Source organism: Theropithecus gelada, chromosome 5, assembly GCF_003255815.1.
Source record: "Theropithecus gelada isolate Dixy chromosome 5, Tgel_1.0, whole genome shotgun sequence".
Taxonomy (NCBI): Eukaryota; Metazoa; Chordata; class Mammalia; order Primates; family Cercopithecidae; genus Theropithecus; species Theropithecus gelada.
This window is the reverse complement of record NC_037672.1, coordinates 63,063,136-63,326,964: the sequence shown is the minus strand read 5'-3', so window position 1 is coordinate 63,326,964 and position 263,829 is coordinate 63,063,136. Positions and strand designations below refer to the sequence as shown.

Below are 263,829 nucleotides of genomic sequence, written 5' to 3'. Positions count from 1 at the left end.
ATCAAATGTACCTCCCTTTCCTGATCATCAGTTATATATTCAGGAACATATTCTTCATTTATATAAGTAGACATTATTACCTAGCTTCCTGAGGCAGAAGATTCTATTAGGAATTGTAGTGAAACATTATATTTGGGGATCGCTAGAAAAGCACTGCCTAAAATCAATGTAATGCAAGCTACTTGTGTAATTTAAAATTTACTAGTGCTATCAATAAAAAGGAAAATAAATAAGAGAAATTAAATTCTATAATATATATTATTTTACCCAACATATCCAAAATATTATTATTTCAACATATAATCAATCAATGTTTTAAAATGTAAAATTTTTTTATACAATGTATTTTTGTGTCCTTTACACTTGTAGCATGTCTCAATTTGGTTGTGAAATATTTATCAAAAATATTGCCAGGTGTGGTGGCTCACAGCTGTAATCCCAGCACTTTGGGAGGTAGGCAGATTACTTGAGATCAGGAGATGGAGAACAGCCTGGCCAACATAAAACCTCATCTGTATTAAAAATACAAAAATTAGCCAAGCATGGGGGCACATTCCTTTAATTCCAGCTACTTGGGAGGCTGAGGCAGGAGAATTACTTGCACCATGGAGGCAGTGGTAGCAGCGAGCAGAGATCATACCACTGCACTCCAGCCTGGGCAACCGAGCGAGAGTCCATCTCAAAAAAAAAACTTGATGTGAATTTAGATTTCATACGATTTACAGCTGAAAAAGTAGATTCACACAGCCAAGTTAGTCCAAGCACACTTAAAACTTTCTATAACTGCGTCAAGTATCATTTTTAAAATTTAAAAATATTAAAAGTAAATATTAAAAAATTAGTGCCTCAGTCGCACTAGTCATATTTCAAATGCTCGATAGTTTTACAAGGCCGGTGGCTACCACATTGAAGAGTACAGAAAATTTTTCCTATGAAAAGCTGCGAGGATGTGATTCAGTATACCATCAAGAATCAAAGCAGTCAACCAATAGGTAAATATTGAATGTCTCTCACCTGTTGCATGTAGTAGATATAGTGGCAGCTAAAACACCCTTGGCCAGGACCAGTTAGCTATAAGGACTTTGCAATTGGAGTTACATGGAAAGAATTGGCCATGCTCCAGGTGCAGTGGCTCACGCCTGTAATCTCAGCACTTTGGGAGGCCGAGGCGGGTGGATCAGCTGAGGTCAGGAGTTCGAGACTGGCCTGACCAACATGGTGAAAACCCGTCTGTACTTAAAAAAATACAGAAATTAGCCAGGCATGGTGGTGGGCACATGTAGTTCCAGCTACTCTGGAGGCTGAGGCAGGAAAATCGCTTGAAGCAGGGAGGTGAAGGCTGCAGTGAGCCGAGATCATGCTATTGCACCCCAGCCTGGGGGACAAGAGTGAGATTCCATCTCAAAAAAATAAAAATAAAAAATAAAAAATTGGCCATGTTCATAGCTTTGGATCAGAGCTACTCAGGAAGAAGGTAAAATTGGCTTTTATTTGATCTTTGGTAAACAGCCAATTTGCAATACTTGATTTTCATCTCAGTAATACATCCTGGAGGCCTAGTTACCTGGTGCATTTTGTAATCTGGTAAGAAGTAAGAAGCTCTGCAGCAAACCCAAGAGCACTGATAAGTGGCCACTTTAACCCCACAACCTTTCCTGTACACGATGGATAGTACTGGAAGCCCAGCAAGGTGCTAGAATATGAAAGCACTAGAAAAAATCTGTCATCTCTCTAAACGTACATGTAGGTTTATGCTCAAAAGAAATGAGTACATTTCCAAAAGGCAAGTTCAGAATGTTCGTGATAGAACTATTGTTAGCCAAAAACTAGACATTATTCCAACACAAATCGAGAGTAGAATTCTTTAATAAACAGTGGGATTTTCTGGACTATTCATGCTGTGAAATACCATTCAGTGGTGAGAATGAAATACCTACTGCTATATCCAGTAATATGGATGAATCTCACAAACATTATAATGAGTAAAAAAAGTCAAATACAAAAAACAACAAAATGTAGAATTCTATTTGTACACAGTTTAAAAACAGGGAAAGTGAATGTTTTATTTTAGGAGTCAGGAGAGTCATTATCCCTGGCAGAGAATGGGGGGTAATGATTAGAAAGCGGCATAGCAAGGGCTCCCAAGGTATTGGTAATGCTCTGTTTTGTAATCTGAATGCCAGTTATACAGATGTTCACTTAATGAAAATACTTACTGTCCACATACTTTTCTGTATGTGTCATACTTTTAAAAAATATATTTAAGCACTGAATTCATTCATCCATTCATTCACTCATGTATTAATTCTCCTGAAGACAAACAGAGTTCTCTATTCTAGAACTCTAAAGGTAAGGTAGGCATGTAAGAAAGTCAAAGTCATCATTCTATGCTGTGATTCCACCTTCTGAAAATTCAAACTTCCTTCTTGGAGGCAGAGGAAGGAAACCCAAGCAGATCACAGAGCTGGAGACTGCATGAGAATAGGAGGTGGTAAAAAAAGAACTTTTGTGCTTATTGAGGTTCCTTTGCCTGGCCTGTCCTCCCCTCACCTCTGCCTAATGAAATACTAACCTCCTTCAAGTTCCATTCGTGACAACTTCTTCTCAAACAAAAATTACCTTGCCTTCTTCTAAATTTTGAGGACATTTGTCTGTGCTACTCATAGTTTATTTCCATGCATTATAATAATTTCTAGAAAGCAGTGCAATGTTGTGTTCAAAAGCTTGGGCTGCAGAGTTCAAGCAGGGTTCAAGACCTTCTTCCATCACTTGCTGTGTGACCTGGAGCAAATAGCTTAATCACTATGCATTTGTTTCCTCACTTGTAAAATGAAGGTGATAATAGCTGGACCTATCTAATAAGCTGTTATGGAGATGAAAAGAGATAATGGATGTACAGCTGCTGGAAATCAGTAAAATCTCGGAAATGTTTCCTATTATTATTGAGTACTATCTACTCTAGCGTATAATAGCTTCCTGAAGAATATGGAACATGACTCAGAGAATTTACAGTGAACAAACTCATTACAGACATCTCACGCTGGCTTGCCTTACATGTAGTCATGTTCTTTTTTTCTCATCCACTAGCTTAAACTCCTCCAGAACAGGAGCTACAACTTATTCATTGTAATATTCCTCACACAGCATAACACTGGGTTTTAGGCTACATAGATGGATTATAATCTCATTTTATTAATGAGTTGAATCCACTGAGGAAGGCTTGCCCTTTCTCGTTTGGCATTGCTCAAAGCAAACCAAAGATAACTTCTATAAACTCCACCTGTGAATTCTCTTACCTCTAGGGTGACCAACCATTCTAGTTCATGAAGGGTTGTCCTAGTTTTGGCACTGAAAGTCCCATGATTCTGGAAACCTCTCAGTCCTAGACAAACCAGACCTATTGATCTCCCTACCTGCCTCTGTGTCCATATGCTCAGGCTAGCTTGTTTGTTTGTTTGTTCATTTGTTTGTTTGTTTGTTTGAGATGGAGTTTTGCTCTTGTTGCCCAGGCTGCAGTGCAATGGCGCAATCTCGGCTCACTGCAACCTCCACCTCCCAGGTTCAAGTGATTCTCCTGCCTCAGCCTCCTGAGTAGCTGGGATTACAGGCACCTGCCAACACGCCTAGCTAATTTTTGTATTTTTAGTAGAGACAGGGTTTCACCATGTTGACCAGACTGGTCTTGAACTCCTGACCTCAGGCGATCCACACACCTCTGCCTCCCAAAGTGTTTGGATTCCAGGCGTGAGCCACCGCACCCGGCCGCTTGTTGTTTTTATTGATGAATCATCCTTGCTCCTATCTAAAGCCAAGTCTCCATTCTGGTTGGCATTTTCTCTACTTACCCAAGTACCAGGCTCTTGAAATTCTCCTCCCCCTTTCCTGCACATCAATATTTTTCCTTCTACTGAACCACTTCCATTAGCATACAAACACGCTACAATTTTTCCTACTAAAAAATGCTTTAAGAGGCCTGGTATGTTGGCTCACACCTGTAATCCCAGCACTTTGGGAGACTGAGGTGGGCAGATCTCTTGAGCTCACGAGTTTGAGACCAGCCTAGGCAATAAAGTGAGACCCTGTCTCAACAACAACAACAAAAATAGCCAGGCATGGTGGCTCATGCCTGTAGTCCCAGCTACTCAGAAGGCTGAGGTGGGAGGATGGCTTCAGCCTGGGAGGCAGGACTTGCAGTGAGCTGAGATCACGCCACTGTACTCTAGACTGAGCTATAGAGCCTCACCAAAAAATAAATAAACAAATAAAAAATAAAAAGCCTTAAAAATTAAAAACATCTGACTTTGTTTCCTGAGAAACCTGACAAAAACAAGAAATGGGGAAAGGATTCCCTATTTAATAAATGGTGCTGGGAAAATTGACTAGCCGTAAGTAGAAAGCTGAAACTGGATCCTTTCCTTACTCCTTATACGAAAATTAATTCAAGATGGAATAGAGACTTAAATGTTAGACCTAAAACCATAAAAACTCTAGAAGAAAACCTAGGTAATACCATTCAGGACATAGGCATGGGCAAGGACTTCATGTCTAAAACACCAAAAGCAACGGCAACAAAAGCCAAAATTGACAAATGGGATCTAATTCAGCTAAAGAGCTTCCGCACAGCAAAAGAAACTACCATCAGAGTCAACAGGCAACCTACAGAATGGGAGAAAATTTTTGCAATCTACTCATCAGACAAAGGGCTAATATCCAGAACCTACAAAGAACTCAAACAAATTTGCAAGAAAAAAACAAATAACCCCATCAAAAAGTGGGCAAAGGATATGAACAGATACTTCTCAAAAGAAGATATTTATACAGCCAACAGACGCATGAAAAAATGCTCATCATCACTGGCCATCAGAGAAATGCAAATCAAAACCACAATGAGATACCATCTCACACATGTTAGAATGGCGATCATTAAAAAATCAGGAAACAACAGGTGCCGGGGAGGATGTGGAGAAATAGGAACACTTTTACACTGTTGGTGAGACTGTAAAGTAGTTCAATCATTGTGGAAAACAGTGTGGCAATTCCTCAAGGATCTAGAACTAGAAATACCAATTGACCCAACCATCCCATTACTGGATATTTACCCAAAAGATTATAAGTCTTACTACTATAAAGACACATGCACATGTATGTATATTGCAGCACTATCCACAATAGTAAGGACTTGGAATCCACCCAAATGCCCATCAGTGACAGACTGGATTAAGAAAATGTGGCACATATACACCATGGAATACTATGCAGCCATAAAAAAGGATGAGTTCGTGTCCTTTGTAGGGACATGGATGCAGCTGGAAACCATCATTTTCAGCAAACTATCGCAAGAACAGAAAACCAAACACCGCATGTTCTCACTCATAGGTGGGAACTGAACAATGAGATCACTTGGACACAGGAAGTGGAACATCACACATCAGGGCCTACTGTGGGGAGCGGGGAGGAGGCAGAGATAGCATTAGGAGATATACCTAATGTAAATGACGAGTTAATGGGTGCAGCACACCAACATGGCACAAGTATACATATGTAACAAACCTGCACGTTATGCACATGTACCCTAGAACTTAAAGTATAATTTAAAAAAAATTAAAAACATCTGAACTTGTTTCCAGACACAGGTAAAAAAAAATAATAATAATAAATTAAAAACAACAACAAAATGTCCCAAGCCTACATCTCCTTCAAGCTACCACCCCAATTCTTGGCTCCCCTTTATAACAAAACTCCTTAAATGAATTGTCTATACACGGTCTCCACTTCCAATTCCCCTTTTCTCATTATTTGTTGAACTACTTCAGTCAGGTTTTTATTCTCAACTCCCCACAGAAATAGGTCTTGTCACAATTTGCCAATGATCTGGAATTTTCCTAGACTATGGAATTACGAGAAATAAACTTCTATTGTAATAAACCATTGTATTTTGTTGTTATTGTTTGAATCACAGAAGTCAATCTTAGCTTAAGTAGTAGAACTAAGAACAACCATATTTATGTATCTTTAATGTATATGCCTCCCTCCACTTCACACTTGTATTGCCAACTGTCTACTGCGCAACCAATGGAATGTGCAGTACGTATCTCACACTTAACATGTAAATACTAAACTTGTCATTTCCTCCCCTGAGTAGCCTTCTCTATCAGAAAACATTTCACGCTTCTTCCTGCTCGGAGCTGAAGCCATGGGGTCATCCCTGATACCTCTCTTGTTCCCATATGCCACAGCCAATCCACCAGGAAAGGCAATTATCATCTCTCACCAGATTACTGCTATAGCTTTCTGACTGGTCTTGCTGCTTCCTCCCTAGCCCTGCCATATCCTATTCCCAACACAGAAACCACAACAATCCTCTACGAATACAGGTCAGAGTAAGTCACTGTTCTGCACAAAACTTCCACCAGGCTTCTCATCTCATTCAGAGTCAAATCCAGAGCCCTTACCTTGACCTACACAGCCAGATGCTTTGTTCTGTTACCTGTCTGATCCCATCTCTGGCTTCCTCCCTCCTCCTTCACTCCCCCAGACAAGCTGGTCCCCTTGGTCTTCCTTAAACATCACAGCCACTCCCCACTCAGCGAACTCCACACTCAGGACCAAGCACCAGCTGTTCCTCCTGCCCAGAAGCTTCTCCCCCAGAGAGCGATATGACTCACTTCTACACATTCTCAGGCTCTCCTCAAATTTTAAACTTTTTGTTTTTCATTTTAAATCATTCTTGTGTTGATCTAAGAAATACCTTCCATGCAATAGATACTATATTGGAAACTTCAAGATAAACATGAAATGGCCTCTGCCCTCAATAAACTGCTAAATTGGACTAGAGAACTGGCTTTCCAGGAAGGTTTCCTAGAAGAAGCAAGCCTGGAACTGAAGCTTGAAGGAAAAAAAAGAGTTAACTGGGAGTGGGAAGGGAGGGGTGGCAAGGCAAGTACCTCTTAGGGAGAGAGCAATTGAGTATATGTGTGGATATGACAGAGTATGACATTAGGAGGCTGCAAGATTAGCCTTATCTGTCCCCAGAACTTGGTCATGTGCTATGACATGAGCACCAGAGATAACTCACTGAACCACAGGGGATGGGAGGGAGAGGAAAGAATCACCCTAGAGGCAAGTCTGATGTCAGACTACCTCTAGAGTGGTGCAAGAGAGGAAGCCAACAGCAGCACACAGATATGGAAACTGCTGGAAACTGCAGAGCACTGCTAGTGACAAGCAGGGATGCTCAGATAAACAATTAGGATGAGAAGCCCGTTAGGAAGAAGGAAAGACGGCTCCACATATGAGCAGAATTCAAGAACATGAATTCCTTGGAGATGCAAGGTTCAGAGACAATAATATTCTGTTACACTGACAGCCCTCGATGAACGATTTTTTCTGGTATTCATGCCCTTGCCAAGCCTCTCCCTGGAATCTGATCTGAACCTGTGACTTACGCGATGGTTCTCAACCAGGGGAGATTTTGTTCTCCAGGGGACATTTGGCAATGTTTAGAAACACTTTTATTTGCCCCAAATGGAGAATGTGGAGAAAGGATGCTACTAGCATTCCTGCTCTACTAGTGGGTAGCAGCCAGGGATGCTACTAAACATTCTACAATGCACAGGACAATCCCCCATAACAACAACAAAATTATCTTGACAAAAATGTCAATAGTGTCAAAGTTGAAAAGTCAAAAGAATGCAGCCTAAGCTTTAAGACCTTATGCCCTTAAAAGGACTAAGCTTTAAAAAGCCTAGAAGCTTCCACTTTTGCACTTCTGAAAGGAGGATAGCCAGACCTTTTACATGGCAGCTCAGGGTTGCATGGAGACACCACATGAGAGGCCACGTGGAAAGGGAGCAGTCTGAAAGCTGGGTACATGCAGGAGTGCTGAGAACACAGCCAACGGAAAGAACCACTGTGCCAGATGTACCATTCCAGGCAAGCTCTTCCAGCCTGTCTCAAACCATTTGAGCCATCTTTGCTGAGGTGACAGACGTGAGCCAAGAAGCTATCATGGATGTTTCAGCATGCACAGTCATCACAGAGAGCAGGGACAAGTTGTCCCTGCTGAGCCCTGCCCAAATGGAGGAATCATGAGCAATTAAATAAGATATTGATTGAAGTCAAGATGTTTTGGAATAGTTGGTTACACAGCAATAGATAAATGAAACAATAGTCAACATAATAGGCATGTTTCTAAGCACATTCTAACGACATCCTTATGAAATAAGATCTGTTATTACCAATGCCACTTTAACTATGAGAAAGCTAGTACATGAGTACAGAGAAGTTAAGTACCCACACGGGCCAGCACTACTAGGAACAGAGTTTGGCTTTGATCCCAGACAGCGTGACACCAGAGACTGTATCTTAACCATCGTGCCACAGATCCTGTCTAGTCATTCATTCATTCAAAAGTATATATGGAGAGCCTACCATGTGCCAGACACTATTCCATGCATATGGGATAGAGCAGGGACCAAAACAGACAAAAATTCCTGGACTCACAAAATTTGAGTTCTAGTGAATGTAACCACCCCAGGGGTTTATTTTGCCTGCTGCTCAGATAGAGCTGATTTATCACGACAGGGAGATTGCAATAGAGAAAGAGATTAATATATGCAGAGCTGGCTAAATAGTAGTTCTATTATTACTCGAATCAGCCTCCCTGAAAATTCAGAGGCTAGGGTTTTCTAATGATAGGTTAGCAGGCAGAGGGTTAAGCAATGGATGCTGCCGAGTTGTTGAGTGTGCAATCAGGGGAGTGGAAAACAGCCCTTTTGTGCTGAGTCCTCTTCTATGTGGGGGTCACAAGGCCAGGTGAGTCAAGATCCCAGGTCAAGGCAGAGTTGTTCAGGCCATAGCAATATAGCAATGTAAAAGTCTGAAAAGACACTTTAAAAGACTTTTTTTTTTTTTCTCTTGAGACAGAGTCTCACACTGTTGCTCATGCTGGAGTGCAATGGTGCAATCTTGGCTCACTGCAGCCTTGACCTTCTGGGCTCAAGCAATAAAAAGGCCAATCTTAGGTTTTATAATAGTGATGTTATTTACAGGAGTAATTGGGGAAGTTATAAATCTTGTGATTCCAGAACAATGAATGGTTGTTGTTTAACTATGTTTACATCTTAGCAGAATTCAGGTTCTTTTCATGATCCTAAACTTGCAAACTTTTATTAGTTTTCTAAAGGTGGTTTAGTTTTGGGAAGGGCTATTATCATCCTTGATTTAAGGTTAAATTATAATCTAAATTTCTCACAAAGTTAGCTTGGCCCATGCCCAGGAATGACCAAGGGTCAGTTTGGAGGTTAAAGGTAAGATGGAGTTGGTTAGGTCAAATCTCTTTCACTGTCATAATTTGCTTACTGTTACAATTTTTACAAAGACAGTTTCAATCCTCCCTTTGGGTTTTACCATGCCTTATTTTTAAGGTGTGATCTTTGAAGATGGAAAAAGTCTGATGATCGCTCTACCTTTTTTATGCTGACAGAGGGCAAAGTTGGAATGGGGCTTGGCCCCAAGGTAGGAGGAATGAAGCCACTTTACAGCTGTCTATATGTATTCATGGGGCCCTTATTGGGATTTTAAGGCTTGTATGACAAAGAGGTTAGTATTCTCATCCATAGTTTTAGCACAGCATTTAAGTGAACAGTAGACTGTAAGATAATCAGTCCTAATATATGGAGTGAAAGTCCTAGCTTTAGACATTCTCGTACAATTGATCTGAAGCCCTGAGCGACCCAAGTGAATAGCCCTGAGAACCAATTATATATGGGGTTGTTAGAAAGATGAACTGGGATAAACAGAAAAGAGCAAATTTAATTATTCCGGTCCATATATTTTGTAGTCATTGTTTGGCCTGAGAATAGATCAGTTTAGTTAAACAGCTATGTTCCATTCCAGGAGGTGGCCTTGTAGATGGGGTAGGGCCTCTATATGTGATGAAGGCAAACACACGTTTATATATTTTTTGAGACAGAGCCTTACCCTGTCACCCATACTGGAGTGCAGTGGCATGATCATGGCTCACTGCAGCCTTGACCTGCTGGACTCAAGTGATCTTCCAATCTCAGCCTCCTGAGTAGCTGGGACTACAGGAACATGTCACCGCACTCAGCTATTTATTACTATTTTTTAAATTTTGTAGACACAGAGTCTTGCTATGCTTCCCAGGATGGTTTTGAACTCCTGGTCTCAGGAGTTCCTCCCACCTCGGCCTCCCAAAGTGCTGGGATAACAGGCATGAGTCAGTATGCCGAGCCCAAATTTTAAATGAGATATTTTTATGGCAACAGAAAGAAACCAAAAGTTAATGTTGGACACAATCTATTCAGATGTTAGACTCAAAGCATCTCTAGTTAGAGAGAAGGAAGGACGTGGCATTGCAGGCTTTTCTTGCCTATATTACAAGGAATGAGCTTTAGCTTATAGGGCTTCAGGAAAAAGGTAGTAGCAATTTTATTGGGTCTATGTCTGAAAAATGGAAGACACAGAAGGAGTAAGACTGAAAAAGAAAACAAATTTTAAAGGAATTTTAAAAAAGAAAAAAATGGAAGATAAAAAAATTTTAAAGCACTAATTTGGGAACTTGTAGCTTGGAAAGAATTCAGGATTTTTTTTTTTTCTTTTTTTTTTTTTTTTTTTTTTTTGAGACAGAGTTTCACGCTTGTTGCCCAGGCTGGAGTGCAATGGCACGATCTCGGCTCACCGCAATCTCCGCCTCCCAGGTTCAAGAGATTTTCCTGCCTCAGCCTCCCGAGTAGCTGGGATTATAGGGATGTGCCACCACGCCCGGCTAATGTTTGTTGTATTTTAATAGAGACAGGGTTTCTCCATGTTGGTCAGGCTGGTCTCAAACTTCTGACCTCAGGTGATCCGCCCACCTCGGCCTCCCGAAGTGTTAGGATTACAGGTGTGAGCCACTGCACCCAGCCGAATTCAGGATATTTTAAATTGCAGAAAATAATAAAAACCTCAAAAACAATGGAAAGGACTAGAATCTAACAACAGGTGTATTATGAGTTTTTTTCTGATGCATATTTTTTTTCTGGTCATCATTTTTATTAAAAACGAATCATAGTAGGACAAATTTATTGGCAAAGTAGGTTTTAGTCTGATTATATTTGGTCTAATTATTTGCATAAAGTGTACCAAGAATAATTATTTGCCATATAAGCTTTTTTTTTCTTTAATTGGCTTTAACTTTTTTTAAATAAAGAATCTCAGATTAGACTTCTTAAAGCCGTGAGCTCAACCATGGATTTATCTGTGCCTGCCAATGTCTGTATTAATTGAAATTTCTTTCCCCTTGAGGTTCCAAGATAATGTGGGCTTCCTGGGCCTGTCCGAAAGTGACTCTTTTTATTTATCACAGGTCAGGAACCCTATAAAGGGACTGCATAGACAAAGTATGAGGCCGGTTTACTCAAGGGGCTTTTATTCCCTCTATAAGTCAACTTTGATTCCTTAAAGCAGTTCTTTTATATGTGAAATTATGCTATTTCAGTCAAAACTTTGATAAAATAACCAATGTCTCTAATGGTGTCCTGGTATCAAAGAAAACAGATGTTTATTAAATTTATGTGAACAATTGTATTGCCATAAATTAAATATACTTACAAATAGTTTTTAAATCCTGAAGAAATCACATAAAGAGAAAGAAATAAGCTTTAAATTTTGTTCACAAGGATATATTCTGTAAATAGCTCAATAAAGGGGTTTTGGGGGGCTCTGAAAAACAAAAAACTTAGCAATGTTTTAAACAAAAAAAGTCATAAAAAGATTATTTTAATTTTTTTTAGTTCAGTCCATGTAATTAGTTCCTGTTCTGCCTGATATAGGAACAGCAGTCCTCATGAACACATCAGCTCTCTACAAAAGTCCTGGAAGTTTTCACTTTTGTTTTTTTTTAATTGTAATGGCTCAATTCCTAACATTATCAGAAATCTGCATTCAAGAGCACCCTTCAGAGTCTTAAAACTGATTATTGACTGCCATTCAAAAGCATCAAAACAAGACAACAATTGTATTAGAACAGCCACAGTTAAAAATATAATCCACGGGCCGGGCACAGTGGTTCATGCCTCTATTCCCAGCACTTTTGGAGGCTGAGGCGGGCAGATCACCTGAAGTCAGGAGTTCATGACCAGCCTGACCAACATGGAGAAACCCTGTCTCTACTAAAAATAAAAAAAATTAGCTGGGCGTGGTGGTGCATGCCTGTAATCCCAGCTACTTGGGAGGCTGAGGCAGGAGAATCACTTGAACCTGGGAGGCGGAGGTTTCAGTGAGCCGAGATCGTGTCATTGCACTCCAGCCTGGGCAACTAGAGCAAAACTCTGTCTCAAAAAAAAAAAAAAAAAAAAGAAAAAGAAAAAGAAAGGAAAAGAAAAGATGTAATCCCCAAAAATATCTGGCTATCTCTGTGACGCATAACAGTTTAGTATAACAATCATAATTATTACTGATAACATATACTGAGACATATCAGAATTACAGGAATTATACAAATTTGGAATAATACATTTATATCAACATAATTTAAAGAAAGTTAAACACTATTTTGTATGTGGCAATGCTTTCTATATGATTTTAATATACAATAAGCCAAATGTCTCTTTTGGACTTGAGGGGACCTAATATTTAAAAGGTTAATGAGGTTAAAAAAAAAAAAAAAAAAGCCTTAATTTGTTATTTGATTTTGGAAAAGTCATCAAATACTAAATGTTTAAAACACTATATATCACAAAATAAGATCATAGGTCATTTATTTAGTCAAAGTGGTAACTGAAAAACACTTTATTTATTTATTTATTTTTGGAAGCAGAGTATTGCTCTGTCACCCAGGCTGGAGGGGAATGGCACAATCTCAGCTCACTGCAACCTCCACCATGCCTCCGCCTCCCAAGTAGCTGGGATTACAGGTGTAGGCCACCACACCCAGCTAATTTGTGTGTGTATATGTGTGTGTGTGTGTGTGTGTGTGTGTGTGTGTTTTAGTAAAGACAGGATTTTACTATATTGGCCAGACTGGTCTCAAACTCCTGAGCTCAGGCAATCTGCCTACCCTAGCCTCCCAAAATGCAAGGATTAAAGGCATGAGGCACCACACCTGGCTCAAAAAACTTTTAAAGGCAAGAATCTTTAATAGGAAGCTCAGGTTTCCAAACAAGACCCAATGAAGACAGTATGAAGCCAAGTGAATCTCTGTCTATTTTCTTCTCTCCCTTTTTTCCTGCAGTTTATCTACAAGGCAAATAAAAATTTTCACTGTTGTTCAATATTACACAAAAAAATGTTTTAAAAAGAGTAAACCAAATTCCATTTTTGGATTTATGTATCATTAACATTAAAGCTATTTTTTAATAAAATCATATAAACAAATCTAAATTTAATTAGTTTGACCATAAGGTAAGGTATCTATAAATCCTTTTAATCATTTATAATTATTTTATTAAGGAGGAGATTAACGCTTAATGAAAACCCTGATATTTAGACACAGGAGTGCAGATTCTGGCCCCACATCTGTGTGTTTTTTATATTAATGTTTAATTTATAGAAAAATTAAATAAGCCCCTTTAAATTTTTGCCACTTTGCTCACACTGGCAGAATATTTTTATGCGATCAATTGTTATAAGCCTTTTATAATATGTTTAAAAAATTTAGTTTTATATTTTTAAAACTTAATCCTTAAACCCTTTAAACTAGTCAAAATCATTTTTGTTAAAAAAAAATCACATTTTGGCCAGGCGCAGTGTCTCAAGCCTGTAATCCCAGTACTTTTGAAGGCTAAGGTGAGTAGATAACCTGACGTCAGGAGTTTGAGACCAGCCTGGGCAATATGGTGAAACCCTGCCTCTACTAAAAATACAAAAATTAGCTGAGCATGGTGGCATGTGCCTGTAATTCCAGCTACTCAGGAGACTGAGGCACAAGAATCACTTGAACTTGGGAGGTGGAGGTTGCAGTGAACCAAGACAGTGCCACTGCACTCCAGCCTAGCTGATGAAGTGAGACGCTGTCTCAAAAATTAAAAAACAAATAATCACATTTCCATGTCTTTTTATTTTTGTTTTGTTGTGATTGTTGTTGTTGGTGGTGGTGGTGTGTGTGTGTGTGTGTGTGTGTGTGTGTGTGTGTGTGTGACGGGTCTCATGCTGTTGCTCAGGCTGCAGTACAGTGACCTGATCATAGTTCACTGCAGCCTTGACCAACCTGGCTCAAGCGATCCTCCTGCCTCAGCCTCCTGAGTAGCTGGGGCTATAGGCCTGAGCCACCAGGCCTGGCTAATTTTGTATTATTTTGTAGAAACAGGGTCTCACTGTGTTACTCAGGCTGGTCTTAAACTCCTGGGTTCAAGTGATTCTCCTGCCTTTGCCTCCCAAAGTGTCAGGATTACAGGCATGAGCCACCATGCCCAGTTTCCACACCTCTTTATTAAGAACACATGACTTTTGTTTTTAGCGAAAGCAATTTTAATTATGTACCAGGTGTAGAGACTAGGACACAGGACAGAACTAATGAACAAATGTCTAAATTTTGAAGACTTTTTGAAAACTGTATTTTTAAAGAATTATTAGAGTCACAAGAACAAAAACATATTAAAGATTTTTTTTGACAAAACATCTGATTTAAGTGCTTTTTATTTTATTTTTTATTTTTATTTATTTATTTATTTATTTTTGAGAAGCGTCTCACTCTCTCGCCCAGGCTGGAGCATAGTAGCACCGTCTTGGCTCACTGCAACCTCCACCTCCTGGATTCAAGCGATTCTCCTGCCTCAGCCTCCCAAGTAGCTGGGATTACAGGCACGCACCACCATGCCTGGCTAATTTTTGTATTTTTAGTAGAGATGGGGTTTGACCATGTTGGCCAGGCTGGTCTTGAACTCCTGACCTCATGATCTGCCAACTTCCGCCTCCCAAAGTGCTGGGATTACAGGCATGAGCCACCATGCCCGGCCCTAAGTGTTTATTTTTTAAAGCTAATTACTTAGAGTTCTTTTATGTTTTTGCAGTGAAACATCACTCACATAACACATATAGATACACAGACAGAAGCGCATGTGTCCATACTGCCTATAAGTTATGAGATTTCCGTTTACCAATTTTAAAGTTTCTATTTCTTTTTGTTTTAATTTTAAACCATCAGTCTCTTGATTACCTGTTCGCTGCCCTAATCATTGTCAGCCAAGCAGTTCTAAATTTATATTTTTAAAGGGATAATTCTTATGTGAAACAAAATAGTGAATTAATATTTTATTTAAACCAAGGGAAAATTGTGTGGGTAAAGTTTACTCAAGATATCCAGGAAAAGTAGACATCTAACATATGGAGATTTCCTTAAAGACATAAATTTCTTCATTGTATGGCTTTAGGGTGGAGACTCTTAAGGAACAGGGATAGGAAAGCATGCAGTTCCTAGGGCCTAATAAGCAGGCATAGCTGGAAGGCAAAATAGATCCCCAAATTCAAGGATCTCATTTTTACACCGAATCCTGGGTCCCTAAAAGAGGGAAACACTATAGGATGAGACTGCAATACTTCCATAGTGAATTTTATGGTAAGGACATTTTCCCAAGGCTGCTGGACAATCCAGTACCAATTAACCCACTCTGTAATCAGCCCATTTTCTATTCTGTACCTTTTTGCTGTGTAACAGAATACTTTTCTTATTTAAATATGCAAAGAAAGGAGTATCGCCCTATAGTAATAATTATTCATTGTAAACAATTACCATCAGCCATTTTAAAAAGTATGACTCTTATCTAGCTATTACATATCTAGGTTAAAATTTTTTTATAATTCAAAGTAATTTCTAGTTCCCCCCAAAATTCAAAAAGATGGCTGGGCATGGTGGCTCACACCTGTAATCCCAGTACTTTGGGAGGCTGAAGCAGGTGGATCACAAGATCAGGAGATCAAGGCCATCCTGGCTAACACGGTGAAACCCTGTCTCTACTAAAAATACAAAAAATTAGCTGGGTGTGGTGGCACGCACCTGTAGTCTCAGCTACTCCGGAGGCTAAGGCAAGAGAATTGCTTGAACCTGGGAGGCGGAGGTTGCAGTGAGCTGAGATTGCGCCACTGCACTCCAACCTTGGTGACAGAGTGACACTCCACCTCAAAAAAAAAAAAAAAATATATATATATATATATGTATTCAAAAAGATTAGATATAAGAGGAAGGGGGTGCAGACAGGAGTAAACGACGAACAATCAGAATTCTGTTGACTGAGAAGTTTTTATAGAGGGACAGCAGGTGCTTTCAAACAATATCTAGACACATGTAGCCCAAATATTAGCCTTTATTAAGCCAATTTCCAACTATAGGACTCTCAATAGAAAACACTTTTAAATCTCTCATCATTAGATTTTAGCCAGGACAAACAGCCAATACTTCTATTTTTTACCAAAAGTAACCTCCCATGTGAAACTGATAAGCCTTAACTAAGGTTATGACTTCACCATGGGTGTCGGAAGGTATTCTTAAAGAGGTGGTAAGCAGTTTGCACAAGAATTAGAATCCCTCCGAAGGTGATTCTGAGAAAAGAAAATTCAAGACAGGAAGTTAGAAGTTGTTCATGGAAGGGAAAAGAATCAACACATGGCAAAAGTCACACAAATATCAAACCAGAAAGGGCTTATTTCCGGAACTGAGAATTGAACCCAGGCTGCTGTAGTAAAAGGGCAAAACCTTAGTTACTGAGCTACAGCCATGAGGCAGTTGCTATTATTTTTCCCAGAAGCAATCTAGAGCAGGTACTTCTGAGTTTGCAAAAGATTTTAACTGTTCAAGGGTATTCTTAAGGCTAGCCATGACATTATCATGTGTCCTTTTAGATTGCTGCATGTTACAAAACCAAAAATTCCCACCCTCTGGATGGCAGAGACCAAGAGAGGGTACCCCCACATGGTCACAAAGTCAGGTTCTCAAGGACGTAAAACAAGATGAAAGGAAAACCTCATCTGTTTTTGTTTTGTTTTGTTTTGGAGATCCACAGCAAAGTTTGTAACTGACCAGTCTACAGGGCTGGCTCCAACAGCAGGCTTATAGGGGGTCTAAGCCCACATTCTACACTACGGTACCCCTCTCCATGACAGAATAACACAGAAAAAATGAAATGACTAGTCACACAAATCCTTTTTCCTATCAATCATAACTTTGCAGAGGAGAAAAACAGTAACTTTCACCATTCACTCAACCAGTTTACACAAACGGAGAGACCGGAAGCCTGGCTGATAAGAAACTCTTACCCTTTGGCCAGCTTGTCGGGTTTCTGGGTTTTCTCTCCCTGTAACTTCCAGAGGAGTGAAGTGGCTTTTGATGATCCTGCTTACTGCATCATAACTATGGGAGCCACATTACGAAAGAAAATCATCCAGGCCAGGCATGGTAGCTCATGTCTGTAATCCCAGCACTTTGGGAGACCAAGACAAGTGGATCACTGAAGGTTGGGAGTTTGAGACCAGCCTGGCCAACATGTAGAAACCCCGTCTCTACTAAAAATTCAAAAATTAGCTAAACGTGATGGCAGGTGCCTGTAATCTCAGCTACTCAGGAGGCTGAGGCAGGAGAATCACTTGAACCTGAAAGGCAGATGTTGCAGTGAGCTGAGATTGTACCACTGCACTCCAGCCTGTGTGACAGAGTGAGACTCTGTCTCAAAAAAAAAAACAAAAACAATTGTCCTTTTTCATTTCATGGAACCACAGGCAAAGGCTTCTCAGTTTTGCAAGTTGCCACCCAACAGGCTACGTGGGGGAACAAAATTAACATTTCCCATTCTGGCCAGAGTGAAATACATGTGATAGAACACAGCACGGACACTAGATATCCCACTCAGCACCCAAGTATGGACCTGGCAAGGCTCAAATTTGTGCCCTTTGATCCACTCAAGATGGGGAGGGATCACCTCTGGCTGGGAATTTTAACAGGTGGTCTCAGGGCAGGATGGAAGGGCAGATGGTCACCCTAAATTAGACCTGCTGAGCTCCCACTAACACTTCCTTCAGGGCTTACTGAATGTGACTGGTCAGACAAAATAGGCGAGTTGGCTGGACTTCCATCAGCCATTCCTATAGAGATTTTCTGCATATACATATAAACACACACAGTGAAGTAAAGACAAACAGAAGAATTTTCAAACCAAGATTCCAGACCAGATCCATTCCTCAAACGAGAAGAGCATTCCTCCAAACAGGTCTCCTATTCTCCATCCAACAGGGGAGAGATCCAACAGAGGAGAAACCGAGACTATTCCGACAATCTAGGGAGAGCTGGATAGTCCCCATGATGGGGCAAGAGTGTCTCTAGCGAGGTCAACAGATCAGGAGAAGGAAGGGGATGTTGGCAGCACCTGAAATACTGGATGTCTTTCAAGAACTAGTTCTCCATTGCAATTAGATCCATGCATTATGGGTAAACAGCACCCTACTAGAAGAGATGGTGCCAGGGGTAGTCCTTAGTCCAAGAAAACTAAGTGGCTATTTGGGCTGGCCTCTGAATCCATTGCCAGTGAGGGGCTGCTGTACCACAGGCAAGTACCTACAAAGGCTATCATGGACAAGCCCCCAAATTTATAGCTGCCCAATGGGTTTATTTTGTCTGCTACTCTGATAGAGCCAATTTATCAAGACAGGTGAATTGCAATAGAGAAAGAGTTTAATACACATAGTGCCAGCTAAATGGGAGAGTTGAGTTTCATTATTACTCAAATCAGCCTTCCCCCAAATTTGGGGTTTTTAAGGATATTTGGCAGGCAAGTGGCTAGGGAATCGGTGCTGCTGATTGGTTGTGGATGCAACCATAAGGGTGTGGAAAACAGTACTTGTGTGCTGAGTCTTCTTCCAGATGGGGGCCATGTGACCAGTTAAGAGTTGCAGGTTCAGGTGGAATCATCCGGTCCTCAGAAATGCAAAAGTCTGAAAAGACGTCTCAAAGGCCATCTTAGGTTCTATAAGAGTGATGCTATTTATAGGAGTAATTGAGGAAGTTATAAATCTTGTGACCTCCGGAACAATGGCTGATTCTCATTTAACTATGCCTATATCTTAGCAGAAATCAGATCCCTCTCATAATCCTAATATTGTGGCCTTCCATTACTTTTACAAAGGCAGTTTTGTCCCCAAATAAGGAGGGGGTAGTTTGAGGAAGGGCTATTATCATCCTTGCTTTAAGGTTAAACAGTAAAGTATATTTCTCCCACAGTTAGCCTGGCCCATGCCCAGGAATGACCAAGAGAAGTTTGAAGGCTAAAGGCAAGATAAAGTTAGTTAGGTCAGATTTCTCTCACTGTCATAATTTTCTCACTGTTATAATTTTTGCAAAGGCATTTCCATAAAATCTGAAAGCAAGATAAGTGCACCATTGGGTAGCAAGACTTTACCCACTTAACTAGTGTGGCAGACATTAATTGCTTTTTGACTTCCAGGCATCTATTCTAGCGCCCCCAGTTCCACTGGGAAATTACTCTCCCTAATGGATACATTCCATTAAGACTTTTACTCAAGGCCGGGTGCAGTGGTCCACAAACTCAGTACTTTGGGAGGCTGAGGCTAGAGGATTGCTTGAGTCCTGGACTGTGAGACCAGCCTGGGCAACATGGTGAAACCCTGTCTCTATAAAAAAAAAAAAAAAAAATACAAAATTAGACTGGTGTGGTGGTATGCACCTGCAGTTCTAAGTACTTGGGAGGCCGAGGTGGGAAGATTCCTTGAACCTAGGAGGTGGAGGTTACAGTGAGCCAAGATTATCCCACTGCACTTCAGCCTGGGTGACAGTGAGACCTGGGTGACAGAGTGAAATGAATGAATGAATAAATAAATAAATAAATAAATAAATAAATAGTGAGACCTAGGTGACAGCCTGGGTGACAGAGTGAGACCTAGGTGATAGAGTGAAGTAAATAAATAAATAAGCATTAGACAAAAACAGCTTCAAGCTTCCTTTACCAAACTAGATTACTGTACTAAGATCTTTATGCATGGAAATTCTGAAACCAACACTGGAAACAGTTTTTTAAGCAGAGAACAAGACACAATGGTGCCAATTAATAGAACTGGGATAAAGACACAAAAGCATGCAGAAACCCGACTGTTGGAACTAGACCAGCAGCATATACCCAAGAAAGGGCAGATTCCGAGGCCCTATCTTAGACTCTCTGGATCAAAATCCCTGGAGTAGGAGACCAGGTCTTCTAATTTTGTTATATTGTCAATGATTTTGAAGCTCACTAAAGTTTGATAACCATGCTGTTTTGTGCTGGGCTAGAGCCCCATGGAATCATGCTCGTCAAAGCTTAATATGCAGACATGTGATCTTGCTAAAATGTAGATTCTGACTCAGAAAGTTTGGGTGGGGCTTGAGATTCTGCATTTCTAACAAGTTCTCAAACGATGAGGCTAGATGCGCCATAGAGTCTGGGTGAGGCTAAGCCTGAAGCTAGAATCAGGAGGCACAGACCCAAGGGAGAAGCTGTGAAGTAGACAGAGCCTGACAGCTCATTTCGTGGCAAACTGACAGAATGAAACCTCACAGCCTGCAAAACTGGCACCTACCTTCTCAACCTCCTCAATGATACTATCCTTCTGTTTAACCTGAGCAGCCCCTAAAGCAGACATGAGACGCAATCCTTTAATTAAATCCTCAAATAGCTCCTTTGCCTGACCCACTCCCTCTGATTCCTTGTTCAGCATTACAAGATGAAACAAAAACAAAGAGGTGATTCTGAAGTTCAATCTGATGTAATTGGGTGCTTTGTTCTTAATTAGAGTGCAAAGTCCTCTTTTTGTAGGCTACTGAGTCTGTGTAGATAATATAGTTTCCTGTTTACTGTTCTAATAAAAACTACTTTGCATTATTAAAATAAAAACGCCTTAAAAGCTGACATAGACAGTTTCCAGATGATATATGTAACAGAATCAAATTGTTTTGAAGAGCTTGTGAATATTTGATTATCAGATATTGCCCTTCCCTTTTTATCTACTGATACATTCACTCACAATTATAGTCCAGGTATTGTGCTAAGCCTGGTCACACACTACAGATAGTGTACAGTCCCAAAGGCCTGGCCAAGAAATGCAGAAATTCAGCCTTTGCATGTAGTTTAATGAAACTCCCAGGACCCACTCCACTATTGGATTTATTTATTTAATGGAAGACTATGTGCAAATCTCTGTTCCATGTCCTCTGGAAGAAACCCAGAAATGAAGGTAGAGTTCCAAATGGTAGAGAATAAACAACAGGTGGTCTGGGTTTCATTCAAAATGTGAGTCACACTAAAAATAGATGGGATTTTTTTAAGGGTCATTTCCACTCCAGATTTCAATATATGTTACTCAGAATAAAGTGGGTATTTCATAGCCACAACAATGGCTGTGTATTAAGGCAAAGCTCTATTGCACTGAATTTTTTATAAGTGTAAGCTGCACTTTCATGGCTGAGTTAAAGGAGCTGGGAGAGGGACTGGTCTCAAAGCCTTTAAAAGACCCTTAAAAGCCTTACAGCCTTTTAATATACTCTTATAGGGTATGTTATCCCCTAAATACCAGAAGTCTGAAAACCTCTGGGTTATAGTAGAATTATTTCTAAAATAGCAATTTCCAAGGAAGATGAATAATATTAAAAATCACTGAAAAGGATGTGTTAAGCACCCACATGCAAATTTTTCTGTGGCCAGGCTAAGTTGTTTAAAGAAACTTTGGAAGTGATTTGGGAGAGAATATGGGATCATCAGGAAGACGTCTGGAGTGTGGGCAAGCATAAGAAAGTAGGATAGGCACGCAAAAGGAGGCAGTGCGGGATGTGTTGACATAAGGTATAGGTAAGAAGGGTAGTATAAGATGACAGGCTCAGAAACTAGTCACCAACACCTTGAAAGACTTGAGAAGAAAGTAAAGGTGTTAAAAGGAATGTCACCCCGCAGGAAAAGCCTTACCGCACCAATGTACTTAAAATAACTCCCCTAACCCTAGCATAGCATTCTTCATCCATTTGCACTACTGTCATTTTCTTCATGATGCTTTTTACTCCATGACATGATTTTTCTGTCATGAATATGCTTGTTTATCTTCTGTTTTCAATTAGAATATAAGACCCATGATGCCAGGAACCTGTTCTTGTTCACTGCTTATCCCCAAACCTAGAGCAGTACCTGGCAATAGCAAGTATTTGACAACGTATTTGTTGAATAAATGAATGAAACCAATGAAGGGATTTGAGAAAGGGATAAGATAGAATGCTAGTACAAGGGTCTGGAAAAGAGGTATGATGAATAAAGATGGGGAAGAAGACATCAAAATAAAGTAAAAGTAAAAAAATTAAATACAAGTAAAAACTTTGATCATGCATCTCAAAATTTAAGAAGATATATGAGACCGTAAGCACACCCAAAATCCAATCTAAATAGCCTAGAAACATTATTTATAAGCATTAGATGAAAGAATCAAATAATTCTCAAAGAGAGAAACTGGGACCCTTGATAGGCCCGCAGACTCCAGAAACCCTCTAACTCTTCCCACCCCCAGCTGCAGAAAGAGGCCTTGGGCAAGTTTCCTTGCTTTGGGGCTCACTGGATCCTCAATGTAAAGTCACACTAGAAGGAGGAGCCTCAAGTGTTACTTAGAAGCTGTTCAAGAAAAGAAAGAAAAAACAGTAAAAGGGGGAGCTTTATAAATCTAGCAACTACATAGTCCAAAAGGAGAATTTGACTAACCCCTCCTCCTCCTCCTCCTCCTCCTCCTGTTCTTCCTCCCACCCCCTTGACCCTCAGACAGTGTCTCATTGTTTAGATTATGTTTATTTGAGAAAAGACAAAGCCCCAGCTGTGAGTCTGTGGTTGTGCACCCCCTAGTACTTATTTTTACCAAATATCTTGGTGCCAGCAGCAGTGATGCTAAAGGTGTTGGTTTAGGCAAAGGATAAAGGAGCACTTGTGACTCCATCAAGAAGAGAATACATCACAAAGAGTCTTCTCCATCAGAGACCTATATTTAATTTGTCCTTAGCTTGTGTGTACTGATTGCCTGCTATTTATCATCTTCAGATCAACAGTATGTACACAGAGCAGAATGTTTCTTTTCTGAAAACTAAATTCAAACACAGATTTATCTGGTAAGAGTAGTTACTTCTGAAGAGTAAAGGGGAAAGTGAGGGACATTTACTTATTAATTTATTATTTTAGTTTTAGTTTTAGTTTTATGAGACAGGGTCTCACTCTGTTGCCCAGGCTGGAGTGCAGTGGTATGATCATGGCTCACTGCAACCTCAATCTCCCAGGCTTAAGCAATCCTTCTGCCTCAGCCTCCCGAGTAGTTGAGACTACAGGCACGTACCACCACAGCTGCCTAATTTATTTACATTTTTTGTAGAGACAAGTTCTCACCATGTTGCCCAGGCTGGTCTCAGACTACTGAGCTCAAACAATTCCAACAATGTCTCAAACACTGCCTCGCCCTCCCAAAATGCTGGGATTTCAGGCACTAGCCACTGCACCCAACAACCCATTTACTTATTATTTTACACTTGATCTTAGCCAAAAGGCTGAGAAGTGATACTTATTATATAAAGTCTAAAAAAAGGTGAAATTTGTTTAGTTGGCTTGCTTTTTTGGTTCCATTTGATAGTTTTGTAGGTGCTATTTTGTTAAAATTTAAAAGTAGTAGATTATGAGTAATGCTTTTTTAACTTTTTTTCATTTGCTATTTTATATATATATGAAAGCATATATATATACTTTTTTAAAAAAGAAAATCACTGGGCACTGTGGCTCATGCCTATAATTTCAGCACTTTGGGAGACCGAGGCAGAAGGATAACTTGAGGCCAGGAGTTTGAGACTAGCCTGGGCAACATAGCAAGGCTCTATCTCTACAAAAAAATTTAAAAAGTAGTCAGGCAGGGTGGTGGCCCACACCTGTAGTTCTCGCTACTCCAGAGGCTGAGGCAGGAGGATTGCTTGAGCCCAGGAGTGCAAGCCTGCAATGAGCTATGATTGTGCCACTGCACACACCAGCCTGGGCAACAGAGCGAGACCCTGTCTCTAAAAAAAACAAACAAATAAAAAAGAAGAAGAAGGAAAGAAAAGAAAATCATGTTGCAGGGGTAAACCATACCATGTTAAAAAAAAAATGTTGGTTGGCCATTAGGTTAAAAATTGTTTAAAAATATAACTACCAGCCAGCTATATTTTATGGTACTGTATAAATTTTAGCATGGGCAAGTCATAACAATAACTAATACTTACATATCACTAACTATGTCCAAAGCACTGTTCTGAGTTTGTTGTTCTGTGTTTATTTATTTATCTTTACAACAACCAGATGAAGAAAGTGCTATTATAATCCTTATTTACAGATAAACCGACACTGACTGGGGAGAAGTTGATTTCAGTGATTAGCAAGTCCTAGGGTTATGCCATCCAGAGCCCTTCAGTTGGTAACATAGAGATGTGATGTGAGAGGTCCCAGATTCTTTTTAACTTTCTTTTAATATATGTATTTTTTTTATTTTAGAGATGGGGTCTTGCTATGTTGCTCAAGCTAATCTCAAACTCCTGGGCTCAAGTGATCCTCCCACTTCAGCCTCCCAAAGTCCTGGGATTATAGGTGTGAACCACTACACCTGGCCCATTTTTCTTAACTTTCTTCATTGACATTTAACATATGTATAATAAAGTGCACCGATCTTAAGTATATGACTTGATAAATTTTTATGTGTGTATCCACTGGGAAATCACCCAAATCAAAATATAAAATATTTCCAGCATCCTCAAAGGTTCCTTTCAGTCCCTTCCTAGTCAATACCTCCCCAAAAGTAATAATTATTCTGACATTTGTCATCCTAAAATGCAATCACACAGTATGTACTCATTTCTGGCTTCTTTTTTTTTGTTGCTGTTGGATTGGGTTTTGTTTGCTTGTTAGTTTGTTTTGTTTTTTTGTTGTTGTAATAGTTGTTTTTTGAGACAGAGTTTCACTCTGTCACCTAGGCTGGAGTGCAGTGGCATCATCTTGGCTCACAGCAACCTCCACCTCCTGGGTTCAAGCGATTCTCCTGCCTCAGCCTCCAAAGTAGCTGGGATTACAGTCGTGCACCACCACACACAGCTAATTTTTAAAATATTTTTAGTAGAGAAGGGGTTTCACCATGATGGGCAGAATGGTCTTGAATTCCTGACCTCAAGTGATCCACCTACTTCAGCCTCACAAAGTGCTGGAATTGCAGGTGTGAGCCACCGTGCCTCGCTATTTCTGGCTTCTTTTACTCAACATTATACTCGTGAGATTCATTCCTGTTGTTGTATATTTTCAAAATTTATTCTTTTCATTGCTGTGTAGTATTCCATTCGTATGAATATTCCAAATTTATTTATCCATTCTCCTGTTGATGGACTTTTGGGTTGTTTCCATTTTGGGGTTATTATGAAGCTGTTATGCATATTATTTTACATGTATCTTAAAGAACAAATGTTTTCATTGCTCTTTGGTGTATACCTAGAAATGGAATTACTGGATTATACAGTAGATGTGTGTTAGAATTCATAGATATTGCCAAACAGTTTTCTAAAAGAGTTATGCCCATTTATACTCCCACTAGCAATGCATGAGAGTTCCAGTTGCTCCACATTCCTGCCAACTCTGTCATTCTAGTGGGTTTGTAGTGATATCTTATCATGGGTTTATTTTGCATTTCCCTAATGACTGAGGATGTCAAGTGCCTTTTAATATTTTTGTGGGCCATATGGATGTCCTCTTTTGTGAAGTGCCTGTTTAAATCTGCTTATTATGTTGATTAGGTGGTTTGTCTTTTTCTTATTGAATTGTAGGAACTCTTAATACATCCTTATTATGAATCCTTTGTCAGATACATGTAATCAGGGATAGATTTTCGCAGTCTGTGATTTCTCTTTTCACTATTTTAATGGTGTCTTTTGACACTAGATCTTTTTTAGGACTAAATATATTTTGTATAACAAATGTAAAAGAGCTTATCTAGTTCAGTTAGCAACATGTACAATGTAATAAAATGTATGTGAATAGTTTCACATAAAATCTATTTCAAACAAAACCTATTTCAAATAATTCTTTTATTCATTCACGCATATAATTCAATATTCATTTCAAATTAATCATGTGCAAGGTACTGTGCCTTGCATGCAAAGATGGCTGAGACTTTTCTTGCCCTCAAGGAATTCACTGGACTCCATGAAGTTGGCAGGCAATAAGTTACAATAATGTACAGAGATAAATGATAATAAATATGTACACATTTCCATGAGGTCAGGCTCGAGGAAAGGTATTATGAGAGTGAGGCAGGAGTCTCAGGAGTAGGATTTGATAATCTGCATTTCAAACATGCTCCATAAGTGGTTCGTTGTTTTGTGTTGTTGTTGTGGCTGTTGTTTTGTTTTAGTTACAGGTTTACATGTGACAACCACTGAACTAGAATGTAGGAGAACCAACGTGACACAGAAAATGGTGCCTAGGGTCAGGTTATGAAGATTATTTCCTTGAATTTCATGCTGAAGAGTTTGGATTAAATCCAAGGAGGCAATATAAGACCATTAGAGGAGTTTTTGAAGGGAAGAAATTTTAAAACTCAAGATCAATGATCTTGATAAATGCAGTTCTTCCTACTTCTCAGCTGTTATAACCATCGAGGGTATCTATGTGATTTATCTGATGGTATTTGAATGATGCTTTGACTAAATGTCAAAGGAGAAAGTAATATTTGTATTTATTGTTCTAGATCAGAAATCAGCAAACATATTCTATTAAAGGCCTGTTAAATACAATTTATAGAAGGCCATTGGTTTGGACTGAGCTTTTGCACTAGGCCCAACAGACCAAACCAAAATGCAGTCACTCATGCTGAAGTTCCAAGCCACCGAGCTGAAACCAACATGTTTACCCGAGAAATCAGGAAAGAGAAAGAGATAATAGCCAATTTTCCAAATAGGTCAGTTTTAGCTGCATGATAAAGAAGTCCCCTCAACTTCAACCTTTACAAGGAAAGTAACGTTGAAATGACCATTCCACCTTTTGCTCTGTTTCTGCTTTCTTCAGCCCTTTTCTGTCCATAAAGCCAAGCTCCTCTGCTTAGCTCATTGGAGCACTTATTCTATTTTACAGAATGAGGTTTTACGTAATTCTAGAATCACAAATAAAACAAATTAGATCTTTAAACTGAATTTGTTGTAATTTTGTTTTTTGGCAGGCCATATAGTAAACAATTTAGACTTTACAGGCCACATAGTCTCTGTTATACCTATTCAAATCTGCCTTCGTAGCAGGAAAGTAGAAAGCAGCTGTATCTTTTACATACTTTACATAGAAATGGTGTAGCTGAGATCCAACAGAACGTTATTCACAAGATTTGTTGGGTCAGATTTGGCCCATGGGAAGCAGCAGTTTGCCCACCTTGGTTCTAGATAATTTCATTTGGTCTAATTGAAAGTTTATAATGGTCCGGGCACGGTGGCTCACGCCTATAATCCCAGCACTTTAGGAGGCCGAGGTGGGTGGATCACGAGGTCAGGAGTTCAAGACCAGCCTGGCCAACATGGTGAAACCACATCTCTACTAAAAATGCAAAAATTAGCTGGGCATGGTGGTGCATACCTATAATCCCAGCTACTTGGGAGGCTGAGGCAGGAGAATCGCTTGAACCCAGGAGGCGGAGGTTGCAGTGAGCCAAGACGGCGCCACTGCACGCCAGCCTGGCGACAGAGCAAGACTCCATCTCAAAAAAAAAAAAAAAGGAAAGAAAGAAAGAAAGAAAGTTTATAATGCAGTTTAGCTCCAAGATTTTTGGCTCACAGTAGCAACTCCCTAAAATCACATTTAATAGCTTCAGGTTTAAATAAACATACATCTGGAATGAACTATGATTTTAAAAAATTAGTAAAATCTACATTGTGGTATATTCTACAAGATAACTGCCGTAGATGTTTTTTGGGAATTTTGGTTGTTTGTTTTTGAGTCAAGGTCTCACTCTCTCATCCAGGCTGGAGTGCAGTGGCATGATCACAGCTCACTGCAGCTTTGACCTCCCAGACTCAAATAATCCCCCCACCTCAGCCTCCCAAGTAGCTGGTACTACGGGCACACGCCACCATACATGGCTAATTTTTGTATTTTTCATGGAGATGGAGTTTTGACACGTTGTCCAGGCTGGTCTTGAACTCCTGAGCTCAAGCAATTCACCCATCTCAGCCTCCCAAAATACTGGGATTACAGGTGTGAGCCACCACACCCAGCCTGCCCCTAGATGTTTAAAAGAAAATGTGATGAGGAATGAGGTGGAAAAGCAGGGGGAATGTTCTAATCTAAATGAAAAGGAATTTAAGAGACTGTACAAGCAAATATAATGCGTGAAGCTGTTTGGATCTTGGATCAAAAAAGAAAATAAAACGTTGAAAAAAAATCTGTGGGACAATTGAGGTGTTTGAATATGATCTATTTGAATATAATATTGTTGGGATTAGAAAATAATACCCCCAAATGAAGACCTCAGAAGCAGCCTCAGAAGGAAAAGTATTTATCTGACCTTTTCCTGCTCTCCTGTCCTCAGTCCATTCTTCCTTGAGGCTAGTTACAGAAATGAGAATCCCTGTTCCCCAAAGAAGGTCATAGAAACCAGAACCCCTTTTCTCCAAAGCCAGTCATAAAACCTAAAATGTTACTTAACGCTCCCCCCAATTTTCTTTGTAAAAACTGTTCATTAAGAAACTATGTGACCAATTTTGTTTGACTGTAGGTCAAAAGACCTCTATTCCAGAGGGGGTCTGGCCCCATACTCAGAAGGAAGGAATGTGTTCTCAGAGAGGTCAAGAATATGAACAGACAGGCCTTGCTGGGTTTTCCCACTCAGTCTATTAGCATTGGATTTTCCCTTTTTGTCCAACCGTGTTTCTACACAGCATTCCATACTTTGTCGAATGTAAGCATTAAAATGGACAATTTCCCCTATATCTTTGGGTCTTCATTCTGAAGGCTCCTGTGTCACATAAAACTATGATCAAATAAATGTGTATGCCCTTTCTTTTATTAATCTATCTCTGGTCAGTGATTTTCAGTGAAACTTCAGAAAGCAAGGGGGAAGTTTTCCCTTGGCCCTTGACAATATATTATGTGATATTAAATCAATGTTATTTTACTAGATGTGATGATGATATTGTAGTTATGCAGACAATGACTTTGTTCTTACATGCTTGTATTTAGGGATGAAATGTGAAAATTGTTTAATTAAAAACAACACATGATAAATTATCCATGAAAAAAAAAAAAAACAGATACAGTCCAATTGAAATAGAGGGAAAAAGCCACAGAATGAAAGAGAGAAAAAGGCAAAATCTTAACAACGGTTAAATCTGGATGATGGGTATACAGGTTTTCATTGTACTATTGTAACCAGCCAGTGGGCTCATGTTGCCCACTGCCCAGATACAGCCGATTTATGAAGACAGGGAAATTGCAATAGAGAACGAGTTTAATTCATGCAGAGCCTGCCTAACAGGAGACTGGAGTTTTATTACTCAAAGCGGGTTTCCCTGAAAATTTGGAGGTTAGGGATTTTCAAGGACAGTGTGCGGGGCCAGGAAATGGGTGCCGCTGATTGGTTGGGGATGCAGTCCTAGGAGTGTGGAAAGTGTCCTTGAACCTGCTGAGTCCGCTTCCGGGTGTGGCCACAGAACCAGTTGGCAGGAGCAGTGGAGCCATCAGCCTTCAGAGATGCAAAAACCTGAAAAGACATCTCAAAAGGCGAATCTCAGGTTCTCCAAGAGTGATGTGATCTGCAGGAGTAATTAGGGAAGTCACAAATCTTGTGACCTCTGGAATAATGGCTGGTAGTCCTTTCCACTACAGCAGAATTCAGGCTCCTCTCGTCCTAATCTAGTGGTCATTCATTAGCTTTACAAAGGCAGTTTATTTTTGGAAAGGGCTATTATCATTTAAACTATAAACTAAATGTACTCCAAAGTTAGCTTGGCCCAAGCCCAGGAATCCTTATGGGCAGTTTGAAGATTAAGGGCAAGATGGGGATTGGTTAGATCAGATCTCTTTCACTGTCATAATTTTCTTACTGTTATAATTTTTGCAAAGGCGATTTCACTATTATTTCAATTTTTCTGTGGCTTTAACTTTTTAAAAAAGTAAAACTGAGGGGGAAATATTGTAGAGTTCAATGTACAGTACTTTTTTTTTTCCCTTTTAAAATGCAGAAGAGGGCTGGTCTACTTCAAGAAGTTCGTTAGTATTAGAATTATATTCTAAAATAATGGAAGGCCTTATAGAAATCTTCGACTCAGGTTTGGGGTTGCCATCTATAACTTTTAGCTCCTGCTTTCCCCATGCTTACAACCCCCTTTCTTTTTTCTTTTTTTTCCCCACAAGTTGCTGGACGGTGTCATAAGATTGCAGCACGTAGCCATGTTCATAGCACCACGCCACATCCTTTCTGATGAGGGTATCCCATATTGTGTCATTGACATTGTCGCTGCTGACATTTTGAGTCTGCCCCGTCTGTGTCGGTGCGGAGTTGATCGTGATGAGGTGACAGAGGCAGAACTGCCAAAGGTGACAGAATCATCTGTGTACACAGTTCTCTTCTGCCTCCGGTTTTGAGTCCTGGGCTCTTTTATCTCGCTCCTCTTTCTGGCACAGCCCAGACTCCCTTCAGGGTCATTTCCGAAGTGGAACCCGTGCTCGGTCACTCCGCCTTTCTGTTTCCTTCCCCTCACCAGTGAAAGAACCTTGCATTGAAAATGGTTCAAAGGGGGATGGGGCGGTTGGCAGTTGTAAGTAACTAAATTCAAACCTTATGAAAGAGCATGAATTTAGGCTCTTGTATAAATATATCCTGAGAAAAAAGATATGTATTCTGAAGGGAGAGACCAGTAAAGTGTTGTTTTAAAAGAATATGGCTAACAATAGTGACCATAAACGCATCATGCATATGAAAAAGCATGATCTTTGGGGTTAGGTAGACCTGGGCTTGACTCTCAACTGTGCCACTTGCTGACAGGGTGATCTTGGATAAATTACTTAACTTCTCTGAACCTCAATTTCCTTATCTGTAAAATGGAACAAACGATACCTGAGTCTTGCTAGGGTGAAAAGTAAAAATATAATTTTTCCTTCCTGGCTGAGAGGCTTCCAGACATCTGAACATGAATCTGGTGTAACTGCTGGGCTCAGCCCAAAGTGGTAGCTTCTGTTCCGCAGGAATGATCGAGTACACAGCCAAAATGAGAGACAGGGGCAGTTGAATAGGTGCCCTGAGGGTGAAACGCAAAGCCCTTGTTTGAAGTCTTTTATAATTCAAATCTATCGAGATAGTATCAGCACTTCTCAAACTTTAATGTGAAGAAGAATCACCTGGAGCTCTCGTTAAAATGCAGATTTTGATTCTTTAGGTCTGCAGTGGACTTCTAACTGTAGACGTCCTGAACTTCTATCTGGAACTTCTATCTAGCTTCCGGGGGACGCAGATGCTCCTCTTTCACGAACCATACTTTGAATAGCAAGGCCCCAGGGCATGCATTTAAAAACCTGAGATTTCTCCAGATTGAGAACTCTAGAATTTCCAGACTCTACTTTTTCTTCATTCTCACTCCCCTTCTGGAGCAGCAGCTCACTTAACATGCCCATTTTTAGTTATTATTCTATTAATTGCGATGCTCCTTTCACCGTGTTTTAATGAAGTAAAGCTCCTTTCAAAATAAACTAACAGCAGTTGTTTGCTGCCAGCGGAAACCTCACTGAAGAATTAAATAAAACTATGAGCTTCTCTGCAAACAGGAAGGAAGGAGTGAATGGGAATGAGAGAGGAAGCTTGGCAAAAAAAAAAATATCCCTGGGAACTGCATTTATCCCCTGCCCCAAAGGGTGGACATGACTACAGTCCCTTGTAATTGTGAAAGTGAAAAGGGGGAAAGCAAAAATGTAGAGACCTGAACCTCCGAGCATGTGCATTTTTAGTAAGTCCTGAGGCTTCTTCCCTTCCCTGTCCAGGCCTCTCTCAGAGGGCAAATGCTGGTCCTTCTGGAGTGACTGGAGGCCCAGGACCTCCCCAGCAGGTTCTATCCTATTTAAGGCCTCGCTTAGTGAGTCCCAGTAGCCCAGACATTTTGAGCTGCTTGATTTAGCATGTTTACAGTCAGCAAGGTGTTAACGTGAAATAATTGGTTAAATTTCTCACCCGCAAAAAAATCAAACAAAGCCGCAAACACTTTTTGAGAGTCCATTAAAACCCAAGAATTAGGTTAGGGACTGTGAAAAATCATACTTAATGGCGAACTCCACTGCCTTTAAGTTTTAATGTTATGAAAAGGAAATAGACACATTATAAAAGTCAATGCTTTAACAGTGAGACAAGAGAGAAGGTGCAAGTAACCAGAGACGGGAATGATGCAGCCCATTAAACGACAGTCTGTCTGTGCCCAGTGAGTACCGTGGGACCTGTTATGTAAATGCATAAATATTGCTGAATAAATAAACCAGTTAGTGAGAATGAGTAAGTGAATGCAGAACAAGACCTTAATGTCTCAAAGAAAGCCAAGCCCATTTTTCCCCCTTAACTGATTATCCAGTGCTAGGATTTCACAGGCCTCGCATCCAGCTCACTACTTTGCATCCCCTTGACTGACAGCAGTGAGGCCCTTGGAACGTAAACCACCCCTCACTGTGCCCTTATTAGACATTTTTTGGGGAGCTTATTTGTATATCAATATCTATATCCGCCAGGAATTTCCGTCTACTCTCAGCAGTTATCTTGATAGTGTTTGGGTGAGGGAAAAAGGACAAGATGGAGGAAGGTGTACAAGATGGAGCAGTCCCTATTGTTTCCGGGTTCTTCATCACAGATTTTCCCGCGCTCGGGAAAAGAACCAAATCAACTGAGCATGCGCAGAATGACGTCAAGCCGGGGGACACTGAAATTCAAGAAGCCACTCCTACACACACGCCCCAAACTCCTCCCCTTCCAGCTCCCAGGCATAAAAGTCCACCGCCGGCAGGAGCCGTCCTGACTTCTTCGGCCCCCCATATTCGTGGACGGGAGAACATCACCCAGAGCGCCAGCGCGACTTCCCTGGCCCCCCACACCTGAGGACCAGAGAACCTCGTCTGAGAGTGTATGCATATTTGCAATAAAAGACTGCCACTTTCTTATGTACTTTGGCCTCATGTTTAATTACTTAGCTCTCCTAAATTAAGTTACATTAAATTAAATCAAAACAGATAGGAGTCATATAAGTTTAGAAACAACTGTTGCCAATTTTCTAATCAAAGAAAAAAGAAAGCATCATGGACTGAATGTTTGTGTCTCCCCCAAATTCATAATATGTTGAAATCTAATCCACCAATATAATGGTATTTGGAAGCAGGTCTTTTGGAAGGCAATTAGGTCATGAGACTGGAGCTTTCATGAATAAGAAGAGACCCCAGGGAGATCTCTTGCTGCTGCTGCTGCTGCTTCTTTATTTTTTTTTTGTTTTATTTTTTTGAGACATTGTCTCACACTGACACCCAGGCTGGAGTGCAATGGCGTGATCTCGGCTCACTGCAACCGCTGCCTCCTGGGTTCAAGTGATTCTTGATTCTCCCGGGTCAGTCTCACAAGTAGCTGGGATTTCAGGCACCCACCATCATGCCCAGCTAATTTTTGTATATTTTGTAGAGATGGGGGTTTCACCATGTTGACCTGGCTGGTCTTGAACTCCTGACCTCAGGTGATCCTCCTGCCTTGGCCTCCCAAATTGCTGGTATTACAGGCGTGAGCCACCGTGCCCAGCCTTGAGTCTTTCTATCATGTGAGGATACAATGAGAAGTCTGCCATCTGCAGTTTGGAAGAGGGCCCTCACTTAATCCTGACCATGCTGGCACCCTGATCTCAGACTTTCAGCCTCCAGACTGTGAGAAATAAATTTCTGTTGTTTATAAGCCATCTAGTTTATGGTATTTGTTATGGCAGCCCAAACTGATTAAGACAAGGGGGAAGAAGAAAGAATTACAAATGAGCTAGCCTGGGGAAATGTACAATGGCAGCAAACTGACCCTTTCTGGAACCACACCTGCAGTAGGTCAATCATGCCCCAGAGCAATGTGGGACAAAGGAGAACAAGGGAGTATGCCCATTTCAATGGTAAGGATGTTGGACTGCAGGTTGTTCCTTACTTCAATAATACATCCAACTGAAAGAATAATATTCTAGGTACTAAAAATGAAAAAATGTGTTGTTTAAGTTTATATAATTCTATTTCAGAGCTAAAACATTGCTCTCTTTAATTACCATTTATAGAGTACTAGGTAAGTACTCCGTAAGTGTCCCACTTGGAATAAGTACCTATTGATGGCTGGGTGTCGTGGCTCACTCCTGTAATTCCAGCACTTTGGAAGTCTGAGGTTGGTGGATCATGAGGTCAGAAGATTGAGACCATGCTGGCTAAACAGGGTGAAACCCTGTCTCTACTAAAAATACAAAAAATTAGCCGAGTGTGGTGTCACGTGCCTGTAATCCCAGCTACTCGGAAGGCTGAGGCAGGAGAATTGCTTGAACCTGGGAGACAGAGGTTGTGGTGAGCCAAGATCGTGCCATTGCACTCCAGCCTGAGCAACAAGAGTGAAACTCCATCTAAAAAAAATAAATAAATAAAAAATCAATATAGTTAATACTTTTGCTATACCTATGTAAATAATCAAGCCAAATCATGTGTGTGTGCATTTGTGTGTGTGTGTGTGTGTGTGTTTATGATCATATAACAACCTTTAAGGAAAATTTGTGAAACTTTGAAATGTGAAAATTTAAAAAAAATTTTTTATTTCCAGGTGTGTTTTTAATGGAATATGAAGTGTTATCTAGTATACCTTGCAGGGTTTATCTCGTCCTATGGGGTCTGTGCCTTTCCCTGTCTTTGAATGAGCTGTCTTATAACTCTGTAAATTGTAGAAAATTGATGATGATGCCAACAATTTCTGTTCACAGAACTGCAAACACATTTTGTCAAAGTGAATATGCAATGGTTCCATATATAGAAGAGACTAGTTTGCCTCTATTAGCAAATTCATTTCAGCATTCCTGACTAGCAGTAGATGTGTCTGTTCTTTGAAGTCTCCTTGAACTGTTTTTCACATCTTACAGTTGCCTTATAAATAAAATATTTCATGTGTTCATTTTGTGTTTGTATAAAATCCATGAATTCTTCTTTCTTTCTTTCTTTCTTTCTTTCTTTCTTTCTTTCTTTCTTTCTTTCTTTCTTTCTTTCTTTCTTTCTTTTCCTTCCTTCCTTCCTTCCTTCCTTCCTTCCTTCCTTCCTTCCTTCCTTCCTTCCTTCCTTCCTTCCTTCCTTTCTCCCTCCTCCTCCTCCTCCTTCCTTCCTTCCTTCCTTTCTTCTTCTTCTTCTTTTTTTTTTTTTTGGCAGAGTCTCGCTCCGTTGCCCAGGCTGGAATGCAGTGGCAAGATGTGCAACCTCCACCTCCCAGGTTCAAGTGCTTCTCATGCCTCAGCCACTCAGCCACTCAAGTAGCTGAGATCACAGGTGTGTGCCACAATGCCCGGCTACTTTTTGTATTTTTAGTAGAGATGGGGTTTCACCATGTTGGCCAGGCTGGTCTTGAACTCCTGACCTCAAGTGATTTGCCTGTCTAGGCCACCCAAAGTACTGGAATTACAGATGTGAGGTGCCACGCTTAGGCCATTCCTTTTTAAAAATTATCCTTTAATATAGGAATAATAAGCTAACCAAGGGTATCAGATATTCATGACATATTGGCAATGGAGAAAATAGATTAAATAAAAATTTATAATCACAAAAGAAGATGTTTTGTGCACAAAGTAAACATTAAAACCTTATCCATTAGAGCTGACAACTTTATTTTATTTCATTAATAGTATAGAGACAGAGTCTTGCTACATTGTCCAGGATGGTCTTCAACTCCAGGCCTCAAGAGATTCTCCTGCCTCAGCCTTCCAAAGTGCTGGGATTACAGGTGTGAGGAAGTGTGTAACTTTAAATATGCCATATCACTATCAGTTTTCCTCAAAGCACAATAGTTGTACCTCAGAGAACAATTTGACATTTTTCCATTTTTTTCTCTAAAGTTATTAATCGAAACTTTTTGTGATATTATTGGTGCAGAGAAAGGGAAAACTTATCTGTTCCAATCTGTGACAAAAGAGAGAATAATATAACTTTGTTGCAGGCCAGGTGTGGCAGCATGTGCCTGTAGTTCCAGTGCTTCGGGAGGCTGAGACATGAGGATCTCTTGGGCAGGAGTTCAAGACTAGTTTAGGTAAAATAGCAAGACCCCGCCTCCACAAAAAATTACCCAGGTGTGGTGGCACATACTTGTAGTCCCAGCTACTCAGGAGGCTGAGGTGGGAGGCTCGCTTAGGTTACAGTGAGCTATGATTATACCTCTGCACTCTAGCCCGAGTGACAGAGCAAGACCCTGTCTCTAAAAAGTAAAATAAAATAAAACAATAGGACTTTAAAAAAAATTACTGATTTTGCAGGCACATAGGGGCTTCATGGAAAAGAATTTGAAACCCATAGAAGCAATAATGCCTGGGAACTTATATATCATTTTAACAAAGGGTGATAAATTGTGAAGTGACCAGATGAAAAAAAAAAAAAGAGGTTTGATGCTTGGACTTTTAGGAGTGGTAAAATTGAGAGAAGATAAATATATGGGGGAAACTAATAGAACATAAGAGTTATTTTAGAAAGCTTTATTTGCTACCCATCTCAGTGCTGATTTTTCATTTCGTGTGCTAAAAGTCATCTTGTCCTCTTGGTATGGAAGAGTGATCAAGGGACATCTTTACAAATAAAACTTCATGACCTGCTGTTACACAGAAAGGGCGGGCAGAGAATGCCTCCTACATCTGCTGTTTCTCAATTGCCTCCAGCTCAAAATAATCCATATGTTAAAGTGTCATATTTTGGGATGGCATATTTTGATCCCCTTCATTGACATTCACTTAGACTGCTTTATTTATGACTGCTCTCTGATATCAATATGATATTTAAATTATTTCTCCAAGGATAATCACTGAAGATCCTCCTTATAGCTGTGAGAGCCAGGCCTGGATTTCTGTATGGCTGACTTGCCTCCCTTTACTTCCTTTTTTTTTTTCCTTCCTTCCTTCTTTCTTTCCTTCCTTCCTTTTCTTTCTTTCATTCATTTTTTTTTTTTTTTGAGTCGGGGTTTCTTCTGTCACCCAGGCTGGAGTGCAGTAATGTGATCACGGCTCACTGTAGCCTTGACCTCCTAGAGTCAAGTGATCCTCCCGCTTCAGCCTTCTGAGTAGGTGGGATTACAGGTGCATGCCATCATGCCTGGCTAACTTTTAAAAAAGTTTTTGTAGAGGTGGGGATCTCACTATGTTGCCCAAGTTTGTCTTGAACTCCTAGACTCAAGCAATCTTCCCACCTCAGGCTTTCAAAATGCAGGCATAAGCCATTGCACTTGCCTGCCTCCATTTATTTTCTTATCACATCTAGTTCTCAAGATTTCATGCCATTAGAGAGTCATAAAGAGAATGTAGATTGGATCAGAACTATTGCTTTAGCCGAAGTAATAAGTTATCATTGATTCAATCTTCAGAGGAATTGGAGAATGACATAAGAACTAACCCTGTTTTATTTTTGACATGTATATAATGGTTCTAAGAAAAATGTTTTGTGGGGTGGGGGGGCTGTTTTTGTTTGTTTGTTTGTTTATTTTTGAAATAGATTCTTGCTCTGCCACCCAGACTGGAGGTACAGTGATGTGACCTTGGCTCACTCCAGCCCTGACCTCCCAGGCTCAATCAATCCTCCCGTTTTAGCCTCTCAAGTAGCTGGGACTACAGACCCATGCCACCATGCTCAGCTAATTGTTTGAATTTTTTGTAGAGACAGGGTCTCACTATATTGCCCAAGATGGTCTTGAACTCCTGGTCTCAAGCAATTTTTCCACCTTGGCCTCCCAAAGTGCTGAGATTACAGATGTGAGACACCACACCAGGCCCAGAAGTTCACCACTGTTTTCTTCTAATATTTGTATAGTTTCATTTTTTTACATTTGATCTTTGATTCATTTGGAGTTTATTCTTATGTATGCTGTGAGGAATGAATCTAATTTCATATTTTTCAAAATGACCATTCAGTTCTCCCAACACCATTTATTAAAATGTTCATCTTTCTCTCAGGGATTTGGAATCCCATCATTACCATATATGAAATTTCCATATGTAGTTGACTCTATTGCTGGACTTTTAATTCTATTTCATTGGTTTGTTTGAGTACTTGTGTACCAGTATCATCTGGTTTTAATTATAGAGGCCTTACATTTTATTTTAAAAGCTGGTGTGACTTGGCCTTCCTTATAGCTCTTGCTTTGCTATGTTTTCCTGGATATTCTAGGATGTTTGTTTTTTCATATGAACTACACTTCTGAAACTTGTCTAGTTTCAAAAATAATGTTTGTGTTTTTATTGGGATCACATGAAAATTTTGAATTATGTAGGGAACTGATATCTTGATGATTTTAAGACAAGAACAAGGGACATATGTTCATTTGTTTTAGTCTTTGTTTGTGTCTTTTAGGAATGCTGTATAGGTTTGTTTGTTTTTTTTTTTCATGGATATTAAATATTTTCTGTAGGCCAGGCGCAGTGGCTGACAGCTGTAATCCCAGCACTTTGGGAGGCTGAGGTGAGCAGATCACTTGAGGTCAGGAGTTTGAGATCAGCCTGACCAACATGGTGAAACCCTGTCTCTACTAAAAATACAAAAATTATCTGGGCGTGGTGATGGGCAGCTGTAATTCCTGTTACTTGGGAGGCTAAGGCAGGAGGTTTGCTCGAACCCAGGAGGCAGAGGTTGCAGTGAGCCAAGATCATGCCACTGCACTCCAGCCTGGGAGACAGAGCAAGACCCTGCCTATAAAGAAATAAATAAACAAATAAATAAATAAATATTTTTTGTAAAAGTTATTCCTAGATATTTTATCTTCTTTTGATACCTCAGTAAACGGGTATTTAAATAATTGGGTTTTATTTGTATATGCAAAAAGTGCTAATTTTTACATGTTTCCTGTTAATTTTATACCCTGCTAACTTACTCAATGATTTTAGTGTTGTATAAGTTTATATTTAATTATTCATATTAGCAATGTCCAATAAAAATATAATGTAGTCGGCCTAGTGTGATGGCTTCTGCCTGTAATCCCAGCACTTTGGGAGGCTGAGGTGGGCGGATCACCTGAGGTCAGGAGTTTGAGACCAGTCTAGCCAACATGGTGAAACCCCACCTCTACTAAAAATAAAAATAAAAAAAAATAGCCGGACGTGGAGGCTTGTGCCCGTAATCCCAGCTACTCAGGAGGCTGACGCAGGAGAATTGTTTGAACCTGGGAGGCGGAGGTTATGGTGAGCCAAGATCACGCCACGGCACTCTAGCCTGGGCGACAGAGCGAGACTCGGTCTGAAAACAATAAAAATAAAAATAAAACTTTCTAGCAGCGAAATTTAAAATAGTTAAAAGCAATAGGTGAAACAAGTATTAATGATACGTTATATATTTAACTCAATGTACCAAAAGTATTATTTCAGCCTAGAAACAATATAAAAATTATTAATAAGACATTTTACATTCTTTCTTCATACAAAGTCTTTGAAATCCAATATGTGTATTTCACATTTACAGCACATTCCCACTTGGATCTTAAATTTTTTATCAGAAATATCTTATGTGACTTTGGATTTCATAAAATTTACATTGAAAATATATATTCATGTATCCAAGTTGCTCCAAACACATTTGTTTTCTTATCACTCTAGCATGTACATATATATATATATAAAATCTTCCTTTAATATTCACATCCACATTAACAAAACTAGTTCTTCGTTTTTAGAAGAATAGATTTGACTGTGTTGTAAAAGCCTACATCTGTCCAAGTAAATTCACTAATTCTTGCATCAACATCAAATTCAACAGGAATTTTATTAACTGAAAAGTAGTCTAAAAGTGAAGAATAAAAGCCTGCCAGTGGCATTCCTCAACCAATGGGGATAAAAACCTCTTATATCCCATTATTCAGGTGAGCAATTCTGAGAGTGACTCCACATGCTCCTCAGGAGGTCACGTACAAACTGTCTTCATCAGTTACCTTGATAATGTGCCCTATGTCAACTTTTCCTCCTTCCCTGTCTAATTCCCTCACTCTAGCTCCCTGAGGTCACCTGGCCCCAAAACTACCTGGACCCAAGTCCTTATCGGAAATTCAAGCAAAGACAGAGATCTACCAAGTTTAAGGGATGAGGCATGTGTAAAAGTTGGAGCCCTTATAGAAGAATACTAGACATATTTCATAGGCTCTTAAAATATTGTTGAAGAACCAAACATTAAAACTTTAAGGTGAGAACCAGAAATATGCATTTAAATGTATTCCTTATTAAATTAAGTAGAGAGGAAAGCAATGTCTGAAGCTGTAGTCTGCACTGTGGTTATATAAGAGAATATTATCCTTAGGCATATGCAACTTACTCTTAAAAGTTCAGGAAAAATATGCATCTATATGTATGTATGTATAAGTGTGTATATGTAAAAAGAGAGAGAGAGAATGGGAGAAACAGATAAAGCAAATGGGGCAGAATGTTTCCAGTAGGTAAATCTGGGTAAAGTGTATTCTCTTAGCTGGGCATGGTGGCTTATGCTTATAATCCCAGCATTTGGAAGGCTAAGGTGGGAAGATTGCTTGAACCCAGGAGTTAGGGATCAGCCTGAGTCACAGAGCAAGACCCTGTCTCAAAACATTTTTTTTTTTTTTTTTTGAGATGGAGTCTCGCTCTGTTGCCAGGCTGAAGTGCACTGGCACGATCTCAGCTCACTGCAACCTCCGCCTCCCAGGTTCAAGTGATTCCCCTGCCTCAGCCTCCCAAGTAGCTAAGACTACAGGCACATGCCACCACATCTGGCTAAGCTTTTTTTTTTTTTTTTTTTTTTTTTTTTTGTATTTTAGTAGAGATGAGAGTTTTACCATGTTAGCCAGGATGGTCTCGATCTCCTGACCTAGTGATCCGCCCGTCTCGGCCTCCCAAAGTGCTGGGATTACAGGTGTGAGCCACTGCGTCTGGCCATAAAAATTTTTTCAAAGCATACAGTCATCTGTTGGTATTTATGGGGGATTGGTTCCAGTACCTCCAGCACATAACAAAATCCACATTTTCTAGCCCCTGATTAATATAAAATGACACAGTATTTGCATATAACCTATGCACATTCTTCCATATACCTTAAATCATCTCTAGATTACTTTTATAATACCTAATACAACATAAATAATATGTAAATAGTTGTCACACTCTATTGTTTAGGGAATAATGACAAGAAACAAAAGTCTGTCTACATTCAGTACGGACATAATTTTTTTTCCAAACATTTTCAATCTGAGGCTGATTGAATTCATGGATGTGGAACCCATGGAGATGAAGGGCCAATTATATGTGGTTGTTCTTTAGACTATTCATGCAACTTTTCTGTAAGTGTGAATTTCCAAATTAAAAGTTAAAAAAGCTATTATAGACCTTTCAAGATAGCAAACTTAAGTCATAAGGCTTCAGGGTCAGCAGCCCTTTCTTTTTACCACCTGTCTTTTAAAATGTCCTAAAATGAGCCGGGCACAGTGGTTCATGCCTATAATCCTAGCACTTCGGGAGGCCAAGGTGGATGGATCACCTGGGGTCAGGGGTTCGAGATCAGCCTGGCCAACATGGTGAAACCCTGTCTCTACTAAAAATACAAAAATTAGTTGTGTGTGGTGGTGGGCTCCTATAATCCTAGCTACTTGGGAGGCTGAAGCAAGAGAATTGCCTGGACTCGGAGGACAGATGTTGTAGTGAGCCGAGATTGCACCACTTCACTCCAGCCTAGGCGAAAGAGAGAAACTCCATCTCAAGAAAAAAAAAAAAGTCCTGAATGCTGACAAGTTGATATTAATAATAAAGGCTCCTATTTGGGCCCACTAAGAATAAGAGGAAACCTTTACTCAGACATGATTATAAGCAGTCACACTTTGTTCCACTTAAAAAAAAAAAAAAGTAATGTTGGCTACCACCTCTAAAAAGTTGGCTGGCCCTTTTCTTATCTTAGTGGACCGGCAGGCAATAGTACTGTGAACATTCATTAGAAAATGGTAAAACTTTTGAGATCTTGGGTTCAAAGGTCATGCACTGACGTTAATTTTTTCCCAGGGTTTCTTAGAAGTGTTGGCCAGGAAAAGCTCTTGCTGAGTTAGTAAAAACAACACAGATATGATGGGGGAAATTTCTGTTAATTAGCTAAAAGTACACTTGCTAGCCACTTGAGCAAATGAGTGTGAGGCAGCTCTACCTTGTCAAGGCTGGAAGGAATTTTACAACTGATAGTATACAATTCCTTCACTTGTCAGAGTTCTATTGGTGCAGGTCCCAACTGTCATGTGGTTTAAGTGCTCATCTGCAGTTTCCATTATCTCCGATGACACCTGCCATGTTGCTTAAATATGTTCAGAAACAAGCAGGTCACTATGCCTACAACAGCACTAATAATCTACTTCCTTGTATAAGCAATGGTATTAACTGCATTATTATTTTTAACAGTAAAAAAAAATTAGCAAGAACTTAAATGTCAATCAATAAGGAAACTTAATTTATTAAAATTCTAAATATCATTAAAAAGAATAAGTTGAATCTACATATACCTATTTGAAACAAACAAAAAAAAATTTAAAGGGACGGGGTCTCACTATGTTGGCCAGGCTGATCTCGAACTCCTAGGCTCAAGTAATTCTCCGGCCTCTACCTCCCAAAGTGCTGGGCTTACAGCATGAACCACCATGCCCAGTCGTAATACCTGGTTTTTTTGTTTTTTAAGTCTGCAATACATTAAGTTTAAAAAATTGAGGCCGGGCGTGGTGGCTCACGCCTGTAATCCCAGCACTTTGGGAGGCCGAGGTGGGCAGATCACGAGGTCAGGAGATCGGGACCATCCTGGCTAACACGGGGAAACCCCGTTTCTACTGAAAATACAAAAAATTAGCCGGGCGAGGCGGCGGGCGCCTGTAGTCCCAGCTACTTGGGAGGCTGAGGCAGGAGAATGGAGTGAACCCGGGAGGTGGAGCTTGCAGTGAGCTGAGATTGTACCACAGAACTCCAGACTGGGTGACAGAGTGAGACTCTGTCTCAAAAATAAATAAATAAATGAATAAAAATGAAAAATAAAAATAAAGTAAAAAATTGTAAAATAGTTTCATATTATTCTGATTTTTGTATGAAAGATGTAAAAGTTTATATCCATGTGCAATTTTTTAAAAGTCTAGGATAAATTCTAAACAATTCCAAACTGTTAACAGTGTTTTTTTCATGGGGAGGATGATGAAGACAATTACTCCCACTCGTTTTGTTTGCACTGGAGGAGAGTTTCCCTTATACTTCTGACTTCTTTTTTTTTTTTTTTTTGAGACAGAGTCTCTCTGTCGCCCAGGCTGGAGTGCAGTGGCCGGATCTCAGCTCACTACAAGCTCCACCTCCCGGGTTTACGCCATTCTCCTGCCTCAGCCTCCCGAGTAGCTGGGACTACAGGCGCCCGCCACCTCGCCCGGCTAGTTTTTTGTATTTTTTAGTAGAGACGGGGTTTCACCGTGTTAGCCAGGATGGTCTCGATCTCCTGACCTCGTGATCCGCCCGTCTCGGTCTCCCAAAGTGCTGGGATTACAGGCTTGAGCCACCGCGCCCGGCCTACTTCTGACTTCTTTACTCTTACTCCTCATTCCAGTCTCTAGAGGTTGCCTGGGCAATACAATGGGAAATGCATGTTGTCTCCAACTCTTACTGAGTCAAGCAGCAGGCATTGGAGAACCACCACTCCTGGGTGAAGGAGTGGCTTCTCATAGTGACAAGTTTGTACAAGTGAACAGGTGTGTAACTCAATCACATTTTTTTCCCTCTGGTTTGAATCAGACTCTAGCAGAAACCATCCTTCTATTCCTTCACTTCATCTGTAAGTTTATGGGGACAGGCTCACTTAGGAGGGGAGGCTATGCTTGTACAGTGTTCCTAGAGACTAGGGCAGGTAAGTGCTAACCTGGCCCGCCAGTGCCTCACTCCTAGGCCACATTCTACAGTAGTTCGGGCAGTAACAAAACTGATGTTTTGCTCTCTATCCACCTCACTCTGTATTTCTCTGATTGGTTTTTGAGCTTGGGTGAGTAACAGGGAGTATCATTCATTAGAAGCCCTCAAGTGTGAATAAAAACAATATTTTCTTTTAATTTTTTATGCTTCTGCATTGTTTAAATGTTTTATTAAAATGAGTATATATTACATAGAATAGTATAGATATCTCTAAATATAGAGATATGAAGACATAAAATCTGTATCCTTAAAATTTCCACCTAATCTTAGAATTCCTGTGTCCTTCTTGATTTGTATTGTCCTTTATACTTCAGTTGCTTGAAGTAACTGCATCATCTTCTAAGGTTAGAAGAGGTAATTTGCCTTCATCTACTCTCTACTCCTTTGGTCACTGGACACTAGTTTTCTTGTTCCATACATTCTTTTCCCTTTCTGATTAAACCATCTAATTTGGCTTCCTTGAAAGAGGCTGTTGCCTCTCTATTCCAGTAAGTCATTCCTATTTTGACTTGGGAAAAAGCTTTTCCTATTTTTCTAGGCCCCCAGGATACTTTTGCTGTGGTGACAGCCTAAGAATGGTCTTCCAGGTATTTATAGAATGTTCCCTTCATTTTCCACATCATAGCCTGCAAATTTATAAAGAAAGTATTATGTCCTCTCAAATCTTTTTTTCTCCAGGCAAAATATTCTCATTTTTTTCAACTGTGCATCACACAGCATGGTTTCGATTCCCTATTTTGGCCACTCCCCTCAGAGTGGATGCCAGTTTGTCTATAAATCTCCTAAAGATTGACACCAAAAGGGGAATGCAGTTCTCTGGGTGATCTGATTAGTGTGGAATAGAAAAGGGTAGTACCCTACTTGTTATAACAATGGCATACTCTTACCACAGTGGTAAGAGTGGTCAGTATGCTCTCACCAGATACGTACACTGGGGATTATCTTGGTCTGTTAGGGCTGCTATAGCAAAATACCATAAGTTGGGTGCCTTATGCACAAAAGAAATTTATTTCTTACAGTTCTGGAGGCTGGGAAGTCCAAGATCAAGGCATAATTTGGTGTCTGGTTAGGGTCCACTTTGTTACAGATGGCACCTTCTTGTGTTCCTACCTAGTGGAGGGAGTTAAGAAGCTCCCAAAGGCCTCTTTCATAAGGGCACTAATCTCATTCTTGAGGGCTCCACCCTCATAACCTAATCACTTCCCAAATGCCTTAACTCTTAATACCATCACTTTGGGAATTAAGATTTCAACATACAAATTTTGGAGGGAGTGGACACAAATATAGCAGTGAGCATATCATGGGGTATACTCCTATTGGGCTTACTGTGATTTAAAACATGCAGATCACTTTCATCTATGCTATTAGTAAAACAAACTAATTTATTTCAACATATAAACATCTCAAATCACTTGCACACAATTATATTGAAATTATAATGATAATGATCAATTATATAATTATCATTAATTATTCCAATTAATTAGAATTATATTTCTACTTATTATAATTATATTAATATTTATGTATTAATATTTATAATTATTATTATAGTTCCAATTTTAAAAGTCTCCATGTTTCCTACAGTGATCACCCCTTCACAAGCAAATACCCTCCCTTCTTTACCCTCTATTCACTCCTCAAGCCAGGTGACACGAGCCTTCTGATCTGAGTAGTTTGAAGTTACTCTTGCAAATAATGTAATAAGAAAAATGCAAAGGTCTCTTTTCAGGCTGAGTCTTGACCTTTATAACGAATTTGACATTGATAGCTATTTCCTCTTCTAGGGTTTCAGACACTATTGGTTCCAAACTCATATCACTTCTCCAAAGCTTCCCTTCTCATTCTAAGCAGTTTCACTTTGAGCTCTCTCACTTAAATCTGCCTCCATCATTACCCTGCTTGAAATGCTTCAGTGTCTCTTGAGATCTGTGGTTCTCAACCCAGTTGCATATTGGAATCATCTGGGGAGCTTTTAAAAAATATCTAAGCCCGGACCCCATCCCAGACTAATTGAATCAGAAGTAATAGGGATTGACCTGAATCTTTAGAACACCAGAGGTAGCCCTTATGTTTTTGTCCAGTCTTTTCTCTCATCCTTTACCTACTGATGTAGCTATATTAAATGGAGGCCTTCAATGCTCACTGTTTTATCTAGATTATATACTGTTGGTTAAAGTGTCATATCTTCTGTGAAGCCCTAGATTTACGTCTCCAACCTCATTTTATTTAAAATTTTTTTTTTTAGACACAGGGTCTTACTATGTTGCCCAAGTTGGTCTGAAACTCCTGGGTGATTCTCTGCCTTGCCCTCCCAAAGTGCTAGAATTACAGGTGGGAGCTACTGTACCCAGCCACTCACTCTATTTTCATCTTTTTTTTCTGAAATGTGTAGTTCCTTCGACTTGATAGGGAGATGGGGTTTAGGTTAATTCAAGCTGGTAGGGCTGCAGGTACACCCAAATCAAGGGCCAAGCTGAGTAGGGTGAGTGGTGTGTAGGGTTTGTGGAGGGGGGTGAGCGCTTTCAAACCTTTCAAAATCTTCATATCCATGCACACACACGCATATTAATACACATACATAGCCTGTGAACAAAGGCTGGCTCCTCTTTAAAGACTTCAAATTGCGAAAAAGGGGAAAAGCATATTAGGGAAAGAGATAAAGGCCGTATCTAGATTGCTTTGTAATTAAAGAATCAAGAGAAAGAAGAATGGAGTAAGCTGGGCATGGGGTGGCTGATGTCTGTAGTCTCACCTACTTTGGAGGCTTAGGCAGGAGGATCATTTGAACCCATGAGTTTGAGGCTATAGTGCACTAGGATGGAGCCTGCAAATAGCTACTGCATTCCAGCCAGTGCAACATGGTGAGACTCCTTATCCAAAAAAAAAAAAAAAAGAAAAAAAAGAATGGAGTAGATGGGGGCTAACATAATAATGAGAGAAAAGAGTTTGCTTTTTAGGAAGGGGCCTAGGGTGACTGGGATGAGAGAGTTGGGGCAAACATGGGGGAGAACTCATGGACTTTACATATCTGGTGGGCTGAGAGGCCTGTGGTCTGATCAGCTGTCTGCAGCTTCTCATAACCAGTTTGATTCTGAACTAGAATATTAAAGTCATTGGTCTGTTATTTGTGGTCAACTTCTTTGCAGTTTTGAATATTTCTTGCTTTTCTGATTGTTTCAAAGGTTGCTATCTTGTGATTTCATTTGCAAATTGTCTTAGTATCTGGAAATAGAGCATAATATTGGTTGCCTACCCAACACCCATTTCCTCTTTACCCCACAAATAACTCTTCGCCCACACAGCATGTGCTTTAAAAAAACCTGATTCCACTGCATCTCCTGATCATGATGAATCTTAAGTTGAGAGCAATCTGTGCATTACAACTGTTACAGGTTTGAGATATGCACATAACCCAAGCAAGCCAAATCAGACTGGTTAGGGACTAGGTTTCTCTTCTTTGTTTCTGTTTGTTTGTTTGTTTTTGTTTTTGTTTTTTAACTGTTCCTGAAGCATTTATTTTATTTTATTGAGACAAGGTCTCACTCTGTCACCTAGGCTGGAGAGCAGTGACGTCATCATAGCTCACTGCAGCCTTGAATTCCTGGGATCAAGTGATCATCCCACCTTAGTAGTGATCCTTCTACCTTCGTTTTTTGAGTAGATGGGACTACATGCACACACCACCACACTTGGCTAATTTTTTTTTCTTTTTTAGTAGAGACAAGGTGTCACTATGTTGTCTTAACATTGTCTAGGCTGGTCTTGAACTCCCAAGCTCAAGCGATTATTTCGCCCCAGCCTCCCAAAGTGCTGGATTGCAGCTGTGAGCCACTGTACCCTGCCTCTCTTCTTCTGGACATAAAAATGAATACATGAAGCTGGATGCAGTAGTATGTACTTGTGATCTCAGCTATTTGGGAGGCTGATGTGGGAGGACTGCTTGAGCTCAGTAGTTTGAGAGCAACCTGGGTAACATGGCAGGTAGAGAGAAAGGAAAAAAAGAGGGGAGGGGAGGGAAGGGAAGGGAAGGGAAGGGAAGGGAAGGGAGAGGAAGGGAGAGGAAGGGAAGGGAAATTTGTAGTGGGAAGGCAAGGGAAGGCAAATCTGTAGTGGGAAGGGAAGAGAAGGGAAGGGAAGGGAAGGGAAATTTGTAGTGGGAAGGCAAGGGAAGGTAAATTTGTAGTGGGAAGGGAAGAGAAGGGAAGGGAAGGGAAGGGAAATTTGTAGTGGGAAGGGAAGGGAAGGGAAAGGAAGGGAAGGGGAGGGGAGGGGAAGAGAGGGGAGGGGAGGGGAAGGGAGGGGAAGAGAGGGAGGGGAGGGGAGGAAAATGACTGCTGGCAGCCAAGAGAAAAACAACATGATAAAGCCACTCCTGAGGACAGCAAAGCAGAGTATTTGAGTCACTGAATCAGCCAACCTTGGATCCAACCCTACCTCTGGACTTCTTGTTACCTGAGATAATAGATGTTACTGTTCAAGCCACTTCAAGTGAAGATTTCTGTTACCACAGCCAAAAGCATCTTAACATTCATCTAGATGTAACTGAAAAGATTAAGTGCTGTGTACTCACTTAAATTAGATGATTATCACCTCATAATTTCTTTAACCTTCTTGAATCTTGGCCTCAGTTACCTCTGTCCAATATTTATTCTAGGACTTTACATTCAAATACCACTGAATTGTATAAGTTGGTGCTACCATTTAACTCATAGATGCTCTGGGAAAGTGAGGGAGAACTAATATAAGAATGTTTTCCTATTCCTAAGGCTTGGAACGGTCAAAATCGATTTTTAACTTACCAATATAGCAAGCAAGTGAGTTATTAGGTTTATTTTATGATTGTGATTATTAAAATAAGATATATCTGGGATACCTCCAGAATAGAATCCCTAAATGGTAGGACTGTACAATTTAGAGAGAGGAAAAACTTGTGAGCCAGTGTGTGACTATTTTGCTGTTACTGAAAATATAAAAAGTCCTATTTCCATTCATCCATCATCCAAGGATCCATCAACCTTGATTTGTAACTGTAAAATCTTTCATTGTTCTTCGGAGGAAAACAGAATACTTTTTGTAGCTGCGACTGCTATGTTTACCGGTCCCTGAAAGTTTGATAGAGCAGCAGGAGGAAACTGTCATTTCCCAATGACCTCCCGATTGAGAGAAAATGGTAATTTTTTCATCAAGGAAACGGTTTTTCAGATAGAGAAGTTAGAGGGTAGGTTTTGTTTGTTTGTTCTTTATTTTTTTTTTTTGAAAACAAATTCTTACTCTGTCACCCACGCTGGAGTGCAGCTGCGAGATATCGGTTCACTGCAGTCTTTACATCCCGGGCTCAAGTGATCCTCCCACCTCCAGCTTCCGAGTAGCAGGGACTACTGGCCTGCACCACCGTGCCTGGCTAATTTTGTATTTTTTGTAGAGATGGGGTTTCACCATGTTGCCTGGATTGGTCTCAAATTTCTGTGCTCAAGCAATTCACCTGCCTCCGCCTCCCAAAGTGCTGGGATTATAGGCATGAACCACCACACCTGGTCACTTTTTTTATTTTTTAAATGATGATACAGAAGAGACTAACAATTTGCTTTGTGATTTATTGTCCTTGTTGTATTCTTGGCAACAGAAGTCACTGTTAAGGTAGTTTTTAAAACGATCCAAGAGCCTAAAGCACAACTGTAAAAACTACAAACTGGCTGGTGGCAATGGTTCATGCCTCTAATCCCAGTGCTTTGGGAGTCTGAGGCAGGAACACTGCCTGAGTCCAGGAATTCGAAGCTGCAGTGAACTATCCTTATGCCACTGCACTGCACAACTACAAATTGATCAAATGAATTAACACTTAGGAAAGAGGAAGTTTAAGTGATTCTTTCAATTAAGAAATAATATACTAATATAGAGTAGTTCACATACTCAGGCTTAGTAGATAAACAATGAACATATACTTTGAATTTTATTTACACATCTGATTTAAAAGATTAAATTATTTTAAGCCTTTAAATTGAAATGAAAGAAGTAAACTCAGAAACTATGACTTGTGAAATCACTATTTCCCTTCCTTTACAGCAAGAGATTTTTGCAATAAGACTAGGCTGTCCCCAACCTCCTTGCTGTTGGAGAAACTAGTGGATGACTTATCGAGCATTATACTAAGGAATTAGTCCAAGGATTTGAAGTGTAATTAAACTTCCCCTAGTCACTCTTTATCCAGTTAACGTTTTCATTTCTTTAAAGCACGCACCGCTCTCTGAAATGTTTTTGTCTGTTTGTTGTCTAATTCCATTAGAATGGAAGCTCCACGAGAGCTACAGCCTCATCTGGCTTATTTGCTTCTATAGAACACCTGATGCCTTTTAGGGGCTCAGTAAATATGTGTTGCATACCTAAATGGATGAACATATAAATTTTAGTTCAACTATATTATACTTTACAGAGAAAAAGAATAGACTGGCTACAGTACATCTGAACTAATTCAATTAACTAGGAAAATTTTCACTGAGAAATATTGATGATGTGACATTGTCAACAGATAGACATGTGTATTTAGGAGCTGGCTATAAAAAGGGATGCCAAATATGTATAGATTCCTTCCTTTTTCTTTTTTCTTTGAGACAGAGTCTCACTCTGACACCCAGGCTGGCATGTAGTAGCTGCTGGTTCAAGCAATTCTCATGCCTCAGTCTCCCAAGGAGCTGAGATTACAGGTGCATGCCACCACACCTGGCTAATTTTTGTAATTTTAGTAGAGATAGGGTTTCACCATGTTGGCCAGGCTGGTCTCAAACTCCTGACCTCAAGTGATCCACCCACCTCAGCCTCCCAAAGTGCTAGGATTACAGGCGTGAGCCACTGCAGCCGGCCAGATTCCTTCTTAATAATATAAAAATATGGTTTGGATTACTCTAAACCTTTCTAAACTTAAATTTAAATGTGCCCAAGGTAGAAAAATATTTACTCATTAAGAAGGACAAATGATATATCTAGAATACCTAGAATCAGAGATGTTTGACCCAGCCTGAGACCTGCGGCAACAATCACCAAAAGCGATTCTTTTCACTGCCCTAAGTACCTAACTACCCTTTCACATGAGGCCACTCAAAATCTCTCAAGACTGTGAAAGCTTTCCAAAGTCAGACAGACAAAATGTGGTAGAAGAAATAATTGAAACTTCAGGTATCTAACTTCAAAGCGTGTTTGTGTGTGTGTGTGTGTGTGCGCGCACGTGCGTGTGTGTGTGTTTCTAAGGTAAGATGCTTTCCGGTAGATCGGAGTTTGGTAACCTGTCAGACATAAGAAGTGAGAGACAAAGGCAGAAGTTTAGATGCCTTTGTAAGGAAGAAATGCTTGGCATTTATGAAATCCCCTGCTTTTAGTGGTTGTCTTACAATTTTTTTGGTTGATAAAAAAGTGCAGATCACATTAATAAGGGGCCAGATGCTCTCAGCATCAGATAATGCGTATGGATACCATGCATGACATGATCATCGCCATCATGATCACCGTCAAGCTTCCTATTGGAGAAACTGGTGGATGACATATCAAGTGTTATACGAAGGAATTAATGCAAGGATTTGAAGTGATAAATTTGACGTTCAAGAGATCTCATCTTTTAACTGAGAAACTCAGTATTGACAGCATATTAGCATGAAACAATCAAGGTATGGATCTTTGTCAAGGAAATTTCTTTATTCATGTTTCCATGCATGGGAAAACTAATGCATGATTAGTAAGGTTTTACAAGGTAAGACGTAAAAATACTGAACTGGTAACTGTATATATTTAATTTAATATTTAATATTAATATTTAATATTAATATTTAATGTAATACCAAAGTCTTTCTCACCTTAAACAGTTACAGTAATAATTTCTTTCTAAAGAATCTCCTCTGTGAGATTCTTACTGCAAAATAATGTGAATGAAAATAAAAATATCTTGAAATCTAGCAAGGTTTCAATTAACATTTGAGAAAAGCTTTGAAATGTGATGTTTAAAAAACATGCAAGGTTTTTTTTTTAGAAATTCAGCCCATTGACATTCATGTCAAACCTTTTCCAGCACAGACAACATCTGTTACAGCTACTGCTTTATTTTCCTCAATGCAAATGAACAAAGGGATTCAGTAAAAGCCAGCGAGCCCCAATTTTGAGATTCTCATAATTTTTGGCAAATTGTACTACTATAAAGCCTAAAAGTTTTGTTTGGATTCCTAGCCGGACTGGGAGGATAGACAACTTTGCATATATATATAATGCTCCTGGTTACCTTTCTGGCCAAAGCTAAGATTATTCCTTTCCGATAAATAGAAGTTGACCCTCACTGCCACTCAGATTATTCCTTTCCGATAAATATTAATACTTCCTGCAATACAATCTGCTTTTCCACCTGTTGTTGAAAATATTCTGTTTTCTCTCACAGTTGCTAGATTACTATTTACACTTTGATTTCACACAGCTTCTGTGAGTCTTTTGTTAGAAGGAAATCAATTCTGTAGCTGGATTATAGAAAATATTTGCTTGAATTCTAAACAATCTGATCAGTGGGAATTAAAGAGAGACCTAAGTGACTCAAAAGAAGGAAATGGAAGATTAAGCATCTGAGCTATTGCTGGTCAAAAGTCATATTTCTCCCTGGGCTGCTCAGCGGCCTGCAAAACAAATTGATCTTGGTTCTAGTCATGGAGGGTAAACAGGTGTTTTTGGTACCAAATGGTGTCATTTCTCTTTTGTTGTGGCAATTTTAGCAATAAGGCCAAGAAGCAATGGAGCCTATAGGACTAAACTCTTCACTGAAATGACTCAACTCTTCTGGAGAGGGAAACTGGTCCCATCCTGGATTTAAGCATGAAATTGCTGTGGCATCATCTCTTACAATCATAACACTCAAAAGAAATACATATTAACCTTTAAAAAACCGTTCTTGGGTCTTTGATCTTCACACTTTTCTTTGAACATCATGTTTTCCATAAATATAATCGAGCATGGTAAGAAGCTAAGTAATGTAAATACTAAGTTATAAATTCTTATTGGGAAATAAAATGACATGGCTAATTTTTTTAGTTCTGAAAAAAATACATATATATATATATATACACACACACACACACATATATATATATATGTTTTTTTTTTTTTTTTTTTTTTTTGAGATGAAGTCTCACCTTGTCACCCAGGCTGGAGTACAGTGGCGCGATCACTGCAACTTCTGCCTCCCAGGTTCCAATGATTCTCCTGCCCCAGCCTCTGAGTACCTGGGACTACAGAAATGCGCCACCACGCCTGGCTAATTTTTGTATTTTTAGTAGAGACGGGGTTTCACCATGGCATGAGCCACCACGCCTGGCCGGAAAAAATTATTTTCTATTTTAGCTAAATACAAAAGTGTACATTTAGGAAAGAGATGGAATAGACCCCATCTCAGAATTCATATCAATTCTTAGAATAAACAGAGAGGCAAATCCATGACTGTGTCTACACAATTACAAAGATTCATTTAAACATTTAATTACATGAATTCAACTAACAAAGTAAATTGTGCTAAAATAAATAAAAGGCCTTTATTTTTCTTTTCAGTCATATAAGTGATATAAACAGTTGATTAGTTGAGGATATTAAAAAATACTTAATATCACATTTTGAATTAATAGTATTTGTTATTCTAATCACAAAAGTAACACATGCTTGTTATGGAAAATTTGGAAAATATGACAAAATCTCAACAAAATTATCCATAAGTCCACCTTTCAGGTGTAATTGTTGCTTTTTTAGTGTATGTCTTTGGACTTTTCTATACATAAATTATATGTTTAAACAAAATTGGACTAAAATTGTATATATTGCTTGCAATTTGTTTTTTCCCCCTCAGGATTATGCATGATCAGTTTTCCTTTATTCTACTGCATCTGATCTCTTATGACTGATATGAACATTGGTGCCAATGTTTTGTTATTATAAATAAAGCTGAAATAAATGTCTTTGTAAATAAATTTGTGTATCCACTTTAGATTATTTCATTAGGAAAATATTTGTATTTGAATTTCAAGATAATTATTAAGGCTTTTAAACATTTAACCTTTTAGAAACTTTGAAATAAATTATATTCTCACAAATAGTGATAAGAAAGCTAGTTTGCCCATGCCCTAACTAACACTGGGAATTATCAACTACCTGTTTTCATACATAGACACAACAAAATCTAACAAATGCAGAACATAGATAAGTACATGCATTTCCTTCTAAATTGGTCCAGAGATTGCACAAGGCTTCCTTTATGCTCCCATATCATTTGAATCAAAACTGAGTCTTTGAAAGCAAGGACAAAGGGAGTACGCTGACATCATAATTTTTGTCACCATGGTTCATAACTTCCTTTGTCAAACTCATTTGTTCCTTTTACAGATGGTGCCCAATTTATGATGGTTCAGTTTAACTTTTCAACGTTATTATGGTGTGAAAGCAATTGGCATTCAGTGGAAACCATACTTTGAGTATCAATATAACCATTCTACTTTTCACTTTCAGTATAGTATGAAATACATTCATGAGATATTTAACATTTTTTATTACAAAATTGGCTTTGCGTTAGATGATTTTTGCCCAGCTGTAGACTAATGTAAGTGTTCTGAGCATGTTTAAGGTAGGCTAGGTTAACCTGCAATGTTTGGTACACTAGGTATAATAAATGTACTTTCAACTTATGACATTTTTAACTTAGGATAAGGTTATAGGGACATAACCCCTTCATAAACCAAGAAGCATCTATACTCTCATGTGTCAGCTCAAAGGCTGCTTTTGTTTCAAGTTACTCGATAATTTACAGAAGTCAGGTCAGCAGCAAAAGAAGTGAGCTGGAACATAGTATATGGGATGGCCCCTTTATTCCTACATAGTCTATGCATTGTTACAGTATATTTGTTCATTTATCCATGAGACTGAAAAGCTGCGATTTGTTCAGTTTTTTTATTACAGCAAGATAAGTTTATTTAAAATGAACAAAAACTTACCCTATTTCCCTGCATTGTAAAAAAATTAAAAAATAAGAAAATAAAATGAACAAAAACAAATTAGCTTCCTTAGAAAATTTCAAAGGAATTATAATCTATCAGAGGCATCAACAAATGTTTTCTGTAAAGGGCCAGATAATACATATTTCAGGCCTTGCAGGCCATATGATCTTTGGCAGGATTATTCAGCTCTGCCCTTATAGTGCAAAAAAAAAAAAAAAAAGCAATAAATAATATGTAGGCAAATAAGCGTGACGATATTTCAATAAAACTTTATTTATTAAAACAGGTGCTGGACTGGGTTTGACCTGCATGCTATAGTTTGCCAACTCCTGTTCAATCATACAATTTGATTACAAAGAAAAAATAGGCCAGGCACAGTGGCTCACACCTGTAACCCGAGCACTTTGGGAGGCCAGTGTGGGAAGATCCCTTGAAACGAGGTGTTCAAGACCAGCCTGGGCAACAAGCCAGATTCACTCTCTGCAAAAAAATTTTTAAAATTAGCCAGGTATGCTGTGTGCACCTGTAGTCCTAGTTACTCAGGAGGCTGAGGTAGGAGCATTGCTTGAGCCCAGGAATTTGAGGCTGCAGTGAGCTATGATGGCACTACTGCACTCTAGCCTGGGTGGCAGAGTGAGACCCTGTCTCTTAAAAAAGTAAAAAGAAAGAAAAAATGCACCGAGAAATTTTGTATAATTATTCCCCTAAAATGAAATCATTGTTTAAATGAAATGCAATCATTTTTATATTAAGACATGATTTATATTAAATATCTGATAATTGAGGGGGATCATATGTGCAGACACTAATATTCCAAGAAAGGATGATTACTCTTGCAGGAGGGGCATAGGAGGGAAATGTCTATGAGTTCTAAGACTAGAGGGAAACAGTTTAGAAGTTGAGGTGCAGAATTTGGAGAAAAGGGAATTAATTAAAGAGGCACCAGGGGCTAAATACTTTGGGGCTAGTCTGGGACAAGAAAAAAAAATTGAAATTTAAAAAGCTCATGACAGTAACTATAGCTCTTTGGGAGACTGAGGTAGGAGGATTGCTTGAGCCCAGGAATTCAAGACCAGCCTGGGCAACAAGGCAAGACCTTATCTCTACAAAATACAAAATATAAAAAATTAGTTGGGTGTAGCGGTACGCACCTGGAGTCCCAGTTCAGCTACCTGGGTGGCTGAGGTGAGAGGATTGCTTGAGCCTGGGACATTGAGGCTACAGTGAGCTGTGATTGCACCCCTACACTCCAGTCTGGGTGATAAGAGTGAGACCTGGTCTAAAAAAAAAAAAGAAAAAAAAGGAAAAGAAAAAGCTCCTTTTGCTTCACCCAAGTAAAAATACCAAAACTCTGCTATAGTTCTTTAAAACTTACAAATCTTAGAATAAAGATTACGTGCAGTGGAAAAACAAAGCTCAACTTGACCTCAGTGCAAAGGCACAACTCTGCTAACTAGCAACAGACAGTGAATAGCGGCCATTTTCATCTCCATCACTGTGTTATTAGTTTTGGCAGATTCGTTGTACCTTATTGGAGATTTAGGAGATTTTTAAAAAAACATTAGCTATCATGGCTAGTATGTACAAAATAGCAAAGATGTAAGTGCTAGAAACTACTTGCAAGAGGCATACGGTGATGAGAGAAATGTTCAAATGGAAAGTCAGCACCAGCATAGATATGGATATGGATATGGAGCAATTTCATATAGATATATCATATTATGTATTGTATACATTTCTGTAGTATCACTTTGGTTTTATGAATAAAACAATGTATGTTATCAAAAGGCAAACCTGTTTAAGAGTTCAGAATAGCTTTTGTATTCTTTTCGTGCATTACACAAACCTTTCTGCCAAAGAGTTTTGGCCTATATGGCAGATTAATGATGGCCACAGATTCTTTGACACTGCCATGAGAGTTGGGCTGTTCCCGCTCAAATTCTCTGATTTATAGAATACACTGGAAGCAACGCTGTGCTAGTTTCTAGGCCCAGGCCTTAAGAGCCCAACTATTTTTATTTCCTGTGTCTTGTAACACTTGCTCTTGGAACCTTGAGCTACCCAGCAAGAAGTCCAACTATCTTGCTAGAGAGAACTACATGGAGTAGGAGACGGTCTCCACTGAGCCCAGCCTTCCAGTCATCCTATCAAAGCACAAGCATGTAGGTGAAACTGTCTTGAACCATCTAGACCAGCTCAGTTATCAATATGTTGAGAGAAGAATCATCAAGCTAAACCCTGCCTAAATTCCTGACTTACAAAACTGTGCGATACAGTAAAAGGGTTTTTTTAGTCCACTACATTTTGGCATAATTTGTAACATAGATATAGGTAACTTGAACAGCATACCTGAATGATGAACAACAGGAGGCATTTACATGCATTTTACAGCAAATAGTTACTTCGTGTTTCTCTCTTTTGTTTTTTGTTTACTTTCAATAAAATATAAATCCCCAGCTTTTGCCACTCTATGTGTAGTCATCTGAAAGTTATGATATTTCACTTTTTAAACTTCATCAAGACATTTCAAAGATTCTTGTTAACTCATAATTGCCAATTAAAAAGTTACTTTAAAAAAAAAGGTAAATCCTGCGACAGAACCAGGGTGAACAGGCAGGCAGATCTTTAAAGTAAGCAATGAACTAGACAACTGAATTAAGTAATTAATTTTCATAACCAAACCCAACTTAATTTGCCTTGTTCAATAATTTCCAACCTTAGTTTTAAAGCATACCAGGCATTGCTAATAGCTTCAAGCAATCACAGAATTATCCATAATATTGCAAAAGACCTTTTCTTGAAATCATTCACATTAGAATAAAAATGTAAGGCATGTCAAATAGCAAGAATTCGGGGGGAGGATAAATTGTAACTTCCATGCATATACAAACTTATTTAGAATGTAGGCTGCGTATCGTGAGAATGGGTAATACTTGTTTATGTACTTTCTTGGTATTCCCATCTGGTATTCTCATGTATGTAATTCTATGGCAACATTTTATTCTCTCAGGTCAGAGCCAGGAAGTCTGTTGAATTCTATGAACATCTGGCTCATGATCTCATGAGATATACTAGTTAACTCATGGGAAAATTACTTTTTTAACATGAAGGAAAATAACAGTTTATGGTGACAATCCTTTCTTATAAAAATTACTCTTTAACATAGCCTGGCACGATGAAGTATTTCTCAAAGAGTTCTGCAGGATTCAATTCCTCAGAATATTAAATATGTGTTAATTGGATTAAAAGATGCCTTTGCAAATAAGTTCAGGAAAATTTAGAAAGAAAAATGTTAAATATGTTTCCTTTCTGAAATTTTCTGGGAATCTTGAATGTGCTAAACTCTATGAATCTCTAAGGGACCCCACAATGTGCTGAATCAAACATTGTTGACTGTGGCATCATTTTGGAAAGGCATTTTGTGGGATGAGTGTAGACTAAAACACACTTTGGGAAATACTGGCAGAATAGAAAGAGTCTGGAACTTGGAGCCCAAAGGCCTTGATTATAATCCTGATCTGCCACTTACTGCCTGGTTAAGTTATTCTATTAATCTCAAGATCATCTTACATAAAATGAGGACAATACATGCATTAACTATTACCCCACAGAGTTTTTATGAGAAATGAATAAGAAATCATAAGTAAAAGTGATTAATCAATGCCTAGCATTCAGCAGGCCCTAGTGACTGAATGCTAGAGGAATGATTATCTTTGTACAACAACATCTTTAGTTTATTCAAGGTCCTGGTGAGAGGCTCACATGCTTATGAATCAGGTACCAATTTCTGATAAACTTTGAAACCTTTGTATTGGTTGGATGAGTCTAGGCCTGATTCTCCCTGCGGCCTCTCATCATCTTATAGCAATGACCACCAAGTGTGCTGTATTGCCTGCTAAAGTGAAGATCAACTTGGTTTTGTTTTTAAACCCATCTTGCAGTTGGGCAACCAATTCCAGGGATTTTAAAAACAGTTTCTCAAGAAAATATTAGATGGAGGTAGAACCTATCTTGGAGCAGAGGGCTAGAATCAGAAACTCAGGACAGGGTTTACTTAATCTCTTTGACTTTTTGTTTCCTCACTCATAATTGAAAATAATAATTTCCCCATAGTAATATTATGAGCATTGAATCTGATATTGTGTATTGGAAGTACATTGTATTGTGTATTGTTAATAAACCATTTTCATGACTATCATCAAAACAGATCTTTCATAGAATTATATAATATGTGTTAAAATTAAGAATCTATTATAGATCACCTAGTCAAATGTCCTCCTTTTCTAAAATTAAAAAAAGAAAATCAGAAAGATGAAGGAATTTAGCCAAAGTCATATAGTTCTCAGTGGCAAGTCCAGATAGAATATAATAGCTTTTTCCAAATATTCAAAGAAGAAAACACTTGTGCTATATGACCCCAAGAGATCAAATCAGTAGTGAAAGCTAGAAGAAACTATATGAAAATACACATCTAACAATCTCAGTCTTAGTACTCTACTGTTGAAATAGGTTGCCTCAGGGTTGCCATTCCCTACCCTTCCAACCACACCCCCGCCCCCCTCCACCACCTATTTAGGTATTAAAGCTGGCTTTAGGGAGATGAAGTAAGCCATATGTACAGGTATCAGTCTCTGGGTTTGTGAATTGGAAATTAATCATATGCATCATGGTTTGGCCTTGTGGTTGACACATTGCCTGAGACAGTCCCAGACCTATGACAGAGCCAGCTCTGGAACTGTATTTTATAGAAATGCAGGAGCCACAATCTCACTGGAAGAAAGGACTTAAAGCTATAATTTCTTAGCACTTTATGTAAGATTGAGAAAATGTCAAGTATCCATATCAAAGAATAGAGTTTGAAGGAGATTACAGAGGGGCTAAATTCCTTTAACCCACTTGGCACTGCCGTTGCTTATATATAGAAGCTGGGCTCAACTCTGCTGGATGGCTAACCACAATTTCAGAGCCTGTAATTTTCTGTTATCTGTACTGACACCCTTTTTATTTATGTGGATAATTGAAAATCGACTATAATTATAAAATCTGACAACCTCAAGATAAACTCATTGAGCATCTTTCTTTTAGAAACAATGTGAATTGAGATGTTTTATTCCCTAGACAACCCAAGGAATGTTTGCACATGGGTAAGAATGTACTATCAATCACAATATCCCAAACAAAAAACACAACAGAACAACCCTACAACAACAAAGTTTTCTCTTAGAGACAATTGTAATGAGACAGGACAGGCATCACCCCAAAAGAGAAGTGAGAGATAATTTGAGGAAGTAAAATACAGTTTAATAAAGGCTGGGATATTTCCGTGGAAACTACTAAAAGGGGAACTCCAAAATATGCCTCACATTTGCCCAGATCTAGATCTGAGTTTGCATATTTTGTGATTTCAGAGTATGTTCTGACTAAAACAGCAAACACACTTAGTGTAAGTGGTTATCGAAGCTACCAGCAAAGTGGGCACATCCTGTCACAGTGCACATAATAATAACAAAGCTAATATTAACTGAGTGCTTACCATGAGCAGGCACTGTGCTAAAACATTTCACATGAGTTAACTTGTTTAATCCTCATACTAATTATGATGTTTGTACTCTTCTTAACGCCATTTTCAGGAAACTGAAGTTTAGAGACTACTTTTCACAGCTGATAACTGTTTAACTTCAGATCTGAATCAAGGTCTTCTGACCACAGACCTCTATCTTCCTTATATCTTGTCCACCTACCCTTGGTAGACGTGAAATGGAGTCCAGTCTTGTTGTGTCAGTACTGCCGTCATTGTCCCCAGAGCAGCCCATTGTTTACTATGCAGGGTGACCAGCAATCTGTAGGCCAGCCTTTGGGGTGTAATGTGCCTCTTTTGTGTTAATCCTTAGAAAAAACCTACTTCAAAATATGTTCTTTTTCCATTAGAGTCATGACAGGTCAAAAATCTACTGAGGAGGAGATGTGTCTTTACTTGATACCACAGGCTTTAATCAGGAGAAGTGGCATAAACTTAAGGAAGAAAACCTTTGTGGTCAGGTGCGGTGGCTCATGCCTGTATTCCCAGCACTTTGGGAGGCCAAGGTGGGCGGATCACGAGGTCCAGGGATGTAGACCATGCTGGCCAACATGGTGAAATCCTGTCTCTACTAAAAATACAAAAATTAGCTGGGTCTGGAGGCACGTGACTGAAGTCCCAGCTACTGGGGAGGCTGAGGCAGGAGAATCTCTTGAACACGGGAGGCAGAGGTTTCAGTGAGCTGAGATTGGGCCACTTGGGCCACTGCACTCCAGCCTGGCGACAGAGCGAGCTCCGTCTCAAAAAACAAAACAAAACAAAACAAAAAAACCTTTGAACCCTGATTTCACTTAATGTTACCTAACATTAAGTGTATTTCACAGGTGCTGCTGAGGAAACCATTCAAAGTCCTAGCCTATCTGTGACAGGCCTTAATATCCTAAAGCTAAGAAAGGTAGGGTACAGGGTCAGCCATATACACGCATAAAGCAGGTAGACATTCAGGATGCTGAAAAGGGTACCTGCACCAAATTTGTTTTCCCCTAGACTTACCAACTGGTCTGAAATTTTCACCACTACTATCACTTATTTGGATAAAGTCCCCTATCTTAGAATATAAACATGTTCTTGAAAAGATAAATACATTAAGCCATTAATATTCACTACAGACAGTGATGGTTAATACTATAGCTGTAATGTTAGAAAAGAACAGAGCTTTGAGGGAATGAGGCCTCATTCCCTCAAAACTTCTAAATTTTGAAGAAAAAAAGAAAATTGGAAAGGTCACAACAGTGGTTTTCAAATACAGGTTTGCAGATTAGACAAAGGTACTCATTAATTTTTGGTGAAATATGAGCAACAGGGACAATGTAGTAAAATTTCTAATTAAAACTATACATTTAAAATTGTAAAATTATAAATTCTGAGATAATGTCCCTCTTTTTGGATGGTATCATGTCATTTCTGTTATGGGATGATTATGATAGTAGATGAAGGCTGAATTTTTTTAAATGTCTGTATTTGACCAAATAAAAAGCTAGCAATTTTTTGTTAATCTTTAATGGATATACACGCATTCAATATTCTATTACACCTTCACAGTAACTATGAGGAATTTTTTGTGATCATGCCTATTTTATAGATGAGGAATCTCAGGCCTAGAGAATAAAGGCCTTATTCAAGTTGATATAGCTATTAAGTGGCAAAACTGTGAGTTGTCCTCCTTACTCACTCCTTCCATTTGGGACAAGGATATTGGGGCCTTTGAGGAAAAGATTGGTACTAAAAACAGAAAGAGAAATGTTAGAAAAGATAAATTTCACCTACTTAATTTTAACAAAGACTTTCTAGAACTTTGCTGGCAAAAATGTTTTCCCTTATACTTGGCCTTTAAAAACTAACATCATAAAATCCCGAAAGTCTAAGAGCAAAAAAAGTTTTCAAGTTCATTCTCCTTCTTTTCAATAAATGAGGAAACTTAGAGGTAGCTTCTGACTTAAAATTCTACATTGTTGCATATCACAAGCACTCAGAAATGTTTACGTAAAGCAAAAGGCATAATAGGGCCATTATTGGTAATGTAGAGAAGAAAATAGCAAAGGAAAATGTAGCCTGATCAGACCAGCTAAGTAACTGCATGTGACAGACTTCAGCCACTTCAGTCATCCATGACAAATGAAGAACAGTAAATAGGAAAAACGCTTAAAATAGAATTAATTTCAACTCAGTGATTTGCACATAGGAAGCATTCAACAAATAGTCAATTACTGAAATAATAAATGAATGCCTAATTTTATATTGCTCATCATAACATGGACAACATACCTTATTTCTTGTTCTAGAAATAAACATTTGAAGACCTGGGAAAATGTTTAACCAAGAAAAATCTATTACAAGGCTACACATTGATTGACTACAGGTATTTGTCATTAAATATGGGTATAAAATGAAAATGTCCAAATATGTTAATTTACTCATAATGCATATAATGATTAAGATTTAAGAACTAGTATCATTTATTTGGCAGTTTTCCAAACTCTCAACATTTGGAAACATTTTCCATGACTGAGTCTCTCTGCCACCAGGAAGCCCAACTGAGTCCAGAATTATGCTTTCTTCAGGGAGACAGGGGAAGTTCTCATCAGCCACAGCAACCTTGGCAGGTAGCTTCTCTTGTGCTTACTCTGGAACACATATTTGAGAATTAGAATAAAGACTAAAGGATATGCTCAGCATTTCCAAGTCCTTATGTACCCTGAATTGGCATCTACTATTGACTAGGAGGACAATGGGTGAACAGTCAAATTACTTTTGGGGGATTGAGAGGAGACAGAGACAGAATGGTATTCTGTGGCCTCAGGCATAAGCTTCAGGAAATCCATGGTAACTCTCATATATCTAAAGCAAAGAGCTAAGGAAGTCCATCTTCTTCCAAGCTTCTGACAGGCAAGTAAGTATTGAGGTGGCTGTGGGAACCTCTGAGAGCCCCTCATCTACCCTGTAGACCAAGAAACCACTTATCACAGTGGAAGCTCAGGTGCCCCCATTGAGAAGTTTCCCACCATGGCTTGAATTTGCATGAGAAACATCATCAGACTGACTCTGATTCTTAAAAATGGATGAAGGGACAGATAGGTAACTTTCAACATGCTTCCTCATTAGTTAGGACTCCAAGGTCATCGGATCCCCTCACCCCAGAGGGAAATTAAAGTTCAGAGGACAATGCCTGAGCCTACTGCTGGCTTACAGAATCCATCTCACTCATAAATTTGAGCCCCCAAGGCCTAACGGAGATAAGCGTGGTTCAAGCTTTCCCTTCATTTTCTTTCTATACAGACCTGGCCATTTAACAGCTGTTGGATCTCACCAAGCAGCTGCCTTATTTGGAGAAGTTCTAGCATTTCTCAACCTCTAATTTCTGCTTCAGGCCTTACATTCTGGAAGGTGTGAGATGCCACTAAAATGGAGGATTCCTGAAGCTCTATACAGAAGTGGTGCACCACAGAGGGCCACAAACCTGAACACAGAACTCCCATTGCAATGTGATACGGGCGGGGGATTTACAGCCATTTCAGGAGACCCTAAAATGGATCAGGCAGATTTTGATTTGGGTTACAGGATTATCCTGTAGCCAGGAAGCTAGACTCATTTTTTCATTTGTCCAGCAATAATGTATTAAGCTAAGCACCTATTTTTGTGAAACTAGAAAGGGTAGAAGCCCATAGTTTGAGGACCACTTCACAGAGGAATTAGGATTGCTGGAGATGACCAGCACTAAGTATGGGGCCAAGGGACTCTTCACTTAACCCCTGTCCCATACTTCACTCATGCTCTCAGATGGAAATGACCTATTTGACATTATCATTCATCAAATGTTTTTTAGATCTACTGTATAGAAGACATCAAGGCCAAAACTGTTGGACTGTTTATTAATCAATAAAAATGAGATCTATTTTAAATCAACAAACAAAGATCTTAATTTTCCTTTGGCCTCAAGTACATAACACAGTGCCTAGCCCATAGTGGACATTTTAGAGATGTTCATTACATTGAAAAGAAAATAATTCCTATGATGAGAAGTATGTTACCTTGGGCTTTGTTTGGTTGGATGCAATTCATGGCTTGATATTTTCTCATCTACAATGTTTTTGAACCAGTGAATAGTAACACTAAATAGTAATATAATAACAATTGATTTATTGTATTTTTAAGCCAGGAAAATTTGCCCACTCGGGTAGCGAAATTCAGTCATCCAGTCCACTGAGTATTCACTTACTTGAATGCCAAAATTTCAGCCCCGTTGAAGTATTCATCAAAAGTGCTGATTTGAAGCTTTTCTAAAATTGACTCTTACAGTTTTTGCCTTGCATCTCATCTTTCCCTGCTTGTAAGATCCATGTTATAATTGCATATTCCCTAGGAATATCTGTGAAAGGGATATTACTATACACGTACAATTACTATTACTCTCATTGTCAATGATTCAATATGCAGATGTGTTAAAATCAGTTGTTTACTGCAAGCAATAAAGTATATTTTTTGTTTTTTTGAGATGTAGTCTCGCTCTGTTGCCCAGGCTGGAGTACAGTGGTACAAGCTCAGCTCACTGCAACCTCTGCCTTCTGGATTCAATTGATTTTCCTGCCTCAGCCTCCCTGGTAGCTGGGATTACAGGCGTGCACCACCACTCCTGGCTAATTTTTTGTATTTTTAGTAGAGATTGTGTTTCACCATGTTGGCCAGGCTGGTCTCGAACTCCTGACCTCAGGTGATCCATCTGTCTCGGCCTCCCAAAGTGCTGGGATTACAAGCGTGAGCCACTGTGCCCAGCCGATAAACTACATTTTTTAAACATGTGATTTAAACATTCAAATTTAAGACTACTGTAATAACATACATTCTCACTCATTGACTTTTTTGAGCTGATCTGAGAGAAAATAAGGAAGATTACAGCCAGGTACCAGCAATTACACATAGCACACAAGAAGTCTCATTGGTTTACCTATGGAAGTGTGTGACACATATGAATGTCATCAGTCACATGCATCACAGTGAAGGAGAAGCTTGAAAATTCCTGTTCTATAGTTACTCTCTTTTCTTGTGAATTGTAATCTTCTTTGGAAAACTTATATTTAGTTCTGCTACAGTATGATTGCTCATCGTTAGAAGTAAGGCAATCATCTTCTTGATCACACTAATAATGCACCCAACCGCCTTTATTCCACAGTCCCTTTTTCTGCAGTTTTTTTTCCTATAGCACTTATCTCTATCTGACATTCTACGTATTTTAATTATCAGTATATATCTTCCTTCTAGAATGTATACACTCTATGAAGATAGGAAGATTTGTCTTGTTTTCTGCTGTTTCCCCAATAGTGCGTGGCACATAATTGGGCACTCAATAAATCTTCGTTGAATAAAGGAATAAGTAGTACGACAAGATTTGTTCTACTGAGTAACTCTTATGAAGAAACTAGTGATTTTTTCTATTTAGACTGTCAATTGTTCATTAAAACAATATTTGAATGATGAATGAAGTAGAAACCTCTAGCAATTGAAAACACAAGTAAATCCAAAAGTAAAAATGGGTACCAGTGGGAGAGAAACAATCTAATATGGTTCTGTGCTCTGCTTGATAAATTAGAGATAAATACAGCTAAGTTGAATCTGTTTTTAATTGGCAGCTAGAAGTGAAAAGATTATAAAAAGTCCTACTTCATTACGTTAAAAAATAATCCAAAATCCTAAACTCGAGTAATTCTAATGCTTAATGTGGACTTAATCATGAGACATATTTGTTTATTTACTTTTAATTAAACTTTTAATTTTGAGACGATTCCGATTCACATGCAGTTGTAAGAAATAATACAGAGGCTGTGTGCAGTGGCTCACACCTGTAATTCCCCTACTTTGGGAGGCTGAGGTAGGAGGATAGCTTTAGCTCAGGAGTTTGAAACAAGCCTGGGCAACATAGAGAGATCCTGTCCCTGCAAAAAATTAAAAGATTAGCTGGGCATGGATCACCTGGGTCCTGGAGTTCAAGGCTGCAGTAAGCCATGATCACACCACTGCACTCTAGCCTGGGTAAAAGAGGGAGACCCTGTCTCAACAAAAAAAAAAAAAAAAAGAAAGAAAGAAAGAAAGAAAAAAAGAAATAATACAGAGGGAACCCCTCCAGTGACAAGATCTTGCAAAATTACAGTACAGTATTACAGCCAGGGAATCCACACTGATATAAGTGAACATATAGCATATTTCTGAAACCACAAGGATCTTTCATGTTGCCCTTTTGCAGCCACACCTATTTCCCTCTGTCCCCCAATACCTCCTTAATTCCTGGGAACCACTAATATGTTCTCCATTTCTATAGTGTTGTCATCGCAAAGAACGTTATATAAATGAAATCATACAGCATGTAACCTTTCGGGATTAGCTTTTTCACTCAGAATAATTCTCTGGAGATTCATATAAATTGTGGCATATATCAATACTTTCTTCCTTTTTTTTTAAATAGTGTCCCATAGTATGGATCTACTGTAATTTGTTTAACCTTCACCTGTTAAAGGACATCTGGTTGTTTTTAGTTTTTGGCTATTATGAATAAAGCTACTATAAATAAATATTCATGTACAGTTTTTTTGTGTGAACTTAGACTTCCTTTCTTCGGGATGAGTGCTCAGGGTTACAACTGCTGGGTTGTATGGTAATTGCACATTTAGTTTCTAAAGACACTGCCAAACTGTTTTGCAGAGTGGCTGTACACTCCCACCAGGAATGTATGAGTAATTCACTTTCTACATTCTTGCCAGCTTTTGGTGTTGTCACTTTTTTTTTTTTTCTGATAGGTGTGTATTACTATTGCACTGTGGTTTAAATGTGTCTTTTTGTGATGGCTAATGATGTTGAACATCGTTTCATTTGCATTCTTACTCCCTTCTGGTGAAATGGTTGTTCATATATTTCGGCCATTTTCCAATTGGACTGTCAGTTTTTTTACTATTGAATTTTGTAAGTTCTTTATATATTCCAGATGCTAGTTTCTTGTTGCATATGTGGTTTGCAAATATTTTCTTTCAGTTCACTGATTATTTCCTCTGTCCTCTACATTCTACTGTTGAGCCCATCTACTGAGTTTTTTATTTTGGTTATTGTATTTCCTCCACAATTTTCTAAATTAACCAATTGGTTCTTCTTGGTATCTTCTATTTAATTTCTGAGGTTTCCTATTTTTACATTTGTTTCAAGTGTGTTATAATTGCTCATTGAAGCTTTTATTTTAAAAAATTCGTGGCTACTTTGAAATCTCTGTTAGGTTATTCCAACATCTCTGTTATCTCAGCATTGACATCTACTGATTGCCTTTTTTTCATTTGAGTTTGAGATTCATTTATTCAATCGAGGCTCACTTATTATTGAATATCTGAAATAATATCAGTTTGAAATATTCCTCCTTTATATGACTAGGGATTTTTGAATAAAACCTGAATATTTTTGCATTACGAGATTCTGGATCTTATTTAAATTTTATCTTCTAACTGGCTTTATCTGAAATCACCCTGGCAGGAGAAGTGTGGGCACCACCTCCTTACAGCCAGGTAGGGGTAGAAGTCAACATTTCCTACTTCGCTTCCATTGTCCTCTGCTGGGGGCAGGCTCCTCATGAATGCTGGTGGAGTGGAAGTCCCATCTCCCCAAATGGTCTCCACTGGCATCACAGGTGGGTGGCCTCATGACTGCTGAGTGGTCATAAAAGGCCTGACTTTCCACTAGACTTTCTCTGATATGACCTCAGTGGGAATGGGAAGGGATGTCTTGTTACCGCAAGGAAAGGATGGAAATCCAGGCCCCCCATGTGGTCCCCATTGATAGTAAAGGGGGATGGAGCACTCCTAACAGGCAAGTGGGGATGAAAGACCTGGTTTCTATTGGAACTTCTATCAGTCCTTGGAAAATCTGGCTGTATCCTTATAACCTTACAAAAATGGAAGTCCAGGATCCCCACTCAGCTTTTACTGATATGGGTGGGGTTGGGGGGTGGGTCACAGTTTGACTGAAGTACAGCAATCAATGTCAAAAATTTCTGCCTTGCTAGGGACCTATTTCCTGGTCCTTTGGCTAGAGAAAGTAAGCTTTTGCTGGGATTTTTTTTGGTCTTCGCCATTGTCATCCTAGGTTGCTTGCTTCTTCAGTTTTAAGTCTAGAACATATAACGAGAGAAAAAAAAAAAAAACCCAGTAAACTCAATGCTACGTTGTTCCATGGGTCCAAAGGTCCCCAGCTGGTCTGCCCTCTCTTCACCTTTCGGAGTCTTCTTATGTTTGTTTTATATATAATGTTCAGGGGAAAATAAAGAAATAGCAATAGAGAAAAGCACCTCTGCTTTGTCTTCCTAGACATAGAAGCTTCTGTAATATATTTTATTCCTTAAAAATGTTAAATAACTAGATAGTCATTACTGAACCTTCTGAAAGAACAATATCTAGATCTGTGTTGTCCAATTGATAGAACTGGTAACTATATGGGAGTATTTACATTTAAATTTATTAAAATTGAACAAAAGAAAAAATCCAGTTCTTCAGTTATACTAGCAATATTTTGAGCGCTCAATGGAATGGTAGTCTAGTGGCTACCATATTGGACTGTGCAGACACAGAACATTTTGAGCATATGTGAAGGTCTTTTGGACAAAGTTGACTTAGTATGAACAAAAGTAGTTCATGATACCACTAAATATTGATCTGCCACAAAAAAATATGGGAAGAACTCAAGCATGGTGCTGTGCATCTCTAGTTCTAGCTACTTGGGATGCTGATGTGGGAGGATCACTTGAGTCCAGGAGTTTGAGGTTGCAGTGAGCTTTGATCAATCAAGTCACGGCACGCCAGCCTGGGTGACAGAGCCAGACCTTGTCTCTAAAAAAACAAAACAAACAAAACAAAACAAAACAAAATGGTTAAATAATACTATAAGACAGATGAGTGAATAAATGACACGGTGAAGGACAGAAAGAGGAGGGATATGAATTTATTCACAATGCAAATTTCCAAAATGAACACCAAACCCACTATCATACCACAAATTATATTTTTAGTGATTATAGTCTGCTTAGGTCTGTCTCTAAGACCATCCCTTTTCCCATAGGTTGGTGCAATTTGGAACAGTAAAAACTGATGTAGCAGCTGAGAGTAGTGTGTATTTACTCTGACATTGCATGTCATCTTCTGGTGTCATCTGACTTCAGCAAATGTTGGACATATTCAGTCAACATCATTTTATTTGATAGAGGGGATTCACATACTTTATAGACTTCAGTATTTTTAAAAAATAAACTGAAGCGATAGAGAGGCAACTTTAGCAAGAGAGTACAATTTCAGAGCAGCAAAACCAATATACAAAGAAAATAGATGCAAATAAAATGGGAGATGGTAACAATATCATAAAGATGTCAGAACTGGAGTTTCTTATCATTTAACTTATTCAATAACTATTTATAAAATGCATAGTGTTATAGTTGAATTGTCAATTGCACAAATGAGAAATTGAGCTACAGAGAAATTGGCTTGGTTGTGGGGAAAAGGAAGGAAAAGCATTTAGGCCACTTCCCTCTACATCAAGCACTCTTCCCGCTTGTACTATATGGCCATCAAAAGGTCTTTCCTAGCCTTAACAGCCACACTGGATCTTTTATTATTTGAAAAAAAAATCTGCATTTTCTACCTCAGTGGTTTACTTATGTTTTCCTCTCATTAACTCATTCCACATATATTTGTCAAGCATCCACAATGAGCAGGAACTAGTAGGCACCAATGTACATCAGTGAACAAAATGAAAGTGTCTGTCAGAACATTCTAGTGGGGGTAGGCAGAAAATAAATTCAATACATTGTAAAATATGTTAGAAGATGAATACTATGTAAAATATGAAGAAGATGAAGCAGAACAGGTGATATGGGGATCAGATGTGAGGTATGGGCCAGATGGAGTCACTCATATAAAATTGACCCATCATCACCATTTGTTGATGTCTTAGCTCTTCTTCAATCTTCATCTCAAATGCCACCTCCCCCATACAATCCTGCTCAATACCTTATTACGATTAATCCTTCCCTCTATGGTCCTATCACACTTCCCAGCTCTACTGCAACACTCAGCACCTGCTTTGTATTAGATGTGAATGCATCTAACTCTTCATCAGAGTATAATTCCTTAATAAAGAGGATGTGCCTTATTAATCATTTAATCAATGTGCAGAGTCACATATAGGGGCTAGGTTAATAAGTGTGTGCTGAATAATGAATCCTAAATTAAACGTGAATTGACAGAGTGCTCGATTGTTTATAAAAGACAATCTTGATATTAGGATTCAAAAATATAAAGTCAGTATGTAGATACTGAACGCCTATCTTCCACTCACACTTACATTGGTCCCTTCTGCTAACATTTATAGGGCTAGAGGGATAATAAATGCTTGTTGGAGAAAGTTTTTATTTTCTGCTCTTCCTGGATTTCTAATAACAAATACCAGATATGAACATGCCAAACAGATCAAGCAAAATAATGGCATCATCGAGAACTTAAATTTGTCTTCAGAGGTAAAACGCATTATTCATACAGTCTACTAAATCAACCATTATACATTAGAATTTAGGCACCCTAACTAACACCATTGCCTTTTTATAGTATCACGCTTTTATTTAAGAAAATATGATTTATGTGAAGTTGTCAACCTTTATTTTTCTCTTTGTCAATGAATAAAAACCACAGAAATAATCAAGTTATATTCTTCTCTGTTTCTTTCACAAAATATATTGCTTTACATGCACTACAACCAGTAAAACTCGTTGGCTAAGAAATTGTATTTTTTACAAGATGATAACCTGCTATCTTGAAAGCGCTGTCACAAACAATATCCATATACTCATACTACCAGATAAAGCATAGCTATAAAACTGAGTTTGATTACACACTCTGTAGGTATGCTGAAGGATAGGTATGAACAAAAGCCTTTCCTTAAACAATCATATAACTAAAAGTACAATGTAGCTTTTGCATTTTACTTCTTTTAAAAAAATCAGTTTTAGAATTTAAAGATTTAATTAGTACCTAATTAGAATGTGCTTATAAATTCTTGGCAATTCAGTAGATTGAACTGGTTGAATTAGTGATTAATGTTGCTTTTTTGAAAAGAGATGTGACAACATGAAATATTAATGAATGTTCTACTAGAATTGCTAATGATGGATTCTTCTGATGCAGAAGAATTTAAAGCAAACCTCTTTTAAATAAGGAAAGGTGTTTGCATTCTTAATATATTTTATTAAACTGAAACATTGATGTTTCTCTTAAAGGTACTTATTTTTATCCAAAATGTACATACAGTATACATTTTAATTAAATTTTATTCCCGATATGCAGGGCATTACTATAGAATATAATCAGTTAGGAGGAGTTTAATTGCTAAGGTTAGCATTCTCATTATTAGACAAACATTATTATAATTATAGGGAAGTAAAGTAGTTAAGTCATAAGTGAGAAACGTAACAATGGTGAATGAAAGAATGAATGTATGGTCAGAGGCAGAACAAATGCAAAAAAAGTACAGGATGACAACTTACACAACAGATCATGCCTGTACCCACTAGATTCAATGTTTGGCAAAGAATATGGCTATGGCTTATTTCTATTTTCCTACTGTGACTAGTACAATGCTCTGTGTGTGTGTGTGTGTGTGTGTGTGTGTGTGTGTGTGTAGGCCTGCAGTAAGTATGTATTTGACTAATTTAATTATGTACATAGGGCAAGCCAAGCAGCTGGCTCTAGTTACTCTACGTCTTTGAGGCTGTAGGTCAATGTTATCAAAACAAGTGATAAATTCAACAAAAATTAAAATTGTTATGTAAAATTATTTGAAACAATTTTAGTTGTTTGACTTAATTTTTAAATGTTTTGATCACCTGTTTGTTGTCATATTATTATGAGAAAGTTCAAAGTTTAAGTGTGCCAAATCTATGATTAATCCTCTTTGGTGCAAAATATTGACATTAATTTTTCTCATAATAATTATTTTGATTTAAATGTACTGTTAGGCACATTTTCAATGAGGAAGTGTGTTCACATATGTACGTAAAATTTGAATTTGGCATCTGTGAATACAGAATGGACATTTTAATGCACTGCTGCCTAAATATACTCATATACACAGACATACATATATCTATATTGAGTTTATAAGTTTAGTTAGGCACAGAGGCTCATGCTTGTAATTCCAGCACTTTGCAAGGCTGAGGCATTAAGATTGTTTGAGGACAGGAGTTTGAGAACAGCCTGGACAACATAGCAAGACCTTCATCTCTACAAAAAAATTTAAAAATTAGCTGGGCATGGTGGCACACACCTGTAATCTCAGCTACTCAGGAGGCTGAGGAAGGAGGATTGCTTGATGCCACGAGTTCAAGGCTGCAGTGAGCTACGATTGCACCACTGCACTTCTGCCTGGGTGACACAGTGAGACCTTGTCTCTAAAAAAGAAAAAAAAGTTTATAAGTTTAGAAATTACAAACGTGCTTGTCTATAATATAGATATGGTATGGGGACTCAACAGAGAATATTTTATTTGTGTAAAAGTGACAAGCATTTTTGTAAAATATTTACATTATATGAGTTTATTTTAGCTACACAATTTCACATTTGAATTAAAGTTAACTCAGGAGTGCAAATTCCTCTTGCATTTTGTAGATGCTCTGACTTGCTGCTGCTAGTTTATCAGTAAACATTAGTTGGGTGTTGCCACAGTAAATGGAGAAAATGTTATCTGTCAGTATAAGTAGGCCCACTCGTGTCAGCAGATAACAGAGAGAAGAGAAATAAGGTGTCATGTTGAAGTATGAAAAACTAAAAGACTTTTAAAAAGTATATAATAGTCCCATCCTTATCCTCAGGGGCTAGGGTCCAAGACTCCCAGAGGATACCTGAAACCAAGGATAGTACCAAATCCTATTATATATTATGTTTTTTCAATCTGATAACCAAAAAGCCTGCTAAGTGACTAATAGGTGGGTAGCATATAGATCATGGATATGTTGGACAAAGGGATGATTCACAGTGGTGTGGGATCACGTGAGATTTCATCAGGCTACTCAGAATTGTGTGCAACTTAAAACATATGAATTGTTTATGAAATTTTCCATTTAATATTTTTGGCCTGAGATTGACCACGGGTAAATTAAACCTCAGAAAGTAAGACCACCTATAAGGGGGAACTATTGTACTTATCCTTTTAAGAGTGACTCCTGGCCAGGCACGGTGGCTTACGCATGTAATCCCAGCACTTTGGGAGACCGAGGTGGGCAGATTACGAGGTCAGGAGATGGAGACCATCCTGGCTAACACAGTGAAACCCCATCTCCACTAAAAATACAAAAAATTAGCCGGGCCTAGTGGTGGCCACCTGTAGTTCCAGCTACTCGGGAGGCTGAGGCAGGAGAATGGTGTGAACCCGGGAGGCGGAGCTTGCAGTAAGCCAAGATCACGCCACTGTTCTCCAGTCTGGGCAACAGAGCGAGACTCAGTCTCAAAAGAAAAAAAAAAAAAAAAGAATGACTCCTTTAAATATTATTTTCAGGGCAATACACAAATAGCATAATTGAAAAACATTCAATAAAAAGCAATTTGCAAATAATATGATTTAAGAAGTGGGTACATATAGTTTCCATTGTAACTTGTAATATACACTAAGGTGGTATATGATCTTCAACAAGATGAAAACAAATAATAAAAATTGTTTTTAGGTAATATCTGCTCATACTTCATGGAGATTTTTTTCAAGAAAAGATCTACAATAGGAACTTCTTTTTTACTTTAAAACACCAGTGCAGTGAAACTTATCTCTGCTTATCTAGACTCTGTTCAGTTGTAACTCCCCCTTCAAAGTATTTGTCTTTAATTCATTTTATTCCTGCTAATCCAAAATGCAATTTAAAAACCCCACACATCTCAAAATGTCAATTCAAAGTGGCATTTACTATCCAGGCACTAAAGTATTCAGCACCTGTAATATGCCTAGTATTGGGCTACATATGCAATGAGATTACCTAAAAATAAAAACCATGCATTTTGTTTCGTAAACAAAAAGCATGCATTTTGTTTCATAGTTAAGACTTATGCATAGTGACCAATTAAAGAACACAGTATGCCAGGCTTTGTATGCAGACAAAAGTGCTATGGTAATTCTGAGAACTGTTGTATTATGATGAAGTGAGAAGTTGGGAAAAAACATGGAGAAGGTAAAGCAAATTAGGAATGCTGTAAATGCCTAAAGTGGATGGTGAGGAGGAAAAGACAGTGTTCAAGGTTAGGGAAACAGCAAGAACAAAAAGAGTGAAAAAGGTGAGATATTTTAGGCAGGGGAAAATTAATCATCATCCTAAAGCAGATTTGTGTGTTTGGAGTGGTGAGGACGAGTCTTTTTTATATCCCCAAGCTTTGCTTTCAAATTTACAACTGTCAAGTTTCAGAGTTTCTCACCTATCTTTATCTTGTTGATGATTTTACTTATAGCATTCTCTTGGTCATGCTGTCCTGATTTTACCTTATTGCATAAGCTTTTCACTCTAGAATCAGAATATCCTTTCTTATATAGTTCTATACACTGAACAGTTGCCCATTTCCTGTTTTTTTTTTTCTTTTCTTTTCTTTTTTCTTTTTATCTAGCTGCCAGCATTTTTTTCTCTTAAGACTAGCATTGAAGATCCGGGACATGATCCAGGCTTAAGTTGGCCAATGCACTTCAGTCCGCAAATGTTTATTAAGCCCTTACTGGGAACAGGCATATATACAGATGGAAAAGCCATGGTTCTTGCCCTTTGGAAGCTTTTAGCCAGGGTTAAAGCCTCTTTCCTGCCTCAAGTCTGCCTACAATTGCAATTTTAAGTTTGCCAAAATAGGAAAAAATAAAATGAAATGATAAATGCTAAGAAGGCTAAAAACTCACCAAAAATAAGAATGAATAGCTTATACCTGTGAGGCATCTGTGACGAAAGGGTAGCATGGTAGAGTCGTTTGGGTCTTTACTCTGTCACTTCAAGTATAACTTTGAACAAGATGATACAGGGAAAGAAGAGGGGACTGGCATTTCTTGATTATCTATGATGTGTCCAGAACTATGACTGGTATTAATTATGTATTATTATTTAATATTCACAGATCACACTACCTCCAAACCCCCTTAGAAAACCATACCACCACCACAAAAAACAACAACCAGATTCTTCCTCTTTTAAAGATGACCAAAACTTAGGTGCAGCTAGGCTAACCTTGGAGTTTCAGACAGACCTAAGATTTCACCCTGGTCTCAACCCCTTAACTCTACCACTTATTAGATTTTTGGCTAAGTCATTCATTCATTTATTCAACACCTAGTATATGTCAAGCATGCTGCTTGACACTGGGTTTGTTGTTGTTGTTGTTGTTTGTTTTTTGGAGACAGAGTCTTGCTGTTTTGCCCAGGCTGGAGTGCAGTGGCATGAACTCTGCTCACTGCAACCTCCGCCTCCCAGGTTCAAGCAACATTCCTGCCTCAGCCTCCTGAGTAGCTGGGATTACAGGTGCACGCCACCATGTCCAGCTAATTTTTGTATTTTAGTAGAGACAGGGTTTCACCGTGTTGGCCAGGCTGATCTCGAACTCCTGACCTCAGGTCATCTACCCACCTCGGCCTCCCAAAGGGCTGGGATTACAGGCACGAGCCACTGTGCCCAACCGACACTGGGTTTTAAGGCAACATTGTGGCATGCTCCCTTTCCTCAAAGCTCTTACAGTTCAGTAGAGGCAGACAGCTATGTAAGGAAGCCCCTGTAGTTAAGTGATAGCTGTAGTTCTGAGGGTCTGTAAACTGTAGCATGGGGTACAAACTAGAACCTAGTCCATTCTAACCCTGGATTGGTAGGTGGCAGAGCTCAGGAAAGCTCTCAGAGGAGAGGTTACCCTGGGATCCACATAGTCACCCATTGAATCAGGTGATCATGAGAAAGAACAAGATATTCTAACCTAAGTGAGCATTAGGGCCTGAAACAGCTTGGTAAGAAATGAAAGTGTTTCAGGTCTGGCTGGAGTAGAGAGCTGCAAGGTAGTGGTAATAAAATCTACTTCACTTGTTAGACGATTAAAGAGGTAACATATGGAGAGTGCTAACCATAATGTCTGAGACATATTAGGTGCTCAAAAAAAATGTTTCTTTTCTGCTTCCTTTCAGTTTCTCCAATTGATTATATCACTTTCCACCTCTGAAATTCCATAATTTTTATCACACTGTATGGGTTCTGATTGTGAACTGGTTCACACACTACTCGGCACACTGTTCATGTTCAGTTAACAGTCTCTACCACATTTAATAGAAGGCTGGTAAAACAAGATGTAAATTTTAATAAATGATTGAAGCAAAAGCTGAATTGAACTTCAATACTTTCTTCTCTGTCCCTCTACGGTAACTACAGTAACTTGAATTGATTCTTTTGCATATATGTGTCATGAATATATAGAGCTTCAGTATCAGTTCCACACACTGAGGCAGAATTTAATATGTTTCCAGGGGAATTGTCCATTTGCTTCCAAACCGACAAGAGCTGCTTTTCTGTCTCCAGAAGTTTGTAAGATCACAACATCCACCATACTGCCAGGAGGAGACTTGAAGGCAACGTACCATAATAATATGACCTTAGAACCCATCATTTGTACAGAACTTAGAGTCAGCCTTATCTCCACCCCTAATTTGTCTCCGTCTCTATTATATGGTCCTGTACATACTTTATCCCCTCCAAAAGTGTGTAAACTCTGAAGCCATGACTTGTTTTATTCAACTTGTTCAGCTGCTGCTAGCTGCCCCAATCTACAGTGCTTTACCCTTTTCAGATAATTAGCAAATATTTGTTGAATTTTACAGACACCAAGTTGTTTTCTTTTCTCTACTCGCGTGCAGTGTGGTGGCAGCAGGCATGGTTTTGAGATGCAGAATTACAGCGGCGAGCTTGCGGACCTGTACATGCAGCAGAAAGGCTCTGCTAGTAATCGCAGCATTGGCGTCAAGAACCATGCATCCATCCAGATGAATGTGGTGGAGGCTGACAAGGTCACAGGCAGGTTTAACGGCCAGTTTAAAACCTGTGCTATCTGCGAGGTCATTCGCAGGGTGGGTAAATCAGATGACTACATTCTGTGATTGGCCAAGGCCAGTGGCATCATCTGAAAAAATTTTTGACTGGAGAGAATCATGGATATGGAAAGTTTGTCATAAATAAATAGTGAAAACCTAAAAAAAGGAAAAAAAAAGAAATTAAAAAACATTTAAAAAATACCCAGTTAATCAGAAATTAAACATAATCCCACTTATTATAGTAGGGTTCCCTGAGCTGTGGTGGCATACTTATCTAAGATTAGTAGATGGAGGGTACAGCAGGAGGTACCTTATCATTTCAGACTGTAGCTGTCATGTCATTTATCATGTATTTTCAAAGAATCTGTATGGCGTGGTTAAAAGCATGAGCCATAAAGTCATAATAGCTGTTTTTGAACCTATTTAAAGTCATAAGACCTTGCGCTTGTGCCTAATCTTTTCATGCATCAGTATTCTGTTCTGTAAAGTAAGAGTAATCATAGACGCTATCATATAGTGTTGTCAGAAAGATTTACTGAGTTAATACATCTAAAGCATTTTAGGATAGCATGGGTACATTGCAAGTGCCCAATAAGAGTTAGTTCTTACTTTGTACTCTGCGAAAGTTTTATATAAATGTTAACAGGAGCAAGGTAGTAGCTTGTCTACAGGAAGGAAATGCAGGGCTATAAAGAAGAGGGAGGGCTGGGCGTGGTGGCTCACGCCTATAATCCCAGCACTTTGGGAGGCTGAGGCGGGTGGATCACGAGGTCAGGAGATCAAGACCATCCTGGCCAACATGGTGAAAACCTGTCTCTACTAAAAATACAAAAATTAGCTGGTGTGGTGGCACACACCTGTAATCCCAGCTACTTGGGAGGCTGGGGCAGGGGAATTGCTGGAACCCAGGGCATAGAGGTTGCAGTGAGCTGAGATCGCACCACTGTACTCCAGCCTGGCGACAGAGTAATACTCTGTCTCAAAAAAAAAAAAGGGGGGGGGGGTGGGAACATATCCAGAAATATGTTTGTAACCCTACTCTAGGACAGATACTTCTCTAGGGAGAAAGCTATCCCTGTCATGAGGCGTGAGGACAAGGTACAGAACTCCTCTTATCCCCCACCCCATTTGCTGGGTAAGGACGAAAGTGCCTCTCTTGGTGGTGAAGATGCCTATATCTTGCAGTCTTTTTTAAAAGCATGGTCAAACTTTTTTAAAAGCATGGTCAAAACTCTATCACAGAATTGTATTTCATATCAAATGAGTCATATTTCCTGTTAAGAATATTTGCGAGTATCTTGCTATTTTGCACTATACAATCAGATTTTTTTTTAGGCATATATGAAATTTTATAAGGTATAGTGATGATATAGAGTAGTTTTAACAGAGGATTTAAATATTACTGATATCTTAAAAACATTTGTTTTAATAATGGAGGCATATATATTCTTTTAATAGACCTTATAACTTTTACTTTTTGGAAAGCAAAGACATGAACATTTAACTTGGTATAATATAATAATATTAGGCAGGAAAAATATTCTTTTAAAAAAGTTAAAAGAAATGTTTTGTAGAGACAGAGGCTCACTGCGTTGCCCAGGTTTGTCTCAAATTCCTGGCTATGAATGATCCTCCTGCCTCTGCCTCCCTAAGTGCTGGGATTATAGGTGTGAACCATCATGCCTGGCCAAGGAAAAATAATTATTCTTAACAGTAAAACACAGTGAGGCTAATGATGATAGAAGACATGTTATCAACGGAAAACACTGACTTATGAGGAAAAATGATTAATCAGGTATTGGGAGAGATGACTTATGAAGGTCACTGTGGCAGTGGAATAAGCCTTTCGGGATAAGGACATTTATTTAATCTGTGTCAGTCTTTCTCACTTCTCATAGGTCTTTGAGAGCCACCTTAATGCAAAATACATGGGAGTTAGGTTATATTTTTCCAGTAGAAGACAAAATGTAGCAATCACTCTTTCTTCCCTCATTGTCAAAATTCTTCCCGTTTAAGGATCTCAGAATCCTGCAGTTAGCTACGATCATATATTGACTTTATCAGAAATGTGTAACATGAAATGTGTAAAGGGAAGCAATCTATTTTTTTAAAAAAGAATCTTCATTATATGGCAACTTTCCATCTATTTTTATAGTCATACAGTTATAAATATATAAGATTGATATATCTAAAACAAATTGAAATAAAATTATAATTATTTTACTTTTCTCAAACTATTCTGTATCTGTGTTTTGACTGTAAGTCACCTCAATGCCATTGTTTAAGATGGCCAGAATTTACATATCTACTTTTTTTTTTTTTTTGGTAGAAATTTCATTTTCCAACAGAAAGCCACATCGGATGTTCTTCCATGGTCTAATAATGAGTGTAAAACTAGAAGATGGTGCTTTTGTGTTGATAAACACATCAAGGTGGTGGGAAGGTGGTGTACCTGGAGAAGTATGGATGCTTTGTGCACTACCACTTCCTGTACCTTGCCCTATGCATCTCATCTACGCAGCTGTTCCTGAGCTGTATATCTTTAATAATAAACCAGAAAACTGGATATGACATGAGATGGTGACACAGTAATAATCTCATCATTTCTGATGATCTGAAGAATGCCCAAAAAGTGCACCGAAAGATTAGTTTGTGCACTGGGCTCATCTTGATTCACCTGGTCACTACTACTGGGAGGTGGTCGGGAACATGCAAAGAATGGCATCTGGACATTTGCAAAAAAAAAAAAAAAAAAAAGCAAAAAACTCTCTTTGCCAACAAGAAACGTTACAACTGTTTATAGAACTTGGAACTTCGACTGTAACTAAGAGAAACAGAGGCTACGTCTCCAACAACACAATGCCTGAGACTGCCTTCTGCATGGAACTCCAAATACACAAGAGAGTTTTCCTGGATATAGACATTGGAAACATTTCATTTTTCAACATTAGCAATGGTGCAGTGGTGTGATCTCGACTCCCTGCAACCTCCACCTTCTGGGCTTAAGCGATCCACCTCAGCCTCCCAAGTAGCTGGGACTGCAGGCATGCGCCACCGCGCTCAGTTAATTTTTAAATTTTTTTTTTTTTTTTGTCGAGATGGGTTTCATTATATTGCCCAGGCTGGTCTTGAACTCCTGGGCTCAAGCAATCCTCCTGCCTTGGCCTCCCAAAGTGCTGGGATTACAGGCGTAAGCTACCAGGCCTGGCCTTCTGACATCTTTGTATTCACTAAAATTTCTCCCTCTGAACCACTGAGCCCATTCTTTTCGCCTTCAAATCCAAATAATGATGATTAGGGCACTCTGAGTATATATACTGTGATGCAACTAGGTTCAGTAATCCTTGCAGTATATGCTGGGGAAGATCATCAGACTGCAACCACACACACACACGCACGCACACAAACGAATATTTGGAAAAGATCTATTTACTTAAAGAAATATTGTATTATGTTGCTCATTAAAATGTTAAAGGTCAAAATGTATGAAACCTCTTAAAATCATAAGCACAGATTTTAATAGTCTAATATTAATTAGAAAAGACACTACATTTTCTTTGTATGTTGATAAAAAAGTTTGCTTTGGGGTCTGGGATTTGACTTCTGTATTTGTACCTCTTGAACTTTCAGATCACGTCATAGCATTTTAGTTTGTTCTAAACACTAGCCAGTGTATTACGAAGGTTTTTAACTCATGAAAAGTATTTTATTATGTCCAAGAATTGCATGATTCATTAAAATGAAAGTCTTTACAATGCTTAATCTACTATAAGCCAGTAAATAAATTTAAGGAGTAAGAAAGTAACATATGGCTATAAAATTTTGTGAAAAAAATCTGAAAGACAAGAAATTTCAATATAGTTTTTCTGCTGGTTACAGCCTGCCCTTAATATCTCAATTTCTGCCTAAAAATTGATTTCAGGTTACACATTTTTATTTCACAAATTTGCTAGAAGAATATGATTTAACAATAGATGTTAACATCTTTTGGTAGTAAAAGTGTTTGTAAATGTTTGGCCTTCTTGTTATTAGTAACATAGTAATCCCCCATCCCCACGGTTTCACTTTCCTCAGTGTCAGTTATCTGTGGTCAACAATGGTCTGAAAATATTACATAGAAAATTCCAGAAAAATGAATTGGTAAATTTTAAATTGCATGCTGTTCTGAGTAGCCCAACTGGTAGATGAATCATCCCTTTGCCCAGTATATCTGTCTACACTCTCTGCCTGTTAGTCACTTAGTAGCCTTCCTAGTTTTCAGATCCATTGTCACAGTGCTTGTATCCAAGGAACCCTTATTTTACTTACTAATGGCTCCAAGTGCAAGCATAATGATGCTGGCAATTCGAATATGCCAAAGAGAAGCCATAAAGTGCTTTCCTTAAATGAAAAGGTGAAGTTCTCAACTTAATTAAAAAAAAAATCATATGCTGAGGTTGCTAAGATCTACAGTAAAAATGAATCTTCCATGAAATTGTTATATTGTTCTAATTGTTCTAATTTATTATTGTTAACCTCTTACTGTACCTAATTTAAACCCTGAACCTTATCAAAGGTATGTATATACAGGAAAAAACATTATACATACATGGTTTGGTTACTATCCTCACTTTCAGGCATCTACTGGGAGTCTTGGAATGTATCCTTCCTGGATAAGGGGGGGAAATACTCTACAATATTTTTGCTTGTTTTTTTTGAGACAGGGTCTTGCTCTGTCACCCAGGCTGGAGTGCAGTGGTGTGATCACAGCTCACTGCAATTTCAACCTCCTGGGCTCAAACGATCCTCCTGCCTAAGCCTCCTGAGTAGCTGGGACCATAGGTCTGCACTACCACATCTTGCTAATGTTTTCGATTATTAGTAGTCTTCGCATTTTTAAGTTATATGTTTGTTATGGGGTGTTACAGAATATTGTGACATTAGTCATTAGTGTACTATAAAGATGGGAGGATATCCAAATTTTGTCACATGCTTGGTGAAAAAATCAAAGAACATATTGCTTGGTGTTACCCTCATCTTTCAGAGGGGGTCTATACATTATTATACATTTAATTATACATTTAGTATAATTAAACATTTTAATATCAAAAGTCAAGTTACATTGGTACATACAAGTAATCTTTACCACATTAATTGTATATTGACTTATTTATTTACTTACAGACAGGGTCTTTCTCTGTCATCTAGGTTGGAGTGCAGTTGGTGCTATCACAGCTCACTGCAGCCTCAACTGCCTTGGTTCCAGTGATCCTCCCACCTCAGCCTCCCAAGTAGCAGGGACCACAGGCCTGCACCACCCCTCCATGTCCAGCTAATTTTTGTGTTTTTGGTAGATATGGGAAGTCTCACCATGTTGCCCAGGTTGGTCTTGAACTCCTGAGTTCAAGCAATTCACCCACTTCGGCTTCCCAAAGTGCTGGGATTATAGGCATAAGCCACTTCGACTGGTCAAACTTCTTGTTTTTAAGAGACACCCAGCCTGGAGTGCAGTATGAAAAGTATTTTATTATGTCCAAGAATTGCATGATTCATTAAAATGAAAGTCTTTACAATGTGTGCCATCATAGCACACTGCAGCCTTGAATCCCTTGGTTCAAGCCATCCTCTTGCCTCTGTCTCCTGAGTAGCTGGGTTTACAGGTGCACCACCACCACACCTGGCTAATTTACAATTTTTTTTTTTTTAAAGAGATGAGGTCTTGTTACGTTGACCATGCTGATTTTGAACTCCTGGCCTCAAGTGATCCTCGTAAAGTGAGTTTGAAACTTATTATAGCAGGCTGCTTGTGATCAGGTGAAGTTATATCAGGCCCAAACTTTGTATGTTTGTCTGACTCCAGTTTTGAATCGCATGAAATGACTTAATCTCTCCATTATTCTGCTTAAAAAACAATTCAAAACAATTCAAATGGAGGAATGATACTCCACGATGAAGCCCACAGCAACGAAAGTGGTCAGCTTGTTTCTAAATGGAAATCCCCAACTGCCACACCACATCAATCATCTGACATATAATCTCACTTCTATTGAGCTGGAATCTACTTTAAAGGTCAGGTCTCTGGATGAAGAATTTTAGTTTAGTGGGTTATGTAGCAGAAATGCCTAAATCCAGAGCACTGTTTTAGTGTTGGCAGAAATAGCTTCTCTTCAAATAGCAGAGAAGAACGAACAAGGATTTTAAGTTCAAAGTTTTTGTCTAAGCACATTTTCTAATGTTTCTACCCGTTATCTCATTAAAAATAAAGAAATAGGGGTGGGGATAGAACCACATTCACCTACTTTCATAGAAGGTGCATACTGGAGTCCTGCAGATACAATTTATTTGGTCTATATTTTAAAAATTAGGAAAATGCCACATTAGAAAAAAGTTCCAGGTTTTTGGTTCTCTTAAGAAACTGTAACTTCTGAGCACAGTGTGTGTGCCTATCTTCTTCTGTGGAAAAGTAGGCTGGAGCTCAGAATTGGCTGCTCTCTTTACAGAGGCTCTACAGTTTTCCATTCCCTACCACTCCTGAACGTTTACTCCCGTATTTATTTTGCTGCTTCACCCTGCAGTCAGGAGACTCCTGAAGTTTATAAAATTGATGCAACGGGGCTTGCTTTTTTTTGGCAGGGGGTGCAAATCTCTTTAAGAGGGGGACGCAGTGGTCGCTTTTCCTTTCAAACAGCCCTAGATTTGCCCGTTTGTCAACGATCTGACCCTAACCTACTTCTTCAGGGTGGCCAAAAGCAAAAAATTATGAATCAAAGAATGGTCCCCAGTTACCGCGAGCCAGCTGTGTGACCTTGGGCGACTCCGTTAAGTTTTAGCGAAGGGTGATAAATGGTCTGTAAAACGGCCTTAATACCTGCTCTGAATACCCCCATATGGCTGTCGTACACCAGGATTGAGATGTTTAAAGTACTCCTAAGTAATTTATAAACTGCAAAACGCTTCCCAGCACAAGCGTCCGCTACACAGTGCGACGACACCGAGTCGGCTTTAGAAGTCCAGTTACTGGAAACCACTCCAGTTCCGTCCTGCTCCCACGTCCCACGCTCAGGGTGGGCGAGCGGAAGGAGATTCTCAAGGGAGAAGGCCTGGAAAACTGGCTAAGAAACGAAGCGAGAAGTTCCTTAGCATGGGTAAAGTTGTTGGCGGCATTTTTAAGCCCCTAGAGTGACATAGCGACTCCTAGCCGACATGACGGACCCGGGTGCGTGACTAGCGCGGGAGCCAGTCCCAGGGCCACCTCCCTGCTCGAAGTCGGGCCTGGTCAGTACCCTCCCAGCGCAACCCCGGACCAGGGACCCCCGACTTTGCCCGAGTCCCCAACCCCCACGATCACCTCCCTTGGTCCCCCTCCACGTGACAAGAGCCGGAACCGTCACTTCCGGCGGCGCGGGCAGCGCGCCTGCGCGAGGCGCCCGGCCTCAGTGAGCGGTAGGCAGCAGCGCCCCCCACCCCCGCCAACGGCCACGAGTGGCGGGCGGCTCGGGTCCGGCTGGGGCGGCGGCAGCGCGACGGGCTGCGGTACTGCGGGTTTGCGGCCAGAGACGTCCAGTCCACTCCCTGGAGGGGCCGGCCGCCCCGCCTCCTTCGCTCTCTCCCTCTACCCCGGCTTGCGCTCCAGGCGCTTAGTGAGGCGGCGGGGCGCTTGGGGCACTTGCGGAGGCGGCGGCGTCGCCCCTGCAATCAGACCCGCCCCCTCGCGCCCCGCCCCGTCCCCGCCCTCCCCAACGCTCTCTGCGGGAGCTGGGCAGCTGCAGCGGAGCCGCGGAGCGGGCGGCGGGGCCCGGGCTGTGCGCTTGGGGAGCGCAGAATGTGAGGTTTGGCGGGCCGCAGCGCGCACGGACGCTCGGACCGGCCAGGGGCGGCGACCCCTTGCGGACGCCCGGCTGCGCGCCGGGCCAGGAACTTGCCCTCTCCCTCGCCCTTGCGCGCTCCCTGCGCCCTCCAGCACGCCGGCGGGACCATGAAGAAGTTCTCTCGGATGCCCAAGTCGGAGGGCGGCAGCGGCGGCGGAGCGGCGGGTGGCGGGGCTGGCGGGGCCGGGGCCGGGGCCGGCTGCGGCTCCGGCGGCTCGTCCGTAGGGGTCCGGGTGTTCGCGGTCGGCCGCCACCAGGTCACCCTGGAAGAGTCGCTGGCCGAAGGTACGGGCGTCCGGGGAGGCTCGGACAGGCAGGTGAGGGAGGGTTGGGGCGTGGCGGCGGCTTCTCCAGGTCATTGCCCTCCGAACTGACTTTTATACCCCGTTGTTCCTCCGCTGCCGGGCCAGCGGGGACTCTTAAAAGAGTGACTCGGGCTTTCTCTCTTAAGCTGGCTTTTCTTGCCGCTGGCTGATCTGGCCGGTGCACAGTTCTCTCATACCTAGTTTAGATCATTTTCTGTGCTTTTTGACGCGAGAAAATAGATAGAAGACGTGCTAGGAAGTGGGTTGGTGTTGTGATTGGGCCAGTGACTCATTAGAGGGTCAGATCGAGCAGGATTGAAGCTCTGTTCTGCCAGCTGTGGCTCAGACGAGTGTCATGCGTTGGCCTCTTCATCTGAGCCTCCACCCGCGCTGCGGGGCATAGGACCCTGGAGCCCCTGGTGTCAAGCTTGGGTTTGCTGCAGCTCAGTCATATGTTGAAAAACAATGTATTTGTGTGCATGTGTGCGTGTTGGAGGTGATCCTTTGCTCTAAATTCAGTTAGTAGGTTGCACTGAGAAGCAGGTAAACTTGAAGCCCATTTGTGTTTGTTATTTAGAATCTTCTCTGTTGGACAAGGTGCTATTCATGCCCTCCCAGTATGTCTCTCTGATAGTAGTTTAAAAGGTGATATGCAAGCAGGTTAATTTTCGTTTGCGAAGTTTTGTGGTCGGTCCTTCATGACCTGGAACAGGTTATGACGGCAGGTAGAAGTCTACTTACAAAAAAAGTTTACTCCATTTTAAAAGAAAAACTTGGAATTTAGTTTTGTATTTCTGGCATAATTGCCTTGTAGAAAATACTTGCCCTGTGTGCTTCATGCTTCAATGGCCTTTGAGTTTTTAATTGCAAAATGACATTACAAAATAAACTCTTTAAAAGAAATACTTTTTGTTGATAAATGGCCCTTTTGAGTTCTATGGTTAAGATAAAAGAAATCGAAGAGTGGATTAAGTTCTCTGAGAGTTAGACGCTGATGTGGTTTGAAAACAGTAGACTGAGATTTTGCTTGTATTTTTGAAATGCTATAAACAACAGTAAATTAGCACAAGGGAAAAAACCTGAATATTTTTGTATAAAATATTTGAAAGAGAAAGAAATCGTGAATTATTGAGTTGTACACATTGTGTCGTGAACCATTGCTCAGAATAATGATCTTAGCCGAAACTTGGAGAGGTGGGAGAAGGAGGATCCTTAGTTTTTCAGAAGAATGAATATGTGCTGAGTGGTACTTATTAAAGATTTACTATACTATGAAGTTTTCTAGCTCTTTATTACACATGAATTTCAATTGTTAGTTTAGATTGTGTTGTAGGTATTAAAAACACATGGCTATTAACTCAAATGCCATATTCTGTCTTTGAATAGTTTTAATAACTAATTGAAGTGTAGCTTGAGTAGTGTTACACTCACTTCATTCCACCGGATCCCAAAAGGGTGTTTTATTTAATAGAAAAAAAAATGTTGACATTTCACAAAGTAGGTTTTGAATTTGTAACTGGTATCACTCACTACCCTAAGCATATCTTATCACTACCCTAAGCAAGCCATTTTCAATAAAAAATAATTTTGGAAAATAAAAAATAAAGATGAATTTCAAAAGGAGAGTTCGTTCAACCACAGCGAAGAATAAAAATTTATTTCAAGCGCTAATGTCACTGTTAGAGTGTTCCACTGACTTTTGCCATAAATGTATCATTTCTTTTGAAAAATCAACAATCAAATGCTAGGAGGAAGCAAGGGTTGAAGAAATCCTTTTGGAAGATGAAACTTCTCCATGCTACACCCCAGCTTTAATTTCCTGGAAGGGAGGCCAAGGCCTAGCTTTTCTTTCCTTGTATGTTTTTTCTGTCTCCATCACCCACACAACTGGAATTGTCTATGTATAATCAGTTTACTTTTTGATCTTGGCCGGTCTGTTCTTATTTCAGATGCTTAATATCCCCTCTCCCTTCCAAATAGTGCCACAATTTAGACAAGATGTTTAAGCACAAGTGTAGTTCGCATTTAAGTTTGATTAATCAATAATTGATAGATCTGCCTGATCGTTAGATTGGGCCATGTGCTTGTGAAAATGCATTGAAATTTAAGAGTACTTGATTTGGGGAGAGGCATACCACTGAGTAGGAAAAGGGGTGGAAGCTAAGACAGACCAAAGCACAAACTTGGTAGGTTTTGCATTTTTTGCTTTGGCCCAAAGTTTTTTAAACAGAGTTAGGAAGACCCGGTAGATGCTGTGCCCTGAAGTGTTTTTGCCATGCTCCTGCAAACACTGGTAGCTTACTTATAATGACCTCTGCAGTGTCTTTTCAATAAATCAGTCCATCTCTCTTGTTATTTGTATATAATTAGTTACGTTCCAAAAGGTCACCGTGAAAACTGGATTAGCAAATACTGAAGCACTGCTCCTACTACAGTATTAGATTCCTGAAAACCTCTGGTCACAACATTTTTGTCAACTGATTAAGATACAACCTTGTTTTATGTGTGTTGCAGCCTAAAACGCACCTTATTTAATATATTTGGTTGATTTATTAACATTGAAATCATGGCCAACAGCTCTGTAACTCATGTCTCAATGAAGATTATCTAACATTTGTGTTTTCTCTGTAGTCTTTGCTCCTTGAACACTAGACAGCACTTTAGCACTATGTTTGGGGACTGTTTTCAACAGTGAAATCACCAATAGCAAGCACAAAAATGAGAAAAACATGGCACTAAATAGACCATGAAAAGGACAGTTGTTTAGAGTATGTAAGCTGAAGCAAGAATGTGCACGTCAGTAGACTGACATTTTTCACAATTGTGCACATGTCTGCAGATGACAGTGGAAGTGCTATGAGTAATGATTTTGGGGGTACAAATGTTAGTGAGTAGATGAATTTGCAAATATGGTATCCCCAACTAATGAGGAGCAACCATTGTTATAGGTAGATATGTATATACACATTTTATGTCTATAATTTAAAAAGCATATTCTCAGGGGTAGGTTGTATGTTATAACTAAACTGTTAAAAAGTTTTCTCTCTGAAACATTATATATACTTTGCATCATAATATCTTTGTAGTCAAGCACATAAATGTCTGAAAATAGAACTTGCACCTTTTAGTTCCTCCTCAAGGTTTAAAGGACTGATAGCATAGTGAGGCAGTTCATGTTTTTTTCTCAAAAACTGTTTAGTTTAGGAGTCTTTGCTAAGCAGATCCCAACTTTGGTCTGTAGAAATGAGGGAGAGCCATATGTTGGTTTTAGCTTCAAACAGTGACAAATTGTCAGGCTCATATAATTAATTCAATGTAACCTTCCAGGTTTTTACTAAAACCTAGTATTGGCTTGTTGACCACAGGCATCACCTTTGCATAACAAGCCTTTGGTGCTAGTCTGAGGAATTTAGTACTGATTGATAATAAGTTGGTTTTTGAGTAGGGGACACTGTTTTCTCTAAATGTCCTTGGTACAAAGTGGGCCTAAAATGGGGTGTTGAGACTGGGAGAGCAGAGATAACTTGTTGAGATAATGTAATCACGAGGTTATGGGGGCTGGATAGGAATGATAGTGTGAATATGGTGATGTGGGTAAGATTTACTGAGATGGGTGTTGGGGGTTATTGGCTTGGTAGTAATTGGAGGCCAGCAATTTACTACAGGGTTCTTTAAAAATAGCTCGGTATTTCTCTTAGAGTTAAATGCTTAGATAAGCGAAGTATTAGCCAGTTCTCATTGTTAATTTTTCAGGAAGGTTGTACTATACATCTGATTTTGCACTGTAAATTAGTAGGGAAATGATGGATTTAAGCGTTATATCTCATTTGCAGAAACAATCTGTGGCTGCCCAGTAACTTCTAAGTTAACATTCCCAAGAGAAGACAGAGAGGATAGAAAGAAGGGGAGGATCAAATAAAAATATCAACAACTATTAACTACTACACAACTTCGTTAAATGCCTTTTGTGTGCTAAGCACTGCTAAGTGCTACTTAACATAGTAGAGGACAATAGTGGAGGTATTCTTCTGGCCTATGAAACTTACAGATTAGTGTGGAAGATAAATGCTAAACAAGCAAACCAAAATCACCAAGTTACTATAGTTAAAATTTTTGATATGTGTTGTGAAGACAATGTGCAGGGTTTTATGAGACAATTCAGTTTGGGGGGTCAAGGGAGGCCTTTTTGATCTTTCAGCAGAAACCTGAAGGATGAAAAAAGTTAGGTAAAAACAGAGGTGTGAGGTCGGGGTGACTTGAAGTATGTCATGAAGACTGAAGTCTCTATGCGAGGGAAGGAAGTTTCAGAAACTGAAATATGCTCAGAGCTGTGGACTACAGTGAATAAATCACATGTAAGAGAGATCCAAGATGATGTTGGCAAGGTAACCAGGGTCCAGGGCTTAGTATACCATGCTGAGGAGTTTAGGTTTTATCTGAAATGCAACGGGAAGCTATTGAAGGATTTGAATTGGGGCAGTGACATGCTCTGATTTGTATTTTTACAAGATCATGCTGATTGCTGTGTAGAGAGGTGTACAAATTATAAGGTTAGAATGGTGACAGTGGAGATGAAGATGATAATGCTTAAATGGGAAGACCTTGTGGTGGTCATAGGAAGTGTTAGGAATGACTTGCTTATGTATCTCTCAGGTGAAAGTACCATTTGTAAACATAAGGAAGGAACAGATTTTTTATTTTATTTTTTTGAGGTGTTTGGAGGACAGCCTGTAGTTCCAGACATGTTTAGAGACGTGTTTGGATGAGATATCTGAGAGGAAATATCAAATGGGAAGTTGGGTATGTGGTCTGGAACTCACCAAAAGTGTTTGGGCTTAGAGATGGTACTTCTGATTGATTAGTGAGCCCCTGGCTGTTATTTAAAGCCCTGGGAGAGGATGATGTAGGGAGAGTGTAGGAATGAGAAGGTGCTCATTGAAGGACTCCTCTAGTGTATCCGTCTCAGACATTAGTGTTCCTTGTAAACATTCAGAGGATTTGGTAAAACACAAAGTGCTGAGGCCGGTCTCCAACTTTTGATTATGTCTGAGTGAGGCCCACTCTTTCAGTGATACAGAAAGAGTTCTGTATGGTTGCTGCTGGTTCAGGAACCATTTGTTGAGTACCACTGATTTAGAGCGGGTGAAGAAGACTAAGAAGAAGGTGCTAGAGAGGTATGAGGAATACCAGGACACTCTGGTACCTGGAAACTTGAGAGTATTTCAAGAAGGGGAGGGAGTGAACAGTTGTGTTGCTGCAAAGTCATCTTGATCACATTTTTTGACCTGGCATTCACAGTTATTCATGCTCACTTCTTATCTTTAAAAGCTTACCTGTAATTATTTGCTGGGTGAATAGTCTTTGCGCCTGGCGCAGTGTGCTCCACAATCTTGTACTTGCCAGCACTCTGCCTTCGCCTTTGTAATCCCTGTTTCCTAAGTACTGGTTATGATCACTTCCTCCTTTCTGTAGACGCATGTAACTATTTGCTTTTTCCCCTCTTGTCACATTTAACCTGTCTTGAGATGGAATTATGTCAGCACCCAGAAACACTAAGGTTGTTAACTACTGTTCCTCTGTCACCTCCACTACCAGATAGTAAAATTCTTAAGGCTAGACAGACTCTGTTTTAATTGATATTGTATCACACAAGTTGGCCATACTGTAAACATTCAGCTACTTCTCAAAGGAAATGATGTTTGACTTTTCTTTTTCTTTTTTCTGTTTAATCGGATGATGATCTTCAGTAGAATTTAAGGCCTAATTTGCAAATTGAAGAGCACCCATGGAGGGCTCTTTACTGAACCATCAGAGGTTTTGTACTTAGGCCAGAGGGCTCTGAACTTTCTAGTTTGGTGAAGACAAACAGCAGTTAAGGCAGTGTAGTTTCACTTAGCAACTTGAAACGGGAAAGGAAAAAAAAATAACCCAGATGCCCCCTTGTAGTTATCTTGCTTTATTGATGTTATATTTTTATTTATCCTACAAAGGTGACTGCGTTTTTAAAAAAGTATGTTACATGCAGTTGTGAAATTGTTTTACATTTTGTGGTTGATTTTGGCAGCTTTTTTTGGGTGCTGAGCTTTTTGAGTGTAGAAACAAGGTCTGTTCGCCTGTGCCTTCAGTTGTCCAGTAGTACTTACTCAGCACCTTTTTTTGTTGTTGTTTAATTAAGCTCTTAGAAAACATTGTTTCCTCTTCTGAAACAAGGGGTTAATATCTATTATGAAGATTAGAGAAGATAATGTGTGACAGTACCTAACAGTGCATTGACAAATCTTCTCATAAATATGAGTGAACTTTTAAGTTCAGATTTAGTTACAAGCTTTCAGTGAAATCTGATTTGGAAATTGTAGTGACTTGATTATATATTTGGTGTCACATTTATCCTGAATAAGTATCACATTTATGTTTGCAAAATATCTGAATAGTTTGTTAGATAATTATGTGTACCTCAGCCATATTGAATTTTCAAGTTTCAGTCAGCTGTATAAAATTTTGACTTATATAGTAGCATATCATTTTACAATAAAATGGAAATTATTTGCAACAAAGGACACTATATACAATATTATTAACAAATGGTTCTCTTTTGGGTTATGTTATTATTGTAGTGATAGCTCCTAGGATGTAATTTTGATTGTCCATTGATGTATTTCCTCTAGAGGTAGCAGTTTTATTCAATGACAAGCTACTGACACTAAAACAATTCTAAATTTTCAGTGTTCCAAAAAAAATAGTGGAAATTTATAGTGCATTTATCTCCAGTAAAGGAGCTAAATTGTACAGAATGGGAATGATGGCTCACGCATGTAATCCCAGCACTTTGGGAGGCCGAGACAGGTAGATCACTTGAGGCCAGGAGTTCAAGACCAGCCTGGCCGACAGGGTGAAACCCTGTCTCTACTAAAAGTACAAATGTTAGGCATAGTGGCATGTGCCTGTAATAACAGCTACTCAGGAGGCTGAGGCAGGAGAATCCCTTGAGCCTGGGTGGCAGAGGTTGCAGTGTGGTGAGATAGAGCCATTGTACTCCAGCCTGGGTGACAGAGCAAGACGCTGTCTCAAAAAAAAAAAAAAAAAATATATATATATATATATATACACACACACACACATATATATATATATATAAAATAAAAGTGCTAAATTGTACAAACATGCTGAATATCTTTGCTTTTAGGCTGTAGTCAACTATTGTGGTTAATACTGACATTCTCATGCTGGGCAGATTGAAAAGGCTCTGTCTTTGATATTTTAAAAATAATGAAAATGAATTAATATTTGTTAGTATGTTTGATCATGGGGTGCACAGGAGGGAAACTTGGAAAGGTCCTTGATGATGTTAATGTTAGAGAACATACTAGAAAGTGAGATGGATGTCCTTATGTTGATCCTGAGTTTTCTATAGTGTTCTTTCTGATCTTGTATATTATCTTGGTTTTCTTTCACCATTTCCCTCCTTTTTTTTTGTCAAAACTTGAAATAGTTTCATATACATCTATTAGAGCTCATTTGGTAGCTATCAAAATGATTAAAGCCTTGACTTGGGGTTCCAAAATTAAGAGTCCTGAACTACCATTTCAAAGCTGCCACACTTTTCTAGTGGTGGGGTATAATATTTCATCTCCAAGGGATTGGGACGGTTTATTCCTTAGTTTTATCTTGCATGCATCTGGTGAACCATTCATCTACCCACAGCTTGCTATTTTTAGGAGACTAAGTTGGGAAGTTGAGTAGTTAATGACTGAGCTGTTTTAAATAGTTAGGCACTTAGTTAATTTGGAGATTCTTTGTCTATGTGTATCAGCTTTACAAATGAGGTCAGTCAGCACATGTCTGCTAACTGTTTCAAAAGTCTCTCTCTGCAGGAAAGTGGTTGTAAGGCCTTTTCTACAGAGAGACTTTGTTTTTGGTTTATCCTAGTCTTGTAGAATTGCAGTAACATTAGAGGCGTTTTGCAGTCAGTATTATTTAAAAATATAGAATGATTGTTGCTACTAGTTTGCCCATTTTAACATTTTTAATTATCTTTGAAATAGTGCCTTCTTGGACGCATCTGTCAGGGGGAAAAATACCAGCTGGTAATCCCTGTTCTGCCTCTAACTTGCATTGTGACGTTTTGACTTCAGTTTCCTCAAGAAAAAAATGAAGTGGATAAAATGAGTTTGTAACATCCTTTTCCATTTTAGTGTTCTTGGATTCTGCCTATATAACTGATTTTTACTGCTGTTTTCGATAAGTGAGGAGCACGGGATAGGGAGGAATAGCAATGAACAATTTCAGGATTGAGACCGTAATGAAAGGATTGTGTTCGGTCGTTATACAATTTGAGTTCTTTGACAGACTTTACAATGGAATGGCAATTTATTTTTTAATCCTAAAGTATAAAATTATTTTTATTTTATTATTTTCAAGATGGAGTCTTGCTCTGTTGCCCAGGCTGGAGTGCAGTGGTTCAATCTTGGTTCACTGCAACCTCTGCCTCCTGGGTTCAAGCGATTCTCCTGCCTCAGCCTCCCAAGTAGCTGGGATTACAGGTTCTTGCCACCACACTTGGCTAATTTTTGTATTTTTAGTAGAGATGGGGTTTCACCATGTTGGCCAGGCTGGTCTCTAACTTCTGACCTCAGGTGATCTGCCTACCTTGGCTTCCCAAAGTGCTGGGATTACAGGTATGAGTCACTGTGCCCGGCCTAAAATTATTTTTTAATCATTGGAAAAAGGTCTTTTCAAAGAAGTTGCCTTATATGCTACTCCTTGAGATCTGGGTAGAAACTCAAATTAAATTGTGTGACATTTCAGAATACTATTTAGTTTCAGTGGGCATGCCACCTTAATTGATTATTTTACTATCTTGATTGTGTTTTCTAAGAGACTCATGCACAATATATGTATTTTAGAGAGTATTAGAAAGTAACAAAACCTTTTTATTCAAAAAGAATATATGAGGAGGAGGTGTGACAGTACTTTCTCCGATTAAGTTTACAGATAGAAAGTTTACCCATGGTATGTGTGGGAAATTGGGTACTTTTTGTTTCCAATGCTGTCAGCCCTAATTTGGGTCCTTAATACATCTCATTTAGAGAATTATATTAGCATTTGGACTGTTCTTTCAGACTCTTTCCTTGCCAAACCAGTTCTTGTATTCCTTCCAGCTTATTCTTCCTAAAATGGACTTATGCTCATGTCACTCTCTTATTTGCCTAACCAGGTAAAGTACAAACTGATTACTCTAGGATTCAGGACCCTCTGCAGTGTGACCTCCAACCCACCTCTCTAGCCTTAATCTCTCTTACTCCCTATGTATATTACACTCTTATGCTTGATATTTTCTGCACTTCTCTCCAGCTTTCTGCTATCGTCTGAATGTTTGTGACTCCTCCCCCAATTCATATGTTGAAATCCCAACCCCCCAGGTAATGATATTTAGTGATGGGGCCCTTGGGAATTGATTAGGTCATGAGAGCCCTCATGAATGGAATTAATGCCCTTATAAAAGAGGTCCCAGAGAGATCCCTTATCCCTTCCACTATATGAGGGTAGAGTTAGAAGATGGCCATCTATGAGGAAACAAGCCCTTACCAGACACTGAATTTGCCAGCACCTTGGTCTTGGATTTCTAGTCTCCATAACAGTAAGACATTCTATTGCTTATAAGCCACCCAGTTTGTGCCTGTGTGTGTGTGTGTGTGTGTGTGTGTGTGTATATGTGTGTGTTTTGAGACAAGGTTGTGTTGGCTAGGCTGGAGTGCAGTGGTGTGATCATAGCTCACTGCAGCCTTGAGCTACTGGCCTCAAGCAGTCCTCTTGCCTCAGCCTCCCAGATAGTTGGGACAATAGGCATGCCACACCTTGCCACACTTTCCCATTTCTGTTTTTTAGCTTATGTTGTTATGTTTGCCCAGAATGCAAATACTGGCCTCCACCATTCTGTTAAAAATTGGGTCTTGTAGGATATATTTAAAATAGTTACTTTTTTGCAATCTTTATTTTTTCCTGAAACCCTATCTACAACAAAATAAGTGTAATTATGCCTTCCCTTGCTCTGCTTAGCAACTGTTACTCGTATAGCACTTATCTTAAATAGCTTTGTTCAATGCTAATAGAATGTGTGGTTTTCTCTATTTTGAAATTTAATTCTTTTAAAGCTTATCTTGTATTCATTCTTTTTTCCCCCTCATTATTTTTAAAATATTTGGTAGAGATGGGATCTTGTTTTGTTATCCAGGCTGGGTTTGAACTCCTGGCCTAAAATGGTCCTCTTGGTTTGGCCTCCCAAAGTGCTGGGATTACAGGTATGAGGCACCATGCTTGGCCTTGTATTCATCTTTTATCTCTTGCAGTGCTGTATTCGTGATAGTATTCAGTACCTCTGTAAGAGGTTGAGTTTCGGTTTTGAAAAGTAATCAGAGAGCTTGCTGCAAATTACTATGAAACAATTGGATAGCAGCCATACTTGACATGTCAAACTGTTCAGTTGATGTTTAGGAGAAGGCTGACCCTGTTTTTGAAGTTCTGTCCATTTTAAAGTAAGGAGATAGAGATATTTGGTAATAATGTAGTTCTAACCTTAAATAGATGGATGAAAAAATACTACCAGATTTATTTTTGGACTCCTAGCCTGTTTTATTTCTGTTATGGTGACATGTATAGTACATCTTTGTTTTGTGGGTACTGCATTGCTTGTATTAGATGTGACTCAAAATGTTCTAGCCTGAGTTCCCTTGAGCCACTACCGTTAGACAGAATGGGAGCTGGGTAGGTCTAAAGTATGTGCTTTGGATAACTAATCTTAAGAAGAAACAGTTTTGGGGATGGTCAGCTGTGTATGGCTTTATCTTGAGTGGCGGGTAGTACCAAGGCTTAATGGGATGAATGGTGTCTAAGAGGATGAGGGGATTAGGAAAAAGAAGGGGATCTCATCTCCTTAAGGCTCCTGGGGAGGGAAACAAGTGAGCATTAACTTTGGGGATTCCTCTAACAGGACTGTATGATATTAAAGGTACTTATTTTCTAGGTAGAAAGACATTGAGTTTGCTTTTAGATTAGGAAATTTGTAAGCCTGGCCTAAAGGTCAGAAGGTAGCAAACCATCCTTGACTATTCTTTCATTTTCTGGAAGAGAGGGTTCCAGTACACTACTTCCCGTTGCCTAAATGTTATATTTACTTATTTTGCTTTGTGCTAGTTGGACCATTGTTAGTACTGCCTGGAACTTTTTACATAAGTATTCTCTTGTGAATGAGATTGTCAGTGGTGTGGTTAGGTTTTACTCTTCTTTCTGAATCATAAAGATACTACTAATAAGTAAATTTTTTTTTTTTCCTGAATCTTGTCAGGACTATTTTTCTAGGGAGTGGAATTATGCATCACTGGCAATTACCCACTTTTTCATTCTCTTGCCTGCATCACAGACTCTCTTCCTTTGAATGTTAATGGCCTATGTTTTTACACAGATACAGGAAAAAAAGTTGCTACCGACTCATGATCAGTAGGACATGTATTCTGAATTATTTCTTCAGAGGTTGGGTGTATATATGCTCAGCTGTGCATAGGCTTTTTATGGTGTCTTCTATGATCACTAACAGGAGTATGTAAGATAGTTAACTGTTACGTGCAGTAATGTGGATCTAAGGATTTTTTTTTTTTTTTTGTCTACCTAATAGGCCTAAATTGAAATTGGAATAGATCCTTAGTTTCATTAGCACGTATTATAGTTAACTCATCTAGACAGCTCAGTTTAAATCCTAGTGAATAGTTAACTGGATTGCTAAATCTTTGGTAAATTTTCATCTTTTAGCAAAATGTTGTTTGTACAACCCAAAGGAGAAATTCTAAGGATGTCAACCCAAATTGGTACTTGTTTTTATTTTTAAACAAGTGAAGGTAGCTGTTAAGGATTTTATAGTTTTTCACCTCAGTGCAGTGGGAACTTCAGAAATATTGCAAACTCATGAGTTTTATTTTTTAAAATATGTGTTTGTGTATGGTATTTTTTGCTTATCCATAGGAAATGTTGGAAGTGCATTTGTAAGGGCTGTATGAATCCATAGTGTTCAAGGTTGGATGTAACTAATGCCCATAAATTTCTAACTTGAGAAACCCTTATATACAGATTCAAAGTTCAGATTTGTTATCATCTTAGAATAGTGGCTGTTTATTTTTATTTTTATTTTTTAAAAAATACACTAAAGGTATTTCAAAAAGTTGTGGTGGGCCATTATGGATAGTATAAGGTCAATTCCACGATTTTTGTTTTCTTTTTTTCTTTTGCTTTGGAAGACGAAATAATAGGGAACGATGTGTAAGAACCTGAATTAAAAATAGGACGTTCTCGGAGCCTCTTTCGGAAAATATCCTAAGTATTATATTAACCGCAATTGGTATTGTTGGACTCATAGTCTTTCTTTGAAAATACTAGTGCTTCATTAAATTTCCCATAATTGTAGTGATTGTCCAAATTTAGTTCCCTCATTTAACAATGAGAAAAGGGAATAATGAATGAACCCAAAGTCACATTATTAGTGTTGATTGTGGAGAGTAGAACTTAGTTCTTGTGACCAGCACTCTTTCTAGTAGTTATGGCCTCTTTCTTTTTTTCTTTTTTTCATTTTTTTCCTTATGCCTAAGTACTTTTACTTATGGCCTCTTTAATTAGCTCCTATGCTGTATAGGCATTGGCCTGTAGCTATAGGTATAGTTCCTGTATTTATGGGCATTGTCTTTTGATTGGGGTGGGTACTTGGAACTGGCTTAAGGGACCTGGGGACTTTTAATAGTCTGAAGGCAGCTGCAGTATTCCTGGGTGCATGAGGAGTATGAGGTGGAAGAAGTATTCTCAAACATTTTTGCTTGAGTTTCTAAGTTAAAACTTTTCTGCTTTGTATTTTCCTAAGGCAATCAAACCATGTGCTGCAGTTATTTGAGCTAAGATGTCACGATTAATTTTAAATGTTTAAATTCCAACTTCTCCCAGGGTAGTCTGTTCTCTCAGTCTAGAGAGGACAAGTCATAAATGAAATAATATATTTGTGAACTGTAAAGTATGTAGCTTAAAGGTGCAATACTTTAGCTTCTTCAGTTGAATTTAGCATAGCAACATGGAGGACCTCCGGTAAGGAGGAGGGTAAAAGAGGAAGAGATATAGCTAAGTTCTTATCCTCCACTTTTCTTCTGTTCCTAGTTCAATGTTATCACGCGTGGAATCTGAAGTGCTGTAATATCAGATCCCTATTTGCATTTTACCTAGTAAATTTGTGTAGTGTTCGAAGTAAAAAGAAAACAAGGTTCTTTTAAGTTTTTGTTTATTAGATGACAGCAAAAATGCTTTAGACTTAAACTTGGAATACAAAACATCTGAATCTTTACAGTGATATAAATTCCTATGATATTATAAAATAGTTTCCTTAAAAATGACACGGCATTACTTTTATGATACATTTGGCATGTTTTTATACATAGGCAAGTAAAAAGTTAAAATAGAATGGTGCTTGATTTATGATTTTAAAACATTAAAGGATAACCTTTCTAAACTAATCTTATTTGGAAATGGCATTATTGTTTAGGTATAAAACTCAAAAGAATATTGAAAAGCATCTAGGATGTATAAGAAATATTTGTAGAGCAGTAATTACAAAATAAATAAAGCTTAATAGTTTCTTACATCTCAGTAATAATGAATTAGAAAATAAATTACATTTGTAATAGCAAAAGTATATATATCATCTAAGAGCTAAACTCATGAGAAATGTGCAGAACCTCTGTGAAAAAAATTATAATATTGTTTAGAAGAACATAAAATAAAACTTGTCTAAATGAAGAGCTATTTCATGTTACCAGCTAAGAAGACTCAATATTGTCAATATGTTATATCTTCCTAAATAAACTCAGCACAAAAAATAAAAAAAGATAATATTTCTAATATATTTCAAACTATGGAAGTATCACCATCATTATCAAGCAGCATTCATCTAGTGTCTATATGTTTTTCTGAGTAAAATGAGCTTTTTCGTAAGTCAAAATGTAGAGCCTGGCGTGGTGGCCTACACCTCAGGAGGCCGAGGTGGAGTTCGAGACCGCAGTGAGCTGTGATTGTGCCACTGCACTCCGTCTTGGGTGACAGAGTGAGACCTTGTGTCTAAATAATAATAATAATAATAATAAATTTTTAAAAATGTAACCCATTCCCCCCTCCCATCTGGCTCTAATATTTGTCTCTCCTTCCCACTTTAGCTAGAGGCTGAGCCCCTGGTCATCTTTTCTCCCCCATTTTTTTCCATCAGTTATCTGATTTTTCTCTTACTGTTACTTGTTCCTTAATATTTTTTATACCTGTTAAGGTATACCAGTTTATACCCTGAACAGTTTATATCCTGTTCAGCTTGTAAGCCTGTTTAATTTCAAAAGATAAAACAAACAAAAATAAAACTTTTGTGGTCTTTCCTACTCTTTCCTTCCTTCATTAATTGACCTTTCTGAAAAAATAGATTTTGGTAATGGTTCTCAAAGTGCAGTGTGTGGACCTCAAGGGAAAGGATCCTCGAGACCCTTTGATAGAGGGTCTATCAGGTAAAAAATATTTTCATAATAATGCTAAGACATAATTACCGTTTACACTGTATTGGCATTCACACTGCAAGCACCTTAACACTAGTCAAGGGTAGTGAAAAGCATTTTATTACTCTTGGCCCTTGAGTACCTTTTCTTTTTTTTCAAAATATACATAAGATTCACCGTAATAACCATTTTTAAGTGTACAGTTCAGTGGCATTAAGTACATTCAAATTGTTGTGCATTCATCATCACTATTTCCAGAAAATTTTCATTTTAAACAAACTTCACACCCATCAAACACCAACTTTCCACTTCCCCTCTTCCTTTAGACCCTGATAACCATGATTTACTTTCCATTTCTATGAATTTGACTATTCTAGGTATCTTATAGAAGTGGAATCATAACATTATTTAGCATTTTGTGTCTGGCTTATGTTACTTAAAAATGTCCTTAAGGTATCATCTGTGTTGTAGCTACATCAGAATTTCATTCCTTTTTGAGACTGAATAATATTCAGTTGTACATACATAACACATTTTGTCTGTCTGTGGGCATTTGGGTTGTTTCTACCTTTTGGTTGTTGTGAATAATGCTGCTGTAGATATGGGTGTACAAATATGTATACGTTTGAGTTCTTGCTTTCATTTCTTTTTGGTGTATATCCAGAACTGGAATTATTGGATCACATGGTAATTTTATGTTTAATGTTTTTGAGGAACTGCCCTACTGTTGTTCACAGTTCCTGTACCATTTTACATTCCCAACAGTGTTGCACATGGGCTCCAATTTCTCTACATCCTTGCCTCACCAACGCTTGCAATTTTTTTTTTAATAATAGCCATCCTAATGAAGTGTTATCTATCTCATGAGAAATGTGCGAACCTCTGTGAAGAAAATCACAATATTGTTATAGAAGAACATAAAAGATGGACACTTTCTTAATGATTAGTGATTTTGAGCATCTTTTCATGTGCTTACTGGCCATTTTTAAGTATATGCCTTTTTAATATCTTATGTGAAAAAATGGGAAATACACACAAAGCACTTTTGCTGCATAAGGAAGCAGTATGGTGTAATTGAGGAAGAGCACTTGGGTGATGGAGTTGTGTGCTGAAGTAGCTGCCTTTTTCATAGAGTATCATCTTTACTGGAAACAGTGACAAACTATGATTATTCATTTAGACTTAGATATTTGGCACACATTTTCTCAAAAGATGAAATGAGCCTGTCACTTCAAGGAAAACAAATTACATGTCTTATTAATGTAGGAATTTGAACTTTCAAAGAAAATCAGAATTTTAGAAAACTTGTGTCAGCCATTGTGAGCTTGACAGTTCCCTATTACTTTAATAGCCTTTCTGAGGAGATAGGTGATAAATATTAACAAATGTGATTTTTAAAACAATTCTGTAATGGAATATCTGTATAACTTATATTTTCCAAATGCATGATGTTACAAATACACAGTACAAGATTGACCACTGGATTTTAATTGTAATTGCCAAAAATTCAGTGATGTGGTTTTAGATTCCATATTACAACGAACCTTTGAGAAGTACTAATTATAATGTTTTGCTACAATAGCAAAGAAGAATAGACTATTCATAGTTATCTGAAAAGACTATAAAATAGTGTTCACCTTTTCCTCTACTTACCTGTGTGAGACTGAATTATCTTTATGTACTTCACTCAGCCAAAACAACATATCATAGATTTGCTGTCAAAGTAGGTGTGAGAATCTAACAGTCTTTTATTAAGCCAAATGTTAGTTTTGCAAGCATGTTAAACAGTGCCACTGTAGTCTCTCTTTTGAAAAGATAGCTATTTTTTGTTAAAATGTTATGCTCTGAGTTTATTAATTTAAATGAATTAATAAAGGTTTAAAAATTTTCAGATTTAATTTCTAATGTAATATGGATTTATATAACCCATGTAAGCAGAAGCACTCTGGTTTTTGATAATTTTTAGGAATGTGAAGGGATCCTGAGGCCAAAAGACTTTGAGAGTCTCTGGGTCTACAATGTATAGTGTAATAAAACTGTCTGATATAGTAGCTAGTAGCCGCATGTGGCTATAGAGTACTTAAAATTTGTGTTGCTACACTGATTTGAGATATGCAGTACATATAAAATGCACTTGGATATAAAAGCCTTGATATGAGAAAAGAATATAGAAGACCTTATTAATATTTTTATACTATGGATTACATGTTGAAATGATAATATTTTGGGTATATTGGGTCAAAAATGTATTATTAAAATTAATTTTACAGTTTTTTTTTTACCTTGTTAATGTAGCTACTACAATGTTTAAAATTTTGTATGTGGCTCATATTATATTGGACATATTAGACAGTGCTGATCTATAGTGTACAGTTTACAGTGTATAGTGTGCACTTTGCAGTTGGGGTTATATAAGCCTGGGGTTCATAGACATCCATGTGCAGTTTTCTTGGGAGAGGGCTTATGGTTTTCATCATATTCCCAAAAGGCCAGGTGACCAAAGAAAAGCGAGAAACTGCTGTAAAATTCGTAGACTCATCCTCTGACCTCTGCTTGTAGTTACTTTTGGGTACTGGTTTTATCTTGGATCTGGGGGGAATCCCTTTCTGAGTTTGGTAGGCTGAGTGAAATCTGTGTTGCTGGGGTGCAATGAGATGCATTCTTGGCCTCTCAAGTTGGAACCTTGAATGAATGTTTCCATAGAAAAGTTTCAATAGACCGTCATTAGGTATTACAGTACTGTTAGTATTAAACCGTAAACAGACCTGAGAACCTAAGAATCACATACAAGACTGTTTCTGTGGGAAAATACTCTGAATACCGAAAGTAGACTTAGAAACTGTCAGAACACAATCTACTAGTAAATTGGAGATTCATTCACTTCATGCTGGGAACCTGATTGAATGAGATATGTTTTTAAACTTGAGCATTAATAGTGTTTGAAAAGATTAAGCATGTGTTAAAGTAGTAATTATATATTTTTTTCCTTTACTTTTGAGATGTCCTTGCTCTGTCATGGCAGTAGTATGATCTTGGCTCACTGCAGCTTTGACCTCCCGGGCTCAAGCGATCCTCCCACCTCCACTTCCTGAGTGGCTGGGGCTACAGATGCGTGCCACTGCGCCTGGCTAATTTTTAAAATTTTTATAGAGACGAGGTCTCACTATGTTTTCCAGGCTGGTCTTGAACCACTGGACTCAGCTGATTCTCCCACCTTGGCCTCCCAAAGTGCTGGGATTATAGGTGTGAGCCATCATGCCAGCTGCCATAAAGTTATGGGATGTTTGTTTACTATTTATCTTTAATCATAAGAGGGATTATATAAATAAGCCACTGAATTGGAGGGTATGTGAATTAAGTGTTTGCCTGTTTAGTTAAATAGGTTGGTGATGCTGTGTATGCAATAGATTCTTGGCTTATGTAATCAGTTCTCATCAAAAAAGACTTCGTAAAACAATGAAATTTCAGGGCTTGTTGAAGTGAAGCGAGAATGCTGAATTATGTATCTCCAAGCATCATTATTTCATTATAACCGTTTGTCCTTCAGTTACATTTGCTCACATTTATCGCAGTGTGCCATAATAACTTTTTTGTCTTTCTCTCTCAATAGACTACAGCCTCACACATACGGTATCCTATTTAAAACGTGTTCCAGAGACTTTCACAGACACTTAATAAAATTTGTTGACAAAATGAACGTGGGAAGAGCTCTCTAATTATCTAACTGTTGTGAGATAATTGCAGTTAAGGTGAGGTGACTGAGTATGGTTACTGGGTGAAGGGAACATTGAAGGCGATCTGAGAAAACAGATGATGGGTTAAAGAGTTGCAGATGCTGTTTAGGAAATCTGGTGGAAGAGGTGAGGTATTTTTGTACTTAACAGTTATAAGGCCACTTAAAGGAGTCCCAAGGAGAGGTTGGCATAATGCTGAATTTGGACAGCAATATATAAGAGTTCACTAAAATTTAATGCTTTTGGGGGTCCTGATATTCTGGTGAGAAGGAAGTTGTGAAACGGATGATTGTGATCTATATCCAGGCTTTGTATTTATGAATGGAGGAATTTTGATATATAAAAAGGGAGAAAGAGTAATATTAGTAGAGAACTAACTGTGTAATCTTTTTCAGTTCTGCTAAAAAAAAAAGGTATTACTTCTAAAATGTGACTGTTCTACTGTGGGAAATAAAGTGGATATAAAGTAGGGGAAAGGATGTTGTGACTGGCAATAAAGGAAAGTCAAAAGATAGTGGCTTCATTTTAGCCTTCATTTCAGCTTTATGCATGAGAGTTGTGATGAGGGGCCCTAAAGACTAGTGATATAGCAGGGAAATTCAAGAGTGCTATGAATGCCTCTGGCCTGTTTTAAATATATTAATTTTTTAAAACATTGTATTTTTTGGGGAGTCTTAGTCCTTAACACAGTGCTTCTTAAACTCTAATAAGTATATGAATCACCTGGGATTTATTAACCTGCTTACATTTAGTACATCTGGGTAGGGCCGGAGTTTCTGCATTATCAGCAAGCTCTCAGGTGATGCCAGTTCTGTTGTTTCCACAGGTTGCATTCTTCCTTAGCCAGTCTCCTAAAAGGAAGGAAAAAACTTAACCCCCAAAAGTGATCAAATGAGTCCATTATGAATATCTGCTTTGTTAATGGCCTTCAGATGGATTATTAGTAGCTAACAGGCGTAATGCAGAGATTCTTAAATTTCATCTAGGGTGCTTTATTGAACAGATTCTGTGACTTGAATCTCAGAGATTCAATTCCAGGTTTAGGGAAAGGTCCAGAAAACTTCAGGTTTAATAAATACCCTAGGTAATTTGGTAGTATTGGGATTTTGGTTGGCATTATATGAAAACTCCATATTAATTTGGAGGGATTGGCATATTTAAAGTATTAAGTAGTGCTTTCCAGAAATATAGTGTGTCTTATCATTTTTATTAAGTTTTAAAAGTTTCTCTCAGTAAAGTTATTCTTCATTTAGGTCTTGCAGCTTTATAAACTTGTCTCATATGTTTTATATTTTTTTGTAAATGGGTTGACCTTTCAGCAATGTGAGAAAGTTTTATGTTGATTATCTTGAAGATAATTTGTCTTTGATTAGGAATGTATTCTTTTTTATTTTAGAGATAGCGTCTCACTGTGTTGCCTAGACTGGAGTGCATTGGCATGCTCATAGCTCACCGCAGCCTCAAACTCCTGGGCTCAATTGAGGAATACTTCCTCCTCATTTGGAACCACAGGTGTGGGCCACCACACCTGGCTAATTTTAAAATTTTTTGTAGAGATGGGGGCGTCTCACGTCGTTGGCCAGACAGGCCTCAAACTCCTGGCTTCAAGCAGTCCTCTCTTGGCCTCCCAAACTGTTGGTATTACAGGCATGAGCCACTGCATTTGGCGGGAATGTGTTATAATAAGCTTATCACTTAGGCCTAAGAATCAAAAAGACAGCTACTGCCTAGGAAGGTCTTGGAGTTTGGTATGTTTTTAATGAACTAGTTTCCTCAAGTGCCAGTAAGCCAGGTCCATAGAGAAAGCCATATTCAAGTCATAAAGGTGAGAGTTGCAAGAAATTGTAGAAGATTTTGGTTGAAAGAAACAGGAGATGGAGATAGCTGCTGGATGCCTGTGAGGAACCTGACCTAAGGGTTTCAAAGGTGGGTCGAAGGGGACATCCTGATTAGGAATAGTTTTAGAAATACATGTGTAGAGTCTCATCCAGGGAAAACATAACCAGTTTTCTTTTCTTAGCTTCCTTTCTGTAGCATAAAAACAAATTATTTTACTCTGAAAACAAGTTGTTCTTAGAAAAACTATGATCATGTGTTCTCAAAGGAATGACTGTTATAGTAGTCTTCCAGCATGTCACTTTAGGATGGGCAATATTCTGTAGGGAAACTCCAATGGATACTTGGAATTCTGACTTGAGAATTTCGCTGTAATCATCATTAACCCAAAAGTACACATAACTACTGTTCTTTTAGTTGAAATATATTTTAATATAAACCTAAATGTTAAAGATTTACAAGATCACTGCCTTCTTCCTTTTGCTGTTGAGAAGTTGATAGTTACTCCATTTGCTTTTGTGGGCAATTTCACATTGAGGCTAAGTGCTGAATGAGAGAATACAAGCTGAGAGAATTAAAATCTGGGTATCAGTGTTTTTAAGACAAACCTTGTTCTTTTTATGGCACTTACTTTGTCTGAAATTTTAAATGTCTTTCTAGACCATGCTGACACACATGGGAATATCCATAACAACATTATCAAATTATTTTATATTGACATTTTATTAGAAACTTCTAATTGTCTGGGGAACTTTCTACTCCAGACAAATTAATATGCCCAACATTTCTGAAAAAGACAGGGCAACAGTGCTGTTCTCGTTTTTACAAGAAGGAATCTGAGGCCAACATAGGTCAGGTACCCTTAGAAGCCAATTTACATCAACAGTTTAAAGAAGTAGATATATAAACATATGTAGGACCAGAATTACGAAAAAGTTCTGTTTTCTACATATTTCAGTAAAGATACTAAAAAATAACTTGATTTGTGTTTTTGAGAATATCATGAAAGTTCTGTAGATCCTTTCCCCAGAAAAATTTGCATATAAAACCTACATATGATTTCAGATGGTGCATAGACTACATAAATATCCTTGCATTATATTCTTTGATTTCTTATAATATTTACAATTTAAAATTGGCATGCAGGTTTTGCATTTTAGTTACTTAGATGTTTTTCATAGTGGTTATACGTATTTATAATCAGCATGAAAATATTGGAAAGTGAAAGTGTATAAGAATTTGTGTTTCTAGCTTACATACAAATGGAGTTCCTGGTGCTGATTCAAATGTGTGTATTTGTTTACGTAGAGTTTTACATCCAAGTTTTATCTTAGTGTGATTTGGCTTTTCTATCAAAAGTACATAAGATGTTTGTAAGGCTATGTCTAGACTTATGTCCGAGTATCAGAATAATTTGACTACATCTTGCCTACTCATTTGCTATGGTTACAGTGATATGCCATAAATGGGTTATAGGTGTGCCAAGATGATGATTCTCCTTCCAACCCTCAAAGTAGCCTGAAGGTCCCTGCCTGTCAACTCAGGTTGAAAGTAGACTTCATTTACCCAGTGGGCTGGCCAAGTTGTTAGAAAACAACAATAATAACTAGGTGGTTTTTCATTAGTAGGATAAATACAGATTTAATCGATGGAATATTCAGTGCAGGGAATAGTGGAAGTTGGTGAGAAGGATATGCTGTACTCTGACAAGCTTGAGCTCTCTTTGCAAAGGAGAAATTATGCAAACTTTTACTATTTCAGTTTGAAAGTCTTGTTTGTCTTTAGTAACATCAAGATAAACCTATTTGAATAATTGTAGAGTGTGCTTTTCTTTGGGCTCAGGCAGAATGTATAAATATGTATCTGTTTTCTGGGCCATGGTTTGGGTATCAGGTCTTGAAGTAACAGATAGTGGCTCTGTGCTGAGACTTTCTCAGTAGTCCTCTCCTCCCCCTTCTGAAGTAATTACAGAAGACTGTGTTTACTTGGCACTTGAGGTAGTTACACAAAGTGCATGCAGAAGCATCAACATGTTAGGGCTAGTATAGTGATACAGGGTAGTGTCAGGAGGAGTTAACAAAGCCCATATAGCACACTCTGTATCTTCAATGACTTAATTATCATGTTTCCTAACCTACCCACGCACATTCAGTAACACAAATTTTGGTGGTCTTTGTTTGCTAATGTTAAACTGTCCTATATAGTTTTAATTCTACTTTAATGAGTTGTATACTAGAATGTAGTTATGTCTGTAAATTGTTTAGTGTCAGGTTAATTTCTAGATGTTCCAAAAATGAATTTTTAATTTTATATTCTATAATAATTTCATGTTAATACTTTAAATTGGAATAGTTTAAACTATAGCTGTCTTTAAAGCTTGGAAATAGAGCTCTTTTTTATAAAATTAGAATGTGTGTTATAAACATCTAAAAAATGGCAAACTCAACTCATGTTAATGGTTTTAGATTGAATTGTTTTGTTTGTATACAAGTGTCTAAATACAATAAATGTAATATTACATTTATTAAGTATCAAATATAAATGCTGAAATTGTATTTCATGTAGAGAAGTTTTTAGAGGATGAATACATTTAAACGTTTAATAGATCTTTCCTTTCAGTGTATTTCAAAAGTTTTTTTTTTTTAACAAAGATTTTCTGTTCACCCTATTAGCAGTTGTCTAAAATATTTTAAGATGGAGGTAGCTTATTCCATAATGCTCAATGAACTTGTCTTCCTTTACCTGGTGTTGGTGTTTTACCTGTTAGTTATTCCCCTGCAGTCTCTCTGTGTAATAGATCTATGCACAAATTACCCATATCTCTATTTCTATAAACCAGGCTTCCTTGCTTCTATTGTAGACATGCTATCTAACTATTAAAATGTATTTTTAGATTTTCATACCTGAATTTCTCACCAAGTCAACTTCTCTTGTTTGAATAGGTGGCCCAATCCTAGACACTCAAGTGAGAAACGAATTCACGTGCTGTGTCTTTTCTGTGAATTATCTTTATTGCCTGGATGGTTGAAGTAGCTGTGTGTGTGTGTGTGTGTGGTGTGTGTGTGTGTGTGTGTGTGTGTGTGTGTGTGTTTATGTGAGTGTCATAAGTAATAGAGAAATAACTTTTCCTTGTAAGATAAATAGTGTGAGGCAAAAGTTCTTCACCCTTCCCTGCCCGTACTCCCCTCTTAAGTCATTTGTATTGTTTTGAGACCCTTTTTCTTCAGGCTGAAATAGCTTTCTAATTTGTCTCCCAATTCTGATCTTGACTCCTTGTCAATCTCTTCAAACAGTGCTTTCTCATTATCTTTTTAATTCTTTTTCTTGCTTTGTTTTGGAATACTTAAGGTTCTCTTTTTTCCATTTTATTTCCTGCCCTCCGTTAACTGGAAGACATGTATACTTTTTCTGTTGTTTTAGTGTTGGTTTATCCCAAAAAAAGGTAAAACTGTGTGCCTCACCTGTGTAAGAACCTTAGAATGCTCTAACTCCTATCGCTGTCATTCTCTCCTCCTGAGAGGATGTACTGTTGTTCTTATGATATGACATTGTTTGTGATTTTACATCTATCGTCACTTTTTAAAAAATCTACAGATTAGAAATTATACTTATTTTACAAGTCAGTGTTTAACAGCTGTGATCTTTGTGACTCTTTCTTGTATGTTGAGAAAGAGGGTCTTGTATGATCTTCCATCTAGGCTCAATTACTTTCAGTCTGACACTTTCTCCTTTAGTGAAGGTCATTTTTTGTTAGCTTGAGAAGTCTTTATTTTAACTTCATTTTAGAAGGAGTTTTGCTGGATATAGACTTCTCTGCAGATAGTTATTTTCTTTTAGCATTTGAAGATGTCATTTCACTGCCTTCTTCGTTTTGCTATTGAGAAGTTGGTAGTTACTCCAATTGCTTTTGTGGGCGATTTCACATTGAGGCGAAAGTGCGTTGTGGGTCTAGACTTTATGTGGTGATCCCAGTGTGACCTTCTTACTCTTCCTTATGTTGGCTTTTGGCTGTCATCCAGTTTATGGATTGATACTTTCTTCTTGTTTTTGTCTCCAAAGAATTCTCTTAGTCTGCTTCCATGATTATTTTATCCAGAATTTTAAAAACTGCTTTTCCAGGAAAGCTTTTTCTGAACCTATAGTCTGCCATGTTTCTAGGAGCAGAAATTGCAATTTAAATTTTAACATGGTCTAACATAGAAGTTTTCATCTTTTTGAGATTTTTATATCTAAATAAGAAATTATTTTCTACTTTGAAGTTATATACAGTCTCCTATATATGTATTAAGACCTGAAATGTTTATCTTTTAATAGTTATATCTTTAAGTCATCTGAAATTTGTATTTGATGTGTTATGAGATAAAGATCAAATCCCTCTGTCTACCCCAGTTGTTCTAGCAAAATGTTTACTGGTTCCTTCCTCAATGATCTCTGATGTCATTTATCAACTTTTTATAGTTTTTATGTATACACAACTCTGTTTCTGAGCTTGCTCTATTCTGTAGCCCTTTGTTTATCTCTGCACCATTATTATATAATCTTATCAGCGTTTATATTTTTTTGTTCTGATTTTTGTTTTTTTGAGACAGAGTCTTGCTTTGTTGCCCAGGCTGAAGTGCAGTGGCACATTCCTGGCTCACTGCAACCTCTGCCTCCCAGGTTCATGCGATTCTCCTGCCTCAGAGCTAATTTTTGTATTGTTAGTAGAGATGGAGTTTCACCATGTTGGCCAGCCTGGTCTCTAACTCCTGACCTCAAGTGATCCATCCTCCTCGGCCTCTCAAAGTGCTGGGATTGCAGGCGTGAGCCACTACACTGGACCAGAGTTTATAATCTTGATTAATTGGTAAAGTGACTTACCCCACTTCATCTTATTCCTTTAACATTCCTTTACATTTTATGTAAAAATACATATACCCCCTCCTTTTTTGGTAACTTTTCTTTAATGTCTTTTATTAAAGTTTTATAATTCCCTCATAAAGCTCTCATGTGTCTTCTATTTGATTTAATCCTTGATTTTTAAAAATTGCTATTAAAATAGTATCTTTATTTTTGTTTCAGTGTCTCTTGGTTACTTTTTTTTGCAGGGGAGGACAGAATCTTGCTCTGTCACCCAGGATGTAGTGCAGTGGTGCAACCTCAGCTCACTGCAACCTCCGATTCCCATGCCTCAGCCACCTGAGTAGCTGGGATTACAGAAGTGTATCACCACCCCTGCACATTTTTGTATTTTTAGTAGAGATGGAGTTTCGCCATGTTGTCCAGGCTGGTCTTGAACTCCTGGCTTCCAGTGATCCACCCACCTCAGCCTCCCAAATTGCTGGGATTACAGGCGTGAGCCACCGTGCCTGACCGTTTACTTTTTAATAGGAATGCCATTGCTAGAGAATTACTTTCCTGAACAAATCAGATGAATATAAACCTTTGATTAACATTTTTCTGTTGTTTTCTAATCTCCTGCAGGGTGAAGTATGAACCTAAAAGCATAATATATGATGATCCTTCATGATTAGAATCATGTGTACCTCTTTATCATGCCTCATCTCCCATAACCTCATATTCTGAGATCTGTGCTTCAGCTGTATGGAACTAGATTCAGTCTGGAACTGAATCTCTTACACTCTGATTTTTTAAATTATTGAGATGTAATTTACATATCATAAACTTTACCCCTTTAAAGTAAAAAACGTAGTGATTTTTAGTGTATTTGCTTTGTTGTGAAACACCACCACTAATTCTAGAACATTTTCATCAACCCCCAAAGAAACCCAGTATTCATTAGAAATTACTTTCCATTCCTCCCTCCCCACCCCAAACTCTTGTAATCTCTAGTCTGTTTTCTGTCTCTATGGAATTGTCTATTCTGGGCATTGCATGTAAATGAAATCATATGATAATATGGCCTTCTGTGCCTGGCTTCTTTCATTTAGCATGTTTTAAGTTTCATTCATGTTTTGACATGCATTGGTACTTCATTCTTTTTTATGGCTGAATATTCCTTTATATGAATGATACACTTTGGTTATTCATCAGTTAGTGGACATTTAGCTTGTTTTTGCTTTTTGGCTATTATGAACATTTATATACAAGTTTTTGAGTGGATATATATTTTAGATTGTTCTACACTTGATACCTAGGAGTAGATTTTCTGAGTCATATGGTAGCTCTATGTTTAACTTTTTTGAGGACCTACCATACTTTTCCATAATGGTTGAACAATTTTAATTTCCCACCAGCAATTTATGAGGTTTTCCAATTTCTTCATATCCTTGCCAGCACGTCATCTGTCATTTTGATCATAGCCATCTTAGTGAGTATGAGTGGTATCTCTTTATGGTTTTGATTCATCAGTCATGTTCCTAATGACTGATGATGATGAGCATCTTTTCATGTGCTTATTGGCCATGTGTGTATGTGTTTTTTTGGACCAATTTCTATTCTGCTTTTTGTAAAATTGGGTTAATCGTCTCTTTATTGTAAAGGGATAAGCGTTCTTCGTAGATTCTCGATACTAGATTTTTATTAGATATAGAATTTGTAAATATCTTCTACCATTCTTTGGATTATCTTTTTGCTTTCTTGATAGTGTCCTAAAACATTTTTAATTTTGATGAATTTTAATTTATTATTTTTTGGTTGCATATGCTTTTGATATGTCAGTGTCAAAAAATCTTTGCCTAATCCAAGGTTTGAAGATTTATACCTATGTTTTCCTCCAAGAGTTTTATAAGTTTAGCTCTTATTTAGGTCTTTGTTCCATCTTGAGTGGATTTTTGTATATGATGTTATTTATAGGTCAAACTTCATTCATTTGCATGCTAATAGCCAGTTGTTCCAGCACCATTTATTGAAAAGGTTAGTCTTTCCTGATTGAATTCTGTTGGCACCCTTGTTGAAAATCAACTGATCATAAATGTATCGGCGAATTTCTAGGGTCTGAGTTCTTTTCCCTGATCTACGTAAGTATTACCTTCTACCAGTACCACACTGTCTTGATTGCTGTAGCTTTGCAGTACATTTTGAAATTGGAAAATGTGAGTCCTCCAACTTTGGTTTTTTCCAGATTGTTTTGGCTGTTTTGAGTCCTTTGAATTTTCATATATATTTTTGGATCAGTTTGTCCAGTTCTGCAAAGAGAGATTTGATAAAAGAATTTTCAAAGTATTTCAATCCAGTCTTTCAGTCTATGAGTGATGAATGTCTGTTTATTTAGGTCCTTAATTTCTTTCAGTGATGTTTTATAAGTTTTCAGTATACAAGTCTTATTAATTTTATTACTAAATATTTTATTTTTTCTGATGCTTTTGTCGGTAGAAGTGTTTTCTTAATTTATTTCAGATTCTTCATTGCTAGTGCATAGAAATACAATTGCTTTAGGCTGGGTGCGGTGGCTCATGCCTGTAACCCCAGCACTTTGGGAGGCTGAGGCAGGTGGATCACGAGGTCAGGAGTTCAAGACCAGCCTAGCCAAAATAGTGAAACCTTGTCTCTACTAAAACTACAAAAAATTAGCCAGGCTTGGTGGTGGGCGTTTGTAGGCCCAGCTACTTGGGAGGCTGAGGCAGGAGAATCACTTGAACCCGGGAGGTGGAGGTTGCAGTGAGCTGAGATTGCGCCACTGCACTCCAGCCTGAGCAACAGAGTGAGTCTCCATCTCAAAAAAAAAAAAAAAAAAAAAAAAGGTAAAGAAATACAATTGCTTTTAATTTTTTTTTTTCCATTTTTTGTGGCCTGTGAGACATCCCCTGGAGATCCTGAGAACATGTGCTCCTACAATTGCTTTTTACCTAATTATCTTATATCCTGCAACCTGCTGAACTTGTTTATTAGCTCTGACAGGGTGTGTGTGTGTGTGTGTGTGTGTGTGTGTGTATTCTTTAGGTTTTCCTATGTATATATTTAAATTTTTAGGATAATTTTTTTTTTTTTTTTTTTTTTTGAGGCAGGATCTTACTCTGTTGCCCGGGCTAAAGTACAGTAGCACAACCTAGAATTCCTGGACTCATGCATTCCTGCAGCCTCAGCCTTCTAAATAGCTGGGTCTACAGGCACACGCTACTATGCCCAGTGAATTTTTAATTTTTTTTTGTAGAGGTAGAGTCTTGCTGTGTTATGCAGGCTGGTCTTGAACTCCTGGCTTCAAGCAGTCCTCCTGCCTTGGCCTATCAAAGCACTGGGATTACAGGTATGAGGTATCATGCCCGGTCTGTATGTATAAGATGACATCTACAAATAGAGACAGATTTACTTCTTCTCAATCTGGTTGATCTTTTAAAGTTTTTCCACCTAAATTGCCTGGGCTAGAAACTTCTCCACAATATTGAATAGAAGTGGTGAGACGTAACTATATATACTTGCTGTGTATCAACCAAAATTAAAAGAAAAAAGTGGTGAGAAAAGACATCCTTGTCTTGTTCCTGATCACAGGGAGAAAGCTTTCAGTCTTTCACCATTAAGTATAATGTTAGCTGTGGGATTTTTGTAGATTTCCTTTATCATATTGAGAAGGTTGCCTTCTATTCCTAGTTTGTTGACTGTTGTTATCATGAGCGGTGGTGGATCTTTTCTTTTTTTAAAAAATATTTTTGAAATGGCATCTCACTCTATCACTCAGGCTGGAGTGCAGTGGCACGTCCTCAGCTCACTGGAACCTCCATCTCCCGGGTTCAAGCAATTCTTCCTGCCTCAGCCTCCCGAGTAGCTGGGATTACAGATGCCTGCTACCACGCCCAGCTTTCATATTTTTTTAGTAGAGACGGGGTTCAGCTGTGTTGGCCAGGCTGGTCTTGAATTCCTGACCTCAGGTGATCCTCCTGCCTTGACCTCCCAATGTGCTGGGATTATCGGCATGAGCCACTGCACCTGGCTGGGTGGTGGATTTTTTTCAAATTTTTTTACCTGCATTTATTGAGATGATCATGTGATTTTTTTTTCCCTTTCTTCTGTTAATGTTTTATTACATTGGTTGATTTTTGGATGCTGAACCAACCTTGCATTCCTGGGGTAAATCTAACTTGGTCATGGAATGTAATCTTTTTTTAATGTATACTGGATTTGGTTTGTTAGTATTTTGTTGAATTTTAACATCTATACTCAAGGGATATGGGTCTGTATTTTTTTTTCTTGTGATGTATTTTTCTGGCTTTCATAGAATAAGTGACAAAACGTTCCCTTCTCTTCTATTTTTTTGGAGAATTTTTTGAGGATTGGTGTGAATTCATCTTTAAACATTTGAGATAATTTATTAGTAAAGCCATCTAATCTTGGGCTTTCCTTTCTTTTTTTCTTTTATTACTAACTCAATCTCTACTTGTTATAGGTCTGTTTAAATGTTCTATTTCTTGTATCAAATTGATAATTTGTGTCTTTCTAGGAATTTATCAGTTTCATCCAAGTTATCTGATTTTTTGGCATAAAATTATTTACCCTGTAATTGCCTTATAATCCTTTTGATTTCTTTAATGTCAATAGTAATATCCCCTTTTATTCCGGATTATATTAATTTGTTTTTCTAGTTTTTTCTTGGCCAGTTTAACTAATGGTTTCCCAGTTTCAGTTTTGTTGATTTCTCTATAATTTTTTTTAAAACTTCTGTTTCACTTATTTCCACCCTAATTTGTGTTATTTCCTTTCTTCTACTTTGGGAATAGTATGTCTTGCTTTTTCTAGTGTTTTTTTTTTTTTTTTTTTTGAGATGGAGTCTTACTCTGTTGCCCAGGCTGGAGTGCAGTGGTGTGGTCTTGGCTCATTGCAACCTCTGCCTCCTGGGTTCAAGCAATTCTCTTGTCTCAGCCTCCCGAGTAGCTGGGATTACAGGCGTCTGCCACCGCTTTTTCTAGTTTTTAACATCAGAAGTTACATTATTAATTTGAGATCTTTCTTCCTTTTTTAATACATGTGTTTTATAGCTGTAAATTTCCCTCTGGGAACTACTTTAACTGCATTTCGTTAAGTTTTGGTATGCTGTTTTTTAAATTTTGATTCAGCTGAAAGTATTTTCTCATTTCCCTTGTGATTACTTCTTTGATGCATTGGTTATTTGAGTGTTTTCTTTAATATCCATGGGTTCATGAATTTCTCAAATTCCTTTTTGTTATTGATTTCTAATTTAATTTTATTGTAGTTGGAACATATTGTATATGATTTCAGTCTTTTTAAATTTATGGAGGCCAGTTTTATGTTCTAACATATGCTCTATCCTGGAGAATGTTCTGTGTGGACTTGATAAATGTGCATTTTGCTGTTGTTGAGGGGAATGTTTTATAAATGTCTGTTAGGTCTAGTTGGTTTATAGTGTTTTTCAAGTCTTATTTTCTTGTTCATCTTCTGTCTCCTTGTTCCATTCATTATTGAAAGTGGAGTATTCTCCAACTACTATTGTGTGATTATCTGTTTCTCTCTTCAATTCTGTCAGTTTTTGCCTCATGCATTTGGGGCTTTGTTGTTAGTGTATGTATGTTTGTAATTATTACATCTTTCTGATGGATTGGCTCTATTGTCATTTCTTTTATTTCTAATGCCTTTCCTTGTCTTTAGTCACAATTTTTGTCTGAAAGTCTAATTTGTCTGATATTAGTATAGCTACTCTAGCCCTTCCTTTGGTTATTATATGCATGGTACCATCCTTTTAGTTCTAATCTACTTGTGCCTTTTAATCTAAAGTGTTTTTGTTGTTGTTGTTGGTAGGATCTTGATTCTCTGCAGCCTTGACCTCCTGAGCTTAAACAATCCTCCCAACCTCTGCCTCCTGAGTAGCTGGGACCACAGACATGCACCACCACACCTGGCTAATTATTTTTGTTGTTTTGTAGAGACGAGGTTTCACCATGTTGCCCAGTCTGGACTTGAACTCCTGAGCTCACGTGACCTTTCTGCCTTGGTCTCCCAGGGTGTTGGGATTATAAATGTGAGCCACTGTGCCTGGCTTAAAGTGTTTTTTTTTTCTTTTAAATAATTTCTGTCTCTTTATTAATATTCTTGGTGAACCATCATTTTCATACTTTAGTTCTTTAGACATGGTTTTTATCAGTTCTTTGAGCATATTTGTTGTAGCTGATTTCAAGTCTTTGTCTAATAAGTCTAACGGGTTTTCTCAGAGACAGTTTCTGTCAACTTGCTTTCTCTCTGTATGCACTATACTTTTCTGTTTCTTTGCATGTCTTGTAAATTTTTGTTGAAAATTGTACATTTGAAATAATTGTAATGTGGCAACTCTGGAAACTGGATTCTCTACTGCCAGGATTTTTTTGTTGGTGTTGCTCTTTGTTTACTGACTTTCCTGTACTAATTCTGTGAAGTCTGATCCCCTACCCTGTGGGTTGCCACTGAAGTCTGCTCAGATTAGCAGTCAACTAATGATTGGACAGAGGTTTCCTTAAACACCTGGGACCAATAAGTCTTCTAGCTTTTGCTGAGGATGTGTGTTGGGGCATGACTTCAATGCTCCAGTGCAGTTTATAGCTCCTTATAGCTCCTTTCTTTTGCAGAGCCTTAAAGATGTACAGAGGTAAGAGGCTAGGTCCTTCTCAGTTCTTTCCTGGGCATGCACACTCTGCTATACATGTGTGTGGCCTCTACATTACTAGGAGCTAGAGCTTTTCAAAGAGCTTTTTGAAGCCCCTGTAGGTATCTCATTTCTACTTCGATTTAAGTTTTTTGGTCAACCTGTTTTTATCTGTGGCTATTATCACTGCCTATGACAGCTGCAATATTATACAATTGCTGCTGATTGTTTTAAACAGATGCCCTAGTGATAGGGCTTTTTGCACAGAGTGTCGAGTCAGGTCACATAAAGACAAACCTGGAGAATGGAGCTTTTCTAGGTAGCTGCCTGACAGGTCTAACAGTGACAAGTCTTGGGCTTTTTGGTGAGCTCTAAACCTGTTTTGTTTCCTCCAGTGGATGCTAAGTTGGTAGTTTTCACAGCTACTGCAGTTGTGAGCTGTATGACTTGAAGGCTGTCATGGAGCTGGAGAGAGAAGGATGGGAATAAAACAAGTTAAAATGCTGCAAAGCTTGCTGTTTTTACTGAGATTCATCCAATATTCTTGAGTAAAAATGTATTGTTACAAGGCTTTAGCTAATTTCTAGTGTTGTGAAAAAGTTGATTTTGACAATTTTTGCCAGTATCCTTACTGCTTTTTTTAATAAAGGACCAAATTTTTGGAGGTCCTTGCTTCTCCATTGTGTAAGTGCTTCACTTCTGATATTTTTATACTTATTTTTTCTTTCAAGCGTTACTTTGCCTACCTCTTTGTAAAGTACTATGTACTCTTCTGAGATTCAGTTCACGTATTAGTATTACTTTTTCAGTGATACCTTTTCTAATTTCCCTGCATATACCTCACTTTTTGTTTTTGTGTGCCTTAAACATAACTCTTTTACTGCACTTGTTGTGGTATTTCATTTGTTTATACTTATTGCCTGTTAGATTGTGGGATACTTTAGAATACTTTCTGTCTCTCATTCCTAAAAGCTGAAGAATCCTTGGAGTTTATCTGAGTTGTTAACATGAATTACAAATGAGGAGTATGAAGCCTAGAGAGAGGGTGAGACAAGTAAACCCTTGACTGAGTATTTTGTGGCAGGTGTGTCTCTAAAATATGCTTTCTACTAATTGTGTAGTACCTAATAATTTTATATTTATTAATGCTATTTATATTAAAGTTATGGTTATATGTACTGCTAGATATTTATAAATGAAAACAAGGCTGTCTTATTAGAATTTGACATACATACATATGCAGGTGAGACCACTTGATTATAGATGCAAGGCTAGTTAATTTTAAACATAATGGGATATTCTCCCTTTTCTTCTTTCTGAATTTTATGAAAGTAACAACAAAATTGATGTATATGTGTGTATAAGGTAATAAGCTTAATCTTTTAGCTAAATATACAAACAAATGAGTGATGTTTTACCAAGTAATTGTTAGCAAGCAGGTCTATTTTTATCCATTTATAAAGATATTTCTTACAAAACATTTTGGAAATCATTTAAGACATTTCTCTCGGCCAGTTTATAAAATACACAGCTTAATTTGTTGACCTGTCATGTATTGTCTTACAAAAACCCTTATTTTCCCTCCTCCATCAAAAACTCTCTCCTCATTTAACTGACTCAGTTAGGGATTACTTATAACTGTTATTGAAATTCTATCTAGTCTCAGGAAGTGAGAAATTTCCCGCACTGAAGTTATTTTTTAGAAAGTTTTTTTTTTAAAGACAGAGTCTCACTCTGTCACCTAGGCTAGAGTGGAGTAGTAGCATGGTCTCGGCTCACTGCAGCCTCCATCTCCCAGGTTCAAGTGATTCTCCAGTCTCAGTCTCCTGAGTAGCTGGGATTACAGGTGTGCACCACTGCGCCTGGCTAATTTTTGTATTTTTAGTAGAGACAGGGTTTCGCCATGTTGGCTAGGCTGGTCTCAAACTCCTGACCTCACGTGATCCACCTACCTCAGCCTCCCAAAGTGTTAGGATTACAGGTGTGAAACACCACGCCTGGCCTTTAATGGGAATTTTTTTTTTCTTTAAGATGCAGGAATATAATAATTCCCCTCCTCTCAGCTATAAATGATGATAGATCTTAAAAACTAAGCTACAAATAGGGGTAATGCCCAAATATATATATCTTGTTTTTATCTCTTCTGTGAACTTTACTCTTGGAATTCTAATCACCAATTTCACATCTCCCATTGGATGTCCAGTAGGCATCTCTAACATGGTATGTCCAAAACTGTGCTATTGATATTCTGCCCACACCTTCTCTGTTGTCTGTCAAGACCTGTTAAAAGTCTGAGATTTTACCATACTAAGTCTCCTGCCCCAGGGGAAGACTTACTACCCATTAAAGATTCTGATTCTCTAAACTCAGGGTTGTTTTCATGTAGTGCAACCCACTGCATATGAAGGTATCACCTGCCCTTTCCCATAACCCTGTGGGAATTAAGGCTCAGAGAAATGAAGCAAAGTGCTGTTAATCTGGCTAAAACTATTATGGCTGTGGTGGCTCATGCCTGTAATCACGGCACTTTGGAAGGCCAAGGCAGGAGGATCGCTTGAGCCTAGGAGTTGGAGACCAGCCTGGGCAACACAGTGAGACCCCCCACACCCCCATCTCTACCAAAAAGTTAAAAATTTTACTTACCCGGGCATGGTGGTGTGTGCCTGTAGTTCCAGCTATTTGGGAGGTTGAGGTTGGGGGATCGCTTGAGCCTGGAGGATCAAGGCTGCAGTTTGCTGTGACCATGCCACTGCACTCCTGCCTGGGCAACAGTGAGACCTTTTCTCAAAAGGAAAAAAATACATATATGCAGAAATGCATGAGACCCATGTTAAATAAATCAACAGTCTTCTCCATCTCATTTAATGACTTTGTTCTTCTGTTTCCTCAGTCCAAAAGCCCCAATACCTTGCAGTCGTTTTAAACTGTTTTTCTCTCATATCCAATCGTTCAGGAAATCCTATCAGGTCTACCTTCAAAATATATCTAGAATTCTTTTATTTCTCACTAATTCCCACTGCCCTGGTCAAAACCACTATTACCTTGCAACAAAATTATTTCAGATTTACTGATTTCCCTGCTTCTGATCTTGTCTATCTTCACTGTGTTCTTCACACAGCGGTCATATTAAAATTCGAGTCCAGTCATGTCACTCCTTTGCTGAGAACCCTCTAGTAGTTTTCCATTTCTCTTGGAGCAAAAGCCAGTGACATTACCCTCATCCATAGTAAGACCTTGCATGATCTGGCTCTCTATTTACTCTGACCTCTCTTATTTTCCTCCCCCTTGTTTATTCTGCTCTAGGCTTTCTGATCCTTTTGCTGTTCCTCAAACTTATCAACCATGCCTCCTGCCTTAGGGCCTTTGCACTTCCTGTTCTCTTTATCTGGAATGTACTTGCCTTGATGTCTGCATGGCCCATTCCCTCATTTTCTTCCTATCGTTACTCACAGTCACCTCAGGCCTTCCCCATGTACCTTGATTAAAGATTTCAGCCTCCTCCATCCTTCTCCCAACACAGTTTTCCAAGGGACCATCTATTCTTGCTTTAACTTTTTTCTTCTCAGGACTTATCGTTGTCTTCTATGTACTATATATTTTACTTGTTTATTTTGCTTCAGTCATTCTAGAATGTAAGCTCACAAGGTCAGTTCTCTGATTTGTTTGTAGTTAGTTTTGTTCATAGCATGTAGATCAGTATTTGGCACATTTTGAGCATTTAATATATATTGTTGATTGAATAAATGAATGACTAAATGGTGTAGTTTCTTTGACTTGAAGCAGATGCTCCAGCAATGTAAGAATGAGTGTAGGGGAGTGTGAAAAAGCAAAATGGGGACTTGGAATGAAATGAAAAGTAGAGTTTGGTAGTGAGTGAAGGTAGGGAAATGTTCTTTGGCAGTGGTGACATGGTATAGACATCTGTTTCCCTCTGTCCTCAAGAATTACTCCTTTTTGAGTTAAAAAAGGTATTTTCTTTTTTTTTAAATTTATTATACTTTAAGTTCTAGGGTACATATGCACAACATGCAGGTTTGTTACATATGTATACATGTGCCATGTTAGTGTGCTGCACCCATTAACTCATCATTTACATTAGGTATATCTCCTAATGCTATCCCCCCTCCCCCTTCCCCATGACAGACCGTGGTGTGTGATGTTCCCCTTCCTGTGTTCTAGTGTTCTCATTGTTCAATTCCCACCTATGAGTGAGAACATTCGGTGTTTGATTTTCTGTCCTTGTGATATTTGCTGAGAGTGATGGTTTCCAGCTTCATCCATGTCCCTATGAAGGACACGAACTCATCCTTTTTTATGGCTGCATAGTATTCCATGGTATATATGTGCCACATTTTCTTAATCCAGTCTATCATTGATGGGCATTCGGGTTGATTCCAAGTCTTTGCTGTTGTGAATAGTGCCACAATAAACATTCATGTGCGTGTGTCTTTATAGCAGCATGATTTATAATCCTTTGGGTATATACCCAGTAATGGGATGGCTGGGTCAAATGATATTTCTGGTTCTAGATCCTTGAGGAATTGCCACAGTGTCTTCCATGATGGTTGAACTAGTTTACAGTCCCACCAACTGTATAAAAGTGTTTCTATTTCTCCACATCCTCTTCAGCACCTGTTGTTTCCTGACTTTTTAATGATGGCCATTCTAGCTGGTGTGAGATGGTATCTCATTGTGGTTTTAATTTGCATTTCTTTGATGGCCAGTGATGATGAGCATTTTTTCATGTGCAACGCCATCCCCATCAAGTTACCAATGACTTTCTTCATAGAATTGGAAAAAACTACTTTAAAGTTAATATGGAACCAAAAAAGAGCCCACATTGCCAAGACAATCCTCAACAAAAAGAACAAAGCTGGAGGCATTACGCTACCTGACTTCAAACTATACTACAAGGCTATAGTAACCAAAACAGCATGGTACTGGTACCAAAACAGAGATATAGACCAATGGAACAAAACAGAGACCTCAGAAATAATACCAGACATCTACAACTATCTGATCTTTGACAAACCTGGCAAAAACAAGAAATGGGGAAAGGATTCCCTGTTTAATAAATGGTACTGGGAAAACTGGCTAGCCATATGTAGAAAGCTGAAACTGGATCACTTCCTTACACTTTATTCAAAAATTAATTCAAGATGGATTAAAGACTTAAATGTTAGACCTAAAACCATAAAAACCCTAGAAGAAAACCTAGGCAATACCATTCAGGACATAGGCATGGGCAAGGTCTTCATGTCTAAAAAATAGCAATGGCAACAAAAACCAAAATTGACAAATGGGATCTAATTAAACTAAAGAGCTTCTGCACAGCAAAAGAAACTACCATCAGAGTGAACAGGCAACCTACAGAATGGGAGAAAATTTTTGCAATCTACTCATCTGACAAAGGGCTAATATCCAGAATCTACAAAGAACTCAAATTTACAAGAAAAAAACAAACAACCCCATCAAAAAATGGGCAAAGGATATGAAAAGACACTTCTCAAATATGGTATTTTCTTTTTCTCATGCTCATGCCGTTGCAAATGCTATTCTCTGCCCTGTGCTTGAGCTCTTCCTCCCTTACTGTCCTATTATTATCCATCTTTCAGGTTCTATCTTCTGTAGTGGATTCTTTAATCATTTCATATATTTGTGTTTTTTTAAAACATTAGCCTGTTGATGTGGTTTGACTGTGTCCACACCAAATCCCATCTTGAATTGTAGTCCCTATAATCTCCAGATGTCATGGGAGGGACCCGTTGGGAAGTAATTTATTCATGGGGGGCAGGTTCCTCCATGCTGTTCTCATGATAGTGAGTGAGTTCTCACAAGATCTGATGGTTTTATAAGGGGCTTTTCCCGCTTTTGCTTAGCACTTCTTGCTGTTACCATGTGAAGAAGGACGGGCTTGCTTCCCCTTCTGCCATGATTGTAAGTTTCCTGAGGCCTCTCCAGCCATGATGAACTGTGAGTCAATTAAACCTTTCCTTTATCAATTACCCAGCCTTGGGTATGTCTTTATTAGCAGTGTGAGAACAGACTAATACACTTGTCAAGGGCAAAAAAATGATATATTATGGATGTTTTCCCTTTTATAACTTTTTAAAAAATATATAGTTTGCTGCTCTTGATGCCTTTACTACATTTAATATTATTATATTCACATCTAGAGACTGGCATTTTAATTTCATAGTGGCTTAATTCTAAGATTCTTTCATTTGGCTGATTGATAAAGGAGCTTACCTAATTTTTCAATGTTCTTTTCCCCAATTTGGGAAATAAGATGAACACTCCAACTTTAAGAGCAATAAATGAAATTAAATGAAGACTCCAATTTTCAGGGTAATGATAAGAAAGAGTGCATTTCCTGAAGATAAAGGTCATTCCTTTTCTCCTGTTGCTACTTTATCTTTAGGCCTCATATTGTTTCATTTTTAGACCACTATGGTTTGTCGAAACTATACACTTTGGTGTGAAATTGGTAGTTTAATTCTGGCTCTGCTATTGATAGTCATGATCTTGAAGAACTTGCTAAAATCCTCAGAGCTTATTATCATTTCTGTTTTTAAAAAGTAGAGGAATAAAGTTAATACCAAAAATATGTGTTAAGAATTAAATGAGGTAATTATGTGAAGGTATAGCATGAAACCTGGTACATGAAAGCCCATAAAATATTTTGATTTACATCTTTTTAAGTATAAAGAGGTAATTTCTTTTCAGGAGGATAAGAGATAATAGCCTAATGTGAAGTAATATTAAGAATTAATTGTCAAATTTGAAGTACTTTTTAAAGGATGAACTCAAAAGGATTTTGATATTATAGTTTGTCATGTAATAATTAGACTAAACATGATTTATGTGGTAAAGAAATTAAATTCTGTTTTCAGAATTTGAATAGTATATTAGAAATGTAGTAAATGTCAAGGGAAAATAATGAATCAGAGATTAATTGCTTTTTTTCCATAAATGATCAATGTAGCAATTATAGCTTGTCAATTAGAACAACTTCCCACGAGAAGTAGTTCATTGATTTTAAGTTATTCACTCAACAGATATTTCAGTGTCTGACAAAGTGGTAAGCATCGATGATACTGTGATAAATAAGGTGTACGCAGTCTCTCCCCTTACAGAATTTACGTCCTAGTGGACAAGAGAGGCATTGAATAAGTATTTTAAGCCTAAATACTGTTGTGTGTAAATTATTAGAAGTTCTTGTTGTAGGGCCTGTAAACTCAGATGCCTGTAAAGGCCAGGCGTGTAATGTAAACGAGTAAACTGGGACAGTGCCCTGAGACAATGGAGGGTAGAGGGGGCTGTGATGAACTGCATTAGCACATGCCCTGTGTAAAGGCTACAGCAACTAATGCCATTTGGTTGATGTCATGTAAGAATGAGGGCCTACTGTTTCTCTATTTCTAAGTTTTTCAAGAAAAGCTGAAAAATCTAGATTGTCATCTGATATAGTACAGTCTTTTTTAAGGCACTGAGTAGTTCAAAGCAAACATGGTTTTTGGCCTGCAGGCCTTTTTTATATAGGGAGTGCTGCCTGTTAAGTAAGGTTCTATTTAGAATAAAATTTTAGAGACTCTATTGCTCTCTCTTGATTACTTCATTTTCTTTTTGTTCCTCCTAAATTCTGTTATTCCCACGTCTTCCCATTTGTAATTATGTATCTAGATTTTCTTCTGGCCTAACTCTAACAAGGGTAGTTGTAGACTGTAAAAATCATTAAACTGTGAGATTTGTATGGGAAAAGACCAGAAGTTCTTCTGTCTCCATCATATCTGGTTTATGTTGGCTGGCTCTTTTCCTTCATTTTCACTGTTTGGTTTATTCTTCATCTGTAAAATGGGGATAACAAGATAAGTGCCTCACATGTGTTGAGAATAAAATAAGACAGTATATTTTTTGTTTCTTCTTCCTGTTCTTGGCCCAGTCAGATGTACCAACTCATTCCTTCATTGCCTTGTGAGAGATAGCACTTACATATGTACTAAGTTTGGTGAGAATTTAAGTTACTAATTACTCTTTAGGAGTATTTGCACTTTTTAAAGAAACTCCTGGAGTCCTTGCCTTAGTCTAAAGTAACGATGCTCTGATGTATCACAGGCTACTGGTCACTGGGTAGGAGGAACTTTCCTTTGGCTCAGACCCCACAGGCAAATAAGTGCTTGTTCCACTTATCTTGAAGATTGTTTTCAAATGACATTGTTTTCTTTGGCAATGGTTGAAACCAGAAGTTGTGGGACAGTTTGGTATTTCCTCTGTTTTACTGATTTGCATGATGTTTGATGATTAATACAGCACAGAAAGACCATGTGTAATTTTATCCCTTCATCTATCTCTCTTCTTCAAGTCCCTAGGAAAACAAACTTGATAGGAGTAAATATCACTAACAGCCCAATCTTTAATAAACAAACAGTGCCTGCCTGTGTTGGGATGTTGGACCTAAGATATAGGAACTATATCTAGGGATGTAGGTCCCTAGGATACCATAAACATTTTCTGTGGCAAGAGACTTCTGGTGCCTTTGGGGATGTTTCAAGTCTGAATAATCAGCAGATAATTCTCAGTGGTGATGGTGAAGTTGTTGCATGGCAAGAGAGAAATCGCCTGGGGAAAAACATACTCTTGTTCTTATTCTTCCAACTTTATTGTGAAAAAAAATTAAAATATACAGAAGTTGAAAGAGTGATACAGTGAATAATATGCCCATCATCTACATTCAATTACTAATAACATTTTACTACATTTCCTTTATACATTTTTACAACATGTGGGTAATTTTGAATAGGGACTGTACAAGATAATAATTATTTTCTTAGGTAGGACAGAGAGTACTATAGTTATATAGAATAATATATGGACTTTTAGGATGTGTATGTGTTTAAGTATTCATTAAGTATTAATGAGTAAATTACAAGAAGTTCATGAAGGATGGAAACTTTTAAAAAAACAGTAACGAGTAAAGTGACATGATGTGTACAGATTGCTTTCAGGTAGTTGAGCACCAACAACAAACATGTTTTACAGTTGATTCTTTGAAACTGGAATTCAGTCAAGGATTACGTATTGCATAGAATAACCCTCACTCACTCTAAAAAATGGGTCACATTGACTCTTTATCTAGTTATCTTGTATAGTGTTCCACGTCTAGCTTTGTCTGATTTCTTCTTTCTATAATCATTTTCCTCATTCTGGCTCCTGTATGTTTTTGGTAATGTGAAGGTAAACCTCAAGGTTTTTTCAGGCTAAAGGTTGTTTGGCAAGGGTACTTCATAGGTGATGCTGTTTACTTTATACTGCATCACATGTTAAGAAACATAATGTCAGTTTGTCCCAGTGTTAGTGACTACCAGATCTCTCCCTTGGAAAGTGATGTTTTTCTTTTCATACTTGGGTACTGTATGAATATCCTGTTTATTAACCTTTCATCTATGATTTTAGCATACATTGATGATCCTTGGGGAATCAATTTTTAAATATTTTACTCATTTTTTTCTATGCACTTTGATACTTTTTCTCCCAATTTCACTAACAGTGTCTTGTCATTTTTGGGAATGAGTAATTGGGCAAGAAAATGCATGGAAAACTACAGTTACAGAAAACATTTAATGGTATCTACTTTTATTTGACTTCTTCCAAGGTCGATTTTCAGTTCTTTGCAAATAAAGTACTGGTTAAGACCTGAGAGATGTTCACTAAGTGCAAATTATACTGGACTAAATTAATTTCTTGTAGTGAATCGATCACTTTTACTTGTCATGTCAAAGAAATTAGTGTATGTTAGTTAAAATAAAGCATTTAAAAAACTCTTTTCTTATGGGAAATCAGAGGAGCTTGGTTAATTCATAGGTGACTGGACACGTTGATTATTCATCGTGTATTTACTATTGTATGAAGCCTTTCTCAAGTTGCTTAACGCATAGCAGAAGAGACATATTGATAGTCAGCTATATGGTCTGGACAGAAATTTGTGTTTTCAAGAAATGCGGTACAACCTGAAAGGAAGTCTAATTGTATGGACACACAAATATTTAAAAATTTATCAAGTACTCATTAATTCAGTATTACATGTCTCTGAAATATTTGGTACTGATTTTGAGGACTGTTTGGCTTCTTGACAATCAGTTTTGAATAATGGATAGATTTAAAGCTTCTTAATTGGTAGTTGAATGCATACTTCTCATCCTCCTAAGCAGAAGATATAATACACCCATAACTTATTCCTGAGTAGATAGCTGTGTTCCAAAAACAATTCTCTGACACCAACTGGGTATACGGCAATTCCATTCAATTCTGACACTTAACTGTTCAGAGTTAGCACAGACTCCACAGGTTAAGGGACATAGTCCAACAAGACTACCCCCCCTTCAAACACCAGCTCTAAGTCTTGGGGGTCATCTGTACTTCTGATAAACTTGACTACAAATTTGGGGGTTCCCTTTGGGTTTGATAATTTGCTACAGTGACTCACAGAACTCAGGAAGGTGCTATGCTTACAATTACTCTTCTATTAGAAGGGACACGAATGAACGAGAACAGGTACGTAGCATAAGGTCTGGAAGGGTGCTGAGTGCAGAAGTTTTTATCCTCATGCCAGGTACACCACTCTGCCAGTACAGCAGTATGTTCACCAACCAGGAAACTCTGAACCTCATATTCAGAGTTTTTATTGAGGTCTCACAAAATAAGCACGATTGATTAAATCATTGGCCATATGATTGAACTCAATCTCTAGTCTCTCTCCTATCCGGAGAGGTAGGGGGCAGGGGGAAAGGGAAGGGAGAGGCTGAAAGTTTCAACCCTCTAATCTAATCTTTCTAACCTCTAGTTGGTTTTCTGATGATCGGCCCCATTCTGAAGCTATGTAGGGCCCCATGATGACTTAACCTCTTAGCATAACAAAGAAATGTCTACTAGGGAATTCTAAGTGGTTCTGAAGTTCTGTACCAGAAACTAGGAATAAAGAACAGACATATATTTTTTCTCATATTATGGTAATAGAGTCAGAGTGATGCTTTTAATAAACATAATACAATTTTAGGGCTTTTCCTCCCTAAAATGGATGGGGGAGGCATTCCTTTAGATCTTATTTTGAGTGGCTATATTGAATTGCTATTCCATTAGACAAACAAAGCCAAAACATAGAGGTGAATTATGGTGTTTAAAAAAAGAGATTTTTTTTTTTTTTTTTTTTTAAATTTCAGCTCTGGGGTACATGTGCATAATGTGCAGATTTGTTAACATATTTATACACATGCCATGGTGGTTTGCTGAGGGTATATACCTATTATAATACCTATAATCCTTCAGGTATATACCCAGTCATGGGATTGCTGGGTCAAATGGTATTTCTAGTTCTAGATCCTAGAGGAATCGCCACACTGTCTTCCACAACGGTTGAACTAATTTACACTCCCACCAACAGTGTAAAAGCGTTCCTATTTCTCTACATCCTCTCCAGCATCTGTTGTTTCCTGACTTTCTAACTGGCATGAGATGGTATCTCATTGTGGTTTTGATTTGCATTTCTCAAATGGTGTTGGAAAAAAGAGATGATCTTAGCCTTCATTTAACACCTCACATTTCCAGTTCTTTAAAAAAGTATTTTATAAGCTGATTTTAGGTTTGAATAACTTATTTTGTACTTCTATTTATACTTTTATGCATGTATGACTTGGGCATGGTGAAGCAGGTAAGTATAGTCTCCTTGAATTTTACTGTCTTTATATTAGCTTGTCAAGCAATGTATTAGTTTCCAGTCTTCTTTTTTAGAATGTGTAGTTTAACTCTAACCTTCATAATATGAAGCAATGTTTCTTTTTCTTTCTTTCTTTCTTTCTGAGACAGAGTCTTGCTCTGTTGCACAGGCTGGAGTGCAGTGGTGTGATGTCAGCTCACGGCAACCTCTGTCTCCTAGGATCAAGCGATTCTTGTGCCTCAGCCTCCCGAGTTGCTGGTATTACAAGTGCATGCCACCATGCCTGACTCATTTTTTTGTAGTTTTAGTAGAGACAAGGTTTTACCATGTTGCCCAGGCTGGTCTGGAACTCTTGAGCTCAGGCGATCCACCCTCCTTGGCCTCCCAAAATGCTGGGATTACAGGTGTGAGCCACCATGCCTGGCCAAGTAGTTATAGCAGCAGCCTAATACTACTGATCGTATTAGTAGTAGTTACAAAAGCTGCCATTTATGAAATGAACTGTACTAGTGCTTTGCATACAGAATCTCATTTATTCTTTAGAATAGTCCTGTGAGGAGACCTTATTATCTCTGCTGAATGTATAAGGAAACTGGGGCTCAGAAATTAATTTGCTTATGGTCACACAATTAGTAATGGTGGAGTTAGTATTTACTTTTATGTCTGACTCCAAAAGCCTTGCTTCCCTCTTCCCCTTGATATGCTGGATTCCAAGAAGAAATTTAGCGGAACATTTTTTTCCATCTTTCATTAATTTGTTCATTCAATAAATAATATTGTGTGCCTACTCACTTACCAGGCATTATACATAGAAGTGCTTATTGCTTCAAAACCTCCAACCCCCATAATATTCACTGTTAATGTAAAGGACAGAATCCTTTCATTTCTTGTTGGTCACTTCTTTGAAATGATTTTATAATACTCAGTCTTGCCCAGTATATAATATCTGGGTCTTTTTTTGTCATCTAATAGTAGGGTGTGGATTCCAGTGTATTTTCTGGATATTCTTACTATGACTTACTGGCATTATTAATATTATTGTACAATTATCTTATGTTGGTTATCTTACTATAATGACTGTGAAAATGGAGAAATCTTGAAGCAACTTTAAAAGTTTTTAGGCTAATTTTAGTCTAACTGAAATTTAGAAATTTAGCAGGAAGTATTTGGTAAAATGCCATCAGTATATGATACGCCTACTTAATAGTAGTATTAGCTTACTTGTGCTTACACATTCATCCATTGCTTTGTGAGATGACTGGGTATGGATATAGGGCTGAAGCCATTCTAGGGGAAATATGCAATCTTTTTCTTCTTCTGGTAACTTTTAGGATTTTGTTTTTATCTTGAGCCTTCCGAAATTTCATGACGATGAGCCTTGATGTGGATCTTTTTGTTCTATGTGCTGGGTATTTGCTTGGTGAGCCCTTTTCATATGGAAACTGATGTACTTCAAGTTTGATGTGTGTGTGAGAGTGTGTGTTATATCTTTGATACATTTTCCCCCCTCAATTTTCTCTTTTCTTTTTCTGAAGCGTCTGTTGTTTAGATACTAGATCTACTAGACTTTTTTTTTCTGAGATGGAGTTTCGCTCTTGTTGCCCAGGCTGGAGTGCAGTGGCGCGATCATGGCTCACTGCAACCTCCGCCTCCCGAGTTCAAGCAGTTCTTCTGCCTCAGCTTCCCAAGTAGTGGGTTTACAGACATGTGCCACCACACCCAGTTAATTTTTGTATTTTTAGTAGAGATGGGGTTTCACCGTGTTGGTGAGGCTGGTCTCGAACTCCTGACCTCAGGTGATCCTTCCACCTCGGCCTCCCAAAGTGCTGGGATTACAGGCGTGAGCCACTATGCTCGGCCTGAACTGGTTTTTTAATATTCCAGTCTTTTATCCTTTGAAAAAATTGTGGAATATTTCCTTAATTTTATCTTCTAGCTCCTCTGTGGAAGCTTTAACTTTTGATTTCTTTATTCTATTTTGTAAAAGTAATTTCTCATTCTCCAAATATCCCTTTTATAGAACTCTGCTCTTATTTCATGACTGCAATGTCTGTCTTCTACTCTTAAGAATATTTATAGGTTCTTTGGATGATTTCTTTAGCTCCCAGCACCTCTTCAAAGTTCTTTTTTTCTGTTTGCTTTTTTTAATCTCTTGTCATGTTAAAGGGTTTCTTTGTACGTCTGATCATCTTTTTGTGTCTGTTCTTTTTATAGAATGAAGTTCTAAAGTGATGATGATGGAAGCGATTTGTGTAAATGGGACAAGTTTCTTGACTTGGGGCTTCACTTTAATGTGACGATGCGGAAAGCCACTTTTAAATTCTATGACTCCGACATTTCATTATCTGTATGTTTTTTCCTGTTTCCCAGAAAAAATTTTTTTTCTCCAATTTCTGTTTGTATGTCTCGCTGCCAGTGTTCTTGTAGCTGGGAACAGTGGTCTTGAGTTCAGGTGGGGGGTTCTTTTTTCAGTAGGCATTTACTTAATTCTTTGTTTTTTTTTTTTTTAATTCAGGACTACACTCATCTTTCTTCTATTCCCATGCCCCAAAATGTTTCCTGATGTCTCGTATATACTGCTAGTTTAATTAATACTGCGTAGGGGCGAGTGTTGGCCTGGCTTTGGGGAATGGGGTAGTGAATCAAGAGGTCTGACTGACCTTAAGTCAGTTTTCCTATTTGCCGGTGAACTACTTAGCCGCGTTTTAAGGATTATTTTGTTATTGATCAATTTCTACTCCTTTGGGTACCTCTGGTTGATCAATTAATAACTATGCCAGAGGAACTGTGGGAAAGATACGAAGGATAGTTACGTTAGCTTTATCACTTTTCATTCTTTTGTGTTATCTTTTTAAGTGAATTTGTGGAGAGTTCAAATATGTAAGCATCAGTAAATTAAAATGATTTAATTAACGCATGGAAATGACAAATTAAAGCAAGGAGAAATAATTGCTTAATAGAGGGAATAAATAATGGCTTACCAGAAGAAGTTAGTCTGTAGCAGTATATGCCATGTGTTCATATATAGTTACTACAGAGACCTGGCATCTCTAGAGCAGTGCTTTCCAAGTGAGTGTAAACTGTGTTGTCCTTATTTTATTATTACCATACTACAGTGTATAAAAATTGAGAGATATCCTGGGTGGCTGGCACTTGAGATTAGATGGAGAATTGTCCGTTATGATTCTTCTTAGTTGAAACAAATTTAGATTGGCTTAACAAAGCTACTCTTTCATTTTAATCTGGTTACCTTTTTTTGTGTGTGTGTGGAGACCAGAGGTAAGATTTCAATTAGGTGTCCTATGAAATTATTTCATGTGTAAATCTTATATCCTACCCTTGAAAAAAGCTGGAGGAGGCTGAGAATTACTGCTCTTTAAAGAATACGCCTATGAATGAAACTTCTATATTTAGTTATACAATTTATATAGTTTATAGAGTGCAAAAGATACCAATCATTTTTCTTACTTTCATGAGTACACATTTATTTCCCATTTTATTTCATCAGATCAATATCTGTCATAATTTTGCTTTTATGGTCTTTTGAGAACATTTAGAATGCTTTATAATACTCTCATAATTTCATGTTTGGAATTATACAATTTAGCATTAATATAACAACTGTGCTTTACAGTATTAATTGTACATATATATGTAGAGTCTGTGGTTACTGCCAATAATCTTATGATTTATGTACAGAAATTTGTGGAAAACTGAAGTACATGATAATATAGTCAAATTCTAGATAGAAGTACCTGAGTGAGTGATGAACGTGAAAGAGTTCTGTGAGGAAAAAGAAATACTTAAGAATTTGATAAGCTATAGATTGGTGGCAAGTATTACACTCCTCTCTTGGACTACTATAGTGTTATAACTGGTTACCTCTCCGTAAGTGCATTCTTCAAACAGAAATAATACTAGCTTATCGGAAAATTCTTGAAAAGATAGTACTGGGGAAAGCATAAATATTTATTACATTTTATTCTCAAAGTAGATACAATTAACGATCACTGTTTACCATGTTTAGGTAGAAATCCTTTCTTGAAGTTGAACGTGTTTTCTGTATTCAGAAAACTTAACATTTGATAAGATCTGTCTAAATTAGGGTTAGTAGAATTGGAAAACTTTCATTTTGGGAATGGTTTTTGTGAAGAAAACCTACTTGATACTTTTTTTTCTCATTTCTCTGATTCACAGGGATAAAATCACGTTGTTCTGTGGGTGGGTAAGAATAGGTATATAGGATCCATGGTTCCTCTGGGAACTTGGTTCAGTGACTACATAACTTGGTTGTGCATCAGAACCATTTAGGGGAACTCTTTTCCCCTTTCCATCTAATAAACAATTTAAAACATATACAAAAGTATAATAGTATAACAAGTAGGGAGATTTTTAGTGCTCTTTCTCTCTCTCTATATATAGTTATATCTGTATATCTATATAAATATATAAATGGGGTCCCCATTTAGACCTACTGATTCAGACTTGGGGCCGGAATTTGGAAACTGTTCAAGATAAATTCATACACAGACCACCTCAGGCAATTCTGATGCAAAGCTGTGTTTGGGAAAGCATTGTTTTAGGGGAATAATCTAGACCTAGATAGATAAATGTCTCAAAACAAATGCTATTTAAATGATTTCTCTCAGCTGTACTTGTACCACCTCCTTATCTAGATAAATTCTTTCTTTCCACGTTTTCCTTAGTTTTTGTAACCAAATAAAATTATGGTAGTTTAAGTGGCCCTTTCTATTAGGTCTTTTACTTTCTGGCTTGTTAATGTTTACATATGAAATTAGTGCTAAGTGAGTTTCTTTTAAAGTAATGCCCTGCATTGTTAGAGATTTTACATAAAGTACCTTTCCCAGACATCGTCATCATCTGATTTATTCCTAGAACTGCCTTGTGGGGTGGTTGATTTGATTTCCCTAACACTATATATGTGGAAATCCAGATCTACAAAATGGAAAGTTGTACAGTTTCTTATAACTGGACATGGAAGATGTAGAGAATCTGGAAAGAGTATGTACTGATTCTGGAGTTTCCTAGGAGCTTGTATTAGTCTGTTCTCATGCTGGTAATAAAGACATACCCAAGACTGGCTAATTTATAAAGGAAAGAGATTTAATAAACTCACAGTTCTATGTGGCTGGGGAGGCCTCACAATCATGGCAGAAGGTGAATGAGGAGCAAAGTTACATCTTACATGGTGGCAGGCAAGAGAGCTTATGCAGGGGAACTCCCATTTATAAAACCATTAGATCTTGTAAGAGTTATTCACGACCACAAGAACAGTCTGAGGGAATCTGCCCCCTTATTTTAATTATCTCCAGCAGGCTCTGCCCTTGACACGTGGGGATTATTACAGTTCAAAGTGAGATTTGGGTGGGGACACAGCCAATCATATCAGAGCTCTTTCCCCCTATTATGTATTTCTAATAGTTTTTTTTTCCTTTTACAACTTGTATTGACCTGAGTGCAGGTGACTTATTATTGCTCAGGATGCTACTTTTTAAAGGCTATCAAATTAATGCAAGTGATACACCATTTTTTAAAAAAGTAATTAAGCTATAGCATATTCTGTGTCAAGATAAATTTAAAAAACTTCATGTGGAAATCTTTGTTTAGATATGACAGAATTGTTCTTTAGAATATCTACCTAGTGCTTCAGATAAGATGCTTTCTCAGCTGCAGTTAACAGAATTTCTGGCCAGGTGCTGTGGCTCACACCTGTAATTCCAGCACTTTGGGAGGCCAAGGCGGGCGGATCATGAGATCAGGAGTTCGAGACCAGCAGCCTGGCCAACATAGCAAAGCCTTGTCTCTACAGAAATACAAAAAATTAGCCAGGTGTGGTGGCAGGCACCTGTAATCCCAGCTACTTGGGAGGCTGAGGCAGAAGAGTCACTTGAACCTGGGAGGCGGAGGTTGTGGTGAGCCGAGATTGTGCCACTGCACTCCAGCTTGGGCAACAAGAGTGAAACTCCCTCTCACAAACAAAAACCCAAAAAACCTAAAAAACAGAATTTCCGTGTAAACCATGGCTTAAATAATGAAGACATTTACTATGTGAGTTCTAGAGGGAGGTGGTTCCAGAGTTGGCTGATTCAGTAAGCCAAATGTCTGTGTTTTGGATCATTTTCTTTCTGATTCTTTCTTCCATTATGGCCATAGATGACTTCTTTAGGTCTAAACATCATAGGCAACAAAATTAAAAAGCAAAAGAGCAGGGCCTTCTCTACCAGTCTCTTTTATCTGTGGAAAATCATTCCCTGCAACTCGGGCTGACTTTACATGTTCAATTAGCGAGAACTAGTTACATACCCAATCCTAAATCAGTTACTGATAAGGGGAAATGAGATTCCTGTGATGGGCTTAGAACAGTATTGGTTCATCTTCTGGAACTGGAGGAGGGAAGCACCTATCTGATCCCATTGATGTCTCATATTAAATAACATCAGTGTTTTGTTATCCAAGAGGGACATTCTAATACGTAGGCAATCACTTGTATATACCAAACTTTAGTAACATAATTGTGACATTTTTCATTATACTACATAAGAGGTAGTCTAGTGCAAAAGGTGAAATTTTAGCCTTTAAGAGGAAGCATTTTTATTCGAGAAGCATGTTTTCCTCTAAGTACTACTTCATGATTGACTTAGGAAGCCAGTGTTTTGGCATTTAATCTACTAGTGACTTATTGCACTTATTTTTGTCTTGGGTACAGTCATTATTTATTTTCGCCCAATATTAAGCTCTACAATTATATTACATGATTTTGGCATTTGTTTCTGTTTCTTTTAAATTAATTGGTGCTTTGTTTTTCTAGGTGGATTCTCCACAGTTTTCCTTGTGCGTACTCACGGTGGAATCCGATGTGCATTGAAACGAATGTATGTCAATAACGTGCCAGACCTCAATGTTTGTAAAAGGGAAATTACAATTATGGTAAGTGAAAGAGTAATTCTCTTTCAGAAATTTGGCAATTTTTTTTTTTTTTTCTTGAGATTGAGTCTTGCTCTGTCGCCCAGGCTGGAGTGTAGTGGCATGATCTCAGCTTGCTGCAACCTCTGCTTCCCAGGTTCAAGCAATTCTCATGCCTCAGACTCCCAAGTAGCCAGGATTACAGGTGCCCATCACCATACCTGGCTAATTTTTGTACTTTTAGTAGAGACAGTGTTTCGTCATGTTGGGCAGGCTGGGCTTGAACTCCTGACCTCAAGTGATCTGCTTGCCTTGGTTTCCCAAACTGTTGGGATTACAGGTGTGAGCCACCGTACCTGGCCTGTTTTGTTTTCTATAACATTAACCAGCTATTAGGCAAGCTGCTTATTTATAATAATATTTAAAGATCATTAAATTAAAAGATAATCTGGTGATTTGTAGTATAGTCGTCCCTTGGTCTTCTATGGGGATTTGGTGCCAGGACCCACTACAGATACCAAACTCTGCAGATGCTCAAATCTGAGAATGCTCAAGGCCCTTATGTAAAATGTAGTATTTGCATGTAACTTACACACATCATCTTGTATACTTTAAAGCTACTCTGCTTTCTTTCTTTTTTGTTCTTAAATACATTTTAATTGTAGAGTATTTTCAGGATAGAAATATTTACAGAGTTATATAGTAAACACCAAGCTTGTTCACCATCCAGCTTAAGAAATTAAACTCTGCAAATACTATTGGAGCCTTCTGTGTGTTCCTCCTCAACTGTATCTCTGTATAGGCATACCTTGGAGATACGAGTTTGGTCCCAGACCACTGCAATAAAGTGAATGTTGCAAGAAAGCAAGTCACACAATTTTTTTGGCTTCTCAGTGCATACAACAGTTACGGTTACAGTTTTTATCTCCCCATTTTAGACCAATGTTTCAGTTCCCTATTCTTCTATATCAAACTATTACTCTGTGGAGGACCTTTCTCTGCCCCATTGTTGCACATTATGGACTGTACATTGTGTTCCTTGGTCTGAAGAAATGATAGTTGGCCCTCTAACTCTATACACTCTCTTTTGTTTTGGTTTTTGTTTGTTTGTTTGTTTTTGTTTTTTTTAAATGGCATTCTCGGCATTTTTATCTTCCATTGCATAAGCAAAGCCCAGTCCAGAGTCAATGTCTGTTCCTGTCAAGACCTATTCATAGCCCCCCGAGGGCTACCAGCATCAGTCTCACTTGCCAGCTATGTTGAGGGCCTTCCTATCAGGGAATCTCATCCATAGCCATCGGTAGTCTCTGTCTGTCTTGCTGACACTTAGAACAGTTCTTACTGGCATTATGTGCCTGTGAGGGTGCGAAAAGAACACGTCTTTATTCATCCTATGTCTGCACTGCTGCAGTACCCCTATGTGCGCTCATTTCATGGACCCAGGTGGCCACCTCCAGGGAGCACACGGACAGACTTGCTTGCTGATTCCAGTCACTTTCCCGATCTGGAAGGGAGTTCTTCTGATGGGCACTGATGTGTTCTACTTTAATGCACCCCTCAAATTTCCATAGGTTGTGTGGCCAGGCCACTGATCACTGCCTGTGAGTCAGTAAAAAAACTCAAACACAGGGGCTTCCACCACTGTTCAGTTCTGCCATTACTGTTAAAAAAATAAAAAGTAAAAAAAAAAAAACTGCATGCAATTCAGCCCACCTTACTGATACGTTTTTACCTTCTTTGATCAAAGTAGCAGCCATCCAAACGAATGTTGTCCATTCACTTTGGAACTGCTGTCTGTAAACCAAGTAACTCCTTGTTGGTCAATTAAGAGCTGTTCATAGTGCACTGTCCAAGTGTCCAGTAGAATCCAGCAGCACCTCACACAGTTCCAGAGTCAGCCCTAGGGGTAAAGAGGCTCCCTGCTTAAGAGTATCTCCTTATTGCATTCTCCAGGTAGCACAAGAGCAGACCCATCCTCAGTCTGGGTGGGCACCATCTAATCAGCTGCCAGCATGGCTAGAATAAAGCAGGAAGGAGAAGATGGAAGAGCAGACTTGCTGAGTCTTCCAGCCTTCACCTTCTAACTTAAAGTTGCGGTTCCTACTACCTGCTCTTTAGGTTCTGTTAATTGGCTGAAGTGGCTGAAGTGGCTCACAGTACTCAGGGAAACACTTATGATTAGTGGTGTATTTTAAAGGATATTGCAAAGGGTACAAATGAAGTGATGCATAGAGTATGAGGTATGGAGGAAGGGGTACAGAGCTTCTTTGCCTCCCTGGGGACATCTCCCTCCAGGAACCCTCAAATATTCAGCTATCTGGAAGTTCCCTGAACCCAGTCCTCTTGAGTTTTTATGGAAGCTTCATGATGTCAGCACTCCTTCCCCTAGGGTATAGTGCAGGACTCTCTCTGGGGAGGGTTTTAAGACCCACAATCAGAAAGGTGGGGAATGATTAGAGTCCTGCTTTGGGGCAGGTGAAAGGAGGGCAGGGGAAAGTTTCTACTTCCTGGGGCCTAAGACACCCAACATTATGACAAAAGACTGTGACTCGGGCTTTGGGAGTTATGAACCAGGAACTGTGGACAAAAACCAATATAGTATCATAACACCACAACACTACACTGTAGTCTATAAAATGTACAATAGCATTATGCCTTAAAAAATGGTATATGCCTTAATTTAAAAATGTTGTTAAAAAACAACTGATGATCACTGGAGCCTTCAGCAAAGTGCATTCTTTTTGCTGGTAGAGGGTCTTGCTTTGATGTTGAAGGCTGCTGACTGATCAGGGTAGTGGTTGCTGAAGGAAGGGGCGGGGTAGCTGTGGAAATTTCTTAACCCATTTATGCTGGAGGTTGCAATTTTTTGAATTTTTGCATGAGTGAAAAATCAGACCTTGGCGATGACCTTGAGCAGTAGGATATAAATAACTCCCACATGCTCAGCGTTCCAATAATGGAACACTGGTTGTAAGTGGATTTTAAACAGCAGTGAAGTTTGCCACATCAGTTGACTTTTCCTTTCATGAAAGCTTTTTCTGTAGCATGCAATACTGGTTGATAGCAGTTTATTTACAGTAGGACTTCTTTCAGAATTGGAGGCAATCCTGTCAAATCTTGCCACTACTTTGTCAACCATGTTTGTGTAATATTCTTAAATCCTTTGTTGTTATTTCAGCAGTGTTCTTAGTATCTTCACCAGGAAGTAGATTCCATCTCAAGAGACCACTGTCTTTGCTCATTCATAAGAAGCAGCTCCTCGTTTCACAGCAATTCAGTCAGATCTTTCAGGCTCCACTTAATTCTAGTTTTTTTTTTTTTTTTTTTTTTTTTTTTTCTACCATGTCTGCAGTTACTTGCTTCACTGAAGTCATGAGTTACTCAGCATCATCCGTGAGGATTGGAATCAGCCTCTTCCAAACTCTTGTTTTTTTTTTTTTTTTGAGACAGAGTCTCGCGCTGTGTCACCCAGGCTGGAGTGCAGTGGCGCGATCTCGGCTCACTGCAAGCTCCGCCTCTCAGGTTCACGCCATTCTCCTGCCTCAGCCTCCGAGTAGCTGGGACTACAGGCGCCCGCCACCACGCCCGGCTAGTTTTTTGTATTTTTAGTAGAGACGGGGTTTCACCATGTTAGCCAGGATGGTCTCGATCTCCTGACCTCGTGATCCACCCGCCTCGGCCTCCCAAAGTGCTGGGATTACAGGCTTGAGCCACCGCGCCCGGCCCCAAACTCTTGTTAATGTTGATATTTTGACTTCCTCCTATGAATCACGAATGTTTGTAATGGCATCTAGAATGGTGAATCCTTTCCAGAAGGTTTTTAATATACTTTGCCCAGATCCATCAGATAAGTCATTATTTATGGTAGCTATAGTCTTAAGAAACATATTTTTTAATAATAAGACTTGAAAGTTAAAATTACTCCTTAACTCATGGCTGCAGAATGGATGTTGTGTTAGCAGGCATGAAAACAATATTTCTTTCTTTCTTTTTTTTTTTTTTTTGAGATGAAGTCTTGCTCTGTTGTCCAGGGTTGGAATGTGGTTGTGTGATCTTGGCTCACTGCAACCTTAGCTTCCTGGGTTCAAGTGATTCTAATGCCCCAGCCTCCTGAGGAGCTGGGGCCATAGGCAGGTGCCACTACACCTGGCTAATTTTTTTGTATTTTTAGTAGAGATGGGGTTTCACCATGTTGCTCAGGCTGGTCGTGAACTCCTGAGCTTAAGTTATCTGTCCCACTTGGACTCCCAGAGTGCTAGGATTATAGGCAAGAGCCACCGCGCCCAGCCATCAGTATTAATTTTTTTGTACATTTCCGTCAGAGCTCATGGGTGACTAGGTACATTGTCAGTGAGCAGTAATATTTTGAAAGGAATCTTTTTTTCTGAGCAGTAGATTTCAACAGTGGGCTTAAAATATTCAGTAAACCATGCTGGAGACAGACGTGATGTCATTCAGGCTTTGTTGTTTTATTTATAGAGAACAGAGTAGGTTTACCATAGTTCTTTAGGGCCTAGCAGTTTTGGAATGGCAAGTAAGCATTGGTTTCAACTTAAAGTCACCAGTCGTATTTGCCCTTAACAAGAGAGTTAGCCTGTCCTTTGAAACTTTCAAGCCAGGCATTGATTTCTTCTCTTTAGCTCTAAAAATCCTAGATGGCATCTTCTTCCAATAGAAGGCTGTTTTGTCTACATTGAAAATCTATTGTTTAGTGTAGCCTCCTTCGTCAATTATCTTAGGTAAATCTTCTGAATAACTTGTTGCATTTCCTGCTTTACTTTGTACTTAATGTGTGCTGGAAATGGCTTCTTTCCTTAAACCTCATGAACGAACCTCTGCTAGCTTCAAACTGTTCTTCTGCAGCTTTCCTTACTTCTTCAGCCTTGATAGAGTTGAAGGCAGTTGGGGCATTGCTCTAGGTTAAAGCTTTGGCTTTAGGGAATGTAGCGGTTGGCTTGATCTTCTGTCTAGACCATTGAAACTTTCTTCATGTCAGCAATAAGGCTGTTTTGCTTTTTTACCATTTGTATGTCCATGGGAGTAGCACTTTTAACTTCCTTCAAGAATTTTTCCTTTGCATTCAAAATTTGGCTGACTGGTGTAATAAAAGGCTTAGATGTTGCCCTTCTTTGGCTTTCCATGTGCCTTTCTCACTAAGCTTAACTATTTCTAGCTTTTGATTAAAACAAGAGTTGTGGGACTCTTCAGTATTGTTGTATTTTATGACGTAGGAAACCTCTTGGAGAGGGAGCCTGAGGAATGGCTAGCTGGTGAAACAGTTAGAACACATATAACATTTATTGATTAAGTTCACTGTGTTATATGGACACAGTTTGTGTTGCCATGAAACAATTAGAATAATAATATCAACCATCACTGATCACAGATTATCATAACTGTTGTTATAATAATGGCAAAGTTTGAAATAGTGTAAGGATTACCAAAATATGACAGACACAAACTGAGCACATGCTATTGGGAAAATGGTGCCTATAAACTTGCTCTGTGCAGGATTGCCACAAACCTTTAATTTGTATAAAATGCAGTATCTGCAGAGCATAATAAAGCAAAGTACCACTTTAAAAAATGTAGCACAATAGAATGAGGTACACCTTTGCTATTCTCCTTATCCAAAAAAATCCTACTGTCTGAATTATGTGTTTACTGTTCCTGTGCATTCACTGTATGTGTTTTCATTCACAAACAGCAATTAGTTTTCTTTTTCACTTTTAATATCATGCTCTAACGTTGATTGTTTTTCTGTGAACTCTAATAGCAAGACATCTTTCAACAAGGGAAAACTTCTTTTTAAATATTAGGAAAAGTGAAAAATATTTTAATAGGCCATTAAAAACTTCAGTGACTCTAACTTAACTAGCCTAAGTAGTAAAAAAAAAAAAAAAAAAACAAGTAGAATAAAAATTTCCTTCTTTTCTAGGATTGCATATGCTCAGTGCTCTGGATGGTTTCTTGTTCTTGTTCTTATTCCTTGTTCTCTCATTTCTCCACTGCTCTTCATCTTCTTTTTCTTCATGGTTTTTTGAGTGCTTACACACAAACACACACACAGGTGCATATGTATATTTGAAGATTGTTGAAGTGAAATTCACATAATTATAGTATTTTTATTTTTTATGGCTGAATAATATCCCGTTATATGTCTGTAACACAATTTATCATTCATCTGTTGATGCAGTTTAAAAAAATTATTTGATGAGCATTTGGGCTGTTTCTGTCTTTTGGGTATTATAATTAATACTGCCATGAATATATGCATACATCTATTTGCTTGAGTGCCTGGTTTCAGTTGTTTTGGGTATATACCTACGAGTGGAATTGCTGGGTCATATGTAGTTTATGTTGACTATTTTCCATGGCAGCTGAACCATTTTATGTTCTAAGGAAAGTCTTTTTCCATGTTATTGCCAACACTTGTTATTAATGTCAGTCCTATTTATCCACCTGCTAAGAGGGGGATTTCTTATTTTGTATCAATGTCTTTACTAACACATATTACAATCCCTTTTGTTAGCAAATAAGTGCATTTGCACAATCTGACCTTTTTGAATTCTGCTTTTATTTTCTGTATTCCTTAGCTAGATTAGAGATGACTAGGCTTTGGCATTTACTTTTTTAAAAGTAAGGCTATTAGCTAGAAGGGTAAAAAGATTTACCTCAAGATAATGGAGAAGCTTAGACTAAGTTCTCTAACTTGAGTAGAGATATTATAGTCTTGTACTATTGTACAAGACTTCTCTCTTCCTTTCGATAGAATTTGTATGATTTTGAGAGAGATGATATATGAGGAGCAGCACACTCAAATCTTACGCTTTTGAACACTTTTTTAGGGAGATTAGTTCTTTAGAATGGTGGTCTGTCAACTTTTTTGATGATTCATCCCCATTGTGTATACTTCCTTATAAATAATTCCCATGTTCAGTAGCCCTTAGCCCTTATTTCAAATTACGTTGCATAGTTAAAACTAGGTTTGTTGCTAATGATAGTTGATGTAAATTTATTTTAAATAATATTTTTAATAGTTGTTTTTAAATTTCCCAGTAGAACAGAGTAGATTATTATTCTTAACCTCATTGTATACTGATGACTATCTTGTTAAAGACGCAGAAGTTTCAGATTTTTCATTTTCTTATTTCCGTATATTTGTATTAGCATTATCTTTATGGTTTCTTTTTAGAAATCTTTTTAGCCACTTGTTCATTTTTATAGGTTATTTAGTTAAAAGTGCATGTATCTATAAATTCATGTAATAGCTACACGTAAATTGCAATATGTTGCAGGCACAACAAATGAGAATGTAATTGTTAATAAATATTGGAGCTTAGTTATTTTATTTTTTAGATAAAATCAAATATAAAAGTTCTAATATTTTATTCTCAAGTTCTTTGTACACTTTTGGGAACTATTACTTTTGAATGAACCATTTTCAGGGTTGAATTTAAAAATAATTTTCATATTTGTCTGTTAGAAAATTACAGTCACATGCAGGTAAACTTTTTATTGAAACCATAGAAGCCTTTGCTTGGTTGAAATATGTTAGATTCTATACTCGTGTTTAATTCTTGCCTTTTGAAGTTCTTTACATTAATTTAGACTTCAAACCATTGCTAATTCTATACCTCTAAAATGTGCATTTTCCAGTTTTCATTTTTTTTTCTTTCCAGAAAGAGCTATCTGGTCACAAAAATATTGTGGGTTATTTGGACTGTGCTGTTAATTCAATTAGTGATAATGTATGGGAAGTCCTTATCTTAATGGAATATTGTCGAGGTAAGTATTTTTTGCATTTGTATTATAATAAAAAATTTATCCTTAAATGGGTTACTAGATACCTTTGTTGTTTCCAGGGCAGCTGCTAACTTATTCTAGTCACTTACTGTAATCTTACTTTTCATTATCTAATTAGGAATATTGTTAAAACATTATTTAAAACCTAGTCATAGTTGCTGCAATTATGATATGAGCATGTAAATGCAGAATGAGAAAAGTGATATTGAGTTTAAAATAAGAAATCTAAGCAGGTACAGAGTTACAGTTCTTGCTCTCCATAGAATTCTTTTGAAATCCAACCAAGAAGAGCATAATGTGTCAATATTAATGTTGTAAGATTTTTCCAGTGCTCTACTATGTTATTGTAAACATTAAATATAACAAATTTACAGGATGCATTTTGATCTATATAAACCTGTTTTTTGTAGTCTCTTGGTGTTGTTTGTAAACATTAGAATATAGAAAATCACATTTTATTTGGGCCTAATGTGATATTTAAAAATAAATACTTGTGTAGCATACCTTTATCATCATCATCATCATAAAAAAATTCCTGACATTTAATTTTTTTTTTTTTGAGATGGAGCCCCACTCTGTCACCCTAGTTGGAGTGCAGTGGTGCGATCTCGGCTCACTGCAAGCTCTGCCTCCCAGGTTCACACCATTCTCCTGCCTCAGCCTCCCGAGTAGCTGGGACTACAGGCGCCCACCACCACGCTCCGCTAATGTTTTGTATTTTTGGTAGAGACAGGGCTTCACCGTGTTAGCCAGGATGGTCTCGATCTCCTGACCTCGTGATCTGCCCACCTCGGCCTCCCAAAGTGCTGGGATTACAGGCGTGAGCCACCGTGCCCAGCCTTAAAATTTTAATGTGTGGAAAGGTGGAGGCAAAATTCTATTTCCTACAAACTTGCAAGCCATATTTGGCAGTTGTGGTTCTAGGGAGCCCTGGTTTACATTTACATTCTCTTCAGACAGTAATGATTGTTAATTACTATCCCAGGAACTCTTACAGTTTCCTGAAGGTTGAGGAGGAAGAGGGATATGATGATGATGTTGGAGAGAGTATGATCTTGTTTACTGCAGTATTTTAAGGAGGGAAGGATGGGGGAAATGAAGTGAATCAATGTAACAGTGCCTACTGTGATGTATTTGTAACTTATTTCCATACACAATATTTAACAAACAGATGTTTCTCGATCGTTTTTTCTTTATATCTTCTCTACTATAAAGTACTGTACTGTGATCTCTTTTAGGAGAAGATACTCATTTTTTTCTACCCCATTTTCCTGAATTCTAGCATTTATAGTGCTAATTCTTAGTTAGATTAGAGTTTACTCATAGCCCTTGACTACTTGTGACTTCTAAAAGATATTTGAATCAAGCATAATCATAACCCTGGATAAATTTAATTGTCACTTAGAAGACATCTTAAAAGGGGAATCAAATGACCTTCAAGTTTAGGGGCAAATTTTATTTTAAAGTAAAAGAGTGATCATATCTGTTTTTTGAGGAATGCGTTATTTTGTTTTAAAAATTTTTTAGAAATAGTTATCCGGTGTTCAAATCATCAAGCTCTGCGGTATATGAAATTTAAAATTTTTATCAAAGTAATTTATGTATATGGTTTAAAAAGTCAAATAGTTGACTGGGCACGGTGGCTCACGCCTGTAATCCCAGCACTTTGGGAGGCTGAGGTGGGCGGATCACAAGGTCAGGAGATCGAGACCATCCTGGCTAACACGGTGAAAGCCCGTCTCTACTAAAAATACAAAAAAGAAAAAAATTAGCCGAGCGTGGTGGCGGGCACCTGTATTCCCAGCTGCTCAGGAGACTGAGGCAGGAGAATGACGTGAACCCGGGAGGTGGAGCTTGCAGTGAGCCGAGATTGCACCACTGCACTCCAGCCTGGGCACAGAGCGAGACTCTTGTCTCAAAAAAATAAAAAATAAAAAAAGTCAAATAGTTCTCTTAAGCTGTGGCTAAATCAGTACCTTCCTGCCTCATCCCTCTTCAGAGGTAGTCCCTTTAAAATATTTGAGATGTTTCTTATATTTACTTCCATATTTCCACACTGCATTATATAAAAGAGAATCAATAATTTTAGTGATTTCCTAAGGGTACAAAAGAGAAAGGACTTAGAAAATCAAGGGAAGTGTGTATGTAATTCTGTGCATGAGGAGGCTCTTGAAAGAAAATTTTCTAGTGCTATTTTTGATTTGATGTTTTAGATATTGTCTCTAAGAAAAGATAGGAATTTTACTTCTAGTATAGATATGCTCAGGTTTTGGACCAAATCAGTGTTTATTTTCCCATTTAATGGTGTCTGTAATTGTATTTTCTTATACTTTTTGTTTTTCTGGAGTTAGTAATTATCTCGTTTTTCATTTGCCTAATTTTCTTCATGTACATTAATATTTTAGTACCACATTTTCCAATAGACATACAAATAATTATGCAGTATGTTTAGACATTTTAATATTTGTGTTGATTTCATTTTTTCTTCCTTTAAAAACACCTCTTGGGGAGACATCATCGTGCTTAATTTTGAACAGCAGTTAGCTGTCCTTCTGGAAATTCCCTTTGCCTCCCTTCTGTCTTGGATTCCCTGCTACTTACACCACACCTTTGTTTTCACTCCCTAATTTGGAGGAGTGTGTTTTTCAGTAGTTTTCTGACTGGATTTTTGGGAGAAGCATTTTTGAAACCTTGCATATATAAACATATTTTTATTCGGTGCCCACATTGATCGTTACTTTGGCTGGCTAAAACATTATGGGTTGGAAATAATTTTGATCCAGAATTTTGAAGATATCATTCCACTTTTTTCTTAGTGTTGTTGAGAAATTGATGTTATTGTGATTGCTTAATTTTTTCATGTGACATCTTTTCTCCATGGACACTTTTAGTTTGAATCTTTCCTTTATCTACGATGTATTGAAATTTCAAGATATATGCGCCTTAGTGTTTGTTGTTTTTGGTATGCTTTTTGTGGAGTTTTTGTCTTCCATTTTCAGTTGTCTCTTACTGGACTTCTCATTTTCTTTCAGATATTTTGAGCTTTCTAGATTGATAATCCTCTGATTTTCTTTTCTTTCTTATTGTCTTTATTCTTTTTTTGTTGGAAGCATTCCTCTGTATCTTTTAGCTCTCCTATAGAATTTTGTATTTCTATTATATTATTTTTAATTTCCAAGGACTTTTTTTTTTTTTTTTTGAGACATAGTCTTGCTCTGTCACCTAAGCTAGAGGGTGCATAGTGCCATCTCAGCTTACTTCAACCTCTGCCTCCTGGGTTCAAGCGATTCTCATTCATGCCTTAGCCTCTTGAGTAGCTGGGATTGCAGGTGTGCACCACCACAGCCGAATAATTTTTGTATTTTTAGTAGAGACAGGGTTTTGCCTTGTTGGCCAGGCTGGTCTTGAACTCCTAACTTCAAGTAATCCATTGCCTCGGCCTCCTAGAATGCCGGGATTATAGGTGTGAGCCACCACTCCCAGCTTGACTCTTTCTTGTTCTCTCAGTATTCTTTGCTGAAATACACCTTGTTACCACGTAGGGATATTGGGGAAAAAGATACACCTTGTTCTTGTTTTAGCTGCAAATCTTTTGTTGTCTGTGGATATTAATTTCAGTGTGTCCATTTTTTTTTCTTTGCACCCCTGACCCTTCTTTCTTTCTTTTTGAGACAAGGTCTCACTCTGTCATCCTTACGATTCCAATGTCAAACTTCTGGACTCAAGTGATCCTTCTGCCTTAGCCTCTTGAGTAGTTGGGATTAGAGGTGCACATGGCCATGGCCGGCCAGTTTTTTAATTCTTAATTTTTTATAGAAACGGGATCTCACTTTGTAGCCCAGGATAGTCTGGAACTCCTGGCCTCAAGCAGTCCTCCCACCTCAGCCTCCCAAAGTGTTGGGATTAAGGGCAGAACCACTGTGCCCAGCTAATTTTAGTTTTATTTTTTTTTCTTTTCCTTGCTGTATTAGTCCGTTTTCTTGCTGCTGATAAAGACATACTCAACACAGGGCAATTTACAAAAGAAAAAGGTTTAATTGGACTTACAGTTCCACGTGGCTGGGGGAGCCTCACAATCATGGTGGAAGGCAAGGAGGAGCAAGTCATATCTTTCATGGATGGCAACAGATAAAGAGAGAGGGTTTGTGCAGGGGAACATCCTTTTTTAAAACCATCAGATCTCGTGAGACTTACTCACCATCGTGAGAACAGCACAGGAAAGACTTGCCCCCATGTTTCAGTTACCTCCGAATGGGTCCCTCTTACAACATGTGGGATTTCAAGATGAGCTTTGGGTGGGGACACAGCCAAACCATGCTTTCTCTATTTTTGTTCAAAGTTTTCTTCAGATGTTTTACCTGCTAATGTTACTATATGTATTGCAGATCAGTTGTACCCTCTAAGTGGGCAATTATTTCTTAATAGAAGAAATCCAGAAGGCCTGAATGGAGTATGCTCAATTTTCTCAATGGAGTATATGCAATCTCATTTCTCAGATGAATCAATTAGATAAGTTCCTTTTTCTTCCATGGGGAAGGAGTGATTTGGAGGGACAGAAAATAGAGGACTAAATACTCTTCCCTTACTTCCTCTGTAACAGCTAATTGCATTACATAAAATTGTTTAACAAGGTATTTTAGTAAGGGAACCTATATAATGTATATAGTTCAGGGACATTGGTTATTATGTAGGGATAAAACTGTATAGAGAGTAAAAGAATGTGTTATATAGCTCATATCCCCTTACATGGTTTTAGGTATCCAGTGTTTACAATAATCTTTTGTCAAGTGTAATTATCTTTTGTCTTTGTAAATTTGTGATTTGGTACTGCTTTATTTGCTAATATATAAAGAGAAATTATGTACTTTAGGTCTCAGACTTCTAGAAATCATTATTGGTATTTTGAGCACATTTATTTTATGAATAATTCGTGAATAAATTATGAAACTTTATGAATTTTTAATGTCTGTTTTTAGGAAGTATTCTACATATGTTCCCATGGATTATATATTTGTTAGTATTTGCTTAATTAAAAAAAAATCCCAAAATTCAATCGCATAAAATAACATTCGTTTATTATCTATCACCTGTGTATCCATGGGCCAGCTGCTTTCAACTTAGCTTGGTAGGGTGACACTGCAGATTTTGGCAGGGCTTGCTCACATGACAGTGGTTAGCTGGAATTAGTTGGAGTAGCTCTGATTCACGTGTCCATCATCCTCTTTCTGGCACTAGCAAGCTGTCCTGGGGATGGTTTTCTCATGTGGATGATAGAAACATAAGAAGGCATGTAGAAGCAAATGAGGCCTCTTAAGGCCTAGTCTTGGGACTAGGACAGTGATGCTTTTACCTTTTTCTGTTGGCCAAAGAAAAGCACATGACTGAGCCCAAATCAAAGAGCAGGAAATTTATCTGCCTCATTTATTGGGACAAACTGCAGAGTTACATGACAAAGTGCTTGTAAAAAGTCAAGTTTGAAAGTTTGCGACCAGTAATGCAATCTACTACAGATAAAATTGAATAATCTTGTTATATTAATCAGGGATTTCTAGAGGGACAGAACTAATAGGATAGATATACATATAAAGGGGAGCTTATTAAGGAGTGTTAACTCATGCAATCACAAGGTCCCACAATATGCCATCTGTAAGCTGAGAAGCGAGGAAGCCAGTCCAACCGCAAAAGCTGAAGCAGTTGGAGAGATGTTCGAGGGCAGGAAGCATCCAGCATGGGAGAAAGATGTAGGCTGGGAGGCTAAGCCAGTCTAGTCTTTTCATGTTCTTCTGCCTCCTTTTTATTCTGGCTGTGCCGGCAGCTGATTAGATGATGCCCACACAGATGAAGGGTGGGTCTGCCTTTCCCAGCCCAGTGACTCAAATGTTAATCTCCTTTGGCAACACCCTCACAGACACACCCAGAATCAGTACTTTGCATCCTTCAATCCAATCAAGTTGACAGTATTAACCATCACAGTTGTAAAAATAAAAAAAGTCACATTATCAAAATTTAAATGGAATAGTAGGTTGCATTTATGGTTTTTTTAAAGTAAGTGTTAATATGTGTACTCGGGAGGTTGTTGAACACCTTTTTAAGAGGTTAGAAAAATGTTGACTTTTTAATATTAGTGATGAAATTTGGCAGAGTGTAAAAAGCTTTTGTTTTGGAAATGATACCTCTTTGGAAAATATGGAAAGAATTGAGAGTTGTAGGCATCTCGTTTTATTTTATATTTATTTATTTATTTATTTATTTATTTATTTATTTATTTATTTATTTTGCAGTTGCAAGATTTAATAGAGTGAAAACAGAGCTCCCATACAAAGGGAGGGGGGACCCAAAGAGGGTAGCCGGCTCGAATGCCTGGGTTTATATCCTGATCATTGTCCCTCCCGCTGTGCTCTCAGGCGATAGATGATTGGCTATTTCTTTACCTCTTGATTTTGCCTAATTAGCGTTTTAGTGAGCTCTCTTTACTACCTGATTGGTTGGGCTTGAGCTAAGTTGCAAGCCCCTTGTTTAAAGGTGGGGCATCTCATTTTAAAAGACCTTAAGTATATAATGTTTGATTTCGAAATCTGACTTTTTACCTTTTTTATTAGAATACCTTCTTTTAAGCTTTAATTTTCAGAAAACTCTGATTTTGAGTAATGAAATTTTATTGATTTCATTTGAAATTCAGCCCAAATATAGTTTTTGGTTTTCTCTGGGGACTTGTTTTTTTGTGATTGAGGATTTCTACTTCAAAGGTTTCTGGATAGAAGAAAGGGAATTAAAGTTTGTTTAAAGTTTATTCTGCTTATTATAACATTGAAAGTTTGGAAGAGGTGGAGTGAGTTCAAGGTTATGATTTCTTTAGGTATGATAGGATATTTCAAGGATGTGAATATATACCAAGAAAGCACTTTTTAAAATCTTGTTTAATTATTCTTAAACTAGAGAAGGCTGGGTTTAATTAAAAGGCAGGGAGTCTGCCAACTGAGGGAGTGGTGGAAGTTGCTGCATGGTCAGGTGCCCCAGTCTTCTGAGATAATCTGAACTAATTACACTTGAGTTATCTTAAAGTTGGGGATTCATAGGTAAAATTAATGTTGTTTTTGCTTTAAAATTCTATGAGAAAAATATTCTCAGAAAAGACAAGACTGCTTAGACAGTAATAATAAAAGGAACAAGTTTATATGTACCTTCTTATAGATTGTAAAATAGCATATGTTCATTTATCTAACCTTGTTAAAGGAAAGTTGCAAGTTAATGAATGCTTTATGTTTTTTGAATTCCCAAACTCAATTTTTATTAGACTGATTTCTGTGTGAATCACATATTTATTTGCATTCTTAAAATATAATGATGATTAACCTTTTGTTAATAATTAAGAATTATCATTAGACTATCAATTTCTACATTGTAATATGTAACTTTCTCAGGGCTTAATTATATATGTGTGGCAATTTGATTTTAGTCAATTATTTTGGTCCATTATCTCTTATCTGGATAGACTCTACCCCTTAGCCCATTTTGACTCTTTTGATTCCCCTAACCCTAGATGAAATTTTTTTGAAAGTCAGATGAGGAAGTTTCTTTGGCTCTCAAGATAGAATCTAAGATATGGCTGATCCCTGTCTTCCTTGCCAGTCTCATCTCACCTTACTGTCTCCTCTGCTTCCTAGAGCATATCAGCATTCATCAAGTTGTAAAGAAAGCATACTGGCTTTCTTTGAGTTATTCAAAGTCATGAAGCTCTTTCCTAAACTGATGGCATTTGTACATAGTACTCACTATCGCTAGTATATTGTGCTCGCAAGTCTCTGCCTGGTTGATTCCTAATTATCCTTCAATCTCAAGTATCACTTCCTTAGACCTGATCTGATACCCTCTCTTCCTCATCTTCCTTCACAATTTAAATTTAGGTTTCTTATATAAGTTCTTTCATATTATTGTTATGATATACAATTATTACTATATATCTATTTGTGTGATTGCTTCTACCTTTAGACTGTAATTCTGTGATAACAGAAACCTTATTTTTGTTCACCACTGTTTAGCCCATAAATAGTATGGTGTTGAATAACTATTTCTTCAAACCAGTATTATAAGATATGCTTTGATCTCAGAGATGTTAAAAAAAAAGTGGGCAATAGCATTAATAAGATCTTTATTTTAAGATGATCTCTGAAATGTAAAATGTGAAAAAATGTGTCATTGAATCAATACAGTATGATGTAATAAGCATCCTTACATGAGAATTATGAAAAAGCCAATTTCCCATTACTTGAAGCCATAAAGACATTTCTTAATTTGCTTGTGAATAGACTTTATTTATTAAAAATATGTCCTCTCAAAATTACTTTTTTGGTTAGCTGGGCAGGTAGTGAATCAAATGAATAAGAAGCTACAGACAGGTTTTACAGAGCCAGAAGTGTTACAGATATTCTGTGATACCTGTGAAGCTGTTGCAAGGTTGCATCAGTGTAAGACTCCAATAATTCACCGGGATCTGAAGGTAAGAACTTTAGAATACCTATGGATTAAGTAATAAGTTGGAGTTAAAATGTTCTTAGACTATTTTCATCTAAATCAGTGTAAAAACTAGCTTTGAGATTGGTCTTTCCCTCCCCTTCTACATTTCCTGAGGTCATGTAAAGAATGACTGTAGATTTGAAATTGTGGTTTACTTGACTTTGAGGATTTCTTGCGTGGCTGTGGAGGCAGATTTTGTACCTTCTACCCTGCATCCCTGTTTTCTATAGTAGGCTTCTTTAAAAGGTTTCGTTTGAACAGAAATGTGATTTTCACTGATATTTGTTAAACGTCTGTCCACACTATTGTCTCTCAGTTCAGCCAGCATTCCTCCTATTTCCTGTAATCCATATTAAGCATCAAGGTGTTCTCAAGGGATACTGGAGGATACCATAAGTGGGTCTCTTTTTCTATTTCTTTATAATTTAGTACAGTTTTCTGTTATTTTCTCTAATTTGGTGGTGGTTACCTTGAAGGTCACTTCATCTTCTGTGGACTCTTGACCTCTTATATTGGTACCCACCTGTTACATTGAAAAAAGTCCCCAAAGAATATTGAATATTCTGGCGTTATATTGCTAGAGATATAATTTATCACCACAGGTGTCCTCTTTCATGCCCACAAGAACACTGAGATTACAAAAACTACTCTTCCTGAATTGCTTTATGCCTGGATAGTCCCCTGGCTACCCTTTCCACTCCTTCAGGTCTGCTCAGGTTCACCTTCTCAGTGAGTCCCATTGTGAGCCACCTTATTTATCACTGCAGCCTAACCTGCTGTACCTTTTATTAGTCCGTATTACTTCCTGTGATACTGTATAATTTGCTTATGTACTATTCCTGTTATTTATTTTCTGCCTTCTCCCTCTAGAATGTAAGCTCCATGAAGGTCAAGACTTTTTTTTTTTTCATTTTTAGTGATGTGTTTAAGCAATTAAAATAGTGCCTGGTAGACACCAGAGTCTTAATAAATATTGAATGATTGAATCCCAGTTCTGACTGATTATACAGAATTTTATGAAATTTTATTATAAAATGCTTGTAAGATAAAAGAGAAAATGTCACTAAGAATATAGGCTGTTAATCATGAAAATATCATCTAGAAAACCTATGATAGTAGGAGATAAGGCAGGATTGAAATGCTTAACTGCAGGCCTCTGGCCTTAATTTGGATAACCAGTGTAGTTCTTTTGAATGTGCAGCTTTTCCATTTCCCCTAATAATTTGATACGATTTTTTGTGCTATTATGGTTAATTAATTTTTTTGCATACAAAGTTGATATCTTCAGCTGACTCTTCTTTAAATTCAGAAAACATTTAACTGCATAATTTTGTATTGTCCATATTTTATATGCTTAGTTCTTTTTATATGTGTAAACATATGTAAAAAATATATGTTTTCAGTAGATTTCTTTCTGAATTTTATTTTGTACAAATTTTTAAAATATACTAAAGTGAAATATAGAAGAAAAGTTATAATGAAACAGTATTTTGATGAAATGGAAATAAATGAATTACTTATCTAAGACTATCATAAAAATAAAAGACATTGTGAAAAAACATGTAATAGTAATTTATTAGGTGCTTACCATATTCCAGACTGTTCTAAGCACTTTACATATTTTAACTCATTTAATGTTCACTACAGTTCCATATGGCAGATTCATATTCTAATTGTCCGTATTTTACATAAAGAAACTATAGCACAAGAGTGGTTAAGCAGATTGTCCAAGGGTCCATATACTAGTTAGTAGCAGATTGGGCTCTGAACCCACATTTTACTATTCAAGAAACTGGCTATAATAATTTATTTTAGTTACTACAACCCTGATCTCCAAATTAAGTCAAATTTGTATTTTTCAGTGTAGTATTTTAAATAAAAATGGTACTGGAAGTCAAAGATGGAATTCCAGTGGTTTCCATTATACCTATAGAGAAGCAAAAGTGTCAGAAAAGGAGAAAAGTGGAAGTATAGTAAAAGAGAGAAGCTGGACTCTGCCAGGTACTAGTTCTTCTCTTTCATAAAAGCAGTTTTAGGGAGGATTTAGGGTTTCTTTGCCCCTGTACAAATCAACCTGGGGTGGAAGAAGCATTTCTCTGTTCTTAGTAAGAGAAGCAGTAGACATCGTATATTTTTGCTTCCGTTCATTTGTTCTTCCTCATAATTTGGGTATCTTACATCTACCCAAATATATGTGTGTACTGTGCATATATATATATATATATATGAGACACAGATTTACATATTTTTGTATATGGCATAGACGGTTCAGTGTTTATTGTGTAAAAATAAACTTTGTAAAAATAACCATTTTTTACAATGGTTGTAAAAAGTTAATTTTCACTTTGAAAATACTAATTATTGATTTTCTTTTCTTAAGGTAGAAAATATTTTGTTGAATGATGGTGGGAACTATGTACTTTGTGACTTTGGCAGTGCCACTAATAAATTTCTTAATCCTCAAAAAGATGGAGTTAATATAGTAGAAGAAGAAATTAAAAAGTAAGTATTTGTCTTTATTGCACTTTTGTCATGGTAATTTTAGTTAACTCGAGTTTCTGGCCAGCACTGGTAAATACAGATTTTAGGTATTTCATTTATAGATTTCTTTGGAATATTTCTGTGCCATAGATTTGATTAATTCATGTCTGATCTAGCTCAGTAGGAAATATGTTTTGCCATAGATGCCGATTTTTTAGTCTACATTTGAACAGATTTAGAAAGAAATTTGTTAAATAAGCTGTAGTAATTAGTGAAATTGTTAAAGGGAGTTTGAAATGATTCTTGAGTTCAGTTAAACATCTTTGTTTTTACTGATACTGAGGGTTTGTGCTTGTTAAGAAAAAGTTAAATTATTTGAAAACATTTAAGCTTTTACTTCTTATTTAATATTAAAAGAATTGACTTTTTTATGCATTGAAAACTATGTAGAAAATGAAAGTGTTAAGACTGCATCATCACTGTTACTTTGTAATGATATACTGGAAAGCTCTGGAATGGAAATATGTCATGTCTACTTTATGTTCTCTTAATCCTGTGCTTTCCGTGGTTGCTAGAGTACCTGTGAGAATCTTTCGCTGACTTTTCTGCTTTCTACTTTTAGAAAATGGAACTGTTTGTAAATTTTAGGTTATCTTAATAAAGTGATACAGAATGCAGAAAGATCTCTCAGAATAGGACTTTCTAAATAGTTAGCTTTTCTGAATTGCCTTTCATCACTTCCTCACAAATTCCCTATTGCCTAATACTATGTCAGAGCCATCATTTGAACTGCAATATTTTGAAATAGTTCAAATACAGCTGATTTTACTCTGGCCCATTTGTATAATACCGTGGATTTCGACGCTACATACTACTACTCAGGAAACTTAGCCTATGATGATTATGTTAGATTTAATAAAAACAAACACGTTAGTAAATATATAAAGTCCTGAAGAACACAAGAATAATAAAGTATTGAATTGGCTTATTGGAAAATATATGTATATAATTTAAAAAATTTATTGGATTGTGATGTTTAGTGGCTGCTGTATAGGATTCTGTCCAAGCATCCCTGACCTGCTAGACATTTTGTTTCTTGCTGTTGCCTTCTGAAGTATGAGGTTCAATTGAATGTTTTATTAGCGATGAACAAAAGTTCATAAGGGGTTCTCTGGTCCTTTGTGGCTCAATTAATGGACTAACTATTCATTCAATTGACAAGTATTTATTAAGGGCCAACACTTTCTTGATGCTGGGGTGGGGGTATAGTGAATAAAAATCCTGTTTTGGTGAAGTTTATATTTCTGGTTTCTTAGGTCATTCCTCCATAGTAGTAGTATTCAGACTCTCTCACCAGTCAGAGTGATTTGGAAAAAGTAAGATAGTAGAATGTTGAGTTTTAAGATACTTCTTGCAAAATAAAATGTAAGACCATTCAATCCGAATCTTAAATTATGCCATGATATAGGATATCCATTCATATTCTGATCATTTCTAACATGAGATTTGAGCACTGCTTCCTTAAAATGTTCTGTTCATAATAAATATGGGGGTTTTCTGTGGATAAATATTTATTCACAATACCTTTTGATTCCACATAGCTTATTATGGCAGTCAGTATTAGAAATATACTTAATGAGTGCAGTTAGATTGTAGCAACTAGATTACTTTTAAAACAATTATAAAAACAAACTCAAAAGAGATTTACTACTGTGTCAAGGAAGTAAATTTGAAAACATTTAAGCTTTTACTTCTTATTTAATGTTAAAAGGATTGACTTTTTTATTCATTGAAAAGTATGTAGAAAATGAAAGTGTTAAGACTGCATCATCACTGTTACTTTATAATGTAACATAAAGTCCATAAAAATAAATTCCTTAGTAAATATATAAATTAAGTTTTTGAGAGTGTGGAAGTTTTACTTTTAATAGACTAAAATATTTTGATAAGGAGACTATAATAGCCAAATTGTGTTATTTCACATAAGAAATTCAAGGAGAACTGTTTCCAATATATTGTCATTATTTAAGATTTTTATAATAAAGAAAATTAAGTTTTTAGATTATTAGAAATACTGTTGTATTTGTTGAATAAAAATGTATGTAGATGCTTTGTATTGCTTAATCCTTGATGGGTTTTTTAATGAGCTTTTTACAAAGAGTATTATTCTATATAATGTTATTGAGCCTAAAGGACTTTTTTTGTAGTGTTTTATGTAGAAACAATGTATTATCTGTCTTTTTTTTTTTTATATATATATCTCCACTCCATTTCACTCATTTACTGCCAGGTATACGACTCTGTCATACAGAGCCCCTGAAATGATCAACCTTTATGGAGGGAAACCCATCACCACCAAGGCTGATATCTGGGTAAGGCCAAGAAAGGCTGAAACTTGCTCTAACCAAATTAAAAAATCTGAGTTCAGTTGATTTTTTTTTCTCTGCTCCCCAAACGGCATTTCCTAATAAGTGGAAGAGAGTGATGTACAGTAGAGCTTCTTATTCGGGAGAAGAAAAATACTAGAACATTTTATCTTCTCAGTCCTGAGATGGAAAGCTTATGTATCAAAAAATAAATAAAAAACTTCAGTATAATGTAACTTTTTAACCACAGTATTTTTTTAGGATTTAGATTATATATGAGTGTTAACATTTTTTTTGAGTGGAAGTTTGGTTGATCAAAATACAGAAAAGCTCGACATAACGATTAAGTCATTATACAATAATTTTCTGGAATATTTTAGGATCTTTTTAATGGAAATTGATATGAATAAATGTTTTTCTAATTGCAGTATAAACATACCAGTGACTAGCTTCTGTACATTGAAGGTCTTTATCATTTAGCCTGTATATATCTGGATATAATTACTGAGATAGACCATATTTCTTTGTAGTTGAACTTTGTTAGAATATAGACATCTCTTTAGAACACATTCTATAAGTAAAATATGCTTGTGATTGTATTTAGTAAACTAGGAAAAGAGTATTTTAAGTGTTAATTCATTTAAATTCAACAGTTATTTAGCTGTATCTATCACAAGTGACCATGTTAGGAATTGAGGAATAAAATTCTTTGGAAATTGTTCCAGGGTTTACAGAAATATCAGATTTATTTTGTTTTGAAAACATAATGTTCAGAAAATTGTCAGGCATAATGTGTGAAACCAAATGAGTGTCTCCTTGGTTTTCCTTTCCTGGCCTCCTCCCTTTTAGGGTTGGGGTACCAAAGTCTTGAGAGACAAATATTCTTTTGTAAGGTTATTAAAAAAATTTTTAAATATCTTTTTATCTATATAACATTTATACATTCACCAAACAGTAATTCCTTGTGGTAGATGAATTTTTAAAAATCATATATACAATTTAATAAGTTAACAATAGGTTTATTAGTTAATTAGATCTCCAGCTTACATAACTCAAATTTCGTTTGCTTTCTGCAGCATTAGCATTTGACTCATTGAATGGCTTATAGTAAAGATGAAGGTTATTATAATGTAGAAAACAAATTAAACTGGATCTTAATTTATAAAATCAAGGTATTAGAAGAGGTGATTATGGAGGTCTTTTCTGGCCTAATTTTGTGCTGCTGTTGAGTTCCATATTACCTGAAAAGAGTATTTCAATAGCAGATAAACAATAGGCATCATACTTTTCGTTTTGAAGCCATTGAAGGTTTATTGAAAAAAAATTATTCTCTGAGCACATGACTGTTATCCAATACCTTAACAAAAAGGAGGAGATCCTTTTTTGGGTTATTTTTTCCTCAGACTTAGTATACCAGTGAGGTAGCATACTAAATTGTCAATGATACTTTTAAAATTTGTACTGTTTATATATTAGTTACGGAGTAGAGATTCCGTGATGGGAAAACTGTAAGCTGTAGGCTTACAAATAGATACTCCAAAAACAAAAACAAAAACAACCGAAAAAACAAAAACCCATAATTAGAGAACAGTGTGTTTATATGCTTGAAAGAGGGAGAATTTTAATTTCCATGATGCCTTTTTTATGCTGTCTTACTTAGCTCAGCTGAAACACAAGTTTGCTACAACGTTTTAGGTGTGAATTCAGTAATATCCAGAAAAAAATATTCAATTCAAATTGGCCAAGAACTATATCTTTCATCCTGCTTCAATGTAGTACTGATTCAGAGTTATGATATTGAAGTATGATACTGAAATATTTAGCACTTCATATTTTAGAAAATAATTATTAAAAAAATTTTTTTTTTGCTTGGAAGTTTGTTTTAGGTTGTTATTTTTATCCTGAGATTTAGGATGCTGATTTTATAAAGTATGAGAAAATTCATTGGTTCCCTCCTGTTTCTTGTACAATTAGAAAATTGTATTAGAAAATTCACTGAATTTTCTAATTAGAAAATTAATTAGTGAATTAGAAAATTCACTGGTTCCCTCCTGTTTCTTGTACAATTCTCATTGAGATGGATAAAAAGGGAAATACCTTTGATGTGAAAAAATTAGTATACCTCATTGTGTTCACACTTTACAAAGCAGAGTATTTAGATTTATATATTTTTAAAGTATACTTGCGTTGCTAAAATTGTTATCTGGGAACCCTACAATATTTACTCTAACACAAGACAAATTCCTAAAGTTTGATTGACAAAATAAAACTGGCTAAAATGGAGATTTTTTTTTGCCTAGACTATCATCTAGACAGTGCAAAGAAAGATGTAATCTAATGTGGACATTATACTATTAATAGCATTTTTTTTAAGTGTTGTTAAGGGAGCCTTATGTTCAATTTGCTGTATATGAGCTGAAAATATCTTCCTTCAAGAAAAAAGCATCCATAAATCTTTTGTAACCATACAGAACTGGTTATCCCTACTTCAAATCTTTATAATTTTGTCATGTAATAACCCAGTAATTTTTTTGAACTAACATTAAAATTTTTATAGCTTTTGAACTGTTTTCATTGGAATATTGCTACAATATTGAAAACAATCTTTTGTAAATTACTGTTACTGAACTCACCAAGGGTGTTTAGGTCTATTATAATAATTATAAAAATTAATTCATAATAATTATAAAAATTAGTGCACTTGTTAGCTGAGTTTACTAAGTTGATACGTGGAGAAAATTTAACAAAGGAAAGCTGACTTGCTAATTTTTAGATAATAAGGCTAAATTTCAGTATTGCTGATGTAAGTGTATACTAACTTGGATAATTTTATACAATTTGGTTAGAATTGGAAATACCCCTTACACTCTTAAGGCCTGTAGGTGACACTTCTTGAGAAAAAGTAATGATTTCTTGAGCCAAAAAATCACTTACAAAAAAATCCTTCTCAAGTTTAAGCTGTTAGCACCTTAGCTAGAAATTTCCTGTGCTACTTTTATAGATGCAATTGGTATTTTAGGGTGTTTTGCCCTCATTGTCAGCAAGTAGATTTATTGGTGCGTTGATAGTTACGAAGCCATGCAGGTTAAGCAGACAGAGCACTTCCCTTTTGAATTTTAATATAGATTACCCAGGTTACAAATACAAATATAATTAGTATAATGTGCAGTAGAAGTTGGAGGGTTGTATCTAGAAACAGAGAACTTAATTTTTATAGTGTAAAATAATGAGGTGTGCCTGGTAAATAGTAAGAATTTACTGATGGTTGTCTGATAAGTTTAACTGTGCTGGCTAATTCGTATTTGGAATCCCAGAACTTTTAAACATGCTTTATACTGAATTTGTAAAAATGCTGTTAAAGAAGAAGCCTTGTACTTTGTTGGTTATATGCTAGTTTTGTACTAATTATATATCTTCCTGTGGAAGAAATAAAAGTTTAATTTTTTTCCAAAAGGAACAAGCTACTTCTAATTTTTATGATACCGTTAATTCGGCCAACTAGCCACAGATGTGATAGAAGATCATGGAAATGATAGTTAAATGTCTTTTCAAAAATTAAATGTATTAATTTGAGAAATAATTTGTAAAAAGATTGTTGCAGTATAGAAACATGCCTTTTTAAAAATAACATTTAGTTTTTGGCTATTTTTATGTCTTGCTTGAGCTCTAATGATATTCATGCTTCTTTGGTTTACAGGCACTGGGATGTCTACTCTATAAACTTTGTTTCTTCACTCTTCCTTTTGGTGAGAGTCAGGTTGCTATCTGTGATGGCAACTTCACAATCCCAGACAATTCTCGTTACTCCTATAACATACATTGCTTAATAAGTAAGTATTTGGAAATATATATGAAAATATTGTAGGATACTGTACTTAGGGCCTACTATTTACATTCCTTTACTTAAATCCAGTCTTTATTTCATATATTATAATTTTGTGAAACTATAGTAAAGAAAAAAATATTTTAAAAAGTGTTTGAAAACTTACATAAGAATGAAAGCAACCTAATTATTGATTAATATAGATGTTTTTAAGCCCCTCAGTAAGATTTAGTAGCACACACCAAGGGATAATGTCAGAAGGGCTAGTCTCCGAGAGGCCCTAGATTTCAAAATAATACTTGAGTTTTTCTTCCAACCTCCTTTAAGATTTTTTTCTTCCATTTTGGTAGGTACTGTAATTTAACTTTTTATATATCTACACGGTAAAATTTATTAAAAAGGTTTGAGGAGGGGGAAGGACCACCAGCTATTAAATTAGGAAGCTACAATATTTAAACAGCTCCTCTTAACATGGAGTGTGTCTAGCATTAAGTGTGTCTAGCGTCTCTGCTTTGTTTTCTGCATTCAAGTGCCCCTTGTTGTAGCTTCCAGCTCACTGGAATAGAAAAGAGAGAAGTAGAAATATATTTGAGGTTTGTGTGATGAAGATGGCAGTTCAACTTTCTCAGCCATTTGTGGGCAAAAAATAAGACTGGATCTCTATTTCATTCTTTATGCTAAAATTGCAGATAAATCAAAGATTTAAATATAAAAATAAAACAAATGTACTTGAAGAAAATAAGTGTGAAATTATTATAAGTAGAATATGGAATTTATAAGCTAGACATGTAATCCCAGGAACTGTATTAAAAAAAGATTAATGCATTGCCATATAACTTTAAACCATTAAAAGTTCCCCCAGACTCATGAACCCAAACTCATAAATTAGAAATATTTGTTACTCATTTGATAAGTGTCTAAGTTTTATAATTTTTGATGGTTGTGTAAATCATAAAAGGGTAAAAATTCCAAAAAAGATAAAAAATGCCCAAAAGAAAAAGGGAGCATAGAAGAAATCTAGTCTGACTTGTGATTTAATTTGCTTACAGTAGTAGGATCTTATTTTCTTGTGATTAGGTTTTTCTTTTTTTCTCGCTGAGTGTGTGTATGTATGTATGTGGGAGTGGGGTGGAGTTATGTGTGTTTGTAATGGTAAGATGGAAAAAATAAATACTACTGATAATTTTAGATCTAATTAGGCTCTAGTTAATTGATGCATTACAGTATATTATATGCTTCCTTTATTTGTCAGTAAATGTGCTAATTTTAGTTTTTATCATTGCTAGTATAAATTTGATCGTGTATTATGTCTTTGGACTTATTTCTGAGAGCTAGGCAAAAATAACGAAAGGTTGAAAAAACATAAAAGCATTCAAGTCAATCTGAAATTATAATATTTCTGGTATTTTACCTCCTGTCAGAGGGCTTTATGGACTTTTAAAATACTGTATTGAGTAGTAAAAGCTTAACAAAGTAGAGATTTTAAAACCATAATGTACTTACCTGTAATGTAATGTGTTTTAGAAAATATTTAGATTCTTCACAATTTTATTCTTTTTCTTTGTCTTTTTTAAGAGACAAGGTCTCATTCTGTGGCCCAGGCCCTGCTGGAGTACAGTGGTGTGATCAAAGCTCACTATAACTTCAAACTCCTGGCCTCAAGCGATCCTCCCACCTCAGCCTCCTGAGTAGCTGGGACTATAGGCATGTGCCACCGTGCTGGGCTATTTTTTAAATTTTTGTAGAGATTGAATCTTGCTGTATACCCAGGCTGGTCTCAAACTCCTGGCCTTGAGCAGTCCTGCCACCACAGTCTCCCAAAGTGTTGGGATTACAGGCATGAACCACCATGTCTGGCGTGCAATTTTATTTTTTATATTTTTCAAATGTGGCCTTTTGTGTCTTTTGCCATTTTATTTCAGTGTCTCTGTGTTTATAATATGTAGTTAGTGATTTATATTACTTTTAAATAAATCCTACATTCAGAAAATCAGGAATTCCTAGCTTCCCTCATAGTTTTTGAATGTGAAACCTTTGTTAGTTGTGTATTCATGCAATGTAGTTTTTTCCATATATTAACATAAGGTAAAGCATAAGAAGATATACATCTTTTTAGTATTAGTTCCATTTGCATCCATTTCATAGCACACAGAAATTTTGAAAATGAAATAGCTTTGACAAATCTTTGTTAAAACTGTAGGTTTGTGGTTACTTAAGAATTTGAATATACTTTTTCTTGTTACTAATTTAGGTCAAGATTAGTTACCATTATTTACTCTTCATAAAGCTTAGTTGAACTATTAAGTTCTTCTTTCTTTCCTGGAGACTTTTCTTCTTAAAAGTAATGGAGTCAATTGTTTAGAACTTTTCTTAGCTTTTGTTAACTCTCCCAATAGACAAATAATGGGGCCAACATGGGGGATGAGGAAAGAAGCGCTTTGCATTTCCAGATCCAAGAGTTGAACTTAGAGAACCATTTAGAGGAGAATGAGAAATGTAACTAACAGGATTACTGAATAGTTATGAATAATGTACCAAAAGCTGGCTGCCTCAGTTTTCTTTTGGCTCCTGTGTTGTAAGGTGATTAAAGAAGTACATTGCAGAGATCAAGAGCAAGACTTCTAGAGCCAGTGTTGGATTGCATCTGCTCTGTCTGTTTGGTATGGAACATTGAGCACCTCCATTTATCTCAGTCTTCCCATTTCTAAAAGGGTCATTTAAAAAGTACCCACCTCTTAGGGTTATTGTGAGAATTAAATGAAAGACGAAAAGTGCTTTTTAGTAAGAGATAGCCTTTAATACTGCAGTCATTATTACTGTAACAACTAGCACTACGACTACTCTTGATATCAATATTACAATTCTTTATCTAACTTAATTTCTGATTTTCTGGATAGGGGCAGGACATGCTGTCAGATACTAGAGCATACTTTCCCTGCAGAAATGTCTTCGGATGCTTTGAAGTGGAATTTGGTTTTATGGGTTAATGGTGGATCTACCAAAGGCTTACCATAAATTGTCATCTATTCTAGAATATACTGTAAATATAACTACTAAGATTATTTTTCTTATCTCCTTATTTTGTACAGTAAGGTAGTGATGAACACCAGGTAAAAGTTTTTTTTTTTTTTTTTTAAACTTTTGGGTCTTCTCACTTATTGCTTTATGGTTTCTTTATCTTTGCTCTTAAGAGCTCATGTATTGGGGCTAAATTTATTATTATTTTTATTATTATTTATTTATTTTTTGAGACCATGTCTCACTCTATCATCCAGGCTGGAGAGCAATGGTGTGATCTTGGCTCACTATAACCTCCACCTCTCAGGTTCAAGTGATTCTCCTGCCACAGCTCCCTGAGTAGCTGGGACTACGGGCCTATGCCACCATGCCTGGCTAATTTTTATATTTTTAGTAGAGATAGGGTTTCACCATGTTGGTCAGGCTGGTCTTGAACTCCTGACCTCGGTGATCTGCCTGCCTCAGTCTCCCAAAGTGCTGGGATTATAGGCATGAGCCACCATGCCCAGCTATTTATTTATTTATTTAGAGACAGGATCTAGCTATGTTGCCCAGACTGGTGTCAACCTTCTGGGCTCAGCTGATCCTCCTGAGTAACTGGTACTATAGATGTGAGCCACTGTGACTGCTTCGATTAGGTTTAAATTTATTTCAATACCCATATTGTGGGAAATCAGGAATTTGCTTGCTTGTTTTTACTAAATTCAAATTTATTATGGAAATTTAATAATTTCTACAAATACTGACAGAGCAGTGCAATAAATTTTCATGTACCTCATGAAAATACCTCACCCATCCTCAGTGGTTATCAGTTCATGGCCATTCTTGTTTCCTCTATAACCTCACCCACTCTCTTCTCCTATATTATTTTTGAAAAAAAGAATCTCAGCTACTTCAAAGTACCTTTGAAATGAAAGATTAAGATAGGGTTTCCTTGGAGCTTTTCAATCATCGGCTCTGGGTTACTACTTGAATAGCTGTAGAGAGAGGGCTCTGATCAGTAACTTTTTGGGGTAGTTACTAGGACTATTCCAAATGTATTATCCTGGCATTATTTAGTGCTACTTAATGTTTTAGTTATGATTGAACATATTATCAGCTATTAAATTTAGTTTCATTTCAGCACCCGTATAATAAGGTATGTAGGACACATGTTACATAGTAACATGTAAGTTTCTATAACAATGTCTAGGTTAACAGATAGAAATAATGTTGATGCATGAAATATTTATGGTTGGAAAATTAGAGTGGATGTTTCCATTTCAGGGAAATTAAGGGTAATAACTTGAAGTTTGTGGGAGAGAACAATGTGTCTTTATGGAGGGAAAACCAAACAAATTTTAAGCAGAAAAATTGTTTTGAGACTTCTATCCAAAGTATTTTCTTTTTAAATTTGTTGAGCTATTAGATTAGAGATGGTGGCTTAACTTTATTTAGGCCCAGGCATGGATCCTTTGTTTTGTGTAACTTGATGGTAACTACTTTAATTTTTGGCTTGGGTCCTTGACTAAACCATAATATAAATTGACTGCTGCAACAGCAACTCCTTTAGCTTCTATTTTTGTTGGAGTGTGCAGGGATTTTGTGCTTTTCTATGCAATATTAGTAGAGGCATAATTAATTCAATTGCCTCAGACCAGTGTGTACATCAATAGGAAATATTGTTGTAGTTTAGTCATACACTACCTTCAGTACTGAAGCTCTATTTTGTGTTCTTAGGTTGTGTTAGTAGTATTTGTGTCAATAGAAAGATTTACACAATTGAGTGAGCAGATGAATATTATTTCTTGTGGCTAAGTTTTAAAAAGTTGATTTTATATTTATAATAGAATCAGGTTCAGTGGTAATGGTCTTGTGATGATTCACGTGATCATTTTAAGTTGAGTTAACAAGGGTGTATTCTAGCTTCTCTGCCTTTTTTGTTTGTTTTTAGACCTAATCACAAAATACTACTTTTAGGTGAACTGAACACATACATTCCTTAATCCATTTCTTTTCCTCAAAAGCATATTTTGTTTTTTGTTTTTTGTTTTTTTTTTTGAGACGGAATCTCGCTCTGTCGCCCAGGCTGGAGTGCAGTGGCGGGATCTCAGCTCACTGCAAGCTCCGCCTCCCGGGTTCACGCCATTCTCCTGCCTCAGCCTCCAGAGTAGCTGGGACTACAGGCGCCCGCCACCTCGCCCGGCTAGTTTTTTGTATTTTTTAGTAGAGACGGGGTTTCACCGGGTTAGCCAGGATGGTCTCGATCTCCTGACCTTGTGATCCGCCCGTCTCGGCCTCCCAAAGTGCTGGGATTACAGGCTTGAGCCACGGCGCCCGGCCAGCATATTTTGTTAATAGATGATATAGTTTTATTGTCATGAAGTTGCAATTAATAAAACACTAAACTCAAGGTTTAATTATTTGCAGGAGAAAATGGCTTTAGAAAAACTATAAAAATTGAAGGGTCAATTTCTTGCCTTTTTTTTTTTTTTTTTTTTTAAAAAGAGGCAGGATCCTTCTGTCGCCTGTGCTGGTTTGCAATGGTGAGATCATAGCTCACTGCAGCCTTGAACTCCCAAGCTCAAGCCACCCTCTCACCTCAGCCTCCTAAGTAGTTGGGATTACAGGCGAGAGTCACCATGCCTGAGTGAAATTGTCCTCCTTCAATCAGTGTTTAGCTGTATTAAATGTGAGACCTCTGCACTCCAGACTACATCCTTCAGTAATCCAGTAGTACATTTTGCAACCCATTCTCTTGAAGAGTTCAGTAAATTATATTATCTAACTTAAATGCTTAAAGATGCCTTCATGATTTTTTCCTTTTTTTAACTTGCTGATAATACTCAATTTAGAAATATTCAGAGATAAAAATGTAGCCAAGAGTTCTACCTGTGGGTTTTAGGTATGATTATTCATCTTTTCATACTTTGAATTTAGAACCAAGTCAGAGATGGTCCACTGTAGCTCATCAGGTAAAACTGTCAACTTTTTAGTATTGATAAAGCAAATTGCAGAATGAAATTTAGATCTAAAGCCAAAGGATCCTGTTCCTGTGTTCGCAGCCTTCAAATTTACAAACATCCAGTCATAGGCAATGCTGAAAAACCTTCGACTTCTTTCACAGAGGCAGGTTACTTACAAAATATGGCTCAGCAGAGAACATGTATGTTCTTAAAATAACCTGTTCTGAAAGAAAGATCATCAGAGATTGACGGATGGAGTTGCTTCATTCTTTTTTCTAGTCTAGCAATATGACAAATCACTATCTTTCCCATGGGGGAGAATGAGTTATAGTAATAGAGATTGTGGCACTACACTAGCACAGTGGCTTCAAACTTTTTGTGACTGTGATTCAATATATTAATAAAAAATATATTTTAGTTATGACCTGGTACACACACCACACACAGAATATACACACGTAAACTGAATCACATTTCATGAAATATTGCTTTTACCATATTAATATACTCTAATATTTTCTGTTCTTCTTTATTAAAATAAATAGTAGTTCTGACCTTTTGAGTTGATTTTATGTCACATAAATGGGATCAGTACAGTTAGGCAGACTAAACTGGCTCCAGCAGATATATTCCCACATGAAAACATGACCCAGGGAATGCGAGGTCCTTGTGTTTGCTTATAAGATAATATCAATTCTACCTGCAGCCCAGCTACCTAATCATTAGAGGATATGGTGTGCTTAACTTGAGTGACAGAAATACTTATACCCATAATAGGTTAGGACACAAAATCTCAAATTTATTTTTTTCTCCCTTGGTGCTTCTCAACTGCTATGAAAGAAAACAAAACAAAGAAAAACCAGGAATGCCTGAACTATCATTTAATTCCTCTCTGGATACTTGAAAAGTTTTTCTTGGATTAAGCCAGGCCACAGAAGAAATACATTCTTATACCATACCCCTTTCTTTTACTGCATGGCATTTAGGCCACTAGTCCATACTGGTAGAGTGTTTAAAACATGACCCTGTGTCACTCACTGCTATTCCTAAGGATGTTGTTCACTTTGTGTGAGCTATCTTTAGAAAGACTCAACGGAGAATTTGCTCTCTAGCTTTCAGTATCACGAATAGTGTTTTTCCTTAGCACCTGATTTGTTTTTGTATTAGATACACTGTGATTCATGTAATGGATCATATTGCCCTGTTTATATTGTCAGCTAAAAAATGGAGAGCACACTTTGGGCCTGCATTTATGACCAAATCATATGTAGTTTATAACTGACCTCATTATCCTGTCCAACCCCCAAGCCATTATTTTTCCGTTAGTTTTAATTTTTTTATATATTAAAAAAATCTTAGTTTTGTGTGCCACTTCAAGTTCTTTATAGGACTAAATATGTATAATTAGCTATTGTTGAAATTAGATTTTAAAAGCCAAATAAATTTGTTAGAATAGAAAAATAGGACTATACGTTTGTGAATTCGGTAGATTTCATGTGATTTGTTTGGTTTTTAAAATTATATGAATAAGTATTTATTGTTAACAGTATGTTTAAATTTATCCCGATTTTGTGTACGGGTGTTATGTTAAAAACATTTAATATCTGTTGGTATCAAGATAAAATAAACTTTGTGGATTCCTCAGATCTTTTCTGGATTGAGTTTGAATATAAACTAGCAAATATTAGAATTAAAATGTTTTTAGTTATTTCAATCTAGCAGTGGTGGTAAAAATTATTAAAAAATCAATTTTATAAGTGATACATGTTAGCATTATAAATATCTAAAATCAAGTTACATTCAGAGTTTTGTATATTTTACACTGAGCTCAGAATCTCTCAAATAAATTATAACTTTCCACATAACTGTGTTTTTAGCCAAAATAAGTTTATCATGTCATTGGAGATGTATCACACATTCTGTATTCAAAATATTACTTAAATTTGAAGGGAAGATTTAATTCATTTTGATTTATAATTTTATGTAACCATTTACATACTTAGATCTCCCTATACATTTTTTTATTAGTAAACTTAAGAATATCATCCAATTCTTTAAATTTTACTTTTTTTTTTTGTTTAGTTTGTTTTTTGAGACGGAGTCTGGCTCTGTCGCCCAGGCTGGAGTGCAGTGGCCGGATCTCAGCTCACTGCAAGCTCCGCCTCCTGGGTTCACGCCATTCTCCCGCCTCAGCCTCCCGAGTAGCTGGGACCACAGGCGCCCGCCACCTCGCCCGGCTAATTTTTTGTATTTTTTAGTAGAGACGGGGTTTCACCGTGTTAGCCAGCATGGTCTTGATCTCCTGACCCCGTGATCCGCCCATCTCGGCCTCCCAAAGTGCTGGGATTACAGGCTTGAGCCACCGCGCCCGGCCAATTTTACATTTTAAGTAGTTTAAAAAGGATTTAAACATTATAACAACTTAGTGTTAATTAATGAAGCAGAGGTAGACTTTGAGATGTCTTAACAAAATCTTTTACTTATGGAATTGAGTATAAATGTCAACCTTGTGAAATTTAGAATTAAAAATTATCCAAGAAATAGAGTACTGCCAAATGGTAGTGGTCATTTTGGTAGAAAAAAGATCAGGCATTTCAAGCAATGCTGTAAGGTTGTTTTGAAATCTGTTCATAAAAACCATAAAACTCTGCCCATATTTCTGAGCATGATATGGATAACATGTTAAGATACAGAACTATGGTGAATGTTGTTAGCATCAATATGGGAAGAGAGCATGTTTTTGGAAAACGACAGTGCCAATCCTTTACTACTTTGTTAGATTATAATGTACACAATTGAGACTTTTCTCAATGGTTCAGGATCACTTAAAAATTAATACAGGTATTAATTATTTTGAATAGAATTATTTTGAGTAGAATTATCTTGAAGGACCTTTTTACTATCGCCTTGGAACTTTCTTGAATAATTCCCCAGTGTTCACTAAACTCACTTTTTCTTTTGTGTCACTTTTTCAATAGAATAATCATGTTTGTCATTCATACTTGTAGTGTAGGCCTGTTCTGTGACTGGTCTACCCTTAGCTTGGGATAATGCTTTATTTATAAAATAGCAATTTCTGCATTTTCTATAGGTATGAATAAAGTTTGCTAGAATCGGTTGAGGTCTGTCCCAATGGGGCTTTTCCTGTAGCCTGCACGTCGTTGGAAACGCCTCATAGAGTAACTCTGTGGTTTTACTTTACTCACAGGACTATTGTTAGATCTGTGGGAAGGAACTATAAGACAGTTGCTAAAAGTTTGAAAAAGACAGTTACTAAACGTTATGAAAAACCAGATAATCTACTTTTTTACTTTAGGTATTGGCATATTCCACACATCTGTACCATTCTTGAGTGATCGCTTAGGAATGAATGTGATTTGAACTCATTCATGTTGAGAGGGTGTCAAATTGAGAACCAGGCAGATCCCCACCACCTACAGTATGAAGGACCCTAAAGTAAATTGGTTGAATAAATTAAATCCCAAAGATTCTTGGTGAATTTTGAAGTCTTCCTCAGTATACCCATATTAAAAGGAGATGACGAAGCCAAAGTAATTGTGGGCTGACATGACAACTGGATCAGTTTCATTAAAAAGGGCAAACTTGAAGATGACTCCAGCTCTTTAGAGGATCTAAAGGGACCCTGATGGACAGTGGAAGAAATCACAACATGGAATTCCTTGAATAAAAATTTATTGACTTAAAAATAAAAGTTTGCTAGAATCATCACTGATCTTAGAATGGAACAGAAAATATGTATTTTTTTATCTTATAATGTGTGCGGCTACGTAGTATAATGTGTGTTTCATAAAACTTCTTAACATTTTTATCTATTCTTGCAGGGTTCATGCTTGAACCAGATCCGGAACATAGACCTGATATATTTCAAGTATCATATTTTGCATTTAAATTTGCCAAAAAGGATTGTCCAGTCTCCAACATCAATGTAAGTAGGTTTTCAAGTAGGATATGAATTTAAAATTCATTTTATCATATGTGAATATATTTACTTTCAGAGTTACTTTTTTGTTTGTTGCTGCTGTTAAACTACAGAGTTACTTGTTTCATGACAAGTGGTCTGATTGTGTGTTTGATTATATTTGTGGTACAAAGCTTCAGTACCCAGACTATGCACTGAGATACCTTGGGGAACTGCAGCAGACTCAGGCAGCATATTTTGCATTTTTGAGGAAAACACAGGGACATCTTTGTGACCTAGCACAAACTAATTTTATTAAGTTATTTGGGCCTAACCATTTAATAAACAGGACTATTGGAGTTTTTTTTTTTCTTAGAAGTAAACAATTACTGAGATACCGAGCACTGTGTTAACTAAGTTTGGGGAACTTTGGTATAAAGAGCACAGGCATTGTTAAGTGGGAACTAAACAATGTGTACGCATAGATATAGACAGTGAAGTAATAGACATTGGAAGCTTAGAAAGGTGGGAAGCAGATGAAGGATGAGAAGTTACCTTATGGGTACAATGTACACTATTTGGGTGATGGTCATACAAAAGCCCAGAGTTCACCATTATGCAGTATATCCTTGTAACAAAACTGCACTTATATCCCCTAAAACTTAAAAAAAAATTTTTTTTAAAAAAGCACAGGCAGTGTAAACAGAGAGACCCAGATTCAGTTTTGTCCTTATCAGTGACTGACTTTGAATTTTTTCGTAAGTTACTTTAATGTCCATTTCTTTTTCTATAAAACACGGATAGTAATTATAAGGATTACATGTAAAACCCAGTGCCTAGTGCATGGAAGGTGCTCAGTTGGCAATAGTTAGTATTATTTAAAAGCTTTGAATTTTATTCACTGTCTGTACAGTGCATTTAACTACATTAGGTGAATCGTGTAGGGCAAGTCTCTGCCAGTGTTAATAAAGGTCTCTAGAATCATCACTGATATAAGCCATTCTTGACTTTGTAAAGATCATCTGGCCTGACCTGTTTCTGTAGGGTTTCCTTTATGTGTAACTTAATCTACCCCACTAAGAAAAAAAGAAGGAATGTGGTGCCTTTCTTTTTTTGAAGCCCTTGCCATACTGATATATTATTTTCTCTGTTGAAGCTGAAAGCTTTGCAGTTCTAAAAGTAGATAAGTAGACTCATTCGACGTTTACTCAGCAAGTATTTATTGAGTACCTACAATGAACTAAACATTGAGTATAAACAAATGAACAAGGCCTTCCGCCCTGATTTTCCAGGCCTTACATTGAGTGTCTTGAAAATTATCTGTAGTATGTAGAAACAACACTTGATGCTTATCCTTGGTGTTTGTTGCTTTTTCCAAAAGGCAAAGTAGTCATTGATTTACAAGTGTAATATAATCTTTCTTTTTACTCAAGATTTACCCACTTATAAATGGACACAATGGTGTTCTTCTGCTTATTTTCCAAGGTTTCTGTGGCACATGAATGTGAAATTGACATTTGTGTAACATGTAGTGATATTTGCAGATTAGATCTGGTGAATATATGTGAACAATTTATAGGTATCTGATATGATAGTAATAGCGTCTCATAGTACTTTTAAAGTTCAATAATATATCCATAGCTTACAAAAACTTTCTGCAATTAAAAAACTAAAATGAGAAGTTTTATTTTTTTTCCTTCCAAGAATTCTTCTATTCCTTCAGCTCTTCCTGAACCGATGACTGCTAGTGAAGCAGCTGCTAGGAAAAGCCAAATAAAAGCCAGGTAGGCAAAACTATGCTAAAATTGAAAAGGCATTAAAAAAAAGATAGGTTTTGTTTTTACTCCTAGCAAGTATAATTGATTAAATATCATCTTCATCCACAAAAGATGTTGTGTTGCTTATTGTATGTGGTATAATTGAGATAGCAAATACAAAATAAGCTTTTAAAAATACTAGATAAAGAGTTTGGCATCATCTCACTGGAACTGTTCACTCAATGACAAGTGATTGTTTGATGATGTTAGAGTGGGTCTTTTTTTTGGACAGGGGTTGTCATTTTCATCACACAGCAACTCTAATTTAGGAAATACTGTGTTTTCAGTTTATAAATACCATGTTTATTTTTTAAATTTAAGGAAAGAAAAAAATAGCTCTTACAGGCAACTAGAATATATAGAATATGTATGTACTTTGTAGAATTTGTAATGAGTGGTTATAACTATAATACTTTTTAGGGCTGGTAAATATGTTTTCAATCTTATTTTTCAGAGTATTTATTATTAATAATAAGTTTGAACTATATTATGTAGGTTAAGACTGAATCTGTTAATGACTGATTTTTACCCCCCTCACACTTTTTTGAATTTAAAAGTTAATAAGCAGGATTGTATCTTAGATTATCAGACAGGTATAATATTACATTTGGGGAGATTTCTTGGTCACAGCAATTTTGTATTGTATGTTATTTATGCAAAGTTTGTTTACCCAATACAAAAATATGTTTGTTCATATGCTTTTTATATGCAAGATATAGACAATTGAAACACAAAGGAAAAAAAGCAGTTTTTATTTCCAAGGAGTTCACATTCTAATTGACAAGTAAACAATTACAACCTGATAGATACTAGGCTACTTTGAGAGTGTGGAGGAAGGGAAAGACTGGGAACAGAGAAAACAGGAGCACATACAGAATGCTTTCCCTGCGGGTGGGAGTTGCTGCACTCCTCCTTGAATGGTGAATAGTCAATCACCTGGAAGGGTGGGGAGTGAAATTATAGCAGGCAGGCAGTTTAGGCAAGAATGACCCTTGTGAAACTACAAGACTAGGACAAAGGGGGACATATACAGGAGGTAGATAAATGCCCGTCATGAACAACTTTGTTTATATATCATGCTGAGAAATTTGGACTTTGGCCTATAGGTCAGTTAATTTTCAACCTTCTAGTCAGTTCTACTCTTTGAGACTTGGTTGTGACATGTGTTGTAAATGATCTGTTACTTATAAATGTTAAAATTTCATTTGTGAATGACTTATTTTCAAAAATGGTGTTACTCTAAAAATATCTTCATTCACTTGAATTTCAAAATGTTCTTTTGAGAAGAGATGAAGGTGTAAAGTTATATCTAACCTGCAGGAATCCAGCTTGACCAACAATGGATCTTATCTATGACGTAGCTTTAAGTAGCATCCACTGTTATAGTTGAGTGGTAATTAGAAATTATTGTAGGATTTGTCAGTTGAATTTTATTGTGACTTCTGTTTTTTAAAATAATTAGTAAATAAATCTTTGAGAAAGTAGGTGCAGATTTTTTTAAAAAAGCATAAGTCAGCTGAACAAGAATGATGATTTGATTTTCTTTTCACCCTAATGCAAGTTATAGCTGTGGAGTTACAAGACAGTGAAATAGTACTATTAAAATTCACAGTGCTTATTTATAGTGTGTTAAATCTGAACATTATGTATATTAAAAAATAAGGTTGATTGGTACTTACTGGTTAATATAAATTTAGTCTATGAATATTAGTGAAAACTTGAAAAAATCTTAATGTATACAAAGCTTAATATTAAAAAATTTAGTTTTTTTCATGTAAAGAGCATATTTTGGGAGGAGAAATCATTTACTAGCAGTTTCATTACATGTTTTCAAAAAGCACCTGTGGGTTTTTCAGCTGCCTTCAATCTGTGGTACTCTTTGCCTTCTTAAAAGGTCGCTCTCATCTCCCTGAACTTTGCATCTGCTCTTGGTATGGTTTAAGATGTGAAATTTATCTGACGTGTCTTAAAGATGGAGACACTGAGAATCACTGGCCTGGCAGATGGAAACATTGAAGGATTTTTTTTTTTTTTTTTTTTTTTTTTTTTTTTTTTTTTTGAGACGGAGTCTCGCTGTGCTCCCAGGCTGGAGTGCAGTGGCGTGATCTCGGCTCACTGCAAGCTCCGCCTCCCGGGTTCACGCCATTCTCCTGCCTCAGCCTCCCAAGTAGCTGAGACTACAGGCGCCTGCCACCACGCCCGGCTAGTTTTTTTATTTTTAGTAGAGACGGGGTTTCACCATGTTAGCCAGGATAGTCTCGATCTCCTGACCTCGTGATCCACCCGCCTCGGCCTCCCAAAGTGCTGGGATTACAGGCTTGAGCCACCGCGCCCGGCCAACATTGAAGGATTTTAAGCAGGAGAGTGTGAGTCTGAGTTTTAGGAAAACTACAATGATTTTGTTCAGGTGATGGTGAGGAGAAGGAAGGGAAGCAGAAAAACAGCTCCATGACTGTTGTAATAGTGAAAATGAGACTGTGCGGCAGTATTGATGCAATAATTACTGTTTTTAACTTCAGTCAATTTTGTATCTCCCTATGCCAATCTGCCCAGGCATTTTCTTCCCATTCCTTCCCATAGAATACCTGGTTTCTCTGTCACTGCCTAATGAAATCAAACTTATTCAGAAAATTTTAAACCCCAGTTTCTACCTGAAGCCTTCTGTAGCCAGATTAGGTTAAAAGTACAATTACATCTCCATAAACTCTTGACAGCACTAGCTTGGCACTGATGATTTTTACTCTCTCATATTTATTACATTTCCACTAACATGTGCCCTGTCTTCCTAGGTATACTGTAAATTCTTTGAGGACAGGGTGTTGTGCAGTGTTTTGCTGGATATCAGTAAATGTACAATACATATTAGCACTTTGGTAAAACAGGAGACGTCAGAGTGAATAAAGTATACAGACTTTTAATATGCTTCTTAGGGCTTTTGCTATGCCTACGTGTGTTGTGAATCTCTAAAGAGGGTTTAGATCAGCAACAAGGCAATGTCAGGTCTGGCCTGTCCTAGCCACTTAATACAGAAGGGATAGTTAAATAGAGAGATTGTGTACAATATTTCCCCCAAATTACTTGAGCTTAGGGAGTATAGCATTGGTTGTAATGGCACATCAATAATTCAATGTCAGTAAATACTTGATTATCATTAAAACAAGATATAATTGATTTTTTTTATATATATACCGATTATATGTATATATACAGATGTACAGTGTGTATATATATCTGTGTGTGTGTATATATATTTATATATATATATATTTGGCCTATTAGTTCAATTTTCATGTCTTTTACCATCCCCATCCCATCTAGAGCATTAGTATTATTTTCAGAAAACAGCATACATGTAATTCTAAGATCTTTTGATTCTGTGTCACGTTTTTTTTGTTCTTCTTGGAAAGAGTTGTTAGTAGGGTTCCCTCTTGTGGTACATACAGATACTGGGAAATAACTGGATCTGTGCACTTGTTGATAGATGCAAATGCAGCAGATGTGTGCTTCATAAATCATATGTATGTAAAAATTTAAGTATTCACTTGAAAATGTGTAAGGGGATTTAATAAAGATATTTTATTGTGAATCCTGTTGGAAAGTGAACATATGGTCCTATTAACAAGTATTTGAATTTTTGTACTTAATTTATAGAACGCAAGCACGTTGATAAATATATAAAGATTTTACCTTTTTTTTGTTTGTTTAAAAAAAAGCAATGTCGGTGTCTTCTCACATTATATTTATGGTCTCTTGATTTCAAAACTGTGTTTACTGCTTAACTACCCACATCTGGGGCCTAAACTAAGTCCTAGTGGGATAAATTTTATATGCTTTCCATTCTGTGTTCTGAGTAAAGCAAAGTTAAAGATTCAATACGTTGAATGTGAGCAGGTGGCACCTGTTAAAAGTTTTGGCTTATTTTGTTTAACATGCCCTAGGCCACAGTCTTTTCTTTTTTTATGCCTTGGAGTCCAAGCAAAGGGAGATTATTCTTTGTTGTTTCTTATTTTTATTTCCCTGACAAGTTCAGAGAGTGGCTCCCAGTTTTGTCCAAAACCTTATGAAAAGGTTTCTGTTTATTTCTTTTCAGTATCATTTCATCTCCTTAAGAGCAATTTCTGGGACTATGTTCTTTTTCTGCTGGTTTTGATAGCAGACCATGAGTGGTTGTGTACTGTTTTAAGGAAAATTGTTAAGTTTTATTTGTTTTTCTATCTTTATTAAACATTTGATACTTGAAAATGAGCCTTAGGAGAAAGATGAGGACTAACGTGATTATCAGTAATAGTTAAAATGCATCTGTTGAGTTGGATGCTTTATAGAATAAATAGTAAATTAGAAATAATCCCAATATTTAGAATGAAATATATTCTTCTGTTGTAGAATAACAGATACCATTGGACCAACAGAAACCTCAATTGCACCAAGACAAAGACCAAAGGCCAACTCTACTACTACTGCCACTCCCAGTGTGCTGACCATTCAAAGTTCAGCAACACCTGTTAAAGTCCTTGCTCCTGGTGAATTCGGTAACCATAGACCAAAAGGTAATAGAGCCCTGCCAATCTCATCCTCTTAAAGGTTAATGTAAATAAACCTTTTATGGTTTGATTTCCTGACCTCAGGTGATCCTTAATATTGTAAAGCGGATAACATAATGCTTTCAGAAACTTTCTACTGATGTCTACTAAATTTGGTTGGTTTCTCAACAATTCAGTTGTTATAGGCAAAAGGAGTTACTGGCAATATGAAAGTATGGTACAAAAAACTCACAATTTGCTTTGATACTATAAATACAAACTCTTATCCCTAGAATCATCAAGTAGTAGGGTTTGAGGTTGGGAATAAAGTTCAAAGGTATGGAAAAAGTCTATGTTATATGAGAAAGAAAGAAAGTTGAAACACTAGTCTTACAAAGTTATATGTCTTTGCATTGCACCTAAAGTCTTGGTGAGGGACTATCTTGAACCATCGCTATGGACATTACAACATAAAAACTTACCTGATTTTGAGAAAAATTTACTTATCTAAAGTATCTCCTAAGCATGATGGTACAGCGTGGTACTTTAAAAAAATTTTTTTCCCCCAAAGAAATATCCCTAATATTAGAGTAAACTTATTTTCTCAAGGATCTGGGGGTATAACCTGAAGACTCACCTTAAAGAAATCCTGTTTTGCACTTTATTTCATGATCAATCTGTCGTGTTTTAATGTTAAAATGTTTTTAATGGGATACCCTAATGGTTAAGAGCCTACATTTTGAGTCTCACGGACCTGATTTGAGTCCTATTTCTCCCATTTTTTAATATAGCTTCTAAAAGTACTAGTACCTATCTTAATAGGATTATTGGGAAGATTAAATGGCTGTTTAATATGATACCTGATACATGATATGCCTTTGATAAATGTTAACTGTTAACTACTGTTACCAAGTAAAGTATATGTTCAGGAAAGGTAATGTTTATTTTTATTTTTTATTTTTTTTTTGAGACGAAGTCTCACTCTTGTCCCCCGGGCTGGAGTGCAATGGCACCATCTCAGCTCACTGCAACCTCCCGCCTCCCGGGTTCAAGCAATTCTCCTGCCTCAGCCTCACAAGCAGCTGGGATTACAGGCACCTGCTACCATGCCCAGCTAATTTTTGTATTTTTAGTAGAGATGGGGTTTCACCATGTTGGCCAGGCTGGTCTCGAACTCCTGACCTCAGGTGATCCGCCCACCTCGGCCTCCCAAAGTGCTGGGATTACAGGCGTGAGCCACCGCACCCGACCTGTTTGTTTATTTACTATTTGTTTATTTTTGAGACAGGGTTTTACTCTGTCACCCAGGCTGGAATGCAGTGGCACTCCATGATCATGCTACTGCATTTGTGCCTCCCATGCTCAAGCGTTCCTCCCACCTCAGCCTCTTGAGTAGCTAGGACTATTGGTGTAGGCCACCATGCCTGCTAATTTTTTAGTTTTTTTCTCATAGATTTAGAATTGGGTCTCCCTATGCTTCCTATGTTTCCCAGGCTAGTCTTGAACTTCTGGGCTCAAGCAATCCTCCCATCTTGGCCTCCCAAAGTGCTAGGATTAAAGGCGTGAGCCACTGCACCCATCCTGTTTTATCTGGCATATTGCTATGTACTTCTTTGGTAATCAAGTACAATAATTGGAGGAGTATTCCATGGAAAAGGGAAAACAATGTGAATTTGAAATCATTTGTATTTAATTCCTATTTCATCATTTCTTAACTAACCCACTGTTCTCTTACGTAAAATGGAATAACAACTACTTTTCCTGTTATGAGGAGTAAATAAGGTGTGATATCTATGAAAATTTTGTCTCATAGTAAACATTCAATGTTAGTTTGTCTTTTTTATAGCTTTTTGGGTTGGAGGCCCTATCAGTCTTATATATCATGCATTAGTGTCCCCCAGTCAGAGAACGCTAGAAACACACTTGTTGTTGAACAAGTTATGTTTATTACTCCTAAACTATTCAGATCTGTGGGGTGTCTCAGGAAGACGGTGCTTGAAAAGACATATTAAAGGATTTGGGCTTGTTTGGGGTAATTTTGGAGAGGCTATAAGGAAGTGGGAGGCCAGACATGCTGACTCATGCCTGTAATCCCAGCACTTTGGGAGGCCGAGGTGGGAGGATCACTTGAGGCCAGGAGTTTGAAACCAGCTTGGGGAACATAGTGAGACCCCATCTCTACAAAAAATAAAGAATTAGCTAGGCAGGGTGGTTCATTCCTGTTCCAGCAACTCAGGAGGCTGAGGTAGGATGATCACTTGAGCCCAGGGATTCAAAGGTAGAGTGAGCTGTGATTGCACCATTGCAGCCTGGGTGACAGGGCAAGACCTTATCTTAAAAAAAAAAAAAAAAAAAAAAAAAAAAAGAGAAGAAAGGAAGTAGGCTTTGCTCTGTATTGGATACTGTCAAGAAGAGGGCATATGAAGCTGGGTGCAGTGGCTCACGCTTGTAATCCCAGCACTTTGGGAAGCCAAGGCAGGTCGGATTGCTTGAGGCCAGGAGTTCAAGACCAGCCTGAGCAATGGTTTGGTGGTGCTCACCTGTAGTCCCAGCTACTCCGGAGGCTGAGGTGCGGAGGATCCCTTGGACCCAGTAGGTGGAGATTGCAGTGAGCCAAGATTGCACTGCTGCACACCAGCCTGGGCAACAGAATGAGACTCTGTGTCAAAAAAAAAAAAAAAAAAAAAGAAACGGTGTTATGATATGTTTAGGTTTCTTAATATAAATTTTGTCTAGAAGGAAGGAAGCTAAAGCCTCAGTAGCTAAACATGTTGAGACATTTTTGGGGTTTGGACAATGTTCATGGTTTTGTTGCTGTTCAGACATGATTTTGGAGTGGTCTTTTTTGATCCATCACAATCATAGTGGCCTTGTCTAATGTTGTATGAGATTATTCAACAGGAGAGCAACAAGACTTAGCTGTGATTGCCAGGCCTACTCCTGATGTCAGGGGCCATGTTTCTCTTTCTTACATGCTTTCAGCTTAAGTTGGAAAAATGTTCCTCTTTTTCCCCCGATAAGTGCATTTTTTTTTTTTAACATTTCTTTACCCTTTAAAAAGAATACAAAAATTAACATGTGAGTATTGTATTTTAAAATATTCGGATTATACAGTAGTATTCAGTGAAAATGTGAACATCTCCCTCCATTTTCTTCCCAGAGTTAACCAGCAGTGTTTAATGTTCATCTTCCCAGTCCTTTTTTACGTTTTTACATGTATATATACAGATATAAATAATTCATGTTGTATTTAAAATAAATGGAGGCCGGACATAATGGCTCACTGCCTGTAATCCCAACAGTCTGGGAGGCCGAGGTGGGTGGATCACTTGAGGCCAGGAGTTCAAGACCAGCCTGGCCAACATGGCAAAACCCCATCTCTACTAAAAATACAAAAATTATCTGGGCGTGGTGGCACATGCCTGTAATCCCAGCTACTTGGGAGGCTGACACACAAGAATCACTTGCGCCCAGGAGGCGGAGATTGCAGTGAGCCGAGATCATGCCACTGCACTCCAGGCTGGGCAACAGAGCAAGACTCTGTCTCAAAAATAGTAAGTAAATAAAATAAAATAAAAGGAGTCATACTATACATACATATTAGTTCGTTTTCTTGCTGCTGATAAAGACATTCCAGAAACTGGGAACAAAAAGAGGTTTAATTGGACTTGCAGTTCCACATGGCTGGGGAGGCCTCAGAATCATGGTGAGTGGTGAAAGGCACTTACATGGTGGCAGCAAGAGAAAATGAGGAAGAAGCAAAAGCAGAAACCCCTGATAAACCCATCAGATCTCATGAGACTTATTCACTATCACGAGAAAAACTGGCCCCCATGATTCAGTTACCTCCCCTTGGGTCCGTCCTACAATGTGGGAATTCTGTGAGATACAATTCAAGTTGTGATTTGGGTGGGGACAAGGCCAAACCATATCATTCCACCCCTGACCCCTCCAAATCTCGTGTCCTCACATTTCAAAACCAATCATGCCTTCCCAACAGTCCCCCAAAGTCATAACTCATTTCAGTATTAACCCCAAAGTCCACAGTCCAAGGTCTCATCTAAGACGAGGCAAGTCCCTTCCACCTATGAGCCTGTAAAATCAAAAGCAAGCTAGTTACTTCATAGATACAATGCGGATACAGGTATTGGGTAAATACAGCCGTTCCAAATGGGAGAAGTTGGCCGAAACAAAGGGGTTACGGAGCCCATACAAGTCTGACATCCTGTGGGGTGGTCACATTTAAAAGCTCCAGAATGATCTCCTTTGACTCCAGGTCTCACATCCAGGACATGCTGATGCAAAAGGTGGATTCCCATGATCTTGGGCAGCTCCGCCTCTGTGGCTTTGCAGGGTACAGCGTCTCTCCCGGCTGCTTTCATGGGCTGACTGTTGAGTGTCTGCAGCTTTTTCAGGCGCATGGTGCAAGCTGTAGGTGGATCTACCATTCTGGGGTCTGGAGGATGGTGGCCCTCTTCTCACAGCTACACTAGGCAGTGCCCCAGTAGGGACTCTATGGAGACTCTGACCCCACATTTCCCTTCTGTACTGCCCTAGCAGAGGTTCCCTATAAGGGCCCTACCCCTGCAGCAAACTTTTGCTTGCACATCCAGGCGTTTCCATAAATCTTCTGAAATCTAGACTGAGGTTCCCAAACCTCAGTTCTTGACTTCTGTGCACCCACAGGCTCAACGCCAAATGGAAGCTGCTAAAAGGGTTGGGGCTTCCACTCTCTGAAGCCACAGCCTGAGCTCTACGTTGGCCCCTTTGTTATTTCTTTTTTAACCTATAAGTTACTTAGGTTGTTATTAAAGTTACTTATTATAAAGTTATTAAAGTTACTTACTGTTATTAAATTTTCAAGGAGATACAAGATACTAAAGGCTGGAAGGATAGGGGAAGTGAGGGGTAGGGAGGGATTTACTAAAGGATATAAAATTTTAGCTAGATAGGAAGAATAAATCCTAGTATTCTCTACCACTTAGAATGACTAGTTAACAATATTTTGTATAATTTCAAATAGGTAGAAAGAGAATGTTGAGTGTTCCTAACACACAAAAAAAGACGATGCTTGCGATGATGGTTTTGCTAATTACCCTGATCTGATCACTTTGCAAAATATGTATTAAAACATCAATATGTACCCCATGAATATGTACACTTATTATTTGTCAATTAAAAAAAAATTCAAGGTGAATGATTTTTGAGTAGTTATTTTAATATTCTTTCACCTGGAAAGAAATACACTTAAAAGGCTAATGATGGTTGTATCTGTGTGGTGGATTTGTGATTTTCATTTTTTAACTTACATTTTTATAAGTATTTTCAAGGATAGTTAAAATGAACATGCATTTCCTTATAAGTAGAAAAGTTAGAAATAGTTATAAAACTATGTTCATAAAGCTGTTGTACTTAGGTCTGAGGAAATTTGAGGATACTAACACTGATGAAAAAAGAACCCTTGTCTCCCTCCTTGCACTCTCTCCCCACTCTTTCTATCCTCTAGGATTGAACAGTTGCATTTGAATGTAGGGTAAGTTAGAGGAGAATATAGAAATTATAGTGTGTTAGTGTATTGCATTAAGTGCATATCTTTTTAATTAATTTTTAAAGTTTATATATAGGATTTGCCTAGGGTATAATTTATGGAGCTTATAAATAAATATCCATTTAGGAGACAGTGTTAATAGATTCATTACAGTGAGCATTTATTAATCATCTTTTGTATAAAAGGTTTTCTGGGACTCTTAACAGATGAGTAAGTCATCATCTTTTCCCTCAGGGTCCCTGGCTAGGAAATAGCCATGTAAGTCATTAATATGTGCAAGACAGACTAAAATGGAATAAACTGAGTGGAAGTGCTAGTTGAAGGAACAAGGAAGAGAGATTTGAGCTAAACGTCAAAGAATAAGAATTTCAGTAGGTGGAAAATGGCATTCTAGACTGAGAATTATTTTGGTAATGATACATACTCATGATAGTACATGATATAGTTGAACAGTGTAGAACAAACTAACATGGATATTGTGTTCATGGAGAGCCGAAGCATGAAACATGAAGTGTTTCTAAGATGTTGACTTGTTCAGAGTTGTAGATGACAAAATTAAGCTTCTTCGGTACTTACAATTAAAGTAAATCCCTATAAACTCTATGCATATGGAAGTTTCTGTATTATAAATAAGGATATAAATGCCTTAGTTAAATTACTATTGAAATGAGCATGTTGAAATCCAGCTTTTTAATTGAAATCATTAGTATGGTAATGTAAGTGTTTGGGACCTTGTCTCTAGGGGCACTAAGACCTGGAAATGGCCCTGAAATTTTATTGGGTCAGGGACTTCCTCAGCAACCACCACAGCAGCATAGAGTACTCCAGCAACTACAGCAGGGAGATTGGAGATTACAGCAACTCCATTTACAACATCGTCATCCTCACCAGCAGCAACAGCAACAGCAACAGCAGCAGCAGCAGCAGCAGCAGCAGCAGCAGCAGCACCACCACCACCACCACCACCTACTACTTCATGATGCTTATATGCAGCAGGTAATTTTTTTGTTTCTTTAGATATGGAAGTAGTGTGAAATTGATGCAGCAAATTGAATATCAGTGAATTCCTTTTTGTATCATGGGTGCCTTGAACTCTAGATTTGAGTAAACACTTTCCCCAATTTTCTGATTATGAAATAATATTTAATTTGCAATCAGTGAAATACTTAAGAATACTCTAAAATAGGTTGCATTGTGGCCTTATAAAGAAAAGAATGTTCATCTGAAACATTTAGTATTCACAAATAAGTACTGCAGTTTATAATGAATATTATCTGAGGTTACATTTTGAGTTCACAGACTAATAATGCTATTGTTGGAAAGGTGATATTAGGCTTTGCAGAAGTAACATTGTCTTAGATTTTTGTCACCTCCTGGTTTTGGTTGATAGATCCAGAGTGGAGGGTGGTAAGTAGGTGGTACCATGGGATGCCCAGAGGACACCACTGGAGGGGAGATAAAAGGAGAGTGTAAATTTAGTGTAATGGATCTTGGTTAGAAGTCACTTCTTGTGTCTTTACCTTCTAGGAAAAGGTGGTAAATGTGTTTTGGTAACTTTCTTCTAAACAGTCTTAAATTGTGCTACAAGTGGTTTTAATTGAATCTCTGTTATGTTTTGTTGATAATTTTGAAACTAGTTCTGGATCAGAGAATTGCTTCAGAGAATAATTTGCTCTTTTTTTTTTTTAATAGCAACCACTGTATTAGTGACTTTTTCTTAAATATTTAAAAGAGGATTTTTGATTCTGGCCAAGTGAGCCTACCTTCAAAACTTTTTAAAAAGGTTTATTTCATCTTGCTGTGGTTTTCTAGTAATAGAGCTGTTCCTGCAGATGATTGGTTTTAGGTTTCTGATGATAAGCATATTTATTAATAAATTATAGTAATTTAGAGTGTAACTACTTTGTGTTGATGTTTGGACTGCTGATTTCTCAAATCATTATTATGGTAAGATCAATACTTTGAAAAAGGGCTCTGACACAAAAAAGGCATGAATAACATTTATTAATTTGTTTGATTTTCTCATTGTAGTATCAACATGCAACACAGCAGCAACAGATGCTTCAGCAACAGTTTTTAATGCATTCGGTATATCAACCACAACCTTCTGCATCACAGTATCCAACAATGGTAACTTAAATAATTTCTAGAGATTTCTCTTAGTATACATTATGGTGTTGGAATTCACAGTATGAATCATATTATGCAGAATTTAATAATTCAAAATCAAGTTAGTTGACATGTATTTTATCAAAGCCAGTCATATATTCTCAAACAACTTTAAATTGCACTGAACTATGGCACCTAAATATGGCACATAGTAATTGACTGATAACATACCTCTCTTATTGTGTAAGGGAAATGTCTTACCTATAGTCTTTTGTCACATGTCTCTTTCATTCAGCAAATATCTATTGAGTAAAAAAATGAAACCCAAATGGAGAGTGTATTTGCTTCAGAGAATAATTTGACTTTTTTTTTTTTTTTACAGCAACCACTGTATTAGTGACTTTAAGCTACTCTTTTTCTTGAAATATTTAAAAGAGGATTTTTGATTCTGGCCAAGTGAGCCTACCTTCACAACTTTTTAAAAAGGTTTAATTCATCTTGCTGTAGTTTTCCAGAAGTAGAGCTGCTCCTGCAGGTGATTGTTTTTTAGGTTTCTGATTTTGTCACCAATGTGAAAGGAAGGAACATAGTAAATAGATGCAGTGCTGACAGTGCTTTAGGACTGGAGGATTGTTTTGTATAATATCATTTCTTTTTTCAGATGCAGCAGTATCAGCAGGCTTTCTTTCAACAGCAGATGCTAGCTCAACATCAGCCGTCTCAACAGCAGGCATCACCTGAATATCTTACCTCCCCTCAAGAGTTCTCACCAGCCTTAGTTTCCTACACTTCATCACTTCCAGCTCAGGTTGGAACCATAATGGACTCCTCCTATAGTGCCAATAGGCAAGTATTTTTCCAGTGAAAGCAAAGGAAATTATTGTGGAAGTGGAAGTCATTGTTGAATGGTCGGTCATTAAGTTCTCTTAAATTAATTTGGACTTATTTTTTCTGTAGAGCCACCCATTCTCTCTTCCTAGTCCTGTTTTCTGGTCCCTTCGCATCCCCATCCTTCCATTTCCTCAGTTAATTCTGCTTACTGTTATTTGTAGGTAAGGCGTAGCAACATCTAATAGCATTTAGGGCTAAGGATATTATTGGCTTGTGTGTATAGGCATTTTTTGTAATGTAAGTATAAACAACACCCTAACAAGTGACTTTAGCAGTTAAAAATAAATCCTCATAGACTTTTTCTATTTACATGTTATTACCTTTGATTAATTTTACTGTTTACTCATAAAGGTTGTATAATTTAATTTAAATAGGTATAAACATTTTTACATATATATATTTTAAGATGATATATAGTAAACATACTGTTACTATAACAGTTGGGAATAGTATATTTTGGCTATTTAGATATATTGGTTAGGTGAGTTATAAATTAAAGAACTTTGGTACAAATTTTCTTTTACATATAAAATGGCAGGTGCTTTGGCATCTTGTAGTTAAGAATCATCATGAATGCCTCCTAATGTTTTTAGATACTTAGGAGGTAGGAGCTGTTAGACTTTTGTTACAGGAACACTGAAGGAAGTTCTCATACAATGCTATTTAAGGATTTGAAACAATAGCTGAGAAAAGGTGTCTATAAGCTTTGGCTCAGAGTTGAGCAGGAGAAACAGCAGCATCAGTAAGCATACTTGTACACTGCATCTCAAGAGAGAGCTAAAGTATGCAGTTTGCTATAGAACACCTCCCAACCTCTGTGTGTGTGCGCGCACGTGCGTGTGTGTGCATGTGTGCACACATGAACCAGGGACAGATGGTGGGGCGGGTATGGTAGGGAGGAAGACAGAAACATGAACTGATTTCTTGAACTTCTTTTCTAAAGTAAGAATTGGGGTGGAGGAATTAGGACAGTTTTGTCTAGGGAGAAAGCAGAGTATATGGTTAAAGGCTAGTTTAAATGTCCAGCTCAGGCAGGGTGCGGTGGCTCATGCCTGTAATCCCAGCACTTTGGGAGGCCAAGGCAGGTGGATCACGAGGTCAGGAGATCAAGACCATCCTAGCCAATATGGTGAAACCCTGTCTCTACTGAAAATACAAAAATTAGCTGGGTGTGGTTGTGTGCGCCTGTAATCCCAGCTACTTGGGAGGCTGAGGCAGGAGAATGGCTTGAACTCGGGGGTTGGAGATTGCAGTGAGCTGAGATCATGCCACTGCACTCCAGCCTGGTGAATCCATCTCACAAAAACAAACAAACAAACAAACAAAACCTTCAGATCAGTATTTGCCAAACTCGTTGTCATTTATCTACTCTAGTTAAAGTGTTTTGCTTTATTCATGTAGTGCTTTTTTTCTTTAATAATTAGGAACATTATTGTGTATAATAAAATTAAAACATTATACATTTTAAACAAATAAGATCCACTAAAATATAAAGTACGAAATGTAAATTGTAATCTAATAAATTTGCTAAGTCCGCTAGTGATAAGAATGGAATAATTTTCCTCATTAAAAATCGGATATTCTGCTTGATGATTGCTTAGTTTAAGATACCGATGAGGCTATTGTATTAATTAGATGATTGCTTTTTTCCACTTTTGAAGCTAACTAGCATAAAAAAATGTCAAATCTAGTGTATTTAGTTGGAAAGTAGAAAAGATATTAAACTGTCTTCTCTGACATAGCATAGGTATTGTGTATACTTCATATTGTAAAAGTCTGTCAGCTCCTGGAAGCAAAGTTATGTCACTGATGAGAATGGGATGATGAATTGGAAATCTGTCTAAACTTCTTATTAGTTACAAAGAAAGTTGGATATCCAGGGATTTGAGGCATACACTGGCATGCAAGGTGCTGATACCTGTAATGTATATTAATTACTGTAGCACTGCTTGCTTTATTCTCATTTGTAGTGATGCTATTCGACAAATCACAGGTTTGATACATTAGATACTTTTCTTTTAATTTCTGTGTAACTATTAAAAAATAAGTTATCACAAAAATCATCTTGCATTCCCCAGGTTAGGAAATATTGGGTTGCATATCTGGGAAAGTGCATAAGACTTGTTTTACTCCACTCCTATGAAATTATGTATTTAAGGATATGGTAGAAAAAATTATACACTTAGCCACTAAAGGTTAGAAATGTGGAACTTCATGTGTGAACATTGCTCCAGTGACACTTGGTACGTCAGTGCTACTGCATTAATATTATTATACCTATTTAACATCAGATTGTATGTTGAGTGTAATGTCTTCTGTAACAATTGAAAAAGAGCTCTACACTAATGTTCCTGCTTATAACTAAGTCAGTAGAAGAAGAGAATTGGGGTTAAATGTTTGTCTCTAAGTGGGTAAGGGGCTATTTGAGTAGAATATAAGAAACTAAGTAGTTCCTTAGACAGAGGGAAAGAGTCACTATCTTTGTTGAAATGATTATTTCCTTTTCTTTTCCACTGTCTTTTGCTAAACTTTCTACTCTTCCACCATGTTAATTTATCTTTACTATGAATATCAGGGAGTATTATTGTTTTATATTCCAATAATAGTTAAAATAAACATTTTCTATACATACGTTATCTTCTTATGATATAATTGCCCTGTTGTATTAGTTATCTGTTGATGCCTAATAAATTATCTCAAAACTTAGTGGTTTAAAACAGCAGTAAACATTTGTTATCTTACATACTTTCTTTGGATCAGAAATTTAGGAGTGGCTTAACAGGGTGGTTGTGTCTGGTAAGGCTGGTTCGGCTCTCCTCTGAAGGCTTGGCTGGTGCTAAAGGATGTAATTTACAAGATAGTTTACTCACATGGATTTGGGCAGGAGGCTTCAGTCCCCTGCCACATGGATTTCTCCAAAAGACTGCTTGAGTTTTCTCTTTGGCAAGGCAAAAATTATTTTGAACAAGGAATTATTGATTCTGGTTTCTCCCTCAACAAGTGATCCAAGAGACAGAGCAAGGAGGAATCTGAAATGTCTTTTTAGACCTAGTCTCAGCAGTCATGGGCTGCTGCTTGTGCCATGTTTCATTTGTTAGAATTGGGTCACTAGATCTAGCTCATGTTCAAGGGCAGCGAAATTCAGTTTCACCCTTTGAAGGGAGGAATGTCAGATAACTTGTAGACATATTTTAATACCTGTTTAAACTAGGTTAAGGTGATACCCTATTGAGTTACAGCCTGCCAATGGGAATCCGTAAATTTATTTTGGGAATAGTAAGAGGGTGATTCATATAGGGAATCAAAGTTCTAAAAGGAATCATTGACAGACAGGAGGGGGAATGCCCACCATCTCTCTCTCAGTTTTACACACTCTGATTTGTTTTTTTTTTCCCTTCAATTTTCTGGATAAAAACATATCTGATCTGTGTTTTAAGGACTGAAAATTCTTAGAGATAGTTTCGGAATTAGAGATGGGACTCTGTCACAGGAGGCAGGCTCAGACTGCTTGGCAGTTAATGCATCCAGAATGGATTTTAAACTGAATTGTTTTTTAAATTAAGATAGTAAGTTCTACTTACTAAGCAAGTCTGTCTACTTGTAGGTAACTTACTATGTTTATTTTCCTCTATTATATGCTAGCCTTCAGTAAGTATTTAAGTATCCTATTCTTGGCTTAGATATACTGAAGGGGCTTGGACTAAGGGATTAAATGGATGACTTTTGCCTTTTTCTTTCTCTTCTAAGACCTGTTTGGTGGCAATGACAATGAGCTCTCAACAGTTAGGTAAATTTAGGGAATCAGTTAAGACTTGCGAAATTGGGATACCACTTTGAACATTAGGATTCTCCCTTCATTACTACTGTTAAGAGGATTTGGATGTGAATTATGAAAGGAACTTAATAGCTTTCTTACATTGTCTCATTCTTATGCTATACAGTCATGCATTGCATAACAACAGGGACATGTTCTGAGAAATTGCATCATTAGGCAATTTTATCGTTGTATGAACATCGTAGAGTGCATTTACACAAACTTAGATGGTATAGCCTACTACACATCTAGGCTTTATTATATAGCTTATTGCTCTTAGGCTGCAAACCTGTATAGCATGTTATTGTATTTAGTACTATAGGCAATTGTAACAGAATGGTAAGTATTTTTGTATCTAAACATAGAAAAGGTAGAATAAAAATACTGTATAAAGGATAAAAAATGGTACATCTGTATAGGGCACTTACCATGAATGGAGCTTGGAGGACTGAAAGTTTCTCTGGGTGGGTCAATGAGTGAGTCGTGAGTGAATGTGAAGGCCTAGGACATTACTGTACAGTATTATAGACTTGACTTTATAAACACCGCATTCTTAGGACACACTAAATTTATGTAAAATTTTTTTCTTCAATAATAAATTAACTTCAGTTTTTTACTTTATAAACTTTAAAAATTTTAAAAATGTTTTGACTCTGGTAGTAACACAAAACACAAACATGTACAACTGTACAAAAGTATTTTCTTTATATTATTCTATAGTTTTTTTCTATTTTAACTTTTCTTTTTAAACTTTTTTGTTGAAAACTAAGACACAAACACACACATTAGTCCTGGCCTAAGGTGTGGATTGTCAATATCACTATCTTCCACCTCCACATCTTGTCTCACTGCAAGTTCTTTAGGGGCAATAACAGGCATGGAGCTGTCATATCCTGTGATAACAATACCTTCTCCTGGAATACCTCCTAAAGGACCTGCCTGAGGCTGTTTTACAGTCGACTTCAAATAAAATAAGTAGAAGGAGTATACTTGAAAATAACTCAAAAATATGGTATAGTAAATACATAAAACAGAATACAGTCATTTATTATCAAATGTTATGCACTGTACACAATTGTATTGCTATACTTTTATACAACTGGCAGCCCAGTAGGTGTCTTCAAATCAGCATCACCACAAGCACATGAATAATCTGTTGTGCTATAGTGTTACAATGGCTACGATATCACTAGGTGATAGGAATTTTTCAGCTCTGTTTTAATCTTACGGAACCACCGTTATATATATGGTCCATTGTTGACTGGAAGGTCATTGTGTAGTACATGACTATATTTCCAGGCTGGGTTGCCGGGAGAGGTACGCAGAGATTCTCGGGTTAAGAAATCTTTAGATTCTCATCTTCTCTTAAAAGCCTAGAGCCCTGTAAGATAATTTTGATAGAACCAGTGGTCTCAGGCTCCAGACTCTAGATACTTTAAATACTATAAATAATTTATTATATACAAAAATAACCCTCACTTAATTTTAGCTAACTTTTAAAGCAGTCCTAGCAATTCATCTTTTGTTAGTAGCTATATATAGGGAATGCCTTTGTCAAAAGGAAAATTACTGTGGTGTCCCAGCATAACCAAGGCATTTGATCACTGTGTTCAGTAGTGATTTTAGAGTGATACTGTCTGATAGGTGACTGATTTTTTCTTTAAGGCTTATTTCCTATGATAACAGTTAATATTTATTCTTATTTTTACTAGATATTGTTCTCTTTGCTTTATGTGTATTAAATTATTTAATCTTCTCAGTAACCCTATGAGGTGGATACCGTTACTCCTTTTTACAGATGAAGCTGAGGCAGAGAAGTTAAGGAACTTGCCGAAGGGTATACAGCTAGTGTACCTTAAGTAGGTGATTATGGAGCTAGTATACTTTATGCAGGTGGTCTAGATCCCATATGTTCTCTCTCTCCATCTCATGCCTTTGTCTGTCATACTCTGTCATAAGGAAATGATTTGGTTTTCTAAGTATTTATAAACTAGGGCATTGTGAATTTTTATTAATTTTAATTTTGCTTTCCATCTTCTTTTTTCTTTCTCAATTATTACTATAGGTCAGTTGCTGATAAAGAGGCCATTGCAGATTTCACAAATCAGAAGAACATCAGCAACCCACCTGATATGTCAGGGTGGAATCCTTTCGGAGAGGATAATTTTTCTAAGTTAACAGAAGAGGAACTATTGGACAGAGAATTTGACCTTCTAAGATCAAGTAAGGGACACTTGAAGGCTTATTTTGCTTCACAGTAAAATAACAGCTCTATTATTATTCAGCAAGGCCAAAGACTTTTGAGAATGTATATGGGAAATTCTTTTGTGCATTTGAGGGCAAAATTCAGGCCATCTTCTTATACTATCAAATTATGTTGTGTGCATTAGAAATCAGTTACCTGATAGTAGCTATTAAACCCAATATTGCTGATAGTATGCTAATATCCTAAAACTTAAATATTGCATATCTATAAATGTTAAATTCAGAATATCTCCAAAACATGGAACATTGATGTTTCAATAAAAAGGGAGACATTATTATTTTGCCTTAGTAATGATTGTGCAACTCTGTTTTTCTGCACACTCAATAGAAAATATTGTGGGTCTGAGATGCCCTTTGAAAATGCCTGAAAGAAAACATGGGCTACTACATTATGTTAATGTTTTGTAATGCCCTTTTAATGAGTGGTGACATAAAAGGGCTGCTTTGTTGTCCTGATATGGCAAAAATTAAATAAATTCTTTTTCACTTTAAATCAGATATCTCAATGTTTTTACTTGGAATCATTGCTTTTCTTTGAACTACCTAATATATGTCAAGCTTCGCCACACATTTTAGAAATGTCCTTTTTTTGAAAGAATGATGTGAGTGTTTTGAGTAGGTCGCAAAATAGGAGCAAAAAGCTCACTTCTAGAGTATGTAGATAATTTTCAGGTTTCTGAGGCTTGTGTTTGTGTGTGTGTGTATGCAGGTGTGCACACAAAATAAGTGTGTTTTCCCCTTTTGCATGTGAAAAGAAGGCCTTAATAGTCCCTAGTTTATAGTTCCTAGGTCCTATTTCATTTAGGTAATTGGCCTTATGAGAATGTTTAATAGATAAATACTTTGTTCTGAATTGGTATATATTTTATATAAAATTCCTGTAAGAATAGTTGTTTGGGATTTAAATTTGTATTTTACATATTGGTTATATGAGTATGAAAATTGATGATTAAATGCGATATAAAAATATGTTCTGAACTGTTAATAAAGGTTTCTTAATAAAACCAATCATATCTTACTAAAACAATTTTTTTTTAAACCACAACTTTTTTATTTAGCATTTTCCTAGAATTTATGTTGAGTAGGCCCAAAAGCAAGAGTTTGGTTTTTTTTTTGAGACTGAGTTTTGCACTTGTTGCCCAGGCTGGAGTGCAATGGCACAATCTCGGCTCACTGCAACTTCTGCCTCCTGGGTTCAAGTGATTCTCCTGTCTCAGCCTCCCGAGTAGCTGGGATGACAGGCATGTGCCACCATGCCCGGCGAATTTTGTATTTTTGGTAGAGACAGGATTTCTCCATGTTGGTCAGACTGGTCTCAAACTCCCGACCTCGGGTGATCTGCCCACCTCAGCCTCCCCTAGTGCTGGGATTACAGGTGTGAGCCACCACGCCCAGCTCTTTCAGAGTGATGGAAGAGGTAGATACAGGGTGTAACCAAATCATTATAATTTATAGGACTATATTTAAAGCAAAGTATATTAATTTTAATGTGTACTGATCAGGGTTTGCTAAATTAGTATTTTCAACTGCTTAGGTAAAAAATTATTTTTAAAAAATGAATTTATGAAATGAGTATTCACATTATTTTGTATCCTATAAAAATGTGTTATTCTAAGCTTCCTAGAATTTGTAATGACATCAAAGTAGTTTTATTTACTTAGCATAGGCAAGAGTGACATATGAATATGCCTATATGTATATAACTTCATAAAAATTGGGTTGAGTATGTAAAATTCTTAAGTAGCTATTTTTAAGAATAGCTTAAAACTTCATGATCAGATAATGTGTGAATTTTAAACTTCATGATCAGATAGCATTTGTAAATTGTGCATGTATCTGTGTGCACATGTGTATGCCAAAGAGAGTTCAGACTTTGCAGTATTAATTATAGAAAGATACTAAGTTCCAAAGGAAAGTGCAGGAGGAATTTTATGTGAAGGTTAGACTTGGAGCAACCTTAGCCATTTGGAAAAACACATAGATGGTCCATGAGCTACTGAAATTATTGTCACAAGTCTGATGCACTTAATTTGGCAGAAAACATAAATTTTGTTCCCTGGCAATGTTACTTAACTAGGTTGTAATCTCAGATAAGTCACTCAACTGCTGTCAGTCTCACTTTCGCATTTGTAAACTGGCGATAGTGATGCCTATTTCATAGGGTTGTCCAGATAATTAAATGATGCCTTTAAATCTGGGCACTCAATAAATAAATGCCACTTTCCCTTTTCTCACTTTCTGTATAAGCCTTTATGTCATGATTTAAGAGGTTTTTGACTTTTAGCCAGCATTTAAAAATTGTATTTAAATGATCAGTTTCTCAGTGGTGATGTAACCGTCAAATTAGAAGGGGCTTTGTGGGCAAACACATCAAAAGCAGAAGTGACAAATCATAGCAAGGAAGTTGATGGAAAAGTGTCTGTTTTTCTCTTAATAATTGATATTCACTGTTCAGTGACTATTTTGGGGTCAATGAACCCACCCTTTTAGGATTCAAAAAAGTGAAATGTCTTTAATAAAGAAGTTTGTAACTACTATAAAGTTGTGTATAAAATATAGTTTAGAAAGATTTCCTCTCAGAGTTTAACTTAACTGTAAAATTTAGTCATCTTTAGCACCTCTTTCAGAAGCAATAAGATACCTAATATTTGATCTATTTGATAGAGTTTATATTATATTGATGGGCAAAAGAACTCTTTCAGAACCTTAAGAGTTTATTAGAAGACTAATTGTGCAATGAAAATTGATAGTTGGTCATTATATTAAACTTTCTTAAAGTTTAATAACTTTTACTTTTTTGAATTCCAAAATAGTGGGTTCAATGACTCCACAAATTTGCCCATCAGTATAATATAAATCCTGTCATTTTCCAAAATGAATAAACTATTGATGTTGTTGAAATGCCGTGTAGGATATTTGTACCCTTTTCCTTGACACAGGTATTAACAATTTTCCAAAGTCTTTTCTAAAATAATTTATATTTGATTTATAAAACATTTTCCAGTGAGAAACTGAAAGCCTTTATATGGTCCTTAAAAGTAGAGGTATTGCCAGTATAATGATTATTCAGAATAATACTTTTCCATTTGGGGTTTTATTTTGAAAATGATTCATGGTTATTTGTTTAAAAGCAAAAAAAAAAAAAAAAAGGAAAATAATATGTTGGTTAGGAAATATTTTACGTGTATTATCCAGAAAGTAATTTTCAAATCATAATAGTATTTTGAGATATCAAAATTCTAAAATATTACTAATTGATAACGTTTTTTAGTGATCTTTAAGAAAACAGTAGATTCCATATACTAGGCAAAGGGATTTAATTTGTAAAATAAACTAGATTCTTCTTGCTTTCACCTTCACTATAAATGAATACCATTTATGGTTCAGAATTGTTTTACCTGTTCTTAATTTTAGTAAGAAGAAAACATTAAATCAAATTTAAGCATTAATAATAAAGCTTGTCTGAATGATATTTTTAAAAATTTAAGTTTGTATTTTTACTTTTTTGTACCAGAATATCCAGACTAGTATGTAAACTTTAGCAATTTGTCATAATATTTTAGTATCTTAATATTTAATATGACAATTTAACATTGACATAATATTTGATACATTAAACTAATTAGAACACAGATGCTTGCTTTGGGGAATTTATAAACTTATATTTGTGCAAATAGTTGTGTACCTGTTAATTAAAACTATTACTTCATGAAATATATTTCATTTATTGATGGTGGATTTTTTCTGCTTAAAATTGGATCAAAATAACTAAAAGGAAAAATAGAAGATACTAAAGATATTGTGATTGTTTTATAAATTCCACTCAATGTTGTTGTTTCATCTATGAAGCCACAGAATGATAATGGCTTATAAGCATCTGAATCTACAGTTTATTGTAAAATATTAACCCTCATCTTTTTTAGCAAATTCATAACTATTACTGTTCCTTCAGTGCAGAATAACAGAACTTTTCAAGTATATTAGACCAGTTTCAAGAGTATCACATGACGACTGTACTTTTAAACCTTATTCATTAACCTTTTAGCCTTTTACACCATTATCCATATAAGCAGCAGAATTAACTTTGTAGACTATTTTAATTTCGTGATGATATTATGGAATATACTTTGATTCTAAGATTTTAAAATCCTGTATTTTTGCTATCTGTATCAATTAAAATTCTTGAAAAGATACTGTCTTTATTCACTAACATAATTCTTTTGTGAAGGCAGGAGGTAAGTTTCTTATATTGGATAATCAAGCTTTGTTCTAATCTAAAGAAAACCAGTCATTTGAAAATGTAATTAAAAGCATTTTAGGGATGACTGTGTATTTACAAAGTAGTTCTACATAACCATTTCATTAGATTTTATTTATAGGTAATTAATAATTACAAAATTAATGTGTATATTTATTTTGTATTTTGTGTCCTGAGACCCACATTTTCAGGTGAACTTTAGAAACATAAATGATTTTTTAAAAATTCCATTGAAAAGTTGATTCTGCATTTTATGGAACAATAACATTCATTTTACAATGAATTTCTTCTGATTCCTATTTTGAAATAACTGGATAAATGAACTTTGCATAGAGCAGTATCTTCCATATTTTTACTTATAGGGACCCCATATAAAAATAAGTTCACCCCTACATGATAATGTGTATAGTTTTGTCATAATTTCACAGTACTGTTTATATCCTTACCATAAATTTACCACAGACTGATGGATGTAATATACCAGTGCATGAGAATTTAAAGAACCTTAGTGATAACTTCAGTTTTATAAGCTGGGACTTATTCGTATAGTAGTGGTTTAAATATGTCGAGAGGGCTGGGTGTGGTGGGTTCTCGCCTGTAATTCTACTACTTTGGAGGTTGATGTGGGAGGATTGCTTGAGGCCAGGAGTTCGAGACTAGCCTGGGCAATATAGACCTCGTGTCTACAAAAAATTAAAAAAATAAAATTAACCAAGTGTGGTGTGCCTGTAGTTGCGGCTACTCCAGAGGCTGAGCCTTGGAGGCAGAGGTTGCAGTGAGCCAAGATCATGCCACTGCATCACAGCCTGGGTGAAACAGCAATGCTCTGTCTCAAAAACAAACATGCGCTGAGAGGCCGGGTGTGGTGGCTCATGCCTGTAATCCAGCACTTTGGGAGGATTGCTTGAGTCCAGGAGTTTGAGACCAGCCTGGACAACATAGAGCTTATCTCTACAAAAAAATAAAAAATTAGCTGAACGTAGTGGCCTGTGCCTGTAGTGCCAGCAACTTGGGAGGCTGAGATTGGAGGATCGCTTGAACCTGAGAGATTGAGACCACAGTGAGCCATGATCATGCCACTGTACCCTAGCTTGGGTGAAAGAGTGAGACCCTGTCTCAAAACATAAAATAAAACAAAAATAAAAACAGAGAGTATGTAAAATTGCAGATTCCTAAGTTACTACTCAGATAACTTGATTCATTAGGTCTGTGGTAGGGTTCAGGTAACTACATTTTATACAGAAATCCTAGCAGTTATGACGCAGATGGTTGAGGTATAAAGTCTGTTTCTAATTCAGACTTAAATATTTATACTTTTGGTCTTAATTTTCAGGAATGAGGGCCCTTGGATATTGACATGCTGTCATCATCACTCTGAGTCAGTCTCTTCCATTTGTTCTTCCTCACCCCCTCTTTTCTCTGTCCTCAGTGCTTTATATACTGGAATTTGGGAAATGGAGAAGAGTGGGGGAGTCCAGGAGGATTCTGATACAAGGCATACTTACTGGTTTTACTGTTATTCCATAAATGCATTCAGGGCCTGAATAAATAAATAACCACATGTAATCTCACTCAGTGAATCTGAATCCTCTCCTTAAGGTTTGATTGCAGCCTCCCACCACAATAAGTTAGGGACCCTTCGTTATATAAATTATTCTTCAACCTTTTGCAGAAAGATGTTATGGGACTGGCTTCTCTTTAATAGGTGTTTTGACAACAAAATAATAAAAAAGTTTTTAGTAAAATGAGCATTTGTTACTGATTTCCTGCATTAAGTATATAGTTAATACCTTGAAAAATAATACCCAAAATAAATTTTCATTGTTAACCATTGCAGTGTTGGATTTGAATACAGCACTTAAGTTTAGGAAGTTTTGTTTGTTCATAAAACAATTGTCAGATGTATTTAGTAACTCAATATTAGTGCCTCCATAAAATGTTTGATAGTGTTTCAACAAAATTTTAAGTAAAAATTTAAACAATCCAAAGTTTCATATAGATACTGCAGAATTCATGTTAACTGTAAAGGCTGGTAATTGTACCTATTGTCATAAAGGTTTTGAAAGAATTAGTTGCCCATAGGAGTAGTTATATTTAGAATATTATAGACTCTAGGGCCTTGTTTATTCAAGAGTGTACTTCTTGGACAGCAGTATCAGTATCACTTGGGGGCTAGTTGAAGTGCGGAATGTCAGAATCCTCCCCAAACTCATTCCATCAGAGTCTACATTTTAACAAATCCCCAGGTAACTGAAATGTACATTCAATGTAAACAGCACTGTTAGAAGAGATGCTGCTTGAACTTGGGGCTTTTTGCTTCACTCCAAATTAAAAGTCATTTTTAGGGAATTCCAGTTCTACTTGGGTTCCGCTTCCCCTACACTGCAGTCCCTTTAAACTCAGTTGAAACCAGTACAGCTTACCATGGAGTTCTTGGAATATAGGTCAGTCTAAACATGATTTGGATTTCTTCAAATGGCTGTGGACCAAAGGTCTGCTGGTAGAAATGCTCGAAATATCTGGAAAGGAGGTAGAATGAGTCTCAAATAGAATTTTGATTGCCAAGAATCGGAGGCTAGAGAGACATCCTACAAAAATCAGGAAGTTCTCAACTAGTATGTGTCTACTATGTGGAGAGATTTTTGTTTGTTTTAGAGACAGGGTCTCTCTGTCATCCAGGCTGGAATGCAGTGGTACAATTTTGGCTCACTGCAGCCTCAATTTTTAGTAGTATTTTTGTATTTTTAAAGTAATGTGTTTGTTATTGACTGTTATAGAATATTGTGAAGTTAACATTCTGTAAAGATCGGGAGAGATCCAAATTTCATTACATGCTTGGTGAAAAAAAATCAAAAGACCATCTCTCTGTGTTGCTCAGGCTGGTTTCAAGAAATCCTTCTGCCTTGGTCTCCCAGATTATAGGTGTGAGCCCACATCCCTGACCTATATGGAGAGTTTAAGAGCAGGGAAAAGATAATCATTACTAGGGAGTCAGGATATATCAACTCAAACACACTGGGCCTCCAGCTCTTTCTCTTCCTGATTGTTCTTTCCTAGGTATTCACTCCCTTGCTTCCTTCAAGTCTTTTCTTACCTAGTGACTATTAGAATCACTCTACTACTAAAACCTCTACCCATTCCCTGAATTCCTGTTACCCTGCACTACATTTTTCTCTATAGCTTTTAACACACCATATACATTCTTATTATGTCTATTGCCTATTATTTGTTTTTCCACACCAGCATATAATCTGCATAAGGTCAGGGGTCTTTGTTTTGTTTGACATTACATGCCAGTTGTCTAGAATAGTGCCTGGCACATTGGCACATAGTAGATACTCAAATTTACTTGTTGGGTGAATCAATGAACTCTGTTTTTATGTAAGTCTTTGTGAGTGTGGGGGGGGGGCATGTGTGTTTGTGTGTGTGTGTGTGTGAGAGAGAGAGAGAGAGAATGGTTTGATAATACAAAGTAGTATGAAAAATGAACAAAAAAGTAAAATATAGTGAATTTTTATTGCTATTGAGAAGTAAGATTTACCTACTTTATGGATGAATGACCATTTGCAAGATTTTTTCTAAATTTCTTTTTGGAGACAGTCTGTTAAATATGTCTCTTTTTATTTAGCTGGGTTTGAGTTCAGGCCCAATTTCTTAAAGCTGAGGACAAGTAGTATTTAAATGAACCAGAGTAAGTTTATTATTAGGTTAATTGTATTTAGTGAAACCTATCATGGATTATATTGTTAAACTTGCTTTTGCAGCAACAAATACGTATTAAATTCAGGACTACTCCCTAATACTTAAAATGATAGATTCTGAACCTAATATTTTTCAAAAAGGCTGGTGCTTTAATTTTCACTTTTATTTATGTTGTATATCACTTTTTAATTTAAAGATCATTTTTATTTCATTTTTTATTTCATTTCATCTTATTTTTGCAGATAGGCTCGAGGAGAGAGCATCCTCAGATAAGAATGTAGACTCACTTTCTGCTCCACATAACCATCCTCCAGAAGATCCTTTTGGTTCTGTTCCTTTCATTTCTCATTCAGGCAAGTTACACATGTAACATCATCACTATCGCAAATAAAACACACAAGAACAACAGCAAAATCTTATAAAGTGGAAGTAAGACTCTGATATTAGCTACAGAAAGTAGAAAATATTTTAACCTTTAGCTATCCTACTCTTCTTAATGATGTTCTTTGCATTGAGTTATTATTCAGTTGTATCTTTGCCAACATAGAAAAATGCCGATTTATGTAATAGAAACATAACTGCTTCTTTTCATCTTCATTATTGGATACTATTGAAAAAAATATTTAAAGATATTTTTATACTTGGCTTTTGCTTAAAAATTTGATATTTTCCTAGTTTGTACATGCTCTCTTGTAGATGCATTTTAAAAGTCTTAATAATTTTGTATTTGTCACAATCACTTTGTTTTAGCTACTCTTTTCTTCTTATATCCCTGCTTTTGATTCAATCCAGAATTTAAATATTGATGTTTTTCACAGTTAAAAGTTTTCAGTAATAATTTCAAATTACCCAGTTAACACTTGGAAGATACTAGGATGGAACAGGATCGTGCATTGGCATAAATGAATTTTCATGTATGTATGGTTATAGTGGAAAAAAGGGTTTTAATCTGGGCACAGGGAAATATGTTAGAAGAAATAATGCTTTATTAGAAGGTAAAAGTTTAATATATTCATGGTAACTGTCAGCCATGTTCTTCAGTTCTGTTCCTTTTATTTCTCACTTAGGCAAGTTACATATGTAACACCATTTAAAAACTACAGGAATAACAACAAAAGAAAACTTACAAATGTAAAGCCAAAATAAGAATTGAATGTTTAGGATTTCTGCTGAGTACATTGAACAACTTTTCAACATTCAGACTTGTTTGATTATCTAGAATATACAGGATAGTAAACAAGATTGTTTTTCATTGCTTTCATACTCCATATTTTTCTCTTTGACATGTATTAAAAACAGTTCCTATTCTTGCTATTTTCTGCTTGCTGCTTTCAAGTTTTCTTTTTCATAAATGACATAATTAACTGGGGAACATAGCTTACTGTGTCTGTTTACTTATTCTGCATAAGTGTGTTCCCTTATACCCCCAATACCCTGGGTCATGGACTTATTACTTTTTAAAATTATAACAACTCAAAATAGTCTTTGTAAGTTCTCAAGAACATAGTATTCAGTGACTTGAGATACTGATCTATGTGTGGCAGAAAGCAGTTTCAGTACTAGCTGTTTTACATCCTCTGGAAGGAATTACATTATCCTTTTCAGGTTTGCATGGACCTATACAACTACTTCTTGCTCTTTAATAGTATCTGAGAGAACCCTGGGGAAATGAATAGTAGAGTTAGGAGAACTGAAGTAAGTGTCAATGATTGGTCTTTTCTCTGGACACCCTTATTTTGAGTTGGCTTAAAGATTTTGTACTTCGCAACATGTTCACAGATTTAAGCTTGATTGCTGCTATTTTGTTTAACTATTTACTATGGGTATTTATATTAGATTTTACGCTTATTGAGGGTGGGAAATATGAATTGTCTATCTTTGAATCCTGCCCAGTATCCAACCCAGTAGGTACCTAATACAAACATTGGATGTACAAACAAAGTTACGACTATCTGTAAAAATTCATATTCCTTAGATTTAGGACCTTAAAAAATGCCCATTAATATAAATGCTACCTTTTAAAGAAATCTTTTTAAACAGTGTGAACGTAAACATTGGAATGATTTGGTTACGAAAAAATTTAAGTATATAGACTGGAATAAAGGAGAGTATGGTCATAGGAGAAATGCATCTCTAGAGAAAGAAGAAAAAGTGATCACCTTGCAAAATTAGCACTGTTAATTTAATATATATCAGATCTAAAATATATAATTAAGTTAAAAAAATCTAATATGTTGCTACTTATCATAAAGCTTTGAAATACTTTGTCACGTATAATTTTTAGGTAAAGTATTTGGGGGCATTCATGTTTCTTTAATAGCAGAATAATTGAACCTACTGAAACAAAAATTAACCTCCCTATAAGCTTTAGGAAAAAGTTGGAAAGAGGAGTTCTATCCAGTGAAAATATTCATTCTACTCGCGTTGTGAGACTGAAAAAGCATCTGGAGATTTCCAGGACTAGTACTCAAGAAAGGCAAAAAACTACTCCCAGGAATATGTGTATATATACAACACAGAATGATAAGTGTATGCGATAAACCATCTTATTTGAATTTTAGAGTTGACAATTACCAAACAATTTAATTTTTAGTAAACCATATGAATGCTACTTGAGAATAAAATGAATTTAATTATGCTGCAGAATGCTTACAGGAACTTAGTTAAGTTTTAAGTCTAATGCTAATGTGCATGTAAGAAGAACCACTGTCCTGAATCTAGTGTTCCTTACACTGGTTTTATTAGGAATCGTCCTCTTTTTATTTTAAAAGAAAAAGTTTTTGTGAAAACTTTTAATCTCATCTTTGATACTGTAATAGATTAGTTTATACTTTTTTTCTGCAGTTCATCATAATCTTACAAAGTAATTTGTAAATTGAAACTTTATTAAAGTATATATATAGTTTAAAAAGTCAGATTTAACAAGGTTTAAAAGAAAAAAAAAATCACTTCCCTCCCTGCTCCCTCCCAGTCCCCTTCTTCTACTTAAACTCCTTAGAAGTAATTTTTCACTTCTGGCATTTTAATATATCACGCTAATTATGCTATTTCTTACCTCTGCACTTTTAAAAACAGTATCTGTGAACTTTCTGTTATGGAAAATGAGATTTTTTTGTTTTGATTTAGATATTTTATAGTTTGTCCACCTCACACATACACAACCATGCGCTCGCGCGCACACACAAACACACACACGTGTCCTTTCCTTACATCCTTCCAGCATGTTTTTGACACAGTTTTTGGTTGAATCAGTGTTCAGTGTCTACATTTTTTTAATATGTAAATATTTGTCACCACTGAGGCTTACTATCCCATGATCACATTTCCTGTCCTTGTTTTTCCTGGAGTTAATTACTGTGTTTATAATTACTGTGTTTTTTGTTTGCTTAGTTTTTTATGTATCCTATCATTGATTAATCTCCGTTTAGAAGTGTAAATTTCCTCCCAGTTTAAGGTGGCTATCATTTTCATTCTTCATTACATCTCTCATAGAGCTTTGCAATCAGAATTGGTTGCTTTCTGGAGCTGCCACACACTTATAATTCTAGTATTTTCCCCACCAATCTTTATGGAAATTCCTGGATCTCTTCTCGTCCTTTTTCTTGGTTTGTTAGTAAAGCAACTCCTCTAGTTGTTGCTAGAGAAAATATGCACGAGAGGAAGTTTAAGCTTTGCTGCCTAGGCTGGGTGTGGTGGCTCATGCCTGTAATCCCAGCATTTTGGGAGGCTGAAGTGGGAGGATTGCTTGCTTGAGGCCAAGAGTTTAAGACCAGTCTGTGTGACATAGTAAGACCCTGTCTCTACAAAAATAAATAAAAAATAAACTTTGCTGCCTAAAAGTTTGTATTTTCCCTAAACTGATACCTGATTGATAATTTGGCAGGGCAAATAATTTTAGGTTAGATATGATTTTCTCTGTGAGTTTTAAGAGGCACTCCTTCAAAGTATTGTAACTTCTTATATTTCTGTTGAGAAATCTGATATTACTGTCTTTTCGGATCTTTTATGTGTGAACTGTGGTGGGTTTCTTCTTCCTCTTTTTCTTATTCCTGCTCCTCCTCCTCTTCCTCCTTTCTCACCCCACCATGAACATTTTTAGCATGTGTATTAGCTTGTTTTGAATATTCAAGATGTTGTACCTTTTATTCACTGTGCTGGGTACCTTGCGGGCCTTATTCAGTCTGGAAACTTATATTTTCTTGCTTTATATGTTTTGGTAATTTTCTTTCTTCTTCTTTCTGTACGTTCTTCTTTTAAAATCAGTCCTCTTACTTACAAAAGGATATTGTGCCTTTTGGATTGAACCTCTAATTTAAATTTTGTTCCCCTCTGTTTTCTAGCTCTTCGTCTTTTATATTTGCATCTTAGAAATTTCCTTGGCTTTATATTGCAGACATTATTTCTAATTGCAAATAACATATTATTGGATGCAACGTATTTTAATTTGTCTGAGGATACTTTGGGTTTGCACATTTTCCACACGTTTTCTTCTCTTTTCTTTCTCTTTCACTCTAAGAGTTTCAGCAAATTATCGTAAATTATTTTCTTCCCAGAGAAGGTAGCCTTAAACTGAGACCTGAAGGATGTAAAGAAGTTTGCTTATTAGATACAGTGTTTCCCAGGCTTGAGAAATCCTTTAGTTTGATACAGATTACTGAGTCTAAAATGTGATGGAGAAGTGGGGGAGGATGAGACTAGTGGGAAATGCCAAACCAACCTTGAATTTCTTGGAAACACCCTGGTTGACCACGATTTCTTTTATAAAAAATATATTGCTGTTTTCAATCTTTAAAAGGATTTTTTATTCATGAAGGATATTGAACTTTCGTTTTCTTTTTTAGACTTTTGTTTCAGAGTTATGTTGGTCTCATAAAATGAGTTGAGAAATGTTACCTCAACTTTCTGTAAGAGTTAGTGTATGATGTGTATTTTTTTCCTAAATATTTAGAATTCACCTGTGAAGCAAACTGGGCTTCAATTTACCTTTGTGAAAAGGTTTTTAATTACATATTTAATATCTTTAATAGTTATAGGGCCGTTTAGATGTTCAGTTTTCTTACATTGTAAATTTTGAAATTTATATTTTTAAAGAAATTTGTACATTTCATCTGAGATACTGGGTTTTATTGACATGAAGTTTTTAATAATGTTCCAGTATAATCATTTCAAAATGTGGAGGATCTATTTTGATATTCCTTTTTTTATACCTAATAGTAATAATTTGTGTTTTCCCCTTTTTATTAAACTTGCTAAGGCATTAATCTCTTTAAAGAACCAACTTTTGACTTTATCTGGTCTTTATTTATTGACATATGCTAAAATTTTTATGTTTTATTTTAAGAGATATTACAGTGAATATTTTGCAATAAAGAGAGGCACACACAGTGTTTTGTTTTTTGTTTCCCAGTGCATACAAAAGTTACATTTATGCTGTACTGTAGTCTGTTAAGTATGCAATAATATTATGTCTAAAAAGTGTATATACCATAATTTAAAAATAACTTATTGATAAAAAATGCTAACGATCATCTGAACCTTCAGCTGGTTGTAATCTTTTTGCTGGTGGCGGGTCTTGCCTCAGTATTGAAGGCTGCTGACAGATTAGGGTGGTGGTTGCTGAAAGAAGGGGTGGCTATGGTAACTTCTTAAAATAAGACAATGATTTAAGTTTGCCAAGTCAATGGACTCTTCCTTTCATGAAAGACTTCTCTGTGCATGCAGTGCTGTTTGATATCAGTTTTTATGCACAGTAGAACTTCTTCCAAAATTGGAGTTAGTTCCCTCAAACCATATCAAACCATACCATTGCTTTATGAATTATGTTTATGTAATATTCTAAATTCTTTGAGTCATTTCAGCAGTGTTCACAGCATCTTCACCAGGAACAGATTCCATCTGAAGAAACCACTTCTTTGCTCAAGGATAAGCAACTCCTCATCTGTTCCAGTTTGATTACGAGACTGCAACAATGTAGTCACATTTTTAGTTTCCATTTCTAGTTCTCTTGCTCTTTCCATGACAAAATTCAGTGAAATCTTAAACCCTTCAGAGTCATCCATGAGGGTTGCAGTCAACTTCCAGAGTCCTGTTAATGTTGATATTTTGACCTGTTCTCATGAATCACAAATATTTTTAATGAAATCTAGAATGGTGAATTCTTTTCAGGTTTTCAGTTTTACTTTGCACAGATTCATGAGAGGATTCACTATCTATGACAGTTATAACCTTATGAAATGTATTTCTTAAATAATAAGACTTATCAAAATGGGTCCTGCTTTGTCTTCCACGCTGGAATGCAGTGGCATGATCATAACTCATTGTGGCCTCGAACTCCTGGGCCCCAGTGATCCTCCCGCCTCAGCCTCCAATGTAGCTGGGACTATAGGCATGTACTAAGACACCTGCGAAATTCTTTAACGTTTTCCTTAGTGTTCAGGTCTCACTATGTTGCCCAGGTTGGTCTTGAACTCCTGGCCTCAAGCAGTCCTCTCACCTCAGCCTCCAGAGTAGCTGGGATTATAGGTGTGAGCCACCACGTCCAGCTAATAAGACTTGAAAGCCACAATTACTCCTTGAACCATGGGCTGCAGATTGGATGTTATTTTAGCAGGCATGAAAACAACAGTAATCTTCTGTACTTCTCCATCAGAGCTCTTGGGTGACAGGTGCATTGTCAATGAGCAGGAATATTTTGAAAGGAATCTTTTTTTCTGAGTGGGTTTTTTTGAGTGGGTTTCAGATATTTAGTAAACTATGCTGGAGACAGATGTGATGTCATCCAGGCTTTGTTGTTTCATTTATAGAGCACAAACAGAGTAGTTTTAGCATAGTTCTTAAGGGCCTAGGAGTTTTAGAATGGCAAGTAAGCATTGGTTTCAGCTTAAAGTCACCAATTGCACTAGCTCCTAACAAGAGAGTCAGTATGTCCTTTGAATCTTTGAAGCCAGACATTGACTTACTTTAGCTCTGAAAGTCCTGGATGGCTTCTTCCAATAGAAGGCTGTTTTGCCTTTATTGAAAATCTGTTGTTTAGTGTAGCCACGTTCATCAATGGTCTTAATGAAATCTTCTGGATAACTTGTTATACTTCCTACGTTACCTTGTACTTATATGTTCTAGAGATGGCTTCTTTCCTTACAGCTCATGAACCAACCTCTGCTAGCTTCAAACTTTTCTTCTGCGGGTTTCTCAGTTCACTCAGCCTTCATAGGATTGAAGAGAGTTAGAGCCTTACTCTGGATTAAGGCTTTGGCTTAAGGGAATGCAATGGTTGGTTTGATCTTCTGTCCAGACCATTAAAATTTTCTCCATATCAGCAATAAGGGTGTTTTGCTTTCTTATGGTTCGTCACTGATGACTGGAGTATCACTTTTTTCCTTTAAGAATTTTTCCTCGGCTAATGGTGTAAAGAGGCCTAGCTTTTGGCCTATCTCAGCTTTCAGCATGCTTTCCTCTCTAAGCTTAGTCACTTCTAACTCTTGATTTAAAGTGACAGATGCATCTCTTCCTTTCACTTGAACACTTAGAGGCCATTGTGGGGTTATTAATTGGCCTAATTTCAGTATTGTTGTGTCTCAAGGAATAGGGAGACCCAAGGAAAGGGAGAGAGATGTGGAACGACTGATCGGTGGACCAGTCAGAACACATATAAACATTTATCAGTTAAGTTTGCTGTCTTATATGGGCTCAGTTTGTGGAGCCCGAAAAAATTACAGTAGTAACATCAAAGATCACTGATCACAGATCACCATAACAGATAAAATAATAATGAAAAAGTTTAAAATATTTTAAGAATTAGCAGAACGTGACATAGAGACACCAAGTGATCACATGCTCTTGGAAAAACGGCAGTGATAGACTTGTTCAACATAGGCTTGCTACAGAGTTTTAATTTTTTTAAAAAGGCAATCTTGGAAGTGCAGTGAAGTCCGGCACAATATAAAAACATACACCTGTATTTAATTTTACACTGATCTTTTTAAAACATAAGGTTTAAGGTACAGATTTCTCTTCAAACACTGTTTAGCTGCATTTCACACATTTTGATGTGCTGAATTTGCCACATAGTTTATAATTTTTCTAATTTCTCACAAATTTCAGAAAGTGTTTTGATTAAAGGTTGAAATCCCAGAGGGTTTAGGATAAATTTTTAAAAAATACTTGACATTGAGGATTCCCTTGGAGTAAATGATACTAGAAGAAATAAAAGAACTGACACTTAAAAAAAAGAGGTAATGAAATAAAAGTTGAAAGTGAGACTTGGGGAAAAAATAAGAAGATGGATCTGTAGATTTATTAATGGAAGTTGGGATGTAGATGGGAATTTAGCTCATATCTATTGTTAAAGAATAAAAACCATCAGAAAATTTTATGGAGCAAAAGGACTATAATATCATTGCCAGTTGTACCCCACTCTAATTTTTATATGAACACAGTTTTTATTGTTGTTTTTGAAACAGCATCTTGCTTTTTTGCCCAGGCTGGAGTGCAGTGGCATGATCACGGTTCACTGCAACCTTGAACTCCTGAGCTCAAGCAGTCCTCCCACCTTAGCCTCCTAAGTAGCCTGGACTACAAGCACAAGCTACCACGCCCACCTAATTTTTTAATTTTTAGTAGAGACGAGGTCTTACTTTGTTGAAAAGGCTGATATTGAATTCCTGGGTTCAAGCAATCCTACTGCCTTGGCCTCCCACAATGCTGGTATTACAGGTGTGAGCCATCCTGCCAAATCCAAATACAGTGTTTAATTAATTGAAACATAGGGTGCTTTTAATTTTCTTTCCTTACCTTTATGAATCTATAACCTAACTTTTTTGCAGCCAAGATTATAAATGACCTTCATTTTTCTCACAACTAATAATCCTAGTGTCACTACCAGAGATTGAATATTGGGCTTGGTGAGCCAATGATCAAACTATCAAATTTGGCAGTTTTTTATACAAATGCCTATATTATGATAAAATACTCAAAGCGTGTGTATTGAAAAAGTAGGGATCAGAAATAACATTTAATTGTACTTATATTTAAAAATTACATGAGTAAATTCTTGAAGTTAAAATTATCTGGGTTCAGTTTAAGGTCTATTGTTAGCGTTTGACCCAGGCAAATCACCTACTTGCTGTGTATATCAGTTTCCTCATCTATAAAATGGGGGTAATATTCCATAACATGTGACTCATAGGGTTTTTAGTGATTAATAAGAAAAATATTGGTGAAGCACAAAAAATGCCTGGCACATAGTTTTTCAGGAAACGTTAGATTTTGTCATGATTATTATATATGGTGAATGCAGTGCAGTGAGATAACTATCAGACTAATATGTCTACTTGATTTTTACAAATGACTTACCTTTTTAATTTTATGAGAATTTCTAGAAGTTGTTAAATTTTTAATATTTAAACTTTTTTATCACAATGTTTCTTTGCTACTGCTTTTGCAAATCCATCAAGAAGAGTTTGCAGTATTTTAAATAATTCTTTATTGAACATCCTTACACATGAACATTTGGCACATGACATTATTCCTAGAGGAAGACTAATGGCCAAGAGCATGTACATTTACAGAATGGATTTATTGCTAGATGGGCCTACAGAATGAATACACTGATTTATGCTCACACTGGAAGTTTTAAAAAAATTCTCATTTACTTGAGAAGCTTAATCTTAGAGTTTTGATAGTTTCCTCTGTTGAAATACATTGCTTGGGGGAAAATGTACAATGGAGCTGGTAAGTAAATACACTTTAGTATGATTATATATATAGAGAGAGATAGATATATAATGCTTAAAATATGGAGTAAAATTAGCATAAGATATTGCTGATGGCATAAATTGGTAAAAGTTTTTTTTTAAGAGCAACTTACGAATAAAATGGTTTTTGATTTTTTTTTTTTTAAGCCTTATTTCTGGGAACTTACCTTAAGAAAATAACATAACATCTCGGGGAAAAGTGCAGCTACAGAAATGTTCAGTACAGCATTAGTTGTAGAAACAAAATTTAAAGCACCCTAAATATAAAATATTAGGTGAAATATTAAATTATGGCTTATTTAGTAATTAAAATTTAATGCTGTTTTTAAAATGATGGAAGTGAAGATTATGTAGGAATGTACAAATGTGTCTATGCTATAATTGAATTAAAAATTTATAATGAAAAATTAACTATATCATAAAACTTTGAATAATATGGGAAAAACACAATCTCATATGAGCACAAGTATTTGAATTTTGAACCATTTACTTCATTTTCCTTGTAGGTCTAATATTTATACTTGTTAAGTATAGTGTATGTAAAACTTTTTGATCCTTTTTCTTGCTACTTCTGTGTTTTCATAGCATTTTTTATAGCGCTAAGTATCCTGCTGTGTACAGATAATTTCTGTTTTAATTCATATTTGCATTGGTGCCTCTTATTTCTTCTACCTTCTAATTTCCCAGCCTTGATTAATATCGGCATAGTCTCAGAAGTTAATTCAGGAGCTATTGCTATTACAAGATAGAGTTTTATCTGAAAATCTAAAAGGATTATTATAAAGATTACAGCCCCTGCCTCTCAAGGACTTCAAGATTGGTTGAGAGAGTCGTGAAAACTACATGCAATTAAGATGCAAATGCTAGAGGAGATAAATTATTGCAAATGCTAGAGGAGATAAATTATTCTGTTGGTGCGCAAAGGAGAGAGCTGCTTTATTCTCGTTGAGTTGGGATTGGGAAATGAGGAAAGCTTCATGGAAAAGATGTTACTTACGGTAGTCCCTGAGAAGTGAATGCATGTGAACTTGTAGGAATGAAGAGGGCATTCAGAGCAGAGAGAACAGTTGTGAGCAAAGTTCTGAGACAATTCAGTATGTTCAGAGAATTGCAGGTATTTGAAGATGGCAGTATTAGGTTTGGTGTGAACTTCCTCAATGCTCCCAAAGACCCTAGACCCACCCCGTGGGCTTTATTATCTAATAGGATGTTAAATTGAGTTTAGGATTGGGAAACATTACATTACATATAGCAAATATTTGTTGGAACATAACATTTACAGATTGCCAGTCCAAATGCTGGGCCATTTTATAAGCTACAATGAGGTATTGTTTATTTTAGATTCCAGTGTATGATTCTTGAAGAACTTCAGGATGTTAGCAATAATAGTTATGATATATTGAATTAACCTGGAGAGGTTGGCAGGGGCTATCATGTTGTGGAGACAATGGAGGCAATAGGCAGAAATGGAAGGACTTTAAACAGGAAAGGAATATGATTAGATATACAGTCTAGAAAGATTACAAAGTCTGTCCAGTGTAATCTTTCTAGACTGTATATCTAATCATATTCCTTTCCTGTTTAAAGTCCTTCCATTGGGCGACAGAGCGAGACTCCATCTCAAAAAAAAAAACAAAAACAAAAAAACCATTTAGAGCAGTGCTCCTCAAAGTGTGGTCTGCAACAAAATGACTACAGAAATTGAAAGCAAGTGAGAAATAACTTGATATGTATTGAATCACTTGGACAATGTGAATTGGGAATTAATAACAAAAATAAGAAATAAACCTATTGTTTCACTACTTCAGTGTGAGAAGTAGTGATTAAAAGATTATTGCAGCTGGTGCGGTGGCATGTGCTTACTCGGGAGGCTTAGGTGGGAGGACTGCTTGAGCCCAGTAGTTCTGGACTGCAATGCCCTATGCTGATCCTGTGTCCGCACTAAGTTTGACATCAATATGGTGACCTCCTGGAAGCAAGGGGGCCACCAGGTTGCCTAAGGAAGTCTGAACTGGCTCAGGTTGGAAGTGGAGCAGGTTGAAACTCCTCTGCTGATAAGTAGTGGGATCATGCCTATGAATAGCCACTGCACTCCAGCCTGGGCAACATAGTGAGACTCCTTCTTTTAAAATAAATCTATTGCAAAAGACTCCATGCTTGAAATAACAGCCTGAGAGAGATGAGAGGGACAGAATATATAGGATTTAGTAACCATACGGGAGGGAGCAGGAGACCTTGAAGGAAAGAGAGGAACTTAAAACGATTAGCAGACTTTTGTTTTGGCAAAATTGGTGAAGTTCTTTTCTGGAAAGGGAGAATATAGGGTAGGTCAAGAAAAGAGTTCACATTCACATAGGTTGAGTTTGAGTTGTCTGTAGGGGCATTGGAATCTTTTTAGTAGGAATTTAGACACAAAAGAAGACATCCAGGACAGAAATCTTGGCCATCAGTTTACCATAAAGAAAGTGGTAGTTCATGCCAGTTAGAAGAGACTAGAAGAGGGATGAGAAGAAAATTCAGGTTAATTCTAACAGTGATGAGGCAAGACAAAGGAGATAAGAAAAGAGATAGAGAAAGAAAGACCATAGAGACAGGAGAAGTACAGGAGAACTTAAGAAAGAATATATATATATATATATTGAGCATATCTTTTGAAATGTTCACAGGGGTAAGGTGACTGGGAATAGTCCTCTAGATTTAGCACTTAGTAATTATTTAATCTTGGCAAGAATAATACCGTTGGAATCCTGATTGCAGTGGATTTGAGAAGCGAATGGGAGTTGAATAAGTTGAGCAACGGATTATTCTTTCGAAGAGTCCAGCTGTACTGAGAACAGAGAAAGGTAGGTAGGTAAGGATTAAGGGAAGAATTTAGATTTTACATGGGCAAGACAAGAAAATTATGCGATATGGGAGTGTTTATTTTTACAGTTGACCCTTGAACAACACGGGTTTGAACTGTATGGATTCCTTTATACACTGATTTTCTTTCGCCTCTGCTATCCCTAAGACAGCAAGAACAACCCCCATTCTTTGCTCCTCAGCCTACTCTGTGAAGACGATGAGGATGAGGACCTTTATGATAATCTACTTTCACTTAATTAGTAGTAAATATATCTTATTAACATTTTGTTTTATCTAACTTACTTTAAGAATATAGTGTATAATATAACATTCAAAGTATGTATTAGTTGACTCTTTATGTGATCAGCAAGGCTTCTGGTTAGCAGTAGGCTATTAGCAGTTAAGTTTTTGAGGAGTTAGAAGTTACACATGGATTTTTGATGGTGGCCGGAGGTTGATACCTCTAATCCCCTCATTGTTCAAGGCTCAACTGTATATAGAAAGATTGAAAGTGAAGGAAGGAGATGGATTAAAGAACAGTATCCTGGAGAGAGAAAGTCAGTAGCACAGTTGGAAAAATGAGTGTCTAACAAGACATAAAAATTTTTCTCCTTGAGACTGGGAACAGCTGTAAATAGGTTTGTGATAGGAAATTAAGGATAATTCATGTATTCACAATCTGGTACAGTCAGCTGGCCTACCTTACTTTGGCCACAAAGAATGATCTTTCTGATTTATTTGTTGCCTTAGTTTATGATATCATTTCCAGACTTTTAGGAAAATTAGCAAATATAACATTTTGGCAGACTATGTCTTAAAATGAATCAAGTCTAGTTTTTTCTCTTCTTAATTTTAAACATTGATTTCTGGGAAAGTTAAATTTATAATGATGCATTTATTCAAGAATCAAATAATTGTACCAATAATCTGCTGTATGCAAATGTTATGTTTTATTCCATAAGTTGATTTTTTTTTTTTTTTTTTGAGACGGAGTCTCGCTCTGTCGCCCAGGCTGGAGTGCAGTGGCCGGATCTCAGCTCACTGCAAGCTCCGCCTCCCGGGTTCACGCCATTCTCCTGCCTCAGCCTCCTGAGTAGCTGGGACTACAGGCGCCCGCCACCTCGCCCGGCTAGTTTTTTGTATTTTTTAGTGGAGACGGGGTTTCACCATGTTAGCCCATGTTGGGATGGTTTCGATCTCCTGACCTCGTGATCCGCCCGTCTCGGCCTCCCAAAGTGCTGGGATTACAGGCTTGAGCCACCGCGCCCGGCCATAAGTTGATATTTTAATTATCATGAATTATATTTACCTTTTATGTCAGGTTACAAAACTGATGTTAGTAATGTAGTTTATCAGAAAGACCATTGACTTTGGAATTATAAAACCCTGAGTTAAAATCTTAGTTCTATCACAGATTAACCATTTGATATTGAGTATTGGCAAACTTGTTTTCCTTTTTTGAGATAAGAGTCTTGCTCTGTTGCCCAGGCTGCAGTGCAGTGGCATGATCATAGGCTTACTACAGCCTCGACCTCTTGGGCTCAAGCAATCCTCCTCCTTCAGCCTCCTAAGTAGCTGGGACTATAGGTGTGCACCACCATTCTCAGCTACTTTTTTTTTTTTGTAGAGACTAGGTCTTACTATGTTGCCTAGGCTTGTCTCAAACTCCTGGCCTCAAGCAATCCTCTCACCTCAGCCTCCCAAAGTGCTGGGATTACAGGCAAGAGCCATTGTGCCCAGCCCAAACTTCTTGTAAAATTTATCTTAAATTGAAGATAGTACTGGCTACTTGATAAGATAATTGAAAGGGTTAAATGAGTGACTATTATGTTAGTGTTCTCTTCTGAATGAAACCGTTAAAATATAGAACCTGTTTGTGAGGATTTCCACTACCAGTATCTGTTTAAAATAGCACCATTCCTATTTTCACTAAAGGATTAACTACCAGTGTTCATTACAGTATACTCATAAAAATCATATTTAAAGCATGGTATTCATTCCCTTTCCTGAAACCCATTCCGTTTCTTCTCCTCAGGACACTGTTTTACAGTTAGTTTGTATACCAACATAGGATAGGTGGCTCTGTGAATTATATAATGTAGTGTGGACCACCCAATTTTAATAAACACCTACAACTTCTAAAACGTAGTGTTCTTGAAATTCTAAAATTGTATTTGAAGAGTTTTAGTGACATGTAGGCCATATTAATTAGGTCACTGAAGTTTTAAATTTCTTATATTGCGTTTAATTTTTAATTAGGTTTGGTGAACTTCCTCAATGCTCCCAAAGACCCTAGACCCACCCCATGGGCTTTATTATCTAATAGGAAGTTAAATTGAGTTTAGGATTGGGAAACATTACATTACATAAAGCAAATATTTGTTGGAACATAACATTTACAGATTGTCAGTCCAAATGCTGGGCCATTTTTGAAGCTACAATGAGGTATTGTTTATTTTAGATTCTAGTGTATGATTCTTGAAGAACTTCAGGATGTTAGCAATAATAGTTATGATATATTGAATTCCACTGTATACATAGAGTAGAAAATGAGGCTCAGAAAGGTTCAGTGACTTGCTTAAGCTTACACAGTTTATATAAGTAGGAATCTGGCTTTGTCTCATTCTAAACTCTAGTCTGTAAATAGCAAAACAAAGCATTAATCTATTTTAAATAAAAATTTATATTAATATGAGAACATAATGGAAATGTCAGTTTTATGGCATTTTTCATCTGGCTGGGAAATACTGTTCACAACTATTAGGATTCTCTTCTTATACTCAAACCCTGTCACTTGGCCTGCCTTCTGAGAAGCAGTACAGATTTTGATAAAACCTCCTAATCCACTAATCCTTGGGACTAACATGGTAAATTGCTGGGAGATGATGGCAGGCAGTATGCTGCCAATTCAAAGTGAACTTTAAAGTCTTATAGCCCCTCCCTTACACCCTCAATGATGAGACAACAGAAGGCATGTAATTACAATAGCAGTTTCAAGCCATTTATCATCTATAATCTGACAGCGAAGAAAAGAACATCAAAACAAAATTTCCTTGACACTGGAAGCTTCTTATATGATTAAAAATGTACCACCTGTTTTATAACTAAAAGAACAACTGCCCTCTAAAAGGAAACCTGATTGTAGAAGAGTGGTAATATGCATAGTATGATGCAAACATGCTGCTCTCTTCACATTGGATATTTTCTAAATATTTTGAATTTTTTGGTATAGTTTATAAAGGTTTATTTAAGAATATATTGCAATATTTGTTTAAAATGGTGTGGCATTAACTAGGATCTCATTCTTTTTATGAAGTATTTGTTTAAAAAAATGCTATAACAAATACATGAAAATGTAGCTTAAGAAATGTTTTAGGCATTGACTACAAATTTTAACTTTTGAGTTTAGAATCCTTATTTGGACTGTGCAAGGCTATGAAGTCTGAAATTTTAACACCTGGGTATTGTATGGCATACAATACCTTGCTGAATGAATTCATTGTCAAATTTTAACACCTTCATAAAAGGCCTAAAATTAGCCTTTTATGAAGACTTATAAGCAAGAATGGGCAAATTCATGTTCTTACATTTATTTGGTGAATATAAGCTTGTTTTTCAAAATTATCCAATTGTTATTACCTTGGTCACTCATTTTCCAGATCACTAGAGTCAGATTAGCATGTTTCTGAATGCATAAATGTACATAATTATTTCACAAATTTTTAAGTGAATAAGCTTCTTGAAGTCGTCAGGTATTGTCTTACTCATCTTTGTATCCCATACGGTACCCTGCTGAATGAATTCATTGTCAAAATACACATTCATAATCTAACACACACTCCTACCCAATATTTAGTGAACATTCACTAAATAAAATGAATTATATTAACATCAGCCCTATCACGTAAGTTCTATTATTGGCTCTGTTTTCTAGATGAGAAAACTCAGGCTTATTTGGATGTTTCTCTCTCATAAATTTTGTAAAGTTGAGTATTCTTTTGTTCATTGATAAAGCCTTATAGTATTTTTAGAACTTAACCCTACAGAATATTAAAAAAAAAACAAAAACCTCTTAATACCGGGTACTCGTCATACAGGTTCAACAAAAGAGTCTTCATCCTGTTTGTGACTTTTATTTTTCGGGTATGGTTTTTAATGAGGATACAAAATAAATGCAAGATAAGTCTGTGTTTGTATTGTGTAGTGTGTTGGTGATAAACCATGTTGAATTTTTGCTGGTGATAATATTCTACTGGTAATTTAATTGTAGAATTTACAGATGAGAGTTTTAAGCTAGTGTCAGCAGAGAAGTCATTATGGCTTTGATATATAGCCTTAAATTTGGGCAGGTCTCAAATTTCTTATGTATAAAAAAAGTTAGACTAAATCTCCCAAAATCCTTTCTTACGCTTTCAAGATATAATTGGAACTATGAAAGAGTACTAAGGCCACCAAAAGGAAAAAGCGCAAAGAGCTAAGAGAAAGCCAAGGACTGAGTTTTGAGTGTTAACAATGCATATTTTTGAAATGGTAGGAAGTCATGACAGTGAACTAACATGGAAAACAAGGAAAGTTTCTGAAAATGTGGTTAATAAGATTGAAGAGAAAAAAGCTCTAAGAAAGATCATAGTAAACCTTACAGAGCATTTTTTGCCCTAAAATGTTGTGGGAGCCTAATAGTAGGGAGATAAGAGGTAACATATGAAAAACTCTTGGCACTGTGCTTCAGGATATTAGTTCCTATTTCCTCTGATTCATTTCTGATTCAAGTACCATTTGTGTCCTCTTGACACTTATTTGAGTGGTACTTCATTGCTCAAACATTTTTTGCAATACTTGTAATTTCCCTGAGAGACTATTTAGAAGCCATACAAGATAATTTAAAACTTATAACCTATCATTGCTGTTCTTAATAAATTGCCCAGATCTGCATTGTCTTAGTTACTCACCTTATTCTCAGAATTTGGCTCTGAATGAATTTTGATGGTTTCCAGCAATCAGACTCAACCTGAAAAGATGAGGATTTGCTCTCATTTTCAGATAGTAGAATTCAACAGAAATAAAGAATTGAAAGAGCACTGCATTTGATGTTGAGACCTGTATTCTGTTCCAAGTTCTTCTGTTAAGTAGATGTATACTTTCATTTAAATTCTACTTGAAATGACTTAATTATTAATTATGGCTTAATAACAGCATAATTATTATATATTGTGAAAGTCTATGATTTTATTATTTTAACTAGGCTCTGAAAATAAGATAGTTATAATTCCATCTACAATAATGAATCTTTGAAAATTTGGTTCTTAGTAACTCTGTACCAAAGCTGCCTAAAGAAAATTTAATTCTGTATTTTTGTATAAATATGTGGAATATATTAATGTATTCCTATTTTGAGTTTTTTCCCCTAAAAATCTACTTAGTATTAGGTTTTGACTAATGGTCTGTTGGTTCATTCTTAGTTGGGGAACAGCATTTGAAGTAACAGCTCTCAATTAATTGATTAACCCTCTGTTAAGTTTTGTTTACAGATATTGGTTGATCATATAGATTTTTGCATGGCATTTATTTACTAAATCACTGCATAATTAGTGAACTTGCTTTGTGTCACCAATTAACATGCAACTTCCTAAGATAATAAAAAAGCTAAAATTTTTAGTTCGTAGTTCCAAAGCACAAAAAGATAAATAAAGAATATCTTGACTAGAAACCATCAAAATATCATTCTACTGTATTTAGTTAAAAAAAAAAAAGAAATACCTTTCTTAGAGCCAAAAATAAAAACAATGGGTGAATATATGAAATTTTACAGTATACTAAAATAATGTAAATGAGTTATGATTCTGTGCACCATCTACACAGTTTTTAAGGCTGTAAATACATGTTCTTAGTACTTATTCTAAATATTATACCCCCGTCTCCCACCTACTTGAAGAACAGCTATTTTTATGTTAATAAAACAGATCTCAGTAAATATGGGGATTATTAGGATTTAGGATATATTGAATTATAAAGCAACATATTTAGGCTTATACTTTTGGGAAATTAACTTTAGCAGTGAAATAATCCTGATTAACTTTCATAGTAAATCAAATGTGTATTATTTAACAACTAGTGGGAACCTGGCCCCAGACACAAATAGTGGGAATATCTGAATTTTTTTTTTTAATTACAGGAATATGTTTAGGCAAATAAATAGAGTATAAATGTTTATGGCATTCTTAGCTAGAGGTCACATTCTAAAGTGCTGTGCATCGTATGGTTATAACCAACTTTATAACTTAAAATGCTTAGTCTTTTATGTCTATGGAATAGGACTGAAAGCCTTAGAATATACTGAAATACTTTTTATTTTTGTGTAATTCACCTTTCTTTCCCAGCTCTTCTATAGTTTCATAATGAATAGATGATTAAGTAGATCACTGCTGCTGCAGAAAAGAGAAACTTACCTTGGATCATGGTAACTTGCAGCCTGGATCCTAACTCTTCCTCAGTAGGAGGTGCTGGAGAGATAAAAGGATTAATAGTTTCTCTTAGTATGCTTTCAGAGAGCCTCATTATTGCTCTTTTTATAAGTTTATGACAGCAGTAAAAGTGTAGAGTGAAATATTTAAACAATGTCAGTGTGGGTTGCAAGAATATGGGAGAAAACAGGAATTTGGATAAATATTTTTGATTGTTATTTTAGTTTTATGTAGGGGGGGCAAAATAATTAAAACCAGTCTATCTACATCAACAGAAAATTTCCCCAATTGCCTGTACTATTCGCAGATGTAATCTGAAACCACAAAGGTGGTATAGATGATTGTGTCTTTTCTTGCTCTTTTGAAAGTGTGTTTCCATTTCTTACACTGTGTTCCCAAATATAGCTGTCTAAAAATCAAAAATATAATTTCCAGGATCTAAAATGCACCCTTATGCTGTGTGGATATACATTGGTTTGTCTACTTACTTCTGGTCAATTCTGAAGTGGATCTCAGCTCCTCTTGAATTAGCCATAGACTTGCTTCTCCCCACACTTCTCCCTCATTTATATTCACCTGCAGCCATTGGGCCCAGAAAAGTTACTAGAAGCGTGTTGAGTGTGATGGATAGAATAATTGAATTTGGCCATTCCCTGGACATGAAGATGGTAGAGTGCTTATTATGTGTCAGGCAGCGTTTTAAGTCCTTTCTTCACAACAGCTCTGTGAAATAAAATGTGTTATCCCATTTTGTGTATAAAGAAAGAGTGGAATAGTGGTGACCTTGTCAGGATTATTATTGGGTTAGCTTTATTAGCTGTGTTAATTACCCATAAGGAGGGAATAATAGTATATAAATAAAGTGAAATTGATACTAAAAAAGGAGGGTTTCCCTTTTACTCCCTGAAGGAAAAAGTGCATGAATCATGGTTGTATCTAAAATGCTGAAAAACTAGAAACAACCTAAATGTTCTATTGCTAAATAGTGAACAGTTATATATGCAATATTTTATCATATTTCTGTCAGAATAAATACTGGACTATGTTGATACCTGAAAAGATGCATTAAAAATAGTAAGTTAAAAACCCACAGATTTATACCCACACTGACAATTATAAATGTGTATTTCTATTAATACAACTTTGATAAACTGACAAAGGGCCAACAGAATGGGAAGTATAAAGTGACAGATGTCTTCTGAAAAGTAATGGTAACCAGTTGGATAATGAAAACAGTAAATTTTAAGAAGACTAGGGATTACAATGTAGTAATTTTAAAAAGGTGAATTTAAATTCACTTCCAAATGACATTCTCCAAGATGAAATATCTGTCCTATGTTAAATGTTCTAGAAGACCTTCAGGAACACAACTAAAGTGCCCTAGAAATGGAAAATTTCAAGATAAGTTGTATAGCAGCTTTTCCCAAAGCACTTTTGCACAGTTGGTTTTAAAGGTTAACAGGCATTACATGTAAATAAAAGGGTAGTGAAGACAATTTGGGAAATCCTAGGGTTCATAAAATTAGATTCTTTTGTGTAGGACTCATTAGCCCCTTTAATGAGCATACTCCAGGTGAGTAGGAGTGGAGGCAGAATGCAGAGTGCCCCATTTCATAGACTTGTTTGCTTGAGACCACAGAACTGTTGGGCTTGGTTCTTGTTAGGGAAATAGCCTCTGCAGATACACTTTGGGCAACATTGGCATGTTACTTGGAGGTGTCCGTGAGCAGGCGTGAGGTGTGAATGTTGTGGCTGTGGGTGGGTATGCAGCTCGAGGAATAATACGTTGAATGTTCCACAGTCAGGGATGATGGGAAATCATCTGGAACCGTACATATTTTGTTTTATTTTTATTTTTCCCCTCTTCCTATATTTTGCTTTTGAATAAAAATTCATGAGAATAAATTCACTAATCTAAAATTAACTTTGTTTTTAATATCATAAATATGCGGTATAGGGAAGAAGTCAAACTTGAGAATCTGCATTTGATTTGCTTTTAATCTGGAAGGATAACAAATACAGCATGTAGCTCTTGGCTGGTTTTAAGGAACTGGCAGAAGATTATATTTGCATTAAAGTATAACCTGGTGGTATTCTCCACATATTTGTCTCCCACACATTCTTTAGCACCACAACTCATGTCAACATTGCCAACAAACTATACAAGATGACCAGATCCAGTGGCCATTTTATGTCCTTAGTTTACCGGACCTCTTTGCACCATCCAGCTCAGTTGTCTGTTACCTCCCTGCAAACATTCTTCTCTCTCCATTTCTGTGACATTGCACTCAGCTGTTTTCTTCCTCCTCTCTGGCTGTTACTTTGTAGTTTGTTTTGCATGTTCATCTTCCTCTGCTGACTTCTGAATGTTTTATACTGAGGGCTCAGTTTTGGATCTTGTTTTCTTCTATGTTTTCTTCCGAGGTGATGTCCTTTAGTCTTGTAGCTCTCCCTGCATACCGACTGCATGGTGATAACTCCCAAATCTATTTTCTTCAGCCAAAAACTAACCATTGTTTTCAAGTCACAGATACCTAACTGCTGTACACTTAAATGTTGTCTCACACATATGTCAAGCTTAATGTCTCCAAACAAAATTTTTAGTACTCCTCTTCACTTTCCAGCTATTCATTTTTTAAAAATTTATGCTCATTAAAATTGTGTGTGTGGGTACATAGTAGGTATATACATTTATAGGATACATGAGATATGTTGATACAGGTATACAGTGCATAATAATCACATCAGGGTAAATGGGTTTCTATCATGCCACTCATTCTTTCCTTTCTGTTAATGGTACTGCCATCCACCAAGAGTTTTCCATCTCTATTTTTTCTACTTTGATCCACTCTGCCACCACTGTCATGTCATCTAGGCCACCAAAATCTCTAATTTGCATTACTATAATTTCCTTTTGCCTAAAGTCCCTTTCTTATCTCCCCTTAGTCTGTTTTTTTTTTTTTTTTTTTTTTTTTGAGACAGAGTTTCGTTCTTTCGCCCAGACTAGAGTGCAGTGGTGCGATCTTGGCTCACTGCAACCTCTGCCTTCCAGTTTCAAGCGATTCTCCTGACTCAGCTGGCACCCGCCACCATGGCTGGCTATTTTTTCTATTTTTAGTATAGATGGGGTTTCACCATGTTGGCTAGGCTGGTCTCAAACTCCTGACCTTGTGATCCACCCGCCTTGGCCTCCCAAAGTGCTGGGATTACAGGGGTGAGCCACCGCACCTGGCCCCCTTAGTCTTTTTCTATAGAGCAGTCATTTTTTTTTAAATGGAAACCTAATCATGACACCCATTTTAATAGTAGCTTTCCATTATACACTGAATTTTGAATAAAATCTATGCTGCTTATTGTGGCCTTAAAAGACCTTCACAGTCTGGCCTTTTCCAGTCTTCCTTACCTCATCTTGTACCTGATCCTCCCTTGCTCACTATGTTCCAGCCACAATAGCCTATTTTCAGCCCGTTAAATATGTCTTCATATATGCCATTGCTCTTACTGGAAGCAGCTTCCAGCTTATCCTTTGCATGGCTGGCTGCTTCTCATTGTTCAGTCCTGTCATCTCCTTAGGGTGGTCTTCACCGACTGTCCAAAGTAGGTTTATGCACCCATTTCCCTGCTCTCCTTTATTTCAGAGCACTGGTCACAATTTATGTTTACTTGCAACCTCTGATTGTAAACCCCTGAAAGCAGAAACCATGTTTCTTCTACTCACCAATGTACTATGTGTATAGTAAAGTGCCCTATATTTCTTTTGTTGAATGAACTCAGAAAATGAAGTGACTGAATGGATTCTGAGCTAAAAACATCTCCAGATGGTGTATATTTGTTTTTAAAAGCATCTCGCTTTTAATGTAATGTATAGATATTATAATTAAAGGAAGATATATCATCTAGAGAAGACAGATGTTCTTGGTACAGTCTCCATTTAGTATCTGGTCCTTAGCTTTGATCAGGCCATTCATGCTAACTCAATTCAAAAGATACTGGTTTATAAAAAATACAATGCTGATTTAAAAAAAATAGTGAAACAAATATGTAACTGAGCAGGCAGGCTGTTCATGCTTGTGGATCTCCATGAGAAAACTTTACAACAGTTGAAATATAAGCAGAAGGTGTTTAGTGAATGTGAGATCTGAGCTTTCAGAATTAGCAGAATTATGTTATTTTGGTGGTGGGGTGAAGAAAATTTGCTAGTCTACTACATTCTGAGTGCTATAAATAAAATTTGGCTGTCAGAGTATGATGAGGAGGCAGGGTGTAGGGTCCAGATATGAGTAAGTCTGTTTACGTTAAGACTTAACCATCTACTTGAGGTCAAATGCATTCTCTAGGTCTACTGACAAAGAATTGACAACATTATTCTTTCCTCTAAGGGAACTCGTAGGAGGGATTTGTAATGCTGTGTGTAATACATATTAACATTTAGTGCAAGAGGATTTTGAAATGCATTGGAATGCTGTAATAATTTTTCTTTGAACTTGCAGGTTCTCCTGAAAAGAAAGCTGAACGTTCATCTATAAATCAAGAAAATGGCACTGCAAACGCTCTCAAGAACGGCAAAACAAGTCCAGCATCTAAAGATCAGCGGACTGGAAAGAAAACCTCAGTACAGGGTCAAGTGCAAAAGGGGAATGATGAATCTGAAAGTGATTTTGAATCAGATCCCCCTTCTCCTAAGAGCAGTGAAGAGGAAGAGCAAGATGATGAAGAAGTTCTTCAGGGGGAACAAGGAGATTTTAATGATGATGATACTGAACCAGAAAATCTGGGTCACAGGCCTCTCCTCATGGATTCTGAAGATGAGGAAGAAGAGGAGAAACATAGCTCTGATTCTGATTATGAGCAGGCTAAAGCAAAGTACAGTGACATGAGCTCTGTCTACAGAGACAAATCTGGCAGTGGACCAACCCAAGATCTTAATACAATACTCCTCACCTCAGCCCAATTATCCTCTGATGTTGAGGTGGAGACTCCCAAACAGGAGTTCGATGTATTTGGCGCTGTCCCCTTCTTTGCAGTGCGTGCTCAACAGCCCCAGCAAGAAAAGAATGGAAAGAACCTCCCTCAACACAGGTTTCCTGCTGCAGGACTCGAGCAGGAGGAATTTGATGTATTCACAAAGGCGCCTTTTAGCAAGAAGGTGATTGTCCAAGAATGCCATGCCGGGGGGCCTGAGGCACATACTATCCCTGGTTATCCCAAAAGTGTAGATGTATTTGGCTCCACTCCATTTCAACCCTTCCTCACATCAACAAGTAAAAGTGAAAGCAACGAGGACCTTTTTGGGCTTGTGCCCTTTGATGAAATAACGGGGAGCCAGCAGCAAAAAGTCAAACAGCGCAGCTTACAGAAACTGTCCTCTCGCCAAAGGCGCACAAAGCAGGATATGTCCAAAAGCAATGGGAAGCGGCATCATGGCACGCCAACTAGCACAAAGAAGACTTTGAAGCCTACCTACCGCACTCCAGAGAGGGCTCGCAGGCACAAAAAAGTGGGCCGCCGAGACTCTCAAAGTAGCAATGAATTTTTAACCATCTCAGACTCCAAGGAGAACATCAGTGTTGCACTGACTGATGGGAAAGATAGGGGCAATGTCTTACAACCTGAGGAGAGCCTGTTGGACCCCTTTGGTGCCAAGCCGTTCCATTCTGCAGATCTGTCATGGCACCCTCCACATCAGGGCCTGAGCGACATCCGTGCTGATCACAATACTGTCCTGCCAGGGCGGCCAAGACAAAATTCACTACATGGGTCATTCCATAGTGCAGATGTATTGAAAATGGATGATTTTGGTGCCGTGCCCTTTACAGAACTTGTGGTGCAAAGCATCACTCCACATCAGTCCCAACAGTCCCAACCAGTCGAATTGGACCCATTTGGTGCTGCTCCATTTCCTTCTAAACAGTAGATACTTCTGATGGATTCTTGGCATTAACTCCTGTTTCAAGAAAGTATGAATAGTTTCATGAATTTGAAAGAAAATTTGGTAGCTCTTTATATCATTCATTCTTAAAAGATCAATCAGAATAGGTGATTTCTAAATAAACCAAATAGAAAAATGAAGTATCTCTGCAGGGTAGGAACTTGATGCCTCTTCAGGAGAAAGGGAGCTAAACTGCAAGCTCTAACGAAGGGTTTCTGCTACTGACATCACAATACAGAAATGCAAGTGTGGTACTTCCAGTGAAAGCACATGGCACCTTTCCAGGTGTGTAGCCACTGAGAAGGGACAGTAAAACTTATTTTTGATATCCGAATGTCATTTTTGTGTGCATATCCCTAAAATTAGGGTTATTTGTACATACACTAGTTACACTTGTGAATTTTTTTAAGGTCTCTTCTAATTTCCAGACAGTTAAAAACAGTCTAGTTATCTTAAAGCATTAGAAAGTAATTATCTGGAGAGTGCAGAGATTTCAGTCCATACACCTTTCTCCACAAAGCAGAGCCAGAAGTAACTGACTATTGTGCCTAAAACTCTGTTTCATTTTTAAAAACAAGTGCCATTAATATGGAATATCTAATGATAAGCATATGAAATAATGTGTAGTTAATTAGCGCAATTTAACTATTCCACAATTTACATATTTCAAAGCAATGTTATACATGATAAATATAATTTTTGTCAATTAAAACAGAACTTAAAAAATGGACTATCGCATAGAAGCCTAGAACAAAAATATGATGAGAAACACCTGACATTTGCAAAGAAATTATAAGAAAAAATGATATAGAATAGAAAATGTTCACTACGTTAGAAACACTTTATGAATGGCTTCTTGCCCCAAACTTTTATTGTCATGGCCGTAATAAAGCAGATTATTGGAAAAATTGGAGTGAGGACAAGGGTTATATAAAAATTTTATAAGAAAATATGTAGCGGAAACTGAATTTTCAAGACATTTACAATGTGAAATCATGTTGCATTTAATAATGTACTTTATTAGCAACTTCACCAAATATTCCCCAAATCATAAGCAACAATTATTTTTATTAGGTTTGGGGGGTGGAGTAGATTTAATAAAGTGCACAGAACGGTGACACCCACAAAGCCTTATATAAAGGCAGGATTCATGCATCCTGCTGCAAGTACCTCTGCACTAATACACCAGATCCTAAAATGCATATAAGGTGGACTAGCATCTTAACTCTGCTAGTTGATTGTGTCTTTACTGAAGAGAACCCAGCTACCAATTTGCCTTTTTTTTACACCACAAATCCTAATTAGAAACTTGAGATTTTATAGAAATCATTTAATGATAAGAGATTACATATGTGAATTAATGTGAATATAGTATCTGTGCTTCCTGTGTCTGTAACTATTTTAAGTTATAATTGTGCTGTGCTATCAGATTAACATTTGGAAGCTTCTAGAACAGTTAATGCTATTTACAGAAAGGAGTGGACACTCATCAACTGGCACTCTCTTTGATTTTTATATTTTAAATTAACTCTCGTCGAACCCAATTAAAGTATATTTTATGAGTAATTTTATTAGGAATCTCTTAATTATAGTGCCCCAATGGGATAAGCTATTTGCCTCTTTTCACAGTTCTGAACTTGGAAAGAAGCAAAGTATATGTAACTAAACCACTTATTTGTCTTTTTATTGCTTTTTCCCTTCTTTTATATGCTAAATCAAATACAAATTTGTGGATAGGGAAGCAATATGTGAATCACAATGTAGCAGAGGCAGACCAAGCATTACATTATTATTTAGAGTTGTACTTTTAGAGCTGGACTGCACCAATTACTTGTCCTCGTGCCAAAGGCAAATGTGTTCGCACCTTTTTTTTTTCTTCTGATTCTCAGGTTGATTAATATTGCTAATGCAAATGCTCAAGTAGATGTTTAAAAACTTTACAAAATAGATTCAAGTGATACTTTCTTTTAAAAGTGAAGAGTTGATGATTACACATAGTAAATTCATGAACTACAGTAGGTTTGTATCAAACAATTTTTTTAAATGAAAATCTGCTGAGGTGTACACAATATGCTTCTTGATTGTATTAGTCCTTGGTCTCTGCTAGACCTCACGAGTTTCATCATTTAGAAAAGGGGTAGAGGATGAACTAATGTGGTCTCCTTCAGATGTAAACATGAAATACCTAGAGTTTTAATTGCTTTTCAATACACTGAATAATTTTAAATGATTCCGACACAGATGTAGACCTTTTGGCTTATAAATTCTGAGGAAACAACTCTGACAACTTAAAATATTTACATTCTTAATGTTATAACACAGCACAGTGACTTTCTTCTTTCAAGATTGTAGCTCAGAGAAAAGATACAGGATTCAATTGGGGGTTCAACAGGATATAAATGGAGAGATTCCTTTGTGTTGTAGTAGAGGCATTTTCCTAAGGAGTATAGATTTATATTTTGCATTTTCATTCATCATCCCCCAGAATCATGGTCAAGGTGTAGGTCACTCCACACAGCTGATGCTCAGGTTATTCCCTTGTGAGAATTATGAGAATAAAGCTCCCAAGGTATGTGAAAGTGCTTAACACAGTACCTGGCACACAGCACTCAGTAAAAGTTTGGCTCTATGATGGGATGGTTCAATTCTGGTTTAAGGAAGTAAGAAAGGTTATATATTTATTTATATTTACCACTAAGCAAATACACACACACACACATATGGGTTTCTTCCCCTAATATTTGGGTGTTCCCTGTGCTTCTTTAGGATGTAGTTATAACTAAACCTGTTATACTTGAACATCACTAAGAGAAGTAAATTATTATGAAGCTAGCAAAAATCTGAGGCCAAAGTTGTTTCCTAACAGCTTTAATAATGCTTGTTGATTTTGAATAATCCTTTAAAAAGTGGACCATTTGCTTATTTTAATATTATCACGTCAGTAAAATGTTAGTATTAAAAAGATCAGCTTTTTATGGCATTGAAGAATGTATCTGCTAAGACACAAAAATTGCATGGTAAGTATATTAGGTGGAGGAGGAAAGGTTGTAGGCTGGATGAAAATTTAACTGACTAGAACATTTATTCAGGAGTGTAATTATTTTCCCTTACCCCAATCCCTGTGTATGTGTTGCGCATAGTTATGACATTATCTGGATTTGCAAATAGACACAAGTTTCATTCCTACCCTGTGTATTGTTTAAGAGTGATAGACTGTTGTTCTCTTGCTGGTAGAAAATCTAAGGTGGAGCCCACTCTTCTCTGCTGAAGTTCACCAGGCAGAGCGGTTTTGTTACAAGTGAGCTACTCTGCTTGGTTTATTTTAGGTTTTGGTACTTCACGTAAGCACTGTTAGAAGGTACAAGTGTATTAATATCACTAGTTTTGAGGAGCTTGGGTACATTTGTTTTTAATATATTTAGAATGTGCAGTAAACTTTTTTCTCTCATTTTTTTTTCTTTTTAGCAAACTTGTTATTTTAGGTCCAATTATTGAGTTGACAGTCTACTGTGAGAATGAGATGACATTATCTACTGTGAGAATACCATAAATGATGAATAGTTTGAGAACTTTTATACTCAGTGGTGTTTTATATATTAAGATAAAAATATGTACACACATGCATGTCACATCTCTCTACTGTGGAGTTAATGTGAATTTTTTAAAAATGGAATTGCAACCACAATCATATCTAAGAGAACATTCACTCCTAGTGAGGGTTTACAAAAGCTACTAAGAGAATAAGGTAGATGATAATGCAAAGGATCATGATTGGGGTTATTTTTGTTTTATTTTAAAATTTATAGTGCTACTTTTGAAAGAATTGTTTTTATGACTGTGCTCTTTTTGTGATTGAAAAGTCATCTAATAGAAGCTGTATAGAAGCTACTTTTTAATTGCTGGCAAACAGCTTTAAGTGCACTTTCTTTGATTACACTTCCATTTTTTGTTAAACTTGAATTTTCTGAAGCCTTTTATGTACCACTAAGCAAATAACTTTAACCTTTAAATAAATCAGATTTACATCTTTATTGTATTTCTACTTGTTACAAAACATACTTGCTGAAGTAACTTCAGTCCTCAAATATCGCTGGGAAACAGTTATGAGATAGACTCAGTCTCCCCTGCCATCCCCTTCCCCCTGCCATATCTAATTAAGCACTAACTGATTTTATTACTTTATTGCCTTTACATTGCTTATTCTTTTTGACTGAATTCTGTCCCTGATTCACTATATTTTGTTTGAAATTTAAAGTTATTTTCTTACTCTATTTATCATACCTGTTTTAATCTGTTTTCTTTAAATGCAATAAATCCCAAATGGATTGCATATTCTTTATAATCAGTGACTTTGGAGTTTTTCATTATTTGTCTTATTACGACGTTTGAATGTAAACTTCTATTCAAATTCAGTTATTTCATTCACACCACAAACATTAAGGACCTATTATGTAGCAGCTAGTGGAATAGAAAAGTTTGTAAGATTAGATCCCTATTCTTAAGGAGCTCACAGTTTACAATTTAGGTAAGAAAACCCATTTGACTTAAAGAGTTTTTGCTACAAGAACACTTAACAGAACGACTTTTTCAGTGAGTCATAATTACTGATACTCAGAGTGATGACAGTAGGCAAAAACTATTCTGTAATGCCTTCTGGATAACTTGTTTTGTAGCTTCCACATTATAAATTTTTAAAAATCCTTAAAACCTGGTAACATCTTTGGTTGAATTAATATTGGTTATTTGGTTAAATAACATTGTAATCCTCAATTATATCAGAAGAGAGGCTATGACACATTAAAGAGAAAACCTGTTTATTGGATTGATGGACTAAGTTTGGCATCAAAGTTATAATATTATGTATTATTCCACAAACTGGAGTCTTTAGATTGGTAGCCTGTGGAAAGGTTCATCTTATTTTTATGAATGAACTGTTTTTGAAGTTGTGTGAAAAAGGGGGCTTTGTATCTTTTTAATGAATGGTACAAAGCAGCAAAATAACACAAATGATCAGAAAAGTTCTATTAATAAAGAATAGTTTGCAGTGTTACTGTTCAAATTCAGTTATAGTTAACTTATTTGAGATGAATATATGCTGCAATTTGAGCTATTTATTTTGGATAATGAATACCTTTTTAAGGACGCCCAGCTCAAGCATCACATGTAACATGTAGTTAATATTCTCATATTGAAAGCTTGAACGTTTGGTGTTACATATTAAGATAGTTCAAATGGTTGCCACAATTGAGATTACATGCATGTTAGGTAGTATTTTGATCTCAGATTTTATAGAGCAGGACTAGAACCTTGGCGGCTGTTCATTTCAGCTCTCTTGAGGATGGAGGTTAATTTTTCACAGGAAACCCCCTACTGCTATTTACCTCTCCCTTCCAAAAATGTTTTCTTAAGGGTAGTTTCAGTTCTGGATCATTATCTCATTACACTACTTGGGAATTCTGGTACAAGATCTCAGAGGACCGTATTTACACCTCTTCAGTGTAAACACAGTTTTTGTGATAATACACATAGAAGGTATTTCTACCCCTTCTCTAATAGGTGAGCTGATTCTTTACACACTTGGGCAGAGGTAGAATTCCCAGGAATGATGATTTAGAGTAGACAGGGACCTAATGCAGCAAAGCAACTAGCAGGAATTCAGAGGAATAGGCTTTGCCCCTTGACATTTAATACAGGGCAAAGTATTATCTAGTAGGTACCTGCCAAATGGAGAGTTGTATAGTTTTATGGCAGTCAATCACAATCTTCAAATCGGATATTCTGTCCAGGTGGGATGCCATAAGATGTGACAGACATTCCCTGAATCTTCGTTCCTGATTCTAAAATATGATTTTAAAGCTGTTATGTATTACAAAGAATGACAAGCAGCACTTAAAAATATTTAGTAAACCCGGTTTATTTACATAATACATATTTTGTCATGCAGCTTACTGAATTGCAGTTAGTGTAATAACAAAAAAAGACAAGCACTGTCTTGCTATTTGAAAATGGCTTAATATAGAAAGATAATTGTTTCTTAAATGAGTTAACCACAACCATATAAATTGCGAGACAATTTAAAACAGCCATAGATAATTTTAAAATGTACTTGTAAAATCTGTAGGCAAAAGCTTTTATAGTTCACACATTGGTAAAATTAAAACCAGTCTTTTTTAGTACTGTAACTGGATAGTATATTTTAATCTTATTTTAATCTATAAAAACAAAAATAAATATACATCATTACAAGGCTCAGATTTGTAGACAACTTTAAAATATTTTTTAATGTTAACAATGTCTTCAAAATTTTACCAGTAGTGCTGTGCACACAGTAGGTGGTCATTAAATGCTGACTGACATACAGAAGTGTTTCTAGTTGACAGCAATCCACATTCATTCATTCATTCCCTACTTTATAATAAATTCATCAAAGCAGTGAAAAAATGAGAGGATAACTTTCTTACAATATTTAACATTTTCATAAAAAGTTGAAATGTTTACACGGAACAATTTTCCTACAGAAAGACCTGTACACCCTTTAAATTCAAAGAAACACTGATTTAAAAACACAGTATGCTCTTTTTATGTATTAATTCAGATGGCAAGTATTAATTCATATAATAATACAGGGATTGCAAAAATTGAAATGATTCAATTTTTTTTATTTTGACAAAGTTTTCTAATAAAAATGGCTCCACACCTAAAATAATGACTTTCCTCTCATTTTTAACTTAAGTATAACTACTCAGTGTCTTTTGTTTGGCCAAAATGACAAAATATCTATTTAAAGGCAATAAAATCATGTAAGCCAATAAGGGATGTTCTAGGAGAAATATATCCTACCACTGTTGCACCAAAATCTTCTATCACTTAACATATGGATCAAAATTTTAACCTTATAAGGTAAAATAGCCATTTTCAAAGCAGGGTTCCATCATCACGATGGGTAAGACATGGTGTTCCTTTACTGAGCCTCCTGGGGGAATTTGAAATTCTCTTTGCTGAGATACTAGCATGGGGAATTTATATTCCAAAAACACTACACTGGAAAAGAAACACAACATTTCACTGATGTATTAACTGAGGCACCTTAAAGTGACTTTCCAAATATTGTATGTACAAAAGGCATTTTGGGAATAAGCTTCATCATCAATTAACATTTTTTCTGATATTCAGTAATTTTGCTGTTCTGAAAATACACCAATATTTAAAACAGCTCATGTCAACTCATTAAGAAACTTGGGTAATATTTTATATTCCAATAAACAATGTAAGTTTTTATGAATGTCTGCTTTAAGGGATTTAATGCATATGAAAGACCAAAGAACAAGAGGGCTACAATGTATGATAGGGCAGTGAGATCTATTTTTTTAAGTATATACAATAAAGAGAAAGTTTAATGCTTCAGGTCCAAATATTAAGTGTTTATCAAGATTCTGAGTTATCAATGCAATGCTAACACATGCAGAAACCAAGGACTAGAGCACAGGTGAATAAGCGTATTATCAAATGGGGTATCTGCATGACTTTGTTCTAAGGCTTAAGGTTCATTTCAGGGTCAAGACAGGGCCATCTAGATTCTATGGCCTTGAAAGTAGCACCCATAAAGCTGGGAACCCCCATCACTGGATATTCAGGACTAAAAATTCAGAGAGTTGAAAGCTCTGGAATTTTGGGATCAAAAACCTGCTGTAATCCACTCACAAGAATTCAGTTATTATATGGAATTAATATCTGGAATTAAAATGTTTAGGTGGCTAATGACTATGTTGTTTGATCACATAATTTGTCTAATCCTGTACTTAGTTTCTAATGTGATTCTTAGCTGATAGAAAATGACATGTTCTTTTCCTCTTCTCAAACCTTCTCTCAACTTGCAGGAGAAGTTTAAAGCTTTTGTTCTGGAAAACTAAAATATCTAATGTTCTTAGGGAGAGAAGAACCTATAGCTAAAGGATATAATCTCTGAAGTGCCAGTTTCTCACAAATCATGTACTTAAAAGCTAGTGATTATTTAAAATCACTATCCTAGCTTGCATTAAGCATAGGCTGAAACAACCCTTGACTTGATTAGGCACTTAAACTTGGTCATTTACTGAAAATAGTTAAGCACATAGGATGATTCCATTTTCTAATGGAGATGAGCCCTTCCTAAGGAAATTAAGCTGGTGCTAAGTAAAATGAATCCTATTTCAACACTAGTTTCCCATTCATCATTGTTATTCAGATATTTCTTATGATTGCCAACTAATTTTCACTTTCTGTACAAGCAGCAAATTAGTAGTTTTAAGGGTTTTGTAAAGCAGCTATTACTACAGATCCTTAAGTATACTTTTTTCCCCCATTTTTATAAAGCGTTACTCAAAGAGGAAAAAGGGAAAACGAATGGGAATTTTAGAAATAGTGGGGTATACAATTCCCCATTATATATTGCTTAACAACTGAATTCACCAGGTGGCCATACCTAATTCACAAATGTGAAACATAGTCAGGACAAGGCTTGCTATGTCTGTACTGCATGACATACACTGTTGACTGATGCCACCAATATAACATCACTACTGCAAGGATATGCCATATTTGGTGGCTTGATCCGAGGTAGTTTAGTTGTCCTGGAAAGAAGGTAGAAAAAAAATAATATTGATTTCAATATGTTGATATTAAAGGAAAAATATATTTCTTGGAAGTATAGTTTAGCAGAAAAATTTTCATAGTCTCAGAGTGCCTAGAGACTAACTGGAGATCCAAATGTTTTTAAAAATGGATCAATTCATATTTGGGTCTAATTTTAAGGTTTTATTTATTAAGTACACAGGTAAACTTCAGAAATGCTCTTCCAAGTGTGTTTTCAAAATCTAACTTAATTTCAGGAATTTGACCTTATGCCTCCCATGTCTCACATCTAGCAGAACGAACAACAACAACAAATTATTGAGAGAGGCAAAAGAAACTAGATGTTAAAAATCACGGGGTGATTTAGGTATAAATCTGCGAGAAGCAGATATACTGTTGGGTTTCGATATAAACCTACTAGAAGCACTTTTTATTTCAAGCAGGCGTGCAAAGAAAAAGTGCTGACCTGAATCCTGTGCTCTCTAACTAATGGAATAATCTGCAGGATGTAATTAGTAATGGCTTAATTAACTAAGGTTATTTCATATACAACTTCAGAGAACAATTTAATCTCTTTGTGGTCAAATGTTAAATTCTAAGAAGATTAAACAATTAACATATGGAAAACTTCTTGATCTCTCTTAGCAAATAACAAAATACAGAGCTATAATAATTTCAATGTAAATAACATACTCATGGTACTTCTATGGTCATATAATGTAAATATTCTCTAACCTCTCTTTTTTCTTACCAATCAGTACAGTACATAGATTTTAAAGTGTTTGTCAACAAGATTCTTAGCCTTTTTTGTACCATGGACTCTTTTGACAGTCTAGTGAAGCCTACAGACTCATTTTTTAAAAAACAAAATACAGCAAATATTGATTATCTAATACAACTGTCAGAGATCCACTCAATTTTATCCACACACCTTGGGGATCCTTGGACCCATCAAATGCCATTGTATTGTGTATACATTTTTAAACATTCGACCTGAGCTGAATGAAAGCTTTTAGGTTAAAATTTATTTTATTTCCCAGTGGCCAGCTCATACATGAGGACTTGCCAGAGATAGTTTCTAAGGCATTTGTACATGAACATTTGAGACTATCACTTTTCACTGTAAAGACTTCTAATTTTTTAGTTTCTGTATCTCCACTGCTCTCATGTACCCGAACTCAACATGTTCTGCTACATAGGGCACATTTTATGTCAAGTATGTCTTGGGGAAGGTTAAGTTACAACGAGTTTGATTGTTTATAGATGTTCTATATTAAATGACTGGTAACTCCTGATCTGAATATTTTAAGGCCTAAAACCCACTATGGTCATAATCACATAGAGAGTTTTCATGGTTTGGTGTTCTACTTATCTATTATAAAGAAAATATAGAATTTTAAAAAGAATTATTAATAAAGTGATACAAAAATATGTTTTACCAGAATTGTTTTCTGAGGGAAATTCTGGCCCTGCCTGGAAGATGGGTGGTCTTCAATTCAGTGGCATGTCCTAGATCTGTTCCCAAATCCTCCTGTTTACAACTCAGGTTTTCCCCTGTATTTCCGTTCTTGTTTAAAGCTCAGTGGTGAAAAACCAAGTACACAGAGGAATGCCTGAGGATCCGTGGGATGCATTGTTTAGGCCAGGGTTTCTCACCCTTTCTTCTTCCCCAACACACGTGATGAGTGGGACAATCCCTTCTCTGATTCACCGTGGAAGTGATTCTTAACCCAGGAAGAAGAGGGGATAAATTTGCAGTTTAGATTTAAACTGCTCCCTGACTTTTAGCTCTCCAAACTGAAAAAAACATCAGTTTTATGCACTCTAAATGTTATTTCTGACTCATGCCAAAACTTACCTGGATTTGCGTCACTCTGTCTCTCACTAAACCACATATTTCACTTATAAGACCAGGGCTGGGGGACATAGTAATAACTGCTGTCATTTATTCAGTCCCTACTAATTGCTAGAAACCTGGTTACATGATATGTGCATTTTCTCATCTAATCCTCATTAAACTGTGTTATATGCATTTTTTCATCTACTCCTTACCATAACCCCAGGGGGGCGGAAAAAAGTATTTCCATGTTTTAGATAGGAAACTGGAGCTGAGAGCGCTTAAGTGACTTACTTAGCTCACGTAACTAGAAAGTGGTTGATGTGGGTCTTGAACCCAAGCAGTCTGACTCCAGAGCTAAAGTTCTCAAACAAGCAAACACAGGTTTTGGAGACTGTTGTTCACTCCACCCAGTGTCCTCTTATTTTCCATCTGAAAATATTTTCTTTGGAATGAAGAACAAAAAAATCTATTGGCTTGTGTATCTTGGAAACACAAAGACTCTTAACTTTCACTATTTTCTTCCTAGTGCTGGGTGCCAGGAAGCCTAAAGCCAGCTTTGTCACCATTATCTATTTTATAGACCCTTTTGATGTACATATTGTGAAGTGATCCTACACCTCACTTATTTTCACTATCTTTTTCTGGAAACATAAAGACTCTTAACTTTCACTATTTTCTTCCTAGTGCTGGGTGCCAGGAAGCCTAAAGCCAGGTTTGTTACCTTTATCTTTTTTATAGACCCTTTTGATGTACATATTGTGAAGTGATCCTACACCTCACTTCTTTTCAGTATCTTTTTCTTACTGTCCTTTGCTTCTTATTTCTTGCTTTATATATCTCTGCATATATAAATTACTTTTAAACAACCAGCTGGCATATAAAGAAGTAAATGGTAGTTGACGGTGTTCTACTTTTTAAAAGAAATAGTGGTTGGGAGTCAGAAGACTCAAAAGTCTAATGTCAGCTTTGTCACTAGTTCATAACCACACAACAGTGACAACTCCACCTACTGGACTCAACTCACATGGTCAGGATGAAAGGAAAAGTTGTGAAAGCCCTTTGAAAGTTTTAGGTAACATTTGGAAAGAGAGGAATCATTTCCATAATCCATAGTATTAAAAAATGAAACTAAGTTTTGATGCTGTGATGCATACACCTTGGGCATATATTTAGGATAACAATACAAAACTGCTATAAAAGAGACACCTACCTGGAAAGTACCGCTCTGGGACTTTGGAAATGTAGAATAGGAAAGCAAGAAGAGCAATCATATACATCACAATTACACGGGGTGCAAAATCCTGAAAAGCAAAACATGTTTTTTTACAGATCTTCCTGTTACTGAACTCCAGATTTATTACGAATCTAATAGTTGGATTTAAGATTGTTAAATCTGAATTGTTTTGCAGACTGTCTCCAATAATGAAACTTGTTCTCATATGCAGGAAGCAGTCTGCAAGAATGGAGCACAGAGAGTGCTCTAATGGTCAGGCTCCTAAAGGGGCTGGAGCTTTAACATGCTGAAGTTCCTAAGGGCACCCAACTCCATCTGCAACATAGGTATATGCGTAGAATGCATATGGAAATAGAGTTGGCAGGTAAATAAGCAAAGACACTGAAGAACAGGAACTTATGGCTGGAAAAGACCTAAGGGGTCTCCCCAAGACAGAAATCTGTTCCAATATCCCAGATAAATGGTCCTCTTGAATACTACTATATGAAGCACTTTGTCTCACTGCTGACACAGTATTGAAAAGACTTTCCTGGCCCCGAGAAAATCCAGCAAGCTATCCTTATACATACTGTTCCTAATACTGGTTATAAACCTAATTTACCAAGAACTCATTTAATAAGGACAGGCTGGGTGCATGGCCTATGCCTGTAATCCCACCACTTTGGGAGGCTTTGGCAGAAGGATCCCTTGAGGACAGGAGTTCAAAACTAGCCTGAGCAACACAGTAAGACCCCTCCCTCTAATTTTTTTTTTTTTTTTTAATTAGCTGAGGACAGGAGTTCAAAACTAGCCTGGGCAACATAGTAAGACCCCTCTCTCTACAAATTTTTTTTTTTTTTTAGCTGGGCATGGTGGTGCATGCCTATAGACCTAACTACTTAGGAGGCTGAGGTGCGACGGCTGCTTGAGCCAAGGAGTTTGAAGGCAATAGAGAGACTCTGTTTCAAAGAAATAAAAAATAAAGACAAATTTCTCCTTCCTCTTCAAATATGAGAATCATCATAACCCTCCCGAACTCCTATATTTTTCAGATTAATCAACCTCAGATTTCTCAAACATTCTAGAACACAATTTGATCCTGCCTCCCAAGATTAACCCTTCCAGAACTTTTTATCTTTGTTAAAGTGCCCGTCTTTCCATCTTTTTTAAAATTAGAGCTTATCAAACAATTCTGTGAAAGTTTCCCTTTGCTTCCTCACTGGAAAGATCTGTGATCATATTAGGATTCCATCTTTGAAAACTATTATCTAAGCCATCTTTCTGTTTTAAGATTTCTGAATACAAAAAAAAAAAAAATCCCTTTTTTTTCCTTAACTTCTCTAAAATTCACTGACTATTAGACCCATTAGGGTCTTATTCTTTTTGTCATTATAAGCTTAAAAGGAATGTGTTTATCACATCCAAAAATTTTGGTCACTTCTATGTCAACAATTATTCCAGTTGGAATTTATCTACAGTGGCAGTTCCCCATTCCATTTTCTTATTATAAGGGAATCAAAATAGTCAGAAAGATGTTTTCACAGATAGGAGGATTACTGATGTCTCTCATCACTACTGTCTCACCTTTCTCCCAATATCCTAATGTATGAAGACATCATTACCCTTGTCCTCAAATTGGCCAAGTGGCCACATTATATCACTCAATTGACTCTGTCACAGAACTTCCTTTCTTTTCAGCTGTACACCCAACTGTTTTCCACTATGCTGTTGCCAACTTCATGCAAATAAATGTAGGCCTACTAATGGTCTCTCCTCTTCTAATAAAATCTGATTCTTTTGAATAAAACCTACCCTTAAAGTCACACATTCTAGAGAAAGGGTACCATTGCAACGAGTATATGTGATTTCTGTCAGATTTCTTGGCGTATTTACTTGTATTAAAAATTCTCAAGTTTACTCTCTAGTGCATACATAGAGCATTTTTACAATGATCTCTAAGAATGTAAGTCTTATTTCAAATCCTTTTCTCAAGAATCCTGAGTGCTCACTGAGACTCTTCCTAATGCACATCAACTGTTCCCCCATAACACCTGATTCTAACAAAGAGCTCTTCTTTTATTTCTCAATATATTGTCGTCGGTGGATTGAACATGCTTCCCTGGCTCCAGCTACCAATACAATGATGATTTCCAAATCTTTATTGCAAGTGTCAAACTCTAGCTAAAATCCCAGATCCTATCTCTACCTTTGGGTACCCCAAACTCATCGGGTCCAACATAAAAATCCTTCCCAACTTCCCTTCACCCCCTAAAAGATCAGCTGCTCCTATTTCTATAGTTGTGTTATCATTGGCATTATCACTGATCCAGCAGACAAAGCTAGAAACTTTGGAGTCCTCCTCCACAAATAAGGACTTGGGTATTTATATACTATGGGTAACAGAGAATAATAATGTATTCTTTTACAGAAAGACAACTCAGAGAAAAACAGTATTCAGATTTTACCTCAACTTCTGCAAGGTATGCTTATTTATATGACTGTGAAAATTATGGCATCAATATGCAATTACAAATATGTTCTCAAATGACAAACATCCACCCACTTGGCCTGATTATACTACTTTACCCACAAAGAGTAAGATTGAAAGGGAAAAAAAAAAAAAAAAAAAAAAGAGAAAACTATCAACTACACTCAACCTACCTGTACAATAGGAGCACCAATTCCTCCATTGAGCCAAACCCAGTGAAGAGTAGGAATCACTCCATATCCCGAAACAGAACAAAAGATGATAGAACGGAGCCTTTGCCATTGCTGCGTGAGGTAATTGGGATGAATCTGCGCAAAGAACACTGCCAGGATCATAGCAAGCACTGTGATCAAGTATACCTGACGCCAGTACTAGAATGAAAGGAAATCACAGTTTAATTCTGTTATTAACAATAAGGGAACTGAAAAAGTAATTTTGGCTTTTACACTACAAATTCCAAACTCTATTTACTTGGTATTTGCATTTCAAATTCAGATTATCTCCCTTCCTTAAAAAATATGTTCCATACAACTTTTAGGTTGGTCACAATGACAAACCAAATTCCAAAGTGAGCTGGTAAAAGACTACATTTATTCACACAAAAGCATTTTCTGATTACCTATTACATGCCATGCACAGTTCAAGTCCTATAAAAGCAAAGATGACTATGACATGAACTCTCCCAGCAGTGAGCTCACAGACTATGGGAGGGGCAGACATGTCAACAAATGATTATAATCTTATGGTAGATACTGTAACTGAGGAACAGAACACTGCAGAACCACAGAAGAGGGAACAATTAACTTTACTTGGGGTAGCTAAAAAATGCTTCATAGAGGAGATGACATCTAAGATTTTGTGGGAAGACAGAGCTCGCGAGGAAAGAGAACAGCAAACGCAGCAGGAAGTTTTGAGAAGAAAGGCTGAAAAGGCATACTGTTAGGCTAAATGTTTTGAACTTCACCACACTGGCATTGGAGGAACAGCAGAATTCTTTAAGAATAGGATGACACAGCTGTTTTTCAAACTGACTTATTAGAAAGACAACTCTGACATCAGTGTAGAAAATAGGTGACAGGAAACCAGCTAGAAAGATAATAGTTTAGTTTATTCAAAGAGAGAATGGGGGCTTGGGCTCCTGTTGAATAAAGTAGATGTGAGCGCCAGATTTAGGAGGCATTTTTGAAATAAGCTTAAGTCTTAATGGCTGACTGGATGTGTGAGAGGGCAGTAGAGGAAAGCTTGACTGTTTTTAGCCCGAAAGGCCACATAAATGGCTTCTATTAATGAAGCAAATAAACAAAGATAATCCAGGTTTGCTGTGTGTGTGATGGGGGAAGAGAACAGGGGCATGAGAGAGCACACACTTAGCTTAGGTTTGAAGGGCTTATGAGATATGTAAGTATTTAAATAAGCACTTAGCTGGTCTTAAAGTCAAAAGTCACATAAGACAAGAGTTCTTAATCTGGGCACCAAGGACTTTTTTGGGGCTATTAACTTCCTGAAATCAAATGTCAGATTGTTTGTTTAAGTGTGTGCCCAGAAGTACATTCTACTGGATCTAGGGTCCACAGTTTTCAATCTCATTCTGAAAGCAGCTGTGTTCCTTAAAAGGTAAAACGAGTCTTTTATAGGTCTACAGCAACTGAGTATTTGAAAATGATTAGAAACCAGATGGAAGAAAGCAATTTTTCAATGATCATGGACTGACTGTATCAGCTCCAGTAGTTCCCTTATCTGTTTAATCTATCTTGGACTTTTAGTTTTTCTGGTAAGAGATTTACAAAAAGTATCTCACTTTGATGTTTAGCAAGAGATAAAGGAAAACAGTTTCAGAGAAATACAGAATAAAATAAGCAAAAGAATTCAGATATTACATGGTTGTACTCACAAGCACCTGGTTATCAGTATGCTCTAATTTTTTAAAAACATATAAACTGTTTCATGCAAAATGGTTAAGTTATGAAAGCTGGGCAGAGCTAAAATCAAGTCAATTTACAACAAGGTTACCTGCATATATATTTAATTATGTGCTTGTGTTCCAAAGTGATTAGGCCTAAAAAGCAAATGGCTCACGTTTAAGCAGCTACAATTAATAATGTTCTTACGTATTCAAGTCAAATTTATGATTTTTCTCTTCACTAATTTTGACACCAGATATGTTGACAGTCTTCTCTGTCATTGTGTAGGGACAAAGGTCCTACTGAAAAATCCCAAGCAATCTGAGAAATTCCACACTGCGGCCAATCTTCCCAATAAGTGAAGGCTGAGGACTGTGCCTCAGAGTGCTCCCCAACCTTTCTGGCACCAGGGACTGGTTTTGTGGAAGATGATTTTTCCATGGATCGTGGTGTGGGGAGGCAGGCAGAGATGGTTTCAGGATAATTCAAGTGCATTACATTTATTGTGCACTTTATTTCTATTATTACTACATTGTAATATATAATAATTATACAACTCACCATAATGTAGAATCACTGGGAGCCCTGGGATTGTTTTCCTGCAACTAGACAGTCCCCATCTGGGGGTGATGGGAGACAGTGACAGATCATCAAGCATTAGATTGCACAACCTAAATTCTTTGCATGTGCAGTTCACAATAGGGTTTGTGCTGCTACGAGAATCTAATGCTGCTGCTGAACTGACAGGAGGCAGAGCTCAGGTGATAATGCGAGCCATGGGGAGTGGCTGTAAACACATATGAAACTTCCCTGGCTCACCAGCCCACTGCTTACCTCCTGCTGCATGGGCTGGTTCCTAACAGGCCACGGACAGGTTCTGGGGGTTGGTGACCCCCAGATATGTAGGGCACCTGCAGATACCTGCCTTAGAGCACCTGTTACATGGTGGGCCTTGGGCAGGACAGGCTCTATTCTTTGTGATTAGGACTAGAAATAACTAGTAGGTATACTGCTCCTGAGGGAGAAGCTCAGTCTTGGTTCTGAAAGGGAGGTAACTAAAAGGGCAAAAGAAAAAACAAGAGTATGGTAGAAAAACAGGAAGAAAACAAAATAGGGTGGAAGGGGACTTTCTGAAAGGGAGAACTTGAGATGTACTGACCCCATGGGAACATTCAGTTTGTCTTCTTGGCTGGAACATGAGGTGATAACTTAGGGTTCACTCCATAAGGTTCGGTTGGCCAATATTTTTAGGTCAGGTGCTGTATTATCTGATTACAGTGTTGCAAATGCTGCTTTGCACAAGGCAAAAACTGACTTTTGTGTGAACTTAGGGACAGAAAGCAGAGTTGATCCAGAACTCAGAAAAGACACATCTCACATTTGTTAAAGACACTCACTCCTATCTGGTCTGTCTTACGAGCCTACCCCAAACATAAGACTGAAGACAGGAAAACATATTTTAGAGAAGAATAAGGGCTAATAAATGCAGACACATTTTCCTGTTTTTTTTTTTTTTTTTTTTTTTTTCACTGAGAGGAGAAAAAAGAAATGGAAAGCAGTAACCAACCTCATAATTTTAATAAGTGTGAATTTTAACTTCAGTTCTATAAACACACAAATAAAAGATAAATAATGTGAATATTTGAGGAACCATGCAGCCATATAGATTTAGTGAAAACATTAATAATTTAATGTCTACATTAAGTTTAAGAAAATAACTGTATATATATTTTCCAATAAAAAAATAGTAAAATAAGTATAGAACTGATAATAGATGTTAGAGATGACAGGGCCATTTTGAAAAATAAGTTTATGCTTATACAAAACTCTTCTACTTATTCTATAAGTTAATTATGTACTTATTAAGAAGTTCAAAAGAACCAAGGCAAGAAAACCCAAGACCTATACGAAAGGTAGAATGTAAAATGTTTCAATCTACTTACGTTATTACAATAAAATGCGTAAAATACTCCTGAGACATAGCAGCCCAGTATTCCAATAGAAATTCCTGCATAATCTAATGCCATCCATCTTCGACATGTTTTTTCTGACCGATGGCAGGAAAAAAGATGATAGCCCACAGAGCAGAGCATACAGACCTGTGAAAAATAAAAACAAATCTTACAAAGTGACTGAAGAAACTAAAGCAACTTATGCATGATGTTCAGGGAAATATTTAAAAGGCTAGGCTTTCAATTCAAACATTTATGGGCTTGGATTCTAGCTCTGTGCCTTACAGTAGAGCGAGCCATGTCATTACTCTAAAGCCTCAATTTCCTCATGGGTAATATGGAGATAATAATGAGAAAATTTAAAATAACTACATTAAAAAATGAAAATTATAAATAAATAGCACAGTAATGGGAAAGTTATACAATGCAAATGTTTTAAAACTATCATCTGAGGCTTATTTTGATCCATGAATTTGTTTTTAAAGAGTATTTACTATAGAAGCAATACATATCCCTAAAAAAATCAAAGAACATAAATATAAGCCACTCTTAATCTATTCCCCAGAGGTAGCCAGTGATAACATTTTTTATGTGTCTTTCCAGATATTTTCAATACATATGTCAAATACCTGTGATATATTAGTCTGTACACATGCACTCATTATATATATATACACACACATTTTAAAATTAAATGAAATCACACTATGCATTCTGTTCCACAATTGGCTTTTTTTTTCAGTTAAGAATTTTCATGTCTGTATGAGATTCACTGGATAGAGTTTACTTTTAATTTCTAAGGTAAACACAGCTTTATTGCCTTCAAGAAAAAACAGGCTGGTGTAGTAGTGGCTCATGCCTGTAATCCCAGCACTTTGGGAGGCCATGGTGTGAGGATTGCTTGAGCACAGGAGTTTGAGACCAGCCTGGGCAACATAGGAGGACCTCATTTCTATGACAAACAAACAAACAAAATTAGCTGGGCATGGTGGCATGCACCTGTGGTCCCAGCTACTTGGGAGGCTAAGGCAGGAGGATTACTTAAGCTTGGGAGATCGAGGCTGCAGTGAGCCATGACTACCCCACTATGCTCCAGCTTGGGTGACAGTGAGACCCTGTCTCAAAAAAAATAATAATTTAAAAAACAATCATGACTTGCTAACTTTATATGGTTGCCAAACTGAGAGTAAAGCTAATCTGATTCAATCAGCTGCTCTGATAATTGATGAGGTTTCTATGGCAGAATGCCTTTCAGCCATCAAGCACCTGCCGTGTGTCATACATTGGAGGTGATACAGAATCACTGAATAGTACAGTAACAAATCCTACTGCACTTCAGTGCAGAGCATAATTGGAAAAGGTGGGAGGATATTGACTCTGTGAGGGTACATGTGCATTTGGAGGGTGGGACTGGTGGGAAGAAAAGAGCATCAGAGAAGGGCTGTTCACCTGAGGCGGATTTTAAAAGTTGGGCTGGCATTCACCAAGGACATAAAAAAAGGTGTGCACATATTTACGGCTGGGGGGCAGAGATTAAGGAAAAGCATCATATTCTTTATAATATGATTATGACATGTCCTACACATTAATGGGTTTTAACTTCAATATTATGGGTATAATATGATATGCCTGAAGATTTTAAGTGCCCCCTTACAGAGGTGTGGACTAGAAGGGCTGAAACAGGAGGTTATAGGAATAGCCCTGGAGAGCACGTACTAAGACAGTGACAGTGGGGTGCAGGCAATGGGACAAACAAACAATATAAAGTAGGTACAACCGATAAACATTTTGTAAGCAATTGCTAAGGCAGTAACATGGTCATCCAGCTATTAATATTTTATATTCTGGTCATTAAACAAATCTAGTTACTATAGACTCAATATCAATATTCAGTAACAATGTACTTTGTCACAACTTCATTGCTTCATCAATTGTCTAAAATCCTTAATAGTCTATAGCTTTTTGGTTACTAAGCAACCAACCAGTAACTAACTCTAAGTTCGTTATTTAAACGTAACTCTAAGAAGCCTGGTTACTTGTTTTCTCAGATTATCCTTGAGATTAAGCACCATAAATCAGGAGAGCATAAAAGCGTATATTTCTCATTGATGGGGAAACATCCCATTGCCACAATGTTGAATGACACAAGAGCAGGTCGCAAAATAGCAAGCAGGGATGACTGTAGCTTGGAGGTAGGTAGACAGGAAAGTGAGCAGGCAGGTAGGCAGGTGCAAGGTAGCTATGCATACACAAACATACACATTTGGGTTAAACTCATTGTTTAACGCAAATGTCCAATGTAGTTACCTCTGAAAAGTGGAATTTCAAGTGACGTTTTCTTCCATAAACTTCTGTTTGCCTAAATTTCTACATGATTATATGTTGTAGTAATAATTAGAAACAAAAATAAAGCTCACTTCATTGTGAAAAAGAAAATAAAAAGAGGAAAAAGAAAACTATGGTATCTAAGGGAAAAGTAAAATAGTGTTAACAGAAAACCCCAGATTTTAAAGTTAACCCATACCTAGTATGCCCTGTTTAAGAAGGAATATGTTATTCCTAGAGCTCCTTTAAAAATGGACTGAAAGATAATCTGGGAAATTGGGTATGTTTCAGTTATAATGGAAAGTTTCCTTCTATGGAGTATCTCACTCCATCAAGGTAGACAGATAATTACAGTGTCACATCCCACATCGAAGCTCCTTGGCATGATAATAAAATATCTCATGATTTGATCCCTGCCAATCTCTCCAGCCTTATCTTTCTCCATTTTCCTAGGTTTCAACCACAAAAACCAGTACCTGCAAGTCCAGAAAGTGCTAAGAAAGTGAGTCTTGCTTCTTTTTTCCTGCTTAAATGCCACCTCACTGTCTCTTCTGCACGCCTACAAGTGGCTTGACCTTTATACCAGATTGGTTCTGTTCAGCACTGTTCAGATACTAGCATAGTATCTGGATGTATACAGGATGCATTCAACAAATATTTGTTAACTGAATGTAAATGGATCAAATATAGCAAAAGGCATTATTGTATTCTGACATTCTTCTCCAAAATACAAATACCCTGGAAGGTTCAAAGCCCCTGAATTACATTCTACTGTTCAGAATGTACTCTATTAATCTGATTGCGAGGAAAGCACTAAAGCATATAGAAGCATAGGAGAAAAATGTTATGTCTTTTAATATTAAATGTAAATCGTCTTTTAATATTAAATGTAAATCAATATTAATAAATACATTTACGGTTTACTACACTGTCCACTGACCCTAAGAATCTGAAAAACTCAGGTGAACAAGTTATAATTTGATAAGAAGTGGTCTTTTCAAGTAGGGAAGATGTGCTTATCTGTCTTGAGTAAGTTGTACAGCATATATTGTAACAATGATCATTGCACTAGCAATTAGGAGAACAGGATTTTACTGCCCTGCTGAATAATCCTGGGCAAGTCACGGTAATACTTTGGCTCTGTTTCTTTATTGGAAATTGTTGTAATTATTTAATCCTTTTAGTTTTGCAATGTATTGTTTTCTTACGTCAATACTGAAATTAATACACATTCTCTGAACTAACATCAGCTGTGGCAGGTGGTGAAGGCATAAAGAATAGGCCTCAGCATAAAGGAAAAGAGCAGGGATTCTCAAAGTAGATAATATGCATATAACTAACAAGAATAGAAGCCAGTTTTTACTTAATGATTATTAAGAGTATGTTAATCTATACTGAGATGCACCTAAAAATTTAAAAAGAAATTGATTCATTTACATTACAAAATTGGTTATTGGATTGTAAGGGACATTTTGGCTGAAATCAGGGCAAAAATTAAACCTCAGAAAGAGTACATTTTTAAAAAATATTTGAAGGAAAAATAATTTTCTAATAACAGAAATAGGTTATGCTTTCCCTCAAAGAAAATTAAAATATTATTCCAAAAATTGGAATTAATAAAAAAGGGGAAGAGAGATTTGTTTTGCTGTGTTTCTTGGCCATTTAAGTCCAAAGTTTAAACTTGAGTAAAGCGATGACACTCTGAAATAAAATGATACACAACGAAAGCGACATTTGTGCAGCTGAGTTACGGGGTTCACCTCTCAAACTCAGCAGCAACAGGCTAACTGCAGGGAATAGCTAGTCTGTGTCTGTCATGAGAAAGGGGGATAATAAGTTTTTCTTTTCATTTTTCTGTTTTTCTATATTCTCTGAAGCAGAAAAAATTGTTTTAAATGTCAATAGAACTATAGCCCACATTTGTTTTCTGTTTCAAAATTATCTGTTTGAAATCTACTAAATGTAACTTTTAAAGACATTTTTACAGGTTCTTGAAAAATGCCAGTGCTCTGGAACTAACAAATACAGGAGGTAGAGAGGAAAATAAACTGAAAGTATTTGAAGCCAGGCCAGTGAGTTCAAAATAAATTAACATTAAAGCAACAGAGCAAAAAATCAATACCAGTAAAACAGGACAGTAAAATATAGTATGGAAATAACAACTACAAAAATCACAGATGCAAACAGGAAAGAGATGAGAAATCTTCCCCAACAAGTTTTAAGTAGACACTAGTGTTATATTTCAGCCAGCTAATAGAATACAAAGATTCCTACTTTTTTTATTAATCTTAAAGCAGAGGTGCCCAAAAAGAAGAGGAAAGAAACAAATTTTTCTCCATCTTTGTAATTTAATGGATTTCAAACATACTCTCATAAGAACAGACCATTTGGTGTTTATGTTATGAAAATCAATAAGCTGACCAACATGCCATTCCAGGGCTCTTTAAAGCAAGTGATAGGTCCGAGGTAAGGTCACCTGACCAAGCCTGCCTGACAAAAAGTTCTCTTTACCAATAGCAGTATTTGTGAAATGACTTACCTGGAAGCAGAAAAGACAAATAGAACAAATTACAAAATCTTCTCTGGACGCACTTGCTGAAGGTAACACAGATGTCATGTCATATATTCCCAAGGTGAAGAAGAGAAAGAAACCCAGCAAATGACTCCAGATGTTTACTGTCTCATTAGATAAAATAAACAAACTGGAAAATAAACATACATGCAACTGAGATTCACATTGGTCAACTTACTGTCACATTCAAAGGTTAGGGACAATTTTGAGGAGTTACCTAATACTTGCTCCAAAGCTCTTACCCCACCTGTACCTTTCTAAATTTGATATATTATCTAATCAAATTATTCTAAGTTTTTCCATATTGCCAACAATCTTGGGACCATAGTTTTTTGGGTGCTCACCTCTATTATCATACTTACCATTTCCTTCTCTGTATTGAGAGATTTACATACAAATTCCATCTCATCTTCCAGCCTATCAACTCCCTAATGGTCAGTACCATTCATCTTTATGACCCCACTGTTCACAATGCCTTGCTCAGATTAGTCTACAAACTAAAGGTCTTCAGAAATGAACATGCAGAGGAAATCTGGATGTTAGCTAGCATATTCTATCAATAATACGTATCTGAAAACCTGCTCAGTGCAAGGTTAGGCATGAACTTAGAATACTTTCCTGGAGCTCATTAAATACAAATGCAAAATTAAATGGACTTAAGAGAAGCAAAATAAATATGTATGGATCCATTGGAAAGGTTCTTTAAGACAGGCATGCCAGAACAACTTTGCTGTGGATGTCTTAAAACCAGTCTAGTTTCCAGGTGGCATAAGTTTCTCATTTTCAGAAACAACTGGACTTTACTTTTAATGTGGGTACTATGTGCCCTCTTTCAAAATGCCCTGGGCTAACTGGTCTTGGCAGCACAGGTTGGTACAGTGTGTACCACCCTGAGTCAAGAGGCTCACTGTCCCCACCCCACACAAGTCACTTAACCTCTCCGGGCTTCAGTTTCTTCATCTACACAGTAATGGAGCCACATTAGATGCTGCTGCAACTTTCTTCCAGCTCCTTTCTTACTTTTGGGAAATGGTTCTCCAGATGTGGAGAGGACTCATCTGATTATTTACTAAAAGGTGACATCATGACTAAAGATTAAAATACTACTCTTGCATTTGTCTGCAAAATCTAGTATTTTTGCTTAAATTTAGGTTTTTGGTCTTCACTGATTCAGAAATCCTTGACATACTGACATTGACATATAACTCTAAATTTGTAGCAGTCACTGTGGTTCTCACGTTCTCATTTTTATAAGAAATGGAATTTCCTATTTATTTTGCTTCTCTTAAGTTAATTTCTTGTAAAAGCAAAAGCGAGAACCACAGTGAGTGCTACAAATTTAGTTATATGTCAACACTTACTAGTAAGGATTTCTGAATCAGTGAAGGCCAGATACATGATGTATATAGCAAGGTGTCAAAACTATCAAATGATCATCAAGAATAAAATGAATCTTGGATCATGAATTTCAGGCTTTATCATGTACAAAGTGTAAAGACTATTTATAACTGGAGGAAGGGATGCACGAATGTGCTTGAAACATATAACTACAAGACTGTTTTGACAATCAATACTATGCTCTGCTTATTACTTCAGAACTTTTCTTTTTGTGAAATCCAGTATAACCTGACTAACTTAACTGAGAGGCGCAACCTCTCCATGTTCCCTGCAGCTAACAGTGGACTCGCAAAACTGCTATGACATACAAAACCTCCTCAGATTACATCCAAAATCTGTCCCAGTCACTCCTGAAAGTCAAAAGGAGAGAGGGCAAAGGCTGAACTTGCAGAAGATAAGGCTGGTGGGAAAGCAAGAACACCTCTAATAAAGAATCTACTCTTACTGTATGAAAAGTTAGGTGTCTCCTGCACAGTAGACACACCTGACAGCAGTAACTTAAGCATATCCTGAGAATGACCCTATATGAAAAACACACTTGAATGTGTTTACAATTGCAAGCATGGCCAACCCTTAGACTGATTCCTTATCTATGAGGAACATCTGAGCCCCTGTCCCTTCTCATGGAATGCTGACTGTACATGGGATGGAGGCCTTTTGTTTTGTAAATGAAGATTACCAGGTGGAGACCGTCAGGGGGAAGGGTGTTAAGTAAAATGCTATATAAACTGCATGCTTTCTGCAGGCGGCAGAGGTTCTCCCGTTCAGGTCACTGAACCTCTCTGTAAATTACCCTAGTAAAACCCTATGTCTTGTTTACTGGCTTTGGGTCTTTTCTTCTGTCTTTCGAATCTGCTGCCATCCTTATTGAAGTTAACAGGAGTCCAGCACCACATCTTCATATTCTGTTCAGTTTTAAAATCAATAATCATCTTCATTATCATCATCTGTTCAGCTTCAAAATCATTGGTGATGACAACAATCAGCATTTATTGAGGGCTTATTAGGTTCCAGGCCATGTATAGCATTTCACACACAGAATCTAATTGAATCCTTTTTTACCTCTGGAAGCAGATACTGTGATTACCCTCATTTTTACATGTGGGTATAATGAGGCTTAGTGAGGTTCCATTTTGCTCCAGGTCTCAGAACTGTTAAGTGGCAGATCTGGATACTAAAGTCTTTGACTCAATAGCTCAAGAGCTAATGCTCTATACTTAATTTTCCACTCCGTGAGATTTGGACCCTAACATCAGAATGCAGAGGACCACTGCTAGTTGGGTAGAAAATATTTAAGGCAATTCACTGCTTGCCCTATTCTTGTGGAACTCCAGATCCACAGCAGAACCCAGCCGTGTAATTTACTCATGCAACAGGAGGCACTGGGGAGGAAAACGGTAATTACGCTTCAAGTTGTGAATCCTAAGGGCCATCCATTCAAGCCAAGTAGGGATGACAGTGATGTCACCTTGTGACCATGAGTCACAGAAACACTTTCATGGCAGGACAAAAGGAAAGAAGGTCAGGAAAAGATAATGCTGGAAAAATCAAGAATCAGACATATGGTTGCCGCTTGAGCAGCTCAACAGCCCACATTCTGGCACTAGGGTTTGCCACTACAGTGACCTGGAGCTAACCAACATCTGTATCTTAATTCTCCTAAAGCAGAGGTCCTGTATTTCAGTACAGGTAGTAAGTTTGGACAGTTACTCCAAGAACTAGAACAGTTATTTTTCAGTTTTGTTTTTTTTAAACACAGGTTTTCAAGAGACTGTGGTTTTAAAGGTTTAGAATGATAAATTTCCTTCTTAGAGATGCTTCTGTGGTGCTCTAGTGGAGACTCGGTGCCCGTTATGGGCTCTCTTTACCATAGTGCTTTTCCTACACAGCATTTTTTTCCACAATGGTTATTATGTAATTGTGTAATTATCTCTTTAATGTCTGTTACCCAGGCTACACCTTAGTAGCTCCATGAGAACAAGGGCCATGTTTGCTTTTTTTCTGCATGGGCTCCATAAGTATTTGCTACATGAATAAATCTTGGGCGTATATGTTAACTTGTTTCCTATGATACAGGCATTTTTCTGGCCCAAAGCTACTGAATTCCCAGAGGGTTGCTCTAAAAAGAAAGCAAGCTTAGGTATACACCGGGCAAATATGGCTCAGCCCGATTCCAACATATATCTCATTGAGTCGAATAAACCGAATAAAGGACGTAAAAGCCCTTTGTAAACAGCAAAGCGCCATAGGAGAGTTGTAATTATGATCACTGTTACTATCATGATTATTCCGTGGATCAAGTACCCCGGCCAGGTAAGGGGAGATAACGGGGGAGGGGAGGCGGTAAAAAGGGATGAAAAGGATGGGGCGGGGAGGAAATGATGGGCAAGCAGAAAGGCGGGGAAAGCAGAAGGGGGACCAGACAAAAAGGGTGTAGGTGAGAGAAGGGGACACTCCAGGCGGAGGCGGCCAGACCGTACCTTTTGATACACAGCCTGGACGGCAGGTAGGCCCGGTAGCCGTCGGTGATGTACGGGTTGTCCTTGAGGGACACGGGGATCTGCTCGTAGGTGTACAGGCGGATGCCACGGGGCACCAGGACCGGCCAGTACTGGTAGCTGCCCAGCTCAATGTAATGCGCGCTCTTCAGCAGCTTCTGATGCATCGTTCCCGGCCGCCGCCGCTCCCTGGCTAGGGAGCTCCCCCAGGCCCCGCCTCCCCGGGGAGGGGGCTTTGCCGCTGGAGCCCCCGCCCCGGAGCCCGCGGACGCTGCGCGAGGTCCTACCGCGCCGCCGCTGCCCAGGGCCCGGCTCTGCGCTCACACCCGCCACTGCCGTCAGCGCCGCGGCGGACCCTGCGGCGCCGCAGCCTCCTCTGACGTCAGCGCGCCGCCGCGGCCCCGCCCCTCAGCCCTCGCTGGGAGGGGCAGGGGACTGGCGCGCGCCGGCGTGTGCTCCAGCGGGCTCTGGTGGCTGCCCGGGTGCCGGCGTCTCTGGCCCTGTGGTTTGGCGGCGCCCGGGGTGTTCGTTTGCCTGTGAGAAGAGCCGAAAGCATAGAGCTACAGGCGAATACAAGTGGATTTTTTTTTTCTTTTTCTGTTTTTTTTATTAGAAGTAATAGTTGCTGCATTTTGAAAAATCAAGAGGAAAAGAGTTAACAGGAAGAAAAGTTCGAGGTAATTACCGTTTAGTTTATGCTTGGAATTACACGCACTTAGTGTCAGAAGGGACTTTGAGGATTTCTAAGCTGAAGTCAGCTCTTAGCACGATAGTTGGAAAGAGAGGAAACCTGATGCACATGGAACATACACCAGCATCCAGCACATCCTGAGCCTTAAAGGAAAGCCCCCGCGCATTCAAAACTGCGACCCAGTTCAGCGTTATGTTCTCTGATCACAGTAGAATTAAACTAGAGTAACAAGAAAACTAGAAATCTCCACGCCTGGAATCTGAGCAATACACCAAATATTTCAAGGGCTGATGAAGAAATCACAATGGAAATAAGAATATCTACTTAACTGAATAATAAAGATAGAACATATTAAATCCTGTGGAGTGCGGCTATAGTAGCATTTAGAGGAAATGTTACAGCTTTGTTTCTGGCTGTGTACTGTGATGCAAATGTTTACTTACAGTGTCAACAGGGCAAAACATCAGTTTGAGTACCGCATGTATAATAGAACCCTTAGTCCATTGTTTGTCATTGTGAAGGCAAGAAAAATATCTTGTCCTCACTTATCGCAAGGTTCATAGCTGACATTCCTATGAAAAAAATTAAGAGAAGCCAGCCGGGCGCAGGTGGCTCATGCCTGTAATCCCAACATTTTGGAAGGCCAAGGCAGGCGGATCGCTTGTGTCCAGGAGTTTGAGGCCTGAAGCGAGAGGATTGCTTGAGCCTGGGAGGTCGAGGCCGCAGTGAGCCGTGTTTGTGCCACTGCACTCCAGTCTGGGTGACAAAGCGAGACTTTGTCTCAAAAAATAAGTAATAAAAATTAACAAGAAAAGGCATAATAAATTTATTTAACAAAGTTTTATGTGACAGAGGAGTCTTCAGAAATGACACAAAGACCCAGGAAAAAATGGTCTTTTTATGCTAAGTCTGATGAAAGGAGTGGATAGTTGTGGAGAAACATGATTGAAAAGGGGCATCATCTAATGATAAACTGAGGGGGGAACCTAGAAAGGCCAGTTCATTAAAATTCTTGGCCTCAGAGTATAGGGCAGGAACTCTCTAGAATGAGGGTTTTATGACCTAGTTTCAGGTTTGGTAAGTCAGAATTCCTTTGTGACCACGGAAAGGCAGGGACGGTCAGAAAGTAATCTTACTAGATTTTTTTTTCTTTTTTTTTTTTTTTGGTGGGGGGAGACAGAGTCTCACTTTTATGCCCAGGCTGGAGTGCAGTGGTGCAATCTCAGCTCACGCAATCTCCACCTCCCAGGTACAAGCGATTCTCCTGCCTCAGCCTCCCGGGTAGCTGGGACTACAGGCGCCCACGACCACGCCCGTCTAATTTTTGTACTTTTTGTAGAGATGGAGTTTCACCATGTTGGACAGGCTGCCCTTGAACTCCTGACCTCAAACAATCTGTCTGCCTCGGCCTCCCAAAGTGCTGAGATTACAGGCATGAGCCACTATGCCCCGTGCTTAGCCCCTTACTAGGTTTTATGGATTGCTTTAGGGAGAGAAATTCTAGGTTGTAAGACCCACTTGGGAAGAACAGGAAAAGGAAGAAAGGAGGACAGACAGAAGTTCAGAGAGACCTTAGTTCTGAGGCCTTCCCAGTCTCCTTTAGTTTAAAGAACTCAGCATGTCAAAGCACCAAACTTTGGGGTGTGGTGTTCTGAACCCTGACAACATACAATAATCACTCATAATACCTATTCTTATTATGTAGTAATATTGGTTAATTTTTGAGAAGCAGTATGGCTTAGTGATTAAGATCTTGGACTTTGAAGCCATGTACTGAAGTTCGAATTTCTGTTCAATCATTGACTAACTATTAATACATGTCCTAGTGCAGGTAACTTAACCTCTCTGAGCCTCAGTTTTCTTATTGGTAGAATAAGACTAATAACAGTATTTTGTGTTGTTGAGGATTAAATGACTAAATCCATATAACAGTCTTAGAAAAGTACCAGACATACTGTTAGCACTCAACAAATGTGAGCTATGTAGAGAGTTCAAGGAAAAATAATCAATAAAACTGGAAAGGTAAATTGAGATATATCCTAAGTGGACTTAAATGTCCTGTGAAGGAAGTGAGACTTATTTTTTAAGTCATGGAGCTAAAAATAATGTTTGAGAACCTACTACATGCTCAGTACGTTGTCTCTACTGAAGGTTACTGTGCATAGAAATTCTCGTTTCCCAGTGTAGGACGATCATGCCTGAGAATGCCTGCCTGCCACTCCTACAGACCCCCTCTAGGAGGTTCCTTCTGCATGTATTTCTTGCTGGTACCATATGATACTACCTTGAGGCTATTGCTGACCCACAAGTAGATTAGTAGTCTGTGACATGTGATGGCACAAATGTCCATTCAAGAACAACGGTAATTAGTTTGACCAATCGGTTACTTCCTTAGGAATTTGACCTGGAGATGTGGGAAGAGAATCCCTAGCCTGTTATTTGAAACAATGTAGAAAGATGCCCAGAGATTATCAGACACACAGAAAGTAGCTGAGTTATGATAATGATGGGAAACTAGTGTAAAGAACTAAAAATGGCACTTTGGGAGGCTGAGGCAGGCGGATCACGAGGTCAGGAGATGGAGACCATCCTGGCTAACACAGTGAAACCCTGTCTCTACTAAAAATACAAAAAATTAGCCGGGCGTGGTGGCGGGCACCTGTAGTCCCAGCTACTTGGAAGACTGAGGCAGGAGAATGGCGTGAACCCGAGAGGCAGAGCTGGCAGTGAGCTGAGATCACTCCACTGAACTCCAGTCTGGGCAACAGAGCGAGACTCTGTCTCAAAAACCAACAACAAAACAAAACAAAAAAGCCACTTATGAAATGCATGAACAAATATGATAAGGTAGATACAGCAACAATCCATGCCTGAGTCCTAGAGTGAGAAAGAGAGCTATAGGTAAAAAAACAAAATAATAGAAATGGAAAGAGCTCTTCCACTCAAGTTTGTACGACAGCGGAAGCAGGAGCAACACTGCTTTGGGACACCTCTAACAGAGGGTAACTCAAAGATGAGAGGGCACATTTCCCCACAGATAACAACAACATTGTGGCACTTTGAGGGCTCTGGCTGTTTAGTCATGGTGCTTAACAGAGATCTTCAGCAGCATGTCTGATGGAAGAATAAAACTTGTTGATGTACTTGGTGAGGCACCAGCATCTGTGATAGGTGGGGATCAACAGCATCCAGCAGGAGACCTTGGTGCCTCTTGAAGTGGCAAGACGGGGAACTGAACTGCCCAGAGATAATGGGAAAATGGCAGCACCCTATCATGAACACCTGTGAGAGAAACACTGGATTTTAGAGATGGTTGAGGTGGTGTGGATGGGACAGGGATGCAGTTCTCAAGGAGCTGAAGTCCTGAATTTCCAAGTGGGAGCAGGAGCCTAGGGACAGGAGACATGGGGGCTGAATGGGGCCTTTGGGTAAGACAGATCCTTCCGTCCCCTCCCTCCCTCCCTCCCTCCCTCCCTCCCTCCCTCCCTCCCTTCCTTCCTTCCTTCCTTCCTTCCTTCCTTCCTTCCTTCCTTCCTTCCTTCCTTCCTTCCTTCCTCCCTTCCTCCCTCTCTCCCTCCTTGCGCTTTCTGCATTTACTGTAATTCAAACAGTGTTGGAGTGAGATTCCCAGGTATTGGGATGTCCACAACACAGAACTTTACATTTACTGAATTCTGACAATGTGTCACACATTTTCCTATATGCTAACAGAGATGAATAAGACAAATTTTAGACAACAACCTCTGCCAATTTCAGCAGCACTGACATTTTGATCACTCTACCATTGAACTCTCTTTACTGGACTTCTGGGACCACCCTCATTTGGACTCTTTTCCTTATCTTTCTGGCCTGTCTATAAAGTCCCAGGGGACTTTAAGCCACTATTTCTCTGACCCTTCAGAGTGTTTTCAGGATTCCTTCTTCAGTGGTGTAAATTCTATTTTTTCCCTTTATATTTCCATGGCTTCAGTTACTATCTTTTTCAGGTCAGATCTCCTTTCTGTGCATCTGGATTTGCATGTAGACCTGGATATAGAAACCTGAAATATTAAAAATATTAAAAATATTTTCTCCTAAATCTGTTTACATCCCTAAATCTCTATTTACTCACCCTGTTAAGCCAAAAGTGTTGCAGTCATCTCTTCCCTTGGCACAATTTTATTAGTAACATCCTTTGCTTCCATCCCCATCACTGCAACCAGTTCCTTGTCAATGATTTTTAACTCCCCTGCCTAATTAAGCTTATCTGAAAAAACAAGGAAGCAGTTCATCAATTTAACTGTGTCCTCTTTAATTCTACAACCATATTGCTAAAGAAAATGACAGGATGGCGTGGATTGGTATTTCTACAGATTGTTTACAATTTCTACAGAACCGTCAACATCATTTGGATATTTTAAATGTTTACTTGATATCATATCTCAAGTAAAAAAAAGATAGATGCCCATCATCCCGCTTCCTTAGCAGATCAGCTCTTTCTTATCTAACAGAGAAAATAGAGGTCATAGAGTAGGCACTCTCTCAACTTTCTATTGCTAGCCTTCCACCTGTAAGTTCACTCATAATTAAAGCCCATTCTTTGTTTCCTTTCCTCTGTCTCAATAGAAATGACTGCTTTAACACCTCCTACTTAAGGTCAACCCTGCTACCTATTTTCTGGATCAGGCTCCCCTTAGTTTCCTAATGGACCTTGCTCTGTCAGTTATCCTTCTCTCAGATGTATCTCCAACCTTTCCTTCTCTATTTTTTTTCCTTTGATACTTAAACATGTTGCAAACAAGCATCTTTGGGTAAACAGACTATAGAATGAGAGAAAATATTTGCAAACTATTTTGCAAATAGTTTGCAAAAGAAAAAAAATCCTCTGTGATTTTTTTTTTTTTTTTTTTTTAACATTTCAGCTTTTATTATAGATGAAAGGCTACCCGTGAAGGTTTCTTACATGGGTAAACTGTATGACACTGAGGCTTCAGACCATCCAGGCAGTAAGCATAGTACCCAACAGGTAGTTCTTCGGCCCACACCCCCCTCTCTCCCTCCTCCATCTAGTGATCCCCAGTGTCTCTTTTTCCCATTTTTACAAGCACGTGGATTCAATGTTGAGCTCCAACTTGTGAGAACACGTGGTATTTGGTTTTCTGTTTGTGTGTTATGTCAGGTCGCTTAGGATAATGATCTCCAGCTCCATCCATGTTCCTGTAAAGTGCTGAAAGAACAATTTTGTTCTTTTTTTTGTGGCTACTCAGTGTTCTGTGGTGTATATGTACCACATTTTCTTTAATCCATTGTTGATAGGCATTTAGTTTGATTTCATGTCCTTGCTATTGTGAATAGTGCTGCAATGACCACACAGGTGCATGTGTCTTTATGATGGAATGAGTTATTTTCCTTTGAGTATATACCCAGTAGTGGGATTGCTGGGTCAGATAGTAGTTCTGTTTTAGGTTTCTTGAGAAATCTCCAAACCACTTTCTACAGTGGCTGAACTAGTTTACATTCCCACCAACAATGTATATAAGCATTCCCATTTCTCCATAGTCTCACTTTATTAGTCTGCTTTCACACTGCTATTAAGATACTACCTGAGACTGGGTAATTTATAAAGGAAAGAGGTTTAATTGACTCACAGTTCCACATGGCTGGGAAGGCTTCGGGAAATTTACAATCGTGGTGGAAGGCAAAGGAAAAGCAAGCACTTTCTTGCATGACAGTAGGAGAGAAAGAGCACGCAGTAGAAACTGCCACTTTAAAGCTATCAGATCTTGTGAGAACTCCCTCCCTATCATGAGCACAGCATGGGAGAACTGTTTCCATGATCCAGTCACCTCTCACAGGGTCCTTCCCTTGACATGAAGAGATTACAATTTGAGATGAGATTTGGGTGGGTATACAGAGCCAAACCATATCACTCACCCTCTGTTGTTTTTTGACTTTTAAATAATCGCCACCATTCTGACTGGTGTGAGATGATATCTCATTGGGGTTTTGATTTGCATTTCTCTGATGAGTACTGGTGTTGAGCATTTTTTCATATGTTTTTTAGCCACTTGTATGTCGTCTTTTGAGAGGTGTCTGTTTATGTCCTTTGCCCATTTTTTAATTGGATTCTTTGGTTTTTGCTTGTTTATTTTTTTAAAGTTTCTTTTAGATTCTGGATATTAGTCCTTTGTCAGATACATAGTTTGCAAATATTTTCTCCCATTCTGTAGTCTATTTATCTGTTGGTAATTTCTTTTGCTGTGCAGAAGTTCTCTAATTAAGTACCACTTGTCAGTTTTTGTTTTTGTCATAATTAACATAAATTTTTTGCCAAAGCCTATGTTGAGAAGGGTATTTCCTAGGTTTTCTTCCAGGCTTTTTATAGTTTGAGGTCATACATTTAAATCTTTAATCTATCTTGAGTCAGTTTTTATATATGGTGAAAGGTAGGGGTCCAGTTTTATTCTTCTGCATATGGCTAGCCACTTATCCCAGCACAATTCCCCATTGCTTGTTTTTGTTGATTTTTGTCTAAGATCAGATGGTTGTAGGTATGTGGGCTTACTTCTGGGTTCTTTATTCTGTTCACTGTTGTATCTGTTTTTATACCGTTACCATGTTGTTTTGATTACTGTAGCCTTGTAGTATAGTTTGAAGTCAGATAGTGTGATGTCTCTGAATATGTTCTTTTAGTTATTGCTTTGGCTATTCAGGCTGTTTTTTGGTTCCAGATGAATTTTAGAATAGCTTTTTCTAAATCTGTAAAAAATGACACTGGTATTTTGATAGGAATGGAGTTGAATCTGTAAATTGCTTTGGGTAGTATGGCCATTTTAACCATATTAATTTTTCCAAGCCATGAGCATGGAATATTTTATATTTCTTTGTGTTGTCTCTGATTTATTTGAGCAGTGTTTTGTAGTTCTCATTATAGAGATCTTTCACTTCCTTTAATAGATGGATTCTTAGGTATTTCATTTTCTTTGTGTCTATAGTTAATGGGATTGTGTTCTTAATTTGGTTCTTAGCTAGAACATTATTGATGTAGAGAACTGATTCTCTACATCAAATGTAGCTACTGATTTTTGTACTTTGATTTTGTATCCTGAAACTTTACTCAATTTGTTTATCAGTTCGCGGAGCCTTTTGGCAGAATCTTTAGGGTTTTCTAGGTATAGAATCATATTTTCAGCAAAGACTTCTTCTTTTCCTATTTGGATGCCTTTTATTTCTTTCTCTTGTCTGATTTCCCTGGCTAGGACTTCCAGTACTATGTCAAATAGGAATGGTGAGAGTGGGCATCCTCATCTTGTTTCACTTCTCAATGGGAATGGTTCCAGTTTTGGGACTGTTCAGTATGATGTTGGCTGTAGGTTTATCATAGATGGCTCTTATTATGTGGCGGTATGTTCCTTCAATGCCTAATCTGTTGAGGGTTTCTACCATGAAGAGATGCTGGATTTTATTGAAGGCTTTTCCTGCATCTGTTAAGATGATCATATGGTTTTCATTTTTGATTCTGCTTATCACATTTATTGATGTATGTTAAACCAACCTTGCATATCAGAAATAAGCCTACTTGATCATAGTGAATTAACTTTTTAATGTGCTGCATTTGATTCAGTTTGCTAGTATTTTGTTGAGGATTTTTACATCTGTGTTCATCAGGGATATTGGCCTGAAATTTTCATTTTTTTTTGTGTCTCTGCCACATTTTGGTATTAGTATGATGCTAGCTTTGTAGAATGAGTTGGGGAGAGACTCTTCCTCCTTGATTGAAAAAATGTTTCAGTAGGATTGGTGTCAGTTCTTCCTTATATGTTTGGTAGAATTCAGCTGTAAATCCATGTAGTCCAGGGCTCTTTTTGGTTTGTAGGTTTTTTGTTACAGATTCAATTTCCAACCTTGTTATTGGTCTGTTCAGGTTTTTACTTTCTTCCTAATTCTATCTTGGGCATTGTGTGTTTCTAGAAATTTATCTATTTCCACTTGATTTTGTACTTTGTGTGCATAGAAGTGTTCATAATAGTCTCTGAGAATCTTTTGTGTTTCTGTGGATCAGTTGTAATGTCATCTTTGTCATTTCTGATCATTCTGATTTGGATTTTCTCTTTTTTTTCTTTGTTAATCTGGCTAACAGTCTATCAGTCTTGTTTATTATTTCTAAGAACCAACTCTTGGTTTCATTGATCTCTTGTATGGACTTTTGGGTCTCAGTTTTATTCACTTCTCTGATTTTAGTTGTGAGAAAACCTCTCTCTCTCTTTTTTGGTATGTTATTCTGAAACTACAGATTTCTCTCCTTCCATTCTCAGCCATATTTCTAGAAACAGTCTACATTTATTGTCTCCATTTCTAACTTTCCTTTTGTTCGTTGTCTCATGGCAATCTGACTTCTTACCTCTGTCTGTCCCCTGGCCTCTATGAAAACTGTAGCATTGAATTTGCCACACTGCATGGGAACTGCCTGCTTTCTTCTAGATGTTTACTACAATATATAATGTCTTTTAAGGGATATTTATTCTATTTGTAGTACCAGTGCTTTTGATGTGACTATCTATCTATCTATCTATCTATCTATCTATCTATCTATCTATTTTTTTTTTTTTTTTGAGATAATGTCTCTGTTGCCCAGGCTGGAATGCAGTGGTGCGAACATGGCTCACTACAGCCTCAACCTCATGGCCTCAAGCGATCCTCCTGCCTCCGCTTCCTGAGTAACTTTGGTCACAGGTATGTGCCAGCATGCCTGGCTAACTTTTTTTGTTTTTCTTTTTTTTGTATTTTCGTCTTTTTTTTTTTTTTTTTTTGAGACGGAGTCTCGCTCTGTCGCCCAGGTTGGAGTGCAGTGGCGCGATCTCCGCTCACTGCAAGCTCCGCCACCTCCCGAGTTCATGCCATTCTCCTGCCTCAGCCTCCCTAGAAGCTGGGACTACAGGCGCCCGCCACCACGCCCGGCTAATTTTTTGTATATTTAGTAGAGACGGGGTTTCACCGTGTTAGCCAGGATGGTCTCGATCTCCTGACCTCGTGATCCACCCGCCTCCGCCTCCCAAAGTGCTGGGATTACAGGCGTGAGCCACCGCGCCTGGCCTCGTCTTATTTTTATTTCAGAGTTCCCCTCAAAAAATAACCCTACTTTTTATTTATGTATTTTTTTTTTTTTTCTTTTTTGTAGAGACACAGTTTTGCTATGTTGCCCAGGCTGGTCTTGAACTCCAGGTCTCAAGTGATCCTCCTGCTTTGGCCTCCCAAAATGCTGGGATTACAGGTATGAGCCACCATGCTTGACCTTTTTTTAAAAAAATTAAACTTTTTATTTTGAGGTTGTAGACTCATATACAATTTTAAGAAATGACAGAGATCCCTTGTACCCTTTACTCAGTTTCCTCCAATAATAATGTCTTGAAAAGCTATATAGTACAATATTACAAACATGATATTGACACTGATAACAGTCAAGGTGTGGTATCATTCACCACAAAGATCCATCACCACAAAGATCCCTTATGTTGTGGATTCAGCCATACCTACTTTCTCCTGCCCACCCACTCCTTAACCCCTGATACCACTGATTTGTTCATTTCTATAATTGTGTTGTTTTGATAATGTTATATAAATGAAATCATACAGTATGTCACCCTTTGGAATTGGGTATATCACAGTTTGTTCAATCGTTTACTTGTTGAAGGACATTGGGTTGTTTCCAGTTTTGGGTTATTATAAATGTAGCTACTGTGAACACTATTGTACAGGTTTTTGTGAAAATCAAATTGTTCTTATCTCTGGGATAAATTCCCCGAAGTGCAATTGCTGGGTCATGGTCAGATGGTAGTTTCATGCTTGGGTTTATGATAAATACCAAAAGGTTTTACAATAAATTTTCAATAAATAAATAAATGAACAAATAATGTTATACCAAAATCTTTGGAATGAAGATGGGGCTTGAATAAATGTATTTTTACCGTCTGCACAGGCAATCCTATTAACTACAAAAATGACATTCTAAATATTCTGAAACATAATGCAAAGCAGAAATCAATAAAGCTTAAATATGGGGGATAAGCTTATTCATTACGCTAGGAGTCAGGGTTTTTTAGCCTAAAATGTATTTATAGCAATAGTGAAGTCTGATTCACCAGAAATAATGTACAGATATTACACTATAATATTTAATCTCCAAATGGCTACACTTTGAAAATTAGATCTAAAACCCCCACAAATGATAAACATAGCTTGATAATGAGTAATGTATATTAAATAAGTAACCACATGCTCTTTAAAGATGTTTTCCTGTTTTTTATGGTAGTCCATTACTGTGTTCCATGTTAGGGTGCTCCACCAGAGTCCTTGCCTTGGTTACATCATCTCATCCCAATGCCAAGCCCATCTTTTCATTTGAAATTCATAGCCAGCACTTATAATAAGGGTCTTCATGTATCATAGAAGGAACACGTGCTAGACCCAGATGGACGTGAGGCTGAGTCTGAACAATAAAACTTACTGGCAAGTTACAGAGTTTCTCTTGGCCTTGATTTTCTCATCTATTAGATGAGGATAAGTCTAAACAACCTAAATAACTTGACAGGGTTTGACGTCACACGAAATAACATATACAAAGTACCTGGCATTGAAAAAGCATCAATAATATTCAATTCCCTTCTCTTATGGCATTTAAAACTTTCCGAGGAATAAGTTCCCAAGGCTTATTTATAAATGTTGCCCAAATTTGTAGTGGGTTGTTACAGATCATTCTTCTCCAGAAGATTTGAACATGTAAGTTTAACAACCCAATTATATCCAAGGAAATATTCAAAGGCAGTTGATGCAGTTTCCACTGGGCCTTCTTAAAATTAGAGATAGATATTAAAATAAAGAAAAATAATCTATACCTTATTGAAAATGTTTACATTTTGGGATACAAACCATATGTTCTTATTACTTGTTTTCTTATTTTTTTTTGGTATGAATATATATACACTCCAGTTCAAGAAAATGAAGGGATTTTTTTTCTTAATTTGGGCCGATGTAGTTTTATTTTTAATAATTAAATGCTGTCAGAAACAGGACCACCATTTGCAGAGCCCAGAATTAAACAAACACCATCTTGCAGAATGGTTAAGAACATGCATCAGGAACCCTTATAGTAGAAATCACCTCTTATAACAGACAGGGGTAGTAGCTTACAATAATCTCCTATCTGATTTGAACTTATAAAATTGAGGAAGTTCAGTGGTGGTTTTATCATCTATTTGCTATGTAAAGTTTAGGAAAATATGCATAACAATGAAAAATGCAAGTTAATGTAATGTTTCATTTTTCAATCGTGTTTTTAATTA

General features: G+C 37.2%; 2 protein-coding genes, 1 non-coding gene and 1 pseudogene across 10 annotated transcripts; 3 read left to right on the top strand and 1 right to left on the bottom strand.

Moving 5' to 3' along the window:
* The first annotated feature begins 77,677 nt into the window (after positions 1 to 77,677).
* Positions 77,678 to 77,989, top strand: LOC112625299 (annotated as a pseudogene). Its single transcript, XR_003119556.1, has one exon. The product of XR_003119556.1 is annotated as a 40S ribosomal protein S21 pseudogene (transcript).
* A 7,603-nt stretch (positions 77,990 to 85,592) lies between these two features.
* On the top strand, positions 85,593 to 229,365 carry BMP2K (BMP2 inducible kinase). The gene is made up of 16 exons (XM_025385283.1): positions 85,593 to 85,956; positions 136,147 to 136,265; positions 143,924 to 144,029; positions 152,402 to 152,544; positions 154,942 to 155,063; positions 157,333 to 157,414; positions 161,106 to 161,238; positions 171,037 to 171,140; positions 172,818 to 172,897; positions 177,314 to 177,477; positions 183,741 to 183,994; positions 185,030 to 185,128; positions 185,769 to 185,953; positions 191,878 to 192,035; positions 200,280 to 200,390; positions 223,585 to 229,365. The coding sequence occupies exons 1-16, from the start codon at positions 85,779 to 85,781 to the stop codon at positions 225,006 to 225,008; spliced, it is 3,462 nt and encodes a 1,153-aa protein (XP_025241068.1). The 5' UTR covers positions 85,593 to 85,778; the 3' UTR covers positions 225,009 to 229,365.
* LOC112625616 lies at positions 170,311 to 170,442 on the top strand. The gene has a single exon (XR_003119697.1). It is a non-coding gene; the product is annotated as a small nucleolar RNA SNORA18 (small nucleolar RNA).
* A 1,554-nt stretch (positions 229,366 to 230,919) lies between the features above and the next one.
* PAQR3 (progestin and adipoQ receptor family member 3) lies at positions 230,920 to 252,198 on the bottom strand. 7 transcript variants are annotated; one of them, XR_003119425.1, is made up of 7 exons: positions 251,803 to 252,198; positions 247,892 to 248,054; positions 243,019 to 243,174; positions 239,348 to 239,545; positions 236,684 to 236,774; positions 235,765 to 235,915; positions 230,920 to 233,632 (listed from the first exon to the last, which is right to left on the bottom strand). XR_003119425.1 is itself a non-coding variant. In XM_025385284.1 (6 exons), exons 1-6 carry the CDS (start codon positions 251,985 to 251,987, stop codon positions 233,490 to 233,492), a joined length of 936 nt encoding a protein of 311 aa, XP_025241069.1. In that variant the 5' UTR covers positions 251,988 to 252,198; the 3' UTR covers positions 230,920 to 233,489. The 7 variants fall into 7 exon arrangements, 3 of the variants coding, with proteins under 3 accessions (XP_025241069.1, XP_025241071.1, XP_025241070.1); XR_003119426.1 differs by lacking the exon at positions 235,765 to 235,915 and adding an exon at positions 235,073 to 235,430; XR_003119427.1 differs by lacking the exon at positions 235,765 to 235,915 and adding an exon at positions 235,290 to 235,430.
* Positions 252,199 to 263,829: the final 11,631 nt, after the last annotated feature.

Bases quoted from the DNA above. Each gene is read 5' to 3' on its own strand.
- BMP2K (XM_025385283.1), top strand. From the start codon at position 85,779: ATGAAGAAGTTCTCTCGGATGCCCAAGTCGGAGGGCGGCAGCGGCGGC. The intron at 136,266-143,923 runs GTAAGTGAAAGA...TTTTCTTTCCAG, and splicing joins AAAGGGAAATTACAATTATG to AAAGAGCTATCTGGTCACAA. The intron at 183,995-185,029 runs GTAATTTTTTTG...TTCTCATTGTAG, and splicing joins ATGATGCTTATATGCAGCAG to TATCAACATGCAACACAGCA.
- PAQR3 (XM_025385284.1), bottom strand. From the start codon at position 251,987: ATGCATCAGAAGCTGCTGAAGAGCGCGCATTACATTGAGCTGGGCAGC. The intron at 239,546-243,018 runs GTAAGTAGATTG...CTTTCATTCTAG, and splicing joins ACGCATTTTATTGTAATAAC to TACTGGCGTCAGGTATACTT. The intron at 233,633-236,683 runs GTAGGTGTCTCT...CCTTCTTTCCAG, and splicing joins CCCAGAGCGGTACTTTCCAG to GACAACTAAACTACCTCGGA.